The 252,935-nt window shown below is 47.1% G+C and overlaps 6 protein-coding genes across 10 annotated transcripts; 5 read left to right on the forward strand and 1 right to left on the reverse strand.

The window, feature by feature from the left end:
- The first annotated feature begins 39,449 nt into the window (after positions 1-39,449).
- LOC127303028 (protein DETOXIFICATION 19-like) lies at positions 39,450-41,032 on the forward strand. Its single transcript, XM_051333774.2, has 2 exons — positions 39,450-39,869; positions 40,649-41,032. The coding sequence occupies exons 1-2, from the start codon at positions 39,600-39,602 to the stop codon at positions 40,748-40,750; spliced, it is 372 nt and encodes a 123-aa protein (XP_051189734.1). The 5' UTR covers positions 39,450-39,599; the 3' UTR covers positions 40,751-41,032.
- A 1,350-nt stretch (positions 41,033-42,382) lies between these two features.
- Positions 42,383-43,951, forward strand: LOC127303027 (protein DETOXIFICATION 19-like). Its single transcript, XM_051333773.2, has 2 exons — positions 42,383-42,856; positions 43,635-43,951. Exons 1-2 carry the CDS (start codon positions 42,587-42,589, stop codon positions 43,734-43,736), a joined length of 372 nt encoding a protein of 123 aa, XP_051189733.1. The 5' UTR covers positions 42,383-42,586; the 3' UTR covers positions 43,737-43,951.
- A 1,241-nt stretch (positions 43,952-45,192) lies between these two features.
- On the forward strand, positions 45,193-47,005 carry LOC127303025 (protein DETOXIFICATION 19-like). The gene is made up of 2 exons (XM_051333771.2): positions 45,193-45,842; positions 46,622-47,005. The coding sequence occupies exons 1-2, from the start codon at positions 45,573-45,575 to the stop codon at positions 46,721-46,723; spliced, it is 372 nt and encodes a 123-aa protein (XP_051189731.1). The 5' UTR covers positions 45,193-45,572; the 3' UTR covers positions 46,724-47,005.
- A 1,055-nt stretch (positions 47,006-48,060) lies between these two features.
- Positions 48,061-49,925, forward strand: LOC127303026 (protein DETOXIFICATION 19-like). The gene is made up of 2 exons (XM_051333772.2): positions 48,061-48,829; positions 49,609-49,925. The coding sequence occupies exons 1-2, from the start codon at positions 48,560-48,562 to the stop codon at positions 49,708-49,710; spliced, it is 372 nt and encodes a 123-aa protein (XP_051189732.1). The 5' UTR covers positions 48,061-48,559; the 3' UTR covers positions 49,711-49,925.
- A 30,208-nt stretch (positions 49,926-80,133) lies between these two features.
- LOC127303029 (protein DETOXIFICATION 19) lies at positions 80,134-192,587 on the forward strand. Of its 5 annotated transcripts, XM_051333777.2 has the most exons (8): positions 80,134-80,258; positions 152,297-152,574; positions 190,595-191,139; positions 191,235-191,321; positions 191,443-191,499; positions 191,619-191,857; positions 192,040-192,158; positions 192,226-192,587. In XM_051333777.2, exons 2-8 carry the CDS (start codon positions 152,305-152,307, stop codon positions 192,352-192,354), a joined length of 1,446 nt encoding a protein of 481 aa, XP_051189737.1. In that variant the 5' UTR covers positions 80,134-80,258; positions 152,297-152,304; the 3' UTR covers positions 192,355-192,587. The 5 variants fall into 5 exon arrangements, with proteins under 5 accessions (XP_051189737.1, XP_051189736.1, XP_051189740.1 ...); XM_051333776.2 differs by lacking the exon at positions 80,134-80,258 and having other exon boundaries at positions 152,199-152,574; XM_051333780.2 differs by lacking the exon at positions 80,134-80,258 and having other exon boundaries at positions 152,559-152,574; positions 190,529-191,139.
- A 47,521-nt stretch (positions 192,588-240,108) lies between these two features.
- On the reverse strand, positions 240,109-240,516 carry LOC127304437 (uncharacterized). Its single transcript, XM_051335126.1, has one exon. It carries the CDS (start codon positions 240,514-240,516, stop codon positions 240,109-240,111), a length of 408 nt encoding a protein of 135 aa, XP_051191086.1.
- Positions 240,517-252,935: the final 12,419 nt, after the last annotated feature.

Here is a 252,935-nt window from a genome sequence, read left to right on the forward strand (position 1 = left end):
AGTTGGGCTAGATTGCCCATTTATCTGTAATTGTATTAGATCGTATCTTAAGTTAGAAGTTAGAGTTTTACCCATGCACGGTTAGGTGCACGCCTGAATTAGAAAGTCCCCTGGACTATAAATATGTATCTAGGGTTTATGGAATAAACAACAACTCACGTTCAACCCAAACAAACCAATCTCGGTGCATCGCCAACTCCTTCGTCTCGAGGGTTTCTATCAGGTAAGCGACATGCTGCCTAGATCGCATCTTGCGATCTAGGCAGCACAAGCTCCACGTTGTTCATGCGTTGCTCGTACTGAAGCGTCTTTGATGGCGAGCAACATAGTTATCATAGATGTGTTAGGGTTAGCATAGTACTTCGTATAACATGCTTACGTAGTGCAACCCTTGCATATCTAGCCGCCCTCACACCTATCTTAGGTGTGGGGGCGGCACCCCGCTTGATCATAGGGTGGCGTTCGCAAGTCCTAAACAGGATGTTCCGAGGATCAACTTCATGTTGGTTTTTAGGCCTTGTTTAGGATCGGCTTACGAGCACCGTGCGTGGCCGCGAGGCCCAACCTGGAGTAGGATGATCCGATTATGCGGTGAAAACCCTAAATCGTCTTAGATCTCATTAGCTATATCTTGATCAAGCAGGACCACCATATATTCGTGCACCCCGTACGAATCATGGGTGGATCGGCTCTTTGAGCCGATTCACAGGATAACCTGAGAGCCGATCGAGGCTCGTATTTAATGTTTACGTTTATGCCATGCAAGAAACTAAGCGAGGCATCCCCATCACCTTCCTGACCAGGTATAGGTCAGGTGGCACGCCCTTGCACTTCGCATCGGACGTGTGACCAGAAGAGCATTGCGGGCCGTCGCTCGGAGGGGTCTCAGCCAGCCGCAGCTCTAGGCTCTTCCCGGCTCTACCGTGTTGACCGTCGCTGCCCGCCGGTGGGTTTTGGCAGTCAACAACCACTAAACAACTATGAGGGATGTTGTATTAAGTGGGAGTTCATTAGTAATTAGATTAAAACATGAACTAATTATCATGAACATAGTCTGAATAGTATTTTGAATTAAATTTGTAGAATTGGCATCCGTTTTCTACCATGCGCTAGTCTTGTAATTGAGATAGAAATACTGTTAAGTCTGACAAGTAACTTTACGGACTGGTACCGTATTGTTAAAGAATCAAGAAACGATTAAGTCCTATTGCAAACTTTTAGTAAACCTCACATTGCTGATTCAAAGAAACATGGTTTCAATTAGTACCTAAAATCATCTTGTCTCCGTGAAACTTGAAGTTCAAATCCGTTTGAAAAGTAAGGAGCTGGAAATTTTGTTTTCATAAATAAGCAAGGTATGAGATATATGTGATATCTAAGATCTTATTGCAAGATGATAGAATATAATCTAGTGAGACTACATAAACTCATAAGTTTTATGGGAATGTACGAAGGTTGAAGACGCCAGGCGTCCCAATCCTCCAACTAGTTGGGCACTAACGATATTCGCATATCCATGAAGTGATCTTCCTTAGTATGCACCGTTGCTAAGACTCGTCGTTTCGAAGCATCACGTGATGATCGGGTGTTATAGATTTTACGTGTGCATACAACGGGTGCAAGCCAGATTTGCACATGCGAATACTGAGGTTAAACTTTACGAGCCTAGCATGTACAGACATGGTCTCGGAAAGTCGTCATGATATGATGGATAAAATTATGAGTGAAATTGTTCATCATATTACAAAGTTACTAATAGTGAAATCTGGAACACTTGTCATATGATGATCAACTTCAAAGTAAGAACCTCAAGGTTATTGGTATTTGACCAATGGACCTAGAAGTTATTGAAGGTGAAGTGTTTTCTGAGAATGAGGAAAGCTAAAAGAGAAACTACAAAAGATTTTGGCAGAAAGAAAGTAAAGACTAGAAAGTCTAGCTCAGGTGTATATAGATGATATACATGTTATGAATGTATTCTTTGATTGGTCATACAATGAAGTTCTTGGGTATTTGTACTAGACTGGTTGATATGAGATGTCATACAACTGTCGTGGTATCGTCACGGCATATGCCATAGGGTGGCTAATCGAAGGTGGTTCCTGAGGGATCTCACGGCGGTATCCGGATGCGGGTATGGGGACGAGCGACACGGCGACGTACCCAGGTTCGAGGCCCTCCGATGGAGGTAAAACCTCTACTCCTGCTAGAGTGTATATGATGATCACACAATACAATGGTGCTCCTAGAGCTGTGTCCGGCTACTCCTGGGAGGCTAAGGGAGACGATGGTCTCTCTCACAGGGCAGCGCTAAGGGTGGAATGAAGTGAGAATGATCGATCCCCTACACGAGAGGGGGTAGTGCGGCTTATATAGGCACCGGCACTTTACATATAAGACCCTATAGTTTACAGGACGGCTTGGCCGGCTCCGGCTTCCGCTCCTTCCCGAGGCAGTGACGTCAGGAGCCGTTGAGGCCTCATGGCCTGTCCCATCCGGCTGCCGAGGTCAGCGGTATGGAGAGGAGGTGTCCCTGTCGCCATCAGCCACTGTAGCTAGTACGGATCGTCGTAGGCCATGATGGCCTGTCCGGCGCGTGGCACTATTGCTCCACAGTGCCCCGCGCTTTACGGAAGATGAAGTCAGCGTGGACTTTGGGAACCCGAATCACCAACCCGGTTCCTTCCAGTGCAAGACTCGCCAGCCTCGAGTCGGTCTGAGGTACAAACCCCTAGTCGGATATGGCTTGTAGAAGCCGGCCCAGCTACAGCATTGGCGGCCGTAGCCAAGCCGGCTAGGACCTAGAGCCAGCCGGCTTCCGGACCAGCCGGCCACGGCGCCAGCCGGCTGCTCCTCAGCCGGCCTTTGCCGCGAGCCGGCCAGTGGCCAGCCGGCTGCTCTGCGTCCATTGCCCTACCCGGGGTCTTCCCCCCGACATTAGCCCCCGAAGCTGGCAAGGTCCAGCGTTTAGAAGGACCTAGGTAGGTTTTCCTGGCTTCTCGAATATACTTGACGGCACTTGGAGGGGCCGACTGAGAGTTTCCATTCAGCCGGCTGCGCCCTCATCCGGCTCGTTCTTGCCGGCTGCTTCTAGCCGGCCGCTATTTACACTTACGCAGCTCTTGCTCTCTCGCAAGTTTTGATGGCGTCTCCGCCTTGCTGATGACTTTTGGTCCGAGTTGAACTTATTGTCCGGCTCCGGCTTGCGGCGCGCCGGAGTCTCCGCCGCCTCGGGTCCTGCACCCGACTTGACTGGTCTGACGCCTGGGCTCTGCCGCCGGTTCGTCTGGTCACATCAATGTCCCCTCCAGAGTTGATGCGGTCGTGGGCGACGCGGTGTGGCGGTTTCCAGTAACGGCAGCGGTCGTGGGCGAAGTTAATGCGCAGAGGATCCGGGCGACGTGGCCACGATCGCCACTTGGAGGCTAACCGCCCGCCGCGGTCGGCTATAAATGCCGCGGGGGAGGGTACCGAGGCGGCCACTTGCTTCACTTCGTCTTCCTCGCGCTCCTGCTCTTCTCGCTCTCTTCTTCGCGCTCGAGCCCGTTGCTGCTCCGGCGAACGCCTCCCGCTGGCGAACTCCGGCGAGCGAATCTCCGCCGATCCGCCGCCGCTACTCCGTCGAGCCGGCGCCACGGGGCCCCCCGTTTCAACGGAGCGTCCTCAGCCGCCGTCGTCGCCGCCGCCGTCGCAAGGCTCTTCTTCGCCCTTTCGCCTCTCGTGGTCATCTTCTTCTTCTTCCTCGACGATGGCCTCCGCCAGCGGATCGTGGAGGGGCTCGTACATGCGGGAGGACGACATCGAGCGGTTGGTGCGCCTCCGCCGGATCCCGTCGTCGGTGGTCACGCGGGCGCCCGGCGGGGAGACGGAGCCCGAGCCGCAGCCCGGCGAGCGCGTCGTCTTCGGCGCGCACCTCGATCGCGGGCTGGGCCTGCCGGCTTCCACCTTCTTCCGCTAGTTCCTTGACAACTTCGGCCTGCAGCCGCACCATCTGCCGGCCAACGCCTGCATCCTCCTCAGCTGCTATGTGGCATTCATGGAGGCCTACGCCGGCTTGTGGCCGGACATCGACTTCTGGAGCCGGCTGTTCTACCTGAAGGCGCAAACTACTGAGGGCCCCCTGCGGGCCTGCGGTGCCGCCTCGATCTACACTCGGCCCGGTACACCTTTCCCCAAGATTCCAACCGTTGACTCGGTGAAGAATTGGCAGATGTCGTTCTTCTACGTGCGCAACGAGGGCCAGCTCGTCGACCGGATCAACCTTCCGGAGTTCAACCCGGTTCCTCCAGTCGGCCGGATCAACTGGAGCTACAACCCCGGTACGATGGATCCGGATGCTGAGGTGAGTCAGCTCTGGGACTTCCTGGGGGCGGCCGTCGCGAACGGGCTGACCGCCGAGGACCTCCTCTGCACCATCGCCGAGTGCCGGGTGCTGCCGCTCCAGATGCGCACCCACAAAATCGGGCACATGTCCGGCCGGTTCGATCCGAACCGGACGTCCAAGGCGCTGCTCTCCAAGGCCCAGGTCGCCCACCGGGTGAACAACATCACCAAGGAGAACATGCCTGAGGAGTGGAACTACGGGCTGGCGCCCCGTGACAGGGACCACCCACCCGAGCTGGTAAGTTTTGTGTCTCCGCCGACTTCCGGCTTGCGGCTGCGGGGCCGACTTCCTTTTTCTTCTGCCGACTTCCGGCTTGTTGTTTGCTCATGTTCTGTTTTTTCTAGCTCTTTGACCGCCAAAACGTCGAGGATGGCGACCCGGCGACGAGGAGATGGACGCCGGATCACGCCGATCCGGCTGACCAAGCCGGTGACCAGGCTGGCGACGACGACCTGCTGCAGGCGCCTGACCTAGGCGGCCAGGGGGAGCACAATCCGCCCCCTTCACCGGAGCAGCAGGAGGACGAGGAGCCGGCGACGTCCGCCACGGGGCCACTCCCCGCCGTGCCCCTGCGCGCGAGGCCGCCAAGCACCACGGCGACTTCGGCGCCCAAGGGGAAGAAGCGAGCCGGCGACCTCCGTTCTACTGCCGCCTGCGAGGCGAAGGCGAAGAAGCTCCGCCGGCTGCAGCCGAAGAAGGTTCCGGAGCAGGCCGGGTGAGTTCTCTTTTCTCTTTTGTTTGATTCCTTTTCTTTCCTTACTTTTTATGCTTATCTTCTATCTGTTCGGCTAGGGCTCCCATCAAGTTTGCCCAGGGCGGCGGCTCCCGGCAGACTCCGCGCGTCGTGTCGCCACTTCCTCGACAAAGGAGGGAGTCGACGCCGCAGCCTCCATCGCGCGCACCTACGCCGCCGCCGCCTGCGGGTACTCCGCCTCCCGCAGGGGCGCCTTCCTTCGCCGTGCCGCTGGCCTCAGCGCCTGATCGCGGCACGCGGGTCGAGCCGACGCGCCAGCCGATGCTGGACGACCTGTTCCCGCGCCGGACTCGTCTTACGGACCCAGCCGCCGGGGCCGGCCGGGGCATGCCGCCTTCGACCGGAGCTGGAGCCGGCAGTGCTGTACCGCCCGCGACCGGAGCCGGAGCCAGGCCGAGCGTGGTGGTGCTGGATGAAAGCCCGGAGGGGGCACCTCAGGCGCCGGAGATGGCTGCGCCGACTAGGCCATCTGCTTCGCCCAGAGCGCCGCCACCACCGGAGCCGACGACGGGGGAGCCGGCCAGGCAGGAGCCGGCAAGGGATGAGCCGGCGCGCACGGAGGGCGCCGACTCACGCGCGCTGGTGAGGACAGGAGCCCCATCGGCGTCGCAGCAGGGCCTGCACGTGGCCAAGGGTGCTCTGCTCCTGCATGTGCCGTCCGCCTCCGACTCCAGCCTTGGCTCGGCTGGCACTATGGAGCAGGCGTGGCTCCGCGCCGACTCCTATGAGGTGACCAGCCGGGAGGGGAACCCCGACCAAGCATCGGTGGAGATGTTCTTCTCCAGCCTGCAGGCCAACCTCAAGGCTAGGGCTGCCGAGGCCGCGGCCAACCTCGCCAAGGTGGAGGAAGCCAGCAAGGTAAGCTTTATCTGTTTTTTGATTTGGTTGTCATCCTGGTAGCCCTCCGAGGCATGGGCCGGCTGCTTGGAGCCGGTCCGGGTTTCGCCTAGCATACTGATTTTTCTTTTTTCCTTAGGCTGTGGCGGATCGGCGCACCAATCTGTACAACCGCGCCGTGACCCACTACCACAAGGCCAAGCTGGACCGGGCCGGCTTGGCTCGTGAGCTGGAGGCCGTCAAGGGTAAGATCTTGCTTCTTCCGACTCGATGTCTTCTTTCTTTTTAGTCTTCGTTGGCTGACGTTTCTTTCCGGCTGCCTCGCAGTTGAGGTCGCCAAGGTCCCGCGGCTGGAGGCGGATCTCCGGGCTGCTCGCGCCCAGTGCGCCGAGAGCGAGGAGGCGGGCCGATCTGCAGCCGCCAAGCTCAAGGTGGCTGAGGGGGAGTTGACGCGGCTGCGCCTGCTGGAGCAGAACCATCTCACTGAGCTCGCCTCCCTTAGGACGGCGGAGAAGGAGAAGGTGGATGATCTGAGCCGGCGGCTGACCGAGGTGGAGAAGCAGCGGCTTGCGCTTCAGGAGGAGGTCACCACCAAGTCCACGGAGCTGACGGCTACTGCCAAGCGCTGGACGGACGAGATTGGCGCGCTTGATCGTGGCTTGTCGGGTGAGTGCCTCTATGTTCCCTTCCCTTTGCCGGCTTTCGGCTGTCGGCTGCCGGCCTAGGTTGGTAGCCGGCGGCAGAAACTTTTATCTTTTTCGCTATCTCCATCTTCGGGCTGGGGGCAGTCGGTTCTTGCCGGCTGCCGCCAGGCCTTTTCTTTTATCCTTCGGAATCTCCATCTTCGGGCTGGGGGCAGTCGGCTCGTGCCGGCTGCCGCCAGTCTTACTTTTAGAGCTTCGGAATCTCCATCTTCGGGCTGGGGGCAGTCGGCTCCTGCCGGCTGCCGCCAGGCTTACTTTAGGACTTCAAAATCTCCATCTTCGGGCTGGGGGCAGTCGGCTCGTGCCGGCTGCCGCCAGTCTTACTTTAGAGCTTCGGAATCTCCATCTTCGGGCTGGGGGCAGTCGGCTCGTGCCGGCTGCCGCCAGGCTTACTTTAGGACTTCGAAAATTTGCATTTTTCAGCTTATTTCGGCTTTGGTGGCTTCTGACATGCTTTTTCTTGCAGCGGCCTTCCCGGAAACGCAGGACGCGGCCTTGGCAGCCGTTGGCGTTGCGCGCGAGTCCAGGAGGCGGGCGACTGGCGAGGGCAGCTCGGAGTACTTCACCATGGAGGATTACATGGCGTCCATGTCTGCCCGCGTCGAGCCCATCACCAAGCTTGGCTGGGAGCTCCGGAAGGCGGCTGAGGAGCTGGTCCCGATGCTGTGGCCCGCGGAGGCGGTGCCGCAAGATATCTCCAACCTCACCTCTTTGATGGAGCGGGCGCCGGATCGCTTCCTCGACTGGAAGGAGTCTGCCACGCGCGCTGGTGCCGACATGGCGCTGTCCTTTGTCCTCTCCTGGTACAACGAGGTGGACCTGGAGCAGCTCGAGTATCGGCGAGCCGGCGTGGAGGACAAGCTCCCGGCCGAACACAAGACCGCCCGGCTTGCCCGAGCCAGCGCCATCGCCGACTTCGTCGATAAAAGCCTCTTCGTCGCGGACCCGAACCCTCAGTCTGATGAGCAGTATGAGATGGAAGATGAGGAGGCGGAAGACGCACCCGAAGACGATCCGGCAGCCGGCCCCTCTGATGCTCCTCCAGCTGGCCCTTGATTTACCTTTCTTTCAGTTGTTGCTTTTGCCAAGATAATTTATTAAATCCCCGGGATGCCGGGTGCATATGTATGGATATTATCATCTCTTTTATTAGGTCACATTTTAATGTGTTTTTTAATCATTTGTGTGCCGAGTTGCTTTCTTTCGACTTGTTCGCTTTTTCCCATCCGCCCCACTCTTTGGCTGTGCTCTTGCCGGTCGTACGTCCGACTTGCGATCCGTCGCCGGATCAAGAGCGGGCCGCTGAGGGAGGCCGACAATACTTCAGTCGAACGAGCTGAATTCGGCAATCCGGCACTTTTATGAAAAGTTGCAAGTCAACTCGCTTTTACTCTTTCCCTTAGTCGTTTTTCGCGTGCCGGCTCCCTAGGCCTTACTCCCGCCAGCCGGACAGCCGGGTTGCGGTCTGTAGCTGGATCGGAAGCCGGCTGTCGGAAACCGGATCACGTTACTGAGCCGGCCGCGTGAAAGGGTTCAAGCCAATTGGCGAAACGACGTAGAGTACGCGAAAAACTTGTCGGAAACGGCGCTCTTGGCGCATGCTTTTTCATAGCTTACAAAAGGGATACAAGGGATACATACATTCCTGCTCTCATGTGTAAAATGGGCGGAGTAAGTTGACATTCCAGGGACGTTTAGTCTCCTCGTCAGCCTTGTCCGGCTTGTTTTTCTTAGCCTCTTGGGCATCTATGAGATAGTAGGAATCATTGCCTACTGCCTTGCTCACGATGAAGGGACCCTCCCATGGGGATGACAGTTTATGCTGTCCGGCTGTCCGCTGGATCAGCCGGAGCACTAGGTCTCCTTCTCGGAATGCTAAGGGTTGGACCTTCCGGCTGTGATAGCGTCGGAGGCTCTGCTGGTAGATAGTAGATCTGGACGCAGCCAGCAGCCGGGCCTCTTCGACCAGGTCAACTCCATCTTCGCGAGCTTCTTTGGCTTCGGCTTCTGTGTAGAGCTTGATCCTTGGCGCGTCGTGCTCGATATCAGTCGGCAAGACGGCTTCGGCCCCGTATACGAGGAAAAATGGTGTGAAGCCGACTGAGCGGTTTGTCGTTGTGCGCAGGCTCCATAGCACATTGGGCAATTCTTCAATCCAGCAGCCGGCTGCTCGCTCAAGCGGCTCCACTAGCCGGGGCCGGATGCCGGCTAGGACTAAGCCGTTAGCCTTTTCCACTTGTCCGTTGGACTCTGGGTGTGCCACAGAAGATAGGGCCATCCGGATCCCCATTTCCCCGCAATAGCGAGAGAAGATGCCTTGGGAGAAGTTGCTGCCGTTGTCGGTGATGATGCTGTGGGGGTAGCCGAATCTCACAATGATTTCCTTGAGGAATGTGACGGCTGTGGAGCCATCCAGCTTCTTGATTGGCTTGGCCTCGATCCACTTGGTGAATTTGTCAATCATCACCAAGAGGTGTGTCATGCCGCCTCGCGCCGTTCTGAATGGGCCTACCATATCCAAGCCCCATACGGCGAATGGCCATGTGATGGGGATGGTTTTCAAGGCGGAAGCCGGCTGGTGTCTCTTCTTTGCGAAGCGCTGACAGCCGTTGCACTTCTTCACCAACTCTTCTGCGTCTCTGAGCGCAGTCGGCCAGTAGAAACCGTGCCGGAAGGCTTTGGCCACTATGGCTCTGGATGAGGCGTGATGTCCGCACTCTCCTTGATGGATTTCCCGTAGGAGTTCAATCCCTTCAGCCGGCTCGACGCACCGCTGGAACACCCCACTTACGCTGCGTTTGTACAGCTGGTGGTTGATGATTGTGTAGGCCTTGGCCCTTCTCTCAATCTGCCTGGCCTGGACTCTATCATCAGGCAGCACACCATCGGTGAGGTAGGAGAGGAATTCTTGTGCCCATGAAGGTACGCATCTTATCTCGAATACGCTGACCAACAGGGCCTCCTGCGTGGGAGCTTCCGGCTTCGACTGCATGGTCGCCGGGTTCGGCTTGCTAGCCGGCGGGTTCGGCTTGCTAGCCCCCGAGTTTGGCGATGAAGCCCCCGGGTTGGACTGAGAAGTCCCCGGGTTCGGCATGGTAGCCGGCGGGTTCGGCTTGCTAGCCCCCGACTTGGGCGATGAAGCCCCCGGGTTCGGCTGAGCAGCCCCCGGGTCAGCCGGCATGAATATTGAATCCGAATCCGGTGACGGTATGATGGACGGCTTCTTGATAACCGCCAAGGCGATGCCCGGCGGAATGGCTTGCCGGGTTGAGCCAATCTTGGACAAGGCGTCAGCCGCCTCGTTGTTTGCTCGTGGCACATGGTGGAATTCGCAGCCGTCGAAGAAGCCGGATAGCTGCTGGACATGGAAGCGGTATGAGGCCATGTTGGCGTCCTTCGCGTCCCAGTCGCCAGATGCTTGTTGTATGACCAAGTCGGAGTCGCCGAAGCATAGTATGCGCCGCACGCCAATCTCCTTGGCCAGCTTCAGCCCATGAATGAGCGCTTCATACTCCGCCACATTGTTGGATGCGGCGAAGTGGATCTGCAGGACGTAGTCCAGTCGGTCTCCCTTGGGAGAGGTGATGACGATGCCGGCTCCCAAGCCGTTGCGCATCTTCGAGCCTTCAAAGTGCATCTTCCAATGTGTGGAATCCGGCACAGGCGGCAGATATTGCATCTCAGCCCAGTCGACGAAGAAGTCCGCGAGGATCTGCGACTTGATGGCTGTGCGTGGCTCGTAGAGGATGGTGTGGGCGGCTAGCTCCAGGGCCCACTTGGCAACCCGGCCGTTGGCATCCTTGCTGCCGATGATTTCCGCCAAGGGCGCTGTGGCAACCACCTTGATGGGGTGCTCTTGGAAGTAGTGCTTGAGCTTCTTGGCCGCCATGTAGACGCCGTAGGTGACCTTCTGGTAGTGGGGGTAGTTTTGCTTCGACTGGGAGAGCACTTCGCTAAGGTAATAGACTGGGCGCTGAACCAGCTGCTCCCTGTCGGCTTCTTTGCGCTCCACCACCAGGACAACGCTAACCACTCGGTTGGAGGCTGCGATGTACAACAGCATCGGCTCCATTGAAGCCGGCGTTGCAAGGATTGGCGCGGTTGAGAGCATGCGCTTTAAGTCATGGAAGGCTTCATCCGCCTGCGGTGACCAGACGAACTTGTCCGCCTTCTTCATCAATTGATACAGGGGCAGTGCCTTCTCCCCCAGCCGGCTGACGAAGCGGCTCAAGGAAGCCAGGCAGCCAGCGAACTTCTGGACGTTCTTGAGGCACTGCGGCAGTTCCATCTTCTCCAGGGCACTGATCTTCTCCGGGTTGGCTTTGATCCCTCGCTGAGAGACGAGGTAGCCAAGGAGCTGGCCAGACGGCACGCCGAATGTGCACTTGGCCGGGTTGAGCTTCATCCGAAATCTTCTCAGATTGGTGAAGGTTTCTCTCAGGTCATCAAGGAGGGTAGTCGTCTCCTTGGTCTTTACAATGACATCATCCACATATGCGTGAACGTTTCTGCCGATTTGATCCTGCAAGCATTTTTGCATGCACCTTTGGTAGGTGGCGCCTGCATTTTTCAAGCCGAACGGCATAGTCGTGTAGCAGTAAGCCCCGTACGGGGTAATGTACGAAGTCTTTATTTGATCAGCCGGATTCAAAGGAATCTGGTGGTAGCCTGAATAGGCATCTAGAAAAGACAACAGTTCACAGCCGGCAGTCGAGTCTATAACTTGATCTATGCGCGGCAGGAGGAAGGGTTCCTTCGGGCACGCCTTGTTGAGGCTGGTGTAGTCGATACACATCCGCCAGGAGCCGTTCTTCTTCAAAACCAGGACCGGGTTCGCCAACCAGTCCGGGTGCAGCACTTCCATGATGAAGCCGGCTGCCAGCAGCCGGGCGATTTCTTCACCGATGGCCTTCCTTCGTTCTTCGGCGAAGCGCCTGAGAGGCTGCTTCACCGGCTTGGCTTCAGGCCGGACGTGGAGGTGGTGCTCAGCCAACTCCCTCGGCACACCCGGCATGTCTCTTGGAGTCCATGCGAAGATGTCCCGATTCTCACGGAGGAAGCTGGTGAGCTCGCTTTCCTATTTCCTGCTCAAGCCGGCACCGATGGTGACGTACTTGTCCGGCTGCGCCGGGTCCAGCAGGATCTTCTTGGTGTTGTCGGCCGGCTGGAAGTGAGTCGTCCCAGCCGGGTTGCCTGCAGCCGGCATGTCTGTCTGCGCGGCCTTGGCGAGGGCGACGGCGTCGTGGATGAGCTGCTTCTCGGTGGCGATGACCAGCGTCTGGGCCATCTTGGAGCTCTGCGTGGCGCAGTCCATGGAGCGGCGATAGTCGCCGGCTACGGTGATGACCCCTTTAGGGCCAGGCAGCTTCATCTTCAGGTACCCGTAGTGGGGCACCGCCATGAACTTGGTCAGGGCCGGCCTGCCCAGGAGCGCGTGGTAGGGACTCACGAGGTCCACCACCTCGAACTCGATTCTCTCGGTGCGGAAGTGATCCGGCTTCCTGAACATCACCTCCAGCGTGATCCAGCCAATCGGCTGGCAGCAGTGGCCTGGCACGATGCCATGGAAGACGGTGGGGGTGGGGCGCAACTCGGCCTCCTGGATGCCCAGCTTGCGGGCGGTGTCGCGGTAGAGGATGTTGATGCTACTGCCGCCGTCGATGAGGACGCGCGAAAAACGCACGCTGCGCCGGGTTGTGGCGATGGTGGGGTCGAGGACCATGGCGTAGCTGCCCGGCTTCGGCAGGACAGCCGGTGTGTCGCGGCGATCAAAGGTGATGGCCTGCTCTGACCAGTTTAGGTACTGGGGGACCGGCGGTATGACCGCGTTGACCTCGAGGGAACAGCTCTGCTGGCTCGTCTTGTCCTCGGGCTCGGAGGTGAAGATGATGTAGGTAGCATCTTCGGCCAGATATCGGCCATGTTGCACTTGGTTAGCCTCGTGGTGCTCGAGGTTGGCGTTCTCTGCGCCGCCTTGGCCACCCGGCCCGCCGGCTGGAGGAGGCGGGGGTGGGGGCGGGAGGGGTTCACCGCTTGTCAGCCGCTTCATGAAGTGACAGTCGCGGGTGGTGTGGTTGGAGGGGTTCTTGCCGCTGTGATACTTGCATGGCAAGTCGAGCATCTGCTCGAAGGTGTACTTCGGCTTCCATTGCCGGTCTTGCTTCTGGCGCCGGCTGCTGCCTGGCGCCGCATGGTCCGACACGGCTGCCACATGGGCGGAACCGTACCGGCGGTCCGGCTGGTCGCTGTGCCGCTTGTCGCGGTAATTATCCCGCCGGCTGCCATGCGAGCCGCCCTCGGCCGGCTTGTGCTCAGCCGGCTTGTTGTTGTCCCGTCTTGCTGGGGCCGGTGAAATATCAGCCGGCGCCTTGCCGGCTTCCTCAGCCAGCGCGTACTTGTCGGCGATGGCCATCAAGGCGGCCATCGACTTGGGGTCGCTGCGGCGTAGCTTGTGCCACAACATGGTGTTGGGCCGACAGCCTCCCATGAAGAAGCTGATGGCCTGGATCTCATGCACACCCTCGCAGGAGTTGCGCATTTCGCACCAGCGCGTCAGGTATGCGCGGTCCGTCTCGTCCGGGCCCTGCTTGCACATCTCAAGCTGCTGAGGGCGACCCGGCCGGCGATAGGTGCCGGTGAAGTTGCTGACGAAGGCCTCCTGGAAGTCCAGCCAGCCGTTGATGCTGCCGGCTGGCAGGTTGTTGAGCCAGGTGCGGGCGGAGCCGACTAGCATCAGGGGAGAATAGCGTACCGCCCAGCGCTTGTTGCCCCGGGCGATGCCGACTGCGGTGGAGTAGTCCAGCAGCCAGTCCTCCGGCTTGGCGGTGCCGTCGTACTTGGGGGTGTCGCGCGGGAGCTGGAAGCCGTCGATCATGGGCTCGTTGGCGATGCGGGGCCCGAAGCACTTGGGGCCGGCTGGATCCTCCTCTTCCGCAATGCGGGATTCGACCAGCCGGTCGAGGCGATCTCGGGCGTCTGTCGGCTCGATGCGCGGGCCCAGCCGGGTATGGGCCGGCTGGCGAGCGCCGCTGGCTTCTGGAGCCGGCCGGTGTGGGCGTCGAGGCTCGGAGTCTTGCTCCTGGTTCCGGCTTGGTGGGGCCCGGCTGCGGCTGCTGCCGCCACCTGGCTGGCGGCTCGGCCGGCTTGAGCTCGCGTGCGTGGTGCGGGAGTCGTTGCGCCGGCTTGGCGCTGGGGAGGTGGACTCGGCCGTGTCCCTAGCGTTGCCTGCGGCACCACGAGCGTGAGAAGCTCTAGGATCTTGGGCGTACCTGGGGTCTTTCGACTGCCGGTTGGCAGCCTTCAGCAACTCAGTCACCCGCATGGTCTGGCGGCGTAACTCTTCGCCTTCGAGGCCACGCAGCTCCTCTGCGGCGGCTTGCGCGGCGAGCATGTTCTTGTTGGGGGTGTTGTAGATGGGCAGCTCCATTGACGGAGCCGGCGCGTTCGCGCCGTCGCGGTCGATCTCGGCGCCTAGGTCGCGGCCTCTGCGGCGGATCTGGCCAGCTCGGCTGGGGTTGTCGCCGCCTGGGGTGAGGCCGTGGGCGCGATTGTACTCACGCTGGGTGATGTCCCACTGGCGCTTAGCAGCAGCCAGCTCCTCAGTCTGCTTGAGGAGGAGCACGCGGTGCGCCTCCAGGTCTGCCTCGACGGTGGCGGCGTCAGCGCCGGCACCGGTGGTGAGCGGAGTGCTCAGCTTTGCCCGGACTTCTTCCAGCCGGGATGGTGGTGGTGGCGGCTTTGCGCCTGATGCGGATGCATGCCCGCCGACGTTGCGCTCCAGGTCGGGGCCGCGAACGCGCGTGGACTTGGCGGGCTGCTTGTCGCCGGCTGCCATGACCTCGTGCATGATGCAGGGGCTGGCGGTGGTGAGGCTGGCGCCGGCTCCAGGGGGAGGGCTTGTGCAGCGCAAGATCTGGCGCGGATAGCGCGGTGGTGCAACGGTGGCGACGTAGACGTCGAAGCCGCCGAAGCTGATGACGCTGCCGCCGGCTGGGAAGGGCCGGTCGGCGAAGCAGCCAGCGTTGTCGCTGACGCAGTCGAGGGAGCCGAATCTCCAGATCAAGCCTGAAGCAACTCGCTCGCCGGTGGTGATGGTGAGGCCCGTCCGGATGAAGACACCGGCCGAGGATGCTGAAGGCCCCACGGTGGGCGCCAAATTTCGTGGTATCGTCACGGCATATGCCATAGGGTGGCTAATCGAAGGTGGTTCCTGAGGGATCTCACGGCGGTATCCGGATGCGGGTATGGGGACGAGCGACATGGCGACGTACCCAGGTTCGAGGCCCTCCGATGGAGGTAAAACCTCTACTCCTGCTAGAGTGTATATGATGATCACACAATACAATGGTGCTCCTAGAGCTGTGTCCGGCTGCTCCTGGGAGGCTAAGGGAGACGATGGTCCCTCTCACAGGGCAGCGCTAAGGGTGGAATGAAGTGAGAATGATCGATCCCCTACACGAGAGGGGGTAGTGCGGCTTATATAGGCACCGGCACTTTACATATAAGACCCTATAGTTTACTGGCCGGCTTGGCCGGCTCCGGCTTCCGCTCCTTCCCGAGGCAGTGACGTCAGGAGCCATTGAGGCCTCATGGCCTGTCCCATCCGGCTGCCGAGGTCAGCGGTATGGAGAGGAGGTGTCCCTGTCGCCATCAGCCACTGTAGCCAGTACGGATCGTCGTAGGCCATGATGGCCTGTCCGGCGCGTGGCACTATTGCTCCACAGTGCCCCGCGCTTTACGGAAGATGAATTCAGCGTGGACTTTGGGAACCCGGATCACCAACCCGGTTCCTTCCAGTGCAAGACTCGCCAGCCTCGAGTCGGTCTGAGGTACAAACCCCTAGTCGGATATGGCTTGTAGAAGCCGGCCCAGCTACAGCATTGGCGGCCGTAGCCAAGCCGGCTAGGACCTAGAGCCAGCCGGCTTCCGGACCAGCCAGCCACGGCGCCAGCCGGCTGCTCCTCAGCCGGCCTTTGCCGCGAGCCAGCCAGTGGCCAGCCGGCTGCTCTGCGTCCATTGCCCTACCCGGGGTCTTCCCCCCGACAACAACGCAATACAAGAATACGATGGCCTAAGTGACTGATAAGGAATATGGTAATAATGCACGTCTGGAACATAATAAAGTGTTATTATGTTTGTCGTTGGCATTCTACCTAGCCCTTAGGATTTATAATAAAGAACTTAATAATTGTTATTTTGCTCGGGTCAAATGAAGACAATGAGTTCTTCAAATTATGACCTTACTCCATGTACGATGGATAAGTTATTATAAATCTTAATGGTGAAACACACATACATAACACTGACGCTAATATGCCGTAAGGCAAATGATTTGAATTCCACTTATTAGTGGAACCGCCATTTAGGTCATGTTAGAAAGGAACGCATGAAGAAACTCCATGCAAATGGATTTTTGGAGTCATTTGATTTTTGAATCATTTGGCGCTAGCAAATCTTTTCTAAAGAGAATGACTGAAATACCGTTCATAGGCCAAAAGTTGAACGGGCAACTAACTTAGTAGAAACATACATGATGATGTATATGGTTCACTGGGCATAGTTGTGTGCGGGAGATTCTTCTACTTCATGAAAACTTCCAACAATGAATTGAGTATATATATGTGGATATATTCGATAAGGAAGAAGTTTGAAACATTTGAATGGATTCAAATAAATTTCAGCATGAAGTGGAAATCATCGTAATAGAAAAGTCAAATATCTATGATAGGATCATGGTGGAAATTACGAGTTTTAGCAAACATCTAAGAGAGTTATGAAATTGTTCTGCAACTCACGTTTCATGGAGTATCATAGTGATGATGGAGTATCCGAGAGACGTATCCAAACCTTGTTGGATTAATGATGAGATAAAACAAAATAAAGCCATTATATTTTTGTGGATTATGCTTTAGAGACTACCGCTTTTACACTGAATAGAGCATCATCATGATCCGTTGAAATGACACCATACGAGTTATGGCATGGGTATGAACCCTAATAGTCCTTTCTTAAATTTTGGTATGCATAGCATAAGTAAATAAGTTTACAACCAAAATCGGATGAATGTCTTTGTTGGTTATCCCAGAGATTTGATTGGGAATTCTTTCCACTATGGAGACAAAGACAAAAGTGTTTGTCAATGTTTCTTATTTCCAAGAAATTGTTTCTAGCGAAGTATTTGAGTGGGAGGACAATAGAACTTGATAAGGTTTATGAACCTGAGCATAATGATCAGAGTAGCGCAGCATCGGAAATGGTTCCGGAAGCGGCCACGACAATCATGGCTCCCATGACTGCAAAGTGTTTTAGCCATGGAGATCGAAGTACCTATTGAACCTTGTAGGTATGGTTTACTTTGTAATCAAATAAATGATTTGTGGACAAAGGATTGATTTTGAACAATGATAAACCAACTACATACAAAGAAGTTATGATGGGCCCTGACTCCGTTAAAATGGCTATGCGCCATGAAATCCAAGATAGATGAATACTTTTTGAAAGTAAATGGATCTATAAAATTGATGGACTTGGATGAAATATCCTTGAAGAAGCCCGACTTGTCGAAAAGTTGTTTACGACAAAGTTCAAAGAGTTGACTACGATAAGATTAGATCTTCCGTAGCGATGCTTATAGTCTATGTGGATTATTCTAGTAATCGTTACATATTTCTTTTATGAGATATGCTAGTAGGATGGCAGAAATACATTCCTTACCAGAAGTTCGTATGAAGGATGTATACTAGATACAAACCAAAGAGTTTTGCTAGTCCGTGGAATACTAGATAAGTATACAAACTTCAATTGGATGAAGTGAGTATTGCGGAGTTGGAATCTTCACCGGATGAAATAGTCAAAGAGTTTTTGATTTCATCAAAAACGATGAAGATGTTTGCATTTGCAAGAAATTATGTGGGAGCGCTGAGACATATTTATAATACTTTATGTAGATGACATATCGTTGATTATAAATGTTGTAATTATATACTTGATGTGAATAAAAGGTTTCATTGAGAATTAACTTCAATGAAAGGATATGGACTGAAACATATTTAGTGTCAAGATCTATGAAGATAGATTGAAACACATAATAAGTTTAAGTCAAAGTACATATAATGAATATTGAAGAAGTTCAATATAGAAATTAAGAAGGTGTTCTTTTCATGTGAAGGTTTTACAAGACTTGAGTGTATCTGACACTCAATGAGTAAAAACACATGAGTGATTTTAGATCACGATTAATATGTACACAATCAGATATCATGTGCTCTAAAGTGTTATGAGCATGTACCAGAATGATTCATGTGATGATCATTGGACGACAGTAAGAATATCCTTGGGTACTTTAGAAGAACCAAGGATATATATAGTTTTGTATGGGGTAATGACAAACAAATCGCTGTAAGGTGTTGCACCGATATTAGTTTGGTCACATATAAAAATGAATTTCAAATCTCAATTACGCTAAGTGTTGTTTTAAAAGGTAGCACAATGCTAGATTTAGAAGAGTTCTAAATATTGTGACGGATTCTACAAACAAAGGCAGAGTATGTCATTGTTTTGAGAATGACTGAGGATGTTAAGTCAAGAAGTTCTTTGAGAACTTGGTGTAGTTCCGATAGTGTCAGAACTTTGAAGCTATATTGTGTGTGACAATATTAGTGACTTATTTCAGACCGCGGAATTAAGGTTCCACCAGAGGACTAAGCATATATAATTAATGCCGACTCATTTGGAAAATGAGTGATGCGTAGAGACGCAAATGAATTGCAAAATACATACGTTTCTGAGCGTGTCAGATCCGTTGACTAAAACCTCTCCCGTGAGCAAAACATGATAAGCACCAGAAGGCCAAGGTGTTATATCTTTACAAATGTGAACTAGATTATTGGCTCTAGTGCAAGTGGGAGACTGTTGGAGATATGCCCAAGAGGCAATAATAAAGTGGTTATTATAATATATCTTTGAGTTTATGATAAATGTTTGCATACCATGCTATAATTGTATTAACCGAAACATTGATACATGTGTGTTATGTAAACAACAAGGAGTCCCTAGTAAGCCTCTTGTATAACTAGCTTGTTGATTAATAGATGATTATGGTTTCGTGATCATGAACATTGGATGTTATTAATAACAAGGTTATGTCATTGGATGAATGATATAATGGACACACACCCAATTAAGCGTAGCATAAGATCACGTCATTAAGTTCAATTTTCTATTAGCTTTCGATACATAGTTACCTAGTCCTTCGACCATGAGATCATGTAAATCACTTATACCGGAAGGGTACTTTGATTACATCAAACGCCACTGCGTAAATGGGTGGTTATAAAGGTGGGATTAAGTATTCGGAAAGTATGAGTTGAGGCATATGGATCAAGAGTGGGATTTGTCCATCCCGATGACGGATAGATATACTCTGGGCCCTCTCGGTGGAATGTCATCTGATTAGCTTGCAAGCATGTGAATAGTTCACAAGAGATGATATGCCACGGTACGAGTAAAGAGTACTTGTCGGAGACGAGGTTGAACGAGGTATAGAGATACCGATGATCAAACCTCGGACAAGTAAAATATCGCGAGACAAAGGGAATTGGTATCGTATGTAAATGGTTCAATCGATCACTAAGTTATTGTTGAATATGTGGGAGCCGTTATGGATCTCCAGATCCCGCTATTGGTTATTGGTCGGAGAAGAGTCTCGACCATGTCTGCATAGTTCACGAACCGTAAGGTGACACACTTAAGGTTTGATGTTGTTTTAAGTAGATATGGAATATGGAATGGAGTTCGAAGTTTTGTTCGGAGTCTCGGATGGGATCCAGGACATCACGAGGAGGTCCGGAATGGTCCGGAGAATAAGATTCATATATAGGAAGTCACTTTCCAAGTTTGGAAATGATCCGGTGCATTTATGGAAGGCGCTAGAATGTTCTAGAACCTTCCGGATGAAATCACCATGGAAGGTGGAGTCCCGGTTGGACTCCACCAAACCCAACCAGCCAACCAAGTGGGAGGGTGGAGTCCATGGAGGACTCCACCTCCTTGGCCGGCCAAAGAAAAGGGGAAGGGGAGAGTCCATGTCCCTCTAGGTTTCGTCCATAAGGCAGTTTTTGAATTGGGGTCTTATACGAAGACTTTGGGCTAACCCTTGGGGTTCCACCTATATAATGAGGAGGAGAGGGAGGGGGCAGCCCATGACTTGGCCGCACCACCTAGGGCTCCCCTGGCCGGCGCCCTAACCCCTCTCTCTCTCAAACCCTAGCACACCTCCCTCCTCATACACCTCCCACAGCGCTTAGGCGAAGCCCTGCCGGAGATCTCCACCACCACCGTCACCACACCGTCGTGCTGGCGGGATTCCGAGGAGGATCTACTACATCCGCTGCCCGCTGGAACGGGGAGAAGGACGTCGTCATCAACACCGTACGTGTGACCGAGTACGGAGGTTCTGCCCGACTGTGGCACCGTCAAGATCTTCTACGCGCTTTTGAAAGCGGCAAGTGATCGACTACATCAACAACGAGATCTAATCTTGTAGGCTTTGGAAATCTTCGAGGGTTAGTCTCATGATCTTCTCGTTGCTACTATCTACTAGATTGGATCTTAGCTTGTTATTCGTTCTTGCGGTAGGAAAATTGTTGTTTTCTATGCCACGAATCCCATCAGACCCCCAGTTGTCTGGCAACTTGGCTTAGGAGATGAAGTTGACCCGCTTGGCCACCCCGGCTTTGGTGAGCTCCAGCTTCGACGTCCGGGTCGGGTCGAACCGGCTGCTCATATGGTAGATCTTGTGGGCGCGCGCCTGCAGTGGCAGCACTCGGCGGGAGACATAGCAGCAGAGGAGGTCGGTGGCCGCCAGCCGCTCATCCGCGACATAAGTCCGGAGGAGCCTCCAGAGCATGTTCACCTCCGCCTCCGCGTCGACCGGCTTGTAGCAGTGGCCCCAGTTGAGCTTGGCGGCGGGCGGCTCGGGGGAGTACTCCGGCAGGTTCACCCAGTCGAACGCCGGGTTCTCGCTCTTCACGTAGAAGAATGTCGTCTGCCACTTCTTCACCGAATCCACAGTCGGGATTTTCGGGAAGGGCGTCGAAGGGCGCGAGTAGAGAGAAGCCGCGCTGCAGGCTCGCAGCTGGCCATCGGTGGTCTGGGCCTTGATGTAGAAGAGCCGGCTCCAGAAGTCCACGTCCGGCCACAAGCCGGCGTAGCCCTCGCAGAAGGCCACGTAGCAGCTGAGGGTGATGAAGGCGTTGGCCGGCAGGTGATGCGGCTGTAGGCCGAAGTAGTCCAAGAAGTGGCGGAAGAAGGCGGAAGCCGGCAGCCCGAACCCCCGCTCGAAGTGAGCGGTGAAGACCACCCGCTCGCCAGGCTCCGGCTGCGGCACCACCTCAACCCCTGGAGCGCGCGCCTTCACCTGCGGCGGGATGCGGCGGAGGCGCACGAGGCGCTCGATGTCCTCGTCGGTGATGCAAGAACCCTCCCATGATCCGCTGGGAAGCGCCATCTCCTCCATGCTCGACGAAGAGGAAGACGGCGGTGAAGAACTTGGCGGCGAGGTGCGCGGCGGAGAAGAGCGCGCTGTGGACGAGCGGCCCCCCGTGGCGCCGAGACGGCTGCGCGGTAGCGGCGGATCGGCGGAATAGATCGACCGCGTCCGGATGCGCGAGTTTGCCGAAGTTCCGCTGGCGAAATTGACCTGCGCGCGAAGAGGTGCGAAGGGCGGAGAGAGACGAAGAGTTGGGGCGCAAGGAAGAAGAAGAAGTGAGGTGGGAGGCCTCCTCGGCGCCTCCCCGCCGCTATTTAAAGGGCGCCAGGCAAGTGGCGACGTTGGGTCGTGGGCCGCGGCGTGGGGATTAACTGCGCCCACGATCTCCACTACGCCGCCGGCAGTTACCAGTAACCCCCGCGCCACGTCACCCACGATCGCAGAAAATCCGGGGGAACATCGATGTGACTAGGCGAAGCGACGCGACAGAAGATTCCGTCACAGCCGGTCAAGTCAGGACTCAGGCCCCGAGGCGACGGAGACTCCGGCGCACCCACGCTGCAGCCGGACGTCCTCCCCAGAGCCGGCCCATACTTTTCCAACAAGGCGGAGACACCTCCAACACTTGCAAAAAACTAAATCTGCAGAACCAAAGCGGCATCCGGCTCGAGAGCAGCCAGACGATGCAAGCCAAATGAGGGCGTAGCCGGCTGGAGGAAATTCCCAGCCGGCCCCTTAAATGCTTTTTAGCAGGATCCATGGTATCAACGACTAAACGGCTAGGGAAACCTGCCTAGGTCCTTCTCTACGCAGGAGCTCGCCAGCTTCAGGGGCTAATGTCGGGGGGAAGACCCTGGGTATGGCAAAGGACTGGGAACAGTTGGCTCGAGGCCGGCTGGCCCGCGGCAAAGGCCAGCTGAGGAGCAGCCGGCTGGAGCCGTGGCCGGCTGCCTCGCGAGCCGGCTAACTCCAGGTCTATGCTGGGCTAGCCACGACCGTCTGCGCTGTGGCTGGGTCGGCTTCTACGTGCCATGTCCGGCTTGGTTTGTCTCTCCCCTGACCGGCTCGAGGCTGGTGAGCCTTGCAGGAGAAGGAACCGGAAGGGTGATCCGGGTGCAGAAGTCCACGCTGATCTCATCTCCCGTAAAGCGAGGGGCACTGTGGAGCAACAGTGCCCCGCGTCGGACATGCCGTCATGGCCTAGGCTGCGCCATACGCTACAGGCTACCGGTGCCGACAGAGACATCTACCCCACATCGCCCGGCATGTCTTGTCGCCGCTGACCTCGGCAGGAAGGAGGGACAGGCCTCAACGGTCGCTGACGCAGGCGCCTCGGGAAGGAGCGATAAAGCCGGAGCCGGCGGGGCCGGCCAGTAGGTCATAGGGACTTCTCTGTAAACTGCCAGCGTCTATATAAGCTGAGCTACCCCTCCTGTGCGCGGGGACGATCGATCACTTCTCATCCTCACACTTAGAACCGCTCGGGGAGAGAGACCTTCGTCTACCTCTAGCCTCCACTCGCAGCCGGATATAGCTCAAGGAGCACCATTGTACTGTGATATCTCTTATACACTCTCTAGAGCAGGAGTAGGGGTGTTACCTCCATACGAGGGCCCCGAACCTGGGTACATCGTAGCATCGCTTGTGCCCATACCCGCATCCGGAAACCGCCGCGGGCCACCGGCCGGAACCATCGACTTATGCCATCCTATGGCATATGCCGTGACGATACCACGACAATTTCTTCTATCCTTTATCCATGCTCCTCCTTGCGGTAACGAGACCTCAACTCCTTTACATTGAAAGTTACTCGCTCCCTTTACATGTGTTGGTTTTGTACCTTGCATGTGCTTGTGTATGTTGTGCTTCCTAGTTGCTATCATGCTTATATATGTTGGGTGGCACATCATGTACAATCGTTCTTGTGTTGAGCCTATTGCATCTTGTTGATATCTTAGTTGTTGGCTCTTGTGAGGAATTAATGGACTATCTCATTTTGGGGAGTGATATGCTTTGTGCATCTCACAATCTTAAAATGTGCGACATGATGAATTAAAATTCTATAATTTCCATTAATTATCTCTAGTAGTTCTTATTTGCCTCTTGTATGGAAAATACCTTTATCACATTATGAGGGAGTATTATGCCTTGTGCATATTACAAGCCTAGAAAATGTGAACACTTGAGGTTGTGTCACATAGAATTGATATTGTAGATTATCTTGTTCCTATGTGACATGTTGCTCAAACAAATCCCATTTATCCTAAAAAGCTTTTATTGCTATTCTTTTGGATTTTGTTTGTGAGAGTTTTTCTTGGCATGGTTTTCCACAATGTGTTGCTCTATATACTTTTTGAAAAATCATGTTCTTCAAGTTATGCTTTTCATTGCCTTGCATGTTGGTGTAACTAATTGAAGCTCTCAAGAATCTCCATTTGCATTATGGTTAACTCTTATCCTTTACCATATGCTTTCTTAGTTGTGAAGATGATCTTGGATATATTCTCAAGCTACTAGAGGAAAATATTTCCTAAATATCTCTTGTCCTTGGACGGTTGATAACATATTATGTGGTATATCTTTGGATCATCCTTACACTTGGCTTGTGTGCTAAATTGCTACTTCTTTCCATATGTTTTCGTTGTTGTGAAGATGATCGTGGATATATTCTCAAACTACCATAGAAAATTATTTCCTAAATACCCCTTGTCCTTGGAAAATTGGTAATATATTATGTGGTACATTCTTGGATCATCTTTGCATTTGGCTCATGTGCTCAATTGCTTTATTCTTGCCAAAGAATTTGCTATGTGGGTTAGATTCACATGTGTCTTCCTTGCTTATTATGGCCCCTTTATTTTACTTGAACCTTTTTAGTGTTTTGAAAAATATCGGTAGAGTGATGATCCCACCTTTGTGCATTTTGTATTCAAATGCAAAATTCTAAATAGTGCACTAATTTTGGGGGAGCTCTCCTATATGTGTTAGAACACTCTCTTGTTTCAATTTCTTACCTTTGGAAGACAAACCTTTTCTTTTCGGTACTTTTGTGCCATCATGAAAAGTGTTGAGGGTTTGGTTTATTTGTTGGAACCTTGCTTTCTTTGGGGGTTGGTTATCTCATTACTTGATATTTGGTTTTAGCTTTTTAAAATGAGATAAGTCCTTGAGCATGTGTGTTTTGTATATCATCTTGCCCTTTGTGTTGTGTTAGTTCATTCGTTGAACTTTGGGGTCAATCTTATGTTGATTTGATTCTTGGATATGATTTGGACAACCTCTTGACATGTCACACCTTTGTGTGTCATCGTGTTGTATTTTGTGTTTTGTCCAAGTCATATCTCCATTTGGTTCTTGAAAGTCTTGCATGCATAGTTACTTTATGTCTATCTTATGGCATGCTTGCTTTCGTTGATCCAATGCATAGGGAAAACTCCACCATAATCCTAAATCGGTAAGATGTGCATGAAATTCAATTTCATATCTATATGCACATATTTACGTGGAGTTTGTCCTATGTGTTGTAGTTCGACTAACTACTCAGACCCAATTAGTTTGGGAACCATTTTGTACTTGAGCTTTGTCTTAGGTACATTGGAGATGCATTGGATGCTCGTCTCACTCATAAGGGAGAAGTGAAGGCCAAGTGACTATTGGAGACGAGCTATGATGTTATGACAAACTCATATCTACTACATCACACCATTGCATCCGGGTAACAAGTATCTATCTACTTCATGCATGCTTATCTTGTTTCCAACCATGTGGTTATCTTTGGCATGAATTGTTATTTGAAAATGTTGTGGTCTTGCAAAGCTTTTAAATGAAACCACTTTATTGCAAATATGAGTAGGTTGAGATGAGAGCATATTTCGGGGAATATAAAAATCATGCTTGTGATTCACCTAATCCTAAATATGTCAACCTCGCAATTGAATTGCATATCTTTTCCTCAATATGCTCACATGTGCAATAAAGATGCATTTGCAAAATTTGATTCTTTCATTTGGTATTTCATTTTGTGATACTTGTTTTCCTTTCTCAAAGCATCTCAAATATCTCCTTCCCTTGGTGATTGTTGTGTTGTCTTTGATGTGTTTGTGGTTGAAGTTCTTCAATATACAATAAGATAAATTTGAGCATTTGGCCGTGCTATAAAGCAAAGATCTCATTGGTATATTGTATTACTTCATCTTGGATATCTTGCTCTATTTCTTTTGTATCTATCTTGTGTGTACATGTTTCTTTGTGGATAAATATCTTCGTGATGTTGTCCACTTAGAGAAACTTATATACATGAGAGATGATACATATCCTTTTGATATCCCTCTTTGTTGGAGTCCATTCTTTTTACTCTTGTTTATTTCTTTGATGGCTCCGCAAAGAATTTGGTTATGAGAGCTTGCTTTATTCTCTTGTATCTATTTCATGTGTACATGTTTCTTGATGGATAAATATCTTTGTGAAGTTGTCTACTTAGAGAAACTTATATACATGAGAGATGATACAAATACTTTTGATATCTCTCTTGTGGGAGCCCATCCTTTTATCCTTGTTTGTCTCTTTGGCGGCTCCACAAATAATTTGGTTATGAGTGCTCATTTTATTCTATTTGCATCTTCACGCACTTATATTTGGTTTTGGCACAAGCTTTGATTTTATTTGTTTCTTATTAAGCTTGTGTTTCTTTTTGGTTTTCATTTGATATCTTATTTGAATCTTGTGTGTCGTATGGCTATGCTTAGCAATCTCACTCATTGAAGACTATGATGATGCTCAATGCTCATCCTTGTATTAGTCTTATAATATGCTTTGTCATGCCTCCCATACATTCTTTTGGTTGAGCCTTATCTTATGTTGCCTCTTGCTTGATGCTCAACCATTTGTTTACTCCAAGTGATGCTTAATCTCTTCTATAATCTCTTGCAAATGTTTGTGTTTTAAATGGCAATGAGGGAGTGAGGATTCCATGTTGTGCACATTGTATTCATATGTAACATTATAACATGTGCATGTACCTTGGGGAGCTTCCTCATTCTATTTAAAATACTCATGTGCAGCTATCATAAATCTTTATTTCACTTGGTTTTTTTTTGCTTTGAGTGATCTTGTGGGAGTGATGATTCCATGTTTGTGCACCTTACTCTTCAATGAAAATTGTTTATCTTGTGCACAAACCTTGGGGAGCTTCCGCATATTACTTAGAGCATTCTTCTTGATCTTATCATAATATCTTTCATATGGTGTGTTGGTTCTTTTGATTGCTTGGTTCATTTGTTGAAGTTTCTTCACCTTCTTATCCTTTTGCAATCTTTGATCCTCAATATAGTTTGATTCCCTCCGATTATTTGTCATTGAATACGTGCATTTGATTTCACTCACATTATGAGAAATGCACACCTTATGGAGGAACTCTCACTATATTGGCCTTCTAAACCTATCTTCCATTTTGGCAATCGATGCCAATGGGGGAGAAGTTTGGAGGGTTTAAGGGAATTGCTTTTGTTTGGTTCTTAAGCTTTTGCCTCTTATGCCTTGCATTGGTTGCTTTGCATGGTTGAATATTTAGAGGATACTCCGCTAGGCTTTAATTGCCAATATATGCAATGTAATTCAAGTTCATTCACATGTGCATATATTATGGGGGAGTTTGTTCTAAATATTCAACTTGGGTTGTTCGCTAAATTCCTTATATAAACCCTCTCAAAGAGATTGTCATCAATTACCAAAATGGGGAAGATTGGAAGGACATGGAGCCCCCATGTGTGGTTTTGGTAATTGATGACAATCCCTGTGGACTAATGGTTGTATTGAGGTTCTCTCTTAGGTTGTGTCCATAGGCAATCCTTGAGCCATACGTTGGTCTCAAGGTTGCAAGATGAAGAAGATCAAGTGCAATGAAGAAGACGGTATCGAAGAGGGATGAAGATGGTGTAGAATATGAAGAGGGATGAAGATGGTGTTAAAGATGGATGAAGACGGTGGCGTGTATGTTGGATGAAGATGGTGGCATGTGCAATGTTGAAGGAGGATGAAGACGGAGCTTGCCGGCTCGAGTGGAACGTGCAAGGTCATGGTTTGTGCTCGGTAGGATAGTTGGTTGCATCGTCGGAGAGAGCTCAAACCTTACATGCATTGTATCGTGTTTCTTGGTTGTTATTGGTTCTTATCCATAAGATGTTTTAGAGCTTGTGTTCATTCTCATGACAAGCTCTAACTCATCGAAAACGGATTCCGGATGCATCACATGTTGCGTGTTCGAGTTGGATGATTTTCCCGGTTTACCGTATTGAGAGGTTGCACCTCTAGATTCACGAGAAAATCATCCTCCACTCTTTTCCATGATGTCACCTTGTGTGGAGGTAGCTCTTGTCGTCCTCTTTCTAGGAAAATTGGTTTCGCTGAGTTCCGAGTTTCCTAGCTCAAGATATCGCATTTCTCATATCTCCTATTTGATCTAAAAGGAAAAAAGGAAATGGGGCAGCGGTACCACCGCTCGGGCTACCGGCCCAGTACCAGCATGGGATCTACAAGCCCCTGGATGCAGGCCGGTACCAGACCGGTACCTGGGCCGGTAGTACCGGCCGGCCCGCCAGCCTTCTTCCTCTCCCACAGCTCATTCGCACTTGGGCCGCCGCCACCTCACCGGCCCAGCGTCGCACTTCCACCCCGCGGCACAGCTGGCCTCGCCTCAAGCCCCGCCTTGGGCCGCCGCCTGGCCGGCCCAGCCCCCAGCGCCGCTCCAAGGCCTGCACCGCAGCAGGCCTCCACTGTCCCGCTCCCCGACCGATCTTGCTCGCGAGGAGAGCGTGCTCGACGCGCTCGCTCGCCCGCCCGCATCGTTCCCTCGTCCGGCCGGCTGTCCGCTTGCGTTGACCCACCCACACCTGCTGCTGCTCTGCGTGTGCTGGCTCTGCTGCTTGCTCCCTCTCTCTCTCCATTGATTATCTGGTTTTGTTATCACCAGAATTTGACCGAGTCAGAGGTGGGCCGCGATCAAGATGGACTTGAGGAATATATATATAGAAGAAATACGTGAATCGGCCTTGCATGCAAAGTTTGGGCTAGTTTGCCCTTGTATCATGTAACATATTAGATTACGTGTTGGTTAGGAGTTAGAGTTTTACCCGTGCACGGTTAGGTGCACGCTTGAATTAGAAAGTCCCCTGGACTATAAATATGTATCTAGGGTTTATGAAATAAACAACAACCAACGTTCAACACAAACAAATCTCGGCGCATCGCCAACTCCTTCGTCTCGAGGGTTTCTCCGGTAAGCACCATGCTGCCTAGATCGCATCTTGCGATCTAGGCAGCACAAGCCTACCTACGTTGTTCATGCGTTGCTCGTGCTGAAGCCTTTTTGATGGCGAGCAACGTAGTTATCTTAGATGTGTTAGGGTTAGCATTGTTCTTCGTATCATATGCTGTCGTAGTGCAACCCTTATACATCTAGCCGCCTTTACACCTATCTTAGGTGTAGGGGCGGCACCCCGCTTAATCATAGTTTAGTAGATCCGATCCGTTACGGTTGCTCCTTGTTCTTCAAGGATTAGTTTAACATCCGCAATAGTTAGGCCCTACAAAGGGTTGGAGGATCCAGCGGCGTGTAGGGTGGAGTTTGCTAGCCCTAGACAGGATGTTCCGGGGATCAACCTCGTGTTGGTTTTTAGGCCCTGTCTAGGATCGGCTTACGGTCACCGTACGCGAGCGCGAGGCCCAATCGTGAGTATGATGATCCGATTATGCGGTGAAAACCCTAAATCGTCGTAGATCGCTTTAACTTTATCTTGATCAAGCAGGACCACCATATATTCGGACACCTTGTACGAATCATGGGTGGATCGGCTCCTTGAGCCGATTCACGGGATAACCTGAGAGCCGATCGAGGCTCGTATTTAACGTTTACGTGTATGCCATGCAGGAAACTAAGCGAGGCATCATCCAACACCTTCCTGACCAGGTATAGGTCAGGTGGCACGCCCTTGCGACAGCATCGGACGTGTGACCAGGAGGCTTTGCGGGCCGTCGCTGCGAGGGCCAGGGCCAGCCGCAGCCCTAGTTGTTCCCGGCTCTACTGTGTTGCCAGTCGCTGCCCGCCGGTGGGTTTCTGACCGCAACACATTCTGGCACGCCCGGTGGGACAATCTTCGACATCCACCGCATCGCCATCTACATCCGAGATGGCGGAAAGCACTCCGGTCAAGTACGAGGATCTGACTGACGAGCTCAAGAAGAAGCATGACGAGATCAAGGCAGTCCTCGAAGCCGAACTCATCGGCTCTTTCCACAGAACCCGCTCCCATGGCGTCAGGTGAAAGGGGTTCTCACCTGAAGGCGCACTCGATGGAGTGGACCTGTCCGCCCCGTCGGAAGAACGCACCAGGTCGCTGCGTCAGGAGATCAGCTACATGGTGGCTCATTCGCCGCACCGCCACTCTGAGAGCCTGGTAAACACTTTGGAGCGTGTCGCTCTGCGCGTGGTCCAGGAAATCATGAGCCATCGGTATTTTCCATCGGGACCAGCTCTGGGGACTTACAAAGGAGAGATGCCACTCCAGTCCCATCCTCCGCTGCCGTTCGCATGGGCAGCACCAGAAGTGCCGAACTCATCGGCATACGTCGTCTACAAGATTGGTGGTGATCCTAGTGACTACCAATTCCTACCTGAGGCACCCAAGGAGATCCCGCACGGATACGCGTGCGCATACGTACCAGACTGCAGTACCTGGGCGCTCTCGAACCAGGTTGCAACAGCAGGGGCCTCTGGAACAGCAGGAGGAACGTCGGGAGCAGATCTTGAGAAGCAAACGTGGTTAGCTAAGTACGCCACTCCGACAAACCTCCAGAGCCCAGCTCCTGCAGTTGGCTCAGAACTGGAAAAGCAAGCATGGCTGGTTAAGTATGCCACCCCGGCGAATCTTCAGGGTTCGACACCTTCAGCCATCACCGCGGATCAGATTTGTACAATTCTGAAAGATCAGTTCGGCATGATGCCGAAAAGGAAGACGTTCGGCTATACCAAGCCGTACCCCAACGAGTACGAATTGATCCCGCTACCACCCAAATATCGGCTCCCGGACTTCACAAAGTTTAGTGGATCAGATGGTTCCAGCTCCATCGAGCATGTGAGCCGGTATTTGGCACAGCTAGGCACGATCTCAGCATCAGACGAGTTGCGTGTGAGGTTCTTCGCACAGTCCCTCACAGGATCGGCTTTCGGGTGGTACACATCGCTGCCACCGAACTCCATCCGGGCTTGGAAGCAGTTGGAAGAGCACTTCCATGAGCAGTATCACTCAGAGGCTTCCGAGGCTGGCATTGCCGATCTAGCACAAGTACGACAGAAGTGCGGGGAGACAGTGTCAGAATACATCCAGCGCTTCAGGACCATTAGGAACCGATGCTTTTCGGTTCACGTAAGTGAAAAAGAAGCAGTCGAGTTGGCGGTGGTGGGTCTCTCATCATCGATTAAGGACGTGGCCTCCCAAGCAGACTACCCTTCATTGGCGCACATGGTGCAGAAGCTGTCAGCATATGAACAGCGCCACCCAGATGTTTACCAGGACAAATTCAAGCGTGCGGTGGCCCTGGTTGAGGCAGACGAGGATGAAGGTGCTGCGGGAGATCGAGAGGTAGCAGTGGCTGAATGGACTCGAGCGGCAGGCCCCGTGTCCTGCAAATGGGTGAAGCCACAAGGCCCTCCAAAAGGATTTGACTTCGACGTGACCAAAACTGAGCAGATTTTCGATCTCTTACTCACGGAGAAGCATATAAAGGTACCCGAAGGCCACAAGATCCCCACGGTGCAGGAGCTGAACGGGAAGCCATACTGCAAGTGGCATAACACGTTCACCCACACCACTAACGACTGCAGGGTGTGGCGGCAGCAGATCCAAATGGCGATAGAAAATGGATGGTTAATTTTCAACCAGTACGCCATGAAGGTCGACACACACCCCTTCCCCGCCATTAACATGGTGGAGTATACTTACCATGGAGGGTGCCAGCCAGATTTCTCGTGCAATATCAACATGGTGGGACCTGGGCACCACTCTGGTAAGGACGGAGATGAGGGCAGCTGCTCTCATAGCAAAGACACAGAGGAAGCCGCTCCACGCGATCGGCTCCGCCAAGACGGCAAGCGCTACGTCACAGAGGGAGAAGTGAAGAACATAAGATATCAGCGACCTCTCTCTGATCACCTCCTCAACAAGTATGTGAGTCAGTATGACCAACGCCGGCGATACAGCGACGATGATGGAAAAGATCGTCCGGCTAGGGACGACAGGAGACGTCGTCGGCATGATCACGACGAGGAGCGATACGAGCGCCACGCCAAGGAAAAGTCGAGGGAGCAAGACGACGAGGATAGGCACTGGGACTGCCCCTTCTTCAGACACTGCTGGGACTCAGGAATGAGCCGATTGCCAACAATCGGCAACTGCCCAGAATGCAAACAGAAGAAGAAGGATGCAGCTAACGTGTCTGTGTTCAAACGTCTAGGGCCTCTCCCGCCTCGGAACAGGCATGCTGAGTCCGCTCGGGTGGAAGATCTCGAGGAACTAGAGGACGATGATGAAGAAGACAAGTATCATCGGCTAAGGTGGTGCCCTGATGGGCTCAGCCGTTCCCAAAAACGAAGGGTTCAGCGTCTGCGTGGGTTGGAAGAAGCTGAAAGATTATACCTGCACACGTTGAGGAAGGCACGGCCTGATCTGGCCGCCAAAATTCAGCGAACCCTGGACGAAGAAGGTCGGCCACAAAGAAAAGAGTGGCGCCCCAAGCAAAGGAAAGCCGATGATGAGACATCGGCTGGCACAAACATGGTCCTCGTCCTCCCAACGGAGTTTACTGCTCGAGGATTAAACGATGCACTCAAGGTGGACGACGGCGAGCGCATCGACATGACAGAGGATGAAGTTAGGCTGGTCGTATCCGCTGGCCTAACCATGTAGCTGGAGCACATCAATGAGCAAACGTGGCGAGGCTGATCCTTGTGATCGGCCCCAAAAATTTGTGGAGGGATATTACAAAACCTTCATCGGACAAGCAACGTGGAGGCCGATTCCAGCAATCGGCCAAAATTATCCTCACCATCCATTCTGCCTGGGCTCAACATTTGGTCCAACAGAGCCGATACCATGAAACCCCTTGAAAGAATCGGCTCGGGGGGCACCCAGGTGGATAAAACATGAGGATATGCAGTACAAGCGTCTTACAAGTGCCCAGCAGCTTAAGGTATCCTTTGATGATGGGTATTGAAGTATGGGGGCCGATACATAAATCGGCCGTAAAAAAAAAATTTCAAAATTTTTTTAAGCACAGCCGATGCAGCAGAAGTATAACTGTTATAATCAGAGGGTCAATGGAGCAGGAAGTGGGCCACGAAGAGAGACTCTAATGGAAGAACTCCTCAATGGAGTGGTTTAATGGCTCGGATCCTCTCTTCAAGAACAATACCAAGAGCAGCATAGATGTGCAGATCAGGCTAAGGGTGGGTTGCGTCAGATCCACCGAAGGAAAGGAGTCGATCTGACCTGCAAGGCGCGAGAAGTGGACTGAAGAAGCTCGGGGGGCAGCTCGCCCTGAAGGTTCTCTGCTTTGGGGAGCCGATTTTGTTGAAATCGGCTGACTCTTACACGTTTGGTTAGCCCACTGCTGTTCTCGCCTTAATGAAGGGTCGGGGGGCAACTAACTTGGGAGGTGCTCTATTTTTGAGAGCCGGTTGGAGTTGCATCGGCTGACCCCGCATCATGATCTTCTCCGAAAGCGGTGAGCTGTGCAGAAGAAGATTGTTAAAGCTACAGGGAGGAGCTGGAAAGGGAAGCCGTCGTCTTGTACAGGGTTTGGGCCGTCCTGTTGCTGCAAGAAAAGGAAGGAGACTGGATCCTCAAATTAGCCGATGAACAGTCATCGGCTATAGGATTGCGAAATATCACGGTCAGGTATCAAAATTGCAGCCCGAATTTGAGAAGTGCTTGACTGACGGTCTAATCGATATCTGAGTCCGGCTTCATGGGCGTCTAAAAGGAAAAAATCCGATTCGTTGCTATCGTTGGTGTGGCAAGCGGAAGGATTGAAATTGGATTAATGGAAAGATAAATTGGAAGAACAATTCTCATTAATTCAAAGGAGCGGCTTTACAAGAAAGAGTCGATTGGCTCTCAAAAGGGGGATCTGGTGCCTAGTGCACTGCTACTCCTAGGCCTACTCTACTAGTCGTCGCTGTCCTCATCGTCGCCGGTGCCGATGTCATCGGCGCTGCTCCCGGGAAGTTCCTCGTCGCTGCTGCCCCAGCCCTCGGCCGGAGCTTCTTCTTCTTCCTCGTAATCATCATCATCCTCGCTGTCCGCCCAAGAGCGGAAGCGCTTCGTCGGCGGGTACCCAGCTGAAGAGGAGGAATCATCTTCCTTCTCCTCCTCTTCTCTTTCCTTGTCATCATCTTCGTCCTCGCTGTCCGCCCACATGCGGGAACGCTTCTTCGGCGGGAGCTTGGCGAAGGGGGAGGCCTTGGCCTTCGCTACTTCTCCTTCTTTCTTCTCCTTGTCGGAGGAGATGGGGTTCGCCCCGGAGTGAAGGTCGTCCTCATTCTTGCTCTTCGGCGAGGATTGGAGGGGGAGGCCTGAGGGGGAAGAGGAAGAGGAGGACATTGCTACAGGAGGAGAGGGTTTTTTGGTGCCGACCGCTAAAACAGAGGAAGGGGATGAAGAGGACTGATCAATCGGCACGGTTAAATAATGAGGAGCCTAGTGGAGATTTAATGCCATTGCAGTTTCCGAGGAAGTGGTGCTAAAGCTATCGAGTTTTACAGTGGAGTTGGGAAGACAAAGTGTCATGATGAAGGATGCTGCAACAGTTCTGCTCTGCCACGACATGACCCGACGAAAGAAAGCGTAATGATTTTGGAAATGTCATTTCCAAAACCAGGGGGGGCATGTGTTATCACCAGAATTTGACCGAGTCAGAGGTGGGCCGCGATCAAGATGGACTTGAGGAATATATATATAGAAGAAATACGTGAGTCGGCCTTGCATGCAAAGTTTGGGCTAGTTTGCCCTTGTATCATGTAACATATTAGATTACGTGTCGGTTAGGAGTTAGAGTTTTACCCGTGCACGGTTAGGTGCACGCTTGAATTAGAAAGTCCCCTGGACTATAAATATGTATCTAGGGTTTATGAAATAAACAACAACCAACGTTCAACACAAACAAATCTCGGCGCATCGCCAACTCCTTCGTCTCGAGGGTTTCTCCGGTAAGCACCATGCTGCCTAGATCGCATCTTGCGATCTAGGCAGCACAAGCCTACCTACGTTGTTCATGCGTTGCTCGTGCTGAAGCCTTTTTGATGGCGAGCAACGTAGTTATCTTAGATGTGTTAGGGTTAGCATTGTTCTTCGTATCATATGCTGTCGTAGTGCAACCCTTATACATCTAGCCGCCTTTACACCTATCTTAGGTGTAGGGGCGGCACCCCGCTTAATCATAGTTTAGTAGATCCGATCCGTTACGGTTGCTCCTTGTTCTTCAAGGATTAGTTTAACATCCGCAATAGTTAGGCACTACAAAGGGTTGGAGGATCCAGCGGCGTGTAGGGTGGAGTTTGCTAGCCCTAGACAGGATGTTCCGGGGATCAACCTCGTGTTGGTTTTTAGGCCCTGTCTAGGATCGGCTTACGGTCACCGTACGCGAGCGCGAGGCCCAATCGTGAGTAGGATGATCCGATTATGCGGTGAAAACCCTAAATCGTCGTAGATCGCTTTAACTTTATCTTGATCAAGCAGGACCACCATATATTCGGACACCTTGTACGAATCATGGGTGGATCGGCTCCTTGAGCCGATTCACGGGATAACCTGAGAGCCGATCGAGGCTCGTATTTAACGTTTACGTGTATGCCATGCAGGAAACTAAGCGAGGCATCATCCAACACCTTCCTGACCAGGTATAGGTCAGGTGGCACGCCCTTGCGACAGCATCGGACGTGTGACCAGGAGGCTTTGCGGGCCGTCGCTCTGAGGGACTGGGGCCAGCCGCAGCCCTAGTTGTTCCCGGCTCTACTGTGTTGCCAGTCGCTGCCCGCCGGTGGGTTTCTGACCGCAACAGGTTTGCAATGTTTTGGTAGGAACGGTACTACCGGTCCAAAATCCGGTAGTACCGGTTCGGGCCGCGTTTTTGCCTATATTCTGCCTGTTTTCTGAGCAAGAGGTAGTACCGTTTCAATAAGCGGTAGTACCGTTTCAACAAGCGGTAGTACCGGTTTGGGTCGCGAATCTGACCATTTTCCTGCCCCAAAGTCATATTTCTGGGCCCCTATTTATACCTCTCTTCCACCTCCGTCCAAGGTAGCTCTTCCCCATCTATTCCCTCTCCTCCATTGTTGACCTTGAAGAGCTTGATCCTCCTCTTGATCCCTCCACTATTTGTTGCCTCTTTTTGGGGGAAAGGAGAGAGGAGATCTAGATCTAGTGCTCCACCAAGTGAATCCCTCTCCTTGTGAGGGGATCTTGGTAGATCTAGATCTTGGAGTAATTTGGTGTTCCTCCTACTATTTGTTCTTCCTCCCTTATTCCCCCAATAGCTTTTGTAGCTTTGTTGAAATTTGGGAGAGAAGGACTTGGGCATCTTAGTGGTGTTCTTAGCCATTGCATTAGGTGCATCGGTTTGGGTTCTCTCCGGGGTTTCGTCTCGTGTGAGTTCATGTGTGTTCCCTAGAACCCTAGAGGGCTTGTTGACCTTAGTGGTGTTGTTGCCTTCGTGGCCTTGTCGCCTTTGTGGCGTAGTAGCCTTTGTGGCATTGTTGCCTTTGTGGCCTTGTCGCCTTTGTGGCGTGGTAGCCTTTGTGGCGTTGTTGCCCTTGTGGGGCGTTGGAGCCTTTGTGGCCTTGTAGCCGTGTGTGGCGCGTTGTAGCCTTTGTGGCCTTGTACTTGACAGCCTCCGGTGTTCAGGATTTTGCCTCAAGCTTGATACTTGGGTGTTTGCCCCAAGCTTGTACGGGTTCGGTGACCACCCTCAAGGGTCCCTTAGTGGATCGAGGCTTTCCCTTTGGTGGGAAAGGCTCGAGGAGATTACGGTGGGCTTAGTGGCTTCTTGGAGTGCCTTGTGCCTCCACACCTCTCCAACGGAGAGTAGAACCCCCAAGGGTGTGAACTTCGGGATGCACCGGTTACTTCTCAACCCGAGCTCCTTTACCTATGCGCTTTACATTGTGATAGCGTTCGTGCTTGATGTTCTATATCTAGTTTGCTATCACCATGTTGCTTATCTTGCTTAGCATAGGTTGTTGGTGCACATAGGCAAACCGTAGTTTGTAGGCTTAGTGCTTAACAAGTAAAACATAGTTTTATTCCGCCTTGTTAAGCCCTCAAGTAGAAGTTTTATAGCTCGCCTATTCACCCCCCCTATAGGTGACATCCTTGTACATTCACATTGGAACAGAGTATGTTAGTTGTGAAGGTTACCAATGATCAAAGTTAGTGAGAAGGATAGTGTACTAACCGAGATGTGACTGTGGTAGTGGTCAGCCTCTAGGAGGTTGGTTTTCGTCTCCTTGCACCATTGAGCACCGCTAATATCGTGGAGCTTTTCTAACGATGATCCACCTCACCCTCCACTTCCTCAGGTGATTGTACACTTGTGTGGAGCTAACGTTAGCACCGCAGTTCTCTATGAGGGCATTGGCCACGATAGTGAGGTAGCCTTCCTTGAAGCCTTTGTATGTTCAGACGCAATCAGCGCACACATCTTCACGAGGAAGAAGTTGGACATGAAGGGGAGCCATTTCATGGTCCCCTTCTATGCACCCCTCATGGCCTTCTCCGCGTCACTGTGGTTCTTGGCCTTCGTTTTCCTTGTGGTGTCCGTCGCCACCTGGGCCACAAGGGAAGCCACTGGTCCATAGTCGACCGGCACATCGGTCGCCGACACCCCGGACTTAGCAAAGGGATGTGAGTCTGGGAGCCGCGAGGGGATCTGCGACTCCCCCACACAGACCAGGGACTGGCTAAAGTCGTCGCAAAAGGAATCATATACAGTGACCGCATATCACAGATGAACAAGCGCACATATCGTATACTACAGCAGCGGTGAACCAAATATGTAATACATAGTTCGAAGAACAGCAATTGTAGGGCACAAAAGTGAATCTACTAAGGATCATGAAGATTCACTACATTTGGGTAAGTACAAACCCTAGATCTGACCCTAAGCGAAAATGTTGGAGATGTGGTTGCTTACAGTCATCGCCGAAGTGGAACGAGAACTCGTTGAAGAAGAGGATAAAGCCCAACCGCCGCCACCGATCGGAGATGTGTGCTCCGCTTACCTGATCATGGACCGAAGGTGGAGCTCGAATCAACGGGGGGGGGGGGGGGGGGGGGGGGGATGGGTGATCGGCGGGAGGTTACGAAATCCTTCCCGCCCCCTTTCCGCTTTTCGCTGCTGCGTGCCAGAGCTCGTGACATCTCCCTTCTCATCCGTGCTTGTGCAGGTAAACATTCCCTTTTACATCAGCGGAGCGCGAGGAGAGGGTGGCTTGCTGGAAACGGCCGAATCGAACGTTCCTCCCGAGACTGGCCTAGCGGTGATTTGAGAACTTGTTGCACCACAACGTGGAGGCCTTCCGGCTAGCAAATGACCCAACTTTTTTCCCAAGATGCGAGCCAAGTGATATACGACCTACCAAACGCGCCCCTAATATTCCGTATCCAGATAAGGCCCTAAAGTAGATGTTTTCATCACATATCTCAGTATTTGAACTTAGGGCATGTACAATGGTGATATCTTAGCAATGCCACGTGGAATAAATGCTGATGTGGAGGAAAGAGAAAGTAAAAAAAAAAGACTTTACCTTCTCTTAGCTAAGAGATCACTTAGCACAATCTTTCTCACCACATATTTACGATGTCTGGTTATTAAAGGTAAGACTAAAAAATAACTTATTATACATCATGTTTTACTGTCATATCTAGATTACATGGCAGAGTTAAGATAAGTCGATCTTATCAACCATTGCACATGCCCTCACTCTGTGATACCCTTGACTTGCCAGGCAAGGTTAGGCGTTTTGTAACGGAAAAAAAGGAAACTTGCTACCGGGGATAATCTAGACTCACTGCGCAAGAATAGCCTCGGCTGGGAGAGAAACATGGACGACGGAGTACCCAGCCGTTCCCAAAAAATCGCAACAAAATTTCTGATCCCTAAGGGCATGTACAATGGGAAGCGCTTACACAGACCCTTACGTGAAAAAGAAAATATAAAAAATTCTGATTTATCATCTAAGCGCGTTAGCTTGCAATGCAGAGCGCTAATTTGGGTCGCTCGCGATAGCAGGTAAGCGCTCGTCCCTGCAACGCGGCGACGCTAGCGACTCACCGTAAGACTAAAAAAAAAATCCCCCGAGAGCCGAATCGAGAAAAGCTCTGGGGGCATCTGGCGGCGCTTGGCCGGAGCTGGGCGAGCAGAGTCTGGGCCGGCTTGGTGGCTCGCGTGCAAGCTTGTCGTGCGGCGTGCTCGGCACGAGGAAGAGAGCGGCGGTCGCCGACGAGGTAGAGCTCGGGCCTGGCCGGAGCGTGGCGTGATGGCGGGGCAAGCTTGGGTACTGGGACGGCAAGCACTGGAAGGAAGGCCGGGTGCTGCGCGCATGTGGAAGCGAGAGGAGAGGACACGAGCAAAAGGGGAAGGGATCGAGCGGGGCAGGATTCCTTTCTTGATTCTCTTCAATTCGGTTTCAGTCGTGCCGGAAAATACCCTGCAAATATTGCTGTTACTGATTTTGAGGGATGGATGAAAAGCTCACTACTCCAATCAATCTGGATTCTGTTAAATCCGTTTGAGGAATGGCCTGTACGGATCTGCAAGATTTTTCCTTCTCTTTTTAGCGCCCTGGTCTAGCGTCCGCCGCCGCTCAATCCAGATCAGGCAGGGGAAAAAAAGCTAAGCGCCCGGCTCAACAAGTTGCATCGACGCCGGCAAGAATTCCAGGATCCATCGGGAATCAAAGGAAACGGCCGGGAATATGAGCCTAGGGCCCGCTCTCAGCGCCTGCGTTGTACTTGCCATGACAAGATCCTCTGGAGCCCCTCTCCACAAGTTCTCCACGGCTGCTGCCACCGCTTCTCCCCGCCGGCTGCCGCGGCGTAACGAAGGCCTCACCGGCTGATTCTGCCGGTTTGCCCCATCCAGCACCCATATTCCCCTCGACTTCTCCTATTTCTCCCGTTTCCCCCCAGCCACGCATACCCGCGCGACCCAGCCACCTCAGGAAAACATGGCCAAGGGAAAGCTTCGCTTTGCTACCTGCTATAAATAATCTCCACATCACATTTCGCTGAGCGCCGTTGAATCCCCGTTCGGTCTCTAGCGGCGCCACACCCAAATTGCCTCCTCCTCCTTCTCCCGCTATCATCTGGCCCTGCCGACATCGGCATGTCTTCGGCCCCGCTGCTCGGCACCTCCGTCGGCGGCAAGGGCGGCGAGGCGACGGCGCGGTCGCCGCCGGCATGGCTGCGGCGCGCGATCGACACGGAGGAAGCGTGGGCGCAGCTGCAGTTCGTGGTGTCGATGGTCCTCACCAACATGTTCTACTACGCCGTCCCGCTCGTCTCCGTGATGTTCTCCGGCCACCTCGGCGTCATCCACCTCGCCGGCGCCACGCTCGGCAACTCCTGGGCCACCGTCACCGGCTACCCCTTCGTGGTACGTATACTGCTCATACCACATGCTCTTTGCCAGATTTTGTTCGACCGCGCAATAATTACACACCTAGCTATAGTTATTGCTGCTGCGTCGAGGCATGATCGACGATGCAGCTATCGCAGCTCCCACGTGCCGGTCGTATGCATCTCTTCTTGCCCTTGCACAATTATTGATAGACCCTTATGCTAATTAATATCATTGGCATTTTGGAAATAAGAACGGTAATCATTGCAAGTTTCTACTTCCTCCGTTTAGAAATAAGTTTCTGCTCCAACCACAAGCTCTGCCAGATTTGGTCTAGACAGTACATTTATTTCCACTGCTGCGTCTACTCACGACGACCCACGTTTCGGCCGTATGCACTTTCCCGTTGCACAATTATTGACTAGTCTATCGTAGTGAGAATTAACATAGGCGTATACCTGGTCAAAATTTGGATGTGGTACTATCATGCACTAATAACATATTAATTAGTTTACAGATTCATCTTACCTTAAAAGTGTGATGTTATGGTAGTAATATATTAATTATCACAACCATTTAATGCCATGACATATCATTAAAGTTTCTACTCTCTTCTTAAAAAAGATGTTTAATTTTATATACCTTCGTATCTCGATAAAGTTGAGTATTTTTTTTATGAACGTGAGAGTAGCTGGTATTGCATGATTGTATGTTAATATACCTTAGTTACGGAATCCTTCCTGCCCCCCCTTTCTGCTTTTCGTCGCTGCATGCCAGAGCTCGTGACATCTCCCTTCTCATCCATGCTTGTGCAGGAAAACATTCCCTTTTACATCAGCGGAGCGCGAGGCGAGGGTGGCTTGCTGGAAACGGCCGAATCGACCGTTCCTCCCGAGACTGGCCTAGCGGTGATTTGAGAACCGGTTGGACCACAACGTGGAGGCCTTCCGGCTAGCAAACGACCCAACTTTTTTCCCAAGATGCGAGCCAAGTGATATACGACCTACCAAACGCGCCCCTAATATTCCGTATCCAGATAAGGCCCTAAAGTAGATGTTTTCATCACATATCTTAGTATTTGTACTTAGGGCATGTACAATGATGATATCTTAGCAATGCCACGTGGAACAAATGCTGATGTGGAGGAAAGAGAAAGTAAAAAAAAAGACTTTACCTTCTCTTAGCTAAGAGATCACTTAGCACAATCTTTCTCACCACATATTTACGATGTCTGGTTATTAAAGGTAAAACTAAAAAAGAACTTATTATACATCATGTTTTACTGTCATATCTAGATTACATGGCAGAGTTAAGATAAGACGATCTTATCAATCATTGCACATGCCCTCACTCTGTGATACCCTTGACTTGCCAGGAAAGGTTAGGCGGTTTGTAACGAAAAAAATGGAAACTTGCTACCGGGGACAATCTAGACTCACTGGCGCAAGAATAGCCTCGGCTGGGAGAGAAACAAGGACAACGGAGTACCCAGCCGTTCCCAAAAAATCGCAACAAAATTTCTGATCCCTAAGGGCATGTACAATGGGAAGCGCTTACACAGACCCTTACGTGAAAAAGAAAATATAACAAATTCTGATTTATCATCTAAGCGCGTTAGCTTGCAATGCAGAGCGCTAATTTGGGTCGCTCGCGATAGCAGGTAAGCGCTCGTCCCTGCAACGCGGCGACGCTAGCGACTCACCGAAAGACTAAAAAAAAATCCCCGAGAGCCGAACCGAGAAAAGCTCTGGGGGCATCTAGCGGCGCTTGGCCGGCGCTGGGCGAGCAGAGGCCGGACCGGCTTGGTGGCTCGCGTGCAAGCTTGCCGTGCGGCGTGCTCGGCACGAGGAAGAGAGCGGCGGTCGCCGACGAGGTAGAGCTCAGGCCTGGCCGGAGCGCGGCGTGATGGCGAGGCAAGCTTGGGTACTGGGACGGCAAGCACTGGACGGAAGGCCGGGTGCTGCGCGCGTGTGGAAGCGAGAGGAGAGGACACGAGCAAAAGGGGAAGGGATCGAGCGGGGCAGGATTCCTTTCTTGATTCTCTTCAATTCGGTTTCAGTCGTGCCGGAAAATACGCTGCAAATATTGCTGTTACTGATTTTGAGGGATGGATGAAAAGCTCACTACTCCAATCAATCTGGATTCTGTTAAATCCGTTTGAGGAATGGCCTGTACGGATCTGCAAGATTTTTCCTTCTCTTTTTAGCGCCCTGGTCTAGCGTCCGCCGCCGCTCAATCCAGATCAGGCAGGGGAAAAAAAGCTAAGCGCCCGGCTCAACAAGTTGCATCGACGCCGGCAAGAATTCCAGGATCCATCGGGAATCAAAGGAAACGGCCGGGAAAATGAGCCTAGCGCCCGCTCTCAGCGCCTGCGTTGTACTTGCCATAACAAGATCCTCTGGAGCCCCTCTCCACAAGTTCTCCACGGCTGCTGCCACCGCTTCTCCCTGCCGGCTGCCGCGGCGTAACGAAGGCGCCACCGGCTGCTTCTGCTGGTTTGCCCCATCCAGCACCCATATTCCCCTCGACTTCTCCTATTTCTCCCGTTTCCCCCCAGCCACGCATACCCGCGCGACCCAGCCACCTCAGGAAAACGTGGCCAAGGGAAAGCTTCGCTTTGCTACCTGCTATAAATAATCTCCACATCACATTTCGCTGAGCGCCGTTGAATCCCCGTTCGGTCTCTAGCGGCGCCACACCCAAATTGCCTCCTCCTCCTTCTCCCGCTATCATCTGGCCCTGCCGACATCGGCATGTCTTCGGCCCCGCTGCTCGGCACCTCCGTCGGCGGCAAGGGCGGCGAGGCGACGGCGCGGTCGCCGCCGGCATGGCTGCGGCGCGCGATCGACACGGAGGAAGCGTGGGCGCAGCTGCAGTTCGTGGTGCCGATGGTCCTCACCAACATGTTCTACTACGCCGTCCCGCTCGTCTCCGTGATGTTCTCCGGCCACCTCGGCGTCATCCACCTCGCCGGCGCCACGCTCGGCAACTCCTGGGCCACCGTCACCGGCTACCCCTTCGTGGTACGTATACTGCTCATACCACATGCTCTTTGCCAGATTTTGTTCGACCGCGCAATAATTACACACCTAGCTATAGTTATTGCTGCTGCGTCGAGGCATGATCGACGATGCAGCTATCGCAGCTCCCACGTGCCGGTCGTATGCATCTCTTCTTGCCCTTGCACAATTATTGACAGACCCTTATGCTAATTAATATCATTGGCATTTTGGAAATAAGAACGGTAATCATTGCAAGTTTCTACTTCCTCCGTTTAGAAATAAGTTTCTGCTCCAACCACAAGCTCTGCCAGATTTGGTCCAGACAGTACATTTATTTCCACTGCTGCGTCTACTCACGACGACCCACGTTTCGGTCGTATGCACTTTCCCGTTGCACAATTATTGACTAGTCGATCGTAGTGAGAATTAACATAGGCGTATACCTGGTCAAAATTTGGATGTGGTACTATCATGCACTAATAACATATTAATTAGTTTACAGATTCATCTTACCTTAAAAGTGTGATGTTATGGTAGTAATATATTTAGTTATCACAACCATTTAATGCCATGACATATCATTAAAGTTTCTACTCTCTTCTTAAAAAAGATGTTTAATTTTATATACCTTCGTATCTCGATAAAGTTGAGTATTTTTTATGAACGTGAGAGTAGCTGGTATTGCATGATTGTATGTTAATATACCTTAGTTACGGAATCCTTCCCGCCCCCCCTTTCTGCTTTTCGTCGCTGCATGCCAGAGCTCGTGACATCTCCCTTCTCATCCATGCTTGTGCAGGAAAACATTCCCTTTTACATCAGCGGAGCGCGAGGCGAGGGTGGCTTGCTGGAAACGGCCGAATCGACCGTTCCTCCCGAGACTGGCCTAGCGGTGATTTGAGAACCGGTTGGACCACAACGTGGAGGCCTTCCGGCTAGCAAACGACCCAACTTTTTTCCCAAGATGCGAGCCAAGTGATATACGACCTACCAAACGCGCCCCTAATATTCCGTATCCAGATAAGGCCCTAAAGTAGATGTTTTCATCACATATCTCAGTATTTGTACTTAGGGCATGTACAATGATGATATCTTAGCAATGCCACGTGGAACAAATGCTGATTTGGAGGAAAGAGAAAGTAAAAAAAAAGACTTTACCTTCTCTTAGCTAAGAGATCACTTAGCACAATCTTTCTCACCACATATTTAGGATGTCTGGTTATTAAAGGTAAAACTAAAAAAGAACTTATTATACATCATGTTTTACTGTCATATCTAGATTACATGGCAGAGTTAAGATAAGACGATCTTATCAATCATTGCACATGCCCTCACTCTGTGATACCCTTGACTTGCCAGGAAAGGTTAGGCGGTTTGTAACGAAAAAAATGGAAACTTGCTACCGGGGACAATCTAGACTCACTGGCGCAAGAATAGCCTCGGCTGGGAGAGAAACAAGGACAACGGAGTACCCAGCCGTTCCCAAAAAATCGCAACAAAATTTCTGATCCCTAAGGGCATGTACAATGGGAAGCGCTTACACAGACCCTTACGTGAAAAAGAAAATATAGCAAATTCTGATTTATCATCTAAGCGCGTTAGCTTGCAATGCAGAGCGCTAATTTGGGTCGCTCGCGATAGCAGGTAAGCGCTCGTCCCTGCAACGCGACGACGCTAGCGACTCACCGAAAGACTAAAAAAAAATCCCCGAGAGCCGAACCGAGAAAAGCTCTGGGGGCATCTAGCGGCGCTTGGCCGGAGCTGGGCGAGCAGAGGCCGGACCGGCTTGGTGGCTCGCGTGCAAGCTTGCCGTGCGGCGTGCTCGGCACGAGGAAGAGAGCAGCGGTCGCCGACGAGGTAGAGCTCGGGCCTGGCCGGAGCGCCGCGTGATGGCGAGGCAAGCTTGGGTACTGGGACGGCAAGCACTGGACGGAAGGCCGGGTGCTGCGCGCGTGTGGAAGCGAGAGGAGAGGACACGAGCAAAAGGGGAAGGGATCGAGCGGGGCAGGATTCCTTTCTTGATTCTCTTCAATTCGGTTTCAGTCGTGCCGGAAAATACGCTGCAAATATTGCTGTTACTGATTTTGAGGGATGGATGAAAAGCTCACTACTCCAATCAATCTGGATTCTGTTAAATCCGTTTGAGGAATGGCCTGTACGGATCTGCAAGATTTTTCCTTCTCTTTTTAGCGCCCTGGTCTAGCGTCCGCCGCCGCTCAATCCAGATCAGGCAGGGGAAAAAAAGCTAAGCGCCCGGCTCAACAAGTTGCATCGACGCCGGCAAGAATTCCAGGATCCATCGGGAATCAAAGGAAACGGCCGGGAAAATGAGCCTAGCGCCCGCTCTCAGCGCCTGCGTTGTACTTGCCATAACAAGATCCTCTGGAGCCCCTCTCCACAAGTTCTCCACAGCTGCTGCCACCGCTTCTCCCCGCCGGCTGCCGCGGCGTAACGAAGGCGCCACCGGCTGCTTCTGCCGGTTTGCCCCATCCAGCACCCATATTCCCCTCGACTTCTCCTATTTCTCCCGTTTCCCCCCAGCCACGCATACCCGCGCGACCCAGCCACCTCAGGAAAACGTGGCCAAGGGAAAGCTTCGCTTTGCTAGCTGCTATAAATAATCTCCACATCACATTTCGCTGAGCGCCATTGAATCCCCGTTCGGTCTCTAGCGGCGCCACACCCAAATTGCCTCCTCCTCCTTCTCCCGCTATCATCTGGCCCTGCCGACATCGGCATGTCTTCGGCCCCGCTGCTCGGCACCTCCGTCGGCGGCAAGGGCGGCGAGGCGACGGCGCGGTCGACGCCGGCATGGCTGCGGCGCGCGATCGACACGGAGGAAGCGTGGGCGCAGCTGCAGTTCGTGGTGCCGATGGTCCTCACCAACATGTTCTACTACGCCGTCCCGCTCGTCTCCGTGATGTTCTCCGGCCACCTCGGCGTCATCCACCTCGCCGGCGCCACGCTCGGCAACTCCTGGGCCACCGTCACCGGCTACCCCTTCGTGGTACGTATACTGCTCATACCACATGCTCTTTGCCAGATTTTGTTCGACCGCGCAATAATTACACACCTAGCTATAGTTATTGCTGCTGCGTCGAGGCATGATCGACGATGCAGCTATCACAGCTCCCACGTGCCGGTCGTATGCATCTCTTCTTGCCCTTGCACAATTATTGATAGACCCTTATGCTAATTAATATCATTGGCATTTTGGAAATAAGAACGGTAATCATTGCAAGTTTCTACTTCCTCCGTTTAGAAATAAGTTTCTGCTCCAACCACAAGCTCTGCCAGATTTGGTCCAGACAGTACATTTATTTCCACTGCTGCGTCTACTCACGACGACCCACGTGTCGGCCGTATGCACTTTCCCGTTGCACAATTATTGACTAGTCTATCGTAGTGAGAATTAACATAGGCGTATACCTGGTCAAAATTTGGATGTGGTACTATCATGCACTAATAACATATTAATTAGTTTACAGATTCATCTTACCTTAAAAGTGTGATGTTATGGTAGTAATATATTTAGTTATCACAACCATTTAATGCCATGACATATCATTAAAGTTTCTACTCTCTGCTTAAAAAAGATGTTTAATTTTATATACCTTCGTATCTCGATAAAGTTGAGTATTTTTTTATGAACGTGAGAGTAGCTGGTATTGCATGATTGTATGTTAATATACCTTAGTTACGGAATCCTTCCCGCCCCCCCTTTCTGCTTTTCGTCGCTGCATGCCAGAGCTCGTGACATCTCCCTTCTCATCCATGCTTGTGCAGGAAAACATTCCCTTTTACATCAGCGGAGCGCGAGGCGAGGGTGGCTTGCTGGAAACGGCCGAATCGACCGTTCCTCCCGAGACTGGCCTAGCGGTGATTTGAGAACCGGTTGGACCACAACGTGGAGGCCTTCCGGCTAGCAAACGACCCAACTTTTTTCCCAAGATGCGAGCCAAGTGATATACGACCTACCAAACGCGCCCCTAATATTCCGTATCCAGATAAGGCCCTAAAGTAGATGTTTTCATCACATATCTCAGTATTTGTACTTAGGGCATGTACAATGATGATATCTTAGCAATGCCACGTGGAACAAATGCTGATGTGGAGGAAAGAGAAAGTAAAAAAAAAGACTTTACCTTCTCTTAGCTAAGAGATCACTTAGCACAATCTTTCTCACCACATATTTACGATGTCTGGTTATTAAAGGTAAAACTAAAAAAGAACTTATTATACATCATGTTTTACTGTCATATCTAGATTACATGGCAGAGTTAAGATAAGACGATCTTATCAATCATTGCACATGCCCTCACTCTGTGATACCCTTGACTTGCCAGGAAAGGTTAGGCGGTTTGTAACGAAAAAAATGGAAACTTGCTACCGGGGACAATCTAGACTCACTGGCGCAAGAATAGCCTCGGCTGGGAGAGAAACAAGGACAACGGAGTACCCAGCCGTTCCCAAAAAATCGCAACAAAATTTCTGATCCCTAAGGGCATGTACAATGGGAAGCGCTTACACAGACCCTTACGTGAAAAAGAAAATATAACAAATTCTGATTTATCATCTAAGCGCGTTAGCTTGCAATGCAGAGCGCTAATTTGGGTCGCTCGCGATAGCAGGTAAGCGCTCGTCCCTGCAACGCGGCGACGCTAGCGACTCACCGAAAGACTAAAAAAAAATCCCCGAGAGCCGAACCGAGAAAAGCTCTGGGGGCATCTAGCGGCGCTTGGCCGGAGCTGGGCGAGCAGAGGCCGGACCGGCTTGGTGGCTTGCGTGCAAGCTTGCCGTGCGGCGTGCTCGGCACGAGGAAGAGAGCGGCGGTCGCCGACGAGGTAGAGCTCGGGCCTGGCCGGAGCGCGGCGTGATGGCGAGGCAAGCTTGGGTACTGGGACGGCAAGCACTGGATGGAAGGCCGGGTGCTGCGCGCGTGTGGAAGCGAGAGAAGAGGACACGAGCAAAAGGGGAAGGGATCGAGCGGGGCAGGATTCCTTTCTTGATTCTCTTCAATTCGGTTTCAGTCGTGCCGGAAAATACGCTGCAAATATTGCTGTTACTGATTTTGAGGGATGGATGAAAAGCTCACTACTCCAATCAATCTGGATTCTGTTAAATCCGTTTGAGGAATGGCCTGTACGGATCTGCAAGATTTTTCCTTCTCTTTTTAGCGCCCTGGTCTAGCGTCCGCCGCCGCTCAATCCAGATCAGGCAGGGGAAAAAAAGCTAAGCGCCCGGCTCAACAAGTTGCATCGACGCCGGCAAGAATTCCAGGATCCATCGGGAATCAAAGGAAACGGCCGGGAAAATGAGCCTAGCGCCCGCTCTCAGCGCCTGCGTTGTACTTGCCATAACAAGATCCTCTGGAGCCCCTCTCCACAAGTTCTCCACGGCTGCTGCCACCGCTTCTCCCCGCCGGCTGCCGCGGCGTAACGAAGGCGCCACCGGCTGCTTCTGCCGGTTTGCCCCATCCAGCACCCATATTCCCCTCGACTTCTCCTATTTCTCCCGTTTCCTCCCAGCCACGCATACCCGCGCGACCCAGCCACCTCAGGAAAACGTGGCCAAGGGAAAGCTTCGCTTTGCTACCTGCTATAAATAATCTCCACATCACATTTCGCTGAGCGCCGTTGAATCCCCATTCGGTCTCAAGCAGCGCCACACCCAAATTGCCTCCTCCTCCTTCTCCCGCTATCATCTGGCCCTGCCGACATCGGCATGTCTTCGGCCCCGCTGCTCGGCACCTCCGTCGGCGGCAAGGGCGGCGAGGCGACGTCGCGGTCGCCGCCGGCATGGCTGCGGCGCGCGATCGACACGGAGGAAGCGTGGGCGCAGCTGCAGTTCGTGGTGCCGATGGTCCTCACCAACATGTTCTACTACGCCGTCCCGCTCGTCTCCGTGATGTTCTCCGGCCACCTCGGCATCATCCACCTCGCCGGCGCCACGCTCGGCAACTCCTGGGCCACCGTCACCGGCTACCCCTTCGTGGTACGTATACTGCTCATACCACATGCTCTTTGCCAGATTTTGTTCGACCGCGCAATAATTACACACCTAGCTATAGTTATTGCTGCTGCGTCGAGGCATGATCGACGATGCAGCTATCGCAGCTCCCACGTGCCGGTCGTATGCATCTCTTCTTGCCCTTGCACAATTATTGACAGACCCTTATGCTAATTAATATCATTGGCATTTTGGAAATAAGAACGGTAATCATTGCAAGTTTCTACTTCCTCCGTTTAGAAATAAGTTTCTGCTCCAACCACAAGCTCTGCCAGATTTGGTCCAGACAGTACATTTATTTCCACTGCTGCGTCTACTCACGACGATCCACGTTTCGGCCGTATGCACTTTCCCGTTGCACAATTATTGACTAGTCGATCGTAGTGAGAATTAACATAGGCGTATACCTGGTCAAAATTTGGATGTGGTACTATCATGCACTAATAACATATTAATTAGTTTACAGATTCATCTTACCTTAAAAGTGTGATGTTATGGTAGTAATATGTTTAGTTATCACAACCATTTAATGCCATGACATATCATTAAAGTTTCTACTCTCTTCTTAAAAAAGATGTTTAATTTTATATAACTTCGTATCTCGATAAAGTTGAGTATTTTTTTATGAACGTGAGAGTAGCTGGTATTGCATGATTGTATGTTAATATACCTTAGTTACGGAATCCTTCCCGCCCCCCCTTTCTGCTTTTCGTCGCTGCATGCCAGAGCTCGTGACATCTCCCTTCTCATCCATGCTTGTGCAGGAAAACATTCCCTTTTACATCAGCGGAGCGCGAGGCGAGGGTGGCTTGCTGGAAACGGCCGAATCGACCGTTCCTCCCGAGACTGGCCTAGCGGTGATTTGAGAACCGGTTGGACCACAACGTGGAGGCCTTCCGGCTAGCAAACGACCCAACTTTTTTCCCAAGATGCGAGCCAAGTGATATACGACCTACCAAACGCGCCCCTAATATTCCGTATCCAGATAAGGCCCTAAAGTAGATGTTTTCATCACATATCTCAGTATTTGTACTTAGGGCATGTACAATGATGATATCTTAGCAATGCCACGTGGAACAAATGCTGATGTGGAGGAAAGAGAAAGTAAAAAAAAAAGACTTAACCTTCTCTTAGCTAAGAGATCACTTAGCACAATCTTTCTCACCACATATTTACGATGTCTGGTTATTAAAGGTAAAACTAAAAAAGAACTTATTATACATCATGTTTTACTGTCATATCTAGATTACATGGCAGAGTTAAGATAAGACGATCTTATCAATCATTGCACATGCCCTCACTCTGTGATACCCTTGACTTGCCAGGCAAGGTTAGGTGGTTTGTAACGAAAAAAATGGAAACTTGCTACCGGGGACAATCTAGACTCACTGGCGCAAGAATAGCCTCGGCTGGGAGAGAAACAAGGACAACGGAGTACCCAGCCGTTCCCAAAAAATTGCAACAAAATTTCTGATCCCTAAGGGCATGTACAATGGGAAGCGCTTACACAGACCCTTACGTGAAAAAGAAAATATAACAAATTCTGATTTATCATCTAAGCGCGTTAGCTTGCAATGCAGAGCGCTAATTTGGGTCGCTCGCGATAGCAGGTAAGCGCTCGTCCCTGCAACACGGCGACGCTAGCGACTCACCGAAAGACTAAAAAAAAAAATCCCCGAGAGCCGAACCGAGAAAAGCTCTGGGGGCATCTAGCGGCGCTTGGCTGGAGCTGGGCGAGCAGAGGCCGGACCAGCTTGGTGGCTCGCGTGCAAGCTTGCCGTGCGGCGTGCTCGGCACGAGGAAGAGAGCGGCGGTCACCGACGAGGTAGAGCTCGGGCCTGGCCGGAGCGCGGCGTGATGGCGAGGCAAGCTTGGGTACTGGGACGGCAAGCACTGGACGGAAGGCCGGGTGCTGCGCGCGTGTGGAAGCGAGAGGAGAGGACACCAGCAAAAGGGGAAGGGATCGAGCGGGGCAGGATTCCTTTCTTGATTCTCTTCAATTCGGTTTCAGTCGTGCCGGAAAATACGCTGCAAATATTGCTGTTACTGATTTTGAGGGATGGATGAAAAGCTCACTACTCCAATCAATCTGGATTCTGTTAAATCCGTTTGAGGAATGGCCTGTACGGATCTGCAAGATTTTTCCTTCTCTTTTTAGCGCCCTGGTCTAGCGTCCGCCGCCGCTCAATCCAGATCAGGCAGGGGAAAAAAAGCTAAGCGCCCGGCTCAACAAGTTGCATCGACGCCGACAAGAATTCCAGGATCCATCGGGAATCAAAGGAAACAGCCGGGAAAATGAGCCTAGCGCCCGCTCTCAGCGCCTGCGTTGTACTTGCCATAACAAGATCCTCTGGAGCCCCTCTCCACAAGTTCTCCACGGCTGCTGCCACCGCTTCTCCCCGCCGGCTGCCGCGGCGTAACGAAGGCGCCACCGGCTGCTTCTGCCGGTTTGCCCCATCTAGCACCCATATTCCCCTCGACTTCTCCTATTTCTCCCGTTTCCCCCCAGCCACGCATACCCGCGCGACCCAGCCACCTCAGGAAAACGTGGCCAAGGGAAAGCTTCGCTTTGCTACCTGCTATAAATAATCTCCACATCACATTTCGCTGAGCGCCGTTGAATCCCCGTTCGGTCTCTAGCGGCGCCACACCCAAATTGCCTCCTCCTCCTTCTCCCGCTATCATCTGGCCCTGCCGACATCGGCATGTCTTCGGCCCCGCTGCTTGATGACGCGTAAAGCACACGCCCGTTGGGAACCCCAAGTGGAAGGTGTGATGCGTACAGCAGCAAGTTTCCCTCAGTAAGAAACCAAGGTTTATCGAACCAGTAGGAGCCAAGAAGCACGTTGAAGGTTGATGGCGGCGGGATGTAGTGCGGCGCAACACCAGAGATTCCGGCGCCAACGTGGAACCTGCACAACACAACCAAAGTACTTTGCCCCAACGAAACAGTGAGGTTGTCAATCTCACCGGCTTGCTGTAACAAAGGATTAACCGTATTGTGTGGAAGATGATTGTTTGCAGAGAAAATAGTAAAACAAGTATTGCAGCAGATTTGTATTTCATTATTAAAGAATGGACCGGGGTCCACAGTTCACTAGAGGTGTCTCTCCCATAAGATAAAAGCATGTTGGGTGAACAAATTACAGTCGGGCAATTGACAAATAGAGAGGGCATAACAATGCACATACATGTCATGATAAATATAGTGAGATTTAATTGGGCATTACGACAAAGTACATAGACCGCCATCCAACTGCATCTATGCCTAAAAAGTCCACCTTCAGGTTATCGTCCGAACCCCTTCCAGTATTAAGTTGCAAAGGAACAGACAATTGCATTAAGTATGGTGCGTAATGTAATCAATAACTACATCCTCGAACATAGCATCAATGTTTTATCCCTAGTGGCAACAGCACAACACAACCTTAGGGGTTTCTGTCACTCCCCCAGGTGTCAATGCAGGCATGAACCCACTATCGAGCATAAATACTCCCTCTTGGAGTTACTAGCTTCAACTTGGCCAGAGCCTCTACTAATAACGGAGAGCATGCAAGATCATAAACAACACATAGGTAATAACTTGATAATTAACATAACATGGTATTCTCTATCCATCGGATCCCGACAAACACAACATATAGCATTACAGATAGATGATCTTGATCATGTGTTATCACCAGATTTTGGCTAAATCAGGAGATGGGCCGCGATCAAGATGGGCTTGGAGTTTACATACAGAAGAAATACGTGAATCGGCCTTGTGTACCAAGTTTGGGCTAGTTTGCCCTTGTATCTGTAACATATTAGATTACGTGTCGATTTAGAAGTTAGAGTTTTACCCGTACACGGTTAGGTGCACGCCTGAATTAGAAAGTCCCGTGGACTATAAATATGTATCTAGGGTTTATGGAATAAACAACAACCAACGTTCAACACAAACAAATCTCGGCGCATCGCCAACTCCTTCGTCTCGACGGTTTCTCCAGTAAGCACCATGCTGCCTAGGTCGCATCTTGCGATCTAGGCAGCACAAGCCTACCTACGTTGTTCATGCGTTGCTCGTGCTGAAGCCTTTTTGATGGCGAGCAACGTAGTTATCTTTGATGTGTTAGGGTTAGCATTGTTCTTCGTATCATATGTTGTCGTAGTGCAACCCTTATACATCTAGCCGCCCTTACACCTATCTTAGGTGTAGGGGCGGCACCCCGCTTGATCATAGTTTAGTAGATCCGATCCGTTACGGTTGCTCCTTGTTCTTCAAGGATTAGTTTAACATCCGCAATAGTTAGGCCTTACAAAGGGTTGGAGGATCCAGCGGCGTGTAGGGTGGAGTTTGCTAGCCCTAGACAGGATGTTCCGGGGATCAACCTCGTGTTGGTTTTTAGGCCCTGTCTAGGATCGGCTTACGGTCACCGTGCGCGAGCGCGAGGCCCAATCGTGAGTAGGATGATCCGATTATGCGGTGAAAACCCTAAATCGTCGTAGATCGCATTATCTTTATCTTGATCAAGCAGGACCACCATATATTCGGACACCTTGTACGAATCATGGGTGGATCGGCTCTTTGAGCCGATTCACAGGATAACCTGAGAGCCGATCGAGGCTCGTATTTAACGTTTACGTGTATGCCATGCAGGAAACTAAGCGAGGCATCATCCAACACCTTCCTGACCAGGTATAGGTCAGGTGGCACGCCCTTGCGATAGCATCGGACGTGTGACCAGGAGGCTTTGCGGGCCGTCGCTCTGAGGGACTGGGGCCAGCCGCAGCCCTAGTTGTTCCCGGCTCTACGGTGTTGCCAGTCGCTGCCCGCCGGTGGGTTTCTGACCGCAACACATTCTGGCACGCCCGGTGGGACAATCTTCGACATCCGCCGCATCGCCATCTACATCCGAGATGGCGGAAAGCACTCCGGTCAAGTACGAGGATCTGACTAACGAGCTCAAGAAGAAGCATGACGAGATCAAGGCAGTCCTCGAAGCCGAACTCATCGGCTCTTTCCACAGAACCCGCTCCCACGGCGTCAGGTGGAAGGGGTTCTCACCTGAAGGCGCACTCGATGGAGTGGACCAGTCCGCCCCGTCAGAAGAACGCACCAGGTTGCTGCGTCAGGAGATCAACTACATGGTGGCTCATTCGCTGCACCGCCACTCTGAGAGCCTGGTGAACACTTTGGAGCGTGTCGCTCTGCGCGTGGTCCAGGAAATCATGAGCCACCGGTATTCTCCGTCGGGACCAGCTCTGGGGACTTACAAAGGAGAGATGCCACTCCAGTCCCATCCTCCGCTGCCGTTCGCATGGGCGGCACCAGAAGTGCCGAACTCATCGGCATACGTCGTCTACAAGATTGGTGGTGATCCTAGTGACTACCAATTCCTACCTGAGGCACCCAAGGAGATCCCGCACGGATACGCGTGCGCATACGTACCAGACTGCAATACCTGGGCACTCTCGAACCAGGTTGCAACAGCAGGGGCCTCTGGAACAGCAGGAGGAACGTCGGGAGCCGACCTTGAGAAGCAAACGTGGTTAGCTAAGTACACCACTCCGACAAACCTCCAGAGCCCAGCTCCTGCAGTTGGCTCAGAACCGGAAAAGCAAGCATGGCTGGCTAAGTATGCCACCTCGGCGAATCTTCAGGGTTCGATACCTTCAGCCATCACCGCGGATCAGATTTGTACAATTCTGAAAGATCAGTTCGGCATGATGCCGAAAAGGAAGACGTTCGGCTACACCAAGCCGTACCCCAACGATTACGAATTGATCCCGCTACCACCCAAATATCGGCTCCCGGACTTCACAAAGTTTAGTGGATCAGATGGTTCCAGCTCCATCGAGCATGTGAGCCGATATTTGGCACAGCTGGGCACGATCTCAGCATCAGACGAGTTGCGAGTGAGTTTCTTCGCACAGTCCCTCACAGGATCGGCTTTCGGGTGGTACACATCGCTGCCTCCGAACTGCATCCGGACTTGGAAGCAGTTGGAAGAGCAGTTCCATGAGCAGTATCACTCAGAGGCTTCCGAGGCTGGCATTGCCGGTCTAGCACAAGTACGACAGAAGCGCGGGGAGACAGTGTCAGAATACATCCAGCGCTTCAGGACCATTAGGAACCGATGCTATTCGGTTCACGTAAGTGAAAAAGAAGCAGTCGAGTTGGCGGTGGTGGGTCTCTCATCATCGATCAAGGACGTGGCCTCCCAAGCAGACTACCCTTCATTGGCGCACATGGTGCAGAAGCTGTCAGCATATGAACAGCGCCACCCAGATGTTTACCAGGACAAGTTCAAGCGTGCGGTGGCCCTGGTTGAGGCAGACGAGGATGAAGGTGCTGCGGGAGATCGAGAGGTAGCAGTGGCTGAATGGACTCGAGCGGCAGGCCCCGTGTCCTGCAAATGGGTGAAGCCACAAGGCCCTCCAAAAGGGTTCGACTTCGATGTGACCAAAACTGAGCAGATTTTCGATCTCTTACTCACGGAGAAGCATATAAAGGTACCCGAAGGCCACAAGATCCCACGGTGCAGGAGCTGAACGGAAAGCCATACTGCAAGTGGCATAACACGTTCACCCACACCACTAACGACTGCAGGGTGTGGCGGCAGCAGATCCAAATGGCGATAGAAAATGGACGGTTAATTTTCAACCAGTACGCCATGAAGGTCGACACACACCCCTTCCCCGCCATCAACATGGTGGAGTATACTTACCATGGAGGGTGCCAGCCAGATCTCTCGTGCAATATCAACATGGTGGGACCTGGGCACCACTCTGGTAAGGACGGAGATGAGGGCAGCTGCTCTCATAGCAAAGACACAGAGGAAGCCGCTCCACGCGATCGGCTCCGCCAAGACGACAAGCGCTACGTCACAGAGGGAGAAGTGAAGAACATAAGATATCAGCGACCTCTCTCTGATCATCTCCTCAACAAGTATGTGAGTCGGTATGACCAACGCCAACGATACAACGACGATGATGAAACAGATCGTCTGGCTAGGGACGACAGGTGACATAGGCATCCCAAATGGGCCTGCCGAAGATAGTACCCGGGGTTTATTGAAGGCCCACTACCCGAAGAATAAGAAGATTCGGGAGCCTAAGATATATTAAGGAAAGTTAGAGTTGTAATAGGAAGTGCTATTTGTAATCTGGCGGGATGAGTTAGAAACCGTCCCGGACTCTGTAACTTGTACAAAACGAAACCCTCGGCTCCGCCTCCTATATAAAGGGGGAGTCGAGGGACGAAGAGATCATCGAATCATTGTTCACAAACCCTAGTTTTCATAATCGTTGAGTACTTTTCGGCTGAAACCTTCGAGATCTACTTGCCCTCTACTTCCAACTAAACCCTAGCCTACAATCCATAGGCATTGACAAGTTAATACCTTGTCAATTGGCGCCGTCTGTGGGAATTAGAGGCGTAAGGATCTGATCTCGATGGCACGTTCAAGATCTTCGACATCGTCAACCGCAAGCAACGCAATGGATAGAGGTAAACAGATCGCTGCTGGTCCTGTCGATTTTGTTCCTCACCCACCCTCCCGTTTGGATGCATATGCGTATCTGGCGGAGCCCATGGAGATGACGTTCGGAAGGTTTCACTTTCGCGTCGAGAAGGAAGGATCGTATCGTGTCGAAATTCCGATTTCGTCGGGATCGTCGGCGGTCGATTCTGATTTTTCAAGCTATACATCGTCAACCGAGTCAGGAGAAGAAGAAACTTCGGAAACACGCTACGTCAGCACCAGAGCAAGAGAGAAACTCGCCAAGATCTTCAGCGACATGTCGTTTGGGTCATCTGCGGACTCATATATAAGCGATGACTCAAGCGATGTCGACAGTTACGACTTCATCGACAAATCTCTCACAGTGGGCAAGGTCTTCATCAATCTCAACAATGATGTCACCAAACCCGACACAGATCTGAGTACAAAATATCATCAAGTTTTTGCCATTGGAGATGCAAGTCGCGATCAAGAGGAAACATCAGAGGCCTTCGATGAATTGGGCAATCCCTATGTCGATCCCTCAGATCTAATGAGAGGTATGGGCACTAAATATGTCGGGCCCACACCACGCGTCAGAGTTCAACTTCCACAAACAGCCTGGGATAGAGCTGCAAAAGCTGTAGATGGTTCGGAGCCAATGACGACAACTGCTACAGTCCAAGAACTGCAAGCTTATCAATATAGACTCGCCAGAGCAGGAAGAGAATTGGTAAAACAGACAGAAGCTTTAAATAAAAGAAAGGAGGCAGCCTCCGCGTCAAGCAGACGAAGGGCAGATCTAAGTCAACAATCTAGAACCTCGGGAGATAGCCATAGAGAAGCTCGGAACAGGGCAAGGTCCAGACTGCAACACATACCTGAGGGAGAAAGAGAGTACTTGGTTCAAAACCTCGACATGTCTTTTATGTCGATAGACACAAGAGGGAATATTATCCCTAAGACACCAGAAGCTGGGTATATGGCGACACAAGCCTTTATCCTTGCATCCAGGCCACCTCCAGGAGATCCAAGGGAGGCTTTGTACAATATGGCGATAGCAGGACAAGAAGTCATGGGAACGGCGTTTGTATCAACACCGCCAGAAGGAGCTGCAAGGCAAAATAGTCCACGACCTACGGCAGCAGCAGCAGCAAATGTTGAAGGAACAAGTGGAGCAAGAGATACGGCAGCACAAGCAAGGGTAGACAGAGCACGGCAAGGCAGAAGGGAACATCAGCATTCCCCAGAACTAAACGACGAGGATATGTGCGGTTTGCCGTGCTTCACAAGGAGAGTATGAAAAACTCGAGTCCCTTCGGGATTTAAGTTGCCTGATCATTTCAAAAAATTCGACGGCCTGCAAGATCCAGAGGATTGGCTAGTTGATTACCTCGAGACGGTGAAGTTAACTGGAGGGACTAGGGCAACAGCCATGCAAAGTATTCAGGTGCACTTAAGTGGAGCTGCACGATCTTGGATCAAGAAACTTCCACCAGGATCTATGGACAGCTGGGAAAGTTTCGAGGACATATTCGTCAAGAACTTCAGATCCACGTGCAAAAAACCTGCGTCGTTAGAAGAGTTGAGAGCATGTCGACAAAAGCCAGATGAGTCAATGAGAAAGTACATCCAAAGGTGGAACATCATCAAAAACTCGGCAGAAAACATATCTGACGAGAGAGCAATAGATGCGTTTGTCGCAGGAATCAGGCGTGGAGATTTTGTCGAGGACTTGGGAAGGACCAATCCAAAGACAGTATCCGCGTTAATGGAGATAGCAAACAGATGGGCAGATGGAGAAGATGCTGTCCACAACAAACGGCACAGGTCGCCAGAGGAGGACCGTGGTCGAAATTACCAACCGAGGCGACGATTTCCTCGGCAGTACCCGAACTATGACGCCCCAGGGCAAATTTCGGCTGGTTTCCGAGCCAGTGCAGGAGGAAATAATCGAGATGACTACCAGAGAAGTAATGAGCAACGAAGTGACAACAGAGACGAATTTCGACAAAATAGGCAAAACAGCGGGCCAAGGCCACACAGGCCTTTCGTGTCTCCCGAAGAGATGATGAACGGGCCGTGTCAGATGCACTTTTTCCTCGACAGCAACGGAAAGAGACAGTCAGGACATCTGCAGAAGGATTGTCGAAATTTTCAGGCAATGCTGAGAGTTGCAGGGTATGCTAATGCTCAGGCAGCGCAAAGAAACCCTCGAGAACCCAGAAGTGAGGTCCACCTACCACCTCCTCCCGCGATAACAGATGACAATCGGCATCAGCTCAGAATAGCGGCAGCACCTCCACCACCACCCTACGTTGACCCCAATTCTAATGGAGCGGTCTCGATGATTCAGAAGGGAAGACCGTCCAATAGAACTCAAAAAGTAATCTCGCGACAGGTGTTCATGGCAGAGAAGATGCCTCCACCAACAGTTGAGTACCTCAATTGGTCAGGACAAGATATTGGCTTCACCATAGCAGATCATCCGCAGCAAGTTCCTCGACCAGGACAGTCAGCACTTATCCTGCCAGCAGTTATTGCGGGATTTGATGTTTCTCGAGTGTTCATAGATGGCGGCAGCAGCTTAAACCTTATGTATGCAGATACATTGAGGAAGATGAACATATCCTTAGCAAATTTGAAGCCAACAGACACAAGGTTCCACGGCATCACACCGGAGAAACCAAGTTATCCATTGGGAAAGATCAATCTCGACGTTCAGTTTGGAACCCGAGAAAATTATAGAATCGAGAAGCTGGAATTTGAAGTCGTGGATTTTCCATCACAATACCACGCTTTGTTGGGACGACCAGCATAAGCTAGATTTATGGCGGTACCACACTATACATACTTGTTGTGGCGATTGCCCGGACCAAAGGGACCAATCACAGTTAAAGGAAGCTTCGCCTTAGCCGATAAATGCGACAAGGATTTTCATCGGTTATCAGAAACTTTCGGGATGCAAGCTGAGTATTTGGCGTCAAAAAGCATGACTGATTACGACGTACTGCCAGACGTTGGATGGCCAAATAAAGAGTCAACTTTCAATACCGAGAAAAATTCTAAGGAGGTGCAGATTCACCCGACAGACTCGAAAAAGACGACATCCATCGCAAACGACATGGATATCGCATAGGAAAGCGCGCTCGTCGAGTTCCTCCGTGAGAACTGGAAAATCTTCGCATGGTGTCCAGCTGACATGCCAGGAGTACCCAGGGAACTTGCCGAGCACCACCTAAACTTGGATCCATTAGCGAGACCAATCAAACAACCTTTGCGGCGTTTTTCGGAACCAAACCGCAAAGCTATGCTGTCAGAAATCAATCGACTACAAGAAGCCGGTTTTATCAAAGAGATATTCACAGAAGCCACATGGGTAGCAAATCCTCTGTTGGTGCCAAAGAAAAACACTAAGGTCCTTCGCATGTGCGTCGACTTTACGTGTCTCAATAAACATTGTCCAAAGGATCACTTTCCCCTCCCGAGGATCGATCAAATTATCGACTCCACGGCTGGATGTGAACATCTTTCCTTCCTGGACGCATATTCTGGTTATAACCAGATCAGATTGAAAGAAGAAGATGAAGTAAAGACCGCGTTTATTACACCTTACGGCGTGTTTTGCTACAGAACAATGCCCTTTGGCCTAAAAAACGCGGGAGCAACATATCAGAGGATGATGCAGAAGTGTTTGGCGACACAGATTGGGAAAAACGTGCAAGTATATATCGATGATGTCGTCATAACGTCAAAAAAGGGGACAACACTGATCGAGGATCTCAAGGAAACTTTTGACAACCTCGACAAATTCTGCCTGAAGTTAAACCCGACGAAGTGTTCCTTTGGCATCCCAGCAGGAGAACTTCTAGGGTTTCTAGTATCAGCAAGAGGGATTGAAGCAAATCCCGATAAAATACACGCTATCATAACAATGAGAAAGCCAACAAAGTTGAAAGAAATACAACAGCTAACTGGGCGAGTCGCAGCTTTGAGCAGATTCGTCGCCAGGCTGGGAGAAAAAGCATTGCCATTCTATGCTCTGATAAAGCAAGGAGACAAATTCCAGTGGAACGAAGAGGCCGACAGAGCTTTCGAAGATTTGAAGCGCACAATCTCGACACCACCAATTTTGGTGGCGCCGAAGGAAAAGGAAACTCTCCTGCTATATATCGCAGCCACGCCCCAAGTGGTGAGCACGGTGCTAGTTGTCGAAAGAGAAGAAGAAGGAAAACTCCATGGAGTACAGAGGCCAGTATACTTCGTCAGCGAAGTTTTATCGCCATCAAAACAAAGGTACCCTCAGTACCAAAAGCTAGCATACGGAGTGTTCACAACAGCACGAAAATTGCGCCACTATTTTTCGGCACACCCGATCATAGTGGTCAATGAAGCTCCCTTGTCAAATATACTAAACAATCCAGAAGCTACGGGTCGTGTCTCCCTTTGGGGAATAGAACTTTCCCCTCGGGACATCACGTATGAAAAAAGAAAAGCAATCAAGTCGCAAGTTCTGCCAGACTTCATCGCAGAGTGGATGGAGCTGCAAAACACAGGACCCCCAGACTTGTCGAGAACCTGGACCATGAATTTCGACGGGTCCAAGAGAGTAGAAGGAGCTGGCGCGGGAGTAGTACTTATATCACCTGAAGGCGACAAGTTGAAGTACATCCTTCGGATGACGTTCCCTAACGCATCTAACAATGAAGCAGAATATGAAGCCCTAATACACGGGATGAAGATGGCGAAAGCTTGCGGTGCAACTCGACTAAAAATCTTTGGCGACTCACAATTGGTGGCTCAGCAAGTTATGAACCAATGTGATGCAGTCAATGATAGCATGGTAGCATACAAGGAGGTGTATAATGAACTCGAAAAGCTATTTGATGGATGCGAGGTAAATCACATCAGTAGATTGAGCAACGATGAAGCTGACGTCCTCGCAAACATCGGGTCGCAATGCCTCCCAATTCCACCAGGAGTATTTTGGGAAGAAATAGCGGAGAGATCTACGAAGCCAAAAAGGGTGCAGAAAAAAGCAAAGGAAGAGAAAACTTCGACACCCCTCACAGAAACCACGGAGGATGAAGAGGAACAAGAGCTGGTGATGATGGTACAGGTTCCTTGGATGCAAGCATATATATCATACATCCTCAGGAAAGAAACACCCGATGATCCAGTTGAGGCAAGGCGAGTAATTCGACGCTCCAAAGCTTTCACGGTGATCAAAGGAGAATTGTACAAGCGGAGTATTTCAGGCGTCCTGCAAAGGTGTGTCACACCCGAAGAAGGAAGAATAATTCTGAAGGATGTACACGAAGGAATATGCGGCCACCACGCGAGTAGTCGAGCCATTGCAGCCAAGGTTTTTCGGGCAGGATTTTACTGGTTGACAGCAATCGAGGACGCCAAAGAAATAGTAAGGACTTGCGATGCGTGTCAAAGGTTTGCCGCAAAACCTCACTCTCCAGCAGCAGAACTAACACCAATACCATTGTCGTGGCCCTTTGCACAATGGGGACTCGATATGGTGGGCAAGTTACACAAATCATGGCCAGGAGGAAAGGAATACATGCTAGTAGCTGTCGACAAATTTACAAAGTGGATAGAAGCGAAGCCGATAAATTCACCAGACGGAGCATCAGCAGTAAAATTCATAAAAGGCCTCGTCTTCAGATTTGGAGTGCCCCACAGCATCGTCACGGACAATGGCAGTAACTTTACCTCCCATGAATTCAAAGATTATTGCGAATAAGTGGGTATCAAGTTGCACTTTGCGTCAGTTGCACATCCTCAAACCAATGGGCAAGTCGAGAAAGCCAATGGCATCATCTGCAATGGCATCAAGAAACGCCTGTTAGGACCACTGGAAAAAGCTCGACATACCTGGCCAGAAGAACTACCAAGTGTGTTGTGGAGCATCCGAACAACACCAAATACAGCGACACAGGAGACCCCGTTTTTCCTGGTCCATGGAGCAGAGGCAGTACTACCAATAGAGATAGAGCACGACTCCCCCAGAGTCACAGAGTATAATGAAGAAACTTCCAGGATAGCATTGGAAGACGACGTAGACGCACTCGATGAAGCTCGAGACAAAGTATTATCAAGGGTAACCAAGTACCAACAGGACTTGAAGAATTACCACAGTCGACGTTTGCGGCCAAGATCTTTTTAGGTGGGAGACCTAGTTCTTCGGCTCACGCAAAAAAGTCATGAAAAACTCGAGTCACCATGGCTTGGCCCTTACATTGTCACGGAAGTAATCGGAGGAGGAGCATACAGGATAAAGGACAAGAAGACAGGGGTGGAGGAGCAAAACCCCTGGAATGTGGCGCAGCTCAGGCGGTTCTACGCCTAGAGTCGAAATATAGTTCTTCTCTACAAAAATACAATGTACTGAAACACCCGCGAGTTTTCAGACGCACTCTTTTCCTTTTCGGGGCACCGAGTGGGGCCGGAAAGGTTTTTAATGAGGCGGGCTCGCGGTGCTGCAATATAATAAAGATAGTGGAGATATACTTCTTATTTTTCGACACGCTCGGGGGCTCAACGCCTAAGTCTCAAAATACATACAATATAGATTCACTGAAATATTTCGCCTTGGTACATTAATACCTCGCAAAATATAAAAATTGGAAGCCAGCAATCATAAATATAGTGTACACGTCAAAAATCTTAAGCGCTCTGGTCTAAGAACCTCGCAATAAAAATATAGAACTTCGATATCAAAGATACTCGAAGATTGGCAATCCATCAAGGGAAAAACAAGGATGTCTTATTACAACAGAAAGATAAACCTTCAAGGTGGAAAAAATAGTACAACCTTTGCCCAGTTAGGCTTGGGGGCTTCAACAATATAGAGGACTTCGGCAATATACAATAAATTTCTTCGGAAATAAAAAAAGAAATCAAAAAAGAATGAGATACAAGGTTTCCAATATAGTACAAATCAGTTAAATCCCAAGATACTATCTACGGACAAGCCTCTGGTTGTTTTATGTTCAGCATAAGAACCCTTGATAAAGAACTCTGAGTCCATCCAAAGAAGCTCATCTATCATCGACTCGGCCACGGGAGCTACCATATCATCGATTGAGTCAATATCATTTTTTCGCCACGTTTTCTTGGCCAGACAATCAGCAACAATCTTCGTCAGGTCTAACTTTGGATGACAGATATTTATCATAATCATGGCGAACCTTGCTCCAGCAGAGAGTTGAGCCCGCACAAAGTTATGAATGCGGGGAGCATCTCTGAATACCTCCAATAATTCAGGAAGAGTTTTGGGAACCTCATTTCGAGGAAATAAAGTCCTATAGACAAGGGTTAATGTTGTCGTGCAAAAACTGAGAAATTCGCGCACTTGGCAAGCACGGTCTTGGAACCTAACAATTTGTTGGGTTCGTTCAGGAGTGGCCCAGAACAAACAGCCATGGTTAAGGGAAAGATTGACAAGAAGATTTGTCCTCTCGTTCGCTCTTTGATCTTCGGCAGCAGCATCAAGAACCGAGCCTATTAAGCGACAAGGCAAGAAATTTGAAGAAAGGCACAGCAAAATAAAGAGAAGGCATCATGAGATCGCAAAAACGTACCTAACATATCTGTGCTAGCTTCCAGCATCAGCTCAAGCATACTATTTTCTCGGGTCGTGGCTCCTTTTGTTTCCAATACAGCAGCATCCTTGGCAGCCGTAGCATCTTTGGCTTGTTGAAGAGCAAGTTTTTCTTGCTCAGATGCTTTCCGAGATTGTTCCATCATTGCCAGAGTTTGTTTCTTCATAGATTGAAGTTGTTGTCGAAGTTCTTGCAAATCTTCTGACAAATGTCTGCTTGATGAACCTTCGAGGGGATTATGGTCGACTAGTACTTTCTTCGAGAAGGCAGATGCAGGTGAAGCAGCGGCAGAACAAGGGGTGGTCGAGTAATTATCAAATATTAACTGGAAAAGAAAGTCCCAGGATCAATGATAAGCACGAAGAGGAATTTCATTACTTTCTAGAAAATTTACACGGACATTACAAAAGAAGTTCTCCAGAGGGACTAACAGAGTAATTGTCGCCAAGGCTAAAATGGCGACAACGGCAAAAGGACTAGAGAAAACAAAGAAGAGAAAAAACAAGGAGGCATGCAACTAGACCTCCGGCCTCGATGAGTTAGGAGTCGAAGCTGGCTTGATCCCGAGATATGCCAAGATCTTCTTCGTGTTGGGCTTAGCTGCCTTGATCAACGACTTCCACTTCGATTGTTCTATCTGCTCAGTGTCGCCAACTTTCGCCCAGTCAATAGTTTGCTGGCTATCGGCAACCAAGGCAACAGTGTTTTCAACGGCGACCTTCATATTCTCATGACGCACCTTCAGCCCAAGATCTTCTGGTGGATTAAAGCACTTGGCCAGGTTAAGGAAATTTGCGGGTTCCTCTTTCTTTGGGAAGAAATAGGGAAAGAGCCGCGACAGCCCCGCTTTAGCCTGATCAATGCCTTCGCGTGCCTCTGACCCATGAAATTCGAGGAATGAAAGGGCGTCAAGAAGAGGATCATTGTCGGGATCTTCAAGTTCAAACTCTTGAGCTGTTCTATCTGTCAAGGAAGAAACTTATTGAGCAACAAACGAGTGCAGAGAAGAAAACACAAAGGATATGAAGTGGTTCAGATACTTACTGACGAAGCGGCGACTTTGCGTCCTTATACGCTTAAGGATCGCTTCCTCGCGAGCAGATTGTGCAGCTATATGCTCGCTCAGCGAAGTCTCGGCAGTGTGAAGTCTCTTTCTAAGATCTTCGACACCAGCAGCGTCAGTCTTGGCCTTGTCAGCCTCTGCTCTAGCTTGAACAGCGTCTAATTCGGCCTTTTTACGAGCCTCTTCACTTTGCTCTAATTTTTGAGCAAGTGCATTGGCACGCTCGTTGATAGCCGACAATTTTTCTGCCAAGAAAGATAAAGTTTCGTTAAAATATCGACAACAACGGAGTAACAGAGTAATGGTAAAAAAGAAAGCAGCAAGGCATCACCTTCAGTTTTATTGGCATATTCACGATACCCAATGAATTGAGCACCGATGCGAATAAGCTCTTTGATCATGGGCTGTTAAGTAAAGAAAGGGACAAAGCAAGAAAGTTTCGGTATGAGAAAAATATAATGGCATTCAGAAGCAAACAGAGGAAGTACAGACAGTGACAAGAGTATTGAGAACTTACATCATCCAAGAGAGGGTTAGAAGAGCTACTCAATTGGAGACTCGGCTCCGGAATTGCTTCAGTCCTTGCCCTTTTTGGCGAAGGGACAAGGGGGCTCGAAGGAGGAGTAGACGCGCCGACGTTTTGTTGAGGAGGCGAGGATTTTTCTCCTTCAACTGGCGGCTCCGAAATAACTAGAGTATGTGACGTACTCGTTCGAGCAGCCACATCCAAAGTTGGTGTTTCTTCATCATCATCACTGTGGAAAAAGGGGGGGCAGCATAAAAAGCAAGGCAAACAAAATTCTTCGAAATAGAAAAATAAAAAGAGACAGGGAACTCACAAACTGATGAGACTCTCGAGATATGGGTCATAAGCTGCCTTTCGCGGTGAAGGAGCAGCTTCTTCGGGTTGAGAGGTCCCGGAATCCTCGACATCACTCCTTTTCCTTTTGTTCTTTGGAGAAACAGCAGGAGGAGGAGATTGTGCGGATGTAGTACCTTCAGAGGCAGCATCCTTTTCAATAGATCCCGCAGATTTTCGAGAATCTGCGGGTTCATTCACAAAAGAGGGGGCCTCCTGGTTGTCATCGGCAATAATGGCCCTTTCCTCGACATCTCCACCCTCAGGAAGAGGAGGAAGAGAAGCCATAGTAGGATGGTTCTGCAGAAAAATAGCGACAAAAGAAAAATTAGAGGGATATCAATACAATGAAATGCAGGGAAAGTTTGGAACAAGATAAAAATTCGAGAAGACAAAATACCTCGGGGAGAGGATTGGTGGAGCTGTATGGTTCCACGCGGCACGAGGAGGGAATAGGATCCCTCTTGTTCAGCGAGGAAATTCTTCGAATCAGCTTCTCCAAGTCCTTCACAGAAAGATCATTGGAGAGCCTATTGGCGTCATTTTCACCAGCATACGTCCAAAGGGGATTTTTGCGAGCCTGAAGAGGCTGCACTCTAATCCTAAGAAAGTAGGCGGTGATTTGAACACCAGACAACTCTTTGCCTCGAGTATTTTGAAGCTGATGAATACGAGACATAAGTGCTTCTGTCGCCTTTTTCTCTTCTTCGGAAACTTCAGCATCCCAGGAGCGGCGGCGTTGAATTTTGGCACTTCCGTCAAAAGGGACTATGTTGTGTTCCACAGAATTGGCACTTTCTTCGTGTATGTAGAGCCACCTTTTGCGCCATCGTTGGACAGAATCAGGAAATTTGACGTCGAAGTAATCAACGTCAGTTCGGACACAGATAACAATACCGCCTATGTTATAGGTGGCGTTGTGGGAGCCATTGCGGCGGAGGCAGAAAATGCGTTTCCACAGAGCCCAGTTAGGAGGGATTCCAAGGAAGCATTCGCACAGCATGATAAAAATGGAAATATGGAGAATGGAATTGGGGGTCAGCTGGTGCAGTTGAATCCCATAAACGAAAAGAAGGCCGCGGAGGAAATCGTGAATTGGGGTCGAAAGGCCGCGGATGAGGTGATCAACGAAACTAACCCGGTACTCCATTGGAGGGTTTGGGTAGCTTTCTTCGCTGGGAAAGCGGATGGCGTCCTCTTTCTTCATCAGGCCAAGCCTCTTCAGCATGTTGACGTCTTGGTTGGAGATTTTAGATCTCTCCCACTCAAGATCTTCAGCGGCCATCTTGGATTCTGGAGTACTGTGGCGAGTGAGTCGCGTGCGCGGTGGCATCAATGGCACTGGAAAAGCAATGTTCGTGCGTGCGGAAGATCAAAGAGAGTTGGGCGCAGGGGAAGTTTTTGCAAAGGGGAACAGATGTGCGGCGCAAGCGAAGGAGTGGACCGAGGTTGAAGAAAGGTTTATATACGAATTGGGCGAAGCAATGCACCGTTGGATGAAGAAATCGTGTGGTGAAAAAAGGATCTTGTAGATAAAAGGGTAAAAAGGTATTTTTACTGAGATGGAATGGAACAGGCGTTACCATACGTGCGCCAGGAAAAGCGGAGGACGTGTGTCCCCCACTTGCACGACGTGTCAACGTGGTGGAAACAATGGACCCACAAGACAGAAAAATCCCGGCTATTAATAGAGATGAAGTGAATTTGACTAAGGGAGGCGTGCCGACAAGAAAAATAAAAAAGAAGATTGGCGACAGGAGAAGTTATTTGAATACTTCGGGAGCCTTTGGTCACATACAAGTTTTTGCCCAAATGCTCGGGGGCTACTTCGATAAAAGTAAAATTTCGAGTATGGCAATATAGAAATTGTGGGAGCCTACAACCAAGCACAAGTTCTTGGCTGTAGCCTCGGGGGCTACTCCCATCGGGAGCGCTGTTCGCGCACCCGAGAGATGAAAAGAAGATTATATCGGGAGATAATGACAATATAGCGACAAGGTGGACTAAAATGTTGAGCCTACAACCAAGCACAAGTTCTTGGCTGTAGCCTCGGGGGCTACTCCCATCGGGAACGCTGTTCGCGTGCCCGATGAAATTAAAAAAGAAAAAGATAGAAAAGCAAGAGAGTATATTTCGAGTTATAATTAACTCTACATATACTCCCATCGGGAGAGCAATATAAGTCATATTTTGACTCGATAAAATGTGCCATTCCAACAGCCGGAAAAGCACTCGACAATATATTCTCAGAACGCCAAAGTTGCGATCAATTTCTGAATGCCGCAAATTTGCGAAGGTAAGACCCCAGATCCGTTCTGCTGGGCGTGGCATCGCCGAAGACTGCGCTCTGCTACTTTTATCCGTATCAACAGATACGAAGAAAAATCCTAACGGACGCGTTAGGTACTCGATAAATTTGACTGGGACTCGACAGAATGGTAAGACCTTAAGCGGCACCTGTCGAAGTTTGCACCAGTATCCCGAGATCATGTCCAGGGACGTGATCTTGAAGTAGGTTTTTGCGGATTGCCACTAGAGTAGTTAACTAGTACCTGATCCATCAGATGAACTAGCCCCAATTACCATTATCCCTGTACAATATAGAATTTTATATGAAGAAATATAAAAAGTTAAAGCTCTCGAATAAAAATAAACAGTGGAGATTTTCCCTGACTCTACGATTCAAGCAAAATCTCGGGGGCTACTGACATAGGCATCCCAAATGGGCCTGCCGAAGATAGTACCCGGGGTTTATTGAAGGCCCACTACCCGAAGAATAAGAAGATTCGGGAGCCTAAGATATATTAAGGAAAGTTAGAGTTGTAATAGGAAGTGCTATTTATAATCTGGCGGGATGAGTTAGAAACCGTCCCGGACTCTGTAACTTGTACAAAACGAAACCCTCGGCTCCGCCTCCTATATAAAGGGGGAGTCGAGGGACGAAGAGATCATCGAATCATTGTTCACAAACCCTAGTTTTCATAATCGTCGAGTACTTTTCGGCTGAAACCTTCGAGATCTACTTGCCCTCTACTTCCAACTAAACCCTAGCCTACAATCCATAGGCATTGACAAGTTAATACCTTGTCAATAGGAGACGTCGTCGGCATGATCACGACGAGGAGCGATACGAGCGCCACGCCAAGGAAAGGTCCAGGGAGCAAGACGACGAGGATAGGCACTGGGACTGCCCCTTCTTCAGACACTGCTGGGATTCAGGAATGAGCCGATTGCCAACAATCGGCAACTGCCCAGAATGCAAACAGAAGAAGAAGGATGCAGCTAACGTGTCTGTGTTCAAACGTCTAGGGCCTCTCCCGCCTCGGAACAAACATGCTGAGTCCGCTCGGGTGGAAGATCTCGAGGAACTAGAGGACGATGATGAAGAAGACAAGTATCATCGGCCAAGGTGGTGCCCTGATGGGCTCCGCCGTTCCCAAAAACGAAGGGTTCAGCGTCTGCGTGGGTTGGAAGAAGCTGAAAGATTATACCTGCACACGTTGAGGAAGGCACGGCCTGATCTGGCCGCCAAAATTCAGCGAACCCTGGACGAAGAAGGTCGGCCACAAAGAAAAGAGTGGCGCCCCAGGCAAAGGAAAGCCGATGATGAGACATCGGCTGGCACAAACATGGTGCTCATCCTCCCAACGGAGTTTACTGCTCAAGGATTAAACGATGCACTCAAGGTGGATGACGGCGAGCGCATCGACATGACAGAGGATGAAGTTAGGCTGGTCGTGTCCACTGGCCTAACCATGTAACTGGAGCAAATCAATGAGCAAACGTGGCGAGGCTGATCCTTGCGATCGGCCCTAAAAAATTTATGGAGGAACATTACAAAACCTTCATCGAGCAAGCAACGTGGAGGCCGATTCCAGCAATCGGCCAAAATTATCCTCACCGTCCATTCTGCCTGGGTTCAACATTTGGTCTAACAGAGCCGATACCATCAAATCCCTTGAAAGAATCGGCTCGGGGGGGCACCCAGGTGGATAAAACACGAGGATATGAGGAAGGAGTATCTTTCAAATGCCTAGCAGCCCAAGATATTCTTTGATGTTGAGTATTGAAGTATGGGGGCCGATACATGAATCGGCCGTAAAAAAAAAATCGAAAATTTTTAAGAACAGCCGATGCGCAGACATCGACTTAAGGATAAGCAGAGGGTCAATGGAGCAGGAAGTGGGCCACGAGGAGAGACTCTAATGGAAGAACTCCTCAATGGAGTGATTTAATGGTTCAGATCCTCTCTTCAAGAACAATGCTAAGAGCAGCATGGATGTGCAGATCAGGCTAAGGGTGGGTTGCATCAGATCAACCGAAGGAAAGGAGCCGATCTGACCTGCAAGGCGCGAGAAGTGGACTGAAGAAGCTCGGGGGGCAGCTCACCCTGAAGGTTCTCTGCTCTGGAGAGCCGATTTTGTTGAAATCGGCTGGCTCTGCATCATGACTGGGAAACCGATGGCGACACGTTTGGTTAGCCCACTGCTATGCTCGCCTTGATAGAGGCTCGGGGGGCAACTGACTGCGTAGATATTCTGTTCTTAAGAAGCCGATTGGGATTTCATCGGGTGGCCCTCTATCATAACCTTTTTAAAGGGGATTGGGCAGGTTTGAAGAGTATCACTGAATATCTGAAAACCCAGAGGTATCGACTTCAGCATCAAGTCGTTTCAGCAGTGGTTCTGGGGCTCTCGTAAGGGCGTTGATCTGCCTAGTTGTCCGCCAGAGCTCGAAGTCATCGGTCGGAAAAGGCGAAAGATAGATCGTGAAGGATTGATATGTTAACATCAGCTTTCGAGCATTGATCAAATTCACGATCGCTCCGACGTCAAAGGGATGAAGAATGGGTCATGAGAGACCAATGCGTTGTCATCGGCTCATTAAGCATTGGCTAAGTGACGATCGGCGGGATCAGTATGAAGGGAAATCGGCTAAATTGGCATAAAGGAAATCGGCAAAATCAAATTGGGGAATTTCTTCATTGATAAACCAGATTTCTTACATAGAAGAGCTGATTGCTCTCAAAAGGGATTACTAAGGGGATACATTGCCCCGTCTACTACTGCTGATCCTATGCTAAGGGTCCTATCTACGGGCCGTCGCTGCCCTCGTCGTCACCCTCGTCGCCGCTGTCAGCGCTGCTCCCGGCGGGCTCGTCGTCGCTGCTGTAGCGGCCGCCGGCGGGACCTTCGTTGTCCTCATCCTCCTCGTCGTCGTCGTCGTCGCTGTCTTAGTCACTGAGATTCCCTAGCCAGGGGCAGTGGCGCTTGGCCGGCGGCTCGTCGGAGGGGCTGTCGTCATCGTCCTCCTCCTCCTCTTCCTCCTCCTTCACCTCCTCGGAGGAGGTGAAGTCATCCCAGGAGAAGCGATCGTCATCGCTCTCCTCCTCCGATTCCCCGTCGGCAAGGAAGCGGAGGTCGCTCTCCCCGTCCGTCGAGGACTTGTCGTCCTCGGACCAGATGGAGAAGTCATGGTCTGGCTCCTCCCCGGCCTCTATGGCGCGGCGGGTGTTGGCCGCATGGACCTCTTGTGGGTTCCGTTCTGGCGTCGGCTCGTGGGAAGAAGAGGACTCGAGGGAAAGTCCCGATGAGGCGGAGGAAGAAGAAGACATGGTGCGCAGAAGGGCTTTTGGAGTGCTAATGCGGAAAGGATGAGGAGGAGAACTGTTCGGTGCGGTTGAATAAAAGAAGTGGGGATTTAATGTTCGAACAGTTTTCCAGGAGGTGGTGCCAAAAAACTGTCAAATCGTGCAGGGAAGTTGGGAAGGCAAGTTGTCATGATGGAAAATACTGCGACGGTTCTGCTCTGCCACGACATGACCCCTCGGAGGAAAAACAGAGTGGTTTTGAAATTATCATTACCAAAACCAGGGGGCATGTGTTATCACCAGATTTTGGCTAAATCAGGAGATGGGCCGCGATCAAGATGGGCTTGGAGTTTACATACAGAAGAAATACGTGAATCGGCCTTGTGTACCAAGTTTGGGCTAGTTTGCCCTTGTATCTGTAACATATTAGATTACGTGTCGATTTAGAAGTTAGAGTTTTACCCGTGCACGGTTAGGTGCACGCCTGAATTAGAAAGTCCCCTGGACTATAAATATGTATCTAGGGTTTATGGAATAAACAACAACCAACGTTCAACACAAACAAATCTCGACGCATCGCCAACTCCTTCGTCTCGAGGGTTTCTCCGGTAAGCACCATGCTGCCTAGGTCGCATCTTGCGATCTAGGCAGCACAAGCCTACCTACGTTGTTCATGCGTTGCTCGTGCTGAAGCCTTTTTGATGGCGAGCAACGTAGTTATCTTAGATGTGTTAGGGTTAGCATTGTTCTTCGTATCATATGTTGTCGTAGTGCAACCCTTATACATCTAGCCGCCCTTACACCTATCTTAGGTGTAGGGGCGGCACCCCGCTTGATCATAGTTTAGTAGATCCGATCCGTTACGGTTGCTCCTTGTTCTTCAAGGATTAGTTTAACATCCGCAATAGTTAGGCCTTACAAAGGGTTGGAGGATCCAGCGGCGTGTAGGGTGGAGTTTGCTAGCCCTAGACAGGATGTTCCGGGGATCAACCTCGTGTTGGTTTTTAGGCCCTGTCTAGGATCGGCTTACGGTCACCGTGCGCGAGCGCGAGGCCCAATCGTGAGTAGGATGATCCGATTATGCGGTGAAAACCCTAAATCGTCGTAGATCGCATTATCTTTATCTTGATCAAGCAGGACCACCATATATTCGGACACCTTGTACGAATCATGGGTGGATCGGCTCTTTGAGCTGATTCACAGGATAACCTGAGAGCCGATCGAGGCTCGTATTTAACGTTTACGTGTATGCCATGCAGGAAACTAAGCGAGGCATCATCCAACACCTTCCTGACCAGGTATAGGTCAGGTGGCACGCCCTTGCGATAGCATCGGACGTGTGACCAGGAGGCTTTGTGGGCCGTCGCTCTGAGGGACTGGGGCCAGCCGCAGCTCTAGTTGTTCCCGGCTCTACGGTGTTGCCAGTCGCTGCCCGCCGGTGGGTTTCTGACCGCAACATCATGTTAGGCAGCTCACAAGATCCAACAATGAAGCACAATGAGGAGAAGACAACCATCTAGCTACTGCTATGGACCCATAGTCCAGGGGTGAACTACTCACTCATCACTCCGGAGGCGACCATGGCGGTGTAGAGTCCTCCGGGAGATGAATCCCCTCTCCGGCAGGGTGCCGGAGGAGATCTCCAGAATCCCCGAGATGGGATCGGCGGTGGCGGCGTCTCTGGAAGGTTTTCCGTATCGTGGTTTTTCGCCTCAGGGTTTTCGCGACGGAGGCTTTAAGTAGGCGGAAGGGCAGAGTCGGGGGGCTGACGAGGGTCCCACGCCACAGGGCGGCGCGGGCCCCTCCTTGGCCGCGCCGCCTTGTGGTGGTGGCCCCTCGTGGCCCCACTTCGTATGCTCTTCGGTCTTCTGGAAGGTTCGTGGCAAAATAGGACCCTGGGACTTGATTTCGTCCAATTCCGAGAATATTTCGTTACTAGGATTTCTGAAACCAAAAACAGCAGAAAACAGCAACTGGCACTTCGGCATCTTGTTAATAGGTTAGTTCCAGAAAATGCACGAATATGACATAAAGTGTGCATATAACATGTAGGAATCATCAATAATGTGGCATGGAACATAAGAAATTATCGATACGTTGGAGACGTATCAGCATCCCCAAGCTTAGTTCTGCTCGTCCCGAGCAGGTAAAACGATAACAAAGATAATTTCTGAAGTGACATGCCATCATAACCTTGATCATACTATTTGTAAACATATGTAATGAATGCAGCGATCAAAACAATGGTAATGACATGAGTAAACAAGTGAATCATAAAGCAAAGACTTTTCATGAATAGTACTTCAAGACAAGCATCAATAAGTCTTGCATAAGAGTTAACTCATAAAGCAATAAATCAAAGTAAAGGCATTGAAGCAACACAAAGGAAGATTAAGTTTCAGCGGTTGCTTTCAACTTGTAACATGTATATCTCATGGATAATTGTCAACATAGAGTAATATAACAAGTGCAATATGCAAGTATGTAGGAATCAATGCACAGTTCACACAAGTGTTTGCTTCTTGAGGTGGAGAGAGATAGGTGAACTGACTCAACATAAAAGTAAAAAGAATGGTCCTTCAAAGAGGAAAGCATCGATTGCTATATTTGTGCTAGAGCTTTTATTTTGAAAACATGAAACAATTTTGTCAACGGTAGTAATAAAGCATATGAGTTATGAAAATTATATCTTACAAGTTGCAAGCCTCATGCATAGCATACTAATAGTGCCCGCACCTTGTCCTAATTAGCTTGGACTACCGGATCTTTGCAATGCACATGTTTTAACCAAGTGTCACAATGGGGTACCTCCATGCCGCCTGTACAAAGGTCTAAGGAGAAAGCTCGCATTTTGGATTTCTCGCTTTTGATTATTCTCAACTTAGACATCCATACCGGGACAACATGGACAACAGATAATGGACTCCTCTTTAATGCATAAGCATGTGACAACAATTATTATTCTCATATGAGATTGAGGATATATGTCCAAAACTGAAACTTCCACCATGATTCATGGCTTTAGTTAGCGGCCCAATGTTCTTCTCTAACAATATGCATGCTCCAACCATTACGGTGGTAGATCTCTCTTACTTCAGACAAGACGGACATGCATAGCAACTCACATGATATTCAACAAAGAATAGTTGATGGCGTCCCCAGAAACATGGTTATCGCACAACAAGCAACTTAATAAGAGATAAAGTGCATAAGTACATATTCAATACCACAATAGTTTTTAAGCTATTTGTCCCATGAGCTATATATTGCAAAGGTGAATGATGGAATTTAAAGGTAGCACTCAAGCAATTTACTTTGGAATGGCAGATAAATACCATGTAGTAGGTAGATATGGTGGACACAAATGGCATAGTGGTTGGCTCAAGGATTTTGGATGCATGAGAAGTATTCCCTCTCGATACAAGGTTTAGGCTAGCAAGGTTATTTGAAACAAACACAAGGATGAACGGTGCAGCAAAACTCACATAAAAAACATATTGTAAACATTATAAGACTCTACACCGTCTTCCTTGTTGTTCAAAACTCAATACTAGATATTATCTAGACTCTAGAGAAACCAAATATGCAAACCAAATTAGCAAGCTCCAAGTGTTTCTTCATTAATGGGTGCAAAGTATATGATGCAAGAGCTTAAACATGAGCACAACAATTGCCAAGTATCAAATTATTCAAGACATTTTAGAGTTACTACATGTAGTATTTTCCAATTCCAACCATATAACAATTTAACGAAGAAGAAACTTCGCCATGAATACTATGAGTAGAGCCTAAGGACATACTTGTCCATATGCTACAGCGGAGCGTATCTCTCTCCCACAAAGTGAATGCAAGGATCCATTTTATTCAAACAAAACAAAAACAAAAACAAACCGACGCTCCAAGCAAAGTGCATAAGATGTGACGGAATAAAAATATAGTTTCAGGGGAGGAACCTGATAATGTTGTCGATGAAGAAGGGGATGCCTTGGGCATCCCCAAGCTTAGACGCTTGAGTCTTCTTAGAATATGCAGGGGTGAACCACCGGGGCATCCCCAAGCTTAGAGCTTTCACTCTCCTTGATCATATTGCATCATACTCCTCTCTTGATCCTTGAAAACTTCCTCCACACCAAACTCGAAACAACTCATTAGAGGGTTAGTGCATAATCAAAATTCACATGTTCAGAGGTGACACAATCATTCTTAACACTTCTGGACATTGCATAAAGCTACTGGACATTAATGGATCAAAGAAATTCATCCAACATAGCAAAAGAGGTAATGCGAAACAAAAGGCAGAATCTGTCAAAACAGAACAGTCCGTAAAGATGGATTTTATTAGGCCACCAGACTTGCTCAAATGAAAATGCCCAAATTGAATGAAAGTTGCGTACATATCTGAGGATCATGCACGTAAATTGGCTTAATTTTCTGAGCTACCTACAGGGAGATAGACCCAGATTCGTGACAGCAAAGAAATCTGGAACTGCCCAGTAATCCAAATCTAGTACTTACTTTACTATCAAAGACTTTACTTGGCACAACAAAACTCAAAACTAAGATAAGGAGAGGTTGCTACAGTAGTAAACAACTTCCAAGACACAAATATAAAACAAAAAATACTGTAGTAAAAACATGGGTTGTCTCCCATAAGCGCTTTTCTTTAACGCCTTTCAGCTAGGCGCATAAAGTGTAACTCAAGTAACATCAAGCGACGAAGCATCAACATTACCTTGGGTGTTGGGAGTTTTCTCAACCATGCATAGTATGTTGGATACATAAGTTTCAGCGGCTCCCTTTTCATTAGTCTTGGGCTTGCTGCTCTCATCAAACAAATTTTCAGGAACAAGCCAAGCATAGTTATTCTCTAGTGCATCATTCATAGCTAGGAGTTTACATGGTATTGGTGCTTTGATCTCCCCACCATCATTAATATTATTAGTGTACCTTATTCTATCCATGTCCATTTTTTCAAGGATACCAACAAAATTAGTATGAGAACCAAGCATATTAAATTTAGCAAAGACCTTTCTAGCCTCTCTTGCTAGACCACCAAATTCTCTAAGAAGGGTTTCTGAAACAAAATCTTTCTTTTCCCCTTCTTCCATATCACCAAGTGTAAGAAACATATGTTGGATTATAGGATTGAGATTAACAAATTTAGTTTCCAACATGCGAACTAAAGCAGCAGCAGCAATTTCATAAGTAGGAGCAAGTTCTACCAAGTGTCTATCTTCAAAATCTTCAACGGTACTAACATGACTGAAAAATTCTTCTATATTGTTTCTCCCAATTATAGACCCGCGTCCCACCGGTATGTCTTTTGTGGTAAAATTAAAAGGAAACATGTTGAAATAAGTAAAGTAAATGCAAGTAACTAATTTTTTTGTGTTTTTAATATGGAGTGCAAGACAGTAAATAAAGTAAAAAACTAGCAACTAATTTTTTTGTGTTTTGATATAATGCAGCAAACAAAGTAGTAAATAAAATAAAGCAAGACAAAAACAAAGTAAAGAGATTGAGAAGTGGAGACTCCCCTTGCAGCGTGTCTTGATCTCCCCGGCAACGGCGCCAGAAATTTAGCTTGATGACGCGTAAAGCACACGCCCGTTGGGAACCCCAAGTGGAAGGTGTGATGCGTACATCAGCAAGTTTCCCTCAGTAAGAAACCAAGGTTTATCGAACCAGTAGGAGCCAAGAAGCACGTTGAAGGTTGATGGCGGCGGGATGTAGTGCGGCGCAACACCAGAGATTCCGGCGCCAACGTGGAACCTGCACAACACAACCAAAGTACTTTGCCCCAACGAAACAGTGAGGTTGTCAATCTCACCGGCTTGCTGTAACAAAGGATTAACCGTATTGTGTGGAAGATGATTGTTTGCAGAGAAAATAGTAAAACAAGTATTGCAGCAGATTTGTATTTCAGTATTAAAGAATGGACCGGGGTCCACAGTTCACTAGAGGTGTCTCTCCCATAAGATAAAAGCATGTTGGGTGAACAAATTACAGTCGGGTTTGTATTTCAGTATTAAAGAATGGACCGGGGTCCACAGTTCACTAGAGGTGTCTCTCCCATAAGATAAAAGCATGTTGGGTGAACAAATTACAGTCGGGCAATTGACAAATAGAGAGGGCATAACAATGCACATACATGTCATGATAAATATAGTGAGATTTAATTGGGCATTACGACAAAGTACATAGACCGCCATCCAACTGCATCTATGCCTAAAAAGTCCACCTTCAGGTTATCGTCCGAACCCCTTCCAGTATTAAGTTGCAAAGCAACAGACAATTGCATTAAGTATGGTGCGTAATGTAATCAATAACTACATCCTCGAACATAGCATCAATGTTTTATCCCTAGTGGCAACAGCACAACACAACCTTAGGGGTTTCTGTCACTCCCCCAGGTGTCAATGCAGGCATGAACCCACTATCGAGTATAAATACTCCCTCTTGGAGTTACTAGCTTCAACTTGGCCAGAGCCTCTACTAATAACGGAGAGCATGCAAGATCATAAACAACACATAGGTAATAACTTGATAATTAACATAACATGGTATTCTCTATCCATCGGATCCCGACAAACACAACATATAGCATTACAGATAGATGATCTTGATCATGTTAGGCAGCTCACAAGATCCAACAATGAAGCACAATGAGGAGAAGACAACCATCTAGCTACTGCTATGGACCCATAGTCCAGGGGTGAACTACTCACTCATCACTCCGGAGGCGACCATGGCGGTGTAGAGTCCTCCGGGAGATGAATCCCCTCTCCAGCAGGGTGCCGGAGGAGATCTCCAGAATCCCCCGAGATGGGATCGGCGGCGGCGGCGTCTCTGGAAGGTTTTCCGTATCGTGGTTTTTCGCCTCAGGGTTTTCGCGACGGAGGCTTTAAGTAGGCGGAAGGGCAGAGTCGGGGGGCTGACGAGGGTCCCACGCCACAGGGCGGCGCGGGCCCCTCCTTGGCCGCGCCGCCTTGTGGTGGTGGCCCCTCGTGGCCCCACTTCGTATGCTCTTCAGTCTTCTGGAAGGTTCGTGGCAAAATAGGACCCTGGGACTTGATTTCGTCCAATTCCGAGAATATTTCGTTACTAGGATTTCTGAAACCAAAAACAGCAGAAAACAGCAACTGGCACTTCGGCATCTTGTTAATAGGTTAGTTCCAGAAAATGCACGAATATGACATAAAGTGTGCATATAACATGTAGGAATCATCAATAATGTGGCATGGAACATAAGAAATTATCGATACGTTGGAGACGTATCACTGCTCGGCACCTCCGTCGGCGGCAAGGGCGGCGAGGCGACGGCGCGGTCGCCGCCGGCATGGCTGCGGCGCGCGATCGACACGGAGGAAGCGTGGGCGCAGCTGCAGTTCGTGGTGCCGATGGTCGTCACCAACATGTTCTACTACGCCGTCCCGCTCGTCTCCGTGATGTTCTCCGGCCACCTCGGCGTCATCCACCTCGCCGGCGCCACGCTCGGCAACTCCTGGGCCACCGTGATAATTTCTTATAGTTATTGCTGCTGCGTCGAGGCATGATCGACGATGCAGCTATCGCAGCTCCCACGTGCCGGTCGTATGCATCTCTTCTTGCCCTTGCACAATTATTGACAGACCCTTATGCTAATTAATATCATTGGTATTTTGGAAATAAGAACGGTAATCATTGCAAGTTCCTACTTCCTCCGTTTAGAAATAAGTTTCTGCTCCAACCACAAGCTCTGCCAGATTTGGTCCAGACAGTACATTTATTTCCACTGCTGCGTCTACTCACGACGACCCACGTTTCGGCCGTATGCACTTTCCCGTTGCACAATTATTGACTAGTCGATCGTAGTGAGAATTAACATAGGCGTATACCTGGTCAAAATTTGGATGTGGTACTATCATGCACTAATAACATATTAATTAGTTTACAGATTCATCTTACCTTAAAAGTGTGATGTTATGGTAGTAATATATTTAGTTATCACAACCATTTAATGGCATGACATATCATTAAAGTTTCTACTCTCTGCTTAAAAAAGATGTTTAATTTTATATACCTTCGTATCTGGATAAAGTTGAGTATTTTTTTTATGAACGTGAGAGTAGCTGGTATTGCATGATTGTATGTTAATACTATACCTTAGTTACTCCAAAGTTTTCAATGGATGCGAATCCGTCCCCGATCTCGGATATTTTCGATGGTGTGCTAGATGGTGTAGTTGACCTTAACGGCGCAGTTGCTATTAATTTACACGATAATATATATTATTTATTTTCCACGTCTCCGGTGGATCTGGTGGAGTTTGGTGTCACTTTCCCGTTCCATCGATTTGACGGTAGTAGGAATATTTGAGCAGCCTTAAGGGTAGGTCGAACGTAACATGAAATATATGTTTTTCCATGGAATTTTAGAAAATTATAAAAAAAAGGTTGGGTTACCTAGTATTACCTCCTTTTTCATCGCTTATATAGGCGCGCGGCGTCGATCGCTGGCCACCGTAGTGCTAGGGCCGAGTCTGGTCGTTGGATCGTATCCACACTCTACGCACACCATTGCTTCTTCTTCTGCTCGATCTTCTTACGACCAGAGAAACCGACGACAAAGCAGTCGCTTTTTTCGCGAACGTGAACACTTGAGTAGGTAAACGTCTAGCTCGCCTTGTCCTGCAGAAGAAAAACACAGCACGTACTCTGCGCGCGTGGTTGGACTATATTTGCGGCTGCATGCGACTTAAATGCGAACTGATGGACGGGGCGCATCTCCCTGCCTGCCAAGGAGAAGCAGACGACTGAGTTAACTACACACTCCACTCCATTCATATATTTAAGACAGATCTCCAGTGGTACACGGGTGTTCGTCTCCCTTCACTTCTTCCACGTTTTCTCGCACCTCCAAGCCAGAATTTCACATATTTTTACACAGACCTGATATAAGATACAAGATGGATCCGTCAAAGCCATGACAATCTGACGAAACATCATTAGTTAGGGACTTTTTTATTCAAGACAAGATGATTTCCTGAGATTTTTTTCGAACTGGGTCCTTAAAAAAATAAACTGTGTAGATCCGAATCATTAGTAAAAGTTTTTTAGGAATTTCTTTGCACTCTGTTTTGGGGGAACAAATTATCCGCTTAGACCTTTTGGTATAATTTAATTGCCTGTCTTGTAGTGTCAAACACTCTTTCCAGTTTCCAGTGTTGGCTGGCTCACTTTGCCTAGCTTCTCTGTGGGCTACGCGTGTGTGCGGTCTCGGGACCGGCGTGGAAGCCGGAGCGGCGGCTCCGGAAACTCATCTGCATTATGGTGTTGTCTCTGGTCGCTTGGGTGCGGAGGCGTCGACACGGCTGGTGCGCGATCTCGGGATCGGCGTGGACGCCGGAGCGGCGGCTCCGGGGCTTCGACATTGTGTTGCTTGCGTGGCCTTCGTCGTCGTGTTGGCTCCGACCGCGTGGGTGGTAGAGCCGATGACCTCGTTGGGGCGCGGTCTTGGGACCGGTGTCGGTGAGTTGCGGGGGTTCGCATGTCGGAGCGGCGGATCCGGATTCAGTTGTCATGCTCTTGGGTGTCATCTTTTGCCGCTTGAGCAGAAGAGAGTTGGACTCGTGTGTGCGCGATCTCGGGACCGGTGTGTTGTTCGGTTTTCGGCTAATTTTCCTTATTAACTAGTCATTTTCCCTCTTCTTTATGAAAAGGCAGTGCTGCCGATTGCTCCAAAGAAACACACTTTTTCTAGCAAATTTATAAAGTTTGACTATGACCAAGACTAATATGCACTGCATTTTAACCTAGTCCTAGAGGGCAACCAACTTTAGGAAAGCTTGTTGTAAAGTACTCCCTTCAATCTTTTTTAACTGGCTAAGATTTAGTATAATTTTGTACTTAATCTGAGTCAATTAAGGAGTGTACCAAGGACATCTGGATTCTGGATATGGGTTCAGCACTGCGTTGTGCATTGACTCTTAGCACTTCGGGCATCTCCAGCGGGCCAACGCATTTTGGACGTCCAAAATGTCCGCGTGCGTCCGTTTGCGTCGGCCTGCGGACGCGAAAATGGTCATGCGTTCGTTTGCGTTGGGGGTGGCTTCAGCGGGCCGACGCATTTTCGGCGCGGGCCATTTTAGGTTCAGAAATTTCAGAAAACAGGTTAAACAATCAAATTGCATGAAATTATAGCCTCAAATTGGCACAAATTGAGGTCTCAAATAAGTTCATCATATTTTGCACATGGTACGGCGCAAAATGGAGTCCAAAAGGGGCACAACATGGCCAGAACAGCAAATCTAGTCCAAAAGGAGGCCATGGTGCTTGGCATTGGCGCAGCAGATCAGGCGTCGCGCGCGCGGATTTCGGCGCGCTTCTTCATGAACCAGGCCCTGGTGTCGTCGTCCATGCTGCTCAAGTCGGCTAGCATGATCCTCGTGTCCTCTGCACGGGTCTTAGCCTCGGCGTCCATCCTCCTGGCCTCGGCGTCACGCAACTTAGCCTCGGCGTCTGCCTTTTTGGCATCAATGTCCATCCTTTGGACCTCAACGACCTCTTTGGTGAGGTTGAGGTAGATGGCAGATGCTGCCTCTTTTTCCAGATGCTTCTTCTCGTCCCTTTTATCCATGACGGCTTGATTCTCGACCATCATCTTCTCCAAGGTCTGCGCGAACGCAAGGGCTGCTGCCTCCTGGGCTAGATCGCTGGCGCCTGTCTACTTTGATTTTTCGCGCGGGGAATGGCCACTGGCGGGAATGTTATCGGCCTCCCTGCCACTGACGCGCGGGTCCTACGTAACTTTCGGCGGACCCTCGGCGCGACCGCGTAGCGTCCGCGGAGACGCAAACCTGTCGCATATTTGTGCCAGGTTTGCATCGCCGTAGACGGCCCGGTCACTTTACGTTGCCCCGCTGGAGCATGGACACGACGCATTTTTTGACCCCGCGGAGATGCCCTTACTCTACGTATATTAGAGTATTATAGAGACAACCACCCAATACATTATCTATTTAGAGTTATATCTAAGTCAGCTTGCATTTCTTGGCTAATTCTTGCATGAGATGGCTAGCTATGCCCTTTATATCGGTATTTTTTTTAGAGTGAATTCCACTTTTTACCCTATGGTTGGGCATTTGTGACACATATTACCCCATTTAATGCAACTTTTACAAAAATATCCCATCTAGGAGTCTTTAAACATGGTTTTACCCCAATTTAGCATTTTGTTTGTTTTTGTTAGATAGGATGGGTGTATTTCGTCGATGTGGTGCGATAAAATGTGTAAATATCGGAGGCCCTCATCTACGATTATGTCCAGACTTCTCTTATCCAATTGTTCCATTCCTCGTCCCCGTATTGATATTTTTGAAAGTAGGTAATCACCTCATAGCTTGCCCAATGAATGCGCACCAGAAATTGAGGATCCAAATATTTTAAAATGCATAATCTAGATGATTTCTTATTCAACGGGGCAATTAGTGTCACAACTGCAAAACTACAGGGTAAAAAGTGGAATTCATTCTTTTTTTTATTTGGCCTACTTTATTTTGCGGAGTACTTCTTATTTATTTCGACCCCGTTATGGAAGAGTGGAAGTTCTTCTACTACTATCCTAATAATTAAAGGACATGTACAACGGTAGACGCCTAGTTAGGTGCTTAGGTGAGAAAAAACCCACAAAATCGGATTATCACCTTAAGAGCCCCCGCTCTCAACGCAGATCGCTTATATGGGTCCCTAGCAACAACATACCCGCGACTTCTCCTATTTCTCCTGTTTCCCCCCAGCCACGCATACCCGCGCGACCCATCCACCTCAGGAAAACGTGTGAAAGGACACGGATGTCACCTAGAGGGGGGGGGGGTGAATAGGCGGTTTAAAACTTTTACGAGATGGGCTTAACAAATGCGGAATAAAACTAGCGTTTACTTTGTCAAGCCCAAAGCCTATATGCTATGGTTCACCTATGTGCACCAACAACTTATGCTAAGCAATACAAGCAACTATGTGATAGCAAGATATATAACTTCAAGCACGATGGCTATCACAGAGTAAAGTGCATAAGTAAAGAGCTCGGGTATAGAGATAACCGAGGCACGCGGGAGACGATGATTTAACCCGAAGTTCACACTCTTGCTAATCTCCGTTGGAGAGGTGCGGTGGCTTAGTGCTCCCAAACGCCACAAGAGGCCTCACCTTGAGGTGTGGTTGCTCGATGCACACCAACGCCACAAAGGCCTCACCCCAAGATGCAGTACTCACACCACACACCGAACGCCACGAAGGCGCCTCACCTTATTCTCCGGTGACCCTCGCCACAAAGGCCTAGGTCACGGTTCCACTAAGGGATTTCCTTCGAGGCGGAAACCGGGCCTTACACAAAGCTTGGGGCACGCATCCACAACTTAATTGGAGGCTCCCAAGAAATCGCCACAAAGGCCTAGAATCCGTCTAGGGTTCCAATAACCCAAGAGTAACAACCTTCTTGCTTTCACTTCCACGAATCACCATGGAGAACTCAAACCGATGCACCAAATGCAATGGCAAGTCCCTCACTCTCAAATTCCACCAAAGCTACAAAAGCTATTGGGGGAATAAGAGAGGAAGAACAAAGGAATTCACAAAGAACACCAAGATCAAGATCTAGAGGGTTCCACTCACAAAGAGATAGATTTGATTGGCAGGAATGTAGATCTAGATCTCCTCTTCCTTTTCCCTCAAAAGGATTCAAAAATCATTGGAGGAGTAGAGGGATATGGCAAGCTCTCAAGGTCAACAATGGTGGAGAACAAAAGGAGGAGGAAGAAGTGGGGAGAGAGAGGAGGAAGAAGGCCTTAAATAGGGGTCTCAGATTTCTGCCCGTTGCGGCCAAAATCGCGACTGGCCGGCAGTGCCGGCCTAGAGCCACCGGCAGTGCCGGGGTGCTCTCGGCGGCAATGCCGGGGTGCTCCCGGTGGCAGTGCCGGCCTCCCTGTTTTTACCCAAACACCCAATACGAAAACCTTAAGAACTTTTGCATCCGGACTCCGATTTCGATGATCTTGGGCTCGTTGAAATCACAACAATGAGCTCTACAACAATATGCATAGAAACATCATAGTCCAGCAAAGGAGGATATAAACAAATGAATAAAGGTTTTACCTATCTATAAAAGACAAACCGGTAAAACCTCCAATATGGAAAATGCAACAACTTGAGTTAGGAAACTCGGATTTAGGTGAAACCAATTTTGTTGGAAAGAGGGCGACAAGAGCTACCCAACAAAAATATGGAAACTAGAGGGGGGTGATTTTCTTTTATTTTTAGAGGTGCAACACCTCAACATGAGAAACCGAGAAAATCACCAAACTCGAAAACGCAACAAGTGATCTATGCGAAATCCGTTTTCGATGAACTAGAGCTTGTCATGAGAATAAGCACAAGCTCTAAAACACCATATGGATAAGATCCAAATAATCAACCAAGAAAGATGATGCAAGGATGCAAAGGTTTGAGCTCTCTCCGAACGATACGATCGAGTTACTCACTCGAGAGCCCTCTTGATAGTACGGCAACTAAACTATAAACCGGTCTCCAACTACACCATGAGACCGGTGAGAAAGAAACCCTATCAAGAGAAAACCTTAATCTTGCGTATTTCACTTGAGCTCGATGATAACGGTCTTGACCGCAACAAGATGGAACGCCTTTCTTGATTGTGCTTGCTTGACGAAGTCTTGTGGATTGCTCCCCCATAATCCATCATGGGAGACCTTTTGCTTCGCTGCATCTTCTCATATCCATGATCACCATATGGATGGCAAGATTCAAGCAAAGGATCTCTTCGAGATGGCTCATCTTGAACTTGCACTTCATTTCTTCATTCTTCATCTTGTTGATGTCTTGAAGTTAAATTTGAGGGCTCACTTCATCTTCATCTTCAAGACATACTTGACACTTGATCTTCTTCATTTGATTCTTATTGCAATCTTGAAGCCAACATATGGTTTAAGCATTGCCTATGGACAACTCCTATAAATATAACTCAATGCAAACATAGTCCATATGGATTGTCATTAATTACCAAAACCACACATGGGGGCTCCATGCACTTTCAATCTCCCCCATTTTGGTAATTGATGACAATCTCTTTGAGAGGGTTTATATAAGGAATTTAAGTAACAAACATGTTGAATACATAGAGCAAACTCCCCCATAATATATGCATGTGTGAATGAACTTGAATTTCATTGCATACATTGGCATTCAAAGCCTAGTGGAGTTTCCTCTAAATATTCAACTATGCAAAGCAACAAGATGCAATGCAAGAAAGGCACATGCTTAACCACAAAGCAAAGACATAACCAAATTCCCTTAAGCCACTACTAGAAAAAGGCCTAGCCGTAAGATAGGAGATAGTGGCGCACCATGAAGTCCGTGCGCCACTACTACTTAGGAGTGGCACACCAGAAAGTGGTGGGCCACTGTTACAAATGTAGTAGTGGTGCACCTAATATGTGGTGCGCCATCACTAAATACCGACAGGAGCACAGCTCCTTCCCCAACCTAGTAGTGGCGCACTGAGTCGTGGTGCGCCACTGCTAGGAGGTGGCCAGGGCCCCTTTAGAAATGAGGGCTTCAGCAATGGCGCACTGCCGCGGTGCACCACTACTAGCTATGGCGCACCACCATAAAGGTGTGCCACTGCTAAGTTCGGCAGAGTCGTGGGGTGCTGGTACCAGGTGAGCAGTGGCGCACCACATAGCAGTGCGCCATTGCTATGTCACCCTCGCAATGGCGCACTGCTATGTGGTGCGCCACTGCTAACCTGGGACCACATTTCCTGCTTTTCCCCTCCCCCACATGTGGCCACCCACTCTCCCCAAACACTCTTGCACCACCACCTCCCACCAAATCTGGATCTGGTCGTGTTGCCCCTCCTCCCCACCTCATTTTCACCTCTTCAATCACCCAAATTAAGTTGGTAAACTTAATTTTCTTGATAGCTAAGTAAGGGTGAAGCTTTCTAGCTCAATACCCTACTCAATCTCAACTTTTTTCCTCATCCAACACTCTCGGTCTCGCCGTATCAGTAACTTTGTTGGTTTTATGCTTTGTACGTGACCGGTTCCGATCGTCTTGCACACGTGTGTGTGCATATATGTTATGCGAAGCTCCACATGTGTTGTGCATGCGCGAAGCGTCGCGTGCATGTGTGTGTTGTATGCGAAGCCTCCACATGTGTTGTATATGCGAAGCCTCCACACATGTGTTGCATGTTTTTGTTTGCAGGGATTTGAAATGCGATCGAGTTGCCAATATTTTGCCGAAACGTTGATTCATTTCCGTTTCGGCGAATAATGGGCATACTACGCATATACATATGTCCTATTTTTAGGGAAGGTCATGCCAAAATTTTCTTTTGGTCTACTAAGATATCCATTTTCTCTATACCCGCAGGCGACCATGGTCCGCATGATGAGCGAAGGCGTTGTGGGTAGGTTTTTGAAATCCTCGACGGCCGAGATGATTAAAAATAACCAAACGGAGATAAGATGTCCGTGTCGAAGATGCAAGCTGACGAGCCTTATGGACCCTAAAGCCGATATGGTGCGGGACCACCTTCTCGTGCGTGGTTTCATGGATGGCTATCGGTGGGAAGGCGATGAAGATGATTATGAATTTGTCCATGGGATTTCAAGAAATAAGGAAGGAGGTGAGCACCATGTAGAAAATCCCGGACATGATCAGGATGTAGAAGATCCCGGACATGATCAGAATGTAGAAGATCCCGGAGATGATCATGATCACAATGTAGGAGATCCTGGACCTGATGATGAGGAAGATCAAGATGGAGGTCATCATGACGATCATGAAGTTGAAGACGATGGACCATCGTCGATGGACTGGGTGCAGGACCCTTATCTTCAAGAGCTGCTTCTCAAGCAGACGAGTAACGCAAGAGCTGCCGCCCGAGAGAAAGCCAAGATGGATCAACTGGAGGTAGACGCGGTTACTCCATTGTATGAAGGATGCAGGCCGGAGGATACCTGCCTGAAAGTAACGCTCATGGCTCTGGAGATGAAGGTAAAGCACAAAATGACCGACACATCCTTCAACGACAACATGTCATTCTGGCACGAACGTCTTCCGAAAGGTAACACGTGTCCGACTAGTATCGAGGAGGCCAAGAAAATCATGTGTCCTCTGGATTTACCGCACGTGAAATACCATGAGTGCTTGAAAGATTGCATCATTTATCGGGACGAGCACGCGGAGTCTACCATATGTCCGGAGTGCGGCGTCAGTCGGTACAAGAAGGGGAAGAAAGCTCCTCGGAAGGTGGTGTGGTACTTTCCGATCACTCCTCGTCTGCAGCGGTATTTCGCGGACCCTAAGCAAGCAAAGCTAATGCGCTGGCACGCGGAGATGAGGAAGCGAGAAGATGACACAGATGATTCGGAGAAAAAGAAAAAGGATAGGATGTTGAGACAACCTTCGGATGCTAGCCAGTGGAATGCGTTGAACCTCGAGTACCCAGAATTTGGGGACAATCCTAGGAACATAAGGCTGGGCGCAAGCACCGATGGAGTCAATCCGTTTGGCAGCCAGAGCAGCACGCATAGCACCTGGCCCATGTTTGTGTGGATGTACAACCTCCCCCCTGGTTGTGCATGAAGAGGAAGTACATTCAAATGAGTATGCTAATTGAAGGGCTGAAACAACCAGGGAACGACATCAATCTGTATATGGGGCTTCTAAAAGAGGAGCTAGCCACGCTATGGGACGCGCCTGCCAATACGTGGGCCACCGCCGCGGAAGAATATTTCCCTATGAGAGCCGCGCTGCTCACGACGGTGCACGACTTTCTCGGTTACGGATATGTCGCGGGGCAGGTGGTCCACGGATTCAATGCATGCGTCAGGTGCATGGATGACACAACGTACCGCCAGCTAGATAGAGATCCCGGGTCCTCGAAAACGGTGTTCATGGGACATCGAAGGTGGCTTCGCGACGACGACCCATGGAGGAAACGCAAGGATCTGTTCGATGGTCAAGACGAACCCCGAAGACGGCCACGTACGAGAAGCGAGCAAATAGACAAGCTATTGAAAAATTGGAAAGAGTGCCCACCGCCGGGAAAGAAGCGAAAGGCGCCGGAGGTCTGTTTTCTGGGACTTGCCGTACTGGAAGATCCTCCGTGTGCCTCACAGCCTTGATGTCATGCACATCACGAAGAACGTGTGCGAGAGTCTGCTTGGTACCCTCCTCAACATGCCAGAGAGGACCAAAGATGGGCCAAAAGCAAGGTACGACTTGCTATCAATTGGGATCATGGAGGAGCTTCACGCTGGACGCCCTAATGATGATGATGATGATGACGATGATGAGGCGGAGGACACGCAAAGTCATCGCAAGGGCAAAAAGGCCAAGAAGATCGAATATTACTGCCCCCCACCCCCCCCCCCCCCCCGTGTGCTTCACTCTAAGTCAGAAGGAGATCGAGCAGTTTTTCGACTGTCTCCTAGGAGTAAAACTTCCTTACGGTTACGCGGGGAAGATAAGCAGGTACCTAGACAAAGCGAAGCAGAGGTTCAACGGGATGAAGTCTCACGACTGTCACGTGCTGATGACGCAGATACTTCCGGTTGTAATCCGTGGGATCATGGACGCGCACGTCCCTGAAACGCTTTTTGGCCTATGCAACTTTTTCGACGTCATCTCTCGGAAGTCTGTTGGCGTGAGGCAACTCAGAAGGCTACAGGAAGAGATCGTGGTGATACTGTGCGAGCTTGAGATGTACTTCCCGCCCGCATTCTTCGACGTTATGGTGCATCTGCTGGTACATATCGTGGAGGATATCATCCAACTGGGGCCGACATTCCTGCACAGCATGTTGCCGTTCGAAAAGATGAATGGTGTCATCAAAGGGTACGTTCGCAACAGGGCACATCCAGACGGAAGCATAGCCAAGGGCTTTCTAACCGAAGAGTGCATCTCCTTCTGCACGAGTTATCTAGAAATCGAGAACCCCGTTGGTCTGCCCGTAAACAGGCACCTCGGGAAGCTCGCTGGATGGGGTCACCGCGAGGGTAGCCGCGAAATGCATGTCGACTTTGATGACCCACAAGTATAGGGGATCACAACAGTCTTCGCGGGAAGTAAAACCCAATTTATTGATTCGACACAAGGGGAGACAAAGAATACTTGAAAGCCTTAACAGCGGAGTTGTCAATTCAGCTGCACCTGGAAACAGACTTGCTCGCAAGAGTTTATCAGTAGTAACAGTTTTATAGCAGTAGCAGTAGCGAAATAACAGTAGCAGAGTAACAAAGACAGCAGTAGTGATTATAGTAAACAGCAGGATTAAAATACTGTAGGCACAGGGACGGATTAACGGGCGTTGCATGGATGAGAGAAACTCATGTAACAATCAAAGCAAGGGCATTTGCAGATAATAATAAAACGGTATCCAAGTACTAATCAATCAATAGGCATGTGTTCCATATTTAGTCGTACGTGCTCGCAATGAGAAACTTGCACAACATCTTTTGTCCTACCAGCCGGTGGCAGCCGGGCCTCAAGGGAATCTACTGGATATTAAGGTACTCCTTTTAATAGAGTACCGGAGCAAAGCATTAACACTCCGTGAACACATGTGATCCTCACATCACTACCATCCCCTCCGGTTGTCCCGATTTCTGTCACTTCGGGGCCATTGGTTCCGGACAGCGACATGTGTATACAACTTGCAGGTAAGATCATAAACAACGAATATCTTCATGAATCAATAACATGTTCAGATCTGAGATCATGGCACTCGGGCCCTAGTGACAAGCATTAAGCATAACAAGTTGCAACAATATCATAAAAGTAACATCTACGGATACTAGGCACTATGCCCTAACAATCTTATGACTATTACATGACCAATCTCATCCAATCCCTACCATCCCCTTCAGCCTACAGCGGGGGAATTACTCACACATGGATGGGGGAAACATGGCTGGTCGATGGAGAGGCGTCGGTGGTGATGATGGCGATGATCTCCTCCAATTCCCCGTCCCGGCGGAGTGCCAGAACGGAGACTTCTGGCTCCCGAGACGGAGTTTCGCGATGTGGCGGCGTTCTGGAGGGTTTCTGGCGACTTCGACTTCTCTCCGTGCGTTTTTAGGTCGAGGACGTTAAGTAGTCCGAAGGAGGGCGTCGGGGGCCAGCCGAGGCCGCCACACACTAGGGCCGCGCGGGCCCCTCCTGGGCCGCGCCGGCCTAGTGTGTGGGGCCCTCGTGCCCCCACATGGCTTGCCCTTCTGGCTCCGTCAGTATTCTGGTAAAATAGGACCTTCTGCATAAATTCCGAGGATTTTCCTGAAAGTTGGATTTCTGCACAAAAACGAGACACTAGAGCAATTCTGCTGAAAACAGCGTTAGTCCGTGTTAGTTGCATCCAAAATACACAAATTAGAGGCAAAACAATAGCAAAAGTGTTCGGGAAAGTAGATACGTTTTGGACGTATCAACTCCCCCCAAGATTAGCTTATTGCTTGTCCTCAAGCAATTCAGTTAACAACTGAGCGATAAAAGAACTTTCACGAACACATTTGCTCATATGATGTAAATATTCTCATGATATGGCAAGTACTTAAGCAATTCATAATAAGATACATGCAAATAAAATCATCTAATAGCTATATCAATCATGGAAAAGGTACCAAGAAATTAATAATAAGCATCATGAATCATGTCTATTAGCAGGATTGCAATGTTCATAAAAGGATATGATAAAGTGGTATCTCGCTTGCCCGTATTTGTACAGCAAAACATAAATGCCCAGGCACCTTTGAAGTTCATGGAAAGACTAGAAGTAGAGACTATCAAAGATAAAAGCATCAAAGTTATACCACAATCAATCATATTTTGAGACAAGCATATTACACTAAGAATGACAGTTGTGCTCTCAAGAAAGTACTCAAAGAAAGGATGGAGACTCAATGTAAAAGTAAAAGATTGACCCTTCGCTGAGGGAAGTAGGGATTAACATGTGCTAGAGCTTTTCATTTTTATAAAGACAGAAGTAAAATGGTTTTGAGAGGTGTTTGTTGTTGTCAACGAATGGTAATGGGTACTCTAACTACCTCATCGACCGGACTTTCAAGAGCGGCTCCCATGAAATTTTATTTTTGGGTGGCACTCCTTCCAACCTTGCTTTCACAAACCATGGCTAACCGAATCCTCGGGTGCCTGCCAGCAATCTCATACCATGAAGGAGTGCCTTTTTATTTTAGTTTTATTTAGATGACACTCCTCCCCACCTTTGCTTTCTCAAGCCATGGCTAACCGAATCCTCGGGTGCCGACCAACAATCACATACCATGGAGGAGTGTCTATTTGTAAATTTATGAAGGTTAATTAATTGGGGCTGGGAATCCCGATGCCAGCTCTTTTTACAAAATTATTGGATAAGCGGATGTGCCACTAGTCCATTGGTGAAAGTCCGTCCGGAGTAAATGACAAGATCGAAAGGTAAACACCACATACTTCCTCATGAGCTATAAAACATTAACACAAATTGAGAAGCTTTTTGAAGGTTTTAAAGGTAGCACATGAGAATTTACTTGGAATGGTTTGAAATGCCATGCATAGGTATTTATGGTGGACGCTCTGGAATAACTTGGTTTTCAGGGGTTTGGAAGCACGAGCAGCGTTCCCGCTCAGTACAAGTGAAGGCTAGCAATAGACTGGGAAGCGACAATCAAGAGAGCAGTAACTGTCATAATCATGCTTGCGGCAAAATAAATTAACAGAGGCATAAAGGTGATACAAGAACTCTGAGGCAAAATAAATCATCAAGGCTTAATTGACTTTTGTTCAGTCATATGCATGCGTAAGCATGTGCCAAGTCGATTCAAGTGAATTATTCAGAGGAGGATACCACAATGTCATATCTATCTATGAATAAAGCAATGCAAGCAAATATTTATGACATGCTACTCATATTAATAAATTGGAGCTAATCATGAGAGATTGTGAGCTACTAGACTTTCTTAATTAACATACACCTCACATGAACCAACTAAGCATGCTCACATGGATAAGTATATGTACAAAAATGAAAACAAATAGAGTTCATACCAGCCTCTCACCGCAATCAGATTGTCGTAGATCGTCATTATTGCCTTTTCACTTGTGTAGCTTGAATAATATGGAATGAAAACCACGCTCCAGCCACCGAAGACCATTGAACTCATAAAGAACTTTACAAAACCAAAGAAGAACAGCAAATATTTTTGGTGTTTTCGAATTTGGAAACAAGATCAAAAGGAAACAAGCAAACAAAACAAAATCTTTTTGGATTTTCTTATAGCAAACTAGCAATAGAAAATTAAGTAAAATGAAAGCAAGAAACCAAAATAACAAATGGTAAAGAGAAACAACAGAAATATTTTTGGTCTTTTTGTGTTTTAGGAAAGAAACAAAACAAAAACAAGAGAATGAAAACTAGAAGAAACACAGAAAAGCAGGATGGCAGAAATCTGCCAAAACCTGACAGCAGTACAGAAATCGATTTTTACAAAAATCTTCCGTTGCTCAGATCGAAAAGTGTTCAACTAATTAAAGTTAGATAACAACCTGGGGAACATGCAAAAAAATTGGCAACTCAAAATAACATTCTGGCTGTGCGCACGAATTTTTCTAGTAACAGTCCAGAATCTGTTTTCAGGCAGCACTTCCCCAAATATCATCTCCCTCTCATTAGAAAACCACTCAAAGAAACTAAACAAGTATGTACAAGTATCCAGCAACCATAATATGCAAAGAATGAGTGATGCCGGTATACCTCCCCCCAAGCTTAGGCTTTTGCCTAAGTGGAGATCAACCCCAGCGAGGGTCAGGGTTCCACGCCGGCGAATCGTACATGGCGTGATCATAATAAGGTTCTTGTGCAGAAGAATAACGCGGAGGCTCCGTATAACCGTATCGTCGATGCGAGGAGCTCGTTGCATCGGATGATGAGTCGAGATGTTCCTCGGCTTCCTCCGCGCCGCCTCTTGCCTGGTGGCCATCTCCCTCTAAGTATGCATTCAGTTCACCTTCTGTGACTGACCAATTATTCCTGGAATCAAAGTTAAACAGAACAGGTGCAGGCAATCGTACTAACTTTTCAATTTTCTTAGTTGTTCTCCAAGTTTTCTTATAAAATGTTATCTTGTAAAACAGGTTACTCAAGTTAGATGAGTCAGAAACAAATTCATGTTTAATCATAGAGACTATATCAAGTTTTTCTACGGAAAGTTGAATATCAAGATGGTGAGGTTCTACACCATGCATAGCTAATAAACGAGAGGAGATAAGACCTCCACAATTCCGCCCTTCTCACGGTTAGTGGCAAGTCTAGAGGCTATCAAAGCACCCAAATTATAGGTCTTATTACCTTGCAATGCAGCAGCTAGAAAGGCTAAATCCTGGATAGATAATTTACTTCCATTCTTTCTAGCTAGAACGCACTTGGTGATGAAATAAGTAAAGTAACGAATAGCTGGGAATTGAATGCTACTAATTTTACCACCGTCCTCTGAGAAGCTTCTTCCATGACAAATCATCTTGTAGAGATTCAAGAGCTCTTGCGGCGATCCCCTCATCTTCTCGCACGATCCCCATTGCGGCACTCTAATTGCTGCACAAAAATCATTGAATGGCAAGTTGACAGTTTTATTATAAATTTTGTACTGAACCATGGGGTTAGATCACGACCAATTGAATTTAAAATCCTGCACTACAGACATAGTCAGTTTTGCATATTGGCATGGTTCACCATCAACGAAATCATCCAACCCTGCACGAGAGATTAGACTTTGAGTATCTTGCAAGATTCCTGCACTCCTCATAAAATCCACGCACGGGTAATAAGTGGGGTATACTCCTTCTTCGTGGTGAACTCTCATAACCTGTTGCACCTCCAATTCTTGTTGGTTGAGTTGGTGCCTACTCCCTTCCATTTTCTGAAATTTTTCAACAATCATTATAAAATTTGATTTGGTGACATATAATTGAGGGAAACTACCATAAGGACTTGCTAGAGTACTAAACATGCATCAAAACTGATTTCTACCACTTAGAACAAGCATGCAAGCTCACTAAACATGTTACCTACAGCAGCAAAATATTCAAGATATACTCCACCAAACAAAATTCTACTTGGATAATCGGAGGAGTCACATACCGGAGAGAAAATGTGCCAAATTTCAGACAGAAATCTGGGCTGAGCAAAGAGATCGAGAAATCTGGAGCTCTTGAGCAAAAACACGAGTGAGAAGAACCTGGTGCGAGTTTTTTCGGGAGAGAGAAGAGAGTGGGAGGAAGAGATGCTGAAGCGGGGCAAAGGGGGACCCACACACCAGGGTGGCGCGCCCCCCTTGCTGGCCGCGCCGGCCTGTGGGGTGCCACCCTGGGGTGCCCCACTGGTCATCCCCAGGTACTCCCAGGTGCCTCGTCGAAAAATAGGACCAACAGTATAATTTTTGTGAATTTTTGAAAACTTTGAAAAATGCACATTTCTGGGTATTAAGTTTATTATTACTGGCCAGGAAAATTTTTGAAACCTCTAACTAACTAAGGAACTTTGCAAAACAAAAGTGCTACAGCAGGTAGAACAAGTGGAGGAAGAAAGAGATGTTGTTTACCTCCTCTATGCATATAAAAAGTATTTGTTAACAAGGTTGATCAAGTCTTGCCACCAAATAAATTTTACATAGCATAAGAAGAAATAAACCTCAAATCAATCATGTTACCTTGAATTGTATTGATATGGATCCAATCACAAGAGTTCGATATTCTTCTTTAGGCTCATATATAGGAAAATCGATAGTTCCAACTTTGATAGTTCTCACATTAGAAATAGTATTAACTCCACATACTCTATCAATCTTCTTGGGGAAATAGACAGTATGTTCCTTGTCATCAACATTAAAAGTGACTTTTCCTTTATTGCAATCAATAACAGCCCCTGCGGTATTAAGAAAGGGTCTCCCAAGAATAATGGACATATTATCATCTTCAGGCATTTCCAACACAACAAAATCAGTTAATATCAAGCAGTTTTGAGTAACTTGAACAGGAACATCCTCACATACACCAACAGGAATAGCAGTAGATTTATCAGCCATTTGCAAAGATATATCAGTAGGTATCAACTTATCTAAGTAAAGTCTCTTATAAAGAGAGAAAGGCATAACACTAACACCCGCTCCCAAATCACATAGAGCAGTTCTAACATAATTATTCTTAATTGAACAAGGAATAGTTGGTATACCTGGGTCGCCAAGCTTCTTTGGAACCTTACCATTAAAAGAGTAATTAGCAAGCTGTTATCACCAGAATTTGACCGGATCAGAGGTGGGCCGCGATGGAAGATGGGCTTGAAGAATATACATGGAAAAAATACATGAATCGGCCTTATATGCAAAGTTTGGGCTAGTTTGCTCGTGTATCTGTAATATAGTAGGATATGTGTCGGTTAAGATAGAGTTTGGCTCGTGCCCGGTTGGGATTATTCCCACGTTAGAAAGTCTATGGACTATAAATATGTATCTAGGGTTTATGAAATAAACAACAATCACGTTCACAACAAACACAAACCAGGCGCATCGCCACCCCTTGTTTCGAGGGTTTCTTCCGGGTAAGCATCATGCTGCCTAGATCGCATCTTGCGATCTAGGCAGTATACGTTTATTCGTCTACCTTGTGTTACTCGTGCTGAAGCGTTGTTGATGGCGAGTAGCACTACTTATCTTAGGTGTTTTGGGGCTTGCATTGATGCTTTTCTTATGCATATTTGCTTAGCAATGCCGTCCCTCGACACCTAGCTGCCCTTACACCTATCTGGGTGTAAGGGCATCATCTTGCTTGTTCGTTGCTTAGTAGATCCGATCTGTTATAGTTACTCCTTGTTCTTCAAGGATTAGTTTAATATCTGCATGATTAGGCCTTATGCTGGGGTTGGATGATCCGGTAGTGCGTTAGGTGTTGTTTACCGTTCCTATAAGGGATGTTCAGGGAATTGACGTAATGTTGGTTTTTAGGCCTCTTCTAGGGATAGTTTTCATCATCTTTCGTATCTGCTAGGCCCAACTACGCGTAGGACGTTCCGGTTATGCGGTGAAAACCCTAAACTGTCGTAGATTGGTTTAGCTTTGTTTTGATCAAGCAGGATCCCCATGTCATTGCAAATCCAACGTGAACCATGGGGCGATCGGCTCTTTGAGCCGATCCACAGAGCAACCTGAGAGCCGATAGGGCTCGTATTTAATGTTTACGTGTCTACCATGCAGGAGAATAATCGAAGCAATCTAACACCTTCCTGATCGGGTCTAGGTCAGGTGGCACGCCCTTGCAACCGCCAGGACGTGTGCAGGAAACTTGTGGGACGACGCGAGGTGCCAGGGTCCACTAAGCGGCCTTGGGAGCCTCCCGGCTCTTCGTGTTGCTTAACCACTGCTCGCCGGTGAGTTTTGGCAGGCAACACATTCTGGCACGCCCGGTGGGACCATCTTCTACAACATCCACGCCAACGCCTGCATCCAAGATGGCGGACAAACCGATCAAGTACGAGGATCTCCCTGCAGAACATAAGAAGAAATACGGTGAGCTGAAGGCCATCTGTGAAGCCGAACTCATCGGCTCCTTTGAGAAGACCCGTTCGCACGGCATCAGGGTCAAAGGAGACACACGCCCGTTTCCTGGCGTCAACATGGTGGATCTTAGCCACTCCATAAGGCGCGAGCCAGGGTTCTCTTTTAATGTCAACATGGCAGGGCTTGTGAGCCGCCATGGCAAAGATAAAGCAGAGAGCAGCCACTCCCGTGGCAAGGATAAAGAGGAGGCCGATCCACGCGACCGGCCCCATGATGATGATAGACGGTACCTAACCGAGGAGGAAGTGAGAAGCGTGCGGTATCAACGTCCACTCTCCGCGCATCTCCTTAACAAATATGAACAGCAGTATGACCGACGTCGGCGCTACGACGTAGATGATGAGAGATATCGTCGGTCTGATGTAGAGGACAGGAGGTATCGTCGACATGATAGAAACAACAACGGGTACGAGCGTCACGCTAGAGGGAGGTCAAGGGAGCAAGATGACATGGATAGGCATTGGGACTGTCCTTTCTTTAAACATTGCTGGGACTCAGGAATGAGCCGATTGCCAACAATCGAGAACTGCCCAGAATGCAGATAGCAAAGGAAGAGAACAAACGAGGGTTCAGTGTTCGAGCGTCTAGGGCCTCTCCCACCTCAGAACAAACGAGCTGAGTCATCTCAAGAAGAAGACTTTGAGGAGTCAGATGGTGAAGAAGATAGGTATCACCGGCCAAGGTGGTGCCCTGATGGACTCAGCCATTCTCAGAAGCGTAGGGTGCAGCGGCTACGAAACCTGGAGGAAGCCGAGGCACAGTACCTGTACACGTTGAGAAAAGCACGGCCCGATCTGGCCGTGAAAATTCAGCAAAAGTTGGAGACGAAGGCGCGCCCGCCAAAGAAAGTGTGGCGCCCTATGCAAACGAAAGCCGATGCCGAGGCATCGGCTGATACAAACATAGTGTCCATGATACCGTCAGAGATTTATGGTCCAAGACATGGCGAGCATACCTCGAGCGAGTCACGTAGCCATAATAAAGGACCAAGAAGTTGTAAACCCTCATTGAGCATTGCAATGAAAAAGGAGGCCGATTCTAGCAATCGGCCAACATTGTCCCCAACATATGCTTTGCCTGTGTTCAGCATTGACCTAGCAGGAGATGGAAAGCTGGGGTATGGGTTTACATCAGCTGACGAGCTAGAAGAGATTGATATTGGTCCTGGGGATAAGCCACGACCAACCTTTATCAGCAAAAAGTTAGATCCGCATCTGAGGGGTCTGATGATAGCCTTGTTGAAAGAGTACCCAGATTGTTTTGCATGGGATTATACGGAGATGCCTGGGTTAGACAGGAGCATCATTGAGCATCGGCTCCCCCTGAGGAAAGGATTTCGGCCGTTCCAGCAGCGAGCGCGACAGATGAAGGCTGAAATCTTGGTAGAAGTCAAGAAGGAGATCCAGAAGATGTTGGACGCCGGATTCATCAGGCCATGCAGGTACGCTGAATGGATTTCCAATGTTGTACCTGTGGAGAAAAAGGATGGTCGATGGCGCGTTGCCATAGATTTTCGGAACCTCAACAGTGCCACTCCAAAGGATGAATATCCGATGCCAGTAGCGGAGACCCTGATCAATGCAGCTGCTGGTCACAAAATTTTAAGCTTCATGGATGGCAATGCCGGCTACAACCAAATTTTCATGGCTCCAGAAGATATACATAAGACTGCATTCAGAGTGCCAGGCTCGGTGGGCTTGTTTGAATATGTAGTCATGACGTTTGGGCTGAAGAATGCCGGCGCCACATATCAAAGAGCCATGAATTACATCTTTCATGATTTAATCGGCAAATTGGTAGAAATTTACATCGACGACGTGGTGGTAAAGTCTGTTTCAACGAGCGGACACTTAGAAGATTTGCGACACGTCCTGGACCGAACGAGGAAGTTCGGACTAAGAATGAATCCAAAAAAGTGTGCCTTTGGTGTAACGGCCGGTCAGTTCCTGGGTTTCTTGGTTCATGAACGTGGAATTGAGATCGGCCTGAAAAGTCAAGAGGCAGTGCGAACGATGAAGCCACCCACCACGAAGAAGGAGCTCCAATGTCTCATCAGCAAAATTAATTTCGTCAGAAGGTCCATCTCCAACTTGTCAGGATGAATTGAGCCGTTCATGGGATTGGTTAAGATCAAGTCTGATGAGGAGTTTCGCTGGGGGGCAGAGCAACAATAGGCATTTGACGATATTAAGAAGTATCTAACAAAGCCACTGATACGTCTCCGACGTATCGATAATTTCTTGTGTTCCATGCCACATTATTGATGATTTCTACATGTTATATGCACACTTTATGTCATATTCGTGCATTTTCTGGAACTAACCTGTTAACAAGATGCCGAAGTGCCAGTTCCTGTTTTCTGCTGTTTTTGGTTTCAGAAATCCTAGTAACGAAATATTCTCGGAATTGGACGAAATCAACGCCCAGGTTCCTATTTTGCCCGGAAGCATCCAGAACACCCGAGAGTCGCCAGAGGGGGTCCACACAGGCCCCAGACGACAGGGTGGCACGGCCAGGGCCTGGGCCGCGCCCCCCTATGGTGTCGTCGCCCCTTCGACCTTCTGACGCCGCCTCTTCGCCTATATAAAGGTCCCAGACCTAAAACCTCGAGACGGAAAAGCCACGGTATGAGAAACCTTCCAGAGCCGCCGCCATCGCGAAGCCAAGATCTGGGGGATAGGAGTCTCTGTTCCGGCACGCCGCCGGGGCGGGGAAGTGCCCCCGGAAGGCTTCTCCATCAACACCACCGCCATCTTCATCAACGCTGCTGTCTCCCATGAGGAGGGAGTAGTTCTCCATCAAGGCTCGGGGCTGTACCGGTAGCTATGTGGTTAATCTCTCTCCTATGTACTTCAATACAATAATCTCATGAGCTGCCTTACATGATTGAGATTCATATGATGATGCTTGTAATCTAGATGTCATTATGCTAGTCAAGTGGGTTTTACTTATGTGATCTCCGGAGACTCCTTGTCCCACGTGTGTAAAGGTGACACTGTGTGCACCGTGTGGGTCTCTTAGGCTATATTTCACAGAATACTTATTCACTGTTATGAATGGCATAGTGAAGTGCTTATTTATATCTCTTTATGATTGCAATGTGTTTTGTATCACAATTTATCCATGTGCTACTCTAGTGATGTTATTAAAGTAGTTTAATCCTCCTGCACGGTGTAATGGTGACAGTGTGTGCATCCGTGTTAGTACTTGGCGTATGCTATGATCATGATCTCTTGTAGATTGTGAAGTTAACTATTGCTATGATAGTATTGATGTGATCTATTCCTCCTACATAGTGTGAAGGTGACAGTGTGCATGCTGTGTTAGTACTTGGTTTAGTCGTGTTGATCTTTCATGCACTATAAGGTTATTTAAATATGAACATTGAATTGTGGAGCTTGTTAACTCCGGCATTGAGGGTTCGTGTAATCCTACGCAATGTGTTCATCATCCAACAAGAGTGTAGAGTATGCATTTATCTATTCTGTTATGTGATCAAAGTTGAGAGTGTCCACTAGTGAAAGTCTATTCCCTAGGCCTTGTTCCTAAATACTGCTATCGCTGCTTGTTTACTGTTTTACTGCATTACTACTGCTACCATATTACCACCATCAACCACACGCTAGCAAGCTATTTTCTGGCGCCATTACTACTGCTCATATTCATTCATACCACCTGTATTTCACTATCTCTTCGCCGAACTAGTGCACCTATTAGGTGTGTTGGGGACACAAGAGACTTCTTGCTTTGTGGTTGCAGGGTTGCATGAGAGGGATATCTTTGACCTCTTCCTCCCTGAGTTCGATAAACCTTGGGTGATCCACTTAAGGGAAAACTGCTGCTGTTCTACAAACCTCTGCTCTTGGAGGCCCAACACTGTCTACAAGAATAGAAGCTCCCGTAGACATCAGCCACCTGTGTTAGTTCCGCCGCAGCAAGACAGGCCGTTCTACATTTACTTATCAGTGGCTGACACGTCCATCGCATCAGTGGTGGTGCAGGTTTATGATGGTCTGGAAAAAGTGGTTTTCTACCTCAGCAGAAGGATGTTGGATGCAGAAACAAGGTACCCTGAAATTGAGAAGTTATGCCTCTGTCTATTTTTTACCTGCACCAAGATCCAGCACATCCTGCTGTCCGCAGAAATCATCGTCATATGCAAATCGGATGTCATCAAGCATATGTTGTCGGCTCCTGTATTAAAAGGCCGACTTGGCAAATGGATGTTTGCATTATCGGAATTTGAGATCCGGTATCAACCTGCGAAAGCAGTTAAGGGACAAGCGTTAGCCGATCTTATAGCTGAAAGAATAAACACGGACGTATCAGCACTATCTGTGCGTACATGGGCCATGTTCTTCGATGGATCGGTCTGTGAAAATGGTTGCGGCATCGGCGTGCTACTTGTGTCGCCTCGGGGGGCAACATATTCCTTCTCCATCATGTTGTCTATCCCCTTGCACCAACAATGTTGCTGAGTATGAAGCGATCTGCAAGGGAATGGAGTTGCTCTTGGAAGCTGGGGCAGAAGCAGTGGAGATCTTTGGGGACTCCAAATTGGTGATCTCTCAACTCACAGAGGAATATAAGTGCGAGAGCGAGTCACTCTTCCCATTATGGATACAATGCCGTGAGCTGATGGCACAATTCAGGTATATAAGCTTCAATTGGATCCCAAGGTCGCAAAATACTGAGGAAAACGACCTCGCACAGACGGCGTCAGGATACAAGGATGTAGCAGATGGAGCCGATTTTCAGGTGCAGTTCATGGAACCATATGATTGGAGAGCCGATATCTTCAATTACTTGAAAGATCTGGCTCGGGGGGCACCTAAACGGGTAAGATACAGGGCCATGAAGTACGTACTGATTGGCGATGACATGTTCTACAGAACATTGGAAGGATTACTTCTCAAATGTTTGGGTCCAGCCGAGTCCAATCGGCTCTTGCACGAGGTGTATGAAGGTGCTTGTGGAACTCACCAGTCGGCTCATAAGATGAAGTGGCTGATTAGGCGCTCGGGATTTTATTGGCCCACCATGCTTGAAGATTGTTTCCAGTATTATAAAGGGTGTCAAGCATGTCAGAAGTTTGGGAGCATTCAGATGGTACCCGCATCAGCAATGAATCCTATCATCAAACCTTGGCCATTCCGAGGTTGGGGTATGGATATGATCGGCAAAATTCATCCTGCGTGAAGCAAAGGCCATGAATGGGTTCTGGCCATTACAGATTACTTCACTAAATGGGTGGAGGCGGTCCCTATGAAGGCAGTCGCATCGAAAGATGTTATCAGTTTCGTGTTGGAACATGTCATTCATAGATTCGGGATTCCCCAGACTATTACGACCGATGGAGGTTTGGTCTTCGTTTCGAAAGAGATGAAAAAGTTCTGTGACGACATGGGGATCAAGTTAATCCGATCGTCTCCATATTATGCTCAAGCAAACGGGCAGGCTGAAGCGTCCAACAAGAGCTTGATCAAGCTGATTAAGAGGAAAATCGACGAGCACCCTAAACGATGGCATGAGGTGCTGTCAGAGGCGTTGTGGGCTTACCGCATGTCGTGTCATGGAACGATAAAAACCTCGCCATACCAGCTGGTCTATGGACAAGAAGCTGTGTTACCCTGGGAAATTAAGGCGGGGTCAAGACGGATCACGTTTCAGAATGATTTAACTGCTGAAGAATATGCAGCCCTGATGAGCGACAGCATTGAGGACGCAACGGAACTTAGACTATGGTCACTTGAGAAAATCAAGGAGAATAAAGCCAAGGTGGCTCGTGCATATAATAAGAAAGTGAAGCCAAAAGAGTTCCAAGTTGGTGATCTGGTATGGGAAGTTGTATTGCCGTTGGGAACGAAGGATAAAATGTATGGTAAATGGTCTCCAAATTGGCATGGCCCGTACAAAGTAGTCCAAGTTTTGAAGGGAAATGCATACATGCTCGAACAGTTGGATGGTGTGAAGTTCCCAGTGGCCGTCAATGGCCAGCATCTCAAGAAGTATTTCCCAAGCATGTGGGATGATGGGTAGTGAGGTATGGGGGCCGATTTTATATCGGCCAGAGAAAAAAAAATCACATCGACTCGAGAAGACAACAGTATACTAATACAGCCGATGCATGGACATCGACTTCAGAATAATAAAGCCGATACCTTGCTATCGACTCTAGAGGAATAAACTCAATTGAGCAGGTTAACAGATCACGTTCAGATTAGAGACCATGATATCGGAGATAAATATCCCATTGGATTTGCGGAGAATTTGAATCTGCGCGTTTAAGGTTGGAGGATGGTTTGGACGTGGATTGGACCTGTTTGACTGTGTGAATAGGCAGCTGTTTGGCCTTGAATCGCGTTTGTAGTGCAGGCCAATGTCTTGCCATCGGCTCTTTGAACAGTGACTTCATTGGACAATCGGCAAAATTAACAAGAATAGCATGAACATGCAGATCAGGTTAAGGGTGAGTTGCATCTGTCTGCCAAAGATGATGAGCCGATCTGAGCAGCAAGGCGCAAGAATTAAACTAGGAGGAGTTGGAGAGCCATTACATTTGAGGCTTCTTAGTTCAAGGAATGGATTTGCTGATCCTTCCGAACCCTTTCAGTGCGTCGGCTCTTTGGGCGTAAGCTTTATTGCCACGTTTTGATGGGAGCTGGAGTGGCTCGGGGGGGCAGCTCACCCTGAAGATTTTTCGCTTTGGGGAGCCGATTTTGTTGGAATCGGCTGGCTCTGCATTACAACTTGGAAGCCGTTGGTGATCATCTGCAATATCGCCTTTCGACGGAGGAAGAGGCGATCGGCTCTGATGTTTCTACGGTTGGTTTGGCCAAGTTGAGCCGAGGAGAGGATGGAGCTGCCCTGCCCTTTGAGGAGTTTGGCTGTCTCAAGACTGCCTGAGTTCGAGGCTCTTCGACTGAACTGTGTGTCCTCGCCGCCGCTCTCGCCTTGACTGAGGCTCGGGGGGCAACTGACTTGGTAGATACTCTGTTCTTAAGAAGCCAATTGAGATTTCATCGGCTGGCCCTCCATCATAATCTTCTTCAAAGGAACAGAGCAGGGTTATAAAGTATCACTGAGGAGATTTGCGAGCAGGTGACATCTGTTCTACAGAAGTATCGGCTTCAGCGTCAAGTCGTTTCAGCAGCGGTTCTGGGGCTCTCTTGAAGGCATTGGTCTTCCACATTGTCCACCAGAGCTCAAAGTCATCGGTCCAAAAAAATGAAGGACTGATGCGTTGACATCGGCTTATTGGGCATTGACCAAGTTTACGGTCACTCCCTAGTCGAAAAGATGAAGGGCGGATTATGAGGGACCGATGCGTTGCCATCGGCTCATTGAGCATTGGCTAAGTGACAATCGGCAAAGTCAGTATGAGGGGAAATCGGCTAAATTAGCATAAAGGAAATCGGCAAAATCAAATTGGGGAAATTCTTCATTGATAAACGAGATTTCTTACATAAAGAGCTGATTGCTCTCAAAAGGAAGTACTAGGGGATACATTGCCCCGTCTACTACTACTGATCCTATGCTAAGGGTCCTATCTACGGGCCGTCGCTGCCCTCGTCGTCGCCGTCGTCGCCGCTGTCGGCGCTACTCCCGGCGGGCTCGTCGTCGCTGCTGTAGCGGCCGCCAGCAGGACCCTCGTTGTCCTCGTCCTCCTCGTCAGCGTCGTCGTCGTCGCTGTCGAAGTCGCTGAGGTTCCCGGGCCAGGGGCAGAAGCGCTTGGCCGGCGGTTCGTCGAAGGAGGTGTCATCTTCCTCCTCCTCCTCCTCCTCCTCCTCCTCCTCCTTCTCGGGGGAGGTGAAGTCATCACAGGAGAAGCGATCGTCATCGCTCTCCTCCTCCGTTTCCCCGTCGGCAAGGAAACGGAGGTCACTTTCCCCGTCGGTCAAGGACTTGTCGTCCTCAGACCAGACGGAGAAGTCGTGACTAGACTCCTCCCCGGCTTCGATGGCGCGGCGGATGTTGGCCGCATGGGCCTCGTCTGGGTTCCACTCCGGCGTCGGCTCGCGGGAGGAGGAGGATTGGGCGGAAAGACCCGATGAGGTGGAGGAAGAAGAAGACATGGTGGCGCAAGAGGGCTTTTGGGGTGCTAATGCGAAGAGGATGAAGAAGCGAACTGTTTGGAACGGTTAAATAAAAGGGGATATAGTGGAGATTCAATGCCACAGCAGTTTCCGTGGAAGTGGTGCCCAACAAGAAAAAAAAATTGCCAGGTCACGCGGAGAAGTGGAGGAGGCAAGGCATCATGATGAAGGATACTGCGGCGGTTCTGCTCTGCGACAACATGACCCGACGAAGGAAAAACAGAGTGATTTTGGAATTGTCATTTCCAAAACCAGGGGGCATGTGTTATCACCAGAATTTGACCGGATCAGAGGTGGGCCGCGATGGAAGATGGGCTTGAAGAATATACATGGAAAAAATACATGAATCGGCCTTATATGCAAAGTTTGGGCTAGTTTGCCCGTGTATCTGTAATATAGTAGGATATGTGTCGGTTAAGATAGAGTTTGGCTCGTGCCCGGTTGGGATTATTCCCACGTTAGAAAGTCTACGGACTATAAATATGTATCTAGGATTTATGAAATAAACAACAATCACGTTCACAACAAACACAAACCAGGCGCATCGCCACCCCTTGTTTCGAGGGTTTCTTCCGGGTAAGCATCATGCTGCCTAGATCGCATCTTGCGATCTAGGCAGTATATGTTTATTCGTCTACCTTGTGTTACTCGTGCTGAAGCGTTGTTGATGGCGAGTAGCACTACTTATCTTAGGTGTTTTGGGGCTTGCATTGATGATTTTCTTATGCATATTTGCTTAGCAATGCCGTCCCTCGACACCTAGCTGCCCTTACACCTATCTGGGTGTAAGGGCTGCATCTTGCTTGTTCGTTGCTTAGTAGATCCGATCTGTTATATTTACTCCTTGTTCTTCAAGGATTAGTTTAATATCTGCATGATTAGGCCTTATGCTGGGGTTGGATGATCCGGTAGTGCGTTAGGTGTTGTTTACCGTTCCTATAAGGGATGTTCCGGGAATTGACGTAATGTTGGTTTTTAGGCCTCTTCTAGGGATAGTTTTCATCATATTTCGTATCTGCTAGGCCCAACTACGCGTAGGACGTTCCGGTTATGCGGTGAAAACCCTAAACTGTCGTAGATTGGTTTAGCTTTGTTTTGATCAAGCAGGATCCCCATGTCATTGCAAATCCAACGTGAACCATGGGGCGATCGGCTCTTTGAGCCGATCCACAGGGCAACCCGAGAGCCGATAGGGCTCGTATTTAATGTTTACGTGTCTACCATGCAGGAGAATAATCGAAGCAATCTAACACCTTCCTGATCGGGTCTAGGTCAGGTGGCACGCCCTTGCAACCGCCAGGACGTGTGCAGGAAACTTGCGGGACGACGCGAGGTGCCAGGGTCCACTAAGCGGCCTTGGGAGCCTCCCGGCTCTTCGTGTTGCTTAACCACTGCTCGCCGGTGAGTTTTGGCAGGCAACACAAGCATAGTGGAAATCTCCTCATTAGGAATTTTCCTTTTATTAGTGAAAATATCTTTCATATACTTTGAATAAGGAGGCAATTTAATAGCATCTGTCAAAGGGATTTGCAAGAATAAAGGTTTCATCCAATCACAAAATTTATTATAGTGTTCTTCTTCCTTTGATTTTAATTTCATAGCAGGAAAAGGCATTTGCTTTTGAACCCAAGGTTCTCTTTCATTACCATGTTTCTCAGCAATAAAATCTTCTTTAGTATACTTTTTATTTTTAGCATGCTTTTCAGGTTCTTCTTCAACCTCTTCTTTATCAGGAGTATCATTCTTATCATTATCTTTATCATGTTCATTACCACTTTCAGTTTCAGCATCAGAAATAGAAATACTATTAGGATCATTAACAGGTTCAGAGGATTCTACAACATTCTTATGTTTCTTTTTCTTTTTCTTAGATGGAGCACTAGTTTTAGTTCGTTGAGAATCTTGTTCAACTCTTTTGGGATGTCCCTCAGGATATAGAGGATCCTGGGTAGAAACACCACCTCTAGTTGTTACTTCATAAGCATGTTTTTCTTTAGAATTATTTCCCAACAAGTAAGTTTGCACTTTAGTGAGTTGATCAATTTGAGTTTGAACCATATGAAAATGTTTAACAAGAATCTTAACATCATTGGAGGTTCTCTCCACAATATCATGCAATTCACTAATAGCTCGAGAATTTTCCATTAAATGATTCTCTACTCTCATATTAAAATTTTCTTGCTTAACAATATAATTATCAAACTCATCTAAGCATTGTGCAGGAGGTTTTGAATACGGAATATCTTCTCTAGTAAAGCGTTCAAGAGAGTGTACCTCAACCATGGATGAAGGGGGAGTTATCTTACATAAATCTTCTATAGGAGGTAGATTCTTCACATCTTCAGATTTAATACCTTTCTCCTTGAGAGACTTCTTTGCTTCCCTCATATCTTCATCATTCAATTTAATTAAACCCCTTTTCTTCAATATCGGTGTCGGGGTTGGTTCAGGTGTAGTCCAATCATCATGATTCCGGCCTATTTTAGCCAATAATTCTTCAGCGTCGTCTGGAGTTCTTTTCCTGAAAACACAACCAGCACAACTATCCAGGTATGCCCTAGACTCAATGGTTAGTCCACTATAAAATATATCAAGTAAATCATGCTTTTCCAAATCATGGTTAGGCCGAGCTCTAATAAGAGAGCAAAATCTCGCCCAAGCCTCAGGCAATTTCTCTTCATCTTCCTGGTCAAAATTATAAATTCTCTGCAAAGCAATATGTTGAGCACTAGCAGGAAAGTATTTTCGAAAGAAAACATCACGCAAATCAGTTGGACTTCTAATAGAACCAGGAGGCAAATTATTATACCAAGTTTTAGCATCATCCTTTAATGAGAAAGGAAAAAATTTAGCGACAAAATAAGTACGCATCTTGACATCATCAGAAAACAAGCTACTCAGAGTAGATAACTCAATCATGTGTTCAACAACACTTTCTTTTTCAGTGCCACAAAAGGGTGTTTTCTCAACAATAGCTATATGAGATAGATCAAGAGAAAAATCATAATCTTTATCCTTAATGTTTATAGGAGATGTAGCAAATTTAGGATCAGGAGACAGTTTATATCTAACAGCATCGCAAGCAACTTTTTAATTTTTCTTGCATCAGTAGTAGCATTGCATTTTTCAATAAAATCATCATCAAGTTCCACATAATCTTCATCAGGATCATCACTAGAATATACAAGTTCAGGTGAATTAACAGGTGTAGTAGCATTAGGAGTTTCAGTATTTTCAATTTGTCTAGACCTAGCAATCGTAGCATCTAGAAAAGATCCCAATGAACCACTATCATCAAGCACAGCAGAAGCATCATCAATATTATAAGAGGAATTTTCAGATTCAGCAGAAGTACCAGCATTTGAAGCTTGTGGTGGTGAAACAAGTTTACTTATCACAGATGGTGAATCAAGAGCAGCAGAGGTACTAAGAGTTGTACCTTTTCTTGTAGTGGATGGTAATATGGCGACTTTAGTATCGCGAGGTTTACCCATGATGGAGAATTTGCAGCGAACAATTTCAATCCAAGTGAACTTCCAAATAAACCTATGCTCCCCGGCAACGGCGCCAGAAAATAGTCTTGATGACCCACAAGTATAGGGGATCGCAACAGTCTTCGCGGAAAGTAAAACCCAATTTATTGATTCGACACAAGGGGAGACAAAGAATACTTGAAAGCCTTAACAGCGGAGTTGTCAATTCAGCTGCACCTGGAAACAGTCTTGCTCACAAGAGTTTATCAGTAGTAACAGTTTTATAGCAGTAGCAGTAGCGAAATAACAGTAGCAGAGTAACAAAGACAGCAGTAGTGATTATAGTAAACAGCAGGATTAAAATACTGTAGGCACAGAGACGGATTGACGGGCGTTGCATGGATGAGAGAAACTCATGTAACAATCAAAGCAGGGGCATTTGCAGATAATAATAAAACGGTATCCAAGTACTAATCAATCAATAGGCATGTGTTCCATATTTAGTCGTACGTGCTCGCAATGAGAAACTTGCACAACATCTTTTGTCCTACCAGCCGGTGGCAGCCGGGCCTCAAGGGAATCTACTGGATATTAAGGTACTCCTTTTAATAGAGTACCGGAGCAAAGCATTAACACTCCGTGAACACATGTGATCCTCACATCACTACCATCCCCTCCGGTTGTCCCGATTTCTGTCACTTCGGGGCCATTGGTTCCGGACAGCGACATGTGTATACAACTTGTAGGTAAGATCATAAACAACGAATATCTTCATGAATCAATAACATGTTCAGATCTGAGATCATGGCACTCGGGCCCTAGTGACAAGCATTAAGCATAAAAAGTTGCAACAATATCATAAAAGTAACATCTACGGATACTAGGCACTATGCCCTAACAATCTTATGACTATTACATGACCAATCTCATCCAATCCCTACCATCCCCTTCAGCCTACAGCGGGGGAATTACTCACACATGGATGGGGGAAACATGGCTGGTCGATGGAGAGGCGTCGGTGGTGATGATGGCGATGATCTCCTCCAATTCCCCGTCCCGGCGGAGTGCCAGAACGGAGACTTCTGGCTCCTGAGACGGAGTTACGCGATGTGGCGGCGTTCTGGAGGGTTTCTGGCGACTTCGACTTCTCTCCGTGCGTTTTTAGGTCGAGGACGTTAAGTAGTCCGAAGGAGGGCGTCGGGGGCCAGCCGAGGCCGCCACACACTAGGGCCGCGCGGGCCCCTCCTGGGCCGCGCCGGCCTAGTGTGTGGGGCCCTCGTGCCCCCACCTGGCTTGCCCTTCTGGCTCCGTCAGTATTCTGGTAAAATAGGACCTTCTGCATAAATTCCGAGGATTTTCCTGAAAGTTGGATTTTTGCACAAAAACGAGACACCAGAGCAATTCTGCTGAAAACAGCGTTAGTCCGTGTTAGTTGCATCCAAAATACACAAATTAGAGGCAAAACAATAGCAAAAGTGTTCGGGAAAGTAGATACGTTTTGGACGTATCAGACTTCAAGGGTCAAATCGCCGACTTTGAAAGAGCAAACCTAGTCGCACTACAACACATAGATGTGGTCGATCCTTGGGTGGTAGAGCACAAAACCTTCATCGCAAAGACGTACAATGACCAGGGCCAACAGAGGACGGACGTAGATATAATCAAAGAGCACAACTCAACCTTCACGCGGTGGTTCAAGGACAAGATGCTGACGTACCCTATAGACGAGGATTCTTCTATGGAAGAAAAACTCATATTCGCCTTGTCACAGGGCGTCGAACACAACCTGATGACATTTCAGGCGTACGATATCAACGGCTACACATTCTACACCGAGGAAAAGGACATGAAGAACGATTATCAGAACTCCGGGGTAACGATGGAATCCTACACCGGTGACATCACGCAGAGATACTACGGAAAGATCGAGGAGATCTGGGAGCTGAGCTACGCCAGAGAGAATGTGCCAATGTTCCGTGTCAGGTGGGCAAAGAGCGTCGTAAAAGAAGATCGGCATTTCACCACCATGGTTATACCCGAAGCCAAATCCAAGACAGCGGGCGCAAAGGTCACCGTGAAATATGAACCATGGGTACTAGCTTCCCAAGTGGACCAATGCTTCTTCATTACAGACCCGCAAAAGCCCAGCCATGTTGTCGTGAGGAGAGGCAAAAGGAGCATCATCGGAATTGATGGAGCTGCGAACGAGCTAGACTTCGACCAGTACGGCGACCCGAAGATGGAAGATGACGACGACGATGAAGCACCATACACAACAAGAAGAAGCAGGACCACCCTACCTAACAAAGCCGTCCATTGAAAAGAAGAAGTCAAGGAGTTCCAGGGCTAAATTATTCAACCGCGAGAAAGAAGGGCAAGAAGATTGTGAAAAGATAATTATGTATCATTTTCTTGTATGAATAATGGATGTCATATTGTTAATCTACACATTGTACCGATCAAAATAGACATATAATTTATATTTTTGGATATTTTCTAGATTCTATATTATTTTAAATATTCTACATAATTATAATTATTTATGCCTTTTATTTTGGTGTATTATGCTATTTTGGATGTTTATTATAGTGTTAAATCAATTTGAAAAAAAGGGAAAAAAATTGGGGCCGCCAGGGTTCGAACCTGGCCGGCAGGGTTTGGCACAAACCAACCAGGGACAGAGCCAGTGCGGTACATTTTGGGATATGTCACCCCCCCCCCCCCCCCCTCCCCCGCTTTATTCTTTTGATCCAGATATAAAGTGGTAGTGGCGCACCTCTAGGGGTGCGCCATTGTTAAGCCTCATAGTGGCGCACCCCGAGAGGTGCGCTATTGCTAAGGCGTCGGGGGACTTAATCAAATTTCCCCTTCTTCCTAGTCCCGAAACACACTTCCCTTCTGCCTCGCGACGCCGCCATCCCTCGATCTGACTCGCGGCGCCACCCCTCCCCTGAGCGACGCCACCTCCCACCGGCGGCCGCCACCCCTCCCCTGAGCGACGCCACCCCTCCTCTCACGCGAGCGACCACAGACCACCCCGGAGGCCAGATCCCCTCGACCTCGATCCCCCTCGTCCCACCGGTGGCCTCTCCCCCTCGATTTACCGCCGGCGACCGCCTCTCCCACCTCGTCTGCGACCTCGTCCTCGACCTCGCCGCAGAGGAGCAACACCTTGTCTGCGACCTCATCCCCGACCTCACCGCGGAGGAGCAGCACGCCACACGCGTGTCGTGGAGCAGCAGCTGGAGAAGCACGCCGCGCCTCCCTCGACCGCTGACGCCGCCGCCGCATCCTTCCAATGTAGGTTTCTTGCTGCTGCTACTCCCCCTCCTCTGCTGCTAGGATTGATACATGCACCTAGCACCTGCCTTCTCAGTAGCATGTTAGATTGAATGCTCACACATCTCTGATGTAGCACCTGCCTCCTCAGAATTGTGTGGTGGTCATTAGCTATTCGGCATGTTTATTTGTCCGTTGCACCAGTAATATTTCAACTGAAGAGAGATACCACTATCTATTTGTTGCGAATTGGTCAGTAAAACCACCGTTTTTGTTCTGTGTGGTTATTTTGTTTGCTTTTATTATTTCCCAAAATGGTTTTTCCAGAACATTGTGCACAACATAGACACACACTCTGCACCATCACACCTACCCAGAGACTCGAGCCGTTGCACAATAACTGACGATTAAGTTTCTTCGGTTTGTGATGAACTGATGATGAATATACTCTATCAGAGAATAAGCTCCACAAAAGCAGTATTGAGTGAATATGCTACAACTACCGTAAACTGCAGCATGAGGATTTCATCTTGATTCTAGGTACCTTACAAGATTAAGTGGTGGAGGTGCTGCTGCTAGCATATTAGTGCTAGGTGCTGCTGCTAGCATGCATATTGGTGCTAGGTGCAGTTCTTTAATTTCTGCCATCATAGTAGCAACTGTAGTTCTTTTAATTTTAGAGTTCAAAGCATATTGACTTTTTATTTTTAACATTTGCAAGGCTGAGACTTGAGCACCTGACCGCTACGCGCGCCTTGGAGCAGGAGCAGGAGAAGCACGCCGCCTGCCGCCATCGCCGTCGCCGCAGGTGAGGCCCCTCTCCCCTCCCTCCCTCTCTGACCAGCTTTGTGCAGGGTCGATACTTCATGAATATTTGTAATATATACATTATCTGAACTGTACATTTATTTTTGAAGATGATGAACATAGTATTTATTTTGCAATTCTGCAATGATGAATAAGCTTGCTGCTGTACATTTACTTTTGAAGATGATGAACACAGTATGATAATTTTATTTGAGTTCTCGCATAAGCTTGCTGCTGTACATTTATTTGCTCTCTAATAAGCTTGCTGCTGTACCCTTTATTTGGATAGCCATTTTGTACTAGCTTGGTAGGGAGATGTCTTAAGTGCACAACTTAAGGGCAGATTGAACAACTTCATATTTAAGAACTGCATTTTGTACTAGCAGTCATCATCAAATGAAATGGTATAAATGTTTGTACTGTTGGGGGCAGCAATTGGTACCAGTCCAGGCTTACTGAATTTTTATTTTTATGTTTTGCAAGGCAGAGTTGAGCACCTAACCGCCGCCCTCGCATCTTCCTCGTCCTAGAGCAACACGTCAGCTCTCCGTGACTCCCCGCGACTCACGGTGAGCAACACCTTACGTCTCCTGCTTGCTGGTGCTGGTGTGAGTTGCTGCTGGTGCTGGTAGCTGCTGCTGGTGTTGGCTGCTAGCTGCTGCTGGCTGATGGTGCTGGTAGCTGCTGCTGGTTTTAGCTGCTGCTAGCTACTGCATGCTGTTGCTGGTGCTGGTGCTGCTAGCTGCTGCTGGCTGATGGTGCTGCTGGCTGATGGTGTTAGCTGCTGCTAGCTGGTGCTGCTGAGATGTGCTGCTAGCTGTTGTCGTGCACCTATGGTGTCATTTTCTTGTGCAGGGATCAAATGAGTTGCCCATTATCGCCGAAATGTTGATTCATTTCCGTTTCGGCGAAAATGGGGCACTCCTATGTCCATAAATTAGCATAGGTCATGCCCAATTTTTTCGTGAAATTTTGCGCTAACTTTATACATTTTTTCCTACTTAGTGCGAACATGGCCGACAACGATGAGGCCGGTGGCAGCGGCAGCAAGCCATTCTGGATGCTAACCGATGAAATGGAGGTGATGGAGTCACAACCTCACCGCGACGATGGCGAGGATGATGGCACCGATCCCGAGTACCGAGCCGATGGTGCCGCCGAGGATGACACCACTGATAGTAATGCCGAGGAGGCCACCATGGATGGCGGCGAACACATGGACGGCGGCGAACCGAAGAAGCAACGGCGGGAGCGTCGCCCGAATATGCTCAGCACCGGGAAGCAGGCATTCACCGAAGTGAACGCCAGTGGGCATCCAACGGCGCCCCCTGAATTAGTCAAAGGGTACGCGTCCCAACTCGGGTGCATCCTCCGGAGCACGGTCTCGATCAATACCGAGAACCTCAGGCATCCTAACCGAGCGAATTTGCGCTCCCTCCTCTTCACGAAGCTGCACGAACGATACTCGTTCCCGGTGGACTGCTCATAAAAACGTCTCATGCGGAATAAAGTGCACAATGCCGCCCTCACGAAGATGAGCACCACCCTCGCTAGTTGGAGGAACCGAGTGAAGATAATGATTCAGAATGGTGAGAGTTACGAGAAGATCAAGGAGTCAAATCCTTCGATCACCGAGAAAGACTACGCTGATTTCAAGATCAAGTGCGAGAGCGAGTCAACGTCGGATTCTAGTCAGTGGGGGAAGGACATGCAGAAACTGAACTTAGGCACCCACAAACTTGGTCCTGGCGGTTTTAGGGTGGCGCAACCGAAATGGGACGCCCAGGATGAGGAGCGTGTGAAGAACGGCCTCGAACCCCTCTTCTCACAATACAAAAACAAGCAAACTAGGTACTTTCTCCTGGCCCGGTACCGTGTTGACCCGAAAACAAAGGAGCTCACCACCAATCCGGAGGTGAAGCAGTTTGAGGCTCTTCTGGTAAGGAATGCACCCGCTTAATTAGCTCCTTTATGGTTGCATTCTAATTGATGAATCCAAATTTCTAAATGGTTCATGCATGTTCCTCCCGTAGGCTAAGGAAGCTGCTGCGGAAGGTGAAAAGGAAGCTGAAACCAGTAGCGGCGCGGGGTCCATGAGCTCCTCGCAGTGTGCCCCTTGGGACAACCCTTTAAATAGGGCGTTGAATGTCCACAAGAAGAGGGATCCATTGAGTAAGCCGACGTCGGCTGGTCGTGTGGTCGCCGAAGGATTGTCTATGAAATGGTCGGATTACTATAAGTCGGGGAAAAAGGAGAAAAACGCCACCATCAATGAGAAGGAGGTCGCACATCTCAAGGCACAAGTTGCGCAGATCCCGATATTGGTCGAGGAGCAAGTGCGACAACAAGTGCAACATATCGTGGAGACCCAACAGAAGACGCAACGATAGCAAGTGGAGGACCAAGTGGGCACGACGCTTAGCTCCATCATCCCTACCTTGGTTGCCGGTCTGGACGCGTGGTATAGGTGAGGAAAAAAGGGGCCTCCCCCGGTTCCCAGTTTCACGGGCAGCAACTCGCACAACGTGGAGCCATCGGTGACTCCGCAGGCGGCAACGATGGTGTCTCCGGCGGCGCCAACATTGGTGGCTCCGGCGGTGCCAACCTTGGTGGTTCCAGCGGCGCCAACCTTGGTGGCTCCGGTGGCGCCAACATTGGTGTCTCCCGCGGCGCCATTACTTTAGCTCAATGCACCAGTCGCTGCGGATAATACGCCGCCCGGCACCGCGCCAACAAGCGGCCACTCCATCAGTTGCACGCCTGATGGCGTGTATTTCACACGTTCGTTGGGCAACCCCAAGAGGAAGGTATGATGCGCACAGCAGCAAGTTTTCCCTCAGAAAGAAACCAAGGTTTATCGAACCAGGAGGAGCAAGAAGCACGTTGAAGGTTGATGGCGGCGGGATGTAGTGCGGCGCAACACCAGAGATTCCGGCGCCAACGTGGAACCTGCACAACACAACCAAAGTACTTTGCCCCAACGAAACAGTGAGGTTGTCAATCTCACCGGCTTGCTGTAACAAAGGATTAACCGTATTGTGTGGAAGATGATTGTTTGCAGAGAAAATAGTAAAAACAAGTATTGCAGCAGATTTGTATTTCAGTATTAAAGAATGGACCGGGGTCCACAGTTCACTAGAGGTGTCTCTCCCATAAGATAAAGCATGTTGGGTGAACAAATTACAGTCGGGCAATTGACAAATAGAGAGGGCATAACAATGCACATACATGACATGATAAGTATAGTGAGATTTAATTGGGCATTACGACAAAGTACATAGACCGCCATCCAACTGCATCTATGCCTAAAAAGTCCACCTTCAGGTTATCATCCGAACCCCCTCCAGTATTAAGTTGCTAACAATAGACAATTGCATTAAGTATGGTGCGTAATGTAATCAACAACTAAATCCTCGGACATAGCGCCAATGTTTTTGTTGGCACGCAAAACTGCCGCGCAACACCGTGATAGTGGTCGTGCTTTCGTGACGACGCCCGATTGCTTTTCCGGCAAAGCAACAAAGGATCCTCGATTTCGGAGAGAAGATACGGCCGCTTTTCAGCGCAAAACGGCAAAGATGAACCAAACCCTAGGGCTGCTAGAGCATGGCGGAGAAAAACGATAAAAGGCAACAGTACGTAAAAGGTAGATGTATTTTTTGTATAGATCGATTGTTGGTCTTCTTCAATCGGCCAGAACCTTTATATAGGTGCAGGACTTCGCGTTTACAGGGAAAGACTTGACGTACAAGCATAAAACTCTAAAACTAAAACCGATCAGCTCAATCGTTGATTCGGTCGCGTGTATGTATAGAACTGTACGTGCAAGATCTCCTTGCCAGCTCCAAGTGCAAAATATATTCACGTACAAATACACTTTAACCCACACGAAGGTGTTAAAATATTTGGTAACGTTGCTAATCTTACCAACTAATGAATATCTCCTATTTTGCTTTGTTGCACCTTCCCTTCCGTGTGAAGCTTGGCCCTCCCTAGCTTCTCAACACTCTTGCCTTAGGAATATGCGTTCTACCTCAACACATCTCAGAATATTTTCAGAACTTGTCCCTCCATAGCTGCAAGATTCCATGTATATGTTCCTGGTTAACAAATCGAACATTACGCCTGATCTCTTGATCTGCCACCGCTGCATTTGCGCTGAACTTTGACGGGCCTGCATTTGCACTAAAAAGCAAGCCTAAATGTGTATCCATGTCAGTCAATAATCTAACCATGACCATTTTAACTAATTTGGCCGATGAAATAGCTAATAGCCAAATTATGTATTCAACACATGCCCCCCTGTTTTTGGTACGATTGAATTGACCAAAAACACTGTAATACCTTAGGACGGTGCCAATAACTTCACCGGCCATATAATTTCTTAGTACGATGTTCAAAGAGCACATCGGCCAAATAAAAAAAATTATTGCAGCGATGTGTAAATTACTCATCAGCCATATTTTCTAAGGGCGATATTTCAAATAACATACCGGCCATGATATCTTCAAGCCTCCTATCACATGCTAGGATATACCTTTGTATTTATTTTCCATCGAGTGTTTTTGGCAACTTGTCCTGCTGCAAATATTGGATAAAATATAATATGGATTCCCAGGAACAATGAACAATTCTATATGGGTCTTCCAAACTCAGCAATCATCTGCCGAATTTTCTATCGTCAGTTGCAGTAGCTCACACTCCTTTTAGTAGCGATAACATATTTCAGAACAATGCCGGCCACTAAACCTGATGTTTTTAATAATCATCACATCCCATAAGCCGACTGATGTATGTTGGGTCATGCACTTCACCCATTGCTAATCTAGATTGATCAGAATCCCAAGAAATTCAAAGTAAGGCGTCTATTATTCGGCCATACAACTCAGTTCTTTAACAAAGTATATTATAAGGACTGTTGCCGAATATTCTTATTTCTTGTGTCTGACTTAGATCTTCTAAATAATTACCTGAAGGAACTCTCCAATCAGCTGGTTCTAAACTACTTGCTAATTCGGTTGTTTCTGACTCATGCACCGAATCCTCTTTACCACGTGCTGCCTACTGCAAAACTGAACCAAACTAGCGTGCAACAGTCAGACTTATTTCCAACAAAAGCTTGCATCGGTCTTTGTAAAATGAAAATGTCCCTTTTGTAATATGGTAACCAGATGCATGTTTTGCTAAACAATTAGCTCTAGAACAGTCTTCTCTAGGTAAATGATGGATAGTGACTGTATCTAGAGACTTAATAATGTCGAAACATCGGTCTGGAAGACTATTTACTAATTTGCCAAAACAGTGAAATTCGCCTTTTTATGTGTTGTATTACCAGAAGCGGATATTTATCTATTTGCTTGCTACTCATATCTACCATTTTTTTTCTTCTAAACCAAGCAATAAAGCCTTATATTCAGTTTGTTAATTAGTACAAGATATTCCAAACAGACCGATGTCACATAAACTACATTTTTAAGTGAACTTAAAACATTACCGATGTCTTATCCATCTCTACAAACCGATTCATCGAAACAAAGTTTTCTTAGGCAAACACCAACATAATTAATATGTGACTCATCCTTAATCCTATGATCAACAATAAACTTGGCAGTAACTTGACTTATCATATCACGCAACGAATCATATGCAAAATGATATTCCATTAATGCATAAGCCTAGTTTTCAATCCCACCACTAAAAATCGGTTGTGTGAGAACATATATTTTATCACATCGGCTTGGAAAACTATCACACATGTACTAGAAAGTAGATAAGGCCGAAACTTGGTATATGCATAATATAAAGTCAAGCATAACTTTTTGATTAACACGTACCAGGTTTTAGTGTCGAGAAATCAAGCATGCCGTGATATACTCCTTCCCGCCGTCTTCTTTATGCATATCGCTCTTCCGAAACGATAATCCCGAGTATGTCATTGCGGCCACCTAACATGAGCATCGGTCATACATAGTATCTAACCGTGCTGGAAATCAACCGATGCCTAAGTCAATGTCATGCAGACCGGATTACCCAGCTTGGTCAACATCCATATCAGTAGGTGCATCATTTATATTTTCTGATTTTTTATCAGCATATGTGTCATCTACATTTTTATCTTCTTCTGTCATGATGCACTTCTTCTTCCAAATCTTCTTTGCCACCATTTGTCTATATCGACTAAAACACTTATCGCGCTTCTTCTCTTCAATTTGTTGTCTGATTTCCAACGCTCTCAATCGTTGTACCCGCCGTTTTTGAGTGTGCGTAAGTCCTGCAGGGCACCATTGAGGACCTGGTTTAGTACCCGGTGCAACTGACATGATTCTACTGCTACCTGAATACTTTGGCCTATACTGTGGCATCCTTGGCTGAAACATTCTTCTCTCATTCCAGAAATTTCCGTGCGAACCAGACATGCTACCAGTTCCAATTTTCTGGCTACAACTATTGCTTGAGGTCCCACGTTGTTGCGTAGAGATTCCAATACTAGATTTGAACACATTCTTGCATGGTCCCGAACTAATGACTTTCATGGCTGAATTTGTACGTGTGTTAACTGAATCATCCTTTGAACTAGCACTAGAAGACATAGTAGGTATTTTATCTCCACCGATGTGCAAGCCTATCTCGATACTATCCTTCTGAACCAGAGCAGACCCACATTGTTGCTGTATCTTATTACCATCCGTTTCTTGATCAGTAGCTTCTATCTGAACCGAAGCTTTCCCTCCTATACTAGCATCTTCTCTCCGGACAATGCTGCTCGTTCTTGTACTACAACTTTCCACCGCTAAATCAGCGTGTAAACTTGCCATTTCAGGCTTTTGGCTAGCATGTGAGGATACAACCAATAACCGTGCTTGCATGTTAGGCCCGGAATTAGTCTCTTTCTCTAATTTGCTAGACCCAGTTTGCTGTAGCCGTACACCATGGCCATCACCTGTTTCTGTATTTTGGACCACGCCTTCAGCTATAGCAGGAGTAGCGCCTAAATCACCTGAACCTTCTATAGACTTGCGTTCAGCACACTTTACTGGCACCCACATACGCTTGCACTGACGATCATAATTCTTGACATATGCACCACGTCTTGGTGATTGGTTTCCTTGAACAATAATTGCTTCGAGCGACCTAGCCTTATGATTAAAACGAGCACTTTTCCGATGCATATTTGGTCTGAACACAGGCCTCGACGGCATCCATCTCGGTTGAAAATAAGCCGCTGGCCCTGTCGAATAAGTCACCCGCGGATTAAAACCCCACTCAGCAAATTGTTGATACACAGGTGGTGTACAGCCACGATATGCCGGCTTCATCGCGAAATAGGGTTGTTGGTCATATAATTCTGTTCGCCAGCGCTCATGCCCCCCTGGTCGAGTGGGAGACCTATGACATTTATTACCTCCAAGCCGACTAACCACATTGTCGGCCTTGTGTGAAGCGTATTTCTCCAACAACATACTGACTGTCATCTTTCTCCTTGGAGCTTGTCTCTTCTTTTCATTGATTTTGCACACTCCTACGTTTAGATTTTTCGCCTTGGTCATTCTCGGGAGAGCATTATGATCAATGACAACATTTTTCCCTTTAGTAGATTCGGTCTGATCTGACCGAACAAGTATTTTCTTGTTGGCAAAATCAATCATGTTGGGAGAGTACGGTGGTTGTATGACCTGAACAATATCGTGATCCGCCTCTTGATGATTTTCCAACATCTCTTCTTCCTTCTTTTCTGTATCTTGTGCCTTTTCACTTTGATGTTCTTCTTCAACCGAAGATGATTCGGCTATATTTTCTTCTTGTGAGTGCTCATTGATTTCTTTGGCACGGAATTCATAGGGCAACAAGAAAGGTCCCTTACATCCAGAAAAGTCAAGTATCGTTGTTTCAGATTTACCATGTTCATGCTCAACGAACCTTGTATCTATCGCATCGACAAACTCGGCATGTGTGTCTGGCATAGTTTTATCCAAATTTAATTCAGCTTCAACTAAGACGGTTGTGGAAGACGTGTCAATCATCTTTTGTTCATTTGACTCGGCACATGTATTGTCCAATCCAGCTTCATCTGAATTAGTCGTACTGACCGAGTCAACTATTTTCTGCTGGTTGGCTCGAATAGCTCTAACTTCGAGAAGCTTTTTTGCAAGATCTTCACAAGATTTCAGATATATATCATTCCACTCTTCCGCTGATCGTCCCTCATATGTCCAAGTATTTTTCGGCAATGACAATTGGGTATTACCGAAATTTTGCAATTCTGTACGGGGTGTGTCATATGCTACAATATTACACGAAGGCACATGAGCTCCAATTGAACTTTCATTTATTCGGCTGTAGTCATTATGAAGGTGAGTAGCCGAATTATGAATGTCTCCAGTTGCATATGGTGCTGAAAAGTTAGTAACATAAGGTGTAGCATATGATGGCTGAGGGTAATTAGCATGGCCAATTATTGAGTCCATCGCCATGTGTGAAGGTGAACCAACATACTGCAAGTTATTTTCCAATGAATAAAAGGGCGAAACACTATTCTGCATGTTATTAAAATTTATAATGTTGGGTGTCTCATATTGATTAACTGAATTCATCGTGTTGTTCATCGGCACATGAACCTCTGGAGTTGCCGATGCATGAGAATTCGAGTATACATGTTGCATGTTGCTAAAATTAAAAGAATTGAAAGCATGTAGATCATTTTGCATCGGCGTTTGCACATAGTAAGAACTAGGACTAGCCGATGTAGCACGCATATCATAGGATCTAGCAACATCAACATAAGAATTATTTGCATCTACATAAAAAGATTGAGAATTCATGTTACCGTTGTAGATTACAGCCTCTTGATGACGCTCTCTACGTAGCAGGAACGGGCCGGAGACCGCTCGATGCTTCGTCCCCAGCGGAGTCGCCAATTGTGTTGGCACGCAAAACTGCCGCGCAACACCGTGATAGTGGTCGTGCTTTCGTGACGACGCCCGATTGCTTTTCCGGCAAAGCAACAAAGGATCCTCGATTTCGGAGAGAAGATACGGCCGCTTTTCAGCGCAAAACGGCAAAGATGAACCAAACCCTAGGGCTGCTAGAGCATGGCGGAGAAAAACGATAAAAGGCAACAGTACGTAAAAGGTAGATGTATTTTTTGTATAGATCGATTGTTGGTCTTCTTCAATCGGCCAGAACCTTTATATAGGTGCAGGACTTCGCGTTTACAGGGAAAGACTTGACGTACAAGCATAAAACTCTAAAACTAAAACCGATCAGCTCAATCGTTGATTCGGTCGCGTGTATGTATAGAACTGTACGTGCAAGATCTCCTTGCCAGCTCCAAGTGCAAAATATATTCACGTACAAATACACTTTGACCCACACGAAGGTGTTAAAATATTTGGTAACGTTGCTAATCTTACCAACTAATGAATATCTCCTATTTTGCTTTGTTGCACCTTCCCTTCCGTGTGAAGCTTGGCCCTCCCTAGCTTCTCAACACTCTTGCCTTAGGAATATGCGTTCTACCTCAACACATCTCAGAATATTTTCAGAACTTGTCCCTCCATAGCTGCAAGATTCCATGTATATGTTCCTGGTTAACAAATCGAACATTACGCCTGATCTCTTGATCTGCCACCGCTGCATTTGCGCTGAACTTTGACGGGCCTGCATTTGCACTAAAAAGCAAGCCTAAATGTGTATCCATGTCAGTCAATAATCTAACCATGACCATTTTAACTAATTTGGCCGATGAAATAGCTAATAGCCAAATTATGTATTCAACAGTTTTATCCCTAGTGGCAACAGCACAACACAACCTTAGAACTTTCTGTCACTGTCCCAGGTGTCAATGCAGGCATGAACCCACTATCGAGCATAAATACTCCCTCTTGGAGTTAAAAGTAAAAACTTGGCCAGAGCCTCTACTAATAACGGAGAGCATGCAAGATCATAAACAACACATATGTAATAACTTGATAATTAACATGACATGGTATTCTCTATCCATCGGATCCCGACAAACACAACATATAGAATTACAGATAGATGATCTTGATCATGTTAGGCAGCTCACAAGATCCAACAATGAAGCACAATGAGGAGAAGACAACCATCTAGCTACTGCTATGGACCCATAGTCCAGGGGTGAACTACTCACTCATCACTCCGGAGGCGACCATGGCGGTGTAGAGTCCTCCGGGAGATGAATCCCCTCTCCGGCAGGGTGCCGGAGGAGATCTCCAGAATCCCCCGAGATGGGATCGGCGGCGGCGGCGTCTCAGTAAGGTTTTCCGTATCGTGGTTTTTCGCCTCAGGGGTTTCGCGACGGAGGCTTTAAGTAGGCGGAAGGGCAGAGTCGGGGGCCAGACGAGGGGGCCACACCATAGGGCGGCGCGGGCCCCCCCTGGGCCACGCCGCCTTGTGGTGTCGCCACCTCGTGGCCCCACTTCGTATGTTCTTCGGTCTTCTGGAAGCGCCGTGGAAAAATAGGCCCCTGGGTCTTTGTTTCATCCAATTCCGAGAATATTTCGTTACTAGGATTTCTGAAACCAAAAACAGCAGAAAACAGGAACTGGCACTTCGGCATCTTGTTAATAGGTTAGTTCCAGAAAATGCACGAATATGACATAAAGTGTGCATAAAACATGTAGGTATCATCAATAATATGGCATAGAACATAAGAAATTATCGATACGTCGGAGACGTATCAAGCATCCCCAAGCTTAGTTCTGCTCGTCCCGAGCAGGTAAAACGATAACAAAGATAATTTCTGAAGTGATATGCCATCATAACCTTGATCATACTATTTGTAAACATATGTAGTGGATGCAGCGATCAAAACAATGGTAATGACATGAGTAAACAAGTGAATCATAAAGCAAAGACTTTTCATGAATAGTACTTCAAGACAAGTATTAATAAGTCTTGCATAAGAGTTAACTCATAAAGCAATAAATCAAAGTAAAGGTATTGAAGTAACACAAAGGAAGATTAAGTTTCAGCGGTTGCTTTCAACTTGTAACATGTATATCTCATGGATAATAGTCAACATAGAGTAATATAACAAGTACAAAATGCAAGTATGTAGGAATCAATGCACAGTTCACACAAGTGTTTGCTTCTTGAGGTGGAGAGAGATAGGTGAACTGACTCAACATAAAAGTAAAGAGAATGGTCCTTCAAAGAGGAAAGCATCGATTGCTATATTTGTGCTAGAGCTTTTATTTTGAAAACATGAAACAATTTTGTCAACGGTAGTAATAAAGCATATGAGTTATGTACATTATATCTTACAAGTTGCAAGTCTCATGCATAGTATACTAATAGTGCCCGCACCTTGTCCTAATTAACTTGGACTACCGGATCTTTGCAATGCACATGTTTTAACCAAGTGTCACAATGGGGTACCTCCATGCCGCCTATACAAAGGTCTAAGGAGAAAGCTCGCATTTTGGATTTCTCGCTTTTGATTATTCTCAACTTAGACATCCATACCGGGACAACATGGACAACAGATAATGGACTCCTCTTTAATGCATAAGCATGTGGCAACAATTATTATTCTCTTACGAGATTGAGGATATATGTCCAAAACTGAAACTTCCACCATGAATCATGGCTTTAGTTAGCGGCCCAAAGTTCTTCTCTAACAATATGCATGCTCCAACCATGAAGGTGGTAGATCTCTCTTGCTTCAGACAAGACGGACATGCATAGCAACTCACATGATATCCAACAAAGAATAGTTGATGGCGTCCCCAGAAACATGGTTATCGCTCAACAAGCAACTTAATAAGAGATAAAGTGCATAAGTACATATTCAATACCACACTAGTTTTTAAGCTATTTGTCCCATGAGCTATATATTGCAAAGGTGAATGATGGAATTTTAAAGGTAGCACTCAAGCAATTTACTTTGGAATGGCGGATAAATACCATGTAGTAGGTAGGTATGGTGGACACAAATGGCATAGTGGTTGGCTCAAGGATTTTGGATGCATGAGAAGTATTCCCTCTCGATACAAGGTTTAGGCTAGCAAGGTTATTTGAAACAAACACAAGGATGAACGGTACAGCAAAACTCACATAAAATACATATGGTAAACATTATAAGACTCCATACCGTCTTCCTTGTTGTTCAAAACTCAATACTAGATGTTATCTAGACTCTAGAGAAACCAAATATGCAAACCAAATTAGCAAGCTCTAAGTATTTCTTCACTAATTGGTGCAAAGTATATGATGCAAGAGCTTAAACATGAGCACAACAATTGCCAAGTATCAAATTATCCAAGACATTTTAGATTTACTACATGTAGTATTTTCCAATTCCAACCATATAACAATTTAACGAAGGTGAAACTTCGCCATGAATACTATGAGTAGAGCCTAAGGACATATTTGTCCATATGCTACAGCGGAGCGTGTCTCTCTCCCATAAAGTGAATGCTAGGATCCATTTTATTCAAACAAAACAAAAAACAAAAACAAACCGACGCTCCAAGCAAAGTACATAAGATGTGATGGAATAAAAATATAGTTTCAGGGGAGGAACCTGATAATGTTGTCGATGAAGAAGGGGATGCCTTGGGCATCCCCAAGCTTAGACGCTTGAGTCTTCTTATAATATGCAGGGGTGAACCACCGGGGCATCCCCAAGCTTAGAGCTTTCACTCTCCTTGATCATATTGCATCATACTCCTCTCTTGATCCTTGAAAACTTCCTCCACACCAAACTCGAAACAACTCATTAGAGGGTTAGTGCATAATAAAAATTCACATGTTCAGAGGTGACACAATCATTCTTAACACTTCTGGACATTGCATAAAGCTACTGGACATTAATGGATCAAAGAAATTCATCCAACATAGCAAAAGAGGCAATGCGAAATAAAAGACAGAATCTGTCAAAACAGAACAGTCCGTAAAGATGGATTTTATTAGGCCAACAGACTTGCTCAAACGAAAATGCTCAAATTGAATGAAAGTTGCGTACATATCTGAGGATCATGCTCGTAAATTGGCGTAATTTTCTGAGCTACCTACAGGGAGATAGACCCAGATTCGTGACAGCAAAGAAATCTGGAACTGCGCAGTAATCCAAATCTAGTACTTACTTTTCTATCAAAGACTTTACTTGGCACAACAAAACAATAAACTAAGATAAGGAGAGGTTGCTACAGTAGTAAACAACTTCCAAGACACAAATATAAAACAAAAATACTGGAGTAAAAACATGGGTTGTCTCCCACAAGCGCTTTTCTTTAACGCCTTTCAGCTAGGCGCAGAAAGTGTAACTCAAGTAACATCAAGAAAAGAAGCATCAACATCATAATTTGTTCTAATGATAGAATCATAAGGTAACTTCATTCTCTTTCTAGGGAAGTGTTCCATACCTTTCTTGAGAGGAAATTGATATTTAATATTACCTTCCTTCATATCAATAGTGGCACCAACGGTTCGGAGAAAAGGTCTTCCCAATATAATGGGGCAAGATGCATTGCATTCAATATCCAAGACAACAAAATCAACGGGGACAAGGTTATTGTTAACCATAATATGAACATTATCAACTTTCCCCAAAGGTTTCTTTTTAGCATTATCAGCGAGATTAACATCCAAATAACAATTCTTCAATGGTGGCAAGTCAAGCATATCATAGACTTTTTTAGGCATAACAGAAATACTTGCACCAAGATCACATAAGGCATTACAATCAAAATCTTTGACTCTCATTTTAATGATGGGCTCCCAACCATCCTCTAGCTTTCTAGGAATAGAAGTTTCAAGTTTTAGTTTCTCTTCTCTAGCTTTTATGAGAGCATTTGTAATATGTTTTGTGAAAGCCAAATTTATAGCACTAGCATTGGGACTTTTAGCAAGTTTTTGTAAGAACTTTATAACTTCAGAGATATGGCAATCATCAAAATCTAAATCATTACAATCTTAAGCAATGGGATTATCATCCCCAAGGTTGGAAAAAATTTCAGCAGTTTTATCACAAGCAGTTTCAAATAGCTTTAGCAGTTTCAGGTAATTTTGCGCGCTTTGCACTAGGAGTAGAAACATTGCTAACACCAATTATTTTACCATTGATAGTAGGAGGTGCAGCAACATATGAATCATTAGCATTGCTAGTGGTGGTAATAGTCCAAACTTTAGCTACATTTTCCTTTTTAGCTAGTTTTTCATTTTCTTCTCTATCCCACCTAGCACGCAGTTCAGCCATTAATCTTATATTCTCATTAATTCTAACTTGGATGGCATTTGCTGTAGTAACAATTTTATTTTCAATATCCCTATTAGGCATAACTTTCGATTTCAAAAGATCAACATCAGAGGCAAGACTATCAACTCTAGAAACAAGAATATCAATTTTATTGAGCTTTTCGTCAACAGATTTGTTAAAGGCAGTTTGTGTACTAATAAATTCTTTAAGCATGGCTTCAAGTCCAGGGGGTGTATTCCTATTATTGTTGTAAGAATTCCCATAAGAATTAGCATAACCGTTACCATTATTATAAGGATATGGCCTATAGTTATTACTAGAATTGTTCCGATAAGCATTGTTGTTGAAATTATTATTTTTAATGAAGTTTACATCAACATGTTCTTCTTGGGCAACCAATGAAGCTAATGGAACATTATTAGGATCAACATTAGTCCTATCATTCGCAAGCATAGACATAATAGCATCAACCTTATCATTCAAGGAAGAGGATTCTTCAACAGAATTTACCTTCTTACCTTGTGGAGCTCTTTCCGTGTGCCATTCAGAGTAATTAACCATCATATTATCAAGAAGCTTTGTTGCTTCACCAAGAGTGATGGACATAAAGGTACCTCCAGCAGCTGAATCCAATAAATTCCACGAAGAAAAATTTAGTCCTGCATAGAAGGTTTGGATGATCATCCAAGTAGTCAGTCCATGGGTTGGGCAATTTTTAACCAAAGATTTCATTCTTTCCCAAGCTTGAGCAACATGTTCATTATCCAATTGTTTAAAATTCATTATGCTACTCCTCAAAGATATAATTTTAGCAGGGGGATAATATCTACCAATAAAAGCATCCTTGCATTTAGTCCATGAATCAATACTATTCTTAGGCAGAGATAGCAACCAATCTTTAGCTCTTCCTCTTAATGAGAAAGGAAACAATTTTAATTTTATAATGTCACCATCTACATCTTTATACTTTTGCATTTCACATAGTTCAACAAAATTATTGAGATGGGCAGCAGCATCATCAGAACTAACTCCAGAAAATTGCTCTCGCATAACAAGATTTAGTAAAGTAGGTTTAATTTTAAAGAATTATGCTGTAGTAGCAGGTGGAGCTATAGGTGTGCATAAGAAATCATTATTATTTGTGCTAGTGAAATCACACAACTTAGTATTTTCAGGGTTGGCCATTTTAGCAATAGTAAATAAAGCAAACTAGATAAAGTAAATGCAAGTAAACTAATTTTTTTGTGTTTTTGATATAGCAAACAAGACAGTAAATAAAGTAAAACTAGCAACTAATTTTTTTGTGTTTTGATATAATGCAGCAAACAAAGTAGTAAATAAAATAAAGCAAGACAAAAACAAAGTAAAGAGATTGAGAAGTGGAGACTCCCCTTGCAGCGTGTCTTGATCTCCCCGGCAACGGCGCCAGAAAAAGAGCTTGATGGCGTGTATTTCACACGTTCGTTGGGCAACCCCAAGAGGAAGGTATGATGCGCACAGCAGCAAGTTTTCCCTCAGAAAGAAACCAAGGTTTATCGAACCAGGAGGAGCCAAGAAGCACGTTGAAGGTTGATGGCGGCGGGATGTAGTGCGGCGCAACACCAGAGATTCCGGCGCCAACGTGGAACCTGCACAACACAACCAAAGTACTTTGCCCCAACGAAACAGTGAGGTTGTCAATCTCACCGGCTTGCTGTAACAAAGGATTAACCGTATTGTGTGGAAGATGATTGTTTGCAGAGAAAATAGTAAAAACAAGTATTGCAGCAGATTTGTATTTCAGTATTAAAGAATGGACCGGGGTCCACAGTTCACTAGAGGTGTCTCTCCCATAAGATAAAGCATGTTGGGTGAACAAATTACAGTCGGGCAATTGACAAATAGAGAGGGCATAACAATGCACATACATGACATGATAAGTATAGTGAGATTTAATTGGGCATTACGACAAAGTACATAGACCGCCATCCAACTGCATCTATGCCTAAAAAGTCCACCTTCAGGTTATCATCCGAACCCCCTCCAGTATTAAGTTGCTAACAACAGACAATTGCATTAAGTATGGTGCGTAATGTAATCAACAACTACATCCTCGGACATAGCGCCAATGTTTTATCCCTAGTGGCAACAGCACAACACAACCTTAGAACTTTCTGTCACTGTCCCAGGTGTCATTGCAGGCATGAACCCACTATCGAGCATAAATACTCCCTCTTGGAGTTAAAAGTAAAAACTTGGCCAGAGCCTCTACTAATAACGGAGAGCATGCAAGATCATAAACAACACATATGTAATAACTTGATAATTAACATGACATGGTATTCTCTATCCATCGGATCCCGACAAACACAACATATAGAATTACAGATAGATGATCTTGATCATGTTAGGCAGCTCACAAGATCCAACAATGAAGCACAATGAGGAGAAGACAACCATCTAGCTACTGCTATGGACCCATAGTCCAGGGGTGAACTACTCACTCATCACTCCGGAGGCGACCATGGCGGTGTAGAGTCCTCCGGGAGATGAATCCCCTCTCCGGCAGGGTGCCGGAGGAGATCTCCAGAATCCCCCGAGATGGGATCGGCGGCGGCGGCGTCTCAGTAAGGTTTTCCGTATCGTGGTTTTTTCGCCTCAGGGGTTTCGCGTCGGAGGCTTTAAGTAGGCGGAAGGGCAGAGTCGGGGGCCAGACGAGGGGGCCACACCATAGGGCGGCGCGGGCCCCCCCTGGGCCGCGCCGCCTTGTGGTGTCGCCACCTCGTGGCCCCACTTCGTATGTTCTTCGGTCTTCTGGAAGCTCCGTGGAAAAATAGGCCCCTGGGTCTTTGTTTCGTCCAATTCCGAGAATATTTCGTTACTAGGATTTCTGAAACCAAAAACAGCAGAAAACAGGAACTGGCACTTCGGCATCTTGTTAATAGGTTAGTTCCAGAAAATGCACGAATATGACATAAAGTGTGCATAAAACATGTAGGTATCATCAATAATATGGCATAGAACATAAGAAATTATCGATACGTCGGAGATGTATCAACGCCCGCCGCCGGCGGTGCCTCGACCTTAGCCGAGATGGACGCCATCACGGTAACCAACCCTCGGCCCATGACTTCCATATCCTTGCCTTTGACTAGCCATCCCTAACGCCCTACATGTTTTCCGCAGGGCACCGCCGATGTCCCATGCACTCTCCTGCAGTTTGTGAACGGCGAGTTGATCGATGTTGCCAAGGCCAAAATCGTTCAACCGAGCAACCGCCAGTTCCACGGTGTACCCATGCAACCCGACGTGTATAGGATTCGACTGGTTCGGGTGCTGAGTGGCTACGACGACGTGCTACCTCCCTTTCAACCCCATGGTCTCGACGAAGATGAGGTCCTTACCCTCCACCAATGTTTCAATTGGTCCATGCTTTGGCTAAAGATCCAGATTCGTTTTGGGGCGAGGGACACCACCCCACAGACAGCACCCCCAGCCGTGCCGGCGCCAAGCCATGGCAAGACCACCCCAACGGTGCCGCCATCAGCTGATGAGGACATGCAGATGGCACAGGATCCGAACGATGGTCCGGACGAGGACAGTACGTTTGCCAACCTTGACTGCAACTTCGATTTTGGGATGGACTACGATCTCATTGGCCAACCCTCTCAAGCTGCCGCCGCGGGGAAACCCAATTGCAACAAGCGCCTATTCAGTTCTCAGGAGACGCCTCCGGCTGCCGACTTCACCGAGACTCAGCGGACAGCCGATGTGAGAAGTGTTATCAGCCCTAACACACTAAAGAAGGCTTGCGATGAGCAGAATGCAGTCCCACTCAATCCGAAGCCGAAGGGACGGAAAAGAAAGAAGAAGGACAACAAGTCTGCCAGCCAGCCGGCACCGATCCGTGCTCAGGACGGACCACCAGTGCCCAAGAATATCGAGTGGAGGGTGCATGTGTCGGGTGAGCCGATGCTAATTAAAATATTGTACGATGCTGCACCCGGTCCTATGCGATCTCTGGTGGACGGTGTTAGGCATATGGAGGAGCGGCGTCTTAGGGAGAAAGATAATGGATACCCGGTGTATGTGCTCAAGGTGCCCTCGGGCCATGGCTTTGTCGATAATGGCTTCGCGGAGAAGATCTTCCTGGGGTATGATGACATCTTCGCCATGTTGAACAGTTATCCGCTGCACTACACCTTCATTCGCCTATACTCGATCAGTAAGGCGATGCGGATCATTAGAGACAAGACCCCGGGCATCGCGATAGCCGACCCCTTCTACATGCGTGCCGTCCACTTGGCCAGCGCTGGGGACCGGAAATTCGCGAGTGAATACCTCAAAGGCTTCTTTCTAGCGAACCAGAAGAAGTATAACATCCTCCTGCCTGTATTTCCCGAGTAAGTCATCCCCTCACCGGTCTTGACACGTGATTTTTTTAGATTTCAATCGTCCTGTTCTAAAACATTATGTGTTCTACGCAGAGACAATACCTGCACACTCATCTCCATGACCCTGAAATATTCCATGGCCACATACTTCGATGCGGACGGTAAGTCAAGCACGGACTACACGAATGTCAAGGCTGTACTTGACGATGCTCTCAATGGCTACGTCAAAGCTAAAGGCCTGATGGAGAGGCCAAATCCTAGGTACGGGAAGCACGTGTTCAAGCACATAACAAAGTTCCCCTGCGTCAAGAAGCCGCCTTCCAGTAAGAAGGATGCCTACTACGCCCTCCATCACATGGAGGCGTTCATACGGGACCAGCAGCAGCTTACGCTACCTGACCATCTCAGAGACTGGGCCTCAAAATTGTCGCGGATCCGGGACGACGGCCTCAAGCAAGACTTCTTCCGCATCCAAGTAGAGTTTTGTGAAATCATCTTTCAAGATGTCATTAGAAGCGCGGGGGAGTTCTACGACGGCTATCAACCGTCAAACAGTGACATAGACACAATGCTCCAAATGCAGGGTGACGACTACCACTCATAGATGTGCTTGAAGAAAGGCGGCGGTTTTATCCATGCTCTATCGTCCCTTTAGCCGAGTAGAAAGTCTTGATCTGCGAGCCTAGTTATGTAGTTGTGAACTATCGACGAGCTTGTGTTGTAATAAACTTTATCCAGCACTTTACTTGCATGTCTGTTTAATTAGTTTCGACGGTCATTGAACTTATATGTAATCGATGCTATTAATTACCAGTTCGGCTACGTCTGTGAACTTATATATATGGCTATGTAGTTTCGACAGTCGTTTTCCGCATTTGATTTGGTCGTTAATTTTATTTGCATATGCCGATGATTAGAATATTCGGTCACATGTACACTTCGGGGCGGCGCAACTGAGCCTGGTGTGATGGCACAAATATCAATGTCTTGTGCATCCTACCGGCCTCACTTGCTCCGTCCCGGAATGTTAATATTTATTTCGACCAACAAAATATGAGGCATGTTATCTACTTGGTGTTCTTCGTTTATTTTGGGTATTTCTTCGAGAGAGTGCCGATGATTAGAATGTTCGGTCACTACACTTTGGGGGCGGCGCAAGTGAGCCTTGTGTGATGGCACAAATATCAATCTCTTGTGCATCCTACCAGCCTCACTTACGCCGTCCCTGAATGTGAATATTTGTTTCGACCAACAATGTATGAGGCCCTTGTCATTCCATTTGCTTTGGTATTTCAGAATGCTGATGATTAGAATGTTCGGTCACCTGTACACTTGGGGGAGGCGCAAGTGAACCTGGTGCGATGACACAAATATCAATCTCTTGTGCATCCTACTTGGTTTCACTTACGCCTTCCCTAAATGTTAATATTTGTTTCGACCAACAATTATGAGGCATGCCATTTATTTCATACTACTTGGATCCTATTTAAGTTTGCTCTTATTCGTTGCAAACATCTATGAGTGTGCACTAATGTTTCATTGGCTTGTGCATATATGCAGAGATGACGTGGTATGTTGTGTACAAGGGCAAGGTTCACGGAGTCTACAACGACTGGGAGGAGTTTCGGAGACAGGTTCACCGTTTTAGCGGTAACAACTACAAAGGGTACACCACTAGAGCGGACGCCGAAGATAGATACGCACGCTATCTGGCGGGAGAGAGGAGGGAGCGGAGGAGGAACCGGATGAAGACCACTTTCATCGGGATGGTGCTAGTAGTGACTCTAGCTCTCTTCTATGTGATGGTAGTTTAGATGATCGACCTTGTGTAACCACTAGCTCATTTGTGACTTTGTAACCCCGTAACTTGTCTAATATTTGAAATCTTGTGAATCATGGAGGCTAATGTGAAGAACTATGTATTGATATACTGTGTTGTTGTTTATATGCGTTATATATCATGTATTGTGCTATTATACTGTGCTATACAACCTGTATAAATACTTGCCAGAAATACAAAAAAAATTGAAATAGTAGCAGTGGCGCACCAGTGGGCCATCAGTGGCGCACGGCCACTAAATAGCAGTGGCGCACTGGTCTGGACCCAGTGGCGCACTACCCTGTGATCCCCTCCGAATCTAGCAGTGGCGCACCACACATGTCAGCAATGGCGCACGTCCTGGAGACAGCAGTGGCGCACGTCGACATGCAGCAATGGCGCACCACCTCGCTGGAACAGTGGCGCACCCCGACTGGCAGCAGTGGCGCACGAAGGGTAGACAGTAGTGGCGCACTGCAGCTGACCAACAGTGGCGCACCCCGTTGGAGCAATAGTGGCGCACGGCTGGACATTTCAATGGCGCAGCACGCATGTGCCACTGGTACTCAGGGTAGTAGTGGCGCACCTACTATGAGTTAGCAGTGGCGTGATATTACTGGCGCACCACTAGTGCGCCACTGATGGGTAAATGTGGTGCGCCACTGAATGCCCTTTTCCTAGTAGTGAGCCCTCCAAACTTCTCCCCCATTGGCACCAATTGCCGAAATGGGTGAAAAATTTAGAAGGCCAATATAGTGAGAGTTCCTCCATACCGTATGCATTTCTTATAATTTAAGTGGAATCAAGTGCACGTATCCAATGACGAATATTTGGAAGGAATCACACTATAGAGAGGATCAAAGATTGCAAAAAGATAACAATGTCAAGAAGCTTCAACAAATGAAGCAAGCAACCAAATGAACCACAAAGAAGATACCAAAATAAAGATAGATATTATGATAAGATCAAGAAGATTGCTCTAAATAATATGAGGAAGCTCCTCAAGGTTTGTGCACAAAACTAGATAATTTGCATTGGAGTATAAAGTGCAAAAACATGGAATCATCACTCCCATAATATCATTCAAAACAAAAGATGCCAAGTGAATTAAAATCTAATGATCACCACAAAATGGTGCTTTAAATAAAATGAGGAAGCTCCGCAAGGTACATGCATAAATTAACATGTTGCATTTGAATACAATATGCATAACATGGAATCCTCACTCCCTCATTACCATTTAAAAACACAAATATTTGAAATAGATCATAGATAGAGAATTAAGCTTAACACTTGCAACAAACAAATGGTTGAGAAACAAGTAAGAGGCACCATAATAAAAGGCCCAACCAAGAGGATATATGAAAGGCATGACAAAGCATATTATAAGACTATTACAAGGATGCGCAAAAAGCATCATCATAGTCTTCAATGAATTATATTGCTTAGCATGACCAATCAACACACACACACAAATATCAAATGGAGATGTATCATCTCTTATGTGTATAAGTTTCTCTAAGTGGGCAATATCACGAAGATGTTTATCCACAAAGAAACATGTACACACAAAATAGATACACAAGAAATATAGCATGATATCCAAGATGAAGTTATGTAATATACCAATCAGAATTTTTGCTTAATAGCATGGTCAAAGGCTCAATTTTATCTTAGTGTATATTCATGGACTTCAACCACAAACACATCAAAGACATCACAAATATCAACAAAGGAAAGAAGATAGTTGAGATACTTTGAGAAGAGCAACAAGTATCAAAAAGAAAGGATACCAAAACAAATAACTAAATTTGCACTTTCATCGATATTGCACATGTGAGAGGCTTGAGGAATTGATATGCAATAAAATTGCTAGATAGGCATAGTCGGGATGGATGAATCATGAGCATGATTTTATATACTTCCCAACATATGTGCTCATCTCAATTTACTCACATTTGCAATAAAGAGGTTTCATTAAAATCTTTGCAAGAAGCATAATATTTGCAAATCAAGGAATTCATGCCAAGATGCAACCACATGGTTGGATGCTAGAAAGATATGCATGAGAAGATACTTGTTACCGAGATAGCATTGGTGTGGATGTGGTAGATATGAGTTCGTTGACCATCCTAGCTTGCCTTAAATTACCATTGAGTCACCACATGTTTCCAAGTGTGAGACAAGCATCCAATGTATCTCCTTGTACCTAAAACAAAATTAAATACAAAATGGTTCCCAAACTAATTGGGTCTAAAGTAGTGAGATACACTACAACATATAGGACAAACTCCACAAAACTATGTGCATATAGATATGAAATTGAATTTTATGCACATCTTAATCAAATTAGGCTTTGATGGAGTTTACCCTATATATTGGATTAAAGAAAGTAACACATGCCATAAGATAAACATATATTAAATATGCATGCACAAGACTTTCAAGAACCAGAGGAAGATACAATTTGGACAAACACCAAATAAATCAAGAAACAATAGTTGTCCAAATTATATCAAAGAATCAAATCAACAAAAGATTGACTCCAAATAATTATCTCATTATAAGAAGCTAATTAAACCCAAAAACAAAGGAATGAGATAACCAACTCCCAAGAGAGCAAGGTTCCCATAAATAAACCAAACCCTTAACACTTTTTATGATGGCACAAAGTACCAACAAGAAAAGGTTTGTCTCCCAAAACCAAATTCTTGATAATGATTAAGTGATGTTACGCATTCTAACAAATATAGGAGAGCTCCCCCAAGATTGGTGCATTATCTAGGATTTTGCATATGAATACAAAATGCACAAAACTAGGATCATCACGCTACCTATATCTACTAAAAATGCTAAGAAAGTTTAAATAGACAAATTAGATCCATAAGATGCAAGGAAGACACATGGGAGTCAAAGCATAACAAATTCGTGGCAATAAATAAGGCAATTAAATACAAGAGCCAATGTAAATATGATCAATAAATATCTACCTCATAATAGATTGCCAATTGTCCTAGGACAAGAGGTATTTAGGAAATATTTCCCGGTGGTAGTTTGTAAGTATACATAAGATCATATTTACAACAAATAAAGCATATGGTGAAAGATAAGAGTTAACCATCATGCAAAGAGAGTTTCTTGATAGCTTCAATTAGTCATACCAACATGCAAAGCAATTAATAGCATTCATGCCAACATGCAAAGCAATTAATAGAATGACTTGAAGCACATGGTTTCCCAAAGTGTATTGAGGGACACGTTGTGAAAAACCATGCCAAGAAAAAATTTCACAAAAAAGATCCACAAAGATATTAGCAATGAAGCCATTTAAACAAATTGGAACTTGTTTGAACAAAACATGCCACAAAGGAGAGAGATAATTTATCATATCAATTCTATGTAACACAACCTCAAATGTTCACATTTTCTAGGCTTGTACTATCCACAAAGCTTATTACTCCCCCATAATGTGATAAGGAATTAATTTTCACAAGAGGCAAATAAGATCCGACTAGAGATAATTAATGGACATTAGAATTTGAATTTCTCATGAGGATGACATACCACATAGAGACTAGATAATCTTGCAATATCAATTCTAAGTGATATTCCTCATGTACAGACATTGTTAGGACTGTGAAATTCCCAAAGGCATATCACTCCCCCAAAATGGGATTGTCCATTAATCGCTCATAAGAGCCATCACTAGTAGGAAAACCCTTATAGGCGAAGCTTAGTTCTGTGGCGCACCGTTTTGAGTGCGCCACAGAAACTTATTTTGTGGCGCACAAAGCTCGGTGCGCCACAGAAATAGCTTAATTTTGTGGCGCACTACTAAACCGTGCGCCACAAAAACTTGGTGGGCCCCACACCCTGTCACCCCCAATCATTGGTTTTACAATTTCTATGGCGCACAAACCTCGGTGCGCCACAGAAATTACTTCTTCTGTGGCGCACGGCAACAGTGCGCCACAAAAATAAGGTATTCTGTGGCGCACTGTTTTGTGTGCGCCACAGAAATAAGTTATTCTGTGGTGCACTGCGCTCGGTGCGCCACAGAAATAAGCTATTCTGTGGCGCACTGTGGTTGGTGCGCCACAGAATTAGCGAACCAGATCTACAAAAGTGAGCAACCTCCCACCTACCACACTACACAAGCCATTCTTCTTCCTCCATCTAGCTCGTCCCCCCCTTCTCTCTCATACCATTTTGACTCCACTTTTCACTTGCTTGGGTATTTATTGCACTTACTTTGGTTGATACTTAATTGGAGTTGAGGAGAAGGCTCTCCATACTCTCTCCTCCTCTCGAACTCATCGATCGCGGTCTCGTCTCGGTATCGAATCTAGAAGGTGAGTAGTTGGAGGAGACATACATATGCTTGGAGGAGACATGCATATGCTTGTAGATCTTGTGTGGCCGTCGTGTGTATGGATGCTTGTTGCAGGTGAAGCGCTTGTGTGTGTGCCGGTGTGGTGCATGGATGTTTGCCGAAATGTTGATTCATTTCCGTTTCGGCAAGTTTTGCACTACCCATATGTCCTACTTTGAGGAGAGGTCATGCCGAATTTTTCCACTCCATGTAATACCTTGAGGAGAGGTACGGCCCATGCATGTGTGTGCATTTGGTGCGGTTCTAATTTCCTGTTCTATGTATACCATTTGCAGGCAAGCATGGTCCCCTCGATGAGTTCCGCTCGAATCTCTAGATACAAGATAGACGCGAAGGAGGACATGATTCGGAACAATAGGCGCCAGATAAGATGTCCGTGTCGATCATGCAAACTCGAGCGCTGGATCAACCCTGATTCCGGACAACTGGAGGAGCACTGCCGAGGCGCGGTTTCATGCAAGACAACCAGGCGCGGCCGGCCCCATCAAATGGTGCGCATGAAGACCATGTCGAGCGAGATGACTATCATCATGAAGAAGACTATCATCATGCCGACGGGGACTATCATCATGAAGAAGAAGTCGACGGAGAAGATCATCATGAAGAAGAAGATGCCGGCGGAGAACATCATCATGATGAAGAAGAAGATTCCGGCGCGACCCCGCTAATTTCGGCCTTGCGGGACTCTCATGTTCAAGATCTTCTCCTCCAGGAGACGAGCAACGATAGAGTTGCAGCTAGAGAGAGAGCCAAGCTGTCGCAAATGGAGAAAGACGGGATGACTCCGATCTTTCCTGGGTGTCGTCCGCAGGATACGCGCTTGCATGTAACGCTTGATTACCTGCAGATGAAGACGCAGAACAAGTGGACCGATTCCAGCTTCAGCAAGAGCTTAAAATTCTGGCACGATCGTCTCCCGGAGGGGAACACATTGCCAAGTAGTACCGAGGAGGCCAAGTAAGTCGTGTGTCCCCTTGACCTACCGCACGAAAAATACCACGCCTGCATTAATGATTGTGTGATTTATAGGTGCGAGTACAAGGACAGAACCACATGTCCGGTGTGTGGCCACGGACGGTACAAGGTTGGGAACAAGAAGGTACCTCGAAAGGTGGTATGGTACTTTCCTATCACTCCCCGTCTGCAGCGGTATTTCGTGGACCCTAAGGAAGCAAAGCTCATGCAATGGCACGAGGAAAGGCAGAAGCCCGAAGAAGATCCGGAGATGGGCTATATGCTGACACACCCTTCAGACGCCGGATGCTGGCAAACATTGGACATCGCCTTCCCTAGGTTCGGGGGCGACGCAAGGAACATCAGGCTGGGTATGAGCACCGATGGACTCAATCCGTTCGGCAACCAGAGTAGCACGCATAGCACCTGGCCTGTGTTTGTATGGCCTTACAACCTACCCCCGTGGCTGTGCACCAAGCAAAGGTACATACACCTGAGTATTCTCATTCAGGGGCCGAAACAACCAGGTGTCGACATGCATTTGTATCTCGGGCTGCTGAAAGAGGAGTTAGACACGTTGTGGAAGACGCCACCCCGTACGTGGGACGCCTACACTAGAACTTATTTCGATATGAGAGCCGCGTTGATCACGACGGTCACGGACTATCCTGGTTACGCATATGTATCTGCCCAGGTGGGCCACGGATTCAACGGCTGTGTGAAGTGCATGGACGATACCCCGCATCTACAACTACCAAGGGATTCCGGGTCCTCGAAAACCGTCTACCCAGGTGCTCGAAGGTGGCTTCGCTTGGATCACCCGTGGAGAAAACGCGGTGATCTGTTCAATGGTAAAGATGAGCCCGATGGACCCCCACGCCCGAGGAGCGGCGCAGAAATCAATGATCTTCTGAAAAATTGGAAGGAGTGCCCAGCGCCGGGAAAGAAGCGACCGAAGCCAGAGCCGCTGCTCGGTGTATGGAAAGCGAGGTCTGTTTTCCACCACTTGGAGTACTGGAAGGTCCTCCACACGCCCCACAGCCTCGATGTCATGCACATTACGAAGAACGTTACCGAGAGTCTGCTTGGCACTCTTTGCAACTCAGAAAAGTCCAAGGATGGACCGAAAGCAAGATACGATCTTAAACATTTTGGCATCAGGAAAGATCTTCAAGCCCCCGATACTGACGATGATGATGATGATGATGATGATCAGACGGAAGGGACTCAACGTCTCCGTAAAAGGGCTAAGAAGAACGCGGTGCAGCTTCCCGCTGCCTGCTTCACAACGAGTCCGGAGGAGCTCGAGCAGTTTTTCAGGTGCCTCCTAGGAGTGAAAGTTCCTCACGGTTACTCGGGGAATATAAGCAGATATCTGGACGTAGCGAAGAAGAGGTTCACCGGGATGAAGTCTCACGATTGCCACGTGCTAATGACGCAGATACTTCCCGTTGCGATCCGAGGCATAATGGACGAGCACGTCCGTGATACGCTGTTTGGCCTATGCAACTTTTTTGACGTTATCACCAGGAAGTCGATTGGCGTGAGGCAGCTCAAGATGCTACAGGATGAGATCATGGTGATACTATGTGAGCTCGAGATTTACTTCCCGCCTGCATTCTGTGATATATGCATCCATCTCCTTCTCCATGTCGTTGAAGACATCAAGCAGCTCGGCCCAACGTTCCTCCACAACATGATGCCTTTCGAAAGGCAGAACGGTGTCATGAAAGGATACGTTCGCAATAGGGCCCGTCCAGACGCAAGCATGGCCAAGGGGTTTCTAACCTACGAGTGCATCTCCTTCTGCCAGAATTATCTAAGCACCGAGGACGACGAGGATCATGTTGGTCTACCCCCCAGGACGCACCTCGGGAGGCTCGCTGGAGTCGGTCACCGCGAGGGCTACCGCTCAGTCCATGTCGGCATTGAAAATCGACGCGACGACTTTGACAGGGCTCACCGGGTCGCGCTACAACACTTAAAACTGACCGAACCTTTCGTGCAAGAGCACAAAAGCATGGTCGAGCAGAATTACATCGATATGGGCCGGCCGAGGAAGATGGGAGACGTAACCAAAAAGCACAACTCCAGCTTCACGCGTTGGTTCAAGCAAACTCAACTGGTTGAAGCACAGAGAAATACGCCTTCTACCGAAGATGAAAAACTCATATACACCTTATCACAGGGACCCGCGCATAACGTAAGGACCTATCAGGGGTACGACATCAACGGTTACAGATTCTACACCGAGGAAAAGGACAGAAATAGTGAAAATCAAAACTCAGGAGTAACTATGCTGTCATACGCCGATGACGAGACTAATGTCAAGGAAAGATTTTTTGGAAGGATCGAGGAGATATGGGAGCTCAATTACTGTGCAGAGACGGTGCCAATGTTTCGTGTGAGATGGGCCAAGAAGGTCGAAAAAGAAGGCCGATATTTCACAACCATGGTTATACCCGATGCAAAATCGAAGAACGCATCCGCGAAAAATGAGCCATGGGTACTCGGTAGCCAAGTTGACCAATGCTTCTTCATCACCGATCCGTCGAGGCCTAGCCGTGTTGTCGTGAGGAGGGGCAAGAGGAGCATCATAGGAATGCAAGGAGACGCCAACGAGGAAGACTTGGACAAGAACGGTGACCCGAAGATGGAGGAGGAATTCGACAGGCACTTCGACATGCCTACTACTAGTAAAGTAAGAAGGAGGACCTCCCTACCCTCTAAAGGTTGTCCATTCACGCGAAGAAATCTCAAGGTGGCCGGCATAAAGTATTCAACCGCCAACAACCGAAAGGGCAAGAAGATTGCGAAGAGACGCTAGAGCTCGGAGCCGGGACGAAGAAGATCTTTTTTTGGTGTATGTGTGTGTGACAAGTACATGCATGTGTGTGTGAGAGAGACAAGAACATGTGTGTGTGAGACAAGTAATTTGTAATTGAAAATCTCTAGTAATTATTATTAAATGTTGTGTTGTTTCTTGAAAATGTAACAAAAACATTTTTAAAAAGGGAAAAAAGTAGGGGCAACCAGGGTTCGAACCTGGGTTACCCAAGCCTACCAGTGGGCTTAATCACTGGGCTAATGCTGTGTTTCTGACAGAACACAACATTAGCCCAGTTTGTTTACCAAGTCAGTAAATTCTGTGGCGCACCTAGTACTGCATGCGCCATAGAATTCCTTAATTCTGTGGCGCATGTCCCGCTTGGTGCGCCACAGAATTAAGGAATTCTATGGCGCATGCACAACTAGGTGCGCCACGACCATCGACTTGGTGAAATGAGCGGTTCGCTCTTCCCCCCATCTCTCTCTTCCCCATTCGTATCCGCGTGACGAACCCTAGCTTCCACCGCCGCCTAGCACTCGCCACCGCCGCCTAGCACCACCGAGCAGGAGGAAGAGGAGGAGGAGGAGGACCACCACGCCCACGCTGCGAGCAGGAGGAGGAGGACCACCCCGCCCACGCCGCGAGCAGGAGGAGGAGGACCACCCCGCCCGCGCCGCGAGCAGCAGGAGGAGGAGGAGGACCATCGCCTGTGCTCGCCATCACCGCCTAGCGCCGCCGTCGGTGAGATCCCTCCCTCTCCCCTGTGCCTCCCTCCCTCTCCCCTGTGCGCCGGCCCCTCCCTCTCCCCTATGCCTCCCTCCCTCTCCCCTATGCCTCTCAATTTGGTTCTCAATTTGCTTAACTTCTTGCTGGTGATGTAGTTAATTTTGATTGAGCAATTGACAATGTTGCATATACATATAGTCAAATAGAATTTTGATGGTCAGTATGAATTTTGATGTAGTGCTACTGTAGCTTGTGTGGACATTCAATTTATGAATTTTGATGTGTTAGTCAAATAGAAAATTGATGGTCAGTATGAATTTTGATTTAGACAGATGATAAGAATTTTGACAATGTTTAAAAGAGGGTTAACAGAGAGTCAGTATGAATTACTGGAACTATTTATTGATGAACTGTTGCTATGGATTGCTCAAATGTTTAAAAGAATTTTTAGCATAGAATGAGTGAATGCTGCTTCGAATTCCCTCTCTGGCTAGCCTAGTTGCTATGGATTGCTTGCAATGTTGCTATGGATTGCTCAAATGTGCATCTCCTTGCAATGCTGCTATGGATTGCTCAAATGTGCATCTCCATTAGTTGTTTGGTTGGTTCAATAAAATGCATCAGTAGCAAATGAATGCAGTAGTGCTGCTGTAGTCAAATAGAATTTCAAGAACACCTCAATTTTCTTTGTAAGAGAGAGTCAAAAGAGGGTTAGTATGAATGCAGTAGCAAATAAAAATGAACCTAGGATTTGTTAATAAAATGAAATGCTACTGCCTAGGTTTAGAAAATGAAAATGCTTGGGTTAATTCACCTCTGGCCACCTCTGCCCTAGCAAGAATATTCCTCTGAACCAAATATGCCTCTGCCTAGCAAGAATGGACAGGCTCTCCTGACCCATTTTGGGGAATATATTCCCAATGGCTTGTCTCTGACCCATTTTGGAGAATATTCTCCCTCTTGTGGATTGACATCACAATTCAAAAAAAGAAACTGATGGCATTGTCCTATGTAACACAACTGTTCAGCTTGTGTTCTCATACCCTCTGTGCATGCCCTCCATCCTATATAAATGCCTAGTGTAGTGAACCTGAAAACCACACCAAACATGGACAACCTGTCCTGGAGTGCAAAGAGGAGGAGCACTGGCTCCCTTGGTGCCTCTGGCTCTAGGGATGCCACTCTTTCCCAGGGGTCGACGGAACCGTGGGACACGCCTTTCAACAGGGCGATGAACAAGTACAAGGAGAGGGAGCCAGACAAGCCACCGACGTCGGGTGGCCGTGTGTCCGGCTTTGGCACAAGTATGAAGCTATCCGAGTACTACGGATCGGATGCCAAGACAAGAAAGCTGGAGAGGAGGTCATCGGCTAAGGATAAATCCGAGGTTCAGGAGCTGAAGAAGAAGGTGGAGTCACTAGAGAAGCTGGTGGCCGAAAAGCCTGTGGAGAACACGGAGATGATGAACAAGTTATTGGACGAGAAGATCCGGCAGATCATCCCCCCTGGGTTGATGGAGGGGTTAGCTGCTTGGAATGCGGGAGGTCAAGTGGGGCCGATACATGTGCCCAGCATTAGCGGCAGCAACTCAAGCTTCCACGTGTCGCCGACGGTGCCGCTCCACCCGACGCCGGCGTCGGGGCTCCACCAGACGCCGCCGCAGCTCCAACCGCCGCCGCAGCTCCAACTGGTCGCATCGACGCCCCCAACCGCCGCCCTTGTATCGACAGTAGCCGAGATCGACGCCATCAAGGAGGTAAACTCATTAGTTACTCCTTCGCGTCATCTTCTTTAACTATATATGCCTTTCGTGACTGCCATCTCACGATGCCCAACATGGCGCCCCTGACTCAGGATGAACAATGCATACTTCTGCAAACGGTGGAGCCCGGCGGCAAGTTGGTGGAAGTTGCTAGCGGCTATGTCATGGCTTCCCGCGTTATGCACGGCGCTACATTGGCGGAAGACGTGGCGAAGGTCAAGTTGGTAATGGTAGTGCCGGAGTACCGCTACGCCATCCCCCCCTTTCAACCTCCGGGCACAGAAGAAGGCGAGGTTTTGCCCCTTGGGGATTGCACCTCATGGCTTATGAAATGGCCGAAGAACCAGATTCGTCTGGGGGGGGGGTCTTCCGAGTTGTAAGAGAAGCACCGGCGCCACCTCCCCTATGATCCGGCCCAAGATCGCCAGCGCCGACGACACCCTTAAGGAAACGGCGATCGCCGCCCCCACTACCCTGAAGGAACCGGCGGTCGCCGCCGCCACCCGGAAGGAACCGACGATCGCCGTCACCACCAGACGCCACAAACAGTTGTTGGGAGCGCTACCGCAATGACCGTCTACTAGACGCACGGTACGCCATGCGGCGGCATCGCAACCGCCACCACCTAAGGTCCAGGACATGGCGCCACTTGATGGCAACGATGTAGATGATGATGATGACATCGATGCCTACATCAACACTGGCGCATGCAGCCAAGATATGTACATGCCTCCTATGGATGAACAAGCCTTCCGCACACACGGCGATCATCAACTTAGTCGTCCCCCTACAGTCACGAAGCAGCGCCTGGTCTTCACGGGTCTTTCTCAAGACACTCCTCCGGAGGCTGGCAATCCAGCTCAAGTCAAGCCGGCTACCGTTTTCAGCCCTAACACGCTGCGTAAGACGATCATCGGGGAGCCACCCAAATCAACCCCAGCAACCTCAGAAGCACCACCAGCACCCGAAGCACCACCATCAGCACCACAAGCACCCCCAGTAGGTCAAGTGAAGAAGGGAAGGAAGAGAGGAGCCAAGAAGGGCGCATCTTCGAGCCAGCCTGCTCCTAAGAGGATCCGGGCCGACGACATGGTACCACCTACACCGGATGGCTTGCCCCGGTGTCATGAAGCTGGTAAACCTATACTGCCTCCGGACATGGAACACCTCGCAAGTGGACAAATGCTCCCTTTGCAGCACTCTATTCAATATCAAGAGAGCGTCCTTCTTAAAGAAAAGGATCCAAATTACCCGGTGTTCTCGGTCAAGGTGCCGTCCAACCAGAACTTCGTCAATGAAGACCCCGCGGATATCTTCTTCATAGCGTTCGAGGACGTCTTCAATCTATTTCACTCGAAACGGCTCGACTATAACTTGGTCCGCCTATACGCGATCAATCTTCAGATGAAGATCAACAGAGAGAGACCCCGCCACATCGCGGTAGCGGATCCCTACTACATGCGCGATAGCCAGCTCCAGGACGGCTCAAGGACACGGACCAAGGCGGTGCGGTACCTCCAGAACTTCATGCTCATGCACAAAGAGAGCAACACCATTCTTCTGCCTGTCTTTCCCGAGTAAGTACACATCCGCTCACGGCCGTCGTAACTTATGCTTTCTTATATATTTCTTCCATTGCCGATCATTTCCAACATTCCATTTCAATTGCATGTGTTGAGCAGGGACAAATACTGCACACTCATCATCCTAGATCCAAAGTGGTCACTAGCCCAGTATTTCGACTCGTCGAGTACGACGACGAAGAAAGACTACACGAGAATAAGGGGTGTTCTCGATGAGGCTATCCTTGGCTACTCCAAAAGTGGAGGCACCTTCGACAAGAATGGGCAATATATCAGGCCGGACACTAAAAAGATCGGGTTCAAGCACGTGATCAACTTCCCTTGTATCAAGCAGCCAGCTGGCAGCATTAAGGAGGCCTTCTATGTCCTCCATCACCTTAAAGGGTTTGTCGAGGATGCAGAGATGATGTCTCTGCCACCTAGTAAGCGAGACCCCATTAAAATGTCGAGGGAAATCAGTGATGATGATCTTAGAGAAGACTTCCATCGCATCCAAGTAAAGCTCTCGGAAATTATCTTACAAGATGTATCCAACGGATCGGGGCTCTTACACGTAGCCAGAGCGTTGCCTAAGAGGGATATCGAAGAACGCCTACATAAGCAGGGTGATGGAAGGACGTGGACGACGAAGGACTTGTACAAGCCGTTCCCGGAGCCGCTCAAGATGACGTCTCGTTGACCGAGGCCAGTGTGCCTAGCATTACTTTGAATCGATAGACAATTTGCACCGTGTTGTAAACTAAACTTGCTTAATTTGCTCGAAACGGTGGTCGTCGTTGTTGGACTTCAGTTACTATTGTAGTCGTTATCGTTGAACCATATTACTTATGTGATACCGATGCTATATTTCTTTTAGGTTTATTATTATTTCCTTGCTTTAATTCTTGTGAATATGTATGCATGTGAACCCTCTAACTCTTTCCATTGCGTTATATACTAATATGCCTTGTGTCCATAGAGATGACGTACTACGTCGTGTTCGAGGGGAGGGTTCCAGGAGTGTACGAGGAGTGGGAGGAGTGCAAGAAACAGGTGCACAAGTTCAGCGGCAACTGCTACAAAGGGTACCCGACTAGACACGAGGCGGTTGCCAAGTGGAGGGCGCACCAAGCGAACAAGAGCAAGATGAAGACCTTCCTTGTGCTCTCGCTCTTGCTCACCATCGTCGCGGCGGTACTCTATTTCATCCTAGTGTAGGCGGCGGTCGGTGTCACTTCGTTTGTATCTAGAGATGATGAGAACTTTCTTAATTTGCATGGATTATGAGTTGTATGGAGCTATATGTATAACTCGATCGGGCTCTAAGTAATGTGATGATGATGTGATGATTATATATGTCCATATTATATCTGTCTATATTATATCAGTATATAACCTGTATACGGTGTATAAAACCAGTATAAAACCTGTATAATACACCAGGGAGCACAAAATCGAGTTTACCTGTACATAGTTCTGTGGCGCACCAAAAAATAATTCTGTGGCGCACCTGTTTCTGTGGCGCAGCTACATCACATGCGCCACAGAACTACTTATTTCTGTGGCGCACCTGGCCCGGTGCGCCACAGAAACCTTATTTCTGTGGCGCACGACCAGGTGCGCCACAGAAAGCTTATTTTTGTGGCGACGTTTCTGTGGCGCACCACCCGTGCGCCACAGAATCACATTTTCGTGCGCCACTGATGAGGCTTTTCCTACTAGTGCATATACGATAAAACAAGATGCAAAGAGGCTCCAACACAAACACAAATACATGGTGTGCAACCCAACATACATAGACTTGATTCTCAAGAAAAGCAAGTAGGAAGCACAACATATACAAACACATGCTAGGAACAAAACTAACACATGCAAAGGGGCGAGTAACTTTCAATATAAATGAGTTGAGCACATGTTACCACAAGGAGGAACATAGGATATATGATAGAGGCAAGATAACCAAAAGACTTGGCTTGATATAATATAAATAATGAAGATCCCTTAATTCTTCATGGTGTAGCCAAGTCTCCAATGCCCTCCAACAATCCCGTAAAAGATTGTTGGTCCCCAACTAAGTTGGGTCCTAAGAGGTTAGTCACAATAGGCTTGGCAACCCAAATGGTTCTTTTATTGACACCACTTTGAGCACCAACATATTTGGCAAACACATTGCCACCCTCATCCTTACGAAGAGAATAAACATCATCAATGGTGATAGAGTTGGATGAGGTACCAATAGTGCAAAAGGAGGAGATGTGGCCCTTCTCACGGCATATGTAGCAAGTTCTTTTTTTCTCCTTCGTCTCACTAGATTTCTACAAAATGGGAGCATTGGCTTGATTCTTCTTGGGAAGTGGCATTTCTTCAACTTGAGGTTGAATATGAGTTTGAGCTTGAGGCCGCTTCCCTTTTTGCTTCTTCTTCAACGGGCAAGATCTAACATGGTGCCCATCAATATTGCACTTGAAGCAAACAATCTTGTCCGGGTCTTTGACTTGTACTTGGCCCTTCTTCTTCTTGTTCTTGGACTTGTTCTTGTTGTTGGATTTGAATCCAAGTCCACTCTTGTCATTGGGGGATTGTTGCACACTCAACATCGTGTCAAGTTTGCATTTCCCTTCATGACTCTTTACCAAGTCGTTCTTCAAAGAAGTGACTTGGGCCTTGAGCTCTTTGATTTTCTCTACATGGTTAGTGATAACACAAGTACTAGAAGAAGTAGAACCTTCATTGTTAGAGCAACAATTCAAGGAAGATAATTCATTACAAGATTTAGCAATACTATGAGTGGATGAATTACTAGGACTAGCACATGGCAATATAGAATTTTGAGTAGTAGTGCTAGTATCCACATGAGGCTCACAAGGTGTTGCCTTTGATATGATAGCCTCATGAGCTAACTTTAGCCTATCATGAGAGGCTAGAAGATCCTCATGGGAGCTAGAAAGCTTTCCATGATTTTCTTCCAATTTCCCATAATTGCTAGTTAGCAATTCAAGTTGAGCCCTTAGCTCAACATTCTCCTTCAAGATAGATGCTTCACAAGAAGTAGAGTTAGTAGCACAAGCATTATCACAAGACATATCAAGAAGAGAGGGTAACATAGCATGCCCTTTCAAATATGAAGCTTGTAGTTGCTCATGTGACTTGGTGAGGATAGAGTGTTCGCTCTCCAAGGCCTTGTGGGCCTTGTCTAGATCATCTAGATCCTTAACAAGTTTATCATGACCAACACCAACTTTGGACTTTTCATTTTTAAGCAATTTTAATTGAGCTTTAGCATGGTCTCTTTCTTTAGTGAGTTTAGCAAATATTTCATTTTGAGACACCTCAAGGGTTTCAAGTTGCTCCTCAAGAGAGGCTATGGTCTCTTGTTCTTCTTCAAGATCATTCTTTAGGGATGCTACATCATTGGCATACTCTCGTTCAAGAGCACCCATTTTATCAATGGTGTTCTCACGCATCCAAATAAATTTTTGGCTCTCAATAGCGGTAGTCAACATTTCAAAGAAGTGAGAGCTAGCAATTTTATCTTTGCAAAGAACCTTGAATACATTCTTACCCTTATCGCGTAGAGAGACAACCCAATCCTCTTCTTCATACTCATCCTCATCCTTATCACCACGAGAAATATTCGGTTCCATGGTGGGAGATACCGTGGAACCCTTGGCCATAAGGCATATATGAAAACCGTGAGATAAAGATGATGAGTTACTTGAGGCTCCTTTCAAGATCTTGTCTTGACCAATAGAATCTTTGGTTTCCTCTACATTGTTAGTCACACAACAACTAGAGGAAATAGAAGCATTTTCATCATGGCCACAAGACAAAGCAAGCATATCATTATTAGATTTATTCAAGCAACTTACACATGATATGCAAGGACTATCAACACAAGCATGTAAATCATTTCTAGCGCTAGATGTGTTTAAGTACAAAGATGAACCATTGCAATGAGATATAGATGAAGGATCATCAATAGTAAGCTTAATACCAACATTGCAATTTCCATCACCACTCACCATATCATTACCTTGTGTCTTTCCACACATTGGTGAAGTGGATGAAGATGAGAACTCATCACGGCCGGAAGTGGAAGCAATACAATCATCCTCAATAATATTGGACACATCATATTTATCTTGAAGCTTTGTCCATAATTCATGAGCGCTCCCAAAAGGTATGATTGATGAAGTAACTACATTGCTCACAACAATGAAAAACACATGAGAAGCAAGAGCATCGAGGCAAGAGTTTTTCTTCTCCTCAAGAGTTAAATTTTGGGGATCCTTAGGAGAAGAAAAACCCATGTCAAGAATTCGCTCCATGTCCGGGGAAATACCCCGCAAAATATTAAGCACATAAATTTTCCATAGATCATAATTTGTGCCATCAAATATAAACAAGTTATTGTGAGCTAATCCCCTAACCGACATATTTACTCTCAAGGCGGTGAAGCCTAAGAATGAGAGACCTTGCTCTGATACCAACTGAAAGGACATGGATGTCGCCTAGGGGGGGGGTGAATAGGCGGTTTAAAACTTTTACGAGATGGGCTTAACAAATGCGGAATAAAACTAGCGTTTACTTTGTCAAGCCCAATGCCTATATGCTATAGTTCACCTATGTGCACCAACAACTTATGCTAAGCAATACAAGCAACTATGTGATAGCAAGATATATAACTTCAAGCACGATGGCTATCACAGAGTAAAGTGCATAAGTAAAGAGCTCGGGTATAGAGATAACCGAGGCACGCGGGAGACGATGATTTAACCCAAGTTCACACTCTTGCGAGTGCTAATCTCCGTTGGAGAGATGCGGTTGCTTAGTGCTCCCGAACGCCACAAGAGGCCTCACCTTGAGGTGTGGTTGCTCGATGCACACCAACGCCACAAAGGCATCACCCCAAGATGCGGTACTCACACCACACACCGAACGCCACGAAGGCGCCTCACCTTATTCTCCGGTGACCCTCGTCACAAAGGCCTAGGTCACGGTTCCACTAAGGGATTTCCTTCGAGGCGGAAACTGGGCCTTACACAAAGCTTGGGACATGCATCCACAACTTAATTGGAGGCTCCCAAGAAATCGCCACAAAGGCCTAGAATCCGTCTAGGGTTTCAAGAACCCAAGAGTAACAACCTTCTTGCTTTCACTTCCACGAATCACCGTGGAGAACTCAAACCGATGCACCAAATGCAATGGCAAGTCCCTCACTCTCAAATTCCACCAAAGCTACAAAAGCTATTGGGGGAATAAGAGAGGAAGAACAAATGAATTCACAAAGAACACCAAGATCAAGATCTAGAGGGTTCCACTCACAAAGAGATGGATTTGATTGGTAGGAATGTAGATCTAGATCTCCTCTTCCTTTTCCCTCAAAAGGATTCAAGAATCATTGGAGGAGTAGAGGGATATGGCAAGCTCTCAAGGTCAACAATGGTGGAGAGCAAAAGGAGGAGGAAGAAGTGGGGAGAGAGAGGAGGAAGAAGGCCTTAAATAGGGGTCTCAGATTTCTTCCCGTTGGGGCTAAAATCGCGACTGGCCGGCAGTGCCGGCCTAGAGCCGGCGGCAGTGCCGTGGTGCTCCCGGCGGCAGTGCCGGCCTCCCTGTTTTTACCCAAACACCCGATACGAAAACCTTAAGAACTTTTGCATCCGGACTCCGATTTCGATGATCTTGGGCTCGTTGAAATCACAACAATGAGCTCTACAACAATATGCATAGAAAATAGTCCAGCAAAGTAGGATAGAAACAAATGAATAAAGGTTTTACCTATCTATAAAAGACAAACCGGTAAAACCTCCAATATGGAAAATGCAACAACTTGAGTTAGGAAACTCAGATTTAGGTGAAACCAATTTTGTTGGAAAGAGGACGACAAGAGCTACCCAACAAAAATATGGAAACTAGAGGGGGATGATTTTCTTTTATTTTTAGAGGTGCAACACCTCAACATGAGAAACCGAGAAAATCACCAAACTCGAAAACGCAACAAGTGATCTATGCGAAATCCGTTTTCGATGAACTAGAGCTTGTCATGAGAATAAGCACAAGCTCTAAAATACCAGATGGATAAGATCCAAATAATCAACCAAGAAAGATGATGCAAGGATGCAAAGGTTTGAGCTCTCTCCGAACGATACGATCGAGTTACTCACTCGAGAGCCCTCTTGATAGTACGGCAACTAAACTATAAACCGGTCTCTAACTACACCATGAGACCGGTGAGAAAGAAACCCTATCAAGCGCAAACCTTAATCTTGCGCATTTCACTTGAGCTCGATGATGACGGTCTTGACCACAACAAGATGGAACGCCTTTCTTGATTGTGCTTGCTTGACGAAGTCTTGTGGATTGCCCCCCATAATCCATCATGGGAGACCTTCTTCTTCGCCGCATCTTCTCATATCCATGATCACCATATGGATGGCAAGATTCAAGCAAAGGATCTCTTCGAGATGGCTCATCTTGAACTTGCACTTCATTTCTTCATTCTTCATCATGTTGATGTTTTGAAGTTAACTTTGAGGGCTCACTTCATCTTCATCTTCAAGACATACTTGACACTTGATCTTCTTCATTTGATTCTTATTGCAATCTTGAAGCCAACATATGGTTCAAGCATTGCCTATGGACAACTCCTATAAATATAACTCAATGCAAACATTAGTCCATAGGGATTGTCATTAATTACCAAAACCACACATGGGGGCTCCATGCATTTTCAACGTGGCCAAGGGAAAGCTTCGCTTTGCTACCTGCTATAAATAATCTCCACATCACATTTCACTGAGCGCCGTTGAATCCCCGTTCGGTCTCCAGCGGCGCCACACCCAAATAGCCTCCTCCTCCTTCTCCCGCTATCATCTGGCCCTGCCGACATCGGCATGTCTTCGGCCCCGCTGCTCGGCGCCTCTGTCGGCGGCAAGGGCGGCGAGGCGATGGCGCGGTCGCCGCCGGCATGGCTGCGGCGCGCGATCGACACGGAGGAAGCGTGGGCGCAGCTGCAGTTCGCGGTGCCGATGGTCCTCACCAACATGTTCTACTACGCCGTCCCGCTCGTCTCCGTGATGTTCTCCGGCCACCTCGGCGTCGTCCACCTCGCCGGCGCCACGCTCGGCAACTCCTGGGCCACCGTCACCGGCTACGCCTTCGTGGTACATATACTGCTCATACCACATGCTCTTTGCCAGATTTTTTTCGACCGCGCAATAATTACACACCTAGCTATAGTTATTGCTGATGCGTCGAGGCATGATCGACGATGCAGCTATCGCAGCTCCCACGTGCCGGTCGTATGCATCTCTTCTTGCCCTTGCACAATTATTGACAGACCCTTATGCTAATTAATATCATTGGCATTTTGGAAATAAGAATGGTAATCATTGCAAGTTTCTACTTCCTCCGTTTAGAAATAAGTTTCTGCTCCAACCACAAGCTCTGCCAGATTTGGTCCAGACAATACATTTATTTCCACTGCTGCGTCTACTCACGACGACCCACGTTTCGGTCGTATGCACTTTCCCGTTGCACAATTATTGACTACTAGTCGATCGTAGTGAGAATTAACATAGGCGTATACCTGGTCAAAATTTGGATGTGGTACTATCATGCACTAATAACACATTAATTAGTTTATAGATTCATCTTACCTTAAAAGTGTGATGTTATGGTAGTAATATGTTTAGTTATCACAACCATTTAATGGCATGACATATCATTAAAGTTTCTACTCTCTGCTTAAAAAAGATGTTTAATTTTATATACCTTCGTATCTGGATAAAGTTGAGTATTTTTTTATGAACGTGAGAGTAGCTGGTATTGCATGATTGTATGTTAATACTATACCTCAGTTACTCCAAAGTTTTCAATGGATGCGAATCCGTCCTCGATCTCGGATATTTTCGATGGTGTGCTAGATGGTGTAGTTGACCTTAACGGTGCAGTTGCTATTAATTTACACGATAATATTATTTATTTTCCACGTCTCCGGTGGATCTGGTGGAGTTTGGTGTCACTTTCCCGTTCCATCGATTTGACGGTAGTAGGAATATTTGAGCAGCCTTAAGGGTAGGTCGAACGTAACATGAAATATATGTTTTTCCATGGAATTTTAGAAAATTATAAAAAAAAAGGTTGGGTTACCTAGTATTACCTCCTTTTTCATCGCTTATATAGGCGCGCGGCGTCGATCGCTGGCCACCGTAGTGCTAGGGCCGAGTCTGGTCGTTGGATCGTATCCACACTCTACGCACACCATTGCTTCTTCTTCTGCTCGATCTTCTTACGACCAGAGAAACCGACGACAAAGCAGTCGCTTTTTTCGCGAACGTGAACACTTGAGTAGGTAAACGTCTAGCTCGCCTTGTCCTGCAGAAGAAAAACACAGCACGTACTCTGCGCGCGTGGTTGGACTATATTTGCGGCTGCATGCGACTTAAATGCGAACTGATGGACGGGGCGCATCTCCCTGCCTGCCAAGGAGAAGCAGACGACTGAGTTTTTTTTTTGAGGTAAACATTTATATTAAACCGAGCAAGCAAGCCGCCTCATTAAAAACCTTCCAGTCCCTTTCGGTACCCTGGTAAGGAAAAGAGTGCGTAAAAAACTTGCTGCCCCACATCATAGTACAGTTACATCGAACAGGAGAGTAGGAAGGATGAAGCTAGGGGGGTCATCGACCCAGATACAGCTAGATCTACTAATAAAACTATCCCTAGCTAAATCATGAGCTACTGTATTTGTATCTCTCCTACAATGTGAAAAATCCACTGACCCTATGCTTGCAGCTTGAGCTAAAATGTCCGAGTATATAGCAGTAGCCTCATTCCACATGCGATTTTCACCTTTACAAATTTGGATAACCTCAATTGAATTTGATTCCGCTTCAACCGAATTACATCCAATTTGATTTACCAGAGATAGGCCACGCCGCATCGCCATTGCCTCCGCCATAGCAGCAGAGTGCACATGCGGTATAAATTCATTTGTGGCCGCCACAAAGTTTCCTTGACAGTCACGTATAACAGCACCGATCGCCCCAGACTTAGTCTCGATCGAGAAGGCCGCGTCAACATTTAGTTTCAGATTGCTAGCACAAGGTTTTAGCCAAACATGTTTCTTAACAGATGACACCGGGGTCATGGCCTTTCCTGCATTTGCTGTAATAGCCCTGATAGAATTAATGCAGTGTCGGATTGGTGGAACATGATCTCCATGTGATTGGCGGCGACGAAGCCACCATATATACCAGCATCCCACAGCCACCAATTCTTGTATTTTAAGTCCATTATAGCCAGACACATCCACCTGAGATGATTTAAGAATAAGCTCTAACGCCTGTGATCCTGAGCGCCCATCACTTGTTGCTCTATCTATTACATCCATTATTCCAAGTCCTTCCCAAATCTGAGCAGCTCTCTGGCATTTAAATAACATGTGCATGATATCCTCTGCTTCTAGGTTACAAATCGGACAGAGATCAGAAGTACCAATATGTCTTCGAAAAAGGATAGCTTTTAGGGGAATGATTCCGTGCATAATTCTCCAAGAATGAATTTTTACCTTTGCAGGGACCGCTAATTTCCAAAGAATTCGCCATGTTGGATTGTTGAGGGAGGTACCCGAAATAAGAGAACGACATGTAACACCATTGAACTGGTGTCTCCATTCAACATGATAAGCTGAGCGAACAGAGAACACCCCAGATTTTGTACCGTGCCATGCAATAAAATCCTCAAACGCTCCAATATTAAGAGGAATTTGTAGTATCCGTGATACATCAATAGGGCTGAAATTATCTTGGAGAATGGCTTGGTCCCAAGTGCCAGAAATTGGATCAATCAATTCATCAACTTTCCTAAGAAGACAGTCTCCCCTTGGGGACATAACTTTGCGATTTGGGCTACTGGGAATCCAAGGATCCCTCCAAATATCAACTTTGTCACCATTGCCCAATCTCCATATACAGCCTCTTTTAAAAGTCTGAATACCTGCGACAATGCTCTGCCAAGTAAAGGAAGAGCCCGCTTTTGGGCCAGCCTTAAGAATATCCCCCTCCGGGTAGTATTTGGCACGCAAAATCTGAGCACACAGTGAGTTTGGATCATCAATGAGCCTCCAAACTTGCTTAGATAACATTGCCAAATTAAAAGAATGTAGATCCCGAAATCCCATACCCCCTTCCTTCTTAGGAAAGCACAATTTCCACCAAGAATACCAATGCATCTTCTTACCATGGTCATCATCACCCCACCAAAACTGAGCTATCACATCAGTCATCTTCTTACACACATTCTTTGGGATCAGGAAAACCGACATAGCATATACCGAAATACATTGAGCCACTGCTTTTATTAAGATCTCTTTTCCACCAATAGAAAGTTGTTTTTCCTTCGACCCTTTGATAAGTTGGATGATTCTTTCCACCAGATGCATAAAACAATCGCTTCTGTCAATTCCAACCAAGGCAGGAAGGCCTAGATACTTATCAGACAGAGCTTCAGTGTTGATATTCAAAATGTTACAAATCTGAATTCTGTCATCAATATGTGTATTAGGACTAAAGAAGATACTTGATTTGTTCACACTTACTAGCTGCCCCGAGTTTGCACAATAGGAGTCAAGAACTTGATTGAAGGAGATTGAATTGTTCGAATCTGCTTTCAAGAGGATCAAAGAATCATCAGCAAAAAGTAGGTGTGATACTGATGGTGCACCCCTGCACACTTTAACCCCTTCAATGCCACCAATCTCTTCAACATGTAACAAGCAACTTGATAAACCCTCTGCACAAATAAGGAACAAGTAAGGGGACAGGGGATCCCCCTGTCGAATACCCCTGGTTGGAACAAAACCATCCGTCATCTGAGAATTAAATCTAACAGAGTATGACACTGATGACACACATGCCATCACCAGATCAACCCACTCTACGTGAAATCCAAGCCTCATCATCATTTTTCTCAAAAAATCCCATTCCACTCTATCATATGCCTTATGCATATCTAGCTTCACAGCACACAAACCAGACTTGCCAATCCTTTTATTTTTTATTTTATGGACACATTCATATGCCACCAACACATTATCAGTAATAAGTCTTCCTGGGACAAACGCACTCTGAGTTGGGGAAATGATATCAGGTAGAATTACTTTTAGTCTTGCAGCTATCATCTTTGCAATTATCTTATAGACCACATTGCAAAGTGAAATTGGTCTGAACTGGGCAACCTCCTCCGGATTGTCCACTTTGGGAATTAAGACAATCACCGTCTCATTCCATCCATCAGGGATGCTCTTATCATTAATAGCTTTTAGCACAGCAACTGTAATGTCATGCCCCACCAAGTGCCAGAATTTTTTATAGAACAAAGCATGAAGACCATCTGGCCCTGGTGCTTTAAGATCACCAATAGAAAAAACTGCTTTCTTCACATCATCAGCAGTATAAGGAGCAATCAAATCCTCATTCATTTGTTGAGTTACCTTTGGATTTATCCTCTCAAGGAAACCAGGATCAACAACAATATTATCTGTGGAGAACAGATTAGTAAAATAATTCTGAATGACCGGATTTAAATTATCATTACCTTCTACAAAATCACCATCTGTGTTTTTTATCTTTTTGATGCAATTCCTTTTCTTTCTGGTCGTGGCGAAACTATGGAAGTAAGAAGTATTCCGATCCCCATTTTGGAGCCAATTTGCTCGAGATCGCTGATTCCACCGGATTTCCTCCTGTTCTAATAGCTTCTCTATTAATTCAGCGATTTCCTTCTTCCTCTGATCATTTTCCTGGTTAATAGGCCCTCTCATCACCGTTTCCAATTCTCGTTGGGCCGATCTAAGGCGCTTCTTGGGCCCCCTCAGCACCCGCTGATCCCATGCATGCAGCCCAGCATGCATGGCTTTCAGTCTGGTGAGAACGTCGACCGGATCCGCAGACCCCGCCGCTGCTTCCCACTGTTCCTTTACAATCTCAGCAAAATTGTCTTCTCTGAACCACTTTGCTTCAAATTTATCTGATTTTACCTGGTGGTGCGAGTTTGGCGCAGTATAATACTCCGTATCTAGCATCAAAGGACGATGATCCGAATGGTTGTATTCAAGATGTACAATCGCAGCATCACTATGCATTTGACTCCAGTTTGTATTTCCTAGAGCTCTATCCAGTCTCGAACGCATGTTTCCTCTATGCCATGTAAAGAGGTCCCCCACATAACCAAGGTCATATAATTCACACTCATCGATCACATTGTGGAAATCCTGCATGTACCTTGAGGGTCGAGCACGTCCCCCTTCTTTCTCTTGATCATATAAAATTTCATTAAGATCACCCATAACAACCCAGGGAAGACTATTATTTTGGTGGATTGAACGGATTCTGTCCCAAGTCTTGTACTTCTCTTCCCATTTGAATTCCCCATACATTCCAGTAAAGCGCCAAACTTTATTTGCATCTTCTTCAATACGTACATCAATGAAATTTGGCTCAGCTCTGATTTGATATAGTTTAATTTCCTTTCTCCAGAACATTAAAATTCCTCCACGCCGACCATCAGACTCTTGCACAATTTTGAAATCCATTTTCACTCTTCTCTTAAGACACTCTGCCGGATAATCTTCAAGGTGGGTCTCCGACAAAAACACCACATCGGGATAATTGCGCCTCATAACATCAAGAAGCGCTCGAACTGCCGCGGCATTACCCAAACCGTGACAGTTCCAACATAATATTTTCATTGCGACCGGACGGGATCCTCAAGGGAACCCGCCGATCCTAGTGAAGTGGAATCAGTTCCGTCCTTCTTTGACCTCTTCTTGCGATCCTTTACATGCTCTAAGTCAGATTTTCCCCCTGGTGTATGCTCATCTGTCACCATTGCAGCCGCTCCATTAGGAGCAACAGGCTCCCCTGTAATACTGTCAGTTGCAATGTCCTTTAATTGGCCCAATTCCAGAGATCTTTTGGCTTGAGGGTTTATGATCCCATGTCTATCAACCTCCATGTTTTGTCCTTTGACAGGACTAGAGGCCGTATCCGATAGCTCATGGTCAGAGGTATTATTTCCCTGGCCTCCAATCGCATTATGACGCCACGGTATGGAACTTCGTCCACGTCCCATTATATCTCTACCACCTCCACCTTCCCAACCCCGGCCATTACGACCAGTACCTCTTCCACCTCCTCTGTTACCACCAAGACCTCGACCATGCCATGTATCCCAATCAGCCTTTAGGAAATCCCCCCACTTGAGCTTATTTTCATCGTGTTCTCCCGAGCCACACTCCAGATGCGAGTGCCCCAAAAATCCACATGCAGCACAAAACCTTGGGATCTTTTCATATTGAATCTGATAGTACTCCCGCTTCTTCTCTCTAGATATGGTGACCACACGAGCCAACTTCTTTCTCACATCCAATCTTACTCTAACCCGAACAAAATTGCCCAGTCCATGAACAGCAGTTTCAACTTTAATAGCTTTTCCTATATTCCTTTCCGTGAGGTTCTTAATCAGAGTCTCATTCCTGTATCCCACAGGAAGTTTATGAATTTGAATCCAAGTTTCAAAGTGATTAAGATCAATTGTATCTGTGGGTGCTAAACCATCATACTTTTCTATGCAAACAGCATTCTGTCTAAACAACCATGGCCCCCCTTCTGAAATTTTTAACCAATCACCAAGACAAAAGCATTGGACAGTGAACATGTTTCCTTCAAGATGATTGAACTCCAATTGTTGTGCCGGAGACCAGGCATTCCTCATATGCTGTTCGAACGTAATAGGACTAAACTGATTTGATGTATGAATTCTTAGAAGAGCCATCCACTTTATACCTTGCTTAGGAGCAGATTCTTCCTCCTCGAAGACCAGATCATTGAGTTCATCCTCCTCCAAGCCAAGACGCTCCAAGAGATCTCCGATCGCCTCATCCTTCTTTGTTCCCGATCCTCCCGCCTGATTTGATGAGTTTGTCGGGCTTTCCATGATGAGACCGCTCCCCTTGAAGCAGCCCTCACGGCCGTGGACGAAACTTGCGAGAGAACCCTATCCGCCTCAATGCAACCCACGGTTACAGAGGGGAGGGTCTGGGCAGCAAGTAGCGGAGAGGTCCGTCCGAGACGGCAGGAGAAGAAACCCTACGCCGGATTGGACTCCGGCGGCAGGGGCAAGAAACCCTAGATCGCCTTGCAGCCGTCTAGGTCCGTTATATGTGTCCCACTCCTGTTATTAAGCAGACGACTGAGTTAACTACACACTCCACTCCATTCATATATTTAAGACAGATCTCCAGTGGTACACGGGTGTTCGTCTCCCTTCACTTCTTCCACGTTTTCTCGCACCTCCAAGCCAGAATTTCACATATTTTTACACAGACCTGATATAAGATACAAGATGGATCCGTCAAAGCCATGACAATCTGACGAAACATCATTAGTTAGGGACTTTTTTATTCAAGACAAGATGATTTCCTGAGATTTTTTTCGAACTGGGTCCTTAAAAAAATAAACTGTGTAGATCCGAATCATTAGTAAAAGTTTTTTAGGAATTTCTTTGCACTCTGTTTTGGGGGAACAAATTATCCGCTTAGACCTTTTGGTATAATTTAATTGCCTGTCTTGTAGTGTCAAACACTCTTTCCAGTTTCCAGTGTTGGCTGGCTCACTTTGCCTAGCTTCGACATTATGGTGTTGTCTCAGGTCGCTTGGGTGCGGAGGCTCCGACACGGCTGGTGCGCGATCTCAGGATCGGCGTGGACGCCGGAGCGGCGGCTCCGGGGCTTCGACATTGTGTTGCTTGCGTGGCCTTCGTCGTCGTGTTGGCTCCGACCGCGTGGGTGGTAGAGCCGATGACCTCGTTGGGGCGCGGTCTTGGGACCGGTGTCGGTGAGTTGCGGGGGTTCGCATGTCGGAGCGGCGGCTCCGGATTCAGTTGTCATGCTCTTGGGTGTCGTCTTTTGCCGCTTGAGCAGAAGAGTCGTCGACTCGCGTGTGCGCGATCTCGGGACCGGTGTGTTGTTCGGTTTTCGGCTAATTTTCCTTATTAACTAGTCATTTTCCCTCTTCTTTATGAAAAGGCAGTGCTGCCGATTGCTCCAAAGAAACACACTTTTTCTAGCAAATTTATAAAGTTTGACTATGACCAAGACTAATATGCACTGCATTTTAACCTAGTCCTAGAGCGCAACCAACTTTAGGAAAGCTTGTTGTAAAGTACTCCCTCCAATTTTTTTAACTGGCTAAGATTTAGTATAATTTTGTACTTAATCTGAGTTCAATTAAAGGAAATCGGAGGGAGTAGGAGTGTACCAAGGACATCTGGATTCTGGATATGGGTTCAGCACTGCCTTGTGCATTGACTCTTAGCACCTTAGGGCATCTCCATCGGGCCGACGCATTTTGGACGCCCAAAATGTCCGTGTGCGTCCGTTTGCGTCGGCCTGCGGACGCGAAAATGGTCATGCGTTCGTTTGCGTTGGGGGTGGCTCCAGCGGGCCGACGCATTTCCGGCGCGGGCCATTTTAGGTTCAGAAAATTCAGAAAACAGGTTAAACAATCAAATTGCACGAAATGATAGCCTCAAATTGGCTCAAATTGAGGTCTCAAATAAGTTCATCACATTTTGCACATTGTACGGCGCAAAATAGAGTCCAAAAGGGGCACAACATGGCCAGAACAGCAAATCTAGTCCAAAAGGAGGCCATGGTGCTTGGCATTGGCGCCGCAAATCAGGCGTCGCGCGCGGATTTCGGCGCGCTTCTTCATGAACCAGGCCCTGGTGTCGTCGTCCATGCTGCTCTAGTCGGCCAGCATGATCCTCGTGTCCTCTGCACGGGTCTTGGCCTCGGCGTCCATCCTCCTGGCCTCGGTGTCATGCAACTTAGCCTCGGCGTCTGCCTTTTTGGCATCAACGTCCATCCTTTGGACCCCAACGACCTCTTTGGTGAGGTTGAGGTAGATGGCAGCTGTCGTCGTGGTGAACGGACAGATGCCATAGGATGGCTTAAGTTGGGGCCGAATGGACGCAAGAGGATTCGGGGGAGGGTTTATGATTAGATGGGATGAACTTCCGGATGGTTTCCTCAAGAACTTAGCCAAGGCTAGAGGTTGAAGAAGAAAGACATAAGGAAGAACTCGCTCTAGATCATCATCTTTATTGATCTCAACAGGCTACAAGTTTCTCAGTACAAGCTCTTCTGTGTTCATGCGCGTGTCTGTAAGAAGGGCTGCCCCCTCTCCTTATATAGGGGAGAGGTGGCTTACAGGGCAAGAAACCCTAATGGCATCTTTGACTAGACAAACTACTTTACAAAGCTACTTTAATCATAGAAGACACCGGAGTCCTCTTTAATCAGAGATGCTTTCGTCCTCCGGCTTCTTTGACCGTCATCCTTCTCTTTATCGTCAGCCCTTCGTCTAAAGTTACTTTGCTTAGCTCATCTTTGTCTTCTAGCTCTGGAGAGAATCTTTGACCAGTCCTGCCGACCTGCTCGTTCTTCCGGTAACCCGGTATCTTCTTACCTGGTTCCGGCATACCCCTCTTGGGGATACCGGCTTAGCTCCACTTAGCTAAGTTCTTATCTTTAAGTTCCGGTACGAACATTAAACCGGTATCTTGATGGCTCAACCCATCCGGTTTGGCATGCCTTTGGCATACCGGGGGTCATCCCCCCAACATTAGTCCCCGAAGCTGGTATAGTCTGGCGGATCCTATCCAACAGACCATGCCAGGTTCTTTCTTTTTAGGATACCGGTTTAATCTATCCGGCCTTAGGCTTGGATCCGGCATCTTTGCCCAGATCATCGCTATCTCTTCTCCTTAAGGTATTATCCAGTGTCTTATCCTCCGGCATCTATGGTCATTAAATACTTCCTCGGCGGTGTCGAGAATATTTTGGGCCCCGCGCCTGTCAGTGACATGCGCACCGTTAACTGTCATGCCAGTGTCAGTTGTCACTTCGCTTCGACTCCCGCGCGCCCATTTAATGCACCACTGCGGATCCCACTGGCCGTTCTGGATCCCGTGTGCGCCTCCGTGTGGCCTCCTCTTTTTTCGCGTGTACCTCCTCGCCACGTGGCGGCCCGTGGCGCGAACCGTCGCGGCCTGCGAGGCGAACCGCCGCGGCCCAGCGGTTTTCAGCCCATCCTCTCTCTCCTTTATAAGCACAACTGCTCCTTCTTCTTCCTCTTCTTCGCATTCCTCATCTTTCGCGCACAGTGCTCCTCGCCTTTGTGCTTCCGCCGCTCTCCGTCCGCCGTCGCTTGCTCCAGTTCCGGCGCCCGGCGAACTCACGCCGTGCTTCCGCCGGACCTCGCTGTGTGGGAATCTCTTGCAGCAGCTCCACTGCGCCCGCTGCATTCTCGCTCCTTCGCGAGCTTCTCCGCCCCGCCGTCGACGGTGCTCATCGGCGACCGCAGGTCCGCTCCACCACCGGCGAACTCCTTCCTCAGCGACTGCGCCGCTCAAGGTTGGTACCAATCTTGCTTTGCTCGCTATTTGCTTGCTTTTCAGATCTTGGGTCTACGGTGTTCTTATTTCCTCTTTTTCTTTGGTTTTCTTCTTACTCGTAGATCTTCACGCGGGGTCCAAGTGTGGGATTTCTGTTTTTTCGCCTTCCCATCCAATGTCTGACGAGGAATCTTCCTCCGCATCTTCTTCTTCCCTTTCTGTTAGACACCGTGATCAATCTCCCGGTGAATCCACCGCTCCAGATCCGATGGAGACCGATTCCGGCAACCAGCAGGAATCCGGTAGCCATCAAGAATCCGGTGGCCATCTAGAATCCGGTAGCTTTAGCCAAGCTTCCGGTAGCCAAGAAGCGAGTGGCTCTGGCCAAGCCTCTAGTAGCTCCAGCCAATCATCCGGCGCAGAACCTTCCCCAATCACCCGCGGGGCCTGGATGGGCTCCAGTGTCACCGAACTCGAGATTGACTGGTTATACCGGTCCCGAAGGATTCCGGAAGGAGTCTCTTGCCGGATTCCTGACGACGAAATCGAACCGGACCCTGAGCCCGACCAATATGTTGTTTTTCTTGCTCACTTTGAGCGTGGCTTCGGCCTTCCTGCCTCCCCTTTCTTCCGTGAGTTTTTAGATTTCTACAAACTCCAACCTCACCATCTCCCTGGCAACGCCATCTTCTACCTTTCTTGCTATGCCACCTTCATGGAGGCCTATATCGGCATTCGTCCCACTCATGAGACGTTTGCCCGCTTCTTTTGCTTGCGGATCAACTCCGTTCAGGGCAAGGAGATCCCTAAGCCCAAGCCGCCCGTGGAGTGCGGATCTTGTATCGTTGGCTCTCGCCAGGGGAGCCCTTTCCTTAAATTTGCCGGCCTCGAATCCTGCCGCGTCTGGCAAGGAACCTTTTTCTACGTGAAGAACAGCGGCCGTGCCGATCTTATTGATCTTCCTCCTTATCAAGCGGGGCCTCCCAGCAAAGCCAACTGGAGCTACAACCCGAAGACGGATCATGCCGAAACCAACCGGGTGGTACGCTTCTTGGCCTCTTTGAAGAAGGAGACCAACATCTGCTCGGATGATATCATCCGCACCTTTATTTCACGCCGGGTGCTTCCTTTAAAGCGCCGCGCACATAGGATGAGCGAGATGTATGGCCCAGGCGATCCTACCAAGATCACAGGCCGTCCGCTTAGCAAGAAGGACGTTGTTCGCAAGGCTAAGCAGATTTGCCAAACTGCTATACCATTTGACTGGGAATGGGGCCTCCTCCCCCTCAGCACTACTAACCCTCCGACCCAAGAAGTAAGGGATTATGCGATTGGGGTTGTTCTTGGCCGGTAGCTTTTTGCTCTTGCTAATCTTCTTTTTTCATGTTTCAGGCCAAGGACCGCTTCCCCCTCATTGAAGCAGAGCGGCGAGGACCTTGCCAGAAATGCGCCCTTGACTCCTTCGACCCAGATCCCTACATTTTTTGGAAGGATCTGAAGATGGGCAGGACCCCGGCTGCGCACCTTGGCCGGACTCCGCCGGAGCCAACCGGGTCCTCCGATGACTTGACCATGCTTGAGGTATTTTCTTTTCCGGTTTCTTTTACTTTTCCGTTATAGCTTTCCTGCAACTTGCTTCTTAGCCATATTCAATCCATAGATCCACGAGCGCGTGCCGCCCCTACGCGCCGAGGCGGGCTCTGAGTTTGTGGACAAACTCATGGCCCAGGGCCAAAAGAACAAACAGCCGGCATCTGATGCCGGTGGCAGCCAGGCCCCTCCCTCCAAGCGCTTCCGGACTGAGCCCTTGGGGGAGAAGCAAGTGGGCGTGCGCCGCTACGGGCGCAAGGCGATGCCAACTGCTTCCGGGTAAGTTATTCATTTTCCGGCTTGCCTCTTTTTTGCCAAGTTCTTTTTCCGGTTGCTTTTTTTCAACCATCTTTCTTTCTTTTTCTCAGCCCTGCGCTCAAGCTTGGCCCAAGGCCATCGAGCTCTGAAGGTTCCGTAAGGACTTCAACCCCTCCTCCTCACTCAAGCCCGGCACCACCTGGTGCCGGCAACACCTCCGCCTCCCTTTCGGGGGGCACAACAAATTCGGGGCGTGCGGCCCCTTCTTCATCAGATCACCGCACGGAGGAGGATCCTTCCTTCCCTCCAGAGAACCAGGATACCGGCGCCAGCAACATCGGCGCCGGAGAAGAAGCTGCCGGGCGGGCGGAGCCTCCAGCTCCTCCCGTCCTTGAAAAGACGACAACTTCCGCGCCGGAATCTTCCGCGCCGGAAGGTTCCAAACCGGGTGACGCGCCCAGCGCTCCCCAGTCTCCACGAACCATCCTCATGCCGCCACCAGGTGCTCCTCGCGCCAAACCTCTCGGGGCCGCTCCTACCGCGCCGCCGCCCAAGACCTCCAAGCTTATCAAGGGGAAGGCGACGGCCTCTAGCGCCCCTTCTGCCGGCCAGCAGCCTCTGGTGCTGCATGTCTCCAAGGCCGCCAGGGATACCGCCACGAAGGCCACCGGTCTTCTTGGCCAGACATGCGAGTTTCAACGCCGAGGCCGGGACCTGGGGCATCTCCTGCCCTACGCCCAGAAGTGGAACGCCGCGGACATGACTCCGGCGACCCGCGGCTTGGGCAAGGACAGGCTGCCGGCACCTGATCCAGTTGGGGACCGGTCGTCCGAGGAGCACTTCATGCGGCTCCGCAGCGCCGTGAAAGAGCTCGACAGCGCGTGGTATGATGCCACGAACAACTTGATGGTACGTTTTTCTAACTTTTCTCAATTGCTACCGGTTTCCTTGCTTCCGGATTTGTTCTATCTTTTCTTTAGTTTCATGCCGGTTTCTCTCTTGTCTATCTTCCCAGTCCCCGAGTTTTGTGGTGAGAGCGCAGCTTTTAGCGCAAAACTTAACTTAAAAACTTAGCGCAAAACCGACACTGCCAGTCCCCGAGTTTCGGGTTAAGAACTTTGTTCTTAGCGCAAAACTTAACTTAAAAACTGAGCGCAAAACCGGCACTGCCAGTCCCCGAGTTTCGGGTTAAGAACCTTGTTCTTAGCGCAAAACTTAACTTAAAAACTTAGCGCAAAACCGGCACTGCGATCCGAGTTTCGGGTTAAGAACCTTGTTCTTAGCGCAAAACTTAACTTAAAAACTTAGCGCAAAACCGGCACTTGCCGATCCCGAGTTTCGGGTTAAGAACTTTGTTCTTAGCGCAAAACTTAACTTAAAAACTGAGCGCAAAACCGGCACTGCCAGTCCCCGAGTTTCGGGTTAAGAACCTTGTTCTTAGCGCAAAACTTAACTTAAAAACTTAGCGCAAAACCGGCACTGCCAGTCCCCGAGTTTCGGGTTAAGATCCTTGTTCTTAGCGCAAAACTTAACTTAAAAACTGAGCGCAAAACCGGCACTGCCAGTCCCCGAGTTTCGGGTTAAGAACCTTGTTCTTAGCGCAAAACTTAACTTAAAAACTTAGCGCAAAACCGGCACTGCCAGTCCCCGAGTTTCGGGTTAAGAACCTTGTTCTTAGCGCAAAACTTAACTTAAAAACTTAGCGCAAAACCGGCACTGCCAGTCCCCGAGTTTCGGGTTAAGAACCTTGTTCTTAGCGCAAAACTTAACTTAAAAACTGAACGCAAAACCGGCACTGCCAGTCCCCGAGTTTCGGGTTAAGAACCTTGTTCTTAGCGCAAAACTTAACTTAAAAACTTAGCGCAAAACCGGCACTGCCAGTCCCCGAGTTTCGGGTTAAGAACCTTGTTCTTAGCGCAAAACTTAACTCATTTCTTCTTTCTGAACAGCTCACGGCTGACGCTCGGAAGGCCCTCTTTGAGGAGCTCTTATGGGAGCATCGGGAGCTCGCTGAGGCACACGATAAGTGCCAAGGTAAATTTTGTTCTGCTGGCATATTTCATACCGGAAACCTTTTTTCTTCCTAACATTCGCAATTTCTGCTTAACAGTGATCCCGGAAGCTTCCATCAACGCTCTCAAGGAGCAGCTCGCCACCGCCCAACGTATGACTTTTCTCCTTTCCCCTGTTACCTCAGTTTCCTTTTCATATTTATTAACATAATCTTGTTAATATTTCTTTTTCCGCGTTGCAGAGGAGAAGGACCAGCTCATCCGGCAGCATCAGGAGGAGCTGAGCGCCCTCAAGACCAGCCACCAGGAGCTCAAGTCCCAGCTCATTCAGCTGGGGCTTGACCATGCCAAGGCCCTCAAAGCCGCTGAAGCTGATGCAGCGGCCAAGATGGACGAGGCTCTGGAGGACGCCAGTAATGCCAACGTGGTGCTGCGGGCTGAGCTGTAGGAGCTGGCCAAGGCCCGGAAGGGTGCTGAGGAGAAAGCCGCGCGGCTGGAGGAGGAGCACAAGGAATGCAACCAGTTGATCCTGCAGACTGACGCGCTTGCCTACCGTGAGTCCCTTTCCTTCGCGTACTTTGACTATTGCCTACGAGGCTTTTTTCCTCCAATTATATTTTCTTTTCTTTATCTTTCCTTCCGGTCTCTTTTTCTTCCGGATTCTTTTCCTTAGCCTTCTTCTTTCTTCGCACAGGCCTCTTTCCGGACTCACAGAAGTACGCTGTCAAGAAGGTTGACGCGCGCCGCAAGGACCAAGGCCGAGCGGATCTTACTGTGGCATGGACGCCCAACGACCATTTGGTCGCGCTCAACGCGCGGGTGTCTCACATGCGCGCCATAGATCGCAATCTTTCTGACATTCCTGATGTAGCCACCCAGCTCTTCAGGACCCTGTGGCCTGGCGAAGAGGTGCCGGATACCTTCTCCCTTATCAGCGACCGTCTCAAGGGCGCCGGCAAGAGGATCCGCGAGTGGCAGTGCTCTGCTGCCCGCGCTGGAGCAGATTCTGCCCTCCGCGCCGCTTGTTCCTGGTACCCGGAGCTCGACCTGGGTGCCCTCACCGGAGTGCGCGAAGGCGCGGAAACCGATTTGGACCCGATTCTCACCGCTAAGCGGCAGGATCGTGCGTACCATATCGCGGAGTACGCCGACATGCGCACCTTCATCCCTCCCCCTCCTGACGTTCAAGATTATCTTGATGAGGAAGAGGATGAAGCCGAGGAGGAGCCTCTAGATGATGCTGATGCTGGCGACGCTCCTCCGGAAGCCCCTGCTGCCTGATTACCTGCTTTAAAATTTACCTTGCCGTACTATCTGGCCCTGCGTGCCTTAAAACAATGTTCTGTTAAATTCTACCCCGGTATGCCGGGGTTTATGATGTAAAACTCTAAATCTGCTTTTGGTTGTGGCACAACAGTTTATGCCGGTATGTTATACCAGTGCTAATTATCTTATGTTTTGCTTTAACACATTTGCTCATGGTTTTGCATTTATCCTGTACTGCAAAGATTTCTAGATCGTTTCTGCATCCAATTTAATGCATACTTGGTTCTTTTGCCTTGGCTCTGCCTGCCTTCTCTGGGCGTTCTTTGGCGTATGAGCACAAGGTTCTTTCACCAAAACAAGCATCTCCTTGAACTTAGAACTAACTCGAAATTTTGCAAAAAACCGGTATAACCGGGGTTAATTAAACTTTTCCGGATTGTTCTTTCCTGCTCGTCCTCTTCGCAGTTCATGTGCTTATCCCCTACCGGTTTATCTTGCTTGCCATGAAGCCGGTTTGCGGACAGCAGCAGAGTCGAAGACTCCGGTAGGGTTTAGCACACTACTAAACCGGAAAGAAAAAACGTTCAATAGGCAATGATGTCTACTTTCCCCCTCCTTTCCTGTAGACAGTGTTGGGCCTCCAAGAGCAGAGGTTTGTAGAACAGCAGCAAGTTTTCCCTTAAGTGGATCACCCAAGGTTTATCGAACTCAGGGAGGAAGAGGTCAAAGATATCCCTCTCGTGCAACCCTGCAACCACAAAGCAAGAAGTCTCTTGTGTCCCCAACACACCTAATAGGTGCACTAGTTCGGCGAAGAGATAGTGAAATACAGGTGGTATGAATATATATGAGCAGTAGCAATGGTGCCAGAAAATAGCTTGCTGGCGTGTAGTTGATGGTGGTAGTATTGCAGCAGTAGTAACGCAGTAAAACAGTAAACAAGCAGTAGTAACTCAGCAGTATTTAGGAACAAGGCCTAGGGATTACACTTTCACTAGTGGACACTCTCAACATTGATCACATAACAGAATAGATAAATGCATACTCTACACTTTTGTTGGATGATGAACGCATTGCGTAGGATTACACGAACCCTCAATGCCGGAGTTAACAAGCTCCACAATTTGTTCATATTTAGTAACCTTATAGTGCAAGATAGATCAAAAGACTAAACCAAGTACTAACATAGCATGCACACTGTCGCCTTCATGCATATGTAGGAGGAATAGATCACATCAATACCATCATAGTAATAATTAACTCCACAATCTACAAGAGATCATGATCATAGCCTACGACAAGAACCACACGGTGCACACACTAGTCACCTTTACACACGTGCAGGAGGAATAGAACTACTTTAATAACATCACTAGAGTAGCACATAGATGAATTGTGATACAAAACTCATATGAATCTCAATCATGTAAAGCAGCTCATGAGATTATTGTATTGAGGTACATGGGAGAGAGATGAACCACATAGCTACAGCGAAGCCCTCAGCCTCGGGGGTGGATTACTCCCTCCTCATCATGGAGGCAGCGATGGCGGTGAAGATGGCGGTGAAGACGGCGGTGGAGATGGCTCCGGGGGCAATTCCCCGTCCGGCAGGGTGCCGGAACAGAGAGTTCTGTCCCCCGAATTGGAGTTTCGCGATGGCGGCGGCGCCCCTGGAGTCTTTCTGGAGTTTCGTCAATTGGTGTCGAGGTTTTAGGTCACGACGACTTAAATAGGCGAAGAGTCGGAGTCGGAGGGGGCCTGGGCTGCCCAGACCATAGGGGGGCGCGCCCCCCCCCCCTGGCCGCGCCGGGGTGTGGTGCAGTGGCCCTCTCCCCTTCTCCGGCCCTTCTCGTGTGTTACGGATGGTTCCGGGAAAAATAGGAACCTGGGCGTTGATTTCGTCCGATTCCGAGAATATTTCGTTACTAGGATTTCTGAAACCAAAAACAGCAGAAAACAGCAACTGGCCTCTCGGCATCTCGTCAATAGGTTAGTTCCGGAAAACGCATAAAAATGATATAAAGTGTGAACAAAACATGTTGGTATTGTCATAAAACAAGCATGGAACATCGGAAATTATAGATACGTTGGAGACGTATCAGCATCCCCAAGCTTAGTTCCTACTCGTCCTCGAGTAGGTAAACGATAAAAGATAATTTCTGAGGTGACATGATACCAACATAATCTTAATCATACCATTGTAAAGCATATGAGATGAATGCAGCGATTCGAAACAATGTAAATGCAATGAGTAAACAATTGAATCATATAGCAAAGACTTTTCATGAATAGTATTTTCGAGACAAGCATCAACAAGTCTTGCATAAGAGTTACTCATAAAGCAATAAATTCTTAGTAAAGGTATTGAAGCAACACAATGGAAGATTAAGTTTGAGCGGTTGCTTTCAACTTGTAACATGTATATCTCATAGATAGTTGTCAATGCAGAGCAATATAACAAATGCAATAAGCAAGTATGTAAGAATCAATGCACAGTTCACACAAATGTTTGCTTCTTGAGGTGGAGAGAAATAGGTGAGCTGACTCAACAATAAAAGTAAAAGAATGGTCCTTCAAAGAGGAAAGCATCGATTGCTATATTTGTGCTAGAGCTTTGGTTTTGAAAACATATAGAGAGCATAAAAAGTAAAGTTTTGAGAGGTGTTTGTTGTTGTCAACGAATGGTAATGGGTACACTAACTACCTCGCCAACCGGACTTCCAAGAGCGGCTCCCATGAATTATTTTTATTTTTGGGTGGCACTCCTTCCAACCTTTCTTTCACAAACCATGGCTAACCGAATCCTCGGGTGCCTGCCAACAATCTCATACCATGAAGGAGTGCCTTTTTATTTTAGTTTTATTATGATGACACTCCTCCCAACCTTTGCTTACACAAGCCATGGCTAACCGAATCCTTCGGGTGCCGTCCAACAATCACATACCATGGAGGAGTGTCTATTTTTGTTAATTAATTTGGGACTGGGAATCCCATTGCCAGCTCTTTTTGCAAAATTATTGGATAAGCGGATGTGCCACTAGTCCATATGAGAGTCCGTCAAAAGTAAATGACAAGGTTGAAAGCTAAACACCACATACTTCCTCATGAGCTATAAAACATTGACACAAATCAGAGGTGATAAATTTTGAATTGTTTAAAGGTAGCACTCAAGCAATTTACTTTGGAATGGCAGGAAATACCACATAGTAGGTAGGTATGGTGGACACAAATGGCATAGTGGTTGGCTCAAGGATTTTGGATGCATGAGAAGTATTCCCTCTCGATACAAGGTTTAGGCTAGCAAGGTTGTTTGAAGCAAACACAAGCACGAACTAGTACAGCAAAACTCACATAAAAGACATATTACAAGCATTATAAAACTATACATCGTCTTCCTTGTTGTTCAAACATCTTACTAGAAAATATCTAGACTCTAGAGAAACCACTCATGCAAACCAAATTTTAACAAGCTCTATGTATTTCTTCACTAATAAGTGTAAGGTATATGATGCAAGAGCTTAAACATGAGCACAACAATTGCCAAGTATCACATTACCCAAGACATTATAGCAATTACTACATGTAGCATTTTCCAATTCCAACCATATAACAATTTAACGAAGAGGAAACTTCGCCATGAATATTAAAAGCTAAGAACACATGTGTTCATACGAACCAGCGGAGCGTGTCTCTCTCCCACACAAGCATTTATTCAAACAAAAACAAAAACAAGAAACATACAGACGCTCCAAGTAAAGCACATAAGATGTGACCGAATAAAAATATAGTTTCAAGAGAAGGAACCTGATAATTTGTCGATGAAGAAGGGGATGCCTTGGGCATCCCCAAGCTTAGACGCTTGAGTCTTCTTGAAATATGCAGGGATGAACCACCGGGGCATCCCCAAGCTTAGACTTTTCACTCTTCTTGATCGTAGTATATCATCCTCCTCTCTTGACCCTTGAAAACTTCCTTCACACCAAACTTCTCATAAACTTCATTAGAGGGGTTAGTACATAATCAAAAACTCACATGTTCAGAGGTGACACAATCATTCTTAACACTTCTGGACATTGCCCAAAGCTACTGGAGTTTAATGGAACAAAGAAATCCATCCCATATAGCAAAAGAGGCAATGCGAAATAAAAGGCAGAATCTGTCAAAACAGAACAGTCCATAAAGACGAATTTCTAATAAATACTTCCGTTGGTCAAATCAGAAAACTCAAAACTAATGAAAGTTGCGTACATATCTGAGGAACACGCACGTAAATTCGCATATTTTTCTGATTTTTCTACAGAGAGAAAATCCCAGATTCGTGACAGATAGAAATCTGTTTCTGCGCAGAAATCCAAATCTAGTATCAACCTTCGATTAGAGGCTTCACTTGGCACAACCAAACACAAAACTAAGATAAGGAGAGGTTGCTACAGTAGTAAACAACTTCCAAGACACAAAATAGAAACAAATTACTGTAGCAAAATAACACATGGGTTATCTCCCAAGAAGTTCTTTCTTTATAGCCATTAAGATGGGCTCAGCAGTTTTAATAATCCATTCGCGGGAAATAGTATTTGAAGCAAGAGAGAGCTTCAAGAGGCAAATTCAAAACAAATTTAAGTCTAACATGCTTCCTATGAAGAGGAATCTTGTACACAAATGAATTCATGAAGAACAAAGTGACAAGCATAAGAGGATAAAACACGAGTAACTTCAAGATTCTCAACATAAAGAGGGGAAACTTAATATTATTAAGATGCATATAACCATATTTCCCTCTCTCATAATAACTTTCAGTAGCATCATTGATGAAATCCACAATATACCCATCACTTAAAACATTCTTATCATGGTTCATATGCATAGAAGTATCATTAAATTTGGCATAAGAAGAGTTATTCTCATTAATAGTAATTGGAGCAAGATTATTATCAAGAATTTGAACATGGTAAACAAGTTGCCTATTAAGGGGATTGTTTTTGGTAATCCAATCATGACTATGACAAGTTTCATAAGGATAGTTAGAACCTATATCATAGCATTCTTTATAATAATCATTAGAGATCGGAGGCATAGTGTCATCATAAGAAATAGAATAGTTATCCTTCTCAATCGGTTTATCTGTGTCCACACCATTATTGTTATTAGAAGGAGATGTATCAAGAACATAATGACCAGTAGCTAAAGGATTTGCAAACACCTCTTCCCCAAGCTTAGAGCTTTCTATATCATTATGGGAGGAAGCATGGATAGTACTGACACTATGGCAATTATTATCATCATCATTTTCAGAATTAGTTTCCCAGAGATTTGCGATATCAAAAGTAGTGTGCTCATTCAAACCATGATTGCTAATGTATGTAAAGGGCATAGGAAGATCATCATATTCAGATTCATTATCACAATAATCATTAGGAGCAACATACTTACGGTTACCTATTGTTATCTCATATACGCGGGGATATGATGTTACCTCTTTCTTTTTATTCCCCTTCTTCTTCTTCTTCTTCTTCTTCTTTCCCTTCTTCTTCTTTTTCTCTTCCTTCTCCTCGTTCCCTTCTTCAGGAAGAAGAGGCTTGAAGGGTGGCTTGTCCTCATAACCTGATTTACTTTCAGAAACAATAGAAGAAACTTGGGAGGATCCCTCCTTTTCTTTAATTAGTTGAAAACACACAGCGGTCCTATCATATTTTGGCAAGGTGTCATCTTCTAAAAGATTTTGTATGTAAGTATTTGTATGGCTATTATCAATGCAATAAGAAAAACACCCATGCAGGACATCATCAATATCAAGATCACTCATATGTAACAAAGAGATTTTTCTCGACAGTTCTTCACACCCCAAAAATAAAGTAAGTTCATCATGCTGATTAGGAGTAATTTCATCATCACAATACAAATTTGCAGCACTCATTGGGTTCAAATTATCATTGGAGGAGCATTGAAAATTAAAATGACCCACTTCATGGCAAACTTCACAAATAAAAGGATAGAGGGCACAAACTTTTTTACCAAGATCATCTAGAGCCCTAAACCACTTTCTAGTTTTTTCATTACCATGATGGATGCAATATTCATCTTTGATTTGATTAATTCCACAAGGTCTATGTATTCCACAAAAATTAACATGCTTATAGGAAATAGCATTCTTATGAGTTTGAGCATGCTTATTGCAATAATTAACAACAATTTCATTCTTCATGCAAGCCTCTTTAAAAGGTTCATGATACTTATCAAAATTATTTTTAGGCAATTCGAAATGAGAAGCAAAGGCTTTATAAAGATTTGCAGCAACTTGAGAGTCAAGACCATAAGTAGCACTCATATTTCGAAATTTATCGGTATCCATAAAAGCTTCAATGCATTCATAATCATAATTTATACCTGACTCTTTACCTTTGTCGTTCTCCCATCCTTCGGCGTTGTCCTCAATCCGATCAAGAAGATCCCACCTAGCTTCAACCTCTTTGCTTGTGAAAGATCCTTCCGAACACGCGTCCAGATAATCCTTGTGTTGTCCTGAAAGCCTCGCATAAAAATTATTAACAATAACATTACGGGGGAGCTCATGAATGGGACATTTGAGCATTAGTGATTTCAATCTCCCCCACGCTTGAGAAATACTCTCTCCATCACGAGGATAAAAGTTATAAATATAATTCCTATCAATATGCACTTCATGCGGAGGATAAAATTTAGAATAAAAGAGAGATGCAATTTCCTCCCAACCAAGAGAATGCCTATTCTCCAACAATTTATACCAATGCGCTGCTTTACCAGACAGCGAAACGGAGAATAGCTTCTTCTTCACTTCATCCATAGAGATACCTGCACACTTGAATAACCCACATAATTCGTGCAAAAACAGTAAATGATCTCTAGGATGGACAGTTCCATCCCCTTTATAGTGGTTGTCCATAACACGTTCAATAATTTTCATGGGTATTTTATACGGAATACTTTCAGCAGGTGGATTTAAAATATCAGAAGCATTATTAGAGTTATCACATATGGGAGATAAAGCATTATCAGAACAAATTTTCTCCCCTAAAGATGGGAAGCTAAAAAGATCACAAAAACTAGCTTCCCCAAGCTTAGACTTCTTCATAGCATTAGCAGTAATTGCATTCATACTAATAACATCGCTACTAGCATGCAAATAAGGTTCCATAGGTTTTTTAATTTTCGCATCAAACAATTCTAAATCAGGAAAAAGATTAAAAAGCTCACCAATTTTTTTGTTGTTTTCCATTATGCCTAACTAGTGTAAACAAGAAACAAAAAGATGCAATTGCAGGATCTAAAGGAAATAGCTTCGAGTACTTACAGCGGCGGAAAATAGCTTGGTAGCCGAGGTCCGGAGTGTGAGTACCTTTTACCTTTCCTCCCCGGCAACGGCGCCAGAAAAGTGCTTGATGTCTACGTTCCCCCTCCTTTCCTGTAGACAGTGTTGGGCCTCCAAGAGCAGAGGTTTGTAGAACAGCAGCAAGTTTTCCCTTAAGTGGATCACCCAAGGTTTATCGAACTCAGGGAGGAAGAGGTCAAAGATATCCCTCTCATGCAACCCTGCAACCACAAAGCAAGAAGTCTCTTGTGTCCCCAACACACCTAATAGGTGCACTAGTTCGGCGAAGAGATAGTGAAATACAGGTGGTATGAATATATATGAGCAGTAGCAACGGTGCCAGAAAATAGCTTGCTGGCGTGTAGTTGATGGTGGTAGTATTGCAGCAGTAGTAACGCAGTAAAACAGTAAACAAGCAGTAGTAACTCAGCAGTATTTAGGAACAAGGCCTAGGGATTACACTTTCACTAGTGGACACTCTCAACATTGATCACATAACAGAATAGATAAATGCATACTCTACACTTTTGTTGGATGATGAACGCATTGCGTAGGATTACACGAACCCTCAATGCCGGAGTTAACAAGCTCCACAATTTGTTCATATTTAGTAACCTTATAGTGCAAGATAGATCAAAAGACTAAACCAAGTACTAACATAGCATGCACACTATCGCCTTCATGCATATGTAGGAGGAATAGATCACATCAATACCATCATAGTAATAATTAACTCCACAATCTACAAGAGATCATGATCATAGCCTACGACAAGAACCACACGGTGCACACACTAGTCACCTTTACACACGTGCAGGAGGAATAGAACTACTTTAATAACATCACTAGAGTAGCACATAGATGAATTGTGATACAAAACTCATATGAATCTCAATCATGTAAAGCAGCTCATGAGATTATTGTATTGAGGTACATGGGAGAGAGATGAACCACATAGCTACAGCGAAGCCCTCAGCCTCGGGGGTGGATTACTCCCTCCTCATCATGGAGGCAGCGATGGCGGTGAAGATGGCGGTGAAGACGGCGGTGGAGATGGCTCCGGGGGCAATTCCCCGTCCGGCAGGGTGCCGGAACAGAGAGTTCTGTCCCCCGAATTGGAGTTTCGCGATGGCGGCGGCGCCCCTGGAGTCTTTCTGGAGTTTCGTCAATTGGTGTCGAGGTTTTAGGTCACGACGACTTAAATAGGCGAAGAGTCGGAGTCGGAGGGGGCCTGGGCTGCCCAGACCATAGGGGGGCGCGCCCCCCCCCCCTGGCCGCGCCGGGGTGTGGTCTGGTGGCCCTCTCCCCCTTCTCTGGCCCTTCTCGTGTGTTCTGGATGGTTCCGGGAAAAATAGGAACCTGGGCGTTGATTTCGTCCGATTCCGAGAATATTTCGTTACTAGGATTTCTGAAACCAAAAACAGCAGAAAACAGCAACTGGCCTCTCGGCATCTCGTCAATAGGTTAGTTCCGGAAAACGCATAAAAATGATATAAAGTGTGAACAAAACATGTTGGTATTGTCATAAAACAAGCATGGAACATCGGAAATTATAGATACGTTGGAGACGTATCAGGCAACCGGTAAACTGAAAAAATAGACAAGTTACATGCAACTTTAGTGGGGTAGTCCCCGAGATTCATTCGAGGTTCCGACATCTTTTATTCATAGCATATAAGGTACAAAAAGGAACTTCTTACTCCACAACTTCAAGAGTAGAAAGGACGCAACAAAGCTACATTCCATGGACGCTTGGTCTCCTCTCCGGACCTGTCCGCCTTTCCTTTCTTCCATTCCTGTGCATCAATTAGGTAGTAGGCATCATTGTGGAGAGCCTTGCTCACAATGAAAGACCCCTCCCACGGCGGGGAAAGCTTGTGCCTGCCTTCAGTGCGCTGCACCAGGCGTAGCACCAGGTCCCCTTCCCGGAACACTCTCGGGTTAACCTTCCGGCTGTGATAGCATCTGAGGTTCTGCTGGTAGATGGCTATTCTTGCTAAGGCCAGCTCTCTTGCTTCTTCTAGCAAGTCCACATCATTCTCTCGAGCTTCCTTTACCTCTTCTTCGTTATAGAGTTGCACCCTTGGTGAATCATGGAGAATGTCGGTTGGTATCACCGCTTCTGCTCCATAAACCATGAAGAATGGAGTGTACCCGGTAGACCGGTTTGGAGTAGTTCTTATGCTCCACAGCACTGATGGCAGCTCATCGAGCCAACACCCCGGCGATTTTTCCACCGCATCGATGAGTCTGGGTTTGATACCGGAAAGCACCAGAGCGTTTGTTCTTTCCACTTGGCCATTGCCTTGTGGGTGTGCGACTGAGCACAAATCCAACCGGATATTCTTGTCCTCACAAAACCTTTTGAACTCACCTTGAGCAAAATTTGTGCCATTGTCAGTGATGATGCTATGTGGGTATCCGTACCGCAAAATTACATCTTTCAAGAATTTAACCGATGTGCGCCCATCGCACTTTGCGATGGGTTTGACTTCTAGCCACTTGGTGAATTTGTCCACCATAACCAAGATATGGGTCATGTTTCCCCTTGCTGTTTTGAATGGGCCAACCATGTCTAGGCACCAAACTGCAAACGGCCAAGTCAATGGTATTGTTTTCAAGCCGGAGGCTGGGGTATGATTTTGCTTGGCGTACCTCTGGCACCCATTGCATTTTCTTACCATATCCTCCACATTTTCCAAAGCTGTTGGCCAATAGAATCCATGCCGGAACACCTTTGCTACCAGCGCCCTTGAGGAAGCGTGATGTCCGCACTCTCCTCGGTGAATCTCCTCGAGCATCTCCTTTCCTTCTTCCGGTTCCACACATCTTTGGAGGACACCGGTAACACTTCTCTTGTACATCTCGCCATTGATGATGGTGTAAGCCTTGGACCTCCTTTGGATCCTCCTTGATTCATCTTCATCAACCGGCAAGGTGCCGTTGACCAGGAATTCCTTAATAGGTTTAACCCAGGACGGAGTCTCCCGAACTAGGAATACCGGTACGTCTATGTCCATGCTATCTACCAGCATTGTTTCTTCCGGTACCGGCGCGGCAGCGTTCGATCTCACCGGAACAGTCCCCGAGCTTACCGGAACAGTCCCCGGGTTTCCTTCGTCGATATCCATTGGTACAATGTGTGACTCCGGTACGAAAATTGATTCCGACTCTGGACTTGGCTTGATTGATGGTACTCTCAGGTGTGCCAAGGCTATTCCGGGAGGAATTTCTTGTCGGGATGAGCCTAGCTTAGACAAAGCATCCGCAGCTTCATTTTCTGCACGCGGTACATGGTGAAATTCACAGCCTTCGAAGAAGCCGGCAATCTTTTGCACGTGAAACCGGTACGAGGCCATGTTGGCATCTTTCGCGTCCCAGTCCCCAGAACACTGCTGCACCACAAGGTCTGAATCTCCATAGCAAATGATCCGGTGTGCACCGATTTCTTTTGCGACTTTAAGCCCATGGATCAAGGCCTCATATTCAGCGACATTGTTTGATGCCCTGAAATGCACTTGTAAAACATACCGGAGATGATCTCCCTTTGGTGAGGTTAGCACCACACCGGCACCTAGACCCTCCTTGAGCTTGGATCCATCAAAGTGCATCTTCCAGTATTCCAGTCTTTGATCCGGGGGCTTGTATTGCATTTCCGCCCAATCTACCAAAAAATCAGCTAAAGCTTGCGATTTGATGGCGTCTCTTCTTTCGTACACCGGAACATACGGTGATATCTGTATTGCCCATTTCGCGATCCTGCCGCTAGCGTCCTTGTTGCACATGATATCGGAGATGGGTGCTTCACTCACCACCTTCATAGGATGTTCCTCGAAGTAGTGCTTGAGCTTTGTGGCGGCCATAAACACGCCATAGGTCATTTTCTGGAAGTGCGGGTAGTTTTGCTTTGAGAGGGAGAGCACCTCGCTCAGGTAGTATACCGGCCTCTGGACGGTTTTTCCTTCCTCTTCTCTTTCTACTACCACAACAACACTCACGACCCGGTTGGTTGCTGCTATGTATAACAACATCGGTTCTCTTTCCAACGGCGAAGCCAATATTGGCGCGGTAGCTAACATCGTTTTCAGCTCCTTGAACGCTGCATCCGCCTGAGGGGTCCAGACGAATTTATCGGATTTTCTCATTAGAGCATATAGCGGCAAGGCCTTTTCTCCTAACCTGCTTATGAACCGGCTTAGCGATGCTAAGCTTCCGGTGAACTTTTGTATGTCCTTCAGATCCTGCGGTACCGTCATTCTCTCAATTGCCCGGATCTTTACCGGATTGACCTCAATGCCTCGGCTTGAGACGAGGAAACCCAGCAGCTTGCCGGCAGGGACACCGAAAGTACATTTTGCCGGATTGAGTTTCATCCGGAACCTTCTTAGGTTATCGAATGTTTGCCGGATATCATCGATTAGGGTATCTTTTACCTTAGTTTTTATCACGATGTCATCCACATACACCTGCACATTCTTTCCGATTTGATCAAACAAGCATTTTTGCATACAGCGCTGGTACGTTGCACCAGCGTTGCGCAAACCAAAAGGCATAGTGATATAGCAGTAAGCCCCGTGCGGGGTAATGAACGCAGTTTTTATTTGATCTTCCTTTTTCAAGGGGATTTGGTGGAAACCGGAGTACGCATCCAGGAAAGACAACAACTCACAACCAGCAGTGGAATCAATCACTTGATCGATCCGCGGTAAAGGAAAAGGGTCTCTTGGGCAAGCCTTGTTGAGGTTGGTGTAGTCGATGCACATGCGCCACACCTTCGGAGCCTTTGCCTCCAGGTTCTCGTCCTTCTTCTTTTCAACCATCACCGGATTGGCTAGCCACTCAGTATGCGTGACTTCCACAATGAAACCGGCAACCAGCATCTTCGTCACCTCTTCTCCAATGATCTTCCTCCTATCTTCAGCGAACCGGCGCAATGGTTGTCGCACCGGCTTGGCATCCTTCCGAACATTTAGAGAGTGCTCAGCCAGCTCCCTCGGAACACCTACCAAGTCATCAGTAGACCAGGCAAAGATATTCCGATTCTCACGGAGGAAGCTGACGAGCGCGCTTTCCTATGCCTCACTGAGACCGGCACCGATACGAACGGTACGCTCAGGGAAAGCCGGGTCCAGCACGATGTCCTTTGTTTCCTTTGTCGGTTTGAATGCCGGAGCGCTCAGACTTGCACTCATCGCAGCTAAGCTCAACTGTGAGGACTGAGCCAGCGCAACTGCGGTTTGCATCCTTCTTTTTTCCTCTGCGATCACCAGCGATTCCGCTAGGTTTGACCCAGCAGACGCTGTTTCCAGTGAGACCTTGTAGTTTCCCACCACAGTCAAGGGTCCACGAGGTGCCGGCATCTTCATCTTGAGATACGCCGTGTGGGTCGAGGCCATGAAGGCCGCCAGTGCCGGTCTCCCCAGCAAAGCATGGTACGGACTATCTAAGTCCACCACCTCAAACTCAAGGTTTTCAACCCGGCAATTGTCACGTCCTCCAAACGACACATCCACCCGAACTTTTCCAACCGGTGCGCAGGACAAACCCGGAACGATTCCATGGAACGTCGTGTGCGTTGGCTGAAGCATGTTTTCTGTTATGCCCAGGGTATGCATGGTGTGCTTGTACATTATGTTTATGCTGCTCCCATTGTCTATCAGCACCTTGCTGAACTTGACGCGATTCGTGGGCCCCTTCAAGATTGGGTCCACCACGAGAGCGTAGCCACCCGGGTTCGGCATGATTTTAGGATGATCCCGGTATGACCATGAGAGTTCCTGCTCTGACCATGGCATGTATTTCGGCACTGCCGGCATCACTGCGTTCACATCCATGGAACGACGGCGCAGGCTTTGCTTGTCTGTCGGCTCGGTTACGAACACGACACAGCACACATCAGGGTCCTTATAAACGTTCCGGCCCAAGGGTGTCGGTGGAGGTGGTTGGCCGTAGCCTTCTCCCACCTGATTGACTTGCTGATACTGCTGCCGGTTTTGCTGAGGGTGTACCGGTAAGGCGTTTGCCCCGGTAAGCGGTGGTGGTGGTGGTAGCTGCTGCTGACGCGGCATGTCCGGTGGTGGCATCATTGCATTGCCTCCTTGCCCTTGGGCGTCTTTTACCGCTCCCTTTTGCATCAAGTACTTGGTCCAGGTACAATCTTTTGTCAAGTGGTTCGACAGGTGAGCCGGATTCGGCGTGTGCCACCGGCAAGGTTGATCCATGGCCGCTTCCATGGTGTATTTTGCGGGTTCTTGCCAGTTCTTTTTCTGGCCCCAGGGTTTCTTTTCGACCCACTGCTTCTTAGGACCAGCCCATGGCTGCGACCCGGTTCTTTGCCTCTGGCTGCCGCTAGCATCAGAGTTTTCCTGCACAGCAGCAACTTGCTGCGAACCATACCTTCGATCTGGGAAATCTTCCCTCCTTTTGTTGTTCCGGTTGTCCCGGTACTGCTGTTGAGGCGGGTTTGATTGTTCCGGCTCAGCTTGTATCGCCGGTTGCATTGGGTCTCCCAACGCATAGTTTTCCGCCACACGCATCATCTCTGCCAACGTTGTTGGCATGTTCCTTTGTAGCCTTTGCCACAAAGGTGAACCTCGCCGGCATCCTTGGCTAAACCAAGCGATGGCCTGCGCCTCTATCACTCCTTCACAAGAATTTCTGGTGGAGTTCCACCGGGTCAGGTAATCCCGATCTGTTTCTTGCGGGCGCTGCACGCACAAAGCGAGCTGCTGAGGCCTGTTTGGCCTCCTGTAAGTGCTGCTGAAGTTACTCACAAAAGCTTCCTCAAAATCCAACCAGCCGTTTATGCTTCCTTCCGGCAAGTTGTTCAGCCAGATTCTTGTCGGTCCTACTAGGAACGTCGGCACAATTCTCACGGCCCAAAATCGGTTTCCTCCTCCAGCTATGACTCCTCCGCCACCAGCAACGTATACCGCGGTCACGTAATCCGCGAGCCAGTCTTCCGGCTTAGTGGTGCCATCGTATGTTTTGGTGTCACGAGGCAACTGAAAGTTGCGAACTGGTGGTGGTTCTTTCATGATTCTTGGGCCAAAGCATTTTGGACCCGGCGGACCCTCTGCTTCAATCATTTCAGACAGGTATACTCTGTCCAGACGGTGCCTCGCATCCCGTTCCGGCAAGTTTCTTTCTCCCAACCGCTCTCCCAAAGGTTTGCGGTAAGCGGTGAGTCTTGTTGAATCAGCCTCATCGTAACGCTCTGGTGCCGCGGCCCTTGCCTGCCGGTACCTTGGTGGAGGCATCTCTTCCTCATCATACGCTGCCCTTGCAGCCGGATAGTTTTGCCCGGTTTCATGTCTACCGGCATGATTGTTTCCGGCATAGCCTTCCTTGGCGTAGCCTCGCTCTGCCCCTTGGCTTTTTCTACCGGCATCGTGTTGCCCGGCTTGTTGTTTACCGGCAAGGACCGGATCGTACACAGTCATCTGTCGTGCGTTCACTTCTTTTTCTCTTCTCCTGTCCGGATGGGGGGACGAGGCCTGCCCATGGGACTTGCTTCCGCCATTCTTTGTTGAACGCGCGGATTTCGAGGCTATAGCCTTTTTCAGCTTAGCCAGCTGCTCAGCGCTCTGCTGCTCTACAGTATCTAGCAGCTCTCTGACACGCTCTTGTTGCTTCGCCAGAGCCTCTCCGGTAAGCGAGTCACACAGATCTACAGCAGCCTTAGCAGCTTTTATGGTTTTATCCGGGCTACTGTACTTAGGTTTCTCTACAATGCTAGCAGATGCAAAGGTACTCTTGCCGGTAAGAACTTCCTTACGCAAATCCTGATCTAGATTGCGAGCCTTAAGCCGGTTTTCCGGTATCCTAGCAGCATGAGCGCTAACAGAAGCAAAGCCATGGGCAGCGTTATACTCACGTACGGTTAGGTTCAGCTCGCGCTGTGCCCTGACGACGTCCTTGCCGCTCTCGAGTATCTTCTGGCGCTGCGCCTCCAGCTCCGCCTGAGCCGTTGCCGGGTCGATGTTCTGCGCGATGGGCGTTGCCAACGCGTTCATCGCCGCTTGAAGAGGTGTTGCCGGTGGTGCGGAAGACGCTCCCGGCGCGCCAGTGTCGCGCTCCAGCGGTGGCTTGGCCGCACGGGTCGCAGCCGCACGACCAACGACTTCGTCCGCAGCCTCCTTGCCCGCGCCGGCTACGCCAGCCATCATCACCTCGACGCTTCCGGCGGCGCGGCCTACACAAAGCCACCTTGGCGGGTCCGGTGCCACCAGCACCGGCGAGAGGCGCTGGCGCACGGGGACGGTGCCGAAGTAGACGCGGTGGCTGCCGAACTCGATGATGCGGCCGTTCTTGGGGAAGATGCCGCCGTTGGCGAAGCAGCCCGCATTGTCGTTGATGAAGTCGATGGAGTAGAAACTCTGGACGAGCGCAGACACTGTCCGCTCGCCGGCGAACTCGAGGATGCCCGCCCGAATATGTATTCCAGCATGCGCCACTTCATGCCCCACGGTGGGCGCCAACTGTCGTCGTGGTGAACGGACAGATGCCATAGGATGGCTTAAGTTGGGGCCGAATGGACGCAAGAGGATTCGGGGGAGGGTTTATGATTAGATGGGATGAACTTCCGGATGGTTTCCTCAAGAACTTAGCCAAGGCTAGAGGTTGAAGAAGAAAGACATAAGGAAGAACTCGCTCTAGATCATCATCTTTATTGATCTCAACAGGCTACAAGTTTCTCAGTACAAGCTCTTCTGTGTTCATGCGCGTGTCTGTAAGAAGGGCTGCCCCCTCTCCTTATATAGGGGAGAGGTGGCTTACAGGGCAAGAAACCCTAATGGCATCTTTGACTAGACAAACTACTTTACAAAGCTACTTTAATCATAGAAGACACCGGAGTCCTCTTTAATCAGAGATGCTGACGTCCTCCGGCTTCTTTGACCGTCATCCTTCTCTTTATCGTCAGCCCTTCGTCTAAAGTTACTTTGCTTAGCTCATCTTTGTCTTCTAGCTCTGGAGAGAATCTTTGACCAGTCCTGCCGACCTGCTCGTTCTTCCGGTAACCCGGTATCTTCTTACCTGGTTCCGGCATACCCCTCTTGGGGATACCGGCTTAGCTCCACTTAGCTAAGTTCTTATCTTTAAGTTCCGGTACGAACATTAAACCGGTATCTTGATGGCTCAACCCATCCGGTTTGGCATGCCTTTGGCATACCGGGGGTCATCCCCCCAACAGCAGCTGCTGCCTTTTTGTCCAGACGCTTCTTCTCGTCCCTTTTATCCATGGCGGCTTGATTCTCGACCATCATCTTCTCCAAGGTCTGCGTGAACGCAAGGGCTGCTGCCTCCTGGGCTAGATCGCTGGCGTCGGTCTACTTTGATTTTTCGCGCGGGGAATGGCCACTGGCAGGAATGTTATCGGCCTCCCTGCCACTGACGCGCGGGTCCTACGTAACTTTCGGCGGACGCTCGGCGCGACCGCGCAGCGTCCGCGCAGACGCAAACCTGTCGCATATTTGGGCCAGGTTTGCGTCGCCGCGGACGGCCCGGTCACTTTGCGTCGCCCCGCTGAAGCAGGGACACGACGCATTTTTCGACCTCGCGGAGATGCCCCTACTCTACGTATATTAGAGTATTATAGAGACAACCACCCAATACATTATCTATTTAGAGTTATATCTAAGTCAGCTTGCATTTCTTGGCTAATTCTTGCATGAGATGGCTAGCTATGCCCTTTATATGGGTATTTTTTTTTAGAGTGAATTCCACTTTTTACCCTATAGTTGCGCATTTGTGACACACATTACCACATTTAATGCAACTTTTACAAAAATATCCCATCTAGGAGTCTTTAAACATGGTTTTACCCCAATTTAGCATTTTGTTTGTTTTTGTTAGATAGGATAGGTGTATTTCGTCGATGTGGTGCGATAAAATGTGTAAATATCGGAGGCCCTCATCTACGATTATGTCCAGACTTTTCTTATCCAATTGTTCCATTCCTTGTCCGCGTACTGATATTTTTGAAAGTAGGTAATCACCTCATAGCTTGCCCAATGAATACGCACCAGAAATCGAGGATCCAAATATTTTAAAATGCATAATCTAGATGATTTCTTATTCAACGGGGCAATTAGTGTCACAACTGCAAAACTACGGGGTAAAAAGTGGAATTCACTCTTTTTTTTATTTGGCCTACTTTATTTTGCTGAGTACTTCTTATTTATTTCGACCCCGTTATGGAAGAGTGGAAGTTCTTCTGCTAATATCCTAATTATTAAAGGACATGTACAACGGTAGACGCCTAGTTAGGTGCTTAGGTGAGAAAAAACCCACAAAATCGGATTATCACCTTAAGAGCCTCGGCTCTCAACGCAGATCGCTTATATGGGTCCCTAGCAACAATAGAAAGTGCTACTCAGCCATATTTCCCGCGACTTCTCCTATTTCTCCTGTTTCCCCCCAGCCACACGCAGAGGCGGACCCAAGAATTTCTCGAAGCCTGGGCGCTCCTAAGCAATTAAATTTTTTCTCAACCAATGGCAAGCATTATATTAAGTAAATAGTGATTTCACAATAGTTTAATGCGGAAATACAAGTACATTACATTACACATTCACAATACATATTATATGGAGCATTGCACGCTAAGAGCCCGGTTGCGAGGAATTCTTTAAAGTTGAAATCGTCCGAGGAGCCCTCGCGCAAAAAATTGTACCGCTGTCGTGTTCATCTACAAGCAGAAATCTATGCATACAAACCGCCGCGTGAAAATCGCCCCCCCCCCCCCCTCTTGATTCAAACCTTACCGGCGATGGTGATGCCTTCGCTAGACCTCGCAGACGGATCCATGGTGGCCTCATGGTGGATGCGGCCAACGAAACGAAACCGGCACGTGCACTACAGGAATGGAGCTATATGCCGAGGGCCGGGAACCCTCGGCGTAGCATGCTTTGGCCCTCGGCGTAGGCTATGCCGAGGGCCGCCCTCGGCATAGCTCCTCGGCGTGTAAGTCCCTCGGCAAAGGCACTATCGCCGTCGGCGTAGCCCGGCCCTCGGCGTAGCACGCTACGCCGACGGCAAAACCCTCGGCATAGACTTTTAAAAAATTCAAATTTTCCGTTTCAAAAAAAATTCAAAAAAAAAAATTTTCGAAAAAAAAAATTTTTTTCTATATGCCGACGGCAAAACCCTAGGCATAGACATTTAAAAAATTTAAAATTTTAATTTCTTTTACACAATTTTTTCTTTATTTTTTCTTTTTTTCTTTTTTTTACTTGTTTATTTTTCACCCAATACACTTTTAATTCTAACTACACTTAATCTTATGTCAAATTACAATCATGGTTAAACTTCCCGGTCGGTCACCCATCCTCACACTACTCTAGCCTCAGCACACTTAACTTCTTGGTTCCATTCAGATGAGCTTCCATTATAGAATTGACACCTCTTGCTGATAATAATAGCATATCAACCCTATTAACCCTTGAACCGTGATGCACACTTCTTTATTTTTGAATCCCAAACAATTACTTAAGTAGACAACAATGAATATATATAAGTAATAATAATATTGAATTCAAATAAAAATAAAATGATTTTATTTTTTGGTCTTTTTTTCTATTTAATATTGAATAATTAATATCTTTAAATAGGAAAATCAAAATTCCACAAATAATATGTCTAAATCGATCAGAAAAATGAGAGGAATCTAAATATAATATACATATCATCATTTGAACCTAAAAATTAGAGGAATCCAAATATGACGCCCAATTTGCCATGTGGCCAAAACAGCCCCCTCGCGAGATGCGAAATGGCCGTATCGGGCGGGCTGGTGCACCGTTCGCCAACACGCTAAACGGACAAAAATTAGCACATAAAGTGATGTGTTATAGACATAAAAACATTTTTTGCGGAATTTATTGAGTGACGGAAAGTGTACCCCTAGTTCAAATCCGGTCAGTTTCCAGCGGATTCGGCGGGACACCGCAGGAAGCTGCATGGATTCCCAGATAGCTAGAGCACACATATGGCATGTGATATGTGGTGCGAAGGCGGTGTCCTACCACTACGCGGAGGTCTCGCGCAATACTAAAATACGCCCCATGTAGCTGCTTCACAAAATAAACCCGTTTTGGCACCCCGAAAATGAAAAAACCATCGCCCATCGGTCGGATTGGAAATCCGCTCCCGAGGCCTTGCCTCCCATCCCAGGGACCACGCACATGCCAAATATGGCCTCGTTCCGACAAACTATGCGGTGTCACGGGCCGTTTCCTACTCATTTGCCCTAAAACGCATAGAACTCCGGACGTGATAGCCCTGTTTGTGAAGGGTTTTCCAAAATAATTGCCGTATCCTAATTCCGACTTTTGGAGTGGTTACTAGGACACATAAAATGACGCCACGCGGCTCCGCGGGATTTTCTGACTTTGTTTCAATTGTCATTTGGCCAAAACGGGCCCCCCACGGAGATGCGGTATGTCCGTACCGGGCGCGCTGGTGCACCCGTTTACCATCGCGCTAAACGGACAAAAATTGGCACATAAACTGATATGTCATAGACCTAAAAACATTTTTTGCGGAATTTATTGAGCGACGGAAAGTGTAGCCCTAGTTCAAATCCGGTCACTTTCCAGCGGATTCGACGGGACACCGCAGGAAGCCGCATGGATTTTCAGATAGCTAGCGCGCACATATGGCATGTGATATGTGGTGCGAAGGCGGTGTCCTACCACTACGCAGAGGTCTCGCGCAATACTAAAATGCGCCTTATGTAGTTTCTTCACAAAAAAAAACCCGTTTTGGCACCCCGAAAATGAAAAAACCATCGCCCATGGGTCGGATTGGAAATCCGCTCCCGGGGCCTTGCTTCCCATCCCAGGGACCACGCACGTGCCAAATATGGCCTCGTTCCGACAAACTATGCGGTGTCACGGGCCGTTTCCTACTCATTTGCCCTAAAAGCCATAGAACTCCGGACGTGATAGCCCTGTTTATGAAGGGTTTTCCAAAATAATTGTCATATCCTAATTCCGACTTTTGGAGTGGTTACTAGGACACATAAAATGACGCCATGCGGCTCCGCGGGATTTTCTGACTTTGTTTAAATTGTCATTTGGCCAAAAGGGGCCCCCACCGGAGATGCGGTATGGCCGTACCGGGCGCGCTGGTGCACCCATTTACCATCGCGCTAAACGGACAAAAATTAGCATATAAACTGATATGTCATAGACCTAAAAACAATTTTTGCGGAATTTATTGAGCGAAGGAAAGTGTAGCCCTAGTTCAAATCCGGTCACTTTCCAGCGGATTCGGCGGGACACCGCAGGAAGCCGCATGGATTCCCAGATAGCTAGCGCGCACATATGGCATGTGATATGGGGTGCGAAGGCGGTGTCCTACCACTACGCAGAGGTCTCGCGCAATACTAAAATACGCCCCATGTAGTTCCTTCACAAAAAAAACCTGTTTTGGCACCCCGAAAATGAAAAAACCATCGCCCATGGGTCGGATTGGAAATTCGCTCCCGGGGCCTTGCTTCCCATCCCAGGGACCAGGCACGTGCCAAATATGGTCTCGTTCCGACAAACTATGCGGTGTCACGGGCCGTTTCCTACTCATTGCCCTAAAAGCCATAGAAATCCGGACTTGATAGCCCTGTTCGTGAAGGATTTTCCAAAATAATTGTCGTATCCCAATTCCATCTTTTGGAGTGGTTACTAGGACACATAAAATGATGCCATGCGGCTCCGCGAGATATTCTGACTTCGTTTAAATTGCCATCTGGCTAAAACGGGAACCTGAGAACATATAAGAAAGTGATTGAATTGTTTCTATGTTAACATGTTATTCTACATGATTCAAATATGCATGATTTTGACATAAACGGATAGAGGATGTTTTTCTGAACATTTTGATACCTCATACGCATTTTTCTGACATCCTATGAATTAGTTATGATTTTTACAAAATTAGACAAATTTGAAAAATAGCCTACGCCGAGGGTGGCCGTCGGCGTAGCCCTGTCTACGCCTAGGGCCAAAGATATGCCGAGGGCTGCCCTCGGCGTAGAGGTCGCTACGCCGACGGCCACGTTTCGCCGAGTGTTGAAAGGGCAGGCTGGCCTGGCCGGGCCATACGCCGACGGCCCCGACTTTTGGCCGTCGGCGTATAGCCTGGCCCTCGGCATAGCCTCCCATTCCTGTAGTGGTGTGAGCTCACCAATGGGAGGAAAGGAGCGACGAACGGCGGGGAAGCTTTTCCTCGAGGCATAGTGGGTGGGAACATCGAAGATTTAGAGCGGTGTGATAGTGGGGAGGGGGGGGGGGGGGCACAAAGGGGGGAGCCTCGAATGTGTGCTCGGATGCAGCTGAAATTTCAGCTCGCAAAAGCATTCCGAACGATCGAGTGTTCTTGATTTGAGCGGCCAAAAACTGGGTATATCACGGGTCAAAAATCAGGGTACCTTCTAGACTGATCGCTGTGGGCCACCTGTTTGCTACGGGTCTGTATACTTCTCAAAGGAAAAAAACAAGGCTATTTAGAAAAGTCAGCGTTCATGTTATTTGTGCCCAACCACCGGCCCCAGTTTCCTTGCTTGGAATGCTCTTGCGCTTGAGCCCCGCGTGGACGAAGCCCGGGCACGTGCCCGGGGCACAGGGGCCTTGCGTCCGCCCATGGCCACACGCATACCCGCGCGACCCAGCCACCTCAGGAAAACGTGGCCAAGGAAAAACTTCGCTTTGCTACCTGCTATGAATAATCTCCGCATCACATTTCACTGAACGCCGTTGAATCCCCGTTCGGTTTCCAGCGGCGCCACACCCAAATAGCCTCCTCCTCCTTCTCCCGCTATCATCTAGCCCTGCCGACATCGGCATGTCTTCAGCCCCGCTGCTCGGCGCCTCCGTCGGCGGCAAGGGCGGCGAGGCGACGGCGCGGTCGGCGCCGGCATGGCTGCGGCGCGCGATCGACACGGAGGAAGCGTGGGCGCAGCTGCAGTTCGCGGTGCCGATGGTCCTCACCAACATGTTCTACTATGCCGTCCCGCTCGTCTCCGTGATGTTCTCCGGCCACCTCGGCGTCGTCCACCTCGCCGGCGCCACGCTCGGCAACTCCTGGGCCACCGTCACCGGCTACGCCTTCATGGTACGTATACTGCTCATACCACATGCTCTTTACCAGATTTTGTGCGACCACGCAATAATTACACACCTAGCTATAGCTATTGCTGCTGCGTCGAGGCATGATCGACGATGCAGCTATTTGCAATATTTGAACCACGTTTCAGACCGGCATGAGTGGCGCCCTGGAGACGCTGTGCGGGCAGGCCTACGGCGCCCGGCTGTACCGCATGCTGGGCCTATACCTGCAGTCGTCGCTGATCATGTCCGCGGTGGTGTCCGTGCTCATCTCCGCCCTGTGGCTGTTCACGGAGCCGCTGCTGCTGTTCCTTCGTCAGGACCCCGAGGTGTCCGTCGCCGCAGCGGTGTTCGTCCGGTACCAGATCCCGGGCCTGTTCGCCTTCTCCTTCATGCAGTGCTTGCTGCGGTATCTGCAGACGCAGTCCGTCGTCCTGCCGCTCGTGATCTGCTCCGGGGTGCCCTTCGCGCTCCACGTCGCGCTGAACCACCTGCTAGTGAACGTGCTCGGCCTGGGCCTCGCCGGCGCGTCCGCCTCCATCTCCGCCACGTTCTGGTTCTCCTGCCTGCTGCTGCTCGGGTACGTGATGTGGTCCAGGGAGTTCGACGAGACGTGGAAGGGCTTCTCCGTCGACGCGTTCAGCTACGTGCTGCCGACCATCAGGCTCGCAACGCCCTCCGCCATCATGGTCTGGTCTGTATGTTGTTGCACATCCATACATGTTATTCTCAGAGACACTTGTACGTCATTTCCTCTATAATCTAACCTGGCATTCGTACTGACTGCAGCTTGGAGTGGTGGGCGTTTGAGCTCTTGGTGCTGATTGCTGGCCTGCTGCCGGATTCCACGGTGAGCACGTCGTTGATCGCCATGTGGTAAGTTACGTCTCTTGCAGTCTGGTCAGTGACATTGTTCAATCATGTAATACGTAGGCCAGGACCCATGCATGATTAGTGGCATGAATCGACTTCATCCATCTTTAATTTCCAAATGCAGCGCGAGCACGGAGGCCATTGCCTACATGATCACCTACGGGTTCAGTGCCGCTGTGAGGTATGTGATGTAATGTCCGGTTTCAGACTCACAATTTCTTCCTCTGTCGCTGTCAGAACCAGTTTCTTTGTGTGTAAAATTAGGGGGATTTTATGTTCCTTTTCCTGCACTTTTTGCAGCACGAGGGTATCGAATGAGATCGGTGCCGGGAACATAGTCAGGGCGAAGAACGCCGTGGCGGTGACGTTGAAGCTGTCTGTGTTCCTCGGTCTCTCCTTCATCCTGCTGCTGGGCTTTCGCCACGGCCTCTGGGCGAGCCTCTTCAGCGGGAGCTCGGTGATTGCGGCAGAGTTTGCGGCCATCACCCCGTTCATGATGATGTCCATCGTGCTCGACTCCGCCCAGGGCATCCTTTCAGGTGAGAAAAAACCGTCAGCCAGCTACCTACACACCTACACCATTCTCCGAGAATCATTATTCTCTTATTCCTTCACACGGATGATTTCGTATTATGGACACAAAATCAGAGACTAGAATGCACTGCTAGTGCTATACATACAATTGAGTGACCAAACTAATGAATGAATTGGCATTTGGCAGGGGTGGCGAGGGGCTGCGGATGGCAGCACCTGGCGGCGATGACGAACCTGGTGGCGTTCTACTTCGTCGGCATGCCGCTGGCCATCCTCTTCGCCTTCAGGCTCAACTTCAACACCAGGGTACGTAATGAATGAAACTCCCTCCGATCTGGAAAATAGCTGATGTACAAATCTTCAATTTTTGCAGGGCTTATGGTTGGGTCTGATCTGCGGGCTGACGTGCCAGACAAGCACGCTGGTGGTGATCACCATCCGCACCAAATGGTCCAAGATCGTGGACGCGATGCAACAAGAGAAGGTCAACTACGTCGCTTGATTTCTCTCCAAAACAAAAACTAGGTCGCTTGATCAATGAGCATAGACGCACGTGTTAGTTCATGATGTAATTTAGGATCATAAGGTGGTTGTGCGTCGGCGGCAGCAGCGTCCGTGGCTTCCACCTGAACGGGTTTTTGTGAGATAGCCGTGGCATGCGTTGATTGAGCCCATGCTCAGCTTTGTGCCTGAACTATTTGACCATGTACTTTGAGCAGAGTTTCACATTTCTGACCAGCGTGTTTCTTCTGTTTTGGGTATATGTTTTCGGACGCTGTTCATTCAATTCGGGCGCGTTTGGTTCCCGCAGATGGTTCGGCCTGGCTTGGGGGAGAAGAAAATCAGCCCGTTTGGATTTCTGCAGCACTCCTAAGTTGTAGCTGGCGTGAAGCTTAAAGCAGCCCTGTGGCAGGCCCAGCAACAACGGGTGAGTCGGGCGTTTCTAGCGAGCTTGTCCCGGACGAGTCTAAAATGAACTCCAATCGGCCAATTCTGCACGCGTGGGAAAGCGCGGGAGACAGACCAATAACTCCGTCGCCCGTTCCACACTCTTTCACTATATTGTCATCGCCTCTCTATACTCACCTTCTCGCTCTCTCCCTGGTATCAATGCAACAGCTCTCAACCCTGTAGATATTCGCAACTTCACACACTTGCGCAAATAGCCGCCGACCACGAAGTGGTAAATTGCAATCTTCCAATTTCCAATGGAACAACAGATCACACAAATCTTCAGTAGCAAAAACACCAGATCGATACGAATTGGTGCGGGTAATTTCAGTTGTATGTGCAGCAAAAAAGTCTAGAACTATGGTTTATCTTAAACATGGTCTAAACTTAATTTGGGGCGTTCCTGGACCTTAGAGCATCTCTAGCTGATACCTCAAACCCCAAACCCCAAAACCACCTATCCAGGGCACCCCAAAGCAGATTTGGGGTTTAAAAAACGAGCGCACAGACTAGATACGCTAAACAGAACTTCATATTTAAAAAAATTGGCGCGGGAGATAGAATTGCATTGCATTCAACAGTTCATACATACATAAGCTAAATTCGGCTACGATCAACCAAAAGCTACTCGAATTGGGCTACTATTCGAGCTAATTCTCGTCGCCACGGCAACCTAGTACCAAAATTTGGCTCGGGATGCTCACCGGAGCCCTGTGCCGTGGTGGCGGCGCGTCGGCGGCCTCCTCACTCGCCGGCGCTGCCGACGTCGACGGAGATCTTCCCCTGCTCCCCCGCGACCAGCCGCCACTCCTCCACCTTGTCCGCTTCGCGGCGGCTCGTCTGTGAGACGAGCCCGATGACGGTGTCGAAGTGGCGCTCGTCGACGAAGTCGCCAGGCGCGAGGCCAGCTTCCTTGCCGAGCTTCGGGAGGAGACGCTCGAGCTCTGCATCGTCGAGGTAATCACCGGGTGTGAACGCGGGCGCTGGCGCGTCTTCGGGCTCCGTCTTCACCACCAGTGCCGTTGACGGCGGCTGGCAAGAGCTCGAAGCGCCGCCGGAAGAGGAGTCGTGGCGTCAGTAAGCCGTAGACTCGCGCTTCGAGAACACGGGTGGTGGGGCGACGCCGTACCTGCTGAAGCGGTACGTCCCTCGGATCCGCGCAGCATCGGAGCGGACCTTCTCCGTCTTCTCATCAGCGCGGTCGTTGGAGCTCCCGCCGCTATCGAGGCCGCTTCCGTCGCGGCCAACCTGGCCGCCCCCGCGCCCGTTGAAGCCGCGCCCTGAAACCATCGCTCACCGGCGGGAGAAGGGGAGGCTAGATCTACGCGCACGCATCGCCGATTGCTTGCCCGTGGGAGGATGATTTTTCGTCAACGGGAGGCGGGGAGGTGGAGGAGCGGATGGGGTTTGGCCCCCACCGGCCTCTCCGACTGCCATATATACAGGCATTTCACGGTTTTGGGCTGCGGCTTGGATCCATTTTCCAGGCCAGACCACCGATTCGGTGTCTGGCCTAGCCCAAAAATGGACCAAAAACACCATATCATCCCAAACTAACGTTTCCAGGCCGATATGGGGTGTCTGCTAGACATGCTATTATATAGGAGTTTGGGATGACCTAGGCTTGAAATAATTTGGATACAAACTGACCCGGAGTGGGTTCGGTCGATCTGGCTCGCAGGTGATAACCCGCAACTACAGGGGATCACCACAGTACAATTCGATAGTATTTGAGTGTCGAACCCACGAGGAGCTGAAGGTAAACTATCTATTCTCTAAAGCCCTATAACCCACTTATATGGCCTTCTATGCAAAGCTAGGAGATATGGTGTGTGTGTGTAGAGGTTTTACTAGAAACTATAAGTGCTGAAAATAAAATGCAAGAAGTAAAATGCAAGACAAGTAAAGTGCAATAAAATAAAATGCAATGAGATGAACGGAAGTGAAGTGGAGTAACTAAAGAGAGCAAGTGTTCAGGCAAATTGCTATTTCATTTGTGTGGTTGTCACAATTAGTGAAGCTCATTATAGTCTTTTTAGTGTTTCTTCTAGAGAGGAGCCATAGATACGTGTAGCCATGGATATGAGAAAGTACACACCTAGTGATTGATCCCAAGGCAGTTAAGAGCAAACAAGGAAATTATTAATAAGTAAAGTTCAACCACCATTGTAAGATTAAAAGTCCCCATAGTTATACCCCCCATTTGATTAATCATGATTAATACAACATGCATCTAAGAATTAGGATAAGGTTTATGTCAGCTCCCGCTGTCCCTCTCCCTATCAACATGCAACGGTGACAACCTTATGCATCCCCCCAAAATATGTGTGCACTCATATATCAGTACAAAAGATCATCATAGAAGAGAACAAATACTTGTATGCAACCAACAACAAACTATCTCACAATTGCCATGAACAATTCACTACTCAGACATCAACATAGAGATACAATAGATCATGGGAAAACAATATATTGCATCATACATCATGTTTGCCAAGAGATTACAGAGGGGGTGATGTAGAGTTGCTGTAGATGTTGATGAAGATGATGAAGATGGTGCTTATGCCTTCACCGAAGGGGAGTGGAGTCCACCGGAGGCAATTCCGGCAGCGTTTCCCCCCTCCGATCTCTGCCGGCGGCGGCCCGCTGACTCTATGTTTATGTGTTTTTGATCTCCTCTGCCGTAGCCTCAACGAAATCCTCGGCGGTCGTATATATAGTAGTTGTTAGGTCAAAACAAGTCGGTTGGCGTTGGATTTGTAACGGCCCAGGGTAGGACCCCTAATAGTTTTGTTTGTTCTTTTCCTTTTCTGCATCATCATGACATCATGCATCATATCATCCATGGTTTTGCAAAATAAAAATTATTTTGAAACCCTAGTTATTTTATTTTCCCTCTCTTTTGGTTTATACAAAACCCCCGCTCCTCTTTTGTTTAATAAACCCTAAAACCAAAATAAATGAAATTATTTATAAACCTAATTATTTCGTTTGTCTATATCACCCCTCTGCTTCAAATTCAAAATTTGTTTGGATTGAATTCAAACTCAACTTGCAAAACAGTTTTGAAAGAAAAGAGAAAAAGTTTTAAAAGGAAAACCCTAATTCCTTGCTAACCGGACCCTCCCTTTTTCCTGGCCCGAGCAGCCCAACCCGGCGGCCCACTCCCTTTTCTTCCCTTCTCCCCTGCGGCCCAGCCTGATCCGGCCCATACCCCTTCGCCACGCCCCCATCCTCTTCTTTTCGTCCTCCCTGGACAGCGACGGGAGAGATGCACGCACATGGCGTGGCCCTCCTCTCTCAACCACCCCGGCCACCTCCCTCCTCACCTACTCCCCTCCTCTTATCCCTTGCACCCAAAACCCTAGCCTCCCCTCCTCTTTTTCCTTCCACTCGCGCCGATGCCTTGTTCCCTCTCCTTTCTTCTCTGTGAGCCACGGCCAGACCACCGCCATCGGCCGTCGACGCCCCGCCGCTACAGGGCACCTCGCGCCAAACTGTGGACACCGAGAGCTTCGCCTCCCACTCCTCGTTCACCTCATGCAAGCAATCGGGCCGGGGGCACTGATACGTCTCCGACGTATCGATAATTTCTTATGTTCCATGCCACATTATTGATGATATGTACATGTTTTATGCATACTTTATGTCATATTTATGCATTTTCCGGAACTAACCTATTGACGAGATGCCGAAGGGCCAGTTGCTGTTTTCTGCTGTTTTTGGTTTCAGAAATCCTAGTAAGGAAATATTCTCGGAATCGGACGAAATCAACGCCCAGCATCTTAGAATCCCCGGAAGCATCCAGAACACCCGAGAGCCGCCAGAGAGGGGACACAGGCCCCCCAGATGATAGGCCGGCACGGCCCAGGGGTGGCCCGCGCCCCCCTGTGGTGTCGTCGCCTCGTTGACCTTCTGACGCCGCCTCTTCGCCTATAAGAAGCCCCTCGACCTAAAACCTCGATACGGAAAAGCCACGGTACGAGAAACCTTCCAGAGCCGCCGCCATCGCGAAGCCAAGATCTGGGGGACAGGAGTCTCTGTTCCGGCACGCCGCTGGGACGGGGAACTGCCCCCGAAAGGCTTCTCCATCAACACCACCGCCATCTTCATCACCGCTGCTGTCTCCCATGAGGAGGGAGTAGTTCTCCATCGAGGCTCGGGGCTGTACTGGTAGCTATGTGGTTAATCTCTCTCCTATGTACTTCAATACAATGATATCATGAGCTGCTTTACATGATTGAGATCCATATGATGAGCTTTGTATCGCTACTAGTTGTGTGCTACTCATGTGATGTTATTAAAGTAGTCTATTCCTCCTGCATGGTGTAAAGGTGACTAGTGTGTGCACCGTGTGGTTCTTGTCGTAGGCTATGATCATGATCTCTTGTAGATTGTGGAGTTAATTATCATTATGATAGTATTGATGTGATCTATTCCTCCTTCATAGTGTAATGTGGACAGTGTGTGCGCTATGTTAGTTCTTGGTTTATTTTGCAATGATCTATTATGCTCTAAGGTTATTTAAATATGAACATCGAATGTTGTGGAGCTTGTTAACTCCGGCATTGAGGTGCTCTTGTAGCCCTACACAACGACTGGTGTTTGTCATCCAACAAAAGAGTGTATGTAGCACATATGAGAAAGAGTTATTTATTATGCGATCAATGTTGAGAGTGTCCACTAGTGAAAGTGTAATCCCTAGGCCTTGTTCCAAATACTGCTATCGCTGCTTGTTTACTGTTTTACTGCGTTACTACTGCTGCGTTACTACTGCTCATATTCATTCATACCACCTGTATTTCACTATCTCTTCGCCGAACTAGTGCACCTATTAGGTGTGTTGGGGACACAAGAGACTTCTTGCTTTGTGGTTGCAGGGTTGCATGAGAGGGATATCTTTGACCTCTTCCTCCCTGAGATCGATAAACCTTGGGTGATCCACTTAAGGGAAACTTGCTGCTGTTCTACAAACCTCTGCTCTTGGAGGCCCAACACTGTCTACAAGAATAGAAGCTCCCGTAGACATCAAGCTATTTTCTGGCGCTGTTGCCGGGGAACGAAGGAAAGCTACACCATTTCCTCCCTCGTCAACCACGCGCCAGTTGTGGACAGCAAGCTATTTTCTGGCGCTGTTGCCGGGGAGGAAAGGTAAAAGGTACTCACACTCCGGATCTCGGCTACTAAGCTATTTTCGCCGTTGTAAGTACTCGAAGCTATTTCCTTTAGATCCTGCAATTGCATCTTTTTGTTTCTTGTTTACACTAGTTTGGCATAATGGACAAGAATGAGCTTCTTATTCTATTTCCTAATTTAAAACATGGATTGTTGATGCGAAAATTAAAAAACCTATGAAATCTTATTTGCATGTTGGTAGTAATATTAGTATGAACGTTTTGAACACCATTGTTGATAATGATATAGAAAGTTCTAAGCTTGGGGAAGCTGGTTTTCATGATCTTTTTAGTCCCCCAAGCATTGAGGAGAAAATTTTCTTTGATGATACTTTGCCTCCTATTTATGATGATTATAATGATAGTGGTCTTTTGGTGCCACCTACTATGGAGAGTAAATTTTGTTGTGATTATATCTGCCTCCTACACTTGATGAGAATAATAATGATAGCTACTTTGTTGAAATTGCTCCCACTATTACCAATAAAATTGACTATGTTTATGTGGAGAGTAATAATTTTATGCATGAGACTCATGATAAGAATGCTTTATGTGATAGTTATATTGTTGAGTTTGCTCATGATGCTACTGAAAGTTATTATGAGAGAGGAAAATATGGTTGTAGAAATTTTCATGTTACTAAAATGCCTCTCTATGTGCTGAAATTTTTGAAGCTACACTTGTTTTATCTTCCTATGCTTGTTACTTTGCTCTTCATGAACTTGTTTATTTACAAGATTCCTATGCATAGGAAGCATGTTAGACTTAAATTTGTTTTGAATTTGCCTCTTGATGCTCTCTTTTGCTTCAACTACTATTTCTTGCGAGTGCATCATTAAAACTGCTGGGCCCATCTTAATGGCTATAAAGAAAGAACTTCTTGGGAGATAACCCATGTGTTATTTTGCTACAGTACTTTGTTTTATATTTGTGTCTTGGAAGTTGTTTACTACTGTAGCAACCTCTCCTTATCTTAGTTTTGTGTTTTGTTGTGCCAAGTAAAGTCGTTGATAGCAAGGTTGATACTAGATTTGGATTACTGCGCAGAAACAGATTTCTTTGCTGTCACGAATCTGGGTCTAATTCTCTGTAGGTAACTCAGAAAATTATGCCAATTTACGTGAGTGATCCTCAGATATGTACGCAACTTTCATTCAATTCGAGCATTTTCATCTGAGCAATTCTGGTGCCATTTTAAAATTCGTCTTTACGGACTGTTCTGTTTTGACAGATTCTGCCTTTTATTTCGCATTGCTTCTTTCGCTGTGTTGGGTGGATTTCTTTGTTCCATTACCTTCCAGTAGCTTTGAGCAATGTCCAGAAGTGTTAAGAATAATTGTGTCACCTCTGAACATGTGAGTTTTTGATTATGCACTAACCCTCTAATGAGTTTGCTTTGAGTTTGGTGTGGAGGAAGTTTTCAAGGGTCAAGAGAGGAGGATGATATACTATGATCAAGAAGAGTGAAGAGTCTAAGCTTGGGGATGCCCCGGTGGTTCATCCCTGCATATTTCAAGAAGACTCAAGCATCTAAGCTTGGGGATGCCTTGGGCATCCCCTTCTTCATCGACAAATTATCAGGTTCCTTCTCTTGAAACTATATTTTTATTCGGTCACATCTTATGTACTTTACTTGGAGCGTCTGTATGTTTCTTGTTTTTGTTTTTGTTTGAATAAATGCTTGTGTGGGAGAGAGACACGCTCCGTTGGTTCATATGAACACATGTGTTCTTAGCTTTTAATGTTCATGGCGAAGGTTGAAACTGCTTCGTTAATTGTTATATGGTTGGAAACGGGAAATGCTACATGTAGTAATTGATAAAATGTCTTGGATAATTTGATACTTGGCAATTGTTGTGCTCATGTTTAAGCTCTTGCATCATATACTTTGCACCTATTAATGAAGAAATACATAGAGCTTGCTAAAATTTGGTTTGCATAATTGGTCTCTCTAAGGTCTAGATAATTTCTAGTATTGAGTTTTGAACAACAAGGAAGACGGTGTAGAGTCTTATAATGTTTACAATATGTCTTTTATGTGAGTTTTGCTGCACCGGTTCATCCTTGTGTTTGTTTCAAATAACCTTGCTAGCCTAAGCCTTGTATCGAGAGGGAATACTTCTCATGCACCCAAAAACCTTGAGCCAACCACTATGCCATTTGTGTCCACCATACCTACCTACTACATGGTATTTCTCCGCCATTCCAAAGTAAATTGCTTGAGTGCTACCTTTAAAATTTCCATCATTCGCCTTTGCAATATATAGCTCATGGGACAAATAGCTTTAAAACTATTGTGGTATTGAATATGTACTTATGCACTTTATCTCTTATAAGTTGCTTGTTGTGCGATAACCATGTTTCTGGGGACGCCATCAACTCTTTGTTGAATATCATGTGAGTTGCTATGCATGTCCGTCTTGTCTGAAGTAAGGGAGATTTACCACTCATTTAATGGTTAGAGCATGCATATTGTTAGAGAAGAACATTGGGCCGCTAACTAAATCCATGAATCATGGTGGAAGTTTCAGTTTTGGACATATATCCTCAATCTCATATGAGAACATTAATTGCTACATGCTTATGCATTAAAGAGGAGTCCATTATCTGTTGTCTATGTTGTCCCGGTATGGATGTCTAAGTTGAGAATAATCAAAAGCGAGAAATCCAATGCGAAATTTCTCCTTAGACCTTTGTACAGGCGGCATAGAGGTACCCCTTTGTGACACTTGGTTAAAGCATGTGTATTGCGATGATAATCCTGGTAATCCAAGCTAATTAGGACAAGGTGCGGGCACTATTAGTATACTATGCATGAGGCTTGCAACTTGTAAGATATAATTTACATGATACATATGCTTTATTACTACCGTTGACAAAATTGTTTCATGTTTTCAAAACCAAAGCTCTAGCACAAATATAGCAATCGATGCTTTCCTCTTTGAAGGACCATTCTTTTACCTTTATGTTGAGTCAGTTCACCTATTTCTCTCCATCCCAAGAAGCAAACACTTGTGTGAACTGTGCATTGATTCCTACATACTTGCATATTGCACTTGTTATATTTCTCTATGTTGACAATTATCCATGAGATATACATGTTACAAGTTGAAAGCAACCGCTGAAACTTAATCTTCCATTGTGTTGCTTCAATGTCTTTACTTTAAATTATTGCTTTATGAGTTAACTCTTATGCAAGACTTATTGATGCCTGTCTTGAAAGTGCTATTCATGAAAAGTCATTGTTTTATGATTCAGTTGTTTACTCATGTCATTACCATTGTTTTGATCGCTGCATTCATTACATATGTTTACAATATGATCAAGTTTATGATGGCATGTCACTCCAGAAATTATCTTTGTTATCGTTTACCTGCTCGGGACAAGCAGGAACTAAGCTTGGGGATGCTGATACGTCTCCGACGTATCGATAATTTCTTATGTTCCATGCCACATTATTGATGATATCTACATGTTTTATGCATACTTTATGTCATATTTATGCGTTTTCCGGAACTAACCTATTGACGAGATGCCGAAGGGCAGTTCTTTGTTTTCTGCTGTTTTTGGTTTCAGAAATCCTAGTAAGGAAATATTCTCGGAATCGGACGAAATGAACGCCCAGCATCTTAGAATCCCCGGAAGCATCCAGAACACCCGAGAGCCGCCAGAGAGGGGACACAGGCCCCCCAGATGATAGGCCGGCGTGGCCCAGGGGTGGCCCGCGCCCCCCTGTGGTGTCGTCGCCTCGTTGACCTTCTGACGCCGCCTCTTCGCCTATAAGAAGCCCCTCGACCTAAAACCTCGATACGGAAAAGCCACGGTACGAGAAACCTTCCAGAGCCGCCGCCATCGCGAAGCCAAGATCTGGGGGACAGGAGTCTCTGTTCCGGCACGCCGCCGGGACGGGGAAGTGCCCCCGGAAGGCTTCTCCATCAACACCACCGCCATCTTCATCACCGCTGCTGTCTCCCATGAGGAGGGAGTAGTTCTCCATCGAGGCTCGGGGCTGTACCGGTAGCTATGTGGTTAATCTCTCTCCTATGTACTTCAATACAATGATCTCATGAGCTGCTTTACATGATTGAGATCCATATGATGAGCTTTGTATCGCTACTAGTTGTGTGCTACTCATGTGATGTTATTAAAGTAGTCTATTCCTCCTGCATGGTGTAAAGGTGACTAGTGTGTGCACCGTGTGGTTCTTGTCGTAGGCTATGATCATGATCTCTTGTAGATTGTGGAGTTAATTATCATTATGATAGTATTGATGTGATCTATTCCTCCTTCATAGTGTAATGTGGACAGTGTGTGTGCTATGTTAGTTCTTGGTTTATTTTGCAATGATCTATTATGCTCTAAGGTTATTTAAATATGAACATCGAATGTTGTGGAGCTTGTTAACTCCGGCATTGAGGTGCTCTTGTAGCCCTACACAACGACTGGTGTTTGTCATCCAACAAAAGAGTGTATGTAGCACATATGAGAAAGAGTTATTTATTATGCGATCAATGTTGAGAGTGTCCACTAGTGAAAGTGTAATCCCTAGGCCTTGTTCCAAATACTGCTATCGCTGCTTGTTTACTGTTTTACTGCGTTACTACTGCTGCGTTACTACTGCTCATATTCATTCATACCACCTGTATTTCACTATCTCTTCGCCGAACTAGTGCACCTATTAGGTGTGTTGGGGACACAAGAGACTTCTTGCTTTGTGGTTGCAGGGTTGCATGAGAGGGATATCTTTGACCTCTTCCTCCCTGAGATCGATAAACCTTGGGTGATCCACTTAAGGGAAACTTGCTGCTGTTCTACAAACCTCTGCTCTTGGAGGCCCAACACTGTCTACAAGAATAGAAGCTCCCGTAGACATCAAGCTATTTTCTGGCGCCGTTGCCGGGGAACGAAGGAAAGCTACACCATTTCCTCCCTCGTCAACCACGCGCCAGTTGTGGACAGCAGGCACCCAAAATCGTCGCCATTTTCACCGATTCCTCTCCGGCTCTGGCAAGGTGTTTCACCGAATTCCGGCCACCTCCGACCCCCTGCTGCCGCTGGTGACACGTCGAGCTCCGTGGTAACGAGGCGCATCTCCTAGACATCTTCTCGTTCCCTTTTGCTTCTGTTTTCTTGCTGCCGCTGTTGATGCCGAGCTCTTCCGTCGTAGACCTCGCCGCCGGCGTCTCTCCGGCGCTCCCTCGACGATGGCGCCGCCTCCTCCTGGTCCGCGCCGATGAGGCGCATCCGGAGAGCTCACGCGCGCATCCGGGAGCCCCTTACATCGCTCGCGCGACGCTGGCCACGGTGACCACCACGCCTGGAACGCGCGCGGCGTAGCCTGTCGTCGAGCACCTTCCGCGTGCTCCCGCATGGTTCCCACGTCAGCGACCGGGTCCCACGCGTCAGTGACCGCGGGTCAAACCGCCTCGGTGAGAAAAATCCTTGCCCCCCCCAGATCTAAAAATCTTGCACATAGCCCCCTGCGCTTTTGGTTCCCTAACCCGGCATCCCTGCTCTTGACGGTTTCCTGGAAACCCCCCTGCATACTTAGAAAACAAACCCGGGGTCCTTCCCCCGGGCAGACTTTATTTTCGGGTCCTTTTTCCTTTTAAACTAATTATGTTTCCTATTTTTGAATAATAAAAACAGTTATGCTAATAACTTTTAATCTGTAACTCGAAATAAAAAAGTGTTGTATATGAAAACTGATCAGAAAAATGAGAGGAACATGAATATGCCATCCATGTTTGCTGTTGCATCGTGCTTCATACAATCTCATGATAGTTTGCATTATCACCTAATATGGAACATATGGAATATGTGGGATATAACTATTGGTTGTCCCGGTTCCATTTAATCTTGAAGCAGCGCACCCCTGCCATGCTTGCCATGTTAACCACCAATTAACTTTGTCGGTAGAAATGCAACTCCAACCTAATTTGTTTGTTCGGGGTTCCGACTCCGCTTAATCCTGATAAGTGCATCGCACCATATCTGCCATGTCATGCATGTCATCTCCATCATGTTGGTTCTTTATCCGTAGTAGTAAGATTTGCATCCGTTGCTTGTTCCAGCATTTGCTTCTTCCCGGATAGGATCACGAAGTGGTGTTGTGAGATGCGATGAGTTCTCCGGCAAGTTCTCCTGCAGCTTTTCACAGGCGAGCCCACCTCTTCACCTATTTTATAGTTTCCGTCTCGTTGTTCTCTTGCTATCCATATGCTGCGATTCTATTGTGTTACGTGTCCTATTCCACTGTTACCCATATGAGCCGTGTTAAATATCCGCTACCTATCGCCATTGTTTGTTGGTTGAGCCTTGCGAGTCGTAGCACATGTTTAGGGATATGTTGTTATCTTTATATCTGTTGGGTTGTTGGGAGCTTATCACATGTTATATCAGTTGTTGGAGATACTCATGTCCTACTATATTGTTAACAACTAAAATTGTAAGCAGTGGCATCTGTGAGCCCCTTTGCGAAAGCATCGGATCTTTGTCTCGCTAATGTCCCCTAGGACCCAAGTTCTTGTTATCTGTTCCGAGATTGAGCGCTCTACCCATGCGTGGGGACGATTATCGGGACCCCCCTCACCCATTACCTTTTCTTAAGTCAGTTGAAAAGGGGGCCACAACCTTGGTTTTATTTGGCGCATGCATGTTTATATTCTGTTGCCTTCGGGTGTTTACATTCTGTATTGTACCCCGCAGAACGTTTAGCGAAGCGTGTGGTTTGCATGCCTAGCCGTTAACGCAAACCCTGAGTCCGCTTCGGAGTACGGCCGAACTTCGATACGGGTAGCTTAGTCGGGTGGCCCCCTTAGACTTTCTTGTTGAACTGGGAACAGTCTTGTTGTGAGACTCCGCCTGTCGTAAGCGGGTCGAGCATGCGTATGGTTACATTTGGGCAACCCCTGCAGGGTGTACGTCTTATCGATAAGCCGTGTTCGCGGTCATGGACGACTTGGAGCTGTATAGCTTGATCATAGAACAACTTACACATTTATGTTGCTGCTAATAATTTATTAATAACTGGCATAGTAAGTTAGCACTATTATAACGGATACCTTATAAAACTTGTCAACCGTGTGAGTGCCCTTATTAGTACTTCTTCCTTTGCGAAGGGGGAATGCATCGGTTGGGTGATGTTTGCAGAGTATAGAACTGTTAACTTATGCGCTCTCTCCCATTCTCTGTTAGACGAATGTTGTAGCATGTCTCTATTGGTTAGTTGCTTTGCTGCCGCTAAACTCCACATATAGCCGGGCGATGTTTATACCGCCCACCGGTGAGCACAGCCGGTCTTGTCTCGCAAGTACGTGCCATGGTACTTACCCTCGCCTTTCTTTCTTTTGTCTCGTCCCCCCTTTTGTCGGCAACCGATGGCCCGACTTCGACAGGTACGAGATGACGACGTTAGCAAGGTTACCCTCCGTCTTGGCCTGGGCGGGGTTATGGACGCCACTGGTTATCTTCTGGACTCTTAGTCCAATTTGTATCTTGTCCGTACTCGGATGCATTCGATCTTCTGTATGATTCGGATCTTTGTATTGTATATCTGTATCTTGACTCATTGGAGTCGTTGTTGTAATATATGTTTCTTGTGGGCTCTATTGTAATCCTGTTGTAATGTTACCGCTTGTGTTAATTCATCTGGCATCACGTGTGTGAATGGTCACGCACTTCGTGTCGGGGGGCGTCTTTGAACCGATATCGTGCGGATTTCGGCGGTTACGCTGGAATCCTCAGGGTACCGGTTTCGGGGCGTCACAATTGAAGCGAAACGGACGCTCGAGATGGAAACGACCCCAGGTGGCGCTCCCTCCTGGTGTCCCACTATAGCTTATTTTGTTCGTCTTGAAATTTCCGAAGCGTGGCCCCTGATCTTTTCCTTTTTCGAGTCACGTAGCTCCTAGAAATTCAAAAAGACTAAAAAGTGGCATTTTCTGCCAAACAGAATTAAAACCGGAGGAGGGGGGATTGTTTGGAAAATCCCCTAAAACATCATAAAACATGGGAATAACACTATATAAGATGCAAATATATGGTAATATGTTGCAATAAAGTGCAAAGTTCATGTATGCATTTTACATGCATCAACATCCCCAAGCTTAACCTATGCTCGTCCTCGAGCATAAATGTGATAAAACTAACATGGACTTTGGAGTTTATTGCATCTCTTCTATGTAATCATGCAAAGTCTTAGAAGATTCAGTCAATTAAAATTGACAATAAGCAATATGAAGTATAAAGTGATATCTCTTACATTCTACAAAGCATGCATAATAGTAAATAACATTGTAAGAAACATGAATGATAAGTAGTATGAATCATAAAGCATGCTTAGGAGAATCCTATAGAATTGTTGGAATACTCTTTGTCCTCTCTTTTCTTGGATATTTCTTTTGACTCTTGAACACAAGAAATTAAGCAGGGAATATATGTGCTAAACCTTCAACAAAAATAAAAAGTAGAGAGAATAAAACAAGGTTTTGAGCTATGCAATTCATGTCAACAATAATAATAAGGATGGGGTACCAAGTATCTCATGTATGAAGATATCTATGTGTCATGAGTTTGACCTCTTATGAGTAAGTGTTGCCTCATTTTCTTGAATGCTAAGGACTACACCTCTCATTTCTCAACTTTGGGTTACCAAGACTTTTCAACATACATGTTTCAACCAAGTATCGTAATGGGGTACCTTCATTCCGCCTGTACAAAGGACCAAAGGAGATGGGTATCTCAACTATAGGCCATCCATACCGGGACAACATGAACAACAGACGTTGAGCATCCTCTCTAACTCTCTCTCACTTTTTTCTCATACTCTTTTTTCTTTCTTTTTCTTTTTCTTTTCTCTTTCTTTTTTCACAACTCTTTTTCTTTTACTTTTTTCACTCTTCCTATTGAGGATGCTCGTTGCTAAAACTTTTACCATGATTAAGCATGGCTTCGGTTAGCGGCTCATTGCTCTTCTCTAACAATGTATGCATACTTACTCTTAAATAACCTCCATTCATTCCACAAGAGATAGCCATCACTAGTAGAAAAAGAGGCTTCCGTCCACCCCCATTAGTCCCCAAAATATTCGAACCGCGACTAAAGGGGTCTTTAGTCGCGGTTCGGGAGGCGACCCGCGACCAAAGGTCTGGGCCAGCTGGCTCGGTCGACAGCTGGGGGACGGGAGGGGCTTTGCCAACCGCGACTAAAGGCCCATCCCTATAAATGCAGCTCAGCACACTTCACTTAGCCATTTGGTGCCACTTCTCTTCCCAATCTTCACAAGGGGGTGGTGGGTTTGCTTTTGGTTCCTCTTATGCACACAAGGTGTTCGATGAAATGCCCGAGAGCATGAAACAAACATGATATGAAGTGTTCGAGCCACACTTGAGCTTTCTCATTTATTTTTTCCTCCTCGATCGCGGTTAGCAACTTGAACCTTTCATGTGTCATTGATAAAATATGCATGTGTGTAGTTCATTGTTTAATTTCTGTTATTTGTAGCTAGTTAGTTTAACAAATGCATGATGGTTAATTATATACTTTATATAATAATAATGCAGATGAATCGGCAATGGATGTACGGTAACCGACTCTCCGGCGAGTTCATTACGGGTTTGAAAGATTTCCTCGTAGTGGCTAATGCGAACAAGCAGGGGGGTTTTGTTATCTGTCCATGTGCTGCCTGTAAGAATCAGAAGGGTTACTCTTTCTCAAGAGACGTTCACCTGCACCTGCTTCGGCAGGGTTTCATGCCAAGCTATAATTGTTGGACCAAGCATGGAGAAAGAGGGGTTAGAATGGAAGAAGATGAAGAAGGGGATGATATCATCGATGACAACTATCCTGATCATTTCGGTGATACTTTCATGGAGGATGCTGAAGGTGGGGAAGGTGAAGGGGAAGGTGAAGAAGAGGCACGTGATGAGCCCGCTGATGATCTTGGTCGGACCATTGCTGATGCACGGAGAGGCTGCGAAACTGAAAAGGAGAGGAAGAATTTGGATCGCATGTTAGAGGATCACAAAAAGTCGCTGTACCCAGGATGCGATAATGGTGTGAAAAAGCTGGGCTGCACACTGGATTTGCTGAAATGGAAGGCACAGGAAGGTCTATCTGACTCGGGATTTGAAAATTTGCTGAAAATGATGAAGAATATGTTTCCAAAGAATAACGAGTTGCCCGCCAGTACGTACGAAGCAAAGAAGGTTGTCTGCCCTCTAGGTTTAGAGGTTCTGAAGATACATGCATGCATTAACGACTGTATCCTCTACCGCGGTGAATACGAGAATTTGAATGAATGCCCGGTATGCACTGCATTGCGTTATAAGATCAGAGGCGATGACCCTGGTGACGATGTTGAGGGCGAGAAACCCAGGAAGAGGGTTCCCGCCAAGGTGATGTGGTATGCTCCTATAATACCATGGTTGAAACGTCTGTTTAGGAACAAAGAGCATGCCAAGTTGTTGCGATGGCACAAAGAGGACCGTAAGTCGGACGGGGAGTTGAGACACCCCGCTGATGGAACGCAATGGAGAAAGATCGACAGAGAGTTTGAAGATTTTGCAGCTGACGCAAGGAACATAAGATTTGTTCTAAGTACAGATGGCATGAATCCTTTTGGCGAGCAGAGCTCCAGCCATAGCACCTCGCCCGTGACTCTATGCATCTACAACCTTCCTCCTTGGTTGTGCATGAAGCGGAAGTTCATTATGATGCCAGTGCTCATCCAAGGTCCGAAGCAACCCGGCAACAACATCGATGTGTACCTAAGGCCATTAGTTGATGAACTTTTACAGTTGTGGGGCAGACCTGGTGTACGTGTGTGGGATGAGCACAAAGAAGAGTAATTTGACCTACGAGCGTTGCTTTTCGTAACCATCAACGATTGGCCTGCTCTTAGTAACCTTTCGGGACAGACAAATAAGGGATACAATGCATGCACGTACTGCTTACATGAGACTGAAAGTGTATATCTAGGTAATTGTAAGAAGAACGTGTACCTGGGGCATCATCGATTTCTTCACCGACATCATAACGTAAGAAAGAAAGGTAAGCATTTCAACGGCAAGGCAGGTCATCGGCCGAAGCCTGCGGAACGTACTGGTGCAGAGGTATTTGATATGGTCAAGGATTTGAAAGTCATCTTTGGAAAGGGTCCTGGCGGACAATCAGTTCCGCAGGGAGTTGACGAGCACGCACCCATGTGGAAGAAGAAATCTATATTTTGGGAGCTAGAATATTGGAAAGTCCTAGATGTCCGCTCTGCAATCGACGTGATGCATGTTACGAAGAATATTTGCGTGTACCTGCTAAGCTTCTTGGGCGTGTATGGGAAGACAAATGATACAAAGGAAGCACGGCAGGACCAACAACGTTTGAAAGACCCAGATTACCGGCATCCGGAATGGTTTCAAGGTCGTGCCAGCTACGCTCTTACCAAACAAGAGAAGGTCATCTTTTTTGAATGCCTGAGCAGTATGAAGGTCCCGTCTGGCTTCTCGTCGACTATAAAGGGAATAATAAACATGGCGGACAAAAAGTTCCAAAACCTGAAGTCTCACGACTGCCACGTAATTATGACGCAATTGCTTCCGATTGCTTTGAGGGGGCTCCTACCGGAAAATGTTCAAGTAGCCATTGTGAAGCTATGTGCATTTCTCAATGCAATCTCTCAGAAGGTAATCAATCCAGAAGATCTACCACGGTTACAGAACGATGTGGTCCAATGTCTTGTCAGTTTCGAGTTGGTGTTCCCACCATCCTTCTTCAATATTATGACGCACCTCCTGGTTCACCTAGTCGAAGAGATTTCCATTCTCGGTCCTGTATTTCTACACAATATGTTCCCCTTTGAGAGGTTCATGGGAGTATTAAAGAAATATGTTTGTAACCGCGCCAGGCCAGAAGGAAGCATCGCCAAGGGCTATGGAAATGAGGAGGTAATTGAGTTTTGTGTTGACTATGTTCCTGACCTTAAGCCGATTGGTCTTCCTCAATCGCGGCACGAGGGGAGACTAAGTGGAAAAGGCACGATCGGAAGGAAATCAACGATATGTATGGACGGCCATTCTATGACTGAAGCACACCACACAGTTCTGACCAATTCCAGCTGGGTGGCTCCGTACTTCGAGGAACACAAGAATATTTTACGCTCGGACAACCCGGGGAAGCCTGAATCCTGAAATAGAAAGGCCCACATGGAGACTTTCGGAGTTGGTTGCGAAAACATTTAATGAATGACAATGATGTTGGAGATCAGCTGTACATGTTGGCCAAGACACCATCTTCGACTATAACAACTTTCCAAGGGTACGAGATAAATGGGAATACATTTTACACGATCGCCCAAGATAAAAAGAGCACCAACCAAAACAGTGATGTCCGCTTTGATGCAGCAACCGAGACTGGGCAAAAGGTCACATATTATGGTTACATAGAAGAGATATGGGAACTTGACTATGGACCCTCTTTTAAGGTCCCTTTGTTCCGGTGCAAATGGTTCAAGCTAACAGGAGGTGGGGTAAAGGTGGACGAGCAATACGGAATGACAATGGTGGATTTCAACAATCTTGGTTACCTTGACGAACCATTCGTCCTAGCCAAAGATGTCGCTCAGGTTTTCTATGTGAAGGACATGAGTAGCAAACCGAGGAAACGGAAAGATAAGAAAACGATCAGTACATCATGCGATGATCCAAAGCGCCACATTGTTCTTTCAGGGAAAAGAAACATCGTGGGAGTGGAGGACAAGACAGACATGTCAGAAGATTATAATATGTTTGGTGAAATTCCGCCCTTCAAAGTGAACACTGACCCAAGCATTAAGTTAAATGATGAGGATGCTCCATGGATACGGCACAATCGTAAGCAAGCAGGGACACAAGGGAAGAAATGATGTGTAATAATTTATTGTACCAAACTTTGTTGAATGGATCATGTGAATTATATTATCTGTGATGTGTTTGGTGTCCATTTTTGAATGATTCGATTGATTCGAGATACCACTGATGATACATGAAATTTGGAGTGATTTAGTCATACTCCTGCCTAGGCGTATAATATGCATACTCGTAGTCTTCATAGTCGCCGCTGTTGTACTGGTAGTCGCCGCCTTCTAAGTTGCCGCCATCGTCGTCGATGCCGTCGTCGCTGTCGTCGGGCGGCGCTCGTGGCTCGAACTGAGGGTAGCGCAGGCGGGGGATATCGCCGGCCGTGATGTAGTCCATGACACTCTGTAGAGTCCGGCCGTACCACCATAGCCGACGGCCGGCCTCGTGGAAGTTCCCAGGAGGCAGACCGTCCTCCTCATACCTGGCGAGCGCCCTCTCACGCCGATTGATGAAGAAGGTGTCCCAAGTATGCTGGTTATCGGGATGCCAGCGGGGATTCATCCGCTGCTCCGGCGTGAGGTCGAGGTAGTAGTGGTTCGTGATGGCCGCCCGGCGCGCAGTACCCTGAGGGACGGGAGGGACCGGCACACCTCCGGCGCTCAGGCTCCAGCCGGCGGGGACGCGGTAGCCCGGTGGGCAAGGGTAGTTCGAGGTGCAAAGCTCCTCCACCTGCTGGTAGGTTAGAGTGGGTACGGTGGAAGCCATGAGAGAGTGATGAGAGATTGTAGAGATGTGATAATGCTGGCCAAGCCGGGCTACATATATGTAGTGAGAAATGGCGGGAAAAATGGGAGTGGGAAGACAGGAGGCGGGAAGAAAGTGGCGGGAAGAAAGAGGCGAGAAGACAGGGAAGAAATGGCGGGAAGAAGAGGAATCCAGAGCTGGTCATCTAACCTTTAGTCCCGGCTGGTGGGTGCAACTGGGACTAAAGGTGGTTTTGTATCATCTAACAAAACTGTTGGTGGAATAAGGCCATCTGGGTAAGACAGAGGCGGGAAGACAGAGGCGGGAAGAAATGGCGGGAAGAACTGGCGGGAAGAGGGGCGCGGGAAGACAGAGGCGGCCGGGAAGAACTTGTGGGAAGCGGGAGGCGGGAAGACGGGAGGCGGGAAGAAATTGGATTTTTCTAAATTTTTTGATAAATTATTTCTATTTTTAAGATTTTGAAATGAATTAGTTTTATTTTTCTGAATTTTTTGATATATTATTTGTATTTTTAACATTTTGAAATGAATTAGTTTTATTTTTCTGAATTTTTTGATATATTATTTGTATTTTTAACATTTTGAAATAAATTAGTTTTATTTTTCTGAATTTTTTGATATATTATTTGTATTTTTAACATTTTTAAATAAATTAGTTCTATTTTTCTAATTTTCTTGATATATTATTTGTATTTTTAACATTTTGAAATGAATTAGTTCTATTTTTCTGAATTTTTTGATATATTATTTGTATTTTTAACATTTAGAAATGAAAAGAATTTTGAAAAAGACCTTTAGTCGCGGTTGGCCTCGCCAACCGCGACTAAAGGGTCTTTCCGCGGGAACCGCTGGAATTCGGGCGAAACCACCTTTAGTCGCGGTTGGCCTCACCAACCGCGACTAAAGGTCGAGAGGTATAAATACCTCGCGAGCCACCAGGGCGGTTCACTTCGCGCGACCTCCTCGACGCGGGCAGGCTGCTCCGCTCGACGACGCCTCGACGGCCGACGCCGCCGCCCTCGCCGCCCTCGACGGCCGCCGCCGCCGCCGCCCTCGAAGACCGCCGCCGTCGAACTCTCCTCTTCCGCGCCCGGCCGCCCCGTACGTCGCCGCCTCTCCGCGCCGCCGAAACGCGCCTCCGCCTCTCCGCGCCGCCGAACGCCTCCGCCTCTCCGCGCGGCGCCGCGCTACACCACACGCCGCCGCCCACCACGCGCGCCGGCTACACACCACGCGCGCGCGCCACACACCACGCGCGCGCCGGCCGCTGCCGCCGTCCACCGCGCCGCGGAGAGGGGTGCCACAAGACACGGCGCCCCTCTCTCGATCACACATTCTTTTTTTTTAACTTCACAAAAAAATAACTTAACAAAATTTATAATGTGTGCAATAAAATTAACACGGTGCACGCTTCCCTCTCGACGCCGACGACCACGCCCTCGACACCTCCCTCGACGCTGCCCTCGCGTACGCCGCCGCCGTCGATCGCCGTCGCCTCTCCCGTCGCTTCTCCTGCGCGTCGCCGCCGTCGGCCGGGGCCGCCGCCACACCGTGCATGCGTGCGCCATCGTCCGCTGCTCTGCACCGCCGCCGCGCGCTCTAAGAGAGAGAGAGGAGAGGAGAGGAGAGGAGAGGAGAGAGGCCTGCACTCTGCCGGTTAGCAAAAACTTAACAAAAATGTTAGCAAAAATGGAACCGGGGTTTTTTTTTGGCGAGAGAGAGAGAAACATGCACACCGACCCCGTGCGTATACGGAGGGGGTGGCGAGGGCCACCGCCTTTCGCCACCGCCCCCCTTTCGCCACCGCCCTTTCGCCACCGCCACCGCCACCGCCCTTTCACCACCGCCACCGCCACCGCCCTTTCACCACCGCCCTTTCGCCAGCGCCACCGCCCTTTCGCCACCGCCCTTTCACCACCGCCACCGCCCCCTTCTTTACTTAATTAATTAGTTTTTACTACATGTTTTCAGGACTGACATATGGCGGACGATAGAGCTGACCCGATTATGAAACACTATGATCCGGATGCTGAAGAACATATAATGGGCATCATAAACGGCGATGTTCCTTATGTGCCGACCGAACAAGATGAAGAAGAGGATGTCTCTTCTTATCTGAACCTTGATGGTGAAGATGAAGGTCGTGAACGAGGTGATGACGAAGGAACGAACATTGTCGATGGAGGTCAACCGTTGATAAACGACGATCTCGAATTGCAAGTAGCAACCACCTCCGGCGAGGTATATATATACATTGAGCCTCATGTGATACAAACTTACTGATTTGAATAAATATGTATTAACACGCGCGACTCTCTTTCTTTTTTTAGCCCTCGGCCGGATCGTCGAAAAAATCGAGTATGACAAAGCGTGGCTAAACCAAGACGATGAAACAAGGAGAAACATATACCATCGAAGTTGTCAGTGCAACCGGCAGGCCGCTGGAGCCCAGAGAGCATTACACAAAGTTTATCAACCAGTGCGGAGTCGTTGTTAGAGACAATGTCCCGATCACCGTCCAGGAATGGAATGAGCCAAAGAAGGCACGTGTTGGTTTCAGTTTTGTCCACAAGAGAACGAAAAAGGATTGCTGGAGAAAGCTTATGGAGCATTTCATTCTACCTCCGGAATTCAACAAATTTGATGAATTCGGTAACGAGATTCCGGGTGGACGTCAGAGGAGGAGGCTAGTCAAAGAGTTCGCTCTTCAGAAGATGGCCAAAGCATCCAGAACTACAAGAAAAATTTAGCCCGTGACTATGTCAACCAGAACAAGACTCCGGATTTCAATGGACAATATGAGAAACTTAAAGATGATTGGCCAGAATTTGTGTTGCAAAAGAAATCGGAGCATTTCAAGGAAATATCGAAAAAAATAAGGAAAATGCGTCTAAGAAAGAGTACAATCATATTATGGGGCCAGGAGGATACCGCCTTTCGGAGCCTAAGTGGGAGAAGATGGAGAACGACCTGAGGGGGCGAGGAATCCCTCTAGGTACAGAGGGATGGGACCTAAGGGCCAAAAGCTGGTGGTACGGGCATGGGGGATCGCTAGACCCGGAGACAGGGATGTGTGTTCACCGGAAGAAAGCGTTTAAACCCACCCAAGCCCTTATTGACGCAATGACCCAAGCTCAAGAGGGAAAATCAAGTTCAACAGAGAGAACGACGCGCTGACATTTGCCATCGGGAATCCTGAACACCCAGGACGTGTACGAGGCAAAGGCGCCATTCCGTGGAAAGTAGGGTTTTCCCAGGATGATGATCCGTACGGTTACAGAAGCCGTCAGAGAAAGACGGATCGGGATGCAGATCTTGTGGGGCACTTGGCATCGGAACTCCATGAGGTGAAGCAGATGGTGTATCAACTAGTAAAAGAAAGATCGGCTGCAGGGCCGCATGAAGATCTCGGAAGCCAGCAGCGGAGAAGCAGCGTGGCTTCCACGGAAGCCCCGCCTGGTGCTAATGCACCCTTCACCTCGGCTGGTGCTAATGCACCGACGATCGAGATTCGTGCACCAGAGCCTCACTACCCCCTGGATGATGTAAAGGAGATGAAAGAATGTGATCTGCATTATCCAGTGGGGAACATTTCCACGAAGGTAGCTACCGGCAGTGCTTTACCCTGTACACCTGGAGCACTCCACCACAACAACCCCATTGAAGATGGCTATGCTCGTGTCACGGTGGAAGACATAGTCCAAGGGTTTGAGGACCTGGAGATTGACTATGCTACACCCGAAGGGGAGAGAAGACTTGGAGATGCCAAGCGCCAGTTCATTCTATGGAAAAAGAAGTACATAGTGTTTCCAGGCGAGGTGCCAAGGCTAACAAGTCCACCCCCCTCCGGTGGTGGTGGTGGTGGCGGTGGTGGTGGTGGTGGCGGTGGTGGTGGTGGTGGTGGTTCACCTACACCTCCTTCACATCAGCCGACGCCGCCCCCCAATCCACAACCTCCGGCGGGTAAGCAGCCGCCGCCCCCCAGTCCTCCTCCGGCGGGTACGCCACCCCCCAATCCACCTCCGACGAAGAAGCAGAAGCAGGCGGACAGCAAGGCAACCTCCTCCTGGACTATTAACCCGGACCCTTATGTACCTAAGACCACAAAGGTACCGGAGCCATCACTGAAGCCTCTCCTCCCAAGGCCTTGGGAACTTAGTGAAGAGCAAACCAACTTGGCCGCGGCTGGTCAGTATGAGAAATGGAAGGCGGATATGAAGGCGAAAAAACAGCCTGAGCCCAAGCCAGTATTTACTGAGAAGGCAAAGAAGTGGGCTAAGTCATTTTTGACGACACCGTCTGATACGTCCAAAACGTATCTACTTTCCCGAACACTTTTGCTATTGTTTTGCCTCTAATTTGTGTATTTTGGATGCAACTAACACGGACTAACACTGTTTTCAGCAGAACTGTTCTGGTGTCTCGTTTTTGTACAGAAATCCAACTTTCAGGAAAAACCTCGGGATTTTGACGAAAGGCCCTATTTTCCCAGAATAATGACGGAGCCAGGAGGACAAATCAAGTGGAGGCCCGAGGGCCCCACACCATAAGGCGGCGCGGCCTAGGGGGGGGGCGCGCGGCCCTATGGTGTGGCCCCCTCGGCTGGCCTCCGATGCCCCCCTTCGGACTACTTATTCGCCTCGACCTAAAAACGCACGGGGAGAAGTCGAAGTCTCCAGAAACCCTCCAGAACGCCGCCACATCGCGAAACTCCGTCTCGGGAGCCAGAAGTCTCCATTCTGGCACTCCGCCGGGACGGGGAATTGGAGGAGATCATCGCCATCATCACCGCCAACGCCTCTCCATCGACCAGCCATGTTTCCCCCATCCATGTGTGAGTAATTCCCCGCTGTAGGCCGAAGGGGATGGTAGGGATTGGATGAGATTGGTCATGTAATAGCATAAGATTGTTAGGGCATAGTGCCTAGTGTCCGTAATTGGTACTTTGATGATATTGTTGCAACTTGTTATGCTTAATGCTTGTCACTAGGGCCCGAGTGCCATGATCTCAGATCTGAACATGTTATTGATTCATGAAGATATTCGTTGTTTATGATCTTACCTGCAAGTTGTATACACATGTAGCTGTCCGGAACCAATGGCCCCGAAGTGACAGAAATCGGGACAACCGGAGGGGATGGTAGTGACGTGAGGATCACATGTGTTCACGGAGTGTTAATGCTTTGCTCCGGTACTCTATTAAAAGGAGTACCTTAATATCCAGTAGTTTCCCTTGAGGCCCGGCTGCCACCGGCTGGTAGGACAAAAGATGTTGTGCAAGTTTCTCATTGCGAGCACTGATACGTCTCCGACGTATCGATAATTTCTTATGTTCTATGCCATATTATTGACGATACCTACATGTTTTATGCACACTTTATGTCATATTCGTGCATTTTCTGGAACTAACCTATTAACAAGATGCCGAAGTGCCAGTTCCTGTTTTCTGCTGTTTTTGGTTTCAGAAATCCTAGTAACGAAATATTCTCGGAATTGGACGAAACAAAGACCCAGGGGCCTATTTTTCCACGGAGCTTCCAGAAGACCGAAGAACATACGAAGTGGGGCCACGAGGTGGCGACACCACAAGGCGGCGCGGCCCAGGGGGGGCCCGCGCCGCCCTATGGTGTGGCCCCCTGCCCGGCCCCCGACTCGCCCTTCCGCCTACTTAAAGCCTCCGTCGCGAAACCCCTGAGGCGAAAAAACCACGATACGGAAAACCTTCCAGAGACGCCGCCGCCGCCGATCCCATCTCGGGGGATTCTGGAGATCTCCTCCGGCACCCTGCCGGAGAGGGGATTCATCTCCCGGAGGACTCTACACCGCCATGGTCGCCTCCGGAGTGATGAGTGAGTAGTTCACCCCTGGACTATGGGTCCATAGCAGTAGCTAGATGGTTGTCTTCTCCTCATTGTGCTTCATTGTTGGATCTTGTGAGCTGCCTAACATGATCAAGATCATCTATCTGTAACTCTATATGTTGTGTTTGTCGGGATCCGATGGATAGAGAATACCATGTCATGTTAATTATCAAGTTATTACATATGTGTTGTTTATGATCTTGCATGCTCTCCGTTATTAGTAGAGGCTCTGGCCAAGTTTTTACTCTTAACTCCAAGAGGGAGTACTTATGCTCGATAGTGGGTTCATGCCTGCATTGACACCTGGGACAGTGACAGAAAGTTCTAAGGTTGTGTTGTGCTGTTGCCACTAGGGATAAAACATTGGCGCTATGTCCGAGGATGTAGTTGTTGATTACATTACGCACCATACTTAATGCAATTGTCTGTTGTTAGCAACTTAATACTGGAGGGGGTTCGGATGATAACCTGAAGGTGGACTTTTTAGGCATAGATGCAGTTGGATGGCGGTCTATGTACTTTGTCATAATGCCCAATTAAATCTCACTATACTTATCATGTCATGTATGTGCATTGTTATGCCCTCTCTATTTGTCAATTGCCCGACTGTAATTTGTTCACCCAACATGCTTTTATCTTATGGGAGAGACACCTCTAGTGAACTGTGGACCCCGGTCCATTCTTTAATACTGAAATACAAATCTGCTGCAATACTTGTTTTTACTATTTTCTCTGCAAACAATCATCTTCCACACAATACGGTTAATCCTTTGTTACAGCAAGCCGGTGAGATTGACAACCTCACTGTTTCGTTGGGGCAAAGTACTTTGGTTGTGTTGTGCAGGTTCCACGTTGGCGCCGGAATCTCTGGTGTTGCGCCGCACTACATCCCGCCGCCATCAACCTTCAACGTGCTTCTTGGCTCCTCCTGGTTCGATAAACCTTGGTTTCTTTCTGAGGGAAAACTTGCTGCTGTGCGCATCATACCTTCCTCTTGGGGTTGCCCAACGAACGTGTGAAATACACGCCATCAAGCTCTTTTTCTGGCGCCGTTGCCGGGGAGATCAAGACACGCTGCAAGGGGAGTCTCCACTTCTCAATCTCTTTACTTTGTTTTTGTCTTGCTTTATTTTATTTACTACTTTGTTTGTTGCATTATATCAAAACACAAAAAAATTAGTTGCTAGTTTTACTTTATTTACTGTCTTGTTTGCTATATCAAAAACACAAAAAAATTAGTTTACTTGCATTTACTTTATCTAGTTTGCTTTATTTACTATTGCTAAAATGGCCAATCCTGAAAATACTAAGTTGTGTGACTTCACTAGCACAAATAATAATGATTTCTTATGCACACCTATTGCTCCACCTGCTACTACAGCAGAATTCTTTGAAATTAAACCTGCTTTACTAAATCTTGTTATGCGAGAGCAATTTTCTGGTGTTAGTTCTGATGATGCTGCTGCCCATCTCAATAATTTTGTTGAACTATGTGAAATGCAAAAGTATAAAGATGTAGATGGTGACATTATAAAATTAAAATTGTTTCCTTTCTCATTAAGAGGAAGAGCTAAAGATTGGTTGCTATCTCTGCCTAAGAATAGTATTGATTCATGGACTAAATGCAAGGATGCTTTTATTGGTAGATATTATCCCCCTGCTAAAATTATATCTTTGAGGAGTAGCATAATGAATTTTAAACAATTGGATAATGAACATGTTGCTCAAGCTTGGGAAAGAATGAAATCTCTGGTTAAAAATTGCCCAACCCATGGACTGACTACTTGGATGATCATCCAAACCTTCTATGCAGGACTAAATTTTTCTTCGCGGAATTTATTGGATTCAGCTGCTGGAGGTACCTTTATGTCCATCACTCTTGGTGAAGCAACAAAGCTTCTTGATGATATGATGATTAATTACTCTGAATGGCACACGGAAAGAGCTCCACAAGGTAAGAAGGTAAATTCTGTTGAAGAATCCTCTTCCTTGAATGATAAGGTTGATGCTATTATGTCTATGCTTGCAAATGATAGGACTAATGTTGATCCTAATAATGTTCCATTAGCTTCATTGGTTGCCCAAGAAGAACATGTTGATGTAAACTTCATTAAAAATAATAATTTCAACAACAATGCTTATCGGAACAATTCTAGTAATAACTATAGGCCATATCCTTATAATAATGGTAACGGTTATGCTAATTCTTATGGGAATTCTTACAACAATAATAGGAATACACCCCCTGGACTTGAAGCCATGCTTAAAGAATTTATTAGTACACAAACTGCCTTTAACAAATCTGTTGAGGAAAAGCTCAATAAAATTGATATTCTTGTTTCTAGAGTTGATAGTCTTGCCTCTGATGTTGATCTTTTGAAATCGAAAGTTATGCCTAATAGGGATATTGAAAATAAAATTGTTACTACAGCAAATGCCATCCAAGTTAGAATTAATGAGAATATAAGATTAATGGCTGAACTGCGTGCTAGGTGGGATAGAGAAGAAAATGAAAAACTAGCTAAAAAGGAAAATGTAGCTAAAGTTTGGACTATTACCACCACTAGCAATGCTAATGATTCATATGTTGCTGCACCTCCTACTATCAATGGTAAAATAATTGGTGTTAGCAATGCTTCTACTCCTAGTGCAAAGCGCGCAAAATTACCTGAAACTGCTAAAACTCATTAAATCGCTTGTGATAAACCGCTGAAATTTTTTCCAACCTTGGGGATGATAATCCCATTGCTTTAGATTGTAATGATTTAGATTTTGATGATTGCCATATCTCTGAAGTTATAAAGTTCTTACAAAAACTTGCTAAAAGTCCCAATGCTAGTGCTATAAATTTGGCTTTCACAAAACATATTACAAATGCTCTCATAAAAGCTAGAGAAGAGAAACTAAAACTTGAAACTTCTATTCCTAGAAAGCTAGAGGATGGTTGGGAGCCCATCATTAAAATGAGAGTCAAAGATTTTGATTGTAATGCCTTATGTGATCTTGGTGCAAGTATTTCTGTTATGCCTAAAAAAGTCTATGATATGCTTGACTTGCCACCATTGAAGAATTGTTATTTGGATGTTAATCTGCGTGATAATGCTAAAAAGAAACCTTTGGGGAAAGTTGATAATGTTCATATTATGGTTAACAATAACCTTGTCCCCGTTGATTTTGTTGTCTTGGATATTGAATGCAATGCATCTTGCCCCATTATATTGGGAAGACCTTTTCTCCGAACCGTTGGTGCCACTATTGATATGAAGGAAGGTAATATTAAATATCAATTTCCTCTCAAGAAAGGTATGGAACACTTCCCTAGAAAGAGAATGAAGTTGCCTTATGATTCTATCATTAGAACAAATTATGATGTTGATGCTTCTTTTCTTGATGTTACTTGAGTTACACTTTCTGCGCCTAGCTGAAAGGCGTTAAAGAAAAGCGCTTATGGGAGACAACCCATGTTTTTACTCCAGTATTTTTGTTTTATATTTGTGTCTTGGAAGTTGTTTACTACTGTAGCAACCTCTCCTTATCTTAGTTTTATGTTTTGTTGTGCCAAGTAAAGTCTTTGATAGAAAAGTAAGTACTAGATTTGGATTACTGCGCAGTTCCAGATTTCTTTGCTGTCACGAATCTGGGTCTATCTCCCTGTAGGTAGCTCAGAAAATTACGCCAATTTACGAGCATGATCCTCAGATATGTACGCAACTTTCATTCAATTTGAGAATTTTCGTTTGAGCAAGTCTGGTGGCCTAATAAAATCCATCTTTACGGACTGTTCTGTTTTGACAGATTCTGTCTTTTATTTCGCATTGCCTCTTTTGCTATGTTGGATGAATTTCTTTGATCCATTAATGTCCAGTAGCTTTATGCAATGTCCAGAAGTGTTAAGAATGATTGTGTCACCTCTGAATATGTGAATTTTTATTATGCACTAACCCTCTAATGAGTTGTTTCGAGTTTGGTGTGGAGGAAGTTTTCAAGGATCAAGAGAGGAGTATGATGCAATATGATCAAGGAGAGTGAAAGCTCTAAGCTTGGGGATGCCCCGGTGGTTCACCCCTGCATATTATAAGAAGACTCAAGCGTCTAAGCTTGGGGATGCCCAAGGCATCCCCTTCTTCATCGACAACATTATCAGGTTCCTCCCCTGAAACTATATTTTTATTCCATCACATCTTATGTACTTTGCTTGGAGCGTCAGTTTGTTTTTGTTTTTTGTTTTGTTTGAATAAAATGGATCCTAGCATTCACTTTATGGGAGAGAGACACGCTCCGCTGTAGCATATGGACAAATATGTCCTTAGGCTCTACTCATACTATTCATGGCGAAGTTTCACCTTCGTTAAATTGTTATATGGTTGGAATTGGAAAATACTACATGTAGTAACTCTAAAATGTCTTGGATAATTTGATACTTGGCAATTGTTGTGCTCATGTTTAAGCTCTTGCATCATATACTTTGCACCAAATAGTGAAGAAATACTTAGAGCTTGCTAATTTGGTTTGCATATTTGGTTTCTCTAGAGTCTAGATAACATCTAGTATTGAGTTTTGAACAACAAGGAAGACGGTATGGAGTCTTATAATGTTTACCATATGTCTTTTATGTGAGTTTTGCTGTACCGTTCATCCTTGTGTTTGTTTCAAATAACCTTGCTAGCCTAAACCTTGTATCGAGAGGGAATACTTCTCATGCATCCAAAATCCTTGAGCCAACCACTATGCCATTTGTGTCCACCATACCTACCTACTACATGGTATTTATCCGCCATTCCAAAGTAAATTGCTTGAGTGCTACCTTTAAAATTCCATCATTCACCTTTGCAATATATAGCTCATGGGACAAATAGCTTAAAAACTATTGTGGTATTGAATATGTACTTATGCACTTTATCTCTTATTAAGTTGCTTGTTGAGCGATAACCATGTTTCTGGGGACGCCATCAACTATTCTTTGTTGGATATCATGTGAGTTGCTATGCATGTCCGTCTTGTCTGAAGCAAGAGAGATCTACCACCTTCATGGTTGGAGCATGCATATTGTTAGAGAAGAACTTTGGGCCGCTAACTAAAGCCATGATTCATGGTGGAAGTTTCAGTTTTGGACACATATCCTCAATCTCATATGAGAATAATAATTGTTGCCACATGCTTATGCATTAAAGAGGAGTCCATTATCTGTTGTCCATGTTGTCCCGGTATGGATGTCTAAGTTGAGAATAATCAAAAGCGAGAAATCCAAAATGCGAGCTTTCTCCTTAGACCTTTGTACAGGCGACATGGAGGTACCCCATTGTGACACTTGGTTAAAACATGTGCATTGCAAAGATCCGGTAGTCCAAGTTAATTAGGACAAGGTGCGGGCACTATTAGTATACTATGCATGAGACTTGCAACTTGTAAGATATAATGTACATGACTCATATGCTTTATTACTACCGTTGACAAAATTGTTTCATGTTTTCAAAATAAAAGCTCTAGCACAAATATAGCAATCGATGCTTTCCTCTTTGAAGGACCATTCTCTTTACTTTTATGTTGAGTCAGTTCACCTATCTCTCTCCACCTCAAGAAGCAAACACTTGTGTGAACTGTGCATTGATTCCTACATATTTGCATATTGTACTTGTTATATTACTCTATGTTGACAATTATCCATGAGATATACATGTTACAAGTTGAAAGCAACCGCTGAAACTTAATCTTCCTTTGTGTTGCTTCAATACCTTTACTTTGATTTATTGCTTTATGAGTTAACTCTTATGCAAGACTTATTTATACTTGTCTTGAAGTACTATTCATGAAAAGTCTTTGCTTTATGATTCACTTGTTTACTCATGTCATTACCATTGTTTTGATCGCTGCATCCACTACATATGTTTACAAATAGTATGATCAAGGTTATGATGGCATATCACTTCAGAAATTATCTTTGTTATCGTTTTACCTGCTCGGGACGAGCAGAACTAAGCTTGGGGATGCTTGATACGTCTCCGACGTATCTATAATTTCTTATGTTCTATGCCATATATTGATGATACCTACATGTTTTATGCACACTTTATGTCATATTCGTGCATTTTCTGGAACTAACCTATTAACAAGATGCCGAAGTGCCAGTTCCTGTTTTCTGCTGTTTTTGGTTTCAGAAATCCTAGTAACGAAATATTCTCGGAATTGGACGAAACAAAGACCCAGGGGCCTATTTTTCCACGGAGCTTCCAGAAGACCGAAGAACATACGAAGTGGGGCCACGAGGTGGCGACACCACAAGGTGGCGCGGCCCAGGGGGGGCCCGCGCCGCCCTATGGTGTGGCCCCCTCGTCTGGCCCCCGACTCTGCCCTTCCGCCTACTTAAAGCCTCCGTCGCGAAACCCCTGAGGCGAAAAACCACGATACGGAAAACCTTACTGAGACGCCGCCGCCGCCGATCCCATCTCGGGGATTACGGAGATCTCCTCCGGCACCCTGCCGGAGAGGGGATTCATCTCCCGGAGGACTCTACACCGCCATGGTCGCCTCCGGAGTGATGAGTGAGTAGTTCACCCCTGGACTATGGGTCCATAGCAGTAGCTAGATGGTTGTCTTCTCCTCATTGTGCTTCATTGTTGGATCTTGTGAGCTGCCTAACATGATCAAGATCATCTATCTGTAACTCTATATGTTGTGTTTGTCGGGATCCGATGGATAGAGAATACCATGTCATGTTAATTATCAAGTTATTACATATGTGTTGTTTATGATCTTGCATGCTCTCCGTTATTAGTAGAGGCTCTGGCCAAGTTTTTACTCTTAACTCCAAGAGGGAGTACTTATGCTCGATAGTGGGTTCATGCCTGCATTGACACCTGGGACAGTGACAGAAAGTTCTAAGGTTGTGTTGTGCTGTTGCCACTAGGGATAAAACATTGGCGCTATGTCCGAGGATGTAGTTGTTGATTACATTACGCACCATACTTAATGCAATTGTCTGTTGTTAGCAACTTAATACTGGAGGGGGTTCGGATGATAACCTGAAGGTGGACTTTTTAGGCATAGATGCAGTTGGATGGCAGTCTATGTACTTTGTCGTAATGCCCAATTAAATCTCACTATACTTATCATGTCATGTATGTGCATTGTTATGCCCTCTCTATTTGTCAATTGCCCGACTGTAATTTGTTCACCCAACATGCTTTTATCTTATGGGAGAGACACCTCTAGTGAACTGTGGACCCCGGTCCATTCTTTAATACTGAAATACAAATCTGCTGCAATACTTGTTTTTACTATTTTCTCTGCAAACAATCATCTTCCACACAATACGGTTAATCCTTTGTTACAGCAAGCCGGTGAGATTGACAACCTCACTGTTTCGTTGGGGCAAAGTACTTTGGTTGTGTTGTGCAGGTTCCACGTTGGCGCCGGAATCTCTGGTGTTGCGCCGCACTACATCCCGCCGCCATCAACCTTCAACGTGCTTCTTGGCTCCTCCTGGTTCGATAAACCTTGGTTTCTTTCTGAGGGAAAACTTGCTGTTGTGCGCATCATACCTTCCTCTTGGGGTTGCCCAACGAACGTGTGAAATACACGCCATCAAGCACGTACGACTATAATTGGAACACATGCCTATTGATTGCTTTGTACTTGGATACCGTTTTATTATTATCTGCAAATGCCCTGCTATGATTGTTACATGAGTTTCTCTCATCCATGCAACGCCCGTTATCCGTCCCCGTGCCTACAGTATTTTTAATCCTGCTGTTTACTAAAATCACTACTGCTGTCTTTGTTACTCTGCTGCTGTTATTTCACTATCGCCATCGTTTATAAAATCGTTATTATCGATAAACTCTTGCGAGCAAGTTTGTTTCCAGGTGCAGCTGAATTGACAACTACGCTGTTAAGGCTTTCAAGTATTCTTTGTCTCCCCTTGTGTCGAATCAATAAATTGGGTTTTACTTCCCTCGAAGACTGTTGCGATCCCCTATACTTGTGGGTCATCAAGACTATTTTCTGGCGCCGTTGCCGGGGAGCATAGCTTTATTTGGAAGTTCACTTGGATTGATATTGTTTGCTGCAAATTCTCCATCATGGGTAAACCTCGCGATACTAAGGTCGCCATATTACCATCCACTACAAGAAAAGGTACAACTCTGAGTACCTCTGCTGCTCTTGATTCACCATCTGTGATTGATAAACTTGTTTCACCGACACATGCTTCAAATGCTGGTACTTCTGCTGAATCTGAAAATTCTCATAATATTGATGATGCTTCTGCTGTGCTTGATGATAGTGGTTCATTGGGAACTTTTCTAGATGCTACAATTGCTAGGTCTAGACAAATTGAAAATACTGAAACTCCTGATGTTACTACACCTGTTAATTCACTTGAACTTGAATACTCTAGTGATGATCTTGATGAAGATTATGTGGAACTTGATGATGATTTTATTGAAAAATGCAATGCTACTACTGATGCAAGAAAAATTAAAAAGTTGCTTGCAGAACATACTGTTAGATATAAACTTTCTCCTGATCCTAAATTTGCCACATCTCCTATAAACATTAAGGATAAAGATTACGATTTTTCTCTTGATCTATCTCATATAGCTATTGTTGAGAAAACACCCTTTTGTGGTACTGAAAAAGAAAGTGCTGTTGAACACATGACTGAGTTATCTACTCTGAGTAGCTTGTTTTCTGATGATGTTAAGATGCGTACTTACTTTGTTGCTAAAATCTTTCCATTCTCATTAAAGGATGACGCTAAAACTTGGTATAATAGTTTGCCACCTAGTTCTATTAAAAGTCCAAAAGAATTGCTTAATGTTTTCTTCCGGAAATACTTTCCTGCTAGTGCTCAACATGCTGCTTTGCAGAGAGTTTATAATTTTGATCAGGAAGATGGAGAGAAATTGCCTGAGGCTTGGGCGAGATTTTGCTCTCTTATTAGAGCTCTGCCTGATCATGATTTGGAAAAGCATGATTTACTTGATATATTTTATAGTGGACTAACCATTGAGTCTAGGGCATACCTGGATAGTTGTGCTGGTTGTGTTTTCAGGAAAAGAACTCCAGACGACGCTGAAGAATTATTGGCTAAAATAGGCCGGAATCATGATGATTGGACTACGCCCGAACCAACTCCAACGCCAATATTGAAGAAGAGGGGTATGATTAAATTGAATGATGAAGATATGAGGGAAGCCAAGAAGTCTCTCAAGGAGAAAGGTATTAAATCTGAAGATGTGAAGAATCTACCTCCCATAGAAGATATATGTGAGACAATTCCCCCTTCATCCATGATTGAGGTAAACTCCCTTCAACGCTTTACTAGAGAAGATATTCCGTATTCAAAACCTCCTGCACAATGCTTAGATGAGTTTGATAATTATATTGTTAAGCAAGAAAATTTTAATATGAGAGTAGAGAATCATTTAATGGAAAATTCTCGAGCTATTAGTGAATTGCATGATATTGTGGAGAGAACCTCCAATGATGTTAAGATGCTTGTTAAACATTTTCATATGGTTCAAACTCAAATTGATCAACTCACTAAAGTGCAAAATGACTTGTTAGGAAATAATGCTAAAGAAAAACATGCTTATGAAGTAACAACTAGAGGTGGTGTTTCTACTCAGGATCCTCTATATCCTGAAGGACATCCCAAAAGAATTGAACAAGATTCTCAACGCATTGAACCTAGATCTCCTTCTAAGAAAAAGAAGAAGAAACATAAAAATGTTGTAGAATCCTCTGAACCTGTTAATGATCCTAATAGTATTTCTATTTCTGATGCTGAAACTGAAAGTGGTAATGAACATGATAAAGATAATGATAAGAATGATACTCATGATAAAGAAGAGGTTGAAGAAGAACCTGAAAAGCATGCTAAAAATAAAAAAGTATACTAAAGAAGATTTTATTGCTGAGAAACATGGTAATGAAAGAGAACCTTGGGTGCAAAAGCAAATGCCTTTTCCTGCTAAGAAACTAAAATCAAAGGAAGAAGAACACTATAATAAATTTTGTGATTGGATGAAACCTTTATTCTTGCAAATTCCTTTGACTGATGCTATTAAATTGCCTCCTTATTCAAAGTATATGAAAGATATTGTTACTAACAAAAGGAAAATCCCCAATGAGGAAATTTCCACTATGCTTGCTAATTACTCTTTCAATGGCAAAGTTCCAAAGAAGTTGGGCGACCCAGGTATACCTACTATTCCTTGTTCTATTAAGAATAATTATGTTAAAACTGCTCTATGTGACTTGGGCGCTGGTGTTAGTGTTATGCCTTTTTCTCTTTATAAGAGACTTTACTTAGATAAGTTGATACCTACTGATATATCTTTGCAAATGGCTGATAAATCTACTGCTATTCATGTTGGTATATGTGAGGATGTTCTTGTTCAAGTTACTAATAACTGCTTGATATTAACTGATTTTGTTGTGTTGGAAATGCCTGAAGATGATAATATGTCTATTATTCTTGGGAGACCTTTTCTTAACACCGCAGGGGCTGTTATTGATTGCAATAAAGGAAAGGTTACTTTCAATGTTGATGATAAGGAGCACACCGTCTATTTCCCCAAGAGGATCGAGAAAGCGTGTGGAGTCAATACTATTTCTAATGTGAGAACTATCAAGGTTGGAACTATTGATTGTCCTATATATGAGCCTAAAGAAGAATATCAAACTCTTGTGATTGGATCCATATCAATACAATTCAAGGTAACATGATTGATTTGAGGTTTATTTCTTCTTATGTTATGTAAAATTTATTTGGTGGCAAGACTTGATCAACCTTGTTAGCAAATACATTTTATATGCATAGAGGAGGTAAACAACATCTCTTTCTTCCTCCACTTGCTTTAGTTGCTGTAGCACTTTTATTTTGCAAAGTTCCTTAGTTAATTGGAGATTTCAAAAAAAATTCCTGGCCAGTAATAATAAATTTAATACCCAGAAATGTGCATTTTTCAAAGTTTTCAAAAATTCGCGAAAATTACACCGTTGGTCCTATTTTTCGACGAGGCACCTGGGAGCACCAGAGGATGACCTGTGGGGCACCACAGGGTGCCACACCACAGGCCGGCGCGGCCAAGGAGGGGGGCGCGCCACCCTGTGGTGTGGGCCCCTCCTTGCCCCACTTATTCATCTCTTTCTCCCAGCATCTTCTCTCTCCCGAAAAAACTCGAACCAACTTTCTCTCACTCGCGTTTTTGCTCAAGAGCTCAGGATTTTTCGATCTCTTTGCTCAGCCCAGATTTCTGCCCGAAATTTGGCATATTTGCTCTCTGGTATGTGACTCCTCCGCCTATCCAAGTTGAATTTTGTTTGGTTGAGTATATCTTGAATATTTTGCTGCTGTAGGTAACATGTTTAGTGAGCTTGCATGCTTGTTCTAAGTGGTAGAAACTAGTTTTGATGCATGATTAGTACTCTAGCAAGTTCCTATAGTAGTTTCCCTCAATTATATGTCACCAAATCAAGTTTTATATTGTTTGTTGGAAATTTCAGAAAAGAGATGAAGAAGTTCAAATTTGGAGAATTGTTCAAGAAGGGGAACAACCAGCACCGGGAGGCCTTCTAGGACCGCCACCCAAATTAGGCGGTCGTACAATGAGGACATCATCGCGCCTAGCTTCGCGCCCGAAGAGGACAATGGGCCTCCTAACGCTTCGTCCTTCCCATGTTATGATTTTCTGACAAATGCAGGGATATTGGATGATTTCTTCACCCTTGTCAACAGGGCGGGTTTAGCCACCTACGTTGGAGATGAAAGGGAGCAATACTACATGCTCACCAAAATTTTCGTCGAGAGCTTCAAGTTCCAAAACTCGCAATATAATCCGACGGTTGCATTCAAGATCTATGGTAATCCCGTTACTATGGAATTGGAAGAATTTTGTCGTGCATTGGATATTGCCCCTGTAGGTACAGCAAGGAGGATTGATGACAACCCCCGAGACTTGTTGGAGCTCTATCGAGGGATCACCAATGATGACTGTCGCACCATTCAGCGGGGCAAGATAAGGAACATTCAACTCCCTGCCATTAAATATTTTGCATATTACATTGCTACTAGCATACTTGGTAGGGAGAACACTAGCAATATTTCTAGTTACTATCTTGCCTTCTTGAATATTGCACTTACTGGATAGACATCTTATCATCTTGGCTCTCTTATTGCTCGCCGCCTGTCTAACAGGGGGCCTATTTTTGGAGGAACTATTGCACTGCGCATTTTAACATATTTAGAGCTTCCTATTGATCCTAATGATATGCCATTAACCCCTAGGAGGCTTGATATCACTGCTATGAAAAGCCATCATTTTGTTACCACTGATTCCACTATAGATAACATGGTCTATAGAATGTTGTTTGCTGACGGGGATGAGAAAGAAATTCCTCTTCCCCAACTGGGTTTGTTCAGTATTGACAGGGAACCATGGTCGCGCACTAAGGAGGAGGTGGATGAACATATGAAGATACAAGATTTCCACCAGCAGCATGACTCCGAGGACGCCGAGCCCTCCTACGACTGCACCGTCACGTATCCGGGTGCTTCTTCTAGCACATATCCGGAATATGATCCATCTTCGTCGTACTACGGGGATACTACTTCATGGCCTCGATGGGATTGAACTCCACTTAGGCCAAAATCCTAAGTTTGGGGGGAGGTATACCGGCATCACTCATTCTTTGCATATTATGGTTGCTGGATACTTGCACATACTTGTTTAGTCTCTTTGAGTGGTTTTCTAATGAGAGGAAGATGATATTTGGGGAAGTGCTGCCTGAAAACAGATTCTGGGCTGTTACCGTAAAAATTCGTGCGCACAGCCAGAACGTTATTTTGAGTTGCCAATTTTTGTGCAGGTTCCCCAAGTTGTTATCTAACTTTCATTAGTTGAACACTTTTTGAACTGAGCAACGTAAGATTTTTGTAAAAATCGATTTCTGTACTGCTGTCAGGTTTTGGCAGATTTCTGCCATTTCACTTTTCTGTGTTTCTTTTAGTTTGTTATTTCTTGTTTCCACTTTGCTTCTTTCCCAAAACACAAAAAGACCAAAAATATTTCTGTTGTTTCTCTTCACCATTTGTTTATCTTGGTTTCTTGCATTTGTTTCGCTTTATTTGCTATTGCTAGTTTGCTATAAGAAAACCCAAAAAGATTTTGCTTTGTTTGCTTGTTTTCTTTTGTTCTTGTTCTCAAATTCGAAAACACCAAAAATATTTGCTGTTCTTCTTTGGTTAGTAAAGTTCATTATGAGTTCAATGGTCTTCGGTGGATGGAGCGTGGTTTTTATTTCATATTATCCAAGCTACACAAGTGAAAAGGCAATAATGACGATTTACGACAATCTGATTGTGGTGAGAGGCTGGTATGAACTCTATTTGTTTTCATTTTTGTACATATACTCATCCATGTGAGCATGCTTAGTTGGTTCATGTGAGGTATATGTTATTTAAGAAAGTCTAGTAGTTCATGATCTCTCATGATTAACCCCAATTTATTAATATGAGTAGCATGTCATGGATGTTTGCTTGCATTGTTTTATTCATAAGTAAGTATGGCATTGTGGTATCCTCCTCTGAATAATTCATTTATATCGACTTGGCACATGCTCACGCATGCATATGACTGAACAAGAGTCAATTAAGCCTCAATGATTTACATTGCTTCAGAGTTCTTGTATCACTTTTATGCCTCTGTTAATTTATTTTGCCGCAAGCATGATTATGACAGTTATTGCTCTCTTGATTTGTCGCTCCCTAGTCTTTTGCTAGCCTTCACTTGTACTGAGCGGGAACGCTGCTCGTGCTTCCAAATACATGAAAACCAAGTTATTCCAGAGTGTCCACCATAAATACCTATGCATGGCATTTCAAACCATTCCAAGTAAATTCTCATGCGCTACCTTTAAAACCTTCAAAATGCTTCTCAAATTGTGTTAATGTTTCATAGCTCATGAGGAAGTATGTGGTGTTTAGCTTTCGACCTTGTCATTCACTTTTGACGGACTCTCATATGGACTAGTGGCACATCCGCTTATCCAATAATTTTGCAAAAAGAGCTGGCAATGGGATTCCCAGTCCCGAATTAATTAACTTAAATAGACACTCCTCCATGGTTTGTGATTGTTGGACGGCACCCGAAGGATTCGGTTAGCCATGGCTTGTGTAAGCAAAGGTTGGGGGGAGTGTCCTCATCATAATAAAACTAAATTAAAAAGGCACTCCTTCATGGTATGAGATTGTTGGCAGGCACCCGAGGATTCGGTTAGCCATGGTTTGTGTAAGAAAGGTTGGAAGGAGTGCCACATAAAAATGCAAATAATTCATGGGAGCCGCTCTTGAAAGTCCGGTTGGCGAGGTAGTTGGTGTACCCATTACCATTCGTTGACAACAACAAACACCTCTCAAAATAATTTTTACTCCTGCTTTACAAATGAAAAGCTCTAGCGCATGTTAATCCCTGCTTCCCTCTGCAAAGGGTCAATCTTTTACTTTTATGTTATGTCTCCATCCTTTCTTTGAGCACTTTCTTGAGAGCACAACTGTCATTCTTAGTATAATATGCTTGTCTCAAAATATGATTGATTGTGGTATAACTTTGATGCTTTTATCTTTGACAATTACTACTTCTAGTCTTTCTATGAACTCCAGAGGTGCCCGGGCATTTATGTTTTGCCGATCAAATACAGGCAAGCGAGATACCACTCTATCATATTCTCTTATGAACATTGCAATCCTACTTATATACATGATTCATGATGCTTATTATTAATTGTTGGTACCTCTTCATGATTGACATAGCTGTTAGATGATCTTATCTGCATGTATCTTATTATGAACTGCTTAAGTATTAGCCATATCATGAGAATATATACATCATATGAGCAAATGTGTTCGTGAAAGTTCTTTTATCGCTCAGTTGTTAACTGAATTGCTTGAGGACAAGCAATAAGCTAAGCTTGGGGGGAGTTGATACGTCCAAAACGTATCTACTTTCCCGAACACTTTTGCTATTGTTTTGCCTCTAATTTGTGTATTTTGGATGCAACTAACACGGACTAACGCTGTTTTCAGCAGAACTGTTCTGGTGTCTCGTTTTTGTGCAGAAATCCAACTTTCAGGAAAAACCTCGGGATTTTGACGAAAGGCCCTATTTTCCCAGAATAATGACGGAGCCAGGAGGACAAATCAAGTGGAGGCCCGAGGGCCCCACACCATAAGGCGGCGCGGCCTAGGGGGGGCCCGCGCGGCCCTATGGTGTGGCCCCCTCGGCCGGCCTCCGACGCCCCCCTTCGGACTACTTATTCGCCTCGACCTAAAAACGCACGGGGAGAAGTCGAAGTCGCCAGAAACCCTCCAGAACGCCGCCACATCGCGAAACTCCGTCTCGGGAGCCAGAAGTCTCCGTTCTGGCACTCCGCCGGGACGGGGAGTTGGAGGAGATCATCGCCATCATCACCGCCAACGCCTCTCCATCGACCAGCCATGTTTCCCCCATCCATGTGTGAGTAATTCCCCGCTGTAGGCCGAAGGGGATGGTAGGGATTGGATGAGATTGGTCATGTAATAGCATAAGATTGTTAGGGCATAGTGCCTAGTGTCCGTAATTGGTACTTTGATGATATTGTTGCAACTTGTTATGCTTAATGCTTGTCACTAGGGCACGAGTGCCATGATCTCAGATCTGAACATGTTATTGATTCATGAAGATATTCGTTGTTTATGATCTTACCTGCAAGTTGTATACACATGTAGCTGTCCGGAACCAATGGCCCCGAAGTGACAGAAATCGGGACAACCGGAGGGGATGGTAGTGACGTGAGGATCACATGTGTTCACGGAGTGTTAATGCTTTGCTCCGGTACTCTATTAAAAGGAGTACCTTAATATCCAGTAGTTTCCCTTGAGGCCCGGCTGCCACCGGCTGGTAGGACAAAAGATGTTGTGCAAGTTTCTCATTGCGAGCACGTACGACTATAATTGGAACACATGCCTATTGATTGCTTTGTACTTGGATACCGTTTTATTATTATCTGCAAATTCCCTGCTATGATTGTTACATGAGTTTCTCTCATCCATGCAACGCCCGTTATCCGTCCCCGTGCCTACAGTATTTTTAATCCTGCTGTTTACTAAAATCACTACTGCTGTCTTTGTTACTCTGCTGCTGTTATTTCACTACTGCCACTGCTATAAAACTGTTACTACTGATAAACTCTTGCGAGCAAGTTTGTTTCCAGGTGCAGCTGAATTGACAACTCCGCTGTTAAGGCTTTCAAGTATTCTTTGTCTCCCCTTGTGTCGAATCAATAAATTGGGTTTTACTTCCCTCGAAGACTGTTGCGATCCCCTATACTTGTGGGTCATCACCGTCCCAAGCCGAGAAGAATATGCCTGACGACTATGGACGTGAACTTCGTAGGCAAGCAGAAATATTGAAGGAGAAGAAAGCCTTGGCGGAGAAGGAGAAGAAAGCCTTGGAGGACAAGAAAGAAGAAAGTAAAAAAAAAGCGGGAAACAAGTTGCCCAGCTCGGGGAACAGAATAAACAATCGATTCCCCCGCTCATAGTGAAAGCCGCCGGTCCGAATGCTACGACATTGTCCTTCAGAGCCGATATGGATAAGGACTTTGAACTAATGGACCCCGCTATCATAGCAGCTGCGGCAGAACAGGGAATGACTGTAACGGGTGCCAAAGAAAAAGCGGCCGAGTTTGGTATGACTCTTCGTGCAGCGTTAGGCCTTGAGGATGCGCCAATGAGTGAGGTAGCATTTACATATGTGCCGAATGGGCCTCTCGTTGAGCCTGCGCAGGAAGAGAGTCTACCAGCACAAATGCGAAATCTGCTACGTTGGTACAATGGTTTCATAAAAAATAAGGCCGGCAAAGAATATATTTATGCGGAAGTTAGACATGAGCATCACTTCAAACATTACTATGTAACAGTTCATATGAGTGAATTGTTCCAGCTGTTCAATCTACGGGAGCTCGACAAATCTATCATCAGTTGCTACGCTTTGTAAGTGATTTATTTCTACCTCATCTCGTTCATTGCCTGCACTATATATATTATCCTAACTATATTGTTGTGTACGCTATTATGCAGAATGAAGATTGGGAAATGCCAAAAAAGAAACATCCATGATGTTGGGTTCATTGACCCACATATCGTTAATGGATATGTGTTAGAAAGACACCCCCGCGACATGGAGCAGGACCTGTGGGATTTTCTTACAAAGCAGCAACTCAAAAGTCAAATTCTATTTTCTTACCATTTTGGGTGAGTGTTTCTGTCTTGAGCACATTCTCTTTTGTTTACTCCATGCATGGTATGTCTAATCGATGAGTTATGCATGACTGTGCATGTATCGTGTCCGCAGGTTCCACTGGATTCTGCTAATAATTGAATTTCACACCTCCAGAGTTCTCATCATGGACTCTCTGAATATGGATCCAAAGCTTTGGGTCAACATGAGAAATATGCTGCAAAAGTAATTATTTTCAATCATTTGCGCTCTATATCGATCGGCCTCTTTCGTTCATTTCCTAATATCAAGTAACTAATAACTCCCTTGTTCATTTAATTTTCTTTGCCCTGTAGGGTTTGGAGACGGTTCTCAGATCAAATGGTCGGTGAATTCAAAAAAAAGCTAGAATTTAAAAGGTTAGTTAATGTGGATATTCAGCCACCGGGGACCAATCTATGTGGATACTATGTTTGTGAGTTCATCCGGAGATGCATCTCTGAGCGGAAGCCGTCGGATGACAATGTGCGGAGGAATAACTTGCGGAAGACGCTTAGTCCAGAAGCTCGCTTCCGACCAATTGAAGAGGAACTAGCAGGATTTTTGGTGAGGGAAGTCCTCCATCCTAAAGGAGAACACTATTACGAGGACGAAGAACTTCTGATCCCGTAACTTGTGTATGGAAACTTGTTCGAAGTTGTATATGGTCATCCGAGATTGAATATATATATATTATATATTCCTCTTGAATTCTTCTTGTTTCTAATTTCAAACTTGCTTGAAATTGTACATTCATATGCATGTATATAGTAGCGTAGAATATGTGTACTGAAACTTCTTCAAAATTAAAATAAAATATAAAAGAAATAAAACAATACAAATTAAAAAGAAACCAGATTTAAGTGGGGGGGCTAAAACCCTAAACCTGCAGAGGCCTTTAGTCGCGGTTGGCCAGGCGAACCGCGACTAAAGGTCCTCCGCCCCGATGGACGGCTGGCGCCCACGTGGATAAGGGGGGGGGGCCTTTAGTCGCGCTTAATTGGTCCCGGTTGCGCAACCACGACTAATGGCAGTTGCGAACCGGGACTAAAGCCCCTTTTTCTACCAGTGCATCAACAAAACAAAATAAATGATGATCAACGCAGGGTGCAATTCCCTGATAGTGCAATGTTGAAAGACTTCCCCAGTAAACATGGTTACGGTCTAGCTCATTACTCATAATCAGTCAAACCCACAACATGCATAGTGGTATTTTCCTTCCACACCTTACTTTCTTATGAGCTTTAAATTACACAAAAAGGATATTTTGAAAAGGTTGGAGGCAAAACACACACATTATACTTGGAATAGCAAGTGCTATATAGGTAGGTATGATAGACATTGGATTTGAGTTGAGATTGGAAAGAATTCTATGCTTGTGTAAGAATTCAAATCTTTTTGTCGGGGGATGTCCCCCGGTATGGCAAAGTCCTTGGTTCTACAAGCGCGCAGCACTTCGCGGATCAAAAAAAGATGTCGCGGATCAAAAGATATGAAGAAAAGAAGAAAACAGAAGAACCGCGCACTAGGCCGACTTCCGGCTCGTGCGGCCTGCTCCGGCTGCGCCTAGGCCGGCTTCCGCCTGGCCCGCCCGGGGCCAGCTTCCCCCTAGCCAGCTGGGCCATCTCTCCGGCTGGGCCGCCCCGGCTCCCCCTTGGGCCGACTGAAGGTCGTCCTCCGCTGGGTCACGTCCGGCTGATGCTCGTCAGTTTTGGATAATTTTGCATCCTATGAAACGGAACTAAATATGATTGAATTTGCCCCTTGCCAAATATATTTACATATAAGTATGGAGGTTGCGCATTTGTATCACCCTTTTAAGAATAAACATTTTTTATGTGTTCCATCCTTGATTAAAATGATATTTTTATGAGGCAGCACATATGTATCACAACATTTGACATTTGCGTCACATAATTTCCTTGTTAGTAGATGTATCTTCTGCATGTAATCTAAAATGTTACATGCTTAATCATTCAATCACTACAAGGAAAACAGCTAGCCTCAAGATTACTAGCAGTAGCGCACAGTGCTACTGGTGCGCCACTACTGCCAGGCATACTAGTGGCGCACTATATATGGGATGCGCCACTACTATTGTTGGTCCTAGTTAAAGAACACCTCCTCGACATACCAGTGGCGCACCGCACCTAGGTGCGGCAGTGCTATTTGAGGTAGCACTAGCTTACCTAGGTGTGGTGTGCTAGTAGTATGTCTGGAAGGGAGAGGCTTGGGATTTTGGTCCCCATTTACCAGTTGCGCACCAAGCCCGTGTATCGCCTTTTTAGTTAAAAAGATAAAATAAAATGATAGAAATTTTAAATTTCCAAATCATTCGAGATGGCCATGTGTTATGTGTTGGACTTGTAAGGAAAACTAACAAACATGAATTTTGATATATAAGGCAAAATGACACCAAGTTTCGGTAAAATGGCTGCAGATTTTGCATATGACCTCCGATGAAAAAAAATTATATAAAAATGTATCTACAGAGAAAGTTACATCCGAATTAAACGGACCAGGCCCGCTTACCGATTTTTTATATTCCTCAAAATAAAAAAGGAAAATAGAGTTTTTGAGCTTCTAGATTTTGATGAAAAAATTCAAGAAAATAGTAGTGGCGCATCTAGTAATGGTGCCTAAATTTAAAATGGCTGGCCAGCCACCTAACCCCGCTTCTCTTCATCCTTATCCTTCCTCCTCTCCTCCATCACTTCCCTCCTCACATCCTTCCTCTGTTCCATGAACCTTCCTCTCTCCTCCCTCGTCACCTCCCTCCTCTTGTTCCTCCTCTGGTGGTCCCATGTAGTTAGTGCTAGTACTCCAAACAAGCCAATGACACTCCTCCAACAATTCATTCCCCCGGCGTTATGCTAACTACTACTATTATAAAACATAGTTTATCTATAGGTGTTCCACGTACTATGTCGTCGTTTTATTTAGCTAAGTGTGAACAACAACTAACTACTTCGGATTTCAGTAGTCTTATGATTCTCCTGGCCAATCTTTTTCTTCATCTTGACTGCATATATACTTAAAAGAACAATTTTATCAACGTTGTTTTGATAGAATTGGAATAAAGTCAAGCACTAACCTGTTTAAGTTGTCCATGTATGTTCAGTCATTTTTGTTGCAAAAGAAAGGCATGCACTATTGTACCAAAATTTTGGAACAACAATGGCTATAATCCAAACAAGAACACCTTACCAAATTTTTGGTCATGCCCTTGGTTTGGTTAAGCCAAAATTTTGGTAGGGATAGTTGGGGCACAAACTAAACACACCCTTAGTCGTCTTAATTTTATTTCTATTAATTTTATGTTTTGCTCACTTTGTGGTAATAAGCTAGCTCATAAACTAGCCGAGCACGGTGTGCGTACTGAGGAGCTCGGGCAAATTTGGCTAGAGTCACTCCCGAACATTGATTGTGTCCCAGTGACCAGCACTTCAGCTGAGTTGTTTGAGTGAGGAAAACGATTATGTAAATGAGGAGGCTCAGGCGCTGGCGACCTCCGGGTCTGCTGCCCGCCACGCGTCCCTCTCTCTGCCACAAAATAGTGGGGTCCACCACAACTACTTCTTCCACCCCTATTCCTTATCCTCTCCTATAGAGACTACTTGCCGGAGCTGCAAATGGGCATCTACGCTGATGCAAACCACCAGCGGTGGTGCTACAAATGTTATGTTGTTCTGCTAGTTAAGTATAAATTTTGTGCTACAATGTCTCTGGCGAGTCTCCGACGAGATCTCTGGCAAGGTCTGCGTCCAACGAGAGTCTTTTCTGTTTTCATTCTAGATGAACCGTTTTTTGCTTCGGTGAAGCAAACGCGGGGTCTCTTTTGCTGCAACGAAGCAAAGTTGAGATTCCACCTTAAAGAAGACACGTGTCAGTATTTGAAGCTAGATGCTGGCAGGCTTGGTGCCTCCGAGGGATTCCTAGCGCTGCCCTTTGAGTAATAGAATCATGTGTTCCACTTCAAAAAAAAAGAGTTTAATATTAGGGTAATTGGATAAATGCCACTCCAATTCAGGCCATTTCGAAAAACGCTACTGCAATTTGCAATCTTCGAAAAATGCCACTGCAATTTTCTCATACTTCTGTAGATGCCATTTCGACAATTTGGGCTTCTTTTTGGTAGAAAAAACGTTTCCCGTATTTCAACTGGGTCGAAATTTCCCATGACCCTTTCGCTCAAGCTTCTACAGATGCATGATGTACCAAGTTATACCAGATTTACAAGTGAAGTTATTGGAAACAAATTGACATGTCCTTGACGAAAATATAGCTACTTTGCAGCATATTACAAGTGACAATATTCTGCACCATAGTAGATGAAATAAAATTGTATTAAACTGCAGATTACATGGTCCAGTTTGAGCATACAAAGCACAAGTTTCAGTTTGAGCATCACATAGAGGTTCTAGCTCCATGTTGAGCATCACACACACACCCACACGCACGCGCGCGCGCGCACACACACACACACGTTCTAGCTCCAGGTTGAGCATGACACACAGGTGGAGCACCAGATCTGCCCCAAGCAAATAAAGCTGACTTCTTTTGGTTCCTAGAGTTGGATTGTGAACAACATCACTAATAGATGGATTAACAACCTGGAGCTTTTTTGTCCTTCTTTGAAGGTTTCTTACCGGTACCTTCAATTTGCTTGCCTATCCCCTTTTCTTGGGTTTCGATTTCGTGGGTGACGATGGCATTGCGTTCCAAGACGCGGCTCGAGCCTTGGGGATGCCATGTTCAAGGGTTCCTCAACTCCATGGCCGTTGCTAGCATGGAGCACATGTCGGGGAGCTCAGATAGGGGAGTTAAAGAGAGAACCGGGGAAAGGAGCAGTGGCGACGGCAGAGGGTTGCAAGGCGGCGGTGCTTGTGAGCTGCGGTCGCGCGCCGGAGGAAGGGCTGTGGCTGCAGCGGCGCGCGCCGGAGGAATGGTTGCAGCTGCGGAAGCGCGTGCCGAAGGAAGGGCTGTGGCTGCGCCGTGCCTAGGATTTTTTTTTTGTCGGGCGGGGGATAGGAACGGTAGTGAGAATGTGGAGCGGCTGAGCTGGTGATGTCTTGTTTTAGTGACTCTTGGTTAGGGACAATTTCGTACCAATTGAAATACAAGAAAAAAATTTCTACCAAAAAGATGCCTAAATGGTCGAAATGGCATCAATAGAAGTATGGGAAAATTGAAGTGGCATTTTTCGAAGATTGCAAATTGCAGTGGCATTTGTCAAAATGGCATGACTTGAAGTGACATTTATTCAATTAACCCTTAATATTATGGGCAACTTAGGAAGAGACACTAGTGGAGACATGCCCTTCAGTCCCGGCCCCTAAGGGGCTTTAGTCCCGGTTTTCCAACCGGGACCTAAAGGGCGGGACTAAAGGTTGAATCCACATCAATACCGTAGGGACTCAGCATTTCCACATCTTTGTCGATAGCCGCGCCGCAGAATCGGATGGTCTTGTCCTGCAGGAAATCCTTCAGCAGTTGTGGCACTTCATCCGCCCAACAAATCTGGAAGACCAAATTCTCGGTCGCCACTGAGAGTTGAAGGACGGCGGCGCTCTGATTACCCTCGCGTGGGTCGGTGAACTCGCAGTCCAAGCCGACGCACTTGATTGGTGCGGCGTCGAGAAAGTCCCTCTTGATGGCGCGGATCCACTTCTCCACTCTTGATGCACGGAGAGTGACCGTGATCTTGAAAGACATCCCTTCGGCCATAAGGTGGTATATCCGAGATCGAGGAGCCAGGGCGCGCGCGAGGTGCTCCATTAGGGCCGGAACGTCGATGGGGAGAGGGCTTTTTGGGAGAGGATGATGGAGATGTGAAGAGATGTGTGGCAATGGTGAAGGAGATGTGAAGCATATAAAGGTGAGAAAGATGAAGATGAACAGGCCAACCACCGGGTGATCAATTCCCGTGGCTGGCCGCCGGCGCCGTCGACCCAAATTCCCGTGCGACGATCGGTTTCTGTGCGCCGGCGACGATCGGCTTCCACGCGGGGAACGAAGCGTTTGACTTCATGTCCCGGCTTGTTTCACGAGCCGGGACTAAAGGGGGTGCCAGCAGGCGAGCACTAGTTGAAACAGGGCCTTTTGCACCGGTTCATATTGGCCATATGCACCGGATTGTGAACCGGTGCAAACAATCCGGTGCAAAAGCCCCCCCCCCCCCTTTTGCACCGGTTCAGTTACGAACCGGTGCTAAAGGGGGCAGCACGTGGCCCTCTGTGGAGCGCCCGGCGGAGGACCTTTTGCACCGGTTCGTAATACGAACCGGTGCAAAAGGGTTGTGCTGCGGCAGGGTTTTGGTGCCCTTCCCTGCCGCGGCAGGGAATTGCACTAAACGCTGTCGCGGCAGGAAATTTACACTAAAACGCTGCCGCGATAGATTCTGCCTCCATTCGAAACACGTTATAATGCAGACACATATATATAGGAAACCATTATATTACATATATCGATCGAAGTGACACACGTTCATGCATATATATATATATATATATATGTCTACATCAACTTTGAAAATAATTTATATTCAATATTGGATGGCGGGCAAATAGTGTTCTCCGTCTGGAGCTATGACTTGCTCAAGTAAGAATCCCGCCAGTTCTTCTTGAATTGCTCGTACACGCTCGGTTGCTAGAAGACCGTCCCGCAACCGTTGGATCTAATAATTTCAAGAAGGTACGGTGGTCAGTATATATATATGTGTATATGTGAATGAAACACAAGGTGATAAAATAAAGTCAGGAATGTTGTTTACGTACATCAAGTTGTTCCAAAATTTTGGTCACATGGTGGGTATTCTGGCGGATGAACTCGCAAACGTAGAACCCGCATAAATTATTCCCGTCCTCTTGCCTCAAGCACTTTACGCGAACAAAGTTCAATCAAAATAATATATAATCAAGGATGATAATAATGGTATTGAAACTAGAATCAAAGAGATGCGCGGCCTAGCCAGTAGTACTTACCGGTACATGTTTTATTCGAAGCTCTTTATTCTGTAAACCCGGAGACTTGTTGGCGAACCGTTTCCAAGCTTTGTGGAGGATATCAGCCATGTCCCCCCACGCCTCAAGGGGTTTACTCTTCGAGTCCATGACTTCTACTACCCCGTTGTCGGGTTCAATGACTAGCAGGATATAGTGAAACCTGCGGACACACATATATATATGGATAACTCATCAATTACACTTAACACATGGAATAAGCGCAAAAGATTTAATGTGTGAAGACAGTAACACTCACGCGAAGTTGTAAGGAAATAGTATTGCCCTTTTGTATGAGTTTTTCCTTAAGGCATATACCAAGTTATTCTCCGTGTCCTTGGGAGAGTTGTCGACAGTATACCCATTCACGGTATATGGGTCAACAAACCCAAGATCATAGATTTGCCCCTTGCGGCATTCGCGGATCTTCATTATGCATAATATAGATAGTTATATGCATGCAATGGACGAGCCGCGGTAAAGACTTAATTACATAAATAATACTTACAGGCAGTAGGCACTCAGCAGAGATTTGTCGAGGGCGGCTTGATTGAATAACTAAAATAATTCACAAAATTCGATGTTCATCACGTCAGTTCGCCCGTAGTGCTCATCTTTGATTGCCACCATGATCCAGTTCTGACCGTTCTTACATGCATCCAAGTACCAATTATGCAGTCTTCGCAGTTGTGTTGATAGATGAGGCAACTCCTCAGCTCTGACAAGAGGTTGCCCGTACTTGTACTGGTATGCTATTTGGACATCACCCGTGATCATGAATTCGATGCGGCTTAAGTACTCAGGAATACTCATACCGGCCGCATCTACCTCATCTTTGTATAGTTTTACCATCGTCGGATCAAGGCACTGCAGGACATCGGGATACACTTGGAGCGGGGGGCACGAGTTTTTCTGGGTTCCAAGCTGGGGAACTGGTTTCCCTTCTTCCTTACTTTTTTGCCACCGCTCTCTTGCTACCACATTTGACTTGCGAATAGACCGGTCATAGTTCGATGAAAGACTTGGCTCAGGTTGATGAAGGTTCTTCAGCAATTTCAAATCTTTTCCTTGGATATAGCTGGCTCGGGCTCGGGCTGGGGCTTTTTCTTGCCAAACATGGATTTCATGTGTTGTTCCTTTGCGATCTTGGCATTTTCCTCATCTGTATAGTCATAAGGTCTCTTGGGAGGAACCTTAGGCACTCTTGGGAGGGGCTCTTGTTTGCGTTTCGGTGATCAGTTACGACTCATTGCCGTAGCGGTCCGCCTTTTGCTCTTAGACTGAGTGGTGGGCTGCTGCGGCGGAGAAGGCTCACGCGCCAGCGGAGAAGGCTGACGCACTGGAGACGGCTGCATCGGTGGAGAATGATGGCTCGGTGGAGACCTTGTTGGCGCCTTCCAACCCGGAATCACAATGAATTCCTTTCGCCATAGAACTGTAGTGTCTTGGCTTCTCCCAGCTCTAGCAAATCCCCTTCACCGGCAGGGTGGTCAAGCCTCAGCGGCCCATACCCATCCATAACTTGATCCACCCCGGCAACAGCGTAGCTAGGTGGAACCGGTTTGAAGTGGTATCTTTGATCAGGTACTGGCGGTAAGACATGGCCGATCGCCGCCTTGAGCGTTAAGTAGCCCATCGTTTTGAAATGTAGCTCACAAGGTGTCGACTCTGTGATATAATCCACAGGGTAGAGAGGAGCCATCTGCGGATCCATAGGGGAGGGAGGAGCCATATGCGGATCCACAGGGGAGGGAGGAGCCATATGCGGATCCACATCTGCATCATCACCCGGCAGCTCCGTGGAAGCCACGCTGCTTTTTCGCTGAGATCCCTGGCCGGTAGCATCGAATGCAACTTCTTCTATCTGCGGATTAGCTTGGGGTTGGGTGACTGAGCCTAACATTATCATCCTCACTTGCTCCTCTAGCTTAGCAACGCGTTCTTGAACCACATCCTTTTTCCTCTGACGGCTTCTATCGGGATATTTCTTCGTTTCTGCAGGAAACCCAATACACCACGGCTTGCCACCTGGTATGGTTCGTGTTCGTCCTGGGTGTTCAGGATTCCCAAGGGCGCGTGTGAGCTGGTCCTTCTCTCTTTCGGGACGGAACTTCCCCTCTTCAACTTCCTTTGCAACATTTCTAAAGGCTTCGATGGGAAGTGGGTTTTCCTTATGTCTTTGTGTGTATATACAGAACCCTTGTGCGTCCAACGTGCCCCCATGCGCGTAAAACCAATCCCTTGACCGCTGGTTCCATTTCAGTACCTCTGGTTGGATCCCCTTTTCAATTAGGTCGTTCTCCCATTTCTCCCACTTAGGCCTGCCAGCCTTGTAGCCTCCTCGCCCCATGGTATGGAAGTACATCTTATTAGCAGCATTTTTCGTACTGGTGGCTGACCTTTTCTTTGCCCTCTCCGATGTCTTGTACTTCACAAATTCCTCCTAGTGGTCTTTTATCTTCTCATAGGGGCCATTGAAATCCGGAGTCTTCTCTTGCTTGACAAAGAAGTTGTCCAATTTCTTCTTGTAGTCGTTGAACTGTAGTGCCATCTTCTTAAGAGCCCACTTCTTGACTCTTCGCTGTACGCTATTCAGCTCGGGATCCTCAGGGTCTAGCCTGTCATTCTCACTATCAGAGTCAGCTGGCTCCGGTAAGATGAAATTTACCAGGAGCTTCCTAAACATCAGATTTTTTGATCTCGTGTCGACATAAGTAACTCCTTTGCCCCCTTTTGCAGTTTTCTTCCATTCTTGAGTGGTGATCGGATGGTGTCCCTTACAATAACTCCGCATTGACTTACAAACTTTTTTGCGTGAGCCTTGGGACAAATCGGTTCGCCATCTAGAGCGATTTCCATGATGGTGCACCTTTCATGGTCTTCCATCTTTCTGGCCGCACCTCGTTTAGTTCTGCCAGTAGAGTTTGTTGATCGGGAGGTCTAAAAGAAGAAACAACGTTAATATATGTATATGCACAAATCTGGAGGCTTGGTTAATTAATATATATACACATCGGCGCCGTGAGCTTCTCCCTCGTAGTCGTCACCTTCTCCCTCACCGGAGCCGTCTCCACGGTGGTCTTGCTCATCTTCCTCACCGGAGCCGTCTCCACGGGTTCGCTCGTCTCCCTCGCCGGATTGGTTTAGGTAAATAGAGGTGATATCGTCATCATCACGGATAATCTCCTCGACGAGGTATTCTTTTTCTAGGTCTCGTTCCATAGTTTCTGCAAAGACTTACAAGTTATTCTAATGCTATAAACACAACGAAGCAGTAATTAAGAATAATGCTCAATACATGATCAAATATTAGAGTTACACATATATATAGGTACTAATTAAGGATAATGCTCAATACATAATCAAAGATCTGAGTTACACATATAGCTCGATCGGTCCCTAATACATCACACTAGAACCTCTCAACGGCGCCGACCGGGTCCTGAGCCGCGCCGGCTGAACACCCAAAGTCGATGACGGGACCCGGATTCCGCACCAAGGTGCGCGCCCCGGAAGATAACACCTCCCAGTGCCACCCCGGCGGAGCCCAGTCCCGAACTTCCCCCATCAGCTGCATCTGCTCTAAAATTGTCCTAGCTCCAGGACACGGAGGGCGCGGCATCGTATGCAAACTAACAAATATAATATTGAATTTGAATTATGAATATATATATTAGTAACAAATATTACTACTTTTTTCTAACACATACTAATAAAGTACTTATGAATATGAATAAAAGTAACTAAATTTTTTCTAACACATACTAATAAAGTACTCACTACTTTTTTCTAACACATACTAATAAAGTACTAACTACTTTTTTCTAAGTAAATAAACCTAACTAAATTTTCTAACTAAAATTTCTAACTAAATTTTCCTAACTAAATTTTCCATCTAAATAAACCTAACTACATAAAACCTAACTAAATTGTCTAACACAAATTTCCTAATTAAAATCTAACTAATTATCTAATTCAAATCTAACTAATTTGCACACATTAAAATTTAAACCTAACAAATTTAAACCTAAATATGTTAAAACCTAACAGATTTAAATCTAACTAAAATCTAACTAATTTTCTAACAAAACCTAACAAATTTAAACCTAAATATGAACTAATTAAAACAAAAAAAAGAGGCCGAGGGGGCGGCGCCTCACCTAGCTCTCTGCCGGCCGGCGGGCAGAGGGTAGCGGGCGGCACGGGCGGTGGAGGGGCCGGGCGCCGGGCGGTGGCGACGCGGGAGGAGGCGAGGGGCCGGCGGCGCGGGCGGAGGGGGCCGGGCGGCGGCGGCGCGCGGACGCGAGGAGGAAGAGCAGCCGGCGGGCGGCGCACGCGGGCGGAGAGGGCGCGGGAGGAGGCGGCGCGGGAGGCGGCGGCGGTGAGGACGGGCGGCGCGGGAGGAGGCGGCGGCGGCGCGGCGGAAAAAATGGGCAGCCTCACGGCGTCCTAACTTCTCCTCGCGCCCGGTCGATTGGGAAAGAAGGGGCACCTGCGGGAACATATATGGGGAGACCCTTTTGCACCGGTTCGTGGCTGGAACCGGTGCAAAAGAAGGTCAAAATTTTGGCTAAATTTTTTTGCCTTCTTCCCGCCTTTTTTCTCTGTTTCGCGCGGGATCGAGTTCACGCCACGACGTTGCGCGGGTTCCCGCCACGACGCCGCGCGGGACATTTTCCCGCCACGACGCCGCGCGGGATATTTCCCGCACCACGCGACGCCGTGCGGGATATTTTCCCGCCACGACGCGCAGCGCGGAGATTTCCCGCCTACACGCCCTCTATAAATAGTACGCCCCCGTCTCTCCCATTTCACTCATCATAGAACCCTAGCCCATTGCACAATGCCCCCAAAGCCGCACCCGCCGCCGGTGGAGGTGGACCCACAGCTCGCGGAGATAGAGGAGTGGGAGGAACTGCAGCGGCAGCTGCGGCAGGAGGCGGCAGCCAGGAGGGCAGCAGTGGATGAGGTGGACCCGCAGCTCGCAGAGATAGAGGAGTGGGAGGAGGCGGCGCTAGCGGCTACCATAGAAGCATTTGAGAGGCAGAGTCCCCAGGAGCTGCATAAGCGGCCGCGTGTGGCGGATCTGGATAGTGAGGAGATGCATAAGCGTCGTCGTGAGGAGGAGCTGCGGTAGGAGGCGGCAGCCAGGAGGGCAGCAGCGGATGCGCGAAAGAACTAGTAGAAGTTGTTATTTTAGTTTAAATTTAGTTAATGTTAAATTTCAATAAAGTCGTTGTCGTTGTTTTAGTTTAAGTTTAGTTAATGTTAAATTTCAATAAAGTCGTTGTCGTTGTTTTAGTTTAAGTTTAGTTAATGTTAAATTTCAATAAAGTCGTTGTCGTTGTTTTAGTTTAAGTTTAGTTAATGTTAAATTTCAATAAAGTTGTTGTCGTTGTTTTACTTTAAGTTTAGTTAATGTATCTTGTTAAATTTCAATAAAGTCGTTGTCGTTGTTTTACTTTAAGTTTAGTTAATGTATCTTGTTAAATTTCAATAAAGTCGTTGTCGTTAGTTTATATACCCCTTTTATCCCGGTTCCTGGCTTGAACCGTTGCTAAAGATGGTGGATTAGTTTATATACCCCTTTTATCCCGGTTCCTGGCTTGAACCGGTGCTAAAGATGGTAGATTAGTTTATATACCCATTTTATCTCAGTTCCTGGCTGGAACCGGTGCTAAAGATGGTGCCCCTTTTATCCCGGTTCCTGGCTGGAACCGGTGCTAAAGATGGGGGGGCTAAATCTGGGGGAGGCTTATCTGGTGTTTGCCTTATCTGGGGTGGCCTCATCTGGGGTGGGGGGATTATCTGGAGGCACATTGCTATATATAGCCCCTCCGGGGAGAGTAGAGAGAGCAGCCTGAGAGCAGAGAGAGAGGAGAGGCAATGACCAAGAAGGAAAGAGCCTCTCCGGCGAAGTTTCTCGAAGATGTCTTAGATGGCTGGCCGTCTTAGACATCTTCGGAAGCTTCGCCCGAGTAACTCTTCCCGCAAGCAAGCTAGGAGTCCCGCTCGGAAGCTGCTAGTATACACCCAACAACCAGTAGCTCAGGGTAAGGAGGGCTTCCCGGGAGCTGGTATATATATAACCCGACGACGACGACATCGAAGGAAAGAGCCTCTCCGGCGGAGCTTCTCGAAGATGTCTTAGATGGCCGGCCGTCTTAGACATCTTCGGAAGATCCGCCCGAGAACTCTTCCCGCAAGCAGAGAGAGAGAGAGGAGAGGCAACGACCAGGAAGTTTTCCTTTTCATCGCACGAAAAATCCATTTTTCATTTTCGAGGTGCCGAAAGGGGGTGTTTTGTGAAGCATTTTGCAAAAATAGTAGACCACCTAAGATGGATAATTTCCAAACCTGTGTATCTGGAAAAATAATAAACTTGGATAATTGCATTTAGGTCAAACGACCAATGTTACTGATACATCACAACAAATGCTTCACAATATGAGCTCAAGGTACAGGATAATAATTAATACATTATGATCGCTTCGACCGTAACCATGGAGCATCTTCAGCATTTAACGCGATGGTTGGATCAATGTTCACTGTGAAGGGCAGAATTTCAGCAAACTTATTATAATCTTCTCACATGTCTGTCTTGTCCTCGACTCCCACGATGGTTCTTTTCCCTGAAAGAACTATGTGACGCTTTGGCTCATCGGATGAGCTCGTTTCCTTATGTTTTCTTTTCTTCGGTCTGGAGGACATGTCCTTCACATAGAAAACCTGAGCCACATCATTGGCTAGGACGAATGGTTTGTCCCTGTAACCAAGATTGTTGAGATCCACTGTTGTCATTCCATACAGCTGGTCTACCTTTACCCCTTTTCCATCCAGCTTGAACCATTTGCACCGAAACAAAGGGATCTTAAAAGAAGGTCCATAGTCAAGTTCTCATATCTCCTCTATGTAACCATAATATGTGTCCTTTTGACCACTGTTAGTGTTTGTTGCATCAATGCGGACACCACTGTTTTGGTTGGTGCTCTTTTTATCTTGGGCGAACGTGTAGAAGGTATTTCCATTTATCTCGTACCCCTGGAAATTCAGTACAGTCGAAGATGGTGACCCGGCCAACAAGTACAACTGATCTCCAATATCGTTGTTATTAATGAGATGTGTTCGGAGCCAACCGCCGAATGTCTGCATATGTTTATGTGTAATCCAGTCTTCAGACTGCCCCGGATGTTGGGAGCGTACAATATTCTTGTGTTCAGTGATATACGGGGCCACCAAGGTGGAACTTTGTAGAACTGTGTAGTGTGCTTGAGTGAAAGAAATTCCGTCCCTACATATCATTGATTTCCTTCCTAGCGTGCCTTTTCCACTTAGTCGCCCCTCATGTCGCGATTTAGGAACACCAATCAACTTAAGGTCAGGAATAAAGTAAACACAGAACTCAATGACCTCCTCTGTTCCATAGCTCTTGGAGATGCTTCCTTCTGGCCTAGCACGGTTATGAACATATTTTTTTAAGACCCCCATGAACCTCTCGAAGGGGAACATATTGTGTAGAAAAACAGGACCGATGATGGCAATCTCTTCGACAAGGTGAACCAGGAGATGCGTCATAATATTAAAGAAAGATGGTGGAAACACCAACTCAAAACTAACAAGACATTGCACCACATCCTTCTGTAACCTTGGAAGACTAGCTGAATCGATTACCTTCTAAGATATTGCATTAAGGAATGCACATAGCTTCACAATGGGTATTCGAACATTTTCCGGCAGAAGCCCCCTCAGTGCAACCGGAAGCAACTGCGTCATAATAATGTGGCAGTCATGCGACTTCAGGTTTTAGAATTTTTTCTCTGCCATATTTATAATTCCCTTTATATTTGATGAGAATCCAGACGGCACCTTGATACTGTAAAGGACTTCAAAAAAGATTTCCTTCTCTGCTTTGGTAAGAGCGTAGCTGGCAGGACTTAAGCAACTCCTTGTATCCGTCTTATAATTCTGTTCTTGCTTGTTTTTTCGGACTTTCATACGATACTGGTCCTCCCGTGCTTCTGGTGTATCTTTTGTCTTCCCATACACGCCTAAGAAGCCTAGCAGGTTCACGTAAAGATTTTTCGTCACGTGCATCATGTCGATTGAAGAGCGAACCTCTAGGACTTTCCAATAGGGTAGATCCCAAAATATAGATTTTTTCTTCCACATGGGTGCGTGTCCTGTAACGACGTCATTCGGAACAGATTGACCGCCAGGACCCTTTCCAAAGATTACTTTTATGTCCTTGACCATATCAAGTAAAGCATCACCGGTACGGAGTTCAGGCTTCTCCCGGTGATCTGCCTCACCTCTGAAATGATTGCCTTTCTTTCTGACGGGGTGCCTCTTTGAAAGAAATCGACGATGCCCCAGGTACACAACCTTCTTACATTTATTCAAATATGCACCTTCGGTCTCATCTAAACAGTGCGTGCATGCATTGTATCCCTTGTTTGTATGTCCTGAAAGGTTACTAAGAGTAGGCCAATCATTGATGGTCACGAAAAGCAACGCTCGTAGGTTAAATGACTCCTGTTTGTACTCATCCCATGCATGTACACCTGGTTTGCTCCACAACTGTAAGAGTTCTTCAAATAATGGCCGTAGGTACACATCAATGTCGTTGCCGGGTTGCTTTGGGCCTTGGATGAGCACTGGCATCATAATGAACTTTCGCTTCATGCACAACCAAGGCGGAAGGTTATAGATACATAGAGTTACAAGCCAGGTGCTATGACTGCAGCTCTGCTCCCCAAAAGGATTCATTCCATCTGTACTTAGACCAAACCTTAAGTTCCTCGCGTCATCCGCAAAGTCCGGGAACTCTCTATCGATTGTCCTCCACTGCGACCCATCAGCGGGGTGTCTCAGCATCTCGTTTTTCTTACGGTCTTCTTTGTGCCATCGCAACAACCTGGCATGCTCTTTATTTCTGAACAGACATTTCAACCCTGGTATTATAGGAGCATACCACATAACCTTGGCAGGAACCCTCTTCCTAGGGGGCTCGCCCTCAACATCACCAGGGTCATCTCGCCTGATCTTATACCGCAGTGCAATGCATACCGGGCATTTTTCCAAATCTTCGTACTCAGCGCGGTAGAGGGTGCAGTTATTAATGCATGCATGTATCTTCAGCACCTCTAATCCTAGAGGGCAGAGAACCTTCTTTGCTTCGTATGTACTGTTAGGCAATTCGTTATCCTTTGGAAACCTCCTCTTCATTATTTTCAGTAACTTCTCAAATGGCTTGTCACATATACCAACCTCTGCCTTCCATTGTAGCAACTCCAGTGTGGCACCGAGCTTTGTGTTGCCATCTTCGCAATTTGGGTATAACTTTTTTTTTGTGATCATCTAACATGCCCTTTAACTTTCGCTTCTCGTTTTCAGTTTCTGCTTCTCTGTGTGCATCAGCGATGGCCCGGCGAAGATCATCATCAATGGGCTCATCTGATGCCTCTTCATCTTCATCTTCACCTCCTCCTGCCTCTTCATCTTCATCATGCCCCGTTGCAGTATCACCGCAGTTAGGGTATATATCATCATCCTCTTCTTCTTCTTCGTTGTCTTCCATCATAACCCCTCTTTCTCCATGCTTGGTCTAACAATTATAGCTGGGCATGAAACCTTTCCAAAGCAGGTGGGAGTGAATGACTTGCCAGTCAGGGTATTGCGTTAAGTTCCAGCAACTAACACATGGACAACACATAAAATCATCCGCATGTAGGTTTTCCGTAGCCACACGGATAAATTCTTTCAGGCCCGAAGTGAACTCGGGTAGGCGTCGGTCAACGTACATCCATTGCCGCCAGTTCATCTACATCAAATAATTAAGTTTATCAAAAAACCATTACAAAACATCATAATATATATAAATAGTGGAAATTAGCACCGTACAAATAAAAGGGTAAAGTTGCTTAACCTTGATCGAGGAGGAAAGAAAGAGGAGAAAGCTTAAGTGTCGCTCCGGCACCTCATATCATTTTTGTTTTGTGTAAAATCAAGCGGCATCATTCTCTCAGACATTTCATCGAGCACCTTATATGCATGCCAAAGAAAAGCAAGCAAGCACTCAACACACACACCTTTCTCCAAGAAAAAATGAAGTGAGTTGGCTGGTTGGGGGTGAGCTGAATATATAGGGCAAAGGGACATTTAGCACCGGTTCGTGTTACGAACCGGTGCAAATTCTTTTGCACCGGTTCGTATTTCTACGGCTGGCACGTGCCTGGCGACGAACCTTTAGCACCGGTTCGTATTACGAACCGGTGCAAAAGATAGCTCATTTGCACCGGTTCGTAACACGAACCAGTGCTAAAGGTCCCACGAACGTCCATCCCGCACGAACCGGTGCTAATGACCCCCTTTATCACTGGTTCGTGCCAAATTCGATGCAAAAGCTCTTTGAGGCAAAAAAAACCAAAGCCCTTGTTTCTACTAGTGGAGCGGGCCACAAAATCCTTCAGTCCCGGTTTGTATCCCAAACCGGGACAAATGGTGCCTAACGAACTGGGACCAATGGGTGCCGTACGCTTGGGCGGATTCGGGGTGACGTGGCCAGGCCTTTAGTCCCGGCTCAGGACACGGCCGGGACTAAAGGGGCTTGACGAAAGGCATGTTTTCTACTAGTGAGATAGTTCCATACTAAAACAAGAGTTTTACTCAAAACTAAAGCCAAGTGGAGAACCAACATGTGGTTGGGTGGTTAGGAGGCCATCAGATTTTAAGCCCCAGTTTTACCGCTTTGGTGTTTAATAAAGGCGGAATATTATTTCGGTGGGAGACGATGTTTCAGTCGATAGCGAGGTGCATGCGATGACTACGTCAATCTCAAGACCCGTCGGAACAGGTTCTTGAACTCAACCTCTTCATAGGATGAGTGTTTCGCAAAAAAAAAAAAACCAAAGCCAAGTGTCTAATATGGCAAATTGACCGTTCGGGTTACTGCTAGATAGGAGTAGTATTTTATTTTGTGTCACAGCCTTTCTCTTATTTCAAGAATTGCGGAACTGATTTGGCCGGTTTGGTTCAGGACTTAGATTCCGGATGCTTTTAGGAAGTGAAACACGTACGTGAATCGTGAAAGGATTTGAACCATGGGGTTAGCTTCCTTGGACCCCTAGCTAGGTCGTTACAATCACGATCGTCGGAATTAACCCACCGCCGCCATGTCCGCCTCGACCTCGAGGCCAC

The sequence above is a fragment of the Lolium perenne genome, chromosome 5, assembly GCF_019359855.2.
Source record: "Lolium perenne isolate Kyuss_39 chromosome 5, Kyuss_2.0, whole genome shotgun sequence".
NCBI lineage: Eukaryota > Viridiplantae > Streptophyta > Magnoliopsida > Poales > Poaceae > Lolium > Lolium perenne.

Coding starts and splice junctions, on each gene's coding strand:
- LOC127303028 (XM_051333774.2), top strand. CDS start 39,600: ATGTCTTCGGCCCCGCTGCTCGGCACCTCCGTCGGCGGCAAGGGCGGC. Junction 39,870..40,648: donor TCACCGGCTACCCCTTCGTG/GTACGTATACTG, acceptor ATGCTTGTGCAG/GAAAACATTCCCTTTTACAT.
- LOC127303027 (XM_051333773.2), top strand. CDS start 42,587: ATGTCTTCGGCCCCGCTGCTCGGCACCTCCGTCGGCGGCAAGGGCGGC. Junction 42,857..43,634: donor TCACCGGCTACCCCTTCGTG/GTACGTATACTG, acceptor ATGCTTGTGCAG/GAAAACATTCCCTTTTACAT.
- LOC127303025 (XM_051333771.2), top strand. CDS start 45,573: ATGTCTTCGGCCCCGCTGCTCGGCACCTCCGTCGGCGGCAAGGGCGGC. Junction 45,843..46,621: donor TCACCGGCTACCCCTTCGTG/GTACGTATACTG, acceptor ATGCTTGTGCAG/GAAAACATTCCCTTTTACAT.
- LOC127303026 (XM_051333772.2), top strand. CDS start 48,560: ATGTCTTCGGCCCCGCTGCTCGGCACCTCCGTCGGCGGCAAGGGCGGC. Junction 48,830..49,608: donor TCACCGGCTACCCCTTCGTG/GTACGTATACTG, acceptor ATGCTTGTGCAG/GAAAACATTCCCTTTTACAT.
- LOC127303029 (XM_051333777.2), top strand. CDS start 152,305: ATGTCTTCGGCCCCGCTGCTCGGCGCCTCTGTCGGCGGCAAGGGCGGC. Junction 191,140..191,234: donor CCCTCCGCCATCATGGTCTG/GTCTGTATGTTG, acceptor TACTGACTGCAG/CTTGGAGTGGTGGGCGTTTG. Junction 192,159..192,225: donor GGCTCAACTTCAACACCAGG/GTACGTAATGAA, acceptor CAATTTTTGCAG/GGCTTATGGTTGGGTCTGAT.
- LOC127304437 (XM_051335126.1), bottom strand. CDS start 240,516: ATGGAGCACCTCGCGCGCGCCCTGGCTCCTCGATCTCGGATATACCAC.